The sequence below is a fragment of the Kwoniella bestiolae genome, chromosome 3, assembly GCF_000512585.2.
Source record: "Kwoniella bestiolae CBS 10118 chromosome 3, complete sequence".
In the NCBI taxonomy this organism is placed as follows: Eukaryota; Fungi; Basidiomycota; class Tremellomycetes; order Tremellales; family Cryptococcaceae; genus Kwoniella; species Kwoniella bestiolae.
In genome coordinates this window covers 2,067,824-2,313,741 of record NC_089243.1, presented here as the reverse complement: position 1 = coordinate 2,313,741, position 245,918 = coordinate 2,067,824, and the positions used below count along the sequence as shown (strand labels likewise).

The 245,918-nt window shown below is 48.0% G+C and overlaps 101 protein-coding genes across 101 annotated transcripts; 52 read left to right on the top strand and 49 right to left on the bottom strand.

Moving 5' to 3' along the window:
- Window positions 1–8,934: 8,934 nt before the first annotated feature.
- I302_105570 (uncharacterized protein) lies at window positions 8,935–9,256 on the top strand (the record flags this gene model as incomplete). The annotated part of the gene is made up of 2 exons (XM_065870111.1): window positions 8,935–8,967; window positions 9,071–9,256. The coding sequence occupies 2 exons, from the start codon at window positions 8,935–8,937 to the stop codon at window positions 9,254–9,256; spliced, it is 219 nt and encodes a 72-aa protein (XP_065726183.1).
- A 536-nt stretch (window positions 9,257–9,792) lies between these two features.
- Window positions 9,793–12,869, bottom strand: I302_105569 (uncharacterized protein; the record flags this gene model as incomplete). Its single annotated transcript, XM_065870110.1, has 11 exons — window positions 9,793–9,871; window positions 9,935–10,255; window positions 10,324–10,823; window positions 10,875–10,934; window positions 10,992–11,058; window positions 11,122–11,418; window positions 11,484–11,739; window positions 11,800–12,506; window positions 12,559–12,641; window positions 12,693–12,722; window positions 12,777–12,869. 11 exons carry the CDS (start codon window positions 12,867–12,869, stop codon window positions 9,793–9,795), a joined length of 2,493 nt encoding a protein of 830 aa, XP_065726182.1.
- A 431-nt stretch (window positions 12,870–13,300) lies between these two features.
- I302_105568 (uncharacterized protein) lies at window positions 13,301–13,740 on the bottom strand (the record flags this gene model as incomplete). The annotated part of the gene is made up of 2 exons (XM_065870109.1): window positions 13,301–13,554; window positions 13,626–13,740. 2 exons carry the CDS (start codon window positions 13,738–13,740, stop codon window positions 13,301–13,303), a joined length of 369 nt encoding a protein of 122 aa, XP_065726181.1.
- A 456-nt stretch (window positions 13,741–14,196) lies between these two features.
- I302_105567 (uncharacterized protein) lies at window positions 14,197–15,425 on the bottom strand (the record flags this gene model as incomplete). Its single annotated transcript, XM_019195426.1, has 5 exons — window positions 14,197–14,320; window positions 14,380–14,463; window positions 14,528–14,719; window positions 14,801–15,021; window positions 15,168–15,425. 5 exons carry the CDS (start codon window positions 15,423–15,425, stop codon window positions 14,197–14,199), a joined length of 879 nt encoding a protein of 292 aa, XP_019043139.1.
- A 605-nt stretch (window positions 15,426–16,030) lies between these two features.
- Window positions 16,031–16,634, top strand: I302_105566 (uncharacterized protein; the record flags this gene model as incomplete). Its single annotated transcript, XM_019195425.1, has 4 exons — window positions 16,031–16,163; window positions 16,242–16,297; window positions 16,383–16,397; window positions 16,473–16,634. The coding sequence occupies 4 exons, from the start codon at window positions 16,031–16,033 to the stop codon at window positions 16,632–16,634; spliced, it is 366 nt and encodes a 121-aa protein (XP_019043138.1).
- Window positions 16,635–16,803: 169 nt separating this feature from the next.
- On the bottom strand, window positions 16,804–19,517 carry I302_105565 (uncharacterized protein; the record flags this gene model as incomplete). Its single annotated transcript, XM_019195424.1, has 10 exons — window positions 16,804–16,858; window positions 16,925–17,466; window positions 17,537–17,829; window positions 17,921–18,177; window positions 18,256–18,277; window positions 18,334–18,725; window positions 18,790–18,934; window positions 18,993–19,326; window positions 19,403–19,436; window positions 19,492–19,517. The coding sequence occupies 10 exons, from the start codon at window positions 19,515–19,517 to the stop codon at window positions 16,804–16,806; spliced, it is 2,100 nt and encodes a 699-aa protein (XP_019043137.1).
- A 698-nt stretch (window positions 19,518–20,215) lies between these two features.
- On the top strand, window positions 20,216–21,794 carry I302_105564 (uncharacterized protein; the record flags this gene model as incomplete). Its single annotated transcript, XM_019195423.1, has 5 exons — window positions 20,216–20,651; window positions 20,702–21,197; window positions 21,257–21,515; window positions 21,582–21,600; window positions 21,673–21,794. 5 exons carry the CDS (start codon window positions 20,216–20,218, stop codon window positions 21,792–21,794), a joined length of 1,332 nt encoding a protein of 443 aa, XP_019043136.1.
- Window positions 21,795–22,603: 809 nt separating this feature from the next.
- I302_105563 (uncharacterized protein) lies at window positions 22,604–24,460 on the top strand (the record flags this gene model as incomplete). The annotated part of the gene is made up of 8 exons (XM_065870108.1): window positions 22,604–22,647; window positions 22,727–22,938; window positions 22,992–23,065; window positions 23,142–23,433; window positions 23,492–23,622; window positions 23,677–24,057; window positions 24,133–24,290; window positions 24,376–24,460. 8 exons carry the CDS (start codon window positions 22,604–22,606, stop codon window positions 24,458–24,460), a joined length of 1,377 nt encoding a protein of 458 aa, XP_065726180.1.
- Window positions 24,461–25,545: 1,085 nt separating this feature from the next.
- Window positions 25,546–27,472, top strand: I302_105562 (uncharacterized protein; the record flags this gene model as incomplete). Its single annotated transcript, XM_019195421.1, has 7 exons — window positions 25,546–25,727; window positions 25,789–25,815; window positions 25,884–25,992; window positions 26,058–26,642; window positions 26,701–26,964; window positions 27,030–27,170; window positions 27,227–27,472. 7 exons carry the CDS (start codon window positions 25,546–25,548, stop codon window positions 27,470–27,472), a joined length of 1,554 nt encoding a protein of 517 aa, XP_019043134.1.
- Window positions 27,473–27,903: 431 nt separating this feature from the next.
- On the bottom strand, window positions 27,904–28,587 carry I302_105561 (uncharacterized protein; the record flags this gene model as incomplete). Its single annotated transcript, XM_019195420.1, has 4 exons — window positions 27,904–28,213; window positions 28,278–28,334; window positions 28,391–28,465; window positions 28,529–28,587. The coding sequence occupies 4 exons, from the start codon at window positions 28,585–28,587 to the stop codon at window positions 27,904–27,906; spliced, it is 501 nt and encodes a 166-aa protein (XP_019043133.1).
- A 1,146-nt stretch (window positions 28,588–29,733) lies between these two features.
- On the top strand, window positions 29,734–31,012 carry I302_105560 (uncharacterized protein; the record flags this gene model as incomplete). Its single annotated transcript, XM_019195419.1, has 7 exons — window positions 29,734–29,853; window positions 29,917–30,010; window positions 30,082–30,243; window positions 30,308–30,373; window positions 30,481–30,576; window positions 30,641–30,720; window positions 30,788–31,012. 7 exons carry the CDS (start codon window positions 29,734–29,736, stop codon window positions 31,010–31,012), a joined length of 843 nt encoding a protein of 280 aa, XP_019043132.1.
- Window positions 31,013–31,112: 100 nt separating this feature from the next.
- I302_105559 (uncharacterized protein) lies at window positions 31,113–33,109 on the bottom strand (the record flags this gene model as incomplete). Its single annotated transcript, XM_065870107.1, has 9 exons — window positions 31,113–31,528; window positions 31,586–31,645; window positions 31,705–31,750; window positions 31,810–31,883; window positions 31,936–32,190; window positions 32,239–32,599; window positions 32,669–32,789; window positions 32,840–32,973; window positions 33,020–33,109. 9 exons carry the CDS (start codon window positions 33,107–33,109, stop codon window positions 31,113–31,115), a joined length of 1,557 nt encoding a protein of 518 aa, XP_065726179.1.
- Window positions 33,110–33,470: 361 nt separating this feature from the next.
- On the top strand, window positions 33,471–35,315 carry I302_105558 (uncharacterized protein; the record flags this gene model as incomplete). The annotated part of the gene is made up of 4 exons (XM_019195417.1): window positions 33,471–33,605; window positions 33,733–33,920; window positions 33,977–34,307; window positions 34,368–35,315. The coding sequence occupies 4 exons, from the start codon at window positions 33,471–33,473 to the stop codon at window positions 35,313–35,315; spliced, it is 1,602 nt and encodes a 533-aa protein (XP_019043130.1).
- A 499-nt stretch (window positions 35,316–35,814) lies between these two features.
- On the bottom strand, window positions 35,815–37,377 carry I302_105557 (chlorophyll synthesis pathway protein BchC; the record flags this gene model as incomplete). The annotated part of the gene is made up of 8 exons (XM_019195416.1): window positions 35,815–36,093; window positions 36,166–36,535; window positions 36,600–36,671; window positions 36,727–36,924; window positions 36,974–36,988; window positions 37,056–37,078; window positions 37,131–37,191; window positions 37,244–37,377. 8 exons carry the CDS (start codon window positions 37,375–37,377, stop codon window positions 35,815–35,817), a joined length of 1,152 nt encoding a protein of 383 aa, XP_019043129.1.
- A 588-nt stretch (window positions 37,378–37,965) lies between these two features.
- On the top strand, window positions 37,966–40,917 carry I302_105556 (uncharacterized protein; the record flags this gene model as incomplete). Its single annotated transcript, XM_065870106.1, has 9 exons — window positions 37,966–38,262; window positions 38,316–38,574; window positions 38,650–39,301; window positions 39,350–39,517; window positions 39,595–39,622; window positions 39,682–40,046; window positions 40,101–40,173; window positions 40,232–40,475; window positions 40,529–40,917. 9 exons carry the CDS (start codon window positions 37,966–37,968, stop codon window positions 40,915–40,917), a joined length of 2,475 nt encoding a protein of 824 aa, XP_065726178.1.
- Window positions 40,918–41,431: 514 nt separating this feature from the next.
- On the top strand, window positions 41,432–42,986 carry I302_105555 (uncharacterized protein; the record flags this gene model as incomplete). The annotated part of the gene is made up of 3 exons (XM_019195414.1): window positions 41,432–41,456; window positions 41,506–42,755; window positions 42,810–42,986. 3 exons carry the CDS (start codon window positions 41,432–41,434, stop codon window positions 42,984–42,986), a joined length of 1,452 nt encoding a protein of 483 aa, XP_019043127.1.
- A 213-nt stretch (window positions 42,987–43,199) lies between these two features.
- Window positions 43,200–44,556, bottom strand: I302_105554 (uncharacterized protein; the record flags this gene model as incomplete). Its single annotated transcript, XM_019195413.1, has 5 exons — window positions 43,200–43,343; window positions 43,398–43,474; window positions 43,526–43,910; window positions 43,974–44,339; window positions 44,401–44,556. 5 exons carry the CDS (start codon window positions 44,554–44,556, stop codon window positions 43,200–43,202), a joined length of 1,128 nt encoding a protein of 375 aa, XP_019043126.1.
- Window positions 44,557–45,222: 666 nt separating this feature from the next.
- I302_105553 (uncharacterized protein) lies at window positions 45,223–47,222 on the top strand (the record flags this gene model as incomplete). Its single annotated transcript, XM_019195412.1, has 8 exons — window positions 45,223–45,363; window positions 45,420–45,844; window positions 45,897–46,256; window positions 46,322–46,636; window positions 46,695–46,793; window positions 46,851–46,930; window positions 46,985–47,052; window positions 47,106–47,222. The coding sequence occupies 8 exons, from the start codon at window positions 45,223–45,225 to the stop codon at window positions 47,220–47,222; spliced, it is 1,605 nt and encodes a 534-aa protein (XP_019043125.1).
- A 170-nt stretch (window positions 47,223–47,392) lies between these two features.
- Window positions 47,393–49,513, bottom strand: I302_105552 (uncharacterized protein; the record flags this gene model as incomplete). The annotated part of the gene is made up of 4 exons (XM_065870105.1): window positions 47,393–47,950; window positions 48,009–48,516; window positions 48,569–49,009; window positions 49,065–49,513. The coding sequence occupies 4 exons, from the start codon at window positions 49,511–49,513 to the stop codon at window positions 47,393–47,395; spliced, it is 1,956 nt and encodes a 651-aa protein (XP_065726177.1).
- Window positions 49,514–50,220: 707 nt separating this feature from the next.
- Window positions 50,221–52,510, bottom strand: I302_105551 (uncharacterized protein; the record flags this gene model as incomplete). The annotated part of the gene is made up of 15 exons (XM_065870104.1): window positions 50,221–50,387; window positions 50,430–50,549; window positions 50,621–50,914; window positions 50,965–50,998; window positions 51,047–51,090; window positions 51,144–51,330; window positions 51,389–51,401; window positions 51,464–51,524; window positions 51,572–51,627; window positions 51,695–51,702; window positions 51,756–51,858; window positions 51,918–51,985; window positions 52,060–52,114; window positions 52,166–52,259; window positions 52,318–52,510. 15 exons carry the CDS (start codon window positions 52,508–52,510, stop codon window positions 50,221–50,223), a joined length of 1,497 nt encoding a protein of 498 aa, XP_065726176.1.
- Window positions 52,511–53,110: 600 nt separating this feature from the next.
- Window positions 53,111–55,029, bottom strand: I302_105550 (uncharacterized protein; the record flags this gene model as incomplete). The annotated part of the gene is made up of 7 exons (XM_019195409.2): window positions 53,111–53,177; window positions 53,240–53,582; window positions 53,634–53,778; window positions 53,830–54,078; window positions 54,133–54,287; window positions 54,340–54,676; window positions 54,739–55,029. 7 exons carry the CDS (start codon window positions 55,027–55,029, stop codon window positions 53,111–53,113), a joined length of 1,587 nt encoding a protein of 528 aa, XP_019043122.2.
- Window positions 55,030–55,747: 718 nt separating this feature from the next.
- Window positions 55,748–57,673, bottom strand: I302_105549 (uncharacterized protein; the record flags this gene model as incomplete). The annotated part of the gene is made up of 18 exons (XM_065870103.1): window positions 55,748–55,762; window positions 55,819–55,889; window positions 55,945–56,135; window positions 56,191–56,288; window positions 56,353–56,453; window positions 56,508–56,539; window positions 56,597–56,655; window positions 56,706–56,736; window positions 56,788–56,828; window positions 56,899–56,970; window positions 57,016–57,048; window positions 57,103–57,157; window positions 57,211–57,222; window positions 57,274–57,354; window positions 57,412–57,427; window positions 57,484–57,494; window positions 57,547–57,589; window positions 57,640–57,673. The coding sequence occupies 18 exons, from the start codon at window positions 57,671–57,673 to the stop codon at window positions 55,748–55,750; spliced, it is 996 nt and encodes a 331-aa protein (XP_065726175.1).
- A 530-nt stretch (window positions 57,674–58,203) lies between these two features.
- I302_105548 (uncharacterized protein) lies at window positions 58,204–59,870 on the bottom strand (the record flags this gene model as incomplete). Its single annotated transcript, XM_019195407.1, has 7 exons — window positions 58,204–58,448; window positions 58,537–58,596; window positions 58,669–58,803; window positions 58,901–59,138; window positions 59,248–59,285; window positions 59,386–59,517; window positions 59,639–59,870. The coding sequence occupies 7 exons, from the start codon at window positions 59,868–59,870 to the stop codon at window positions 58,204–58,206; spliced, it is 1,080 nt and encodes a 359-aa protein (XP_019043120.1).
- A 451-nt stretch (window positions 59,871–60,321) lies between these two features.
- I302_105547 (uncharacterized protein) lies at window positions 60,322–63,310 on the bottom strand (the record flags this gene model as incomplete). Its single annotated transcript, XM_019195406.1, has 10 exons — window positions 60,322–60,636; window positions 60,783–61,079; window positions 61,156–61,239; window positions 61,303–61,322; window positions 61,383–61,445; window positions 61,512–61,557; window positions 61,645–61,878; window positions 62,013–62,366; window positions 62,484–63,147; window positions 63,201–63,310. The coding sequence occupies 10 exons, from the start codon at window positions 63,308–63,310 to the stop codon at window positions 60,322–60,324; spliced, it is 2,187 nt and encodes a 728-aa protein (XP_019043119.1).
- Window positions 63,311–63,681: 371 nt separating this feature from the next.
- I302_105546 (protein transporter SEC61 subunit alpha) lies at window positions 63,682–65,843 on the top strand (the record flags this gene model as incomplete). Its single annotated transcript, XM_065870102.1, has 7 exons — window positions 63,682–63,688; window positions 63,770–63,837; window positions 63,914–64,193; window positions 64,475–65,097; window positions 65,240–65,630; window positions 65,706–65,765; window positions 65,836–65,843. 7 exons carry the CDS (start codon window positions 63,682–63,684, stop codon window positions 65,841–65,843), a joined length of 1,437 nt encoding a protein of 478 aa, XP_065726174.1.
- Window positions 65,844–66,764: 921 nt separating this feature from the next.
- On the top strand, window positions 66,765–68,299 carry I302_105545 (1-aminocyclopropane-1-carboxylate deaminase; the record flags this gene model as incomplete). Its single annotated transcript, XM_019195404.1, has 6 exons — window positions 66,765–66,824; window positions 66,942–67,067; window positions 67,150–67,270; window positions 67,353–67,536; window positions 67,656–68,029; window positions 68,124–68,299. The coding sequence occupies 6 exons, from the start codon at window positions 66,765–66,767 to the stop codon at window positions 68,297–68,299; spliced, it is 1,041 nt and encodes a 346-aa protein (XP_019043117.1).
- A 293-nt stretch (window positions 68,300–68,592) lies between these two features.
- I302_105544 (uncharacterized protein) lies at window positions 68,593–69,615 on the top strand (the record flags this gene model as incomplete). Its single annotated transcript, XM_065870101.1, has 4 exons — window positions 68,593–68,646; window positions 68,738–68,850; window positions 69,008–69,372; window positions 69,584–69,615. 4 exons carry the CDS (start codon window positions 68,593–68,595, stop codon window positions 69,613–69,615), a joined length of 564 nt encoding a protein of 187 aa, XP_065726173.1.
- Window positions 69,616–70,109: 494 nt separating this feature from the next.
- On the top strand, window positions 70,110–70,616 carry I302_105543 (uncharacterized protein; the record flags this gene model as incomplete). The annotated part of the gene is made up of 1 exon (XM_019195402.1): window positions 70,110–70,616. The coding sequence occupies one exon, from the start codon at window positions 70,110–70,112 to the stop codon at window positions 70,614–70,616; it is 507 nt and encodes a 168-aa protein (XP_019043115.1).
- A 966-nt stretch (window positions 70,617–71,582) lies between these two features.
- On the top strand, window positions 71,583–72,206 carry I302_105542 (uncharacterized protein; the record flags this gene model as incomplete). Its single annotated transcript, XM_019195401.1, has 2 exons — window positions 71,583–71,911; window positions 72,050–72,206. The coding sequence occupies 2 exons, from the start codon at window positions 71,583–71,585 to the stop codon at window positions 72,204–72,206; spliced, it is 486 nt and encodes a 161-aa protein (XP_019043114.1).
- A 1,138-nt stretch (window positions 72,207–73,344) lies between these two features.
- On the top strand, window positions 73,345–73,772 carry I302_105541 (uncharacterized protein; the record flags this gene model as incomplete). Its single annotated transcript, XM_019195400.1, has 2 exons — window positions 73,345–73,496; window positions 73,565–73,772. 2 exons carry the CDS (start codon window positions 73,345–73,347, stop codon window positions 73,770–73,772), a joined length of 360 nt encoding a protein of 119 aa, XP_019043113.1.
- Window positions 73,773–74,588: 816 nt separating this feature from the next.
- On the top strand, window positions 74,589–75,349 carry I302_105540 (uncharacterized protein; the record flags this gene model as incomplete). The annotated part of the gene is made up of 3 exons (XM_019195399.1): window positions 74,589–74,920; window positions 75,078–75,253; window positions 75,330–75,349. The coding sequence occupies 3 exons, from the start codon at window positions 74,589–74,591 to the stop codon at window positions 75,347–75,349; spliced, it is 528 nt and encodes a 175-aa protein (XP_019043112.1).
- Window positions 75,350–75,689: 340 nt separating this feature from the next.
- Window positions 75,690–77,053, bottom strand: I302_105539 (uncharacterized protein; the record flags this gene model as incomplete). Its single annotated transcript, XM_019195398.1, has 2 exons — window positions 75,690–76,631; window positions 76,814–77,053. The coding sequence occupies 2 exons, from the start codon at window positions 77,051–77,053 to the stop codon at window positions 75,690–75,692; spliced, it is 1,182 nt and encodes a 393-aa protein (XP_019043111.1).
- Window positions 77,054–77,493: 440 nt separating this feature from the next.
- Window positions 77,494–78,025, bottom strand: I302_105538 (uncharacterized protein; the record flags this gene model as incomplete). Its single annotated transcript, XM_019195397.2, has 2 exons — window positions 77,494–77,810; window positions 77,956–78,025. The coding sequence occupies 2 exons, from the start codon at window positions 78,023–78,025 to the stop codon at window positions 77,494–77,496; spliced, it is 387 nt and encodes a 128-aa protein (XP_019043110.2).
- A 1,181-nt stretch (window positions 78,026–79,206) lies between these two features.
- I302_105537 (uncharacterized protein) lies at window positions 79,207–81,024 on the top strand (the record flags this gene model as incomplete). The annotated part of the gene is made up of 8 exons (XM_019195396.1): window positions 79,207–79,364; window positions 79,498–79,592; window positions 79,664–79,742; window positions 79,835–79,943; window positions 80,003–80,178; window positions 80,284–80,421; window positions 80,575–80,801; window positions 80,960–81,024. 8 exons carry the CDS (start codon window positions 79,207–79,209, stop codon window positions 81,022–81,024), a joined length of 1,047 nt encoding a protein of 348 aa, XP_019043109.1.
- A 380-nt stretch (window positions 81,025–81,404) lies between these two features.
- Window positions 81,405–82,408, top strand: I302_105536 (uncharacterized protein; the record flags this gene model as incomplete). Its single annotated transcript, XM_019195395.1, has 2 exons — window positions 81,405–81,664; window positions 81,814–82,408. The coding sequence occupies 2 exons, from the start codon at window positions 81,405–81,407 to the stop codon at window positions 82,406–82,408; spliced, it is 855 nt and encodes a 284-aa protein (XP_019043108.1).
- A 239-nt stretch (window positions 82,409–82,647) lies between these two features.
- Window positions 82,648–84,374, bottom strand: I302_105535 (uncharacterized protein; the record flags this gene model as incomplete). The annotated part of the gene is made up of 10 exons (XM_019195394.1): window positions 82,648–82,719; window positions 82,799–82,908; window positions 82,988–83,048; window positions 83,115–83,192; window positions 83,249–83,358; window positions 83,465–83,480; window positions 83,547–83,765; window positions 83,843–83,926; window positions 84,021–84,154; window positions 84,224–84,374. 10 exons carry the CDS (start codon window positions 84,372–84,374, stop codon window positions 82,648–82,650), a joined length of 1,035 nt encoding a protein of 344 aa, XP_019043107.1.
- A 318-nt stretch (window positions 84,375–84,692) lies between these two features.
- On the bottom strand, window positions 84,693–85,905 carry I302_105534 (uncharacterized protein; the record flags this gene model as incomplete). Its single annotated transcript, XM_019195393.1, has 2 exons — window positions 84,693–85,391; window positions 85,546–85,905. The coding sequence occupies 2 exons, from the start codon at window positions 85,903–85,905 to the stop codon at window positions 84,693–84,695; spliced, it is 1,059 nt and encodes a 352-aa protein (XP_019043106.1).
- Window positions 85,906–86,713: 808 nt separating this feature from the next.
- Window positions 86,714–88,963, top strand: I302_105533 (uncharacterized protein; the record flags this gene model as incomplete). Its single annotated transcript, XM_019195392.1, has 5 exons — window positions 86,714–86,970; window positions 87,046–87,101; window positions 87,166–88,079; window positions 88,152–88,644; window positions 88,728–88,963. The coding sequence occupies 5 exons, from the start codon at window positions 86,714–86,716 to the stop codon at window positions 88,961–88,963; spliced, it is 1,956 nt and encodes a 651-aa protein (XP_019043105.1).
- A 383-nt stretch (window positions 88,964–89,346) lies between these two features.
- Window positions 89,347–91,006, bottom strand: I302_105532 (uncharacterized protein; the record flags this gene model as incomplete). The annotated part of the gene is made up of 8 exons (XM_019195391.1): window positions 89,347–89,555; window positions 89,671–89,773; window positions 89,868–89,946; window positions 90,058–90,118; window positions 90,177–90,278; window positions 90,383–90,567; window positions 90,719–90,873; window positions 90,944–91,006. The coding sequence occupies 8 exons, from the start codon at window positions 91,004–91,006 to the stop codon at window positions 89,347–89,349; spliced, it is 957 nt and encodes a 318-aa protein (XP_019043104.1).
- A 475-nt stretch (window positions 91,007–91,481) lies between these two features.
- Window positions 91,482–93,695, bottom strand: I302_105531 (uncharacterized protein; the record flags this gene model as incomplete). Its single annotated transcript, XM_019195390.1, has 5 exons — window positions 91,482–92,507; window positions 92,636–92,874; window positions 92,987–93,343; window positions 93,413–93,508; window positions 93,644–93,695. The coding sequence occupies 5 exons, from the start codon at window positions 93,693–93,695 to the stop codon at window positions 91,482–91,484; spliced, it is 1,770 nt and encodes a 589-aa protein (XP_019043103.1).
- A 397-nt stretch (window positions 93,696–94,092) lies between these two features.
- Window positions 94,093–95,307, top strand: I302_105530 (uncharacterized protein; the record flags this gene model as incomplete). Its single annotated transcript, XM_019195389.1, has 4 exons — window positions 94,093–94,409; window positions 94,525–94,946; window positions 95,050–95,152; window positions 95,217–95,307. The coding sequence occupies 4 exons, from the start codon at window positions 94,093–94,095 to the stop codon at window positions 95,305–95,307; spliced, it is 933 nt and encodes a 310-aa protein (XP_019043102.1).
- A 292-nt stretch (window positions 95,308–95,599) lies between these two features.
- I302_105529 (uncharacterized protein) lies at window positions 95,600–97,250 on the top strand (the record flags this gene model as incomplete). The annotated part of the gene is made up of 6 exons (XM_019195388.1): window positions 95,600–95,640; window positions 95,728–95,734; window positions 95,806–95,908; window positions 96,036–96,147; window positions 96,387–96,759; window positions 96,954–97,250. The coding sequence occupies 6 exons, from the start codon at window positions 95,600–95,602 to the stop codon at window positions 97,248–97,250; spliced, it is 933 nt and encodes a 310-aa protein (XP_019043101.1).
- A 348-nt stretch (window positions 97,251–97,598) lies between these two features.
- Window positions 97,599–99,422, bottom strand: I302_105528 (uncharacterized protein; the record flags this gene model as incomplete). Its single annotated transcript, XM_019195387.2, has 9 exons — window positions 97,599–97,628; window positions 97,698–97,781; window positions 97,859–98,158; window positions 98,233–98,352; window positions 98,475–98,872; window positions 98,956–99,014; window positions 99,112–99,174; window positions 99,259–99,274; window positions 99,386–99,422. The coding sequence occupies 9 exons, from the start codon at window positions 99,420–99,422 to the stop codon at window positions 97,599–97,601; spliced, it is 1,107 nt and encodes a 368-aa protein (XP_019043100.2).
- Window positions 99,423–100,208: 786 nt separating this feature from the next.
- On the bottom strand, window positions 100,209–100,553 carry I302_105527 (uncharacterized protein; the record flags this gene model as incomplete). The annotated part of the gene is made up of 1 exon (XM_019195386.1): window positions 100,209–100,553. One exon carries the CDS (start codon window positions 100,551–100,553, stop codon window positions 100,209–100,211), a length of 345 nt encoding a protein of 114 aa, XP_019043099.1.
- A 577-nt stretch (window positions 100,554–101,130) lies between these two features.
- On the bottom strand, window positions 101,131–101,776 carry I302_105526 (uncharacterized protein; the record flags this gene model as incomplete). The annotated part of the gene is made up of 3 exons (XM_019195385.1): window positions 101,131–101,153; window positions 101,221–101,369; window positions 101,460–101,776. 3 exons carry the CDS (start codon window positions 101,774–101,776, stop codon window positions 101,131–101,133), a joined length of 489 nt encoding a protein of 162 aa, XP_019043098.1.
- A 2,403-nt stretch (window positions 101,777–104,179) lies between these two features.
- I302_105525 (uncharacterized protein) lies at window positions 104,180–106,123 on the top strand (the record flags this gene model as incomplete). Its single annotated transcript, XM_019195383.2, has 8 exons — window positions 104,180–104,528; window positions 104,585–105,124; window positions 105,197–105,439; window positions 105,506–105,687; window positions 105,743–105,770; window positions 105,831–105,900; window positions 105,959–106,017; window positions 106,080–106,123. 8 exons carry the CDS (start codon window positions 104,180–104,182, stop codon window positions 106,121–106,123), a joined length of 1,515 nt encoding a protein of 504 aa, XP_019043096.2.
- An 819-nt stretch (window positions 106,124–106,942) lies between these two features.
- On the top strand, window positions 106,943–109,921 carry I302_105524 (uncharacterized protein; the record flags this gene model as incomplete). Its single annotated transcript, XM_019195382.1, has 3 exons — window positions 106,943–108,043; window positions 108,111–108,862; window positions 108,925–109,921. 3 exons carry the CDS (start codon window positions 106,943–106,945, stop codon window positions 109,919–109,921), a joined length of 2,850 nt encoding a protein of 949 aa, XP_019043095.1.
- A 752-nt stretch (window positions 109,922–110,673) lies between these two features.
- I302_105523 (uncharacterized protein) lies at window positions 110,674–112,655 on the top strand (the record flags this gene model as incomplete). The annotated part of the gene is made up of 8 exons (XM_065870100.1): window positions 110,674–110,814; window positions 110,858–110,943; window positions 111,011–111,047; window positions 111,105–111,277; window positions 111,327–111,849; window positions 111,916–112,246; window positions 112,302–112,538; window positions 112,603–112,655. 8 exons carry the CDS (start codon window positions 110,674–110,676, stop codon window positions 112,653–112,655), a joined length of 1,581 nt encoding a protein of 526 aa, XP_065726172.1.
- Window positions 112,656–113,184: 529 nt separating this feature from the next.
- On the bottom strand, window positions 113,185–113,936 carry I302_105522 (uncharacterized protein; the record flags this gene model as incomplete). Its single annotated transcript, XM_019195380.1, has 3 exons — window positions 113,185–113,348; window positions 113,437–113,718; window positions 113,762–113,936. The coding sequence occupies 3 exons, from the start codon at window positions 113,934–113,936 to the stop codon at window positions 113,185–113,187; spliced, it is 621 nt and encodes a 206-aa protein (XP_019043093.1).
- A 2,584-nt stretch (window positions 113,937–116,520) lies between these two features.
- On the top strand, window positions 116,521–117,800 carry I302_105521 (uncharacterized protein; the record flags this gene model as incomplete). The annotated part of the gene is made up of 3 exons (XM_019195378.1): window positions 116,521–116,892; window positions 116,949–117,396; window positions 117,454–117,800. 3 exons carry the CDS (start codon window positions 116,521–116,523, stop codon window positions 117,798–117,800), a joined length of 1,167 nt encoding a protein of 388 aa, XP_019043091.1.
- A 48-nt stretch (window positions 117,801–117,848) lies between these two features.
- Window positions 117,849–118,991, bottom strand: I302_105520 (uncharacterized protein; the record flags this gene model as incomplete). Its single annotated transcript, XM_019195377.1, has 2 exons — window positions 117,849–118,568; window positions 118,629–118,991. 2 exons carry the CDS (start codon window positions 118,989–118,991, stop codon window positions 117,849–117,851), a joined length of 1,083 nt encoding a protein of 360 aa, XP_019043090.1.
- A 710-nt stretch (window positions 118,992–119,701) lies between these two features.
- On the top strand, window positions 119,702–122,109 carry I302_105519 (uncharacterized protein; the record flags this gene model as incomplete). The annotated part of the gene is made up of 11 exons (XM_019195376.1): window positions 119,702–119,705; window positions 119,771–120,090; window positions 120,154–120,361; window positions 120,424–120,520; window positions 120,572–120,772; window positions 120,831–121,225; window positions 121,279–121,395; window positions 121,450–121,580; window positions 121,638–121,704; window positions 121,758–121,899; window positions 121,965–122,109. 11 exons carry the CDS (start codon window positions 119,702–119,704, stop codon window positions 122,107–122,109), a joined length of 1,827 nt encoding a protein of 608 aa, XP_019043089.1.
- Window positions 122,110–123,673: 1,564 nt separating this feature from the next.
- On the top strand, window positions 123,674–126,158 carry I302_105518 (uncharacterized protein; the record flags this gene model as incomplete). Its single annotated transcript, XM_019195375.1, has 8 exons — window positions 123,674–123,968; window positions 124,062–124,154; window positions 124,228–124,424; window positions 124,572–124,743; window positions 124,861–124,935; window positions 125,003–125,045; window positions 125,176–125,824; window positions 125,895–126,158. 8 exons carry the CDS (start codon window positions 123,674–123,676, stop codon window positions 126,156–126,158), a joined length of 1,788 nt encoding a protein of 595 aa, XP_019043088.1.
- A 557-nt stretch (window positions 126,159–126,715) lies between these two features.
- Window positions 126,716–128,121, bottom strand: I302_105517 (uncharacterized protein; the record flags this gene model as incomplete). Its single annotated transcript, XM_019195374.1, has 8 exons — window positions 126,716–126,992; window positions 127,097–127,351; window positions 127,409–127,464; window positions 127,526–127,600; window positions 127,663–127,709; window positions 127,763–127,849; window positions 127,907–127,963; window positions 128,022–128,121. 8 exons carry the CDS (start codon window positions 128,119–128,121, stop codon window positions 126,716–126,718), a joined length of 954 nt encoding a protein of 317 aa, XP_019043087.1.
- Window positions 128,122–128,956: 835 nt separating this feature from the next.
- I302_105516 (uncharacterized protein) lies at window positions 128,957–131,752 on the top strand (the record flags this gene model as incomplete). Its single annotated transcript, XM_019195373.1, has 14 exons — window positions 128,957–129,375; window positions 129,444–129,515; window positions 129,572–129,712; window positions 129,773–129,844; window positions 129,907–130,073; window positions 130,135–130,160; window positions 130,257–130,486; window positions 130,574–130,635; window positions 130,695–130,749; window positions 130,868–130,964; window positions 131,064–131,294; window positions 131,418–131,465; window positions 131,549–131,666; window positions 131,721–131,752. 14 exons carry the CDS (start codon window positions 128,957–128,959, stop codon window positions 131,750–131,752), a joined length of 1,770 nt encoding a protein of 589 aa, XP_019043086.1.
- A 386-nt stretch (window positions 131,753–132,138) lies between these two features.
- On the bottom strand, window positions 132,139–136,672 carry I302_105515 (uncharacterized protein; the record flags this gene model as incomplete). The annotated part of the gene is made up of 7 exons (XM_019195372.1): window positions 132,139–132,267; window positions 132,397–134,034; window positions 134,093–134,652; window positions 134,712–135,045; window positions 135,167–135,499; window positions 135,583–135,723; window positions 135,833–136,672. The coding sequence occupies 7 exons, from the start codon at window positions 136,670–136,672 to the stop codon at window positions 132,139–132,141; spliced, it is 3,975 nt and encodes a 1,324-aa protein (XP_019043085.1).
- A 578-nt stretch (window positions 136,673–137,250) lies between these two features.
- I302_105514 (uncharacterized protein) lies at window positions 137,251–138,676 on the top strand (the record flags this gene model as incomplete). Its single annotated transcript, XM_019195371.1, has 6 exons — window positions 137,251–137,301; window positions 137,362–137,448; window positions 137,547–137,825; window positions 137,893–138,315; window positions 138,383–138,571; window positions 138,632–138,676. The coding sequence occupies 6 exons, from the start codon at window positions 137,251–137,253 to the stop codon at window positions 138,674–138,676; spliced, it is 1,074 nt and encodes a 357-aa protein (XP_019043084.1).
- A 340-nt stretch (window positions 138,677–139,016) lies between these two features.
- On the top strand, window positions 139,017–139,736 carry I302_105513 (uncharacterized protein; the record flags this gene model as incomplete). Its single annotated transcript, XM_019195370.1, has 3 exons — window positions 139,017–139,290; window positions 139,350–139,573; window positions 139,653–139,736. 3 exons carry the CDS (start codon window positions 139,017–139,019, stop codon window positions 139,734–139,736), a joined length of 582 nt encoding a protein of 193 aa, XP_019043083.1.
- Window positions 139,737–140,398: 662 nt separating this feature from the next.
- On the top strand, window positions 140,399–141,576 carry I302_105512 (uncharacterized protein; the record flags this gene model as incomplete). Its single annotated transcript, XM_019195369.1, has 4 exons — window positions 140,399–140,713; window positions 140,961–141,266; window positions 141,328–141,413; window positions 141,465–141,576. 4 exons carry the CDS (start codon window positions 140,399–140,401, stop codon window positions 141,574–141,576), a joined length of 819 nt encoding a protein of 272 aa, XP_019043082.1.
- A 65-nt stretch (window positions 141,577–141,641) lies between these two features.
- I302_105511 (uncharacterized protein) lies at window positions 141,642–142,419 on the bottom strand (the record flags this gene model as incomplete). The annotated part of the gene is made up of 4 exons (XM_019195368.1): window positions 141,642–141,686; window positions 141,759–141,913; window positions 141,976–142,105; window positions 142,168–142,419. 4 exons carry the CDS (start codon window positions 142,417–142,419, stop codon window positions 141,642–141,644), a joined length of 582 nt encoding a protein of 193 aa, XP_019043081.1.
- An 898-nt stretch (window positions 142,420–143,317) lies between these two features.
- I302_105510 (uncharacterized protein) lies at window positions 143,318–144,030 on the bottom strand (the record flags this gene model as incomplete). Its single annotated transcript, XM_019195367.1, has 3 exons — window positions 143,318–143,377; window positions 143,462–143,624; window positions 143,729–144,030. The coding sequence occupies 3 exons, from the start codon at window positions 144,028–144,030 to the stop codon at window positions 143,318–143,320; spliced, it is 525 nt and encodes a 174-aa protein (XP_019043080.1).
- A 460-nt stretch (window positions 144,031–144,490) lies between these two features.
- I302_105509 (uncharacterized protein) lies at window positions 144,491–145,916 on the bottom strand (the record flags this gene model as incomplete). The annotated part of the gene is made up of 5 exons (XM_019195366.1): window positions 144,491–144,650; window positions 144,703–144,910; window positions 144,967–145,197; window positions 145,254–145,568; window positions 145,622–145,916. 5 exons carry the CDS (start codon window positions 145,914–145,916, stop codon window positions 144,491–144,493), a joined length of 1,209 nt encoding a protein of 402 aa, XP_019043079.1.
- A 590-nt stretch (window positions 145,917–146,506) lies between these two features.
- I302_105508 (uncharacterized protein) lies at window positions 146,507–147,650 on the top strand (the record flags this gene model as incomplete). Its single annotated transcript, XM_019195365.1, has 3 exons — window positions 146,507–146,867; window positions 146,929–147,157; window positions 147,266–147,650. The coding sequence occupies 3 exons, from the start codon at window positions 146,507–146,509 to the stop codon at window positions 147,648–147,650; spliced, it is 975 nt and encodes a 324-aa protein (XP_019043078.1).
- Window positions 147,651–148,260: 610 nt separating this feature from the next.
- Window positions 148,261–148,912, top strand: I302_105507 (uncharacterized protein; the record flags this gene model as incomplete). The annotated part of the gene is made up of 3 exons (XM_019195364.1): window positions 148,261–148,332; window positions 148,396–148,643; window positions 148,714–148,912. 3 exons carry the CDS (start codon window positions 148,261–148,263, stop codon window positions 148,910–148,912), a joined length of 519 nt encoding a protein of 172 aa, XP_019043077.1.
- Window positions 148,913–150,516: 1,604 nt separating this feature from the next.
- I302_105506 (uncharacterized protein) lies at window positions 150,517–152,658 on the bottom strand (the record flags this gene model as incomplete). The annotated part of the gene is made up of 10 exons (XM_065870099.1): window positions 150,517–150,814; window positions 150,867–151,026; window positions 151,170–151,272; window positions 151,325–151,529; window positions 151,583–151,713; window positions 151,768–151,804; window positions 151,869–152,047; window positions 152,119–152,199; window positions 152,255–152,277; window positions 152,478–152,658. The coding sequence occupies 10 exons, from the start codon at window positions 152,656–152,658 to the stop codon at window positions 150,517–150,519; spliced, it is 1,398 nt and encodes a 465-aa protein (XP_065726171.1).
- A 731-nt stretch (window positions 152,659–153,389) lies between these two features.
- Window positions 153,390–154,664, bottom strand: I302_105505 (uncharacterized protein; the record flags this gene model as incomplete). Its single annotated transcript, XM_019195362.1, has 6 exons — window positions 153,390–153,461; window positions 153,523–153,714; window positions 153,767–153,842; window positions 153,900–154,119; window positions 154,181–154,445; window positions 154,506–154,664. The coding sequence occupies 6 exons, from the start codon at window positions 154,662–154,664 to the stop codon at window positions 153,390–153,392; spliced, it is 984 nt and encodes a 327-aa protein (XP_019043075.1).
- A 458-nt stretch (window positions 154,665–155,122) lies between these two features.
- Window positions 155,123–156,199, top strand: I302_105504 (uncharacterized protein; the record flags this gene model as incomplete). The annotated part of the gene is made up of 2 exons (XM_019195361.1): window positions 155,123–155,287; window positions 155,351–156,199. The coding sequence occupies 2 exons, from the start codon at window positions 155,123–155,125 to the stop codon at window positions 156,197–156,199; spliced, it is 1,014 nt and encodes a 337-aa protein (XP_019043074.1).
- Window positions 156,200–156,862: 663 nt separating this feature from the next.
- Window positions 156,863–157,621, bottom strand: I302_105503 (uncharacterized protein; the record flags this gene model as incomplete). Its single annotated transcript, XM_019195360.2, has 4 exons — window positions 156,863–157,099; window positions 157,165–157,225; window positions 157,349–157,417; window positions 157,491–157,621. 4 exons carry the CDS (start codon window positions 157,619–157,621, stop codon window positions 156,863–156,865), a joined length of 498 nt encoding a protein of 165 aa, XP_019043073.2.
- A 465-nt stretch (window positions 157,622–158,086) lies between these two features.
- Window positions 158,087–159,324, bottom strand: I302_105502 (uncharacterized protein; the record flags this gene model as incomplete). The annotated part of the gene is made up of 2 exons (XM_065870098.1): window positions 158,087–158,302; window positions 158,440–159,324. The coding sequence occupies 2 exons, from the start codon at window positions 159,322–159,324 to the stop codon at window positions 158,087–158,089; spliced, it is 1,101 nt and encodes a 366-aa protein (XP_065726170.1).
- A 704-nt stretch (window positions 159,325–160,028) lies between these two features.
- Window positions 160,029–162,488, bottom strand: I302_105501 (uncharacterized protein; the record flags this gene model as incomplete). Its single annotated transcript, XM_019195359.1, has 5 exons — window positions 160,029–160,999; window positions 161,072–161,764; window positions 161,827–161,837; window positions 161,910–161,997; window positions 162,194–162,488. 5 exons carry the CDS (start codon window positions 162,486–162,488, stop codon window positions 160,029–160,031), a joined length of 2,058 nt encoding a protein of 685 aa, XP_019043072.1.
- Window positions 162,489–162,929: 441 nt separating this feature from the next.
- Window positions 162,930–163,789, top strand: I302_105500 (mitochondrial 54S ribosomal protein mL41; the record flags this gene model as incomplete). Its single annotated transcript, XM_019195358.1, has 3 exons — window positions 162,930–163,008; window positions 163,095–163,243; window positions 163,391–163,789. 3 exons carry the CDS (start codon window positions 162,930–162,932, stop codon window positions 163,787–163,789), a joined length of 627 nt encoding a protein of 208 aa, XP_019043071.1.
- A 362-nt stretch (window positions 163,790–164,151) lies between these two features.
- I302_105499 (protein transporter SEC23) lies at window positions 164,152–167,162 on the bottom strand (the record flags this gene model as incomplete). Its single annotated transcript, XM_019195357.1, has 9 exons — window positions 164,152–164,175; window positions 164,241–164,712; window positions 164,766–165,343; window positions 165,401–165,640; window positions 165,698–165,856; window positions 166,001–166,315; window positions 166,460–166,757; window positions 166,891–167,062; window positions 167,123–167,162. The coding sequence occupies 9 exons, from the start codon at window positions 167,160–167,162 to the stop codon at window positions 164,152–164,154; spliced, it is 2,298 nt and encodes a 765-aa protein (XP_019043070.1).
- Window positions 167,163–168,426: 1,264 nt separating this feature from the next.
- I302_105498 (uncharacterized protein) lies at window positions 168,427–171,595 on the top strand (the record flags this gene model as incomplete). The annotated part of the gene is made up of 10 exons (XM_065870097.1): window positions 168,427–168,532; window positions 168,598–168,673; window positions 168,776–168,976; window positions 169,107–169,356; window positions 169,450–169,665; window positions 169,725–169,844; window positions 169,911–170,114; window positions 170,958–171,203; window positions 171,261–171,424; window positions 171,502–171,595. The coding sequence occupies 10 exons, from the start codon at window positions 168,427–168,429 to the stop codon at window positions 171,593–171,595; spliced, it is 1,677 nt and encodes a 558-aa protein (XP_065726169.1).
- A 365-nt stretch (window positions 171,596–171,960) lies between these two features.
- Window positions 171,961–173,039, bottom strand: I302_105497 (uncharacterized protein; the record flags this gene model as incomplete). Its single annotated transcript, XM_019195355.2, has 6 exons — window positions 171,961–172,024; window positions 172,105–172,199; window positions 172,337–172,491; window positions 172,627–172,762; window positions 172,862–172,960; window positions 173,025–173,039. 6 exons carry the CDS (start codon window positions 173,037–173,039, stop codon window positions 171,961–171,963), a joined length of 564 nt encoding a protein of 187 aa, XP_019043068.2.
- Window positions 173,040–173,382: 343 nt separating this feature from the next.
- I302_105496 (uncharacterized protein) lies at window positions 173,383–176,542 on the top strand (the record flags this gene model as incomplete). Its single annotated transcript, XM_019195354.1, has 11 exons — window positions 173,383–173,459; window positions 173,530–173,542; window positions 173,608–173,678; window positions 173,739–173,858; window positions 173,920–174,043; window positions 174,103–174,240; window positions 174,301–174,417; window positions 174,487–174,579; window positions 174,633–174,999; window positions 175,057–176,048; window positions 176,120–176,542. The coding sequence occupies 11 exons, from the start codon at window positions 173,383–173,385 to the stop codon at window positions 176,540–176,542; spliced, it is 2,535 nt and encodes an 844-aa protein (XP_019043067.1).
- A 1,234-nt stretch (window positions 176,543–177,776) lies between these two features.
- I302_105495 (uncharacterized protein) lies at window positions 177,777–179,777 on the top strand (the record flags this gene model as incomplete). Its single annotated transcript, XM_019195353.1, has 3 exons — window positions 177,777–178,151; window positions 178,344–179,453; window positions 179,652–179,777. 3 exons carry the CDS (start codon window positions 177,777–177,779, stop codon window positions 179,775–179,777), a joined length of 1,611 nt encoding a protein of 536 aa, XP_019043066.1.
- Window positions 179,778–180,306: 529 nt separating this feature from the next.
- Window positions 180,307–182,820, bottom strand: I302_105494 (uncharacterized protein; the record flags this gene model as incomplete). Its single annotated transcript, XM_019195352.1, has 6 exons — window positions 180,307–180,468; window positions 180,586–180,784; window positions 180,911–181,428; window positions 181,555–181,873; window positions 182,068–182,507; window positions 182,581–182,820. 6 exons carry the CDS (start codon window positions 182,818–182,820, stop codon window positions 180,307–180,309), a joined length of 1,878 nt encoding a protein of 625 aa, XP_019043065.1.
- Window positions 182,821–183,208: 388 nt separating this feature from the next.
- Window positions 183,209–184,594, top strand: I302_105493 (uroporphyrinogen decarboxylase; the record flags this gene model as incomplete). Its single annotated transcript, XM_019195351.1, has 3 exons — window positions 183,209–183,386; window positions 183,469–183,974; window positions 184,115–184,594. 3 exons carry the CDS (start codon window positions 183,209–183,211, stop codon window positions 184,592–184,594), a joined length of 1,164 nt encoding a protein of 387 aa, XP_019043064.1.
- Window positions 184,595–184,851: 257 nt separating this feature from the next.
- Window positions 184,852–185,587, bottom strand: I302_105492 (uncharacterized protein; the record flags this gene model as incomplete). The annotated part of the gene is made up of 3 exons (XM_019195350.2): window positions 184,852–184,887; window positions 185,080–185,381; window positions 185,506–185,587. 3 exons carry the CDS (start codon window positions 185,585–185,587, stop codon window positions 184,852–184,854), a joined length of 420 nt encoding a protein of 139 aa, XP_019043063.2.
- Window positions 185,588–185,895: 308 nt separating this feature from the next.
- On the top strand, window positions 185,896–187,808 carry I302_105491 (serine-tRNA ligase; the record flags this gene model as incomplete). The annotated part of the gene is made up of 4 exons (XM_019195349.1): window positions 185,896–185,929; window positions 186,006–187,116; window positions 187,209–187,302; window positions 187,464–187,808. The coding sequence occupies 4 exons, from the start codon at window positions 185,896–185,898 to the stop codon at window positions 187,806–187,808; spliced, it is 1,584 nt and encodes a 527-aa protein (XP_019043062.1).
- Window positions 187,809–188,373: 565 nt separating this feature from the next.
- Window positions 188,374–190,528, bottom strand: I302_105490 (uncharacterized protein; the record flags this gene model as incomplete). Its single annotated transcript, XM_019195348.1, has 10 exons — window positions 188,374–188,477; window positions 188,540–188,615; window positions 188,679–188,824; window positions 188,893–188,979; window positions 189,053–189,610; window positions 189,680–189,767; window positions 189,842–189,935; window positions 190,007–190,071; window positions 190,146–190,215; window positions 190,281–190,528. The coding sequence occupies 10 exons, from the start codon at window positions 190,526–190,528 to the stop codon at window positions 188,374–188,376; spliced, it is 1,536 nt and encodes a 511-aa protein (XP_019043061.1).
- A 559-nt stretch (window positions 190,529–191,087) lies between these two features.
- Window positions 191,088–193,726, top strand: I302_105489 (uncharacterized protein; the record flags this gene model as incomplete). Its single annotated transcript, XM_065870096.1, has 7 exons — window positions 191,088–191,395; window positions 191,463–191,652; window positions 191,707–192,089; window positions 192,148–192,448; window positions 192,524–192,642; window positions 192,705–193,282; window positions 193,359–193,726. The coding sequence occupies 7 exons, from the start codon at window positions 191,088–191,090 to the stop codon at window positions 193,724–193,726; spliced, it is 2,247 nt and encodes a 748-aa protein (XP_065726168.1).
- A 71-nt stretch (window positions 193,727–193,797) lies between these two features.
- I302_105488 (uncharacterized protein) lies at window positions 193,798–195,260 on the bottom strand (the record flags this gene model as incomplete). Its single annotated transcript, XM_019195346.1, has 6 exons — window positions 193,798–194,055; window positions 194,121–194,301; window positions 194,380–194,772; window positions 194,837–194,982; window positions 195,044–195,122; window positions 195,187–195,260. 6 exons carry the CDS (start codon window positions 195,258–195,260, stop codon window positions 193,798–193,800), a joined length of 1,131 nt encoding a protein of 376 aa, XP_019043059.1.
- A 742-nt stretch (window positions 195,261–196,002) lies between these two features.
- On the top strand, window positions 196,003–197,881 carry I302_105487 (uncharacterized protein; the record flags this gene model as incomplete). The annotated part of the gene is made up of 8 exons (XM_019195345.1): window positions 196,003–196,137; window positions 196,208–196,269; window positions 196,352–196,590; window positions 196,671–196,850; window positions 196,928–197,095; window positions 197,152–197,420; window positions 197,487–197,663; window positions 197,738–197,881. 8 exons carry the CDS (start codon window positions 196,003–196,005, stop codon window positions 197,879–197,881), a joined length of 1,374 nt encoding a protein of 457 aa, XP_019043058.1.
- Window positions 197,882–198,301: 420 nt separating this feature from the next.
- On the top strand, window positions 198,302–199,008 carry I302_105486 (uncharacterized protein; the record flags this gene model as incomplete). Its single annotated transcript, XM_019195344.1, has 4 exons — window positions 198,302–198,362; window positions 198,466–198,563; window positions 198,665–198,745; window positions 198,835–199,008. 4 exons carry the CDS (start codon window positions 198,302–198,304, stop codon window positions 199,006–199,008), a joined length of 414 nt encoding a protein of 137 aa, XP_019043057.1.
- A 169-nt stretch (window positions 199,009–199,177) lies between these two features.
- Window positions 199,178–201,767, bottom strand: I302_105485 (uncharacterized protein; the record flags this gene model as incomplete). The annotated part of the gene is made up of 3 exons (XM_019195343.1): window positions 199,178–199,893; window positions 200,039–200,271; window positions 200,443–201,767. 3 exons carry the CDS (start codon window positions 201,765–201,767, stop codon window positions 199,178–199,180), a joined length of 2,274 nt encoding a protein of 757 aa, XP_019043056.1.
- Window positions 201,768–202,296: 529 nt separating this feature from the next.
- Window positions 202,297–202,887, bottom strand: I302_105484 (histone H3; the record flags this gene model as incomplete). The annotated part of the gene is made up of 3 exons (XM_019195342.1): window positions 202,297–202,537; window positions 202,606–202,720; window positions 202,827–202,887. 3 exons carry the CDS (start codon window positions 202,885–202,887, stop codon window positions 202,297–202,299), a joined length of 417 nt encoding a protein of 138 aa, XP_019043055.1.
- A 1,078-nt stretch (window positions 202,888–203,965) lies between these two features.
- On the bottom strand, window positions 203,966–204,754 carry I302_105483 (uncharacterized protein; the record flags this gene model as incomplete). The annotated part of the gene is made up of 5 exons (XM_065870095.1): window positions 203,966–203,970; window positions 204,043–204,261; window positions 204,355–204,417; window positions 204,496–204,576; window positions 204,685–204,754. The coding sequence occupies 5 exons, from the start codon at window positions 204,752–204,754 to the stop codon at window positions 203,966–203,968; spliced, it is 438 nt and encodes a 145-aa protein (XP_065726167.1).
- Window positions 204,755–206,397: 1,643 nt separating this feature from the next.
- Window positions 206,398–207,011, bottom strand: I302_105482 (histone H2B; the record flags this gene model as incomplete). The annotated part of the gene is made up of 3 exons (XM_019195340.1): window positions 206,398–206,611; window positions 206,733–206,854; window positions 206,928–207,011. 3 exons carry the CDS (start codon window positions 207,009–207,011, stop codon window positions 206,398–206,400), a joined length of 420 nt encoding a protein of 139 aa, XP_019043053.1.
- Window positions 207,012–207,691: 680 nt separating this feature from the next.
- Window positions 207,692–208,261, top strand: I302_105481 (histone H2A; the record flags this gene model as incomplete). The annotated part of the gene is made up of 3 exons (XM_019195339.1): window positions 207,692–207,767; window positions 207,834–207,929; window positions 208,038–208,261. The coding sequence occupies 3 exons, from the start codon at window positions 207,692–207,694 to the stop codon at window positions 208,259–208,261; spliced, it is 396 nt and encodes a 131-aa protein (XP_019043052.1).
- A 435-nt stretch (window positions 208,262–208,696) lies between these two features.
- On the bottom strand, window positions 208,697–211,201 carry I302_105480 (uncharacterized protein; the record flags this gene model as incomplete). Its single annotated transcript, XM_019195338.1, has 5 exons — window positions 208,697–208,807; window positions 209,043–210,017; window positions 210,146–210,215; window positions 210,299–210,484; window positions 210,666–211,201. The coding sequence occupies 5 exons, from the start codon at window positions 211,199–211,201 to the stop codon at window positions 208,697–208,699; spliced, it is 1,878 nt and encodes a 625-aa protein (XP_019043051.1).
- A 1,379-nt stretch (window positions 211,202–212,580) lies between these two features.
- I302_105479 (uncharacterized protein) lies at window positions 212,581–213,663 on the top strand (the record flags this gene model as incomplete). The annotated part of the gene is made up of 5 exons (XM_019195337.1): window positions 212,581–212,865; window positions 212,943–213,140; window positions 213,227–213,243; window positions 213,371–213,434; window positions 213,499–213,663. The coding sequence occupies 5 exons, from the start codon at window positions 212,581–212,583 to the stop codon at window positions 213,661–213,663; spliced, it is 729 nt and encodes a 242-aa protein (XP_019043050.1).
- A 263-nt stretch (window positions 213,664–213,926) lies between these two features.
- I302_105478 (uncharacterized protein) lies at window positions 213,927–215,079 on the bottom strand (the record flags this gene model as incomplete). Its single annotated transcript, XM_065870094.1, has 5 exons — window positions 213,927–214,273; window positions 214,371–214,443; window positions 214,509–214,557; window positions 214,624–214,733; window positions 214,891–215,079. 5 exons carry the CDS (start codon window positions 215,077–215,079, stop codon window positions 213,927–213,929), a joined length of 768 nt encoding a protein of 255 aa, XP_065726166.1.
- An 800-nt stretch (window positions 215,080–215,879) lies between these two features.
- Window positions 215,880–217,579, bottom strand: I302_105477 (uncharacterized protein; the record flags this gene model as incomplete). Its single annotated transcript, XM_019195335.1, has 6 exons — window positions 215,880–216,608; window positions 216,729–216,827; window positions 216,905–217,036; window positions 217,155–217,286; window positions 217,375–217,440; window positions 217,550–217,579. 6 exons carry the CDS (start codon window positions 217,577–217,579, stop codon window positions 215,880–215,882), a joined length of 1,188 nt encoding a protein of 395 aa, XP_019043048.1.
- A 464-nt stretch (window positions 217,580–218,043) lies between these two features.
- On the top strand, window positions 218,044–223,930 carry I302_105476 (uncharacterized protein; the record flags this gene model as incomplete). The annotated part of the gene is made up of 14 exons (XM_019195334.1): window positions 218,044–218,752; window positions 218,845–219,384; window positions 219,463–219,537; window positions 219,603–219,774; window positions 219,868–219,997; window positions 220,060–220,171; window positions 220,243–220,956; window positions 221,031–221,137; window positions 221,216–221,335; window positions 221,406–221,459; window positions 221,545–222,174; window positions 222,286–222,376; window positions 222,449–222,548; window positions 222,670–223,930. 14 exons carry the CDS (start codon window positions 218,044–218,046, stop codon window positions 223,928–223,930), a joined length of 4,815 nt encoding a protein of 1,604 aa, XP_019043047.1.
- Window positions 223,931–224,343: 413 nt separating this feature from the next.
- I302_105475 (uncharacterized protein) lies at window positions 224,344–226,212 on the top strand (the record flags this gene model as incomplete). The annotated part of the gene is made up of 9 exons (XM_065870093.1): window positions 224,344–224,373; window positions 224,480–224,505; window positions 224,911–225,130; window positions 225,229–225,366; window positions 225,455–225,554; window positions 225,619–225,691; window positions 225,775–225,920; window positions 226,009–226,082; window positions 226,156–226,212. 9 exons carry the CDS (start codon window positions 224,344–224,346, stop codon window positions 226,210–226,212), a joined length of 864 nt encoding a protein of 287 aa, XP_065726165.1.
- Window positions 226,213–227,976: 1,764 nt separating this feature from the next.
- Window positions 227,977–228,800, bottom strand: I302_105474 (uncharacterized protein; the record flags this gene model as incomplete). The annotated part of the gene is made up of 2 exons (XM_019195332.1): window positions 227,977–228,294; window positions 228,357–228,800. The coding sequence occupies 2 exons, from the start codon at window positions 228,798–228,800 to the stop codon at window positions 227,977–227,979; spliced, it is 762 nt and encodes a 253-aa protein (XP_019043045.1).
- Window positions 228,801–229,484: 684 nt separating this feature from the next.
- On the top strand, window positions 229,485–229,706 carry I302_105473 (uncharacterized protein; the record flags this gene model as incomplete). Its single annotated transcript, XM_019195331.1, has 1 exon — window positions 229,485–229,706. One exon carries the CDS (start codon window positions 229,485–229,487, stop codon window positions 229,704–229,706), a length of 222 nt encoding a protein of 73 aa, XP_019043044.1.
- A 6,722-nt stretch (window positions 229,707–236,428) lies between these two features.
- I302_105472 (uncharacterized protein) lies at window positions 236,429–240,426 on the top strand (the record flags this gene model as incomplete). The annotated part of the gene is made up of 7 exons (XM_019195330.1): window positions 236,429–237,363; window positions 237,420–237,548; window positions 237,601–237,679; window positions 237,736–238,887; window positions 238,958–239,253; window positions 239,311–239,956; window positions 240,040–240,426. The coding sequence occupies 7 exons, from the start codon at window positions 236,429–236,431 to the stop codon at window positions 240,424–240,426; spliced, it is 3,624 nt and encodes a 1,207-aa protein (XP_019043043.1).
- Window positions 240,427–241,183: 757 nt separating this feature from the next.
- On the top strand, window positions 241,184–243,463 carry I302_105471 (uncharacterized protein; the record flags this gene model as incomplete). Its single annotated transcript, XM_019195329.1, has 5 exons — window positions 241,184–241,268; window positions 241,374–241,768; window positions 241,918–242,973; window positions 243,070–243,218; window positions 243,295–243,463. 5 exons carry the CDS (start codon window positions 241,184–241,186, stop codon window positions 243,461–243,463), a joined length of 1,854 nt encoding a protein of 617 aa, XP_019043042.1.
- A 953-nt stretch (window positions 243,464–244,416) lies between these two features.
- I302_105470 (uncharacterized protein) lies at window positions 244,417–245,328 on the top strand (the record flags this gene model as incomplete). The annotated part of the gene is made up of 1 exon (XM_019195328.1): window positions 244,417–245,328. The coding sequence occupies one exon, from the start codon at window positions 244,417–244,419 to the stop codon at window positions 245,326–245,328; it is 912 nt and encodes a 303-aa protein (XP_019043041.1).
- Between the last annotated feature and the right edge of the window lie 590 nt (window positions 245,329–245,918).

The window sequence follows — 245,918 nt, the reverse complement described above, 5'->3', positions numbered from 1 at the left end:
AACCCCTAACCCTAACCCTAACCCCTAACCCCTAACCCTAACCCCTAACCCCTAACCCCCTAACCCCTAACCCCTAACCCCTAACCCCTAACCCCTAACCCCTAACCCCTAACCCCTAATCCCTAACCCCTCCTCCTCCTAACCCTAACCCTCCACCTCCTCCTAACCCTAACCCTCCACCTCCTCCTAACCCTCCCCTCCCTCTCTCTTCCCTCCTCTGATCAAATTGATGTTTAGCCAGTGATTCTTTGGATTACTTCATCAATTTCTTGGATCCTTCTGGCTGTTTGATCATTGCCAATCTCATAGACAGTCAGAGTCCTGTTAAGACTTCTTATAAGCTCCTCAAGTCTTCTAGCTTGTCTTCTCATCTCCAACATCTTAGCTCTAAGGGCTTGGTTGGTAGTGTGTGGTTGTTCAGACCTGACACAAGGCTTACCAGCTAGATGACAGGGAGCACATCTACCAGTAGGCTTAGCTACACAGAGAAGTCCATCCTTGATACACTTGGCACAGCCAATAGCTTGGACTACCCTTCCTCCAGAGTTTCATTGTGTCTTCTATGTCTGTCAATCTTGGTTTGGGACCAGGCTGGTGAAGGTTGATAGTCTGGTGGTGGTGCAGTTGAGTTGGCATCAGTGAGGTAATCTGGTGGAAGATCAGTTGATGAGGAAGACATGTTGATTGTATGGTGGTGATGTAAAAGTATAAAGTAAAAGAGATAGTTGGGGAAAAAAAAAGAAAAAAGTGGGAATAGGTGTTGTTTATATATGTTGCAAAGTGAATTTTTTTTCACTTGCTTAGTAAGCTGCAAGCCATCTTTTGCAAGCCATCTCTTTTAAGCCATCTTTTGCAAGCCACTTTTTGCAAGCCATCTTTTGCAAGCCACTTTTGCAAGCCATCTTTTGCAAGCCATCTTTTGCAAGCCACTTTTGCAAGCCATCTTTTGCAAGCCATCTTTTGAAATAATTTTCTGACCAGCCGCTTTTGAAAAACTTTTGACCAGCCGCTTTTGAAAAATTTTTGGGCCATGACCAGCTATTTTTTGATTTCATTTTTCAGGTGATTTTTTCCCCAAAATCTGAGTGTCAATCGGATGACTCACAGAGGATGCTACGCACAGTGCTGCATTTCTCTGCGCTCTCGTCAGAGTCACTCCATACAAAACTGGCTTGATTCGTATGGGGCCTTCAAGATTATTGCGCTCTTGACAGGGGGATTCATACAACTTTGCGATAGTTTGCGCCCATTATTCTCCATACAAGTTGCGACTAGTCGCGCTGTAGGGTAAGGTGTGACCAGCTTAAGGATAGGCAATGCGACAGGCTGCGATTCTCCGTCAAGTCAACATGCGATGGGTTGCGCTGGGTAGTGGTGCTGGTGCGACAGGTTGCGATTCTACGACCCATCATATGCGATGAGTTGCGCTGTACTATGGTGCGACCATCTGCGCCACAAATGAAGGTGGTGCGACAGGTTGCGATTCTCCGTGATATAATATGCGACCAGTTGCGCGCTGAGTTGAGTTGCGTTGCGATAAGTTGCGCTGGGTATGTAGACATTGCGACAGATTGCGATTCTCCGTCAAGGCAATTGCGATGGGCTGCGCTGGCTGTCCCCATGATTGGTATACGATGAGATATATCTGTTGAGGATGTGTCGCACCATGTCAGAGATATGTCGGAGTGATATGGGCCATGACCAACTTTGGATCAGGATTGGTCGTTTGGTCTTGAAATTGGATATCAAGGTGGTTGCATGCACGCAAAGTCATGGATACTCAATGTCAACTGATAGATATATATATCCCAGCTGATGCCCGTGATCGTGTCTCTGTTCTCAACTCAACAATATATTTGCTATATTCTCATCCACCATGCCGGAGCTATTCGAGATCAAAGCATTTGCCGCTCTCCTCAAGGCATCTCTCACCGATACACCTCAACACTTTACGATCGTCACCTATCCGAAGCACTGTGGTAAAGATGCGATCATCAACAAAGCCGATGCCGAAGCTGCGATGGGTACTCCGATTCAAGTGGCTCTGACCAAGTCAGACATCTCTTCCTATGGTAAAGAGCTGGTCATCCGGATCAGTCCCACCCGGGTTCTCATCTGTCACTTTGCTCTTCATGGTCATGCGGTCACCCTGTCACCACAGCAACTCAAGATGGCCGATGTCTGTCGAGAGGCAGGACTCCCACCTTTCACACCACTCATCTTCCGAGCTCTCGGTGATCACAACTCAATTGCAGTCATCGATAGGAACAAGCTGTGCCGACTGGCTTTTGTTCAACTCAAGGATGGTGAACTCTTTGAGACTTGTAGGACACAAGGTAGAGGTCCTTGTCCTGTCAAGGAGTCCGAGCCGTTTGAGCAACTGGTACGATCCATTCCCTCCCGAGGTTATATCAAACGGAACTTTTCTCCTATTGCCCATTATATCTATTCAAAGTAAGTCATCGGACTTGGGACTTGGGTCAGTATGCCAGCTGCTGACAGTGATATGTAGCCAGGATCTATTCAATGGGTTCGGTGGTTGTATGATCAACGAGCTCCTCTTCTATGCCGCCATCCATCCCCTCACACCCACCAACATAGTCTTCAATCCAGATGACACCCGCTATGTGGAACGACTGCTTGATGGTTGGACCGAACTCAAGTCAATCTTCAGCTCCACAGCTTACACCAATAATGTCATACTCACAGCGGAACGGGCAGGTAGGATGGGTAATGGGTTTCATCATCCGATGGGTCCGACACAGTACAGGAAGAAGATCACCCGAGTCTACCGCAAGACAGGACCAACTGGCAACACTTATGTCCCAATCGAACTGGCTCAAGCAATGATTGACCGAGGCCAGGTCAAACCTATTCCCATCTCCCCAACCCGGGTCAACAGACAAGCCCGAACTCCAACTCTGCGTATGTCCTCCCTCTTCACTGTGTCAGACACATCAAGGGCAAGTCCGGCAGGTACTACTACACAGTCATCGACAACTTCCCTCATCCACCTCCGGAAAAGGTCAAGTGGGAGGTCATCCCTCGGTTCTCACCTGGCTATCGGTCTCAAGAGCTATTGCTGGACAAGGCAGAGCCGTCGATAGGATGGGCCAGCTTCTTTGACACTCAGACCATGCTGAGGATTGAGAGCAGTGCACCTCTCAGGAGACATGCCGACACCTCAGCAGGACATGGTCGACCAGTCAAGACTCGGATGCTGGCTGCTCATCGAGCCAAGGTGCCAGCTGCAATGATGACACTGTTCAGCAGAGTTCCTGCCAACATGCTGGCCGACACTTTACAAGCTGGTCAAGCTGGCAAGGATCAACTACAGACTTGGTTTCTAGCATGGACTCAAGAGCATGAGATGGCCAGCCGAGAGGTTCAAGGGGTGTTGGCTGGTGATGCAGAACAGGAGGAGAGGAGCTCGAGGTGATGACCAAGTAGGATAGGTATGCATAGAGATATGGCGCAGATGATCGCAGGAATCTAGAGTGCTCACCATAGCAAGTCGCAATGGATCGCAACCCATCCATCTTCTGGCGCAACCTATCGCAAGTCCCACCAGGCTTTGTCGCAACCTGTCGCAGCTAGCATACATGCAGTCGCATCCTGTCGCAGAGGGATGGGTCGCAATCTGTCGCAGGGGAGTTGTGATGACGAGGTGAAAGATATAGGTCGGTGGAAGGGATTTGTTGGGAACCTCATCAGTGGACAGGGACATCGGAAGGGGAGGAACCAGAGGTGATGGAGGATCAGTTGTTAGCTCATATGATAGCTGGGATGAAGTATGATCCACTGGTATGCATGGGCCAAGGAGTAAAAACCAGCTGGAATTTATATAGGGCATCAGAGGTGACTGGACTATGGTGGGGAGGAGAGTCGGAAGGGATGGCTGATTGGTAGACTCACAGAGGTGACAGAGCTTCAGTTGATAGCTCATATGATAGCTGAGGTCGAGTATAAGAAGATAGTATGCATGGGCCAGGGAGTAAAAATCAATTGGTTGTACACAAGTGCAGTACATCAACGAGAGACACACAAGACATGGAAGGTGATCTTGATGCCGTCATTGAGGATGTTAAACTTTCCTGAGAGTACCTACTGAACGGTCATATCGTATTCTCATATTGTGATACCATTGCTCTTCCACCACCATGCCCAGTGAAAACCACGCCGACCGCTCAGGAAAGTGCAACCTATGTGAGAAAGACTATGCGGACTTGTTGGATCATATCAAGAAGAAGCACAAGGGTCACAAGTTCACCGCAGGTGAGATCTCCAACACTGAGGTAATCATCTGCACCTGTGGTCGAGTGGTGCTCAATCAAGCAGGACTTTGCAAGCACAAGACTCGGTTCCACTGTCCCGATTATTCACCCATCCATCGTCCCAAGCGGTCACCCAGCTCATCTCTAACACCGGCTCCCTCAATAGCATCTCTCCTCCGTCACTCATCTATCAGTTCTCCCTTGAGCTCACCTGGTCCATCCTCATCCCGTGCCAGACCACTGTCAAGTTCTCCTTGACACCTCCTCCAGCATCCTCCTCTCTTATCCGACCTTCACCATTGTACTCCCCTTGACCTCACCCCTCAGCTCTCCATTGACCACACCACCTCTTCGAACTCCTTCAACACCAGCGACTCCATCAAGAGATGCGGCTCAATCCTTATCACCCAGCAGCTTGCCCAGCAGCTTGCCCGTCACTGGGTTACAGCTCAACTCCCCTCTCCCATCCGTTCCTCCTCAAGGCTGATAGCTCCGGTGTCTTATGTCTATGAACCTTTTACAGATGATGATATGGAGGTGGATCAGCTGGAGGGGGAGGAGGAGCCGGAAGAGATAGAAATGATAGCACTATCTGACAATGGTTCTTCCTGGTCAAACAATAGATCGGACTCTGAAGATGATGAGGACGAGACGGTGGGGCCAAGAATGGTATTATCCCCTTCCTCAATGTCGTCCACCCCCCTATCATCCAGTCTCCCATTCAGTCTCCCGCACCTTTCCTTCCGTCACCACCACCACCTGCTCCTGATGGACTCCAAACCCCCTTCACTCCAGCCCTTACTCTGTCTCCCCTCGACCATCACCTCCTCCGTCCCAACCTCAGCTTTCTCCCCTCGGCAATCACCACCTCTCTCACAGTCTCCTCCCTCCGGTCCATCACTTCCGACACCGTCCCATCTGGTGGGTGGTCACCACCTCCTGCACCACCACCCGAACCACAGTTTGATATCAGAGATCTCCCGTTCATGGAAGGATTTCAGATGCTTCCCGATGTGGTGGAGGGCAGGATGGCTCAGCTGAGGAGGAAGCCTATGGATGTGGATAGATGGGAGCTGGTACTGTCACCCGAGGAGTACCTTTGCAGGTTTGAGAGTTCCCTGGCCGATGTCCAACTCATCAGCAGGGCTCCCACCAGGAAGCTCCACACCACCTACCACCGAGGTCCTGCCTTTGACCGATACCTCCTCCTGGCCGAAGCTACCCATCAGCTCTGGGTGGGAACTCAGTACAAGGATGGGTTCTTTGAAGAACTCAACAGGTATCAAGTGGCCCAGCCCGGTCGGATGGTTCACCAAGCTACCCTCGGCAATGTCCATGTCCCCACCTCCGTCTTTGTCCACTGTCTCATCTCGGCTGGTTGTGATGCCATCCGACTCAAAGCCTACGGTCAGAAGATGCCCATCCTGAATAGGTTCCTCACCACCGAGCCTGCCCAAGTGGATCACAAGTGGGCAGAGCACAACGAGTGGGACATAGGTACCAGCTTTGGGTCTGACTACATCTGGTTGTTCCACTCGGCCACCGGTGTCCACCATGGCGTCCGTCATTATCCCATGATGGTGCCAGGCTCGCTTGACTTTGGGACCGTCAACCTGCAAGCCATGGATGACAACCGTCGTCAGTTCTCTGTGAAGATCTACCCGAGGATCGTCCATGTGATCAAGTCATTCAACAGTCATCTCCAAGGGGTATCCCCAAGACACTCCGGGGCATACGGTACCAGGTCAACTCGGCTTTGAGGATGATCCACAGTCTGACAAGCAAGGATGACAAGGGATTGGGTGGGTTCAGGATAGAGGTCACCGTCAGAGCACCCAGCCTGAAGGAGGCTACAAGGATAGTGGGTGCCACCCGATTCTTTGATCCTTCCTACTGGCTGGGCCGGGGTGATGGACCCCACTTCCGTCACCCGCTGGATGCCAAGCTGGTCAGCAGGGAGGCCTTCCTGCAGAATGCCCACTGGGTGTATGATCAGGCCGAGACCAACCGGATCTTCAGCGGTCGGGATGGTGACAAGCCAAGCAAAGCTCAGATTCAAGCTCTCACCGACATCCTCAATGGTCTGGGATGGAATGCAGGCTTCCGCAAACCCAGCAAGTCTATGTCCCAAACAGCCTGGTGGACCGGAACTCCAGAGGTGGATCCTACCTGCTTCCCTGCTCTCTCAGCCAAGTATCACTCTGATCAACAGATCAGCAGGGTCTATGATCTGGCTCGGAACTCCATGGCCAATGGTATGCTTCCCTGCAAGAAGGAACCCGATGGACATCGTCACCACTACCAGCGGAACAACCCTTCACCATTCAGGATCAGGTGTGCGGCTCCTGGTTGTAACCACAGGCTGGCTCGGGAGGGGATTCTGAGGTGGATAGCAGAGCTGGTCACCGCTGGGTTGATAGACGTCCCAGATTTGGAGCTGGAAGGGGACTGAGTAAGGTGAGTGTCGCATTCTGTTGCATCCCTCTCCACCACCTGGCGCACACTGTCGCCCATCCCTCCCCCTCCAGCGCACACTGTCGCAGCTCTCACCATAGACTGTCGCATCCTGTCGCAGGTGACCTCCCAGATGTGCAAGCTCTGCGATCCCCTGCGACACTGTGTTACAGACTGTACGGTGAACGCTGACTGTGAGATGATCGGGTGCTGACCGGTACAGCCCATGCTGAAATTTGATCCCGTCACCCACCCCACCAGTGTACCGAGTGGGTGAAAATTAATTTCCATGCATACATCTCAAGTCCTACGCATGTACAAGGATTTTATGCTGACAGAGTAGCTTTCCCTCTACCAGATGATATAGGTTTGGTTGCTTGAATGCATGCGTGGAGGTCATCGGGAGGCTACTGGGTCACCACCGGCTAAGGGGTCAGGCTAAGGGGTCAGAGGTCCGAGTGAGTGAAAATAAATTCTCACTCATCACACATCACTCCCATGCATGTGAGACTATTTTATTCTGACTGACCGAGTCTCTCCCTACCAGGTAGCATACATTCTGTCCCACTCATACATACCTGGTCGACACTCTGGAGGATTTTCAGGCTGCCGGTCTAAGGGGTCAGATTTGATCCCGGGCTAAGGGGTCAGACCACCGAGTGAGTGGAAATAAATTCTCACTCATCACACATCACTCCCATGCATGGCAGACTATTTTATCCTGCCTGACCGAGTCTCTCTCTACCAGGTGATATCCATTTGGTTGCTTGAATGCGTCGATGGAGGTCAACGGGAGCAGACTTGGTCATCGACCCCTAAGGGGTCAAGTTAAGGGGTCGGACCACCGGGTGAGTGAAAATAAATTCTCACTCATCACACATCACTCCCATGCATGTGAGACTATTTTATTCTGACTGACCGAGTCTCTCCCTACCAGGTAGCATACATTCTGTCCCACTCATACATACCTGGTCGACACTCTGGAGGATTTTCAGGCTGCCGGTCTAAGGGGTCAGATTTGATCCCGGGCTAAGGGGTCAGACCACCGAGTGAGTGGAAATAAATTCTCACTCATCACACATCACTCCCATGCATGGCAGACTATTTTATCCTGCCTGACCGAGTCTCTCTCTACCAGGTGATATCCATTTGGTTGCTTGAATGCGTCGATGGAGGTCAACGGGAGCAGACTTGGTCATCGACCCCTAAGGGGTCAAGTTAAGGGTCGGACCACCGGGTGAGTGAAAATAAATTCTCACTCATCACACATCACTCCCATGCATGTGAGACTATTTTATTCTGACTGACCGAGTCTCTCCCTACCAGGTAGCATACATTCTGTCCCACTCATACATACCTGGTCGACACTCTGGAGGATTTTCAGGCTGCCGGTCTAAGGGGTCAGATTTGATCCCGGGCTAAGGGGTCAGACCACCGAGTGAGTGGAAATAAATTCTCACTCATCACACATCACTCCCATGCATGGCAGACTATTTTATCCTGGCTGACCGAGTCTCTCTCTACCAGGTGATATCCATTTGGTTGCTTGAATGCGTCGATGGAGGTCAACGGGAGCAGACTTGGTCATTGACCCTAAGGGGTCAAGTTAAGGGTCGGACCACCGGGTGAGTGAAAATAAATTCTCATTCATCACACATCACTCCCATGCATATGGAACTATTTTATCCTGGCGCTGACCGAGTCCTTCTCTACCAGATGACATAACTCCTATCACATACATGCTTGCATGGTCGGTAATCTGACGGATTTTCATCCACCCAGATTTGATCCCGGGTTAAGGGGTCCGTCCAACCGGTCAAGGTGAAAATCTTTTTTCATCCATCCCACATCCCACCCAGCTCCATTTCGACTTCAGATTCGGGATCGGCGCCCTCGGCTCTGCCAGATAGGCCTCTCAGATGCATGCATGAAAATTTCACCCCGACGGTCCCCCCCCAGGTCCGGTCCGAGGTGCCCCCCCCCCCCCCCCCCTCCCGATAACGGGCGTGTAACCCACGATGTTTTAGTCGGCCTTATAACCCCCTAACCCCCGGTCTTGCGAAGCCGTCCCACCGAATACGCCTTGATTTTATCAGCTTTGATCTACGATACCTATTTCAGCTTGGTCGATCCAGCAAAACCGATAGAACCAATCTACCAAGCGTACTGGTCATGGCAAAAAATACACCTCGCGCACGAGACCATCATGCTGGCGGTTTTCATGATGGTAGCCAGCACCGTAGCTTGTCACACAGCTAAGACCCAAAGATCTCATACTACGAATAGAGCACTGAGTATGATGCGTGCAGTGTCGGGACATAATGTGAGTTTTGCTCTCATAGACTCCGCTAAAATTTGTCAATCGTTCAGCTGCGATGCAACGGTCTTGCGAAGGTGTACTGGGAGCGGGGTTTAGAAGGAAGGCGGATGGCACTATCGTGTCTGCGAATATCGGTGATGAATGGAGACCTGGGACTACAGCGAGGGAGATGGGAGCGAGGGAGATGGGAAGTGGTGGGACAATGTGAGTGACTATCAAAATCATCCAACTCAGAGTGCAGATTGTTGATTCGTCTTTCAGTCGGAGAGCCATCAGTCCGAAAGGTCCTCCTCGCAGCTGAAGATACCCATGCCCAGATTGTCTTCATCGTTTCGGACATGGGGAGCGGTTCCATGCGGTATCTCCGTTGATCTGGAGGCTGCTTCACCGTCGATGTCGTCACGCCAAAGGCAAGACAAAAGCCGGTGGTGCGCTGATATAGGTACGGCTGGGTTTGGAAGGTCGGAGGAGACTTGTGTTGTGTACAGAGTCAGAGCGATGCGACAGAACGACAGTCACTTTGTTCAGGAGATATACATGACATGCATCAACCGACGAACTGCACGATAACCACTGGTCGGATATTGCACGGTCTCGACAAATCTTATATCACTGTATGCTATCACAAGCACGAGCTTAATACGACTTCCAGAGATTGTGCATCCGCCAAGCGAGTGCACTTTCTATGAGGTCTGCAGAGTTTGGCTCGATCCACTCCCCGGTGTATTATTCAACAACCGTCCTCTAGAATCCGTTATTACCTCCGAACGCGTTGCTCCCAGGCCAAATACTACTGAGCGTACCAAGATCGGCAAATGGCATCCTGGACGATTGATGACACATCAGCAGCATCCCTGGTTCACTTTATGGCTGGTGAATAACTTACAAATTTTGCGCCCAATCTCCTCCCGGCCCATTCATCGAGGAGAACTCAGTGCCTAATTGAGGATTACTTTGAAAGATATCGTCTAACCAATTGTTCGCTTCTGCGAATAGATCAGTGTAGAGTGGTTGATTCTGTTGAGCTACTGTAGGTTGAAGTAAATCTATGATTCGGAGACAACGTTCAGCCATCGGATCGTCTTTGAGGGAGTTCAAGATGGATCGAGCTTGCTGGATTTGTTCTTCCCATATCGGCCTTCTTGTTGAGAATCGATCCGTATGTAAAGCTATGAGGGGTATGAAAGACGCTTGAAACAAGAAATGTCTATGAGCCCGCAGACGAGCATCAGCTACATTCTCAATCCTGTGGGAGCGCGGGGTAGCCGGACTCACAAACCGTACCATTCTTCCAGTCTATTCTCCCTTCCAGATTTATTCCGGAAGAAATCATTTATCGAGGTTATGGTCTCCGCTGCATTGTCTTGACATCGCTTGCAGCACTCCATCTCTGCTTCTACCATACCTTCCATAGCTTGAGCATCATCAACCCATAAAGGCAAACCTCTCAGAGCCCTTTCGAGGAACAGTCGACGGTGCAGGATGATACGCAAATTGCAGTATCTCCAGACCATCTTATGTTGACCGAATCTCAACCAATGGGGATAGTTCGACGATAGATCTGGTCTGAGATATTCAGGTATCGATTTAGACCAGTCTTCCAGTCGCTGATCCATCTCCAAACATTCGATGGCTGTTGGCGCTGGCGCAGTGCATTGTATCTTAGCGTATATATGGTTGGTTTCGTGCTGAAACTGGGCATGCAGAATGATCCCCGAATAGATTGTTGGCCCGCTCACTTCGATTGGAGTTTCTTTGGCAGTAGGCGTGAACAACTAATATACCTCATGAGCTCTCATACCCTGGCCAGCCCGGACGTCACTCACCTTGTCATGGATATTATGCGGCATCCTGACGTCCGATTCGGCAGGGTAACAAGGTTGAAGCTGCATGAACGGCAAGACTGTCAGCTGAGAGTGGAATGAGAGGAACGTATGACTCACGATTGGTCTACCAAAAGTGATGGACGCTCCCGCATCAAAGGCGACACAAGCACACCATGTTCTACGCCTGTATCCCGGTGTAACATCAGCGGGCGAGCGCGTATCACGATCGATTGACGTTCAAACTCACCTGATCTCCCTTTCGAAAGGGGGGATATTCCAGAAAGGCAGTTCCCTATGTAGACCCAATCCTATAGCTTGACGGATAGCTATCCCCATATACACCGCATTGGAATTCGGTTTGTTCCTCTTCTCACTAAGATTACTCAACAAGCAAAATGCCTGAACTAGAGTCAAGCTTCCGCACTCGAGATGTTCGGCGGTAATTCCAGATATAGCCAGCTCGAGGAAATGGTCAACCACATACATTGGTTGATAGGAGCAAAAAGCTCCTATAGACAACACGATGTTGCACAAGAAGTCCCACCTGCATTACGCATTGAATCAGTTACAACTTCCTCTTATAGAGAGATATAGCCCTTGTAGACTCACTCCATTGGTTTGGGCTGAGGTATCAGCTCGTTCCATTGCGCTCGGAATGTCGGTTCGTGAAACACCGGATATTGAGGATGGTAAAGCTCGAAATATGCGTTCAGATAGCTGTCGATCTCTGTGATCATTGGACTCCAATCTGGTCGAGGAACCTCGACTGCAGGACCGGAAGGAGAATCTGAATCAATGTTTGTCAAAGGTATTGAGCCCGCACATATCTGCAATATCCGTAACAACGTTGAACCAGATGCAAAACCTACACACGGTCGTGATGAGCTCTATGCACTCCGTTTACATATCTCACATTCGAGCTCACCTAGGTAGCCTTGGCCATCTGGTTTGATAGACAAAGAAGCATATCCATCATTTCCTTTGCCACGAGGATGTCGCTCGTTCCACTCGTAACCCCTTGCGGTTGAGGGCTGTCTTTCCAATACTTCGCTCGTAGGTGGATGTGAACGGCTGGTTGAAGTATGCGGAGGTGGAGGAGCCAGTGTCATATGACTTCGAGTCGATGACGGGGTGTCACCATGATGCACAACAGTGCTGTTGCTTGGCACCGTACCGAGTGAAGGGCGATGGGGAGGTGATAGCCACGAAGTTGAAGTCGAGTGAAGAAGAGGCAATGATGGTGGGCGAGAAGACGACGATGAAGCGTTGGGCACCAGTGCTGTGACTGGTGCAGCAGCAGCAGTAGATGCGCTTGGGTCAAAGTGGTAATTAAAAGCCGGCGGCGGAGGTGGATTGGAGGCGGAACCGGATCCCGTAACTGATGTGACACGTAGATCGGCAGGCGATGTTGAGGTGAGGCGATTCAATTCTAGCCCATCACGAGTCCTTCCATCCGACTCGTGCACATAGGATCGACTGCTGCCGCCAGGTGAAGGTCTGCCTGTCGAGCTTGAACTTGGGCCCGCGCCGGGCATCGAACTTCGATGCATCTCGAGCTCGGGTACCCTTGATGATCTTTCGCCTGAAAGCTTTTGCAATTCATTCAATCGAGTTTCCAATTCATCGACGTACCTGTGATTGGATAAGTATACTATCAAACATGCGAAAAGGGATATGCACCTACTCTTTCGTCCGTCGTCTTCGGGCGGGCTGTGTACACTGCTTACCGAGCTTGATACATAACCCACACGGCCTCGTCCGGTCGCACTGTTTTTCGAGATAAGTGGGCCATCGAGCTTAAAGCGACGGGCGGCTTACTTTTCTCTTCAAGCGACTACATTCGGTACACTACGGTTGATAAAACTTATCAATGTCTGGGCTTGTTATAAAGATGATACGCACAGCTCTATTGGAAAGACAACGATCGTCCGCATCGTGCAAATCTTCATTTTTTGTGTCTGGTGCGGGAGTTTTGCCCGTACGTGTCGCCGGCATAGTCTACGCTGGTCTCTGAGTCTCCATAGGCTGGATGCAGTTCTCCTTTTGGAATGGCGACTGACAATACATCGCATAGAAGTAACGCTCATTGGCATTGGGGTGATGGTCGATCTGAGCGGTAAAATTTTCCCGCGAAGCTTTCTTTGCGGTCAGGTGGTATCAAAATCGCGGCGATTCACTCGGAGTTATGTTATACATGAAAAGAAGGAGACTCGTCCGATGTCCGTCAACCGACCCCTTCCTCATTGGGAGCTTTCCCGTCGCGCGGGTCCCGCTTGTGATGAATGGCGCAAGCTTTTGTGATGCCCCAAACCATCATCCCATTGCTGAATGAATTTACTGCGCCAATATTTATTATCGTGTGAACAATATGCATCTACCACTTTCAACTTGAGTATATCATACAGTCATTCACCGTACGTAGTGGACTATATCAACTTCATTGTCTCATCGGTTGAGCTTGGGGCAAGCTCATGTATCGTGGCTTTCTCCTTGTCCCATACACCTTTCAACCAGTACGGATCGGCTCGAAGCCTATCCCAAGCCTGTTCAATTGTATGATATCGATAAATCATGGTGGACCCTTTTGTACCGGGCGACAAATGGTCGTGGTCGACTGCAGTAGGAGGAGACCGGTCCTCGTGATGAGACACTGAATCATCGATGAAAACACGGCCGAATACTTTATAAGTCGTGAAGAGAACAGGCTACAGGTGAGCAACGATGCGTTTCCTCCTGAGGTGACAAACTCACCAGTCTTGCCATCTGCCCTATCTTTTTGACCCATGGCGAGATGGTCAGCTCTAGCTTCGCCCCGTTTGTCAAATGCCCCCTGCGCGTCGGGACAGAAACAGATGTATAGTGGCATGTCGTGAGTTTTGGACAGGTAGAGACAGAGGTAATGGTCTATTGTAACAACAGTGTAAAAGACTCTCTAAGGTGTTCTGCTATGAAGCTTTTTACATCGCTCCGTGGTGTATTCTATTCCCAGGGATGACACTGTTCGTCCGATTGAGGGCGGGGACTAACAATAGAAGCCTGCTCATCAAGCCGATAATGCCGCTGTGACCGCCGCATGTCACCAACCCAGTACAAATATTTTGCATTCGTTTCGGCTTCCGTTGTTTGGCAGTCCTTCTTGTTAGAAATGTATGTTGTGGTGTCTCAGTGACGGAAGTGCATAGATGCACCTTTTTCAGGTGAGGGAAATGTTATATCCGTCAGGCATGTATGCATGACGTTTCTACATATGACATGCGATCCTCACCCGCTCCCTGGTCTGGACTGATCCCCATCCGTTCTGATATACCCCTTTACTGGAGAATTACTTTTCTTCCACAATCTTGTTGATCAAAGTTCCAACTCCATGAGAGACGAATACTCGAAACTCATCACCGTCTTTCAGCGTAATTCTGGGCTTGGCTGACCACCCAACTCCAGCGGGAGTGCTGTATGGTAATTTGGTCAGCACGATCGATTCAATACGGAAAGAAGACACAACGCTCACCCAGTAATGATGATGGTCCCAGGCGGAAGTGTCGTGCCTTGGGACAAGAAAGAGATTATTTTAGGTATCGAGAATATAAGATCGCTAAAATGGACGAAACCATGGGTTTTTAGTGAGGTGACATTATACAGCAGACGGTAAAACTCACTCCAATTTACTGTCTTGGACCATTGTGCCGTTCAGCGCTCCAGAGATTCTGATGTCTTCAAGTTTGGCAAGCTGACTTTTGTGTACTATCGCTGGACCGACGGGACAAGCGCCATCGAATGACTTGGAATAGCACCATTGAGACTGGGCGAATTGCGCTTCTCTCGAGGATATATCGTTTGCAGCAGTTATACTGCAGACCATCACGAGCAAAGTGTGCAGAAGCAGTCAGCATTTCCGGTTAGGGGATTATCCAGGACTGAAGACTACTTACCCCAAGAGGTAATCGAGGGCGTTGTCCTGCGACACATTCTTGGCTTCTTTGCCAATGATGAGCGCTACTTCAGACTCAAAGTCTGCTGCATCATCCGACACGAAGGACTTGGGTATTATAGTTGGTGCAGGGTAGGGATCTGCCAATGCTGTAGACGGTTTCATGAAGAGTGTTGGTGTTTCGGGTATGGGCAGATTGACTTCCTTGGCGTGGTTGATGTACTGTCCGAGACTACATTAGCTTCGCTTATTTTTACTCCTTTCTGAGAGTGGTCATGGGGGGAAAGCGCTAGGCGGAGCGATTCTACTGCTTGCGCGTAGAGAAGACGTCTCGGGGTTGATCAATCGAGGATCCAATAGATACTCACATTCAAGCCAATACATCGGATGGTCCCAATGTCGCTAGGGCTTAATGGGCTCAACAGCTTGTCGACAATTTCTATTTGACCTGTCCTTTCGCCCGGATTCAGCACTGACTTGCCCGAATAGACATTGACCTCGATGGTGTCAGATTGATACGAAGCTATTCCTACATCTATTTCGGGATTCACCGGTTCGCCTACAAGCGGCCCAGAGTGTGACGATGATTTAGGTATGAATCGGATCAACCTGGAGAATGATGACATTGTTCTGGTCGTGTTGAAGTGAAGATTGTGAGCGTATCGAGAGAATTTTGGGCTAGCTGGGGTTCTCGATAAGAGACTTATCAACATGTCAATCGCACTGATGTGTATGATCAACCGGCCAAACGATAGTCTGCGATTTATCCTACGCTTCTCATATAAAGATCACAGTGAGCGCGGATGATGATACTCACCCGACCAGGATAAGTCGACGGATGCTACTGTGGAGATGAAAACCCCATCTTACAATGGGGAACCAAAATAGAACCCCGCTCAGAACTCTGAAAATCCCCGCAAAGGCAGTAAGACCAGAGCTGCGGTGATTTCTTTTGGTGGATTACCGGTGACCTGAAGTTACGCCTCTGTAGCCGAGAAAGAGAACAGCTGGATTGCTTGCTGAATGATACACACGATGGTTGTCTATAGATAACCACGACAATACTTATGCGTCAGATGAATACGTTCTGGAGATTGATGAGTATTATCGTTACAATCAGCCTCGTTCGATAATCGACCGCCTCTCTTCTATGCTCTCAAGGGCTTTCACACAAAGGCCGTGGAGAAACGCAAACAATCAGCAACTGATCAATTGTATAATTGGGCATACAATGACCTCTCAGTCCGTCCCAGTCAATCTGGTATCAGTCAATACTGCACCTGATAGAGCCAAAAAAGTGATCGGTGCCGTGATCGAGAATGTAAAGGATCGATATAACATTGTTCACGCTGGGAACACCACTAGTGAGTAGCATGTGTCGTCATACAACCCATCGGATCACTCAAAGGTAACTTGCGGATCCATCATCCCGTACTCTACAGCTATCGAAGGTGTCAAGCCTCTTCTGGAATCTGTCCAACCACCTCCAAATATCTTAGTGAGTGTTGCTCATTACACCTTTTTCACCATGCAGATGCGAAAACAGGGCAGCTAAATGTCTGATTGACCATTTTGCTCATCAGTTCTGCGCTTCCATGGTAAGTCTACAAGTATTCACAGCTTCCTACGCATGGACAGCCTGAGGACTGATGAAAGAGTATCCGTTCTTGTAGTGGACTCCAGAACAACAGGAAGAAATACAGAGAATCGCTAGAGAAACGATCCCCGGGATCAAAACGCACGGGATTCCCACTGGATTGCAAGTGCAAGTCGGACCCGATGGGATTGTGAAATACCTGATGGAAAGAATAGATGATATCATGGCTCAGAACTGAACGGTTCTGACTTGCATCTGACATGTATGGATTTAATGCCGACTCAAGTAACAAGTCACGCTTTCGGAATTTGTTCAAGATTGCTTTGTTCTTCTTTCCCTATTCCCCCGTTTGATACGCTGTACTTCCAATCTGAGCCCGGCCAATAAAATGAGTACACGATTCATCGCTAACCTAATGATGCAATATTATTCCCCACTTCTGTAGAAGGGAACAGATGTTTCCTACGTTTGAACGATCAGCCAATATACATGTAGGCACATCGGATGATCACTTCAAACTTCACTCACCAGAACTCGTCATCATCAGCGGGGAACAGCAATTCTAAATTGCTGGCAATTGCAGCGTCGATCTGCTGAGGTGGATGCTGATGCTGGGGTTGCTGTTGTGGTAGATGTGGTCGCTGTGATGATCGATCCAATTGAGGGTCAGATTGAGATCGGGCGTGAGAAGAAGGATCATTGCTCAAGCCGGCCATATTCGCAAGCGAATGTGAATTGTCGTACTGTTGAGTTTGGTTCCACAGACAGCCTTGGATGATCTCTTGAGTACTGGAAAGTTCCCAATTTGCTATATCTGATGTGATTGATTCAGCTGTGATGGGGACAGGCTCGGGCATCGTTCGCATTGGGGGATTTTGTGACGCGGGTTCAGTCAGAAAAGAGGCCAACTGCCATTCTGGTGAGATGCTATTCAACAGATGCTTGAGTAGTCGATGAGTATAAGCAGCCATGTCATCCGAAGATCGGGAAGCTTCCTCAGTGGAGAACTGGACCTCCGATAATGTGCGGATCACCTTGGCTCGATCTTCTTGATACATCGGCGCAATATTCTGTTGTCGGAATCCAATCAGCGTCCTTACGAGCGCTTGACCAAGGGACATGGTGGAAAATCGGACTCACTTTCACAAGCCATATTGCAGTGACGGCCATCGCGACCCAGGTTAGATAGAAACAGTGGGACAAATAACCGTATGGTGCCAAATCGTTCTGCAAAACGACAGCGACACCCAAAGCCGTCTCTATACAGTCCGAGAACGCAAACGAGAGAGCGTTGGGTTTTTGAAGGTCAATCCTATTTTTGTGATCGCCATGGCGGGCCATGAAAAGCAAGCGATATTCGGCAATGTGGAAACGGAAATATGCGTCGCAGAGACGAAAGGTGGAGATCTGCGATTGAGCAAAGTGATTTTGATCTAACGCCGAACTTCTATGAGTATCTCCTTGTAAATTGATTTATAGGCGAGAGGATCATGGGGAGGCAGATGTTCATGGATATTATCTCACTGTTGTCCTCCAGCCACCTCCCTCTCCACCTTTTCAACTCGAGTTCTAACCAATTGAGGGTCCTCATGTTGCCCGACTCCCGGTCCACAGCGCCGAGACTATCCGCATAAAGCCTGCACATCCTGCTGAAGGTCACTAGAGGCCCGAGAGATGACTCTCCCGGGGTTTGCAATTGTGCATGCTCTGCCACCCAGTCACCTGGGTCGGCCACATCTTGCGTGTGGATCATTCGGGGCAACGAATGGTGTATAGCGAGGCTGTAGAACAGTTCAGATACTTGAGCGTCAGCGATCTAAGTGGACGCTTTGGGCTCTGTTTTAGCATCAAAAGCTCACTGGTAATCGGCAATGACCAGATCTTCGCGAGCGGGTCAGCCAGCATGCTAGGCAGGGCGATGAAAAGTCGCAGCTCACTGAACCAAGCCCTTTCTCGATTCAGCGTCTCTCTCGCCTTCAGCTCTTCCTTCGCCAACGGTCGTGCCCCCCTTATGTCTAACCGTAATTCTTGAGCCATACGAATAGCATATCCGATTCTCCGCCAACTTGTGTGATCGTCTGACTTCTTCCAATGATGAAGCAAGTTCAAAGCTTGAACAACCTCTACCGAACACAGCCCAAACTCTATAGCTTGTCCGACCAGCTTATTGGCGAGCATCATACATTTGGCGTAGACTTTCGGCCGAACGACTTTAGCCGTCACGGTCAGGACGGAAGTGAAAAGCAATGCTGAATGACGAATACAGTAGGTAGGTGTGTGGAGATGAGGGTCTAGGATGGCCAGGATGACATTGAGATGATCAAAATAGCTGGAAGAACACAGTTGAACATCAGCGTTTAGGCAGTGAGGCAAACACGGACAAAAGTACTAACAAATTGAATAGCTCATAAGCATCAGCCTCACTCAATAGACCAGCTTTGACAGGATCAGGACATGTGGACTGAAGTTGCTGCAGAAGGAGTGGATTGTCACCGGGAGAGGGATCGGGATAATGTGTGGATTCGCCAGCTATAAAAGCTAAAGATGGTGGGTCAGTCTTGTCCACTTCTCAGGTGTTCGCTTCGCTTCTACACACGTGAAGAGTCCCCTTCTTTCGGAATAACGTGTGAAAAGTGTATGCTTAGCTTCTCTGCTGCTTCTGAGTCCATATCGTGATCCCTCGAAGTGACATTGTGATATGGTTCATTCATCGGATCTGCCGCGATGTACGACCTATTCAACCCGCTTCCAGAAGCTTCTGCATTACTTCTGCCTTCTTTAAGTGAGCCACGCTTCCCAGACGGATTCGCTGATCCTGTGAGAGAAGACTTCTTCCTACGACCACGTTGATGCTTCGTATATTCGCACGTTAGGTTATGACTGTTACATCGTCGGCATGGAGAATGGGTATCCGACGTGTGACATTTTCGCTAAGTGTCGTAGGCTATTCGGTCAGCCGCAGGCGAAGATATCAATGTGAGCACTCGAGTGCAGCATATCACTCACTTTGGCTGCACGACAAGCGAGACAACTTATCTTGCTAAAGAGGGATTGTCAGTCATGGCTATCAAGTAGGAAGTAAAACCGCTGCTCACGCTGATGAAGTCGACTCAGCTGTCATTGGTCTTACTGAATCCTCATGATCACTATGCGTGATGTCCATACCTACTGGCCATGTGACACGTACAATGCTATGAGGGTCGATCGAGTGGGTATTAACGACGTAGAAGAAGGCAAGATACAAGGTGAAAATGAAAAGCAATAACCCCCATGATGCATGCGATATTGACGTTGTACTCTAGCGATCGCATGGTTTGTAACCTATGCTCTTTGTGCGGACATGTCCGTTCTCCCAACTCTGTCCCTTTGAGGCGTTGAGTATACACTACTTTCCACGTTGGACCTGCTGCGTTTGCCTATATATCTTTTCTCTTTAATCAGCTGACGCGCTCCTTCCCACATAGCGTTAGGTACCGTATGCGTCAAGCACGCAGCGAGGACTCGTAATACACTGCTTGTCGAAATGTATAGCACATCTGACTGCTGGGAAAAGCCCGGCTACATACGGCTAGAGGCCCGTGGAGACCATAAAGATCTTTAGTCCCCGGTTGCGGTGTTTTCACCAGGAGCACCGCCATCCTTCCATGTTAATGGCGCCCCGCGGCCGTGACTCCATTCGTGGTTACAGCAGAATGGTTTGCTAAGAGCAAAGTCGTGATGGATCGTGCATATTTGGGCCGGGGCGTTCCCGATTGTATCGTCCTAAGATCACCTCCCTTTCTCTCGAAGCGATACATCGTTGCGTCAACTCGACACATCATGACCCACGCGCCCGTAAACTCAGGCTTCATCCTCCACGACGATCCAGCAACTCCGCGAACTGATGCGACTGTTTCATTCCGTGACATATTACCAAAACCTGATCACCCTCGTATCGCTGGAATTACATATCATACCTCTCAATCTTGGTGTGAATCTCGCCGAGAGGTGCCGGCCCCAGCATGGTTGATCAATAGATTGGATATCAGGAATATCGAAAGACCGTACAAAGGTTTCTCGTCAGACGGCAATCCAGATCCATCTATCCTTCGATACGAACGGGATGAGGGTGCTCCAGTGGAAGAGACGGTAAAGGCTGTGGAGACTCTACTGGAAGCCTTGCCGGAAGAGCTGAAATCAGATGTCATCAAAGGAGATGTCCAAAACGACGACGAATTCAGAGCCTGGTCTAATCCAGAGCTGTATGTCAATGAAGGTGAGCATCACATATACAAGGACGAGCACTCAAGATGGGTTACTTTGCAGGTGGGATTAGAATGGACGAAACGAGTCAAGAGATCCAGGACCTCGTTCACGGTGTCCTCAAGGCATCTTTGTCAGCTGATGGCTACCACAAAGCGCTTGGTTGCACTTTGACCAATCATTTTCTAGGAGAGCTGGTCAACGGACCATTGGTGTTGAACAAACATTCCTACAATTTTAGATTGTTCTTACCGGAGAACGAAAGACTCCCAAGTGTAACCAAACCATGGGGTTACTCTTTCTTTGGTCATCATCTGTGTCTAGCCGTTTGCTTCGTCGGTCCCCGAATGGTCATTGGGCCTACCTTCATGGGTGCGGAACCCGATAGAATCGATGTTGGCGAACACGCGGGATTGAGGTTGTTTAGTCAGGAAGAAGTTAGAGGTTTGAAATTGATGAGAGATCTATCTCCTGAAAATCAAAAACTAGCTCAGCTCAATGAAGGCATGGACTGTCAACATGGTCTTGCAGACGATCGTTGGAACCCTTTCGATGAGCGGTGGGTACCGTATCGCCATGGAGCAGATCATGTAGTGCTAATTTTCCGGCCGAGCACAGACATCTAGGCGGAGCACACCAAGACAATCGCGTCGTACCATTTGAAGGATGCCCTATCTCCCGATTCACTCCGGACCAAAAAGAAGAGATATATGCTATCATTCGAGCGTTCAACACTTACTTGCCCGAAATACCGCTCAAGTACAAAATGGAACGCGTACGGAGTTTTGAAGATCAGACCTATTTTGCTTGGATTGGAAAGTTTGGCCTGGGTGATCCTTACTACTTCCGTATTCACTCACCAGTCACGTTCTGCGAGGTGAGTAGCTAGTTCCCGTTATCTCTCAGACGGTTTCCACTAGAGCTGACCGTAGTGCCTGGATAGTTTGACTTTCATTGTGGGAGTAAGTGCTTCGATTGCATGATATTACCAGAAGCTGTGTCGGTCTACAACTGATCGCCTACTTCGCCCGTAGTTTTCCTCACAAACACAACCCCTGCCAAATGTCACATTCATACAGTCAATCGTTTACCCAATTGTGAGGATTACGGTAAAGCGTTGATAGAACAATGGAATTTAGAGCAAAACAAAAAGTAAGCTATTAAGCTGGTGATACCCTGTTATATATTGTGATCAGGCTTCTTGCTTGACTATGCATTGGATGGGTGGCCAACACCCCCGACATCGTACACGTCAGGTCACAATGAGCTGTCCATGTCAAAGGATCTGCCGGGTACGATATGCGGAAACTTGTGGCCTTTGATTGAGGGAGGGAAACCTTGGTCCTGGCAACTTCGTGATGACTTTCGACTTGAAGTCGGGATTTTTGGTCTACCGTTCAGCTTTCTTTGGACTACAGAGTCACGTATCTGCGTATAGATGGAAAGCTGTACGGCCGACGTAGGCCGTTTGCGGTCATACTGGACCTCCTGCTGTGAAGGCGCTTCTCACCGAACCGCTGGACCGCGGATTCGTTATTTGCCAGCGGGGATCTGTTGGAATGATATCTCTGTCTTGCGTGAATTCGTTGGCCGGTACATTTAGATTCCACAGGTGATGATAGCCTTTGCATCTTACCCCAAGTATAGTCTCACATCAGGTGACTTCCGCCCGCAACGTTGTTCTTGTGATTGCCGTCTAGTCGTCAATACCCCGCAATAGACGCTCGAGATGCCGCTCAGGAACACATGGGGCGCCCGATGCGGCGATCTTATGCTTTGGTCCGAATGGCATCCATACATCTAATCGTTTACCATTGAATCTGGAGAATGTATTCCTAAATCAGCAAGATAGATCTATCTTAGCAAGAAGCTGAATGTTTGAAAGACGAACGTCGTTTTTCAGCATCGTTGCTATAAGTCCAAACTCAAGTTGAGCAGAAGTAGATTGTCGTAACATTTACCAACATGTCGCTGAACCCAGATCTAAAGAACGAATTGCGCATCCATATGTGAGTGAGGTGGTCCTAGAGATGGGCAGAATGAGACTGTCAATACGACTGCTGCAAGAACTAATTGACATATGCACAGTGTCGGAGCGGGCATGGGTGGCATGGGCTGCGCATTGGCGCTCGCTAAGCAAGGATTCACAAACCTCCACGTGTGGGAATCTGCTAGGGAGATCGGAGAAGTAGGAGCTGGTATCAATATCACTCCTAATCTCTCAAGGATCCTCGATCGGTGGGGAGTACTCGACATAGCAAGATCAGAAGCAGTCGCACTTGATGGTGCGAGTGTACTGAGCAAGTGTCTTTTTTTTGGCAGCTTGTTGATCAAAGCTGATTTTCAGCCCCAGATTGTGCGCGGGATGAAGTGTTGACTAGTGTAAACTTCGAGTATATCGAGAAAGAATTCGGGTATCCGTTCTACGTAAGTATGAATGTTCAACACTCCCGGAGGCTTTGCACGACCGTAGATTGATCTGCTGAATTGATCTCTTTTACAGGTAGTGCACAGGTCAGCATTGCAAAAGAGCCTGGTCACCGGCGCAACAAACTCTGGCGTTGTGGAGCTTCACCTGGGTCAACAAGTCACGGATTGGGATTTTGAAAATAGCAAATTTAGGGTAAAAGGGAGAGCTTCCGGGCGACCTACAGAGGGGGTGGAAAGTCAAGCCAATGGCGATACGACAGAGTCGGAAGGACATTGGGTGGAAGCCGATCTGATCTTGGCAGCAGACGGGGTCAAGAGTAAGGCCAGAACAGCCATGCTGGCGAGAAAAGGAGAGGCTGATCACGGTGAGCTTGACCAGTACAATTACTAGGGTTTCTGTCTGACCTTTTAGGCGGGTTGTAGTCGAAGACACTGGTCAAGCTGCCTATCGAATTATAGTCAAACGGTCCATGATCAATGAAGATCCAGAATTGTTGCCCTTCTTCACCGGATCGCACTCTTACCGATGGATCGGCGAGAGACGACATATCATCGTAAGTCTGGATATCGATGACAGAAAATTAAAATCACAACTAATACTTCCTCAGGCTTATCCGATTGCCTCCCACGATCTATTTAACATGTCATCAGCTCACCCTGACCGACGTTTTGTTGAAGCCGACACGTGGACAGCTTCGGGATCGAAACAAGAAATGTTAGATATGTTTTCAGATTTCTGCCCTCGTGTTCAAAAGCTGTTGAAGCTTGTACCGGAAGGTGATGTTCTAGAGTGGAAATTAAGAGTACATGCTCCACTTTCGCATTGGGTAGACGGAAATACTGCTCTGGTTGGTGATGCCTGTCATCCAACCTTACCCCATCTAGCCCAAGGTGCCGCCCAAGCCGTCGAAGATGCTGCAGTACTAGGGGTAGTTCTCGGGAAGATCAGGTCTAAGGACGACATCCACAGGGCCTTGCTTGTGTATCAGGTGAATGTGATGTGCTTTTCCCTCACACCCGGTCATTTCCTCCGAATGTTGAGATTGACCAATCAAGTCTGACAGGCTCTTCGAAAACCTCGAGCAGATTGGGCTGTTCTCACCGCTGCCAATAATGGTAAAGGCCTTCATTTGAGCAGTGGTGCAGCACAAGAAGCACGAGATTCAGCATTCAGAACTGCCGAGAGGGAAGGAGGTGAAAACCCAGATAAGGCGATCGATCAGTGGGTTTTTGAGAGATTGGAGATGGTACTCGTATGACTATGATCGCATCCTGAACAGTACGCTAATAAGGTTTTTGCCCATCAGGACGACCCAGAGGATCTTGTATGCTCACGATTGCGCTAAGGAGGCAGATGAAAAATTCGACGAATTACTTAAGACAGCATTGTGATAGCATTGTGATTGTACGGTCTCATCGATGTGTATATGTATTGTTCACCAGAATGTTTCCCTTTCGATTGCTGGAATGTTCGCTGGATGTGAATCACCCCTGCACTGTCTGGCACCTAGCAAGCAAATCCTTTGTGCGGTGGCTGCGATAAGCATCTGCTTGTTGTAAATTGCAATAGCGCAGTACCTGCCACCTTTGGAACTCCACCTCTACAATCCCCTGTGGGCTAAGTTCCTTCAAAGAAAGCCTCTGCGGTATACAGTGGATCGTGAGAGGGAGATCAATAGAGCAGGTTGACGCCAATCGCCATCAAAACCATGTGTACCCTTTAACGCATAGGAGTAAAGCCAAACATTGCCCGGTCATCGTCTCACGAACGCCGGACTGTGTCCTATTTGCCCGTACAGGTTGATTGATGAGCGAGCTTCGCTGTACCATCGCTCTCATAGGGGACATGCCCCCCTTGTGAGTTTTTCGAAGACAGCCGTTCACCTTATCTCACGTCACCTAGCTATTAATCGCACTGTGCCTCGCAAATCGCGCGGCGAAAAAGTTCCCGGTCACTGAGCCTTCGACAACGGCCATTGACCTATGATCACCAATACACGACAACCTCCTATTAGATCGTAATAATCCACTCCACACCTGATGCACCGGCAGAATATCCCTTGTAGCCTTCTTAACACTGTATAAGTCACATGATTGAATGAACCCGAGATACTGTAACGCCGCAGTGATGGATTGCGGGGAATGGCGGTGATTTCTTACCAACTGCATGCGTTGCTTCCGGAGTCCCATATTCGAACGTAACTCATTGCGGGGAATGCCAAACGTGTGATCGGCGTCGCATGACCTTTGAAGGACTAGGTGCACTTCGTCTTCGCAGTCAGCTGGCTGCGATTGGCCTGTAGCGGGAAAATCAGTAATTGGCTCAGCAGACACCTTGAGAAGACCGCATAGGTCACCTAAACGCAATACTGCTTTGTATCTCTGACCTGACCTCCAATAACCCACATAAAGAGCTCCCGGTCCCAAAGAGACTTACTAACAGAATCACTGGAACGATTCAGCCAGCCTGTAACACAATGACTAATCAAATTGAAGCTGGTCTCGAAAATGGAATACAAGAGGGTCAGTTGGCGTCTTACATACGAGATGGGAAAGATCCCAGTCTTCCAGACAATCACCCCATCAATGCACTCGGTAGATGGAGAAAATTCTTCATTCTCTTGACCCTCAGCTACAGTGGTTTCCTTGCGAATTTCAGGTAGGTCGTGACATCAACGAGCGAAAACGCAAACGACACTGACTCATGTGGGCATCCATAGCGTTGCGATCATACAAGTGGCATTCCCGTGAGCATCCCTCGTCTCCCTTCTCTTTTGATCTGTAGCCTAGTCTTACTTATAAGATCATCTCACAGAACTTTAGGCAAAGCCTTTGGCGTATCTCCTGGGAAAATCCCTAACACCATCGGCTATAACCTTCTGGGTGTGGCTGTAGGGCCTTTATTCTGGAATCCACTCTCAAAGGTAAGCTACTCATGTTTGCTTATGGCTGGTAGAAGGGGTGCTGATCCCTAAGTCAAATGATGCAGACAATGGGCAGAAGACCAGTGTACCTGCTCGGGTCTTTGTTCTTCATACCATGTGTCATCTGGATGGCGCTCTCAAACACATATATCGTCTTTGCCATCGCTAGGGTCTTCGCTGGTATCACCTCGTCATTCTCTCAAACGGTGCCTCCTGCTACAGTCGGGGATATTTTCGTCAAAGAGGTTCGAGGTTCCAAGATGTCTATGTTCGCTGTGGCTGTGGTAATCGCTCCGGCTATTGGACCGATCTTCTGTGGACTCATTGTTGAGAATACAACTTGGAGAGTCCTTTTCTGGCTTATCTTGGGTCTCGCTGTCGTGCAGCTTGCAGCCTTCTTTTTTATCGTTCCTGAAACGCTTTGGATCGAAACGGAAGAAACACCTATGGGAGTGGCTCTCACCAACACCGGCTCAGAGCTTCAACAAGTCTCTTCAGACGGGAAGGACTATGATAGCAAGGCTATCACTGAACATGTTGAAGAGACCCATCACAGCTTTACTACACGAAACGGGCACGTAGGCGCTGCTTGGATGCCCTGGAAAAGACCGAAAGAATACCTGGCAATATCCCTTTCACCTATTCTGATGGTAAGTGAGATAATCTGCCGTCACTGGAGAATACAATCGCTGACAGTTCTACGGAAAGGCTCGGTACTTGACCATTGTCATCCCATCCATCTACTATGGATCAATTTTTGCTTGGTCCGTTGGAATAACCATTGTCATGCCTCAAAAGTTCGAAAAGCCCCCTTACAATTTCGAGCTCAACCCTTTGGGAGCTGCGTTTTTAGCTTTTGGTTTTGGAGGTGTTCTAGGTAAATGGTCGGGAGGTATCGTGGGAGACAAGGTCGTATCATATATGGAGAAGAAAAAGGGTCACCGAGAGCCCGAACACCGTTTATGGGCACTTGTGGGTATCTACGATTGTCTGAGATGTCAAGTTCAGGAATCAGGCTGATATCTCTCATCCTTCAGCTTCCGATCCTCCCGTTCATGTTTGTTGGGTGCCTCATTGTGGGCCTAGTGGTCAAACTGCAACTCCACTGGATTGCCTACCTCTTTGGGGGTGGTCTGTTCTTCTTCTGTCTTTCCGCTGCTACAGGATTGTTGCAAACCGTGAGTGACATGCCACATCTGTCTAAAGTATGACTGACTCTTTAGGATCTCAACAGTACGTTCTGGAGGGCTACCTCTCCCGATCAATGGACACACAGGCTGTGTTTGTTTTCTTCAAGTCGATGTGGGGTTTCGCAATTGCTTTCTTTGTGTATGACTGGGGCGAGGAACATGACTTCTTGTCTGAGTACATCATCCAGGGGGCCCTTGCTGCTGGAATCGGTGCAATAATTTGTGGGCTTTTTATCATGAAAGGCAGATCGATCCGTAGGTGGCAAGGAATGCCAATGTCTACCAAATAGGCGTGAAAGAACTTGAAGTTTGACCTGAGTATCTTGTGGAGATCAACTATGAATTGCAGACCGAAGAATCACGTTCTTCGACGTTTGATGAGGAATTGTACTCAATGAATTGAACCATGTATTGGATTTTGGATGCTGTCTACCTGCGATCTTCGCATTCCTCCGATGCAGCGCCCCGAAGTCTCAATCAGATGGCAGTTGGACCGACTGATCGGAAAGATAGGAGGCGATTCCGCTTGAGTGGAAGTGCGGTCTTCGGGTAACAATCTTTTTTGGCTGTAGAACTAGATGCATAAACGTTATCTCAGAGAAGACTCAAATTGTCGATCCTCCATGTCTTCGTCATAATCAAAGATCCCATATTCTCGAACATCACCAGAATAGTCAGAGAAGCCTATCTCGGATAAATCATAACCCGCTAGTTCATCTAATTAGAGAAGTGCGATACTGCCTACAACTGCACCGGCAATGGTCAATGCAGCGGTCCCCATGACACCGTATTGTTCGAAGGCTCCACTTGTACTTCCAGATGAAGAGGCAGCAGCAGAGGCGACAGCAGAGGTAGCAGCGGATGAAGCAGCTTTTGCCGAGGAACCTGGAGCGGTTGAGCTGGCGCCGGCAGACTCAGAATAGGTGTAGTTTGATGAGTGTGTAGAAGTATAGTTGGCGTCTTGGCCAGATGATTCACAAGCCGCAGTGGCAAGATCGAACCAAGTGGCTACGTCGGAAGAGCATGAGCCTCTATTAGGACCAAATTAGCATATGTGCACCAGAGGTGTAATGAGCTTGCTGTAGAGACACCCACTGATACAAACAGATCTTAACGTTCTGAACGAAAATGTTGTCACAAGCGCAGGCGGTGCTGATGCTTTCTATCAGCCTAGTAGGCAATTTCGGCTAACGATCCCTGAGACTCACAATGAAGATCCGCAAGTACTGTTAGAGGCCAATGTGGAATCCGCACACGATTGCTGGCATGTAGACAGGGTAGAGCTGGATTCGCAATCAAAATTAGACAACTGATGCTGTGGGCCCAGACACCATGACCGGACTTACTTTTGAGCCAGAGCGACCGTCATACCGAAAACGACGGAAAGCGCGAGTGCGAACTTCATTTTGGTTATTTGTATCTGCAGAGAGCCGGTGTAGATTGAAGAAGGGGGCTTGGAGATGAGACACCTGAGGTCAGTTGTCATCGACTTTCATATGGTCTTTTATATGTTTTTTGGGGGTCTGCAACTTTGAAGCAGATCAACGCTGACTGGATGGGGGGTTACCACATCGGCCGAGGAACATCGCTTGACGTCTCGTCTGTTCATGCAAGGTGATGTAGGGGTGTCGGTTGTTTCCCACAAGGTCATCGGAGCGCATTCATACAATCAAGCTACATTTCAACTCTGAAGTCGGCCGGCAGAAGGCTAAAAGTAGTCCATCCGCCGGCTTGGCTTTCTACTGAGGCTCTACAGACATACATATGAGCCGCTGCGAGAGCCTCCGATCTGTGATGAAGCGAATATCCGATCAATCGTCTTTTCTGTAGAAGAAAGTCAGGGTCTTCGAGTGGCTATCAGATAATAGCAGATACTCTATGGCTGCCAAATTTTCTTGAAAGCTCAGAGACATGGCCTCACGAGGCATAACTAATCCGTGAAAGGCCGCCGGGAATTTTGATTTCGACCTAAAAACGAGGAAGGGTATGGGCGAAAGTCGCCGCTCATCAAGTCGCCGCACCTCGAATTGTCGTCGAAGAATTCTGCGCCTTGGAATTAGAAGGTTTATCGCTTCCATGCAGACCAGGTGGGGTGTTTACGCTTGCGGCTTTTATTTCATACAATGGAGTCACAATCTGCAATTCAGACCACTCAAAGGTGCCATGCACTCGGAATGTGGTTGTGCCTTGCCCTTGCTGCGCATGTTGAGCCGCCCAATCCGTAAGACGATCCCATGCCTTATCAGATAACGTCGGCCGATCGACTAGATGCGAATATGCCTCGCTTCGCGAAGTACGAGACATGAATGGATGAATCTTCGAAATTAGAGGACGTAGGTTTCGGGAACGAGAGACTTCCTGGACGCAGGTGTATACGGTTGCTGTATACAGCACACCAAGACAAAGTCCTTGTCATAGATTCAGCTCGTCTAGAGCCGCGCAATTTCTTCCTTATATGTGTAAAGCGGTAGGTTAGCAGATTTTCCAAGAGTTGGACTTCTGCGAAAGTGAAAAAACACGAAACAAAAAGGTTGCGGCTCGTCAAAAGATCATGTCCAACAGTAATTCGCCCGGCCTGACTGCTTTGACAGCCGTCCTGTCCTCCTCAAACGCTGCGGCACATGTGATTCGAAGAGACACATATGCGTCCCCAGGTGCCTTGGGCTTCATTGTGAGTGTTGTGATTCCCTTGAAGACCACTTTTATCGTCTCGGAAACTGATCAACTTTCGCAGTTTCCTGCTCCGAGATCCTACAACGCTACTTCATCGGGTACCCGACCCTGTGGAGTCGCCGAAGTCAGTGCGACTAGGGATTACATCCCTCTAAGTGAGTAGCCTGGGCGGAGGCGGTGAAGGCGATGCGTTGGTGCTCAAGCTGAAGCAAGTGACATCGCTTAGATGGCGGGAATCTTTATCTTCTTTCGCAAACTAAAGTGGAAAATATTCAAGTAAACTTCGCTAACTCAAAGGATCCAAAGGATCAGTCAGACTTTGAGAATCTGGGAATGGCAATGACAGGTCTTACCGCTGGTGACACCTGCTTCCCATTACCTGATTTCAGTAAGTGAACATCGCAAGATGACACTTTTCGCTCGAGCGCTTAAATGACCGTTACCGTTTGTAGCGGATCATGGCCTGACACTTGGAGATAAAATTACTCTGCAAATCGCATATGCCACTGAGGACAATTGTGAGCTCGATATTTTTGCTGCACTATGAAGTTAGCCGGGTTTCTTCTCAAAGACTTGGCAAACCATAGTGGTTAGCGAATGTAACTGATTTGGATGTTTTTGACAGCGGGCTCCAAGCTGTACCAATGTGCGGACATCGAGCTGATATCAGCGCATGATTACGAAGCTCCGGCCTATACCTGCACGAATACCAGTACCATATGTAAGTGGCAGCATTCCGTTCCGAGCAACGCTGCCGAAGGGAGGCTTATCATCATTGCGTGTAGGGAGTGATTCAGATGCTTCCCCCACGAGCAGTGTTGTAACGACAGTGACAGTCGCTGCTTCATCTGGCAAAGTCGGTCCTGTGAGTTGCACTTATGAGTGATCCTATGATGTCTTCAACGTTGACTGAACTTCTATCTGCCATTCAGCTTGCTGCGGGCTGGATTGGAGCTGTGGTGGCTCTCGCGGTGGCTGCCTTAGCCTTGGGCTTAGCGTATTATTGGGGATTATTGATGTTCAAAAGTCGAAGAAGCGGAAAATTGCGGTACAGCGGCGGCCCTGACCCGCTACAGCTTCACTCACAACCCAATCTGTCAGCAGATGACATCTCTCTGCATCGACGAACTACTGTGGATCACAAAGGGCCATTGTGAAGATAAGCTTGATGCGTTGACGTAGAGCATGAAATGAATCGTCAAATCTCCTTTGCCACGATGGGTTCTCGTACATGCATTGTGTATAGTTAAACAATCTCTATACGGCTGCCACATAGTACACCCAGTCGTGATCATCCTTACCACTAGACGGGGGACGAGCCACGACTCGCCCGCTCTCAACGCTACCAGCGGATATCTCTTTGTCACTTCTCGGATCGTACCACACCGCACTCAGCGTGTCACCGTTCAAGCTCGAAGTATCCACTTTAAACTCATGTCCCACCGGCGTATATACTGCTAGCCATTTCCCGTTACTATCTCTAGTAGCTGATATCAACTTCGCATCTTTTCCGTCGTAATCGTCATCGGGTACAGGTCGGTCGAACGTGTCAGAAATAAGGATGGATTGGTCGGGGATCCTGCTGAAGTAGGATGGTCGGGACAAGAACCATCTGGTGATGTTTCCAACGTAGGTAGCACCGGGAAGGTCGAGTTCGTCGTACCAGTTGGCGGCTGCAGAGCTCGTGAGTCAGCTTTTACGGGTTTCATACATTGGCGTTGTCGACTCACCTGATACTGTGTGATGTGGGATAGGTGGGTGGGATTTGGAGTTGAGGTTGTTCATTTGCCCTTCGAATGAACAGGTAAGCATCATATCCACCAGCGTGAGAGGACGTTGAACCACTCACAGACCGAGTTGACACCATATGTCACACCCGCAGCCCCCGCGAACATCTGTTCCCAATCCATGAGCACTCTCACTTCTCTCGTCTTCGTCATACGCCCTCACTCACCGCCTGCCACGCTCCTTGGCGGATGTTGCTAGCTTTCCACTGGTCCCTCTCCGGTTTGAAGTCGTAATGTGTACCTAATTCAGCACGTTAGAAGACAGTCACCGTCCGCAAAGAGCACACACCCACTCTCATAATGCCCCTCTAGATCAATGACCGGTCGCAAGGTTCCATCCCGAGTGGATGTCGCGTACATCTCCCTCACGTGATCAACGCTGTTTTGGGCGAGGAAGAAATGGAGAGTGCCGATACTTGGATCAGTCAGGGGAGGATATTTGAGAGCGCAACTATGCCCGGATTGGATGGCGTCTATGGTGAGCCATTTGGAATGGGGGAACAGATGGGAAGCATAGGGTTCAGGTGTATCCGGTAGCCAACTGGCAGCTGAAGGGGAAGTTAGCGAGTCCTTGTTTCTCATTTACCCTCACTCACTTGGGTGGAAAGTGATGAACGGCTGAGACCCATCCGTTCTATGTGAAGATTCTCCAGCGACGATACCATCTGCGAATGCTTCGAAGACCGGTCCGTAGTCGATGATCTTGACATGAGGTGCTCGTGTTGGTTTGCCCGCTCTTGCATTAAAAACGGCATCGTCGAACCAGTATCGTTGAGTATCCCCACCGTTCAAGTAAGGGAGGAATGGGTACCTCTGTCCACAGTATTTGCCAAAAGCCAAAGCCGCATCAACGTTGTCGAAGTAGTGTTCTATCCTGTGATAGATGCCGGCTACGTAGTTGCCCCATACTGGCTGGATAGCGACTCGGATGCCGACACTAGCGGCGTAGTTGATGACCTATCGAGGAGGTACAGATTTCAGTCATCGGCACGTTGATTGAGCGCCGGGACATAGAGTATGACTCACAAAGTCCACAAACTCAAAGTACTTCTCGTTGGGTCTGAACACATCTGGATAGTATTCCTTGGCGTCTGGATCTTTGGGATGAAATGGCCACTCTCCTTGCCGATTGGGCAATGTCGATCCACTAATGATATAACATCAGGTGCTTCCTGCGAACCCCCGCAATGCACTCACCCATGCTCGGCGAACAAAACCCCAAAGATAACGTTGAACCCTTGCTTTGCTCTCTTGTTCAGATACAGCTTGACCTCATCTTCGTCCAGTCTGTGGAAGATCTCCCATGCAGTGTCTGCTTGCCAGAAGAACGGCTCATTCTACTCTGATCAGCGCTGTCATCGTGATACTAAGGCTCACCTTCCCGCCCGAAACCAAGTATCTTCCGTCAGGATGCACCCGTATCTCCAGAGCTTTGGACCTTGCGATATGTTCAGCGGATCGTACCATCTTGCGTGGATTTTGTCCAGTCTCTCGTGAAGTTCGGTAACTTTGCTGATCCTTGTGCTTAGACTTATGTATTATTGATGCATAGGAAAGTGTGACAAGGCCATCAGCCTGCTTCGGACCTTCCAGGTCCGGTCGTTCCGATCATGCTTGGCGCTTGAAAGCAACTGCCGCAATAGCCTACCGGAAATCAGTAACTTCCGGGACAGCCACGGACATGGGTTTACCCGAACATGAAATCCGATCTCTGGCATGATAACACTTTCCTCCAAGCACTTTACGCTCGATATATATATATCGTCGGGTCTCCACAGGGCCTCCTTGAACCCCATCCTTCTCCAAATCATCAACCGTCTTGCGCACCATGGGTTTCAAACGAACAGCTCTGTATCAGGACATGACTCCGGTGCTCCTTTTCGCATCGGTGTTCTCGTCTATGGGAGCATTCACCTTTGGATACGATAATAACTGGTGGGGAGGGGTAATGGGATCGAGACATGTGAGAGCTTTCTATGATCTCTGTGATCTCCGAGAGAAAGAAAAAAAATAAATAAAAAAAAAAAAAAAAAAATATCGGTGATCGCTCGAGGCAATGTTTAAACTGACAACCAAATTTATTTATATAGTTCAACTTGACCTTCGGAAGTGGTACCAAACTCGAAAACGGCGTCCGAATCAAGTGGATGAATGCGAATGATCAAAGTGCAGGTACCGCTCTTGGAACTGCGGGTATCATGATCGGTTGTATGATTGCACCATTCATCAACGAACGATACGGGCGAAAAGCATCGTTCATGTCCCTTGCTGTCATTGCGTGAGTACGAGGTCCCAGTGGAATCGACTGTAAACCATGCTCATGAGCCAGTCTAGCATCGTCGGATCCGTTATCATGGCTTGTTCGACGATCAAATCCAGCTTTTGGATGCTGGTTGCTGGTAAAATCATTGTCAATTCGTCGGTCGGCATCGCTTCGGCGGTCACCGGTGTGTACCAATCCGAATGCGCTCCTCACCGAATCAGAGGTGCTTTGACAAACGCCTATACGGTCTTCAACAATACTGGTACTCTCTTGGCCAACATTGTCATGTTTGGCGTACATGCCAAGATGAACTCTTCCGTGTGGCTGGTCCCCATCGGCCTTCAGTTCCTTTTCCCTATCATTATTCTCATCGTGACACCATTCTTGCCTGAATCACCTCGGGTAAGTGGTTTGGACTGCTCCCATACTGAAAGCTCGCTTACAACGAGTCTTCATATACAGTGGCTTGTAGGTAAAGGCCGAATCGAAGACGCTTTCTTCCAGCTTCGACGTCTTCGAGGGAGGAAGCCCACCGATGACGAGCTGCACGATCAGCTTCAAGAAGTCAAGGACTCTCTCGAGCATGAGCGTGCGAACCAATCCAGGCTTGGATGGCTTCAATTGTTCCGAGGACAAGATCTGCGACGTACCTTGGTTGCCTGTGGTATGCTCTGTCTTCAACAAGGTCAAGGTATCTCCTTCACCAACAACTATCTGAACATCACCATGCTCAACTTGGGATTCACCAATACCTATGAGCTTCTCGTTGCCCTGTACACTGGTAAATTGGTCATCACATTCCTCGGTTTCTATCTTCCTGACAGAGTTGGTCGACGACCTATGGCTCTCGTCGGTGCTTGCTTCATGGGATCCTGCATGTTCATCATGGCGGCTGTCGCTACCGCTACCAACAATAAGCCAACTGGCTCTCTGGGAAGTCTTACCCTTGCCGCCATCTTCATCTGGGTATTGACCTACTCTCCTACTTGGGGTGCTCTTCCTTGGACCATCGCGGCCGAGATCAGTAGTCAACAGCTGCGTGCCAAGACTCTTGCAGTCGCTGCCTGGTCCGGATACGCGGTCGGCTTGATCAACAATCTCGTTGTTCCATACATTCAGGGAGCTCAATACGGTAACCTTCAAGGTCAAATCACTTACATCTTCGGTGGTTTCTCCGTAGCCGCTATCATCTTCGCTTACTTCTTCATTCCAGAGCTCAAAGGAAGAACTCTCGAAGAGCTCGATATGCTTTACGAAGCGAATGTTTCTGCTCGTAAATTCGCTTCGTACGATCTCACTGCCCTCAAGGCTGAACGTGCTGCTCAGAACCCGCACGGTCATGAGGAGAAGGAAGGAAGCGTCTATCACGAAGAGGTGGGAAACCGAAGACACGAAGCTTCTTTGGGTTAACTTGACTCCGTTAATCCACATGAGGGGTCGATGGGACGAGAGGTCAGGGTGTGGGTAGGAGTAAGAGGTGGTCGATGTCAATTCAAGGTCTCTTTGGATGGTGCGAAATGTAGTCCGGAAAATTTTTATGTAGTGGACTGAAAATTCATGTTTGATAAGAACCCCATGTATCTGTCGCCCTTTCCAATAATGGCGTAACAAATCAACGGTGAATGTTGGTGCCGATTATACATGGTAGCAGCGGTGAAGTACAAGGCAATCGTCTCACCATGTAATATATCTCTGCAAATGGTCAGATCTTTTGCCTTCTATCGCCCGATGCATGTAGACATTTATGGTCAACTGCGAGCTTGAAATGCACGCAAGCGAGACCTGTACCCAACTTTGGGAATACAATACAACGATGTTTTCTGGCAGAGAAGCACAAAATGCATGGCAGCAACCCCAAGAAGAGAGATTAACAGAACACTACAATCCAGCTCATCCACAAAACAAAGCACTACTCATCAACGATCTGAACCTTGATTGCCAATTTTGACCTATCAGCGCAAGTCTCAAACGCGTCGATCGTCTGCTCAACAGGGAAAGTATGTGTAATGAGTCCATCGACATCACCAAGGACACCTTCCGCTACGAGACGAATGACGACAGGCCACGACTGCTGGTATCGGAACGATGTAATGATGTTGACCTCCCTGAAACCCATTGACATGAGAGGGATCTCGATTTCAGGTTTACCACAGCCAATCTGCAGCAAGGTACCACCGTCTTCGAGGGCCTGCGTCATAGATAAATCACAATCAGTAAAGGCATAAGTGGGAATGCAACTCAGGTCGAGGGGATGACTCACGTAGCAGGCCGAATTGATACTCGACGCAGCTCCTGTGGCCTCGAAAGCGATCTGTGGAAGGCAGTCCGTCCCCATGACCTCACGAATTTTTGCGGCTGTCGTCAATCTATCCCAGCTGAGGTCAATCTTTAAGGTTCGATTGAACCCCATAGCTTCAACTTGATCCAATCTGTTTTGCTCCAAGTCGGTAATGACAATGGGTGAAGCACCCGCAGCCCTAGCACAGAGAGCGGTAGCAAGACCGATCGGACCTGCTCCGCAGATGACAACAGGCTGACCAAGGTATGGCGAGGCTCGTCGAACAGCGTTGTAAGCTACGGATAATGGCTCAATCAACGCAGCAGTGGCAAATGACATCGTATCGGGGATCCTGATCAATGTGTCAGCAGGATGAATGAGCGTGAGCTGTTCGTAGAGAGTACTAGAAGGCTTACTTATGAAGGAACCTCGCAGGATGCGCAACAAAGCGTCGCATCGTACCATCAGATGGTGGTGTGCCGGAGAATCTAGATTAATACTTGTCAGTGTCACATAAGTACCAAGAAGAGTTGATTCACTTACTTGACTTTAGGACACAGGTTGTACCTTCCCCGTATACACATGTCACACTCCCAACACGATACCCCAGGTTCTATGGATACTCGATCCCCCACCTGCAACTCTTTGACGTTTGCTCCAATCTCTAAAATCTGACCACTAGATTCATGTCCGAGGATGATATCGTGAGTGACACAGCAATCGCCGATTCTACCACTCTTCCTATACCGCAAAGTCAGCCTAAAATATTACTGTAGAAGACTGGACTCACCAGAAATGGATCTCCCTACGATACACACCAGCCCTCCATAGTGAGCCTACGATTATCAATGTTGAGATGACAGTAAACTCACGATCCGCAGATACCTGTTGCTTTCTAAGAGTACTCAATTAGCGTGTGTCGACTCAAAATCTCAATCTGCACTCACGACGTGTACAACACACTCATCCGGCCCGCATGATGGATAAGGTTCCTCCTTCTGATATATCCTGATCACAGCACAAGTCAGAGGTTTCCAGCAGTGCTCACAACTACACCCACTTGTGATCCCTCGTCACCCATAGAGCTAGATTTGGCTTTGTGATGACGTCTCGCGAGAATGTCGGCAAGACCTTGACGAGAGCAGGATCAGATTCGACAGTCGTGGGAGCTTGGGCGAGTGCAACGGGGGACATGATGTTGGATATGCTGGATTACGTTGGTTCAGACACCTTGGGGGTGGGCTCCCGAGTCTTGAGTGCATTATCCTTATAGCAAATCGGTGACTGATCTTATCAGGTAGTGCTGGCAATGAGTGGGTCTCCAATAATTGGATTGTAGATCCGGGGAAAGAGACAGAGCCAAGAAGGGAGATGATCAACTAACTTCCAGTGACAACTCCGCCGGCTGATTGAGTGATTTCCGAGAATGAATTCATTAGCCGATGTTAGGGCGGGTGACCTACACAGAACCAAGTTTGTTTAGGGCGGGAGCACAAGTGAAGAGCTATCCATGTACAGGTATGGCTAGTTTGGCTGGATGCATGCATGCTGGTAAAGTAGTCCATGATGTCGCGAAGTGGGAGTCTGGACTGAATGACACGTGTCTCTGTAGCATCCATCTGATGATGAGTAGCAGTATCTTAGAAGTGGAGATGTTTGGTTGAAAAAAGATGGGAGATGCGATGCGAAAATGAATTGAATTGTTCGTTTAATTGAATCATCATATGATATGATATTCCAGCTCGCAACACAGTCTATCAATCGATTCTCCATCCCCTCACAATGATATCGCACGGCGTGGGCGACAAAGCGGAATCATCCTTAGGCGCTCAGCTACGGCAGGCAGGCTCGGGCGAGATGCAGTACAATCCGCATGACAAGCACCCCTTCTCACCTGTGGGTATAGATGAGATACTATTTGGCAATCTGGGCTCTATACAGCCTCTATCTACCGCAGACTTGATCACTCAAGAGACACCGCAACTACCTGGCAGCTCGCATAGTACGGATGAGGGAACAGAGCATGAGTCGAATAGGAAGAAAAGGAAAATCACCAGAGCGAGAAACGCCTGTCTTCCCGTGAGTTCGCAGGACCTCACTACCCATACTGCGTGCTGAGACCGGGTTCACAGTGTCGTGCAAGGAAATGCCGCTGTGGGGGTCGCCCACCTGATGCGTGTGGAAGCTGTCTGAAGGATGAGCTGCAGTGTGAATGGCCCACTGCAGATGGACGGTCTGCCGAAGCAAGGAGGATTAGATCGCACGGTAAGAGGAAAGAGATCAAGGAGAACTCTATGGAGGGTACTGGAGTAGCAATGTCAGATCATGATATTTGGTCAGGACTGTTTGGACATGACTGGTTATCGGATATAGGGAACACAACCCAAGCTGGTATGTTCTTGCTTTCTCGACATCTGACGTAGATCACTTGGCTTTAGCCTAGCCAGATCTGACCTACTAGAACAGGCCAACCGTTCGATTTCAGCCTAGGGTCAATCTCAGTACCCGACCATGCATCCCTTGACCCCTCACAACATCCTCCTGACTTGACGGGCATCTTACATGAACCTTCCTCGACGATACGCGATCTTACCATTCCCACCCAATCTCCCGACTGGCTGGCTGGTTTCGATCCAGCTGAAGTCGTCATGGCACTAAGCGGACAACTCCCAGTCGTGGAGGATGGCAGTATACAGGGTGATAGACTAGGACCCTCAGATACGACTTCCCCAGCGGTGCGGTTTGGAGATATACCAAGGGCTTTCCACTCGTCGGGCTCACGAGAAGACAAGGTGGTGAAAGTATCATGGTGGAGACCACACGGACAGACAGCCATCGTACCAGGACTTCAGAGGATAGTATTGAAGGTACAAGTGCAAGCACCCGGTAACGCAAGTCAAGTGTCGACACCAGTCTCCCCAAGTGCAGGCTTTCAAGATACTCTGCTTGGCCCAGACCGGATACCAGTACCCAGTGTGATGAAACATCTGCTTAATGTCTTCTTCGAGTACTTCGGCTGTCAATTCCCGTATCTTGACAAATTCTCGCTTGAAGCTTCGCTGGAAGAGGGGACAGGATCGTCGTTTCTATTCCTATGCATCGCGGCAATCTCTGCAAGGTGAGTTAAATCTACTTTCCACTTGGCACCACTGACCAACGTTCGTAGATTCTCCAATCATCCTTCCATTGCATCGAAACACCTCAAACCCTTCGAGTTTGGGAACGAGTTTTATAAAGCCGCAAAGGAGCTGCTGGGCTCGATGCTCACCGTACCATCGAGGGAGACTGTGGTCGGATTGGTCTTATTAGCTCATGTTGGATTGGGTGCTGGTGAGTGATTCATAACGAGAAACTGAGCTAATGGTCAGACTCTGAGTCCGAGGAATGGATGTTCACGGGTATGGCCGTCAGAATGTCGATTGATCTGGGATTGCAGCTGGTACGTGAGGCCCTGCGTCTTCTCGCACATAGCACTGACCACCACCTTCTTTGCTATAGAATCCCCCAGAAGATGCCCAGATCTCCCTCGAGGACAGACGGCTGAACCGGCTGCTCTTCTGGTCGGTACTCCTGTTAGACTTTGCTCTAGCGTTTGGTACTGGCCGTCAACCTACTTTGAGAGTGGAGGAGATCACGCAAATGTTGCCAAACCTTGACGACGTCTCGCCCACATCCGCTTCCGAAGTGCCCAATCCTTTCCCTTATGCGGCCAGACAGATGCTGGCATACGGTCAACTCATCACAGTTCTCAACAGTGGTAGACAGAAGCAGGATCAGATAGACAAAGCTGTGATCGTGGCTAGATCGAGAGCGATACAGGTGTACAACACTTTGCCAGAGGATTTGCACTGGAATGTAACAAAGTGAGTAGATCTTCACCTTCCAAAGGTTCTGTAGTCTGATCGTCTGCTTTCTAGCCTTCAACGTCACACAAATGCTGGATACGCCACCATGTTCTTGCATCTACATCTCTGGATGCACACGATCATTGTATGTCTCTACGGTGACGCGTGTGACACAGGTGGTGTGCTGACCATTTTTCAAACAGGCGTCAGGTTATCTCACCAATACCGACTATATGCGAAGGGGAGCTTCACGACACGCTGCTCTCTCTGGTGTCATCAGTGGGCATGTCACGCCCAACGCTGTTGCGGCGTCTAACCTGTGGAAGAACTCAGCTAGGACGATAGGGGATGTGCTAGTGCTTAGTGATATTATAAATCCAAACGCGTATCTCTCGCTTCCATTCTGCAACCAAGCCTTCTTCGTAACCGGGTGTTGCTATGTCAAAGGTAAGCATACCCACCGTCAGGTAATATTGTGTTGCTGAATATGGCCATTCCAGAAATCGAAACAGAACATTGGAGTCTTGATAACGTCGCGGACGAGCAATCACGTCCAACGAGCAGTGAAGGCGATACTATCCCGCTGTCTCCAAAGAAGGACAAACAGGTCAAGAAGCCTTCCGAACTTTTCCGGTCACTCCTTACGTCTGTAGCTGCCAACAACATTTCGACTGTCCAGCAAGGGCTCGCTAAGCAGAGGAATTTTTGGGGAGGTATCGCGTGGGTCGCTGAGGCGTTGTCTCAAAGAGTCGCCGGGATTGGAGCGAGCGAAATCGATCTGGCTTCTATCACTGAGAAACTCAGCGCCTCCATATACGTTGCAGATGCTGGAGTCCTCAAGGGTTCAAATGATGTCCAACAGGGTCTACACAACGGACAGGGGATTTAGTCTGGGATATAACTTCAAGTACGGCTGGAACGGCGCTTTCAAGTTCGAAAGTTCTATTTAAGCTAGGTAAGCCCGTTTAGCGTAATATCAATGGCCGCTTGACTGATTTAACCCCTCAACAGTATCCTAATTTGAGACACTGGGAGCATAACGATCTATGACGGGTAGGTCTGCCGATCCGAATCTGTCTGTTGTATCTGTTGTATCTGTTGTATCTGCCGTCTGTTGCCACTAAAAGCCGAAGCATCTCATGCCCATTTCCGTGCACAAAGGCCAAAGTTCTCCGTGCGAGCTGCTCTCTTCTATGGGCAGGCCTGCTGTTCATCAGCGTTCCAGCCTTCTTTTGCCGGGTATCATGAGGTCGAGTCACACTTCGCGACGGCCAAGGCCGAAGCTATCAGATGTAAACAAATATTTGTGACATTGCCGAGTCGATCTGCATCGCGTCATTCCCCTTGGGCATTTCTCATTCAGCATTGCATGTACATCTCATCTTTCTTATACGTTGAGCAATATGGTGCGAGAGACACCGGTTCTAGGTGAGTATGCCCAACCCTTCTCAGTCATTCGCTAATGCTTCTACATAAGGCCTTTCCGAGAGGTGGTCACTCTCTCGCAACAACGTGGGATCCCCCATAACAGTCGTCTATCACGCTTCACTCCCGGCCGGTCTTGTATCTAAACATGACCTTGAAACAGCAGTAACGGAATTATGCAACGCATACCCAATCTTAGTATGCGGTGTAGAGAAGAAGGATAGCAAACATCCCAAATATGCATTTAGAAAGGACATCAATCCTCAGGACGTAGTAAAGGTTATTGACCTGGTCAGCGAGGACAGTTTATCGGACATGGTGGATAAAGCAGTTGTAAGAGGCAAATCCTTCGACGTGTCTTGTGGCCCCTTGTGGGAGCTCCAGCTTCATCGGTACAGCTCATCCGCGAAACAGCCATCAAGAGACAGGATCGTGCTTCTCATAGACCATGTCTTATGTGACGGCTTGGGTGCTAGAAATCTATTCACCAATCTGCTGGATATCTTGTCGGGAACGTCAGTACCCAAACAGCCTGAAGACCTCCCCTCTCGAATGGATGATACCGTGGATCTGCGCCCGAGCAGTGGAATGAATGTCCCTTCCATCCCTTCTACCGTAGCGACGCAATTAAACGCTATCACGAAATCATTCACCTCATCCTCATCACCCCAGCAATACGACAAATTCCCTCCAAAACCGTCTCCCGAGTATAACTCTATCACCGCACCACAGCAGTTCAGCGAACTCGAATTACTACACTCAGAATTAGCAGGACTGCTCTCAGAAGGCAAGAAGCACGGCATTCCCACCATCCACCCCGTCATACATATCGCTTGTTTGGTAGCGTTGTATCGCGCGATTAGACCGCTGGCCGCCTGGAGTTTCTACACTAGCATACCAATCTCTGAAAGAAGGGAAGATCTGGGTCATCCTCACGCCACGGGCAATTATGTCACATTCCACTTCTCCACAGACCAGATCTCCACGTCAACTCCATTCTGGGAGCATGTGCGCGGTTTCTCATCCACCCTGCGTCAACCCGAAACAAAGATCCTCGCGAGAAAGGCTATGGGGAAACTGGCTTCCATCGATAAGGATCAATCGGAGGGCAGTGCTGAGTCTCTCTGGGCAGACTACCTCATGAGGATGGTCAACGATCCCAGCGGACCGCACAAACTGTCTCTAGCTGTATCAAACGTTGGAATCATGGATATACCTACATCTGGAAAGCTGTCAGGAATGGTAAAAGATGTTTACTTCACCCAAGGGGCGTCAGCGATGGGAGGGTGTGCAGTGATTAGTGTAAGTTCTATCTGGATTTTTACATCTAAAGGCTCACAACTTACATTCCTGTAGATTGTGAGCACTCGGGGTGGGTCCATGACCGTCTCTTTAAGCTCAAAAATCGGTTCACTCCCTCCCGGTGTCTTCGAATCTTTCTCTCAGCAGTTAAAACCCATGCTTCAAGCTGTTGCGCGAGGGGACATAGGTGAGGAGACAGTAGCTGGAGATTCTATTCCGGGGTTGGAGTAAACTGAAAAGCGCAACGCACGCTGTGATCGTGCTCCAGCGCAACACCTCGTTAGACTTATAGAACGGTAGAATATGAATGTAGGAGTTTGGTGACGTGATATGTGAGCAAGCTGGTTTCTGTCCTGTTCCTGTGTGTCATGTTTAGGGACTGCTTAACGGATGTCAAAGCAATCATGCATATCATACAACTATTGGAAGATCCTCCCTACCTGTCTACCACTTCAATCCTTCTGCTCGCAGTGCTTCACTCTTCAGGACCCCGTCCCGGCTCAGATATGGCAACTCTCCTATTGACGAGGCGCGATCTCCACTGCGCTCCTCGGTGTAATCGAACGTGGCCGAATGAAGAGTTGATCGCTACAGGATGTTGGTCGATACTCAGGACACAAATCACTGATATCAGAGACTCACGTTATCCCAGATAGCTACGGACCCAGCTTCCCATCTGAATCGCACTGAACAGTCAAAGTTGTTCATACACAGTTGAGCTATGTTCCGTCAGCCAAAGAACCAATACGCTGAATCAGAAGACGACTCACTGAGATATTCCCTCAGCATGACATGTTCGTCATACGTCACACCTTGTATACGTCCTCCAAAGCCATAGGAGTAGTACAGCGCGTTCCAACCTGTCACAGGGTTTGTTCGAATGAGTGGATGTCGGGCGGATAAGTCGTCACCGACATTCAAAGGGTTACCTCTGATCATCGTCTTGGATATACTCCTTCCATGATTTGCCGCTTCTTGGTGGAAGAAATTGGCGTTGTGTTCCGCTTTGAGACCTTTGAAATATTCCAGCATCGACGGAGATATCTTGTCCAGGATATCATAACAGTTAACCCACTGGGTATCACCGCCAGACTCCGGAAGGACATTGACTTTGAGCATGGAGTAATCGGAGGGGACTTTCTCAAACGAGACGTCCTGTATCGATTATCAGCTGGGCCCATCTACTTCCCCTCGGCATCAATGGATTGAGGCACCCACCGAATGATACGCTCTTGTTGCCCATCGAGAGACATCATCATGCAATCTCATGATACCCCCGCCTTTTCTTTGCATCTCGGCCGAAATGAGCTGTGTTTTTGCGCCCATCTCGCCCACGTTCTCCGATACTGGATGTATGCACATGTTCGATTGTTTCGGTTGTCCAGCCAGAACACTTATCTTCTTCTGCAGCTGCATCATCTCCTCCTGGTTCACATCCTGAGCTCGGAAGAAGCACACCCCTCGTCTGGATATAAGCACAGCGAGATCTCGTATAAGATCGTCCGAATTGGGTGCTTTCAGCAGCTGTGAAAGCTGCAGATCCCGCCCAAACTCCCGGCCTATTGAAGGTGTCACTTCGAAATGCTAGTGGGATAGAAGTCAGCTTTGTGGCCGGTGCAACTGGAGAGCCGTAATTCTAGCTTACCGAGTATGACTCTAGACTACCCTTGTATTCCAGCGGTGCGGGAAGAGTGTTACGAGCGACGTCTGCCGGATTTCTAGGCCCATCACCTTTCAGTTTGATGGGCTGTACTGTGGGTGCAGCGATGCTCTCCGTCTGAGTAACTGCGATGGGAGTCATGATACGTATCGTTCAGAGGCAGTGGGGATAAGTGGGATAGACCGAGTATGCTTTTTTTGCATTGATGAGTGAGGACTCAGAGGATGTCAGAATCTGTGTCTTGAAGTGAAGTCTGATGGTATTTCTCTCTCTTCGTTTCCTCTGCGAGCAGGTGATTCCCGGTCCGGGTGAGTCTGAAAGACCACTTGCATCATGTGATTATGGTAGGTGATTCGCACTGAAGATGGTTAGATGTGTAATTGTGAGTTCAGTGAGATGACGCTGAAGTGGAAGATGTCTTGATAGTCGCCGACTAAGAATCGGTCAAGTATGTCCCGAGCCAATGGCGTGATCGAAAGACGCAATCGATTTTTTCAATCTTGAAAGGATTTTGCATCTTACCGTAACAAAAGAACTGCCGAGATTTGATTGTACTTGAATTGATCGCTCATGATCTCATTTAATCGGCGACTACGATTAGATCCCTAACCTGGTACGGTATGGAAGACATGAGTCTCATGTGATCACACCATCCTCTCCAAGCACACCATTCGTGCCTTGACGCAATGAAATAACCTATGACACACTCGAGATATCACAGGCGTCGCTGTTGATTATTTAAAGAAGTCGTTCATGGGGGTCTACTTTCGACTTTCGACCCCCAACCCACCAACAGACCCTTTGCAAATGTCTGAGAAAGTCGATCTATCATCCGACCTTGAACGCGATGAGGCGGTCTCGTGGAGCCAGATTCGAGTCGAAGCCAACCGAGAAGAAGATTGGCAACATAGTCTTACCGTCTGGCAGAGTTTGAAGATTTACAAAACAGTGAGTTGTGGGCGTTACCGGAAGTACGACCCTTCAAGCTGAACGTGTCTGGGTAGGCCGTCTTCTGGTCAGTCGTCGCATCTTTTTGCATCGTGCAAGAGGCATATGACACGCTATTACTGGGCTCGCTCTTCGCTCTTCCCGCCTTCAAGGAGCACTTCGGATACAATGCAGGAGGGAAAGCTGGTTATCAGATCTCGGCACCATGGCAAGCTGGTCTGCAGCAAGGTGCAAATATGGGAAGTTTGATGGGTGTGTTTCTAGGTGCTTTCCTAGTGGACCGTTTCGGTTACAAATATTCCATCATCGGGAATCTCGTCTTGCTGGCTCCCATCATCGCTCTTGTCACTTTTGCGCCCAATCTTGGAGCTCTTCTGGCCGGCGAGATCCTGTGTGGTATTCCATGGGGTGTCTTCAGTACTCTTGCAGAAGCGTATGCCTCCGAGATCTGCCCTCAGAGCCTTAGAGGCTACTTGACAACGTAAGCGCAGCTTTGTTATTCACGCGACCAATGGCTGATACACGTTCCTTAGCTTTGTCAACTTGTGCTGGGTACTTGGTCACTTCATTGGAGCAGGAGTTCTTCGAGCTGCCAACGATATCACTGGGAAATGGTCATATCGAATGCCCTTCGCCGTTCAATGGGTCTGGATCCCAATCTTACTTCCCCTGCTCATCTTTTCCCCAGAATCACCTTATTGGTTTGTGAGAAAAGGTAAACTGCCTCAAGCCGAGAAGACAGTCCGTCGAATAGCTCCGGCTGCCGATCAGGATAAAGTGCAAGAGATAGTCAGTTCTATGGTGCGCACCAACCAGTTCGAGAAGGAAGTGACTACGGGAACCAGCTTTGCAGATTGCTTCAAAGGTCCTAACAGGCGTCGTACCGAAATCAGGTAAGTGGGCGATGCAAAGGTACAATATAGATCAACAAGTACATTCTGCTAACTGTAAACCGCAGTTGCGTCGTCTGGACCACCCAGATCTTGTGTGGATTGCAATTCGCCAATTACTCCACATATTTCTTCCAGCAGGCCGGCCTGGCTACAGTCTACTCCTTCGATATGACCATTGGTCTCTACGGCGCAGCCTTCATCGGAACTTGTCTTTCATGGGTGCTACTGAACTACTTCGGTCGACGACGGATCTGGCTCACTGGTCTTTCTGCCCTCGTGATTGGCCAAATTCTCATCGGAGTTTTGTCTGTTGTCGCAGATAAAGGTCATACTGGCGCTAGATGGGCACAAGCTGGTCTTATGATCGGCTGGTTGTTTACGTGCGTGTCAAATAATATCATATATGCATAGTAGAACATGGCTCATCTTGTTTCTCAGCTACGACATGACTGTAGGCCCGTTAGCATATGCTATCGTAGGGGAAACCTCGTCAACACGACTCCGTAATAAGACCGTCGGTCTAGCACGAGCATCTTAGTGAGTCAGAAGCTCAGTCAATCGATGATCGTGCATGTGCTAATGCTGTGATGATAGCAACGTATTCAGCATTTGCTTTGGTGTTCTCATGCCTTATATGCTCAATCCGACCAAGTGGAACTGGGCTGGAAAAACTGGTGAGGCATTGTCTAGGATCGGTGCCCAGTAGGATTCTGCTGACCTCTATGTAGGCTTTTTCTGGGCGGGCATCGGTTTTATCTGCCTCGTCTGGGCCTATTTCCGTCTTCCTGAGCTGAAAGTGAGCAAGATCTCTTCGAACTCGATCGATTCTGCGCTGACTCCTCTCTGCAGGACCGAAGCTTCCTTGAGGCGGATATCATGTTTACACGCGGTGTCCCTGCCAGGAAATTCAAAACATACGTGATTGAAGCGAATGCGGATGAGCATGTGCGAGACGGGTTGTTGTAGAAACCTTCGCATCTCAAAGGGTTAGGGGTTTCTTGTCATTCTTTGTGTCGCAATTCAGGGGATATGCATACAATATTACAGGTATTCGCAAGGGTGTATGATCACTGCAGGTCTCGAAAAGATTACAAATTGATACATATGTTGACCTGTTGACGGCAAGACATATATGACTACAGGTCTAGGTGTTGTCCCGATCCATACGAAGGGAATAACAAATTGACATAAGAATCCAATGATTCCAGCGATGTATCGGGCACGGGTGGCCAGATCGATTGCCCTTGATCTCGATCCAGTATACTACCAAACATCTCAAAGCTGAGCGTGGCTGCGATGTCAGACACATCTTGGGTTTGATCATGGACCCCTCTTCCCTCATCCGATGTCCGGCTGCCGTGACCATTCGAAACTTTGGACACTCTCAAGGCATCTATCTGTGTTTTTTTGGCCCGTATTAGATTCTTCAAAAATGGACCATGCCCTCCGAATGACGACTGGGTGCGATCTGGTGACGCTCGGTCAAGCATGTCAGCTGCGAGCTGGGCGATTTCCATATTGTCGTCCGGATGAGAGCTGTATCGACTAAAAAGCGGCTGGATAAGCCGCAGTATGGAGACGGCAGCGTATGTGACAAAAGTGTGTATCATGTCAGGACAGCCCAGTCTTGTCTGATCGACAGCGTCGAAAGATGACTGATATGTGTGTATAAGTCGAGCCGCAGCGGATTGTATCTATTTAAGGCTAGACATAAGCATTTTACTTGGTATCGTTGCGCCAAAGCGTACACACCTCGATCACCGTTACCGGAAGATCTCCCTTTGATGACCCGGATACTCTGTCCAGAGACAAGGAGTGCACGACTAGTTCTGCGTATTGCTGATAGAGCCGAATGTTTGCCATAGTAAATGGGAGGGATAACGAGCTGAGTTTGTGGTGGCCAACTGAAGGATCCGAGGGGCTGCTGTTATAGCAGTCTCGAACCGACTCTTCCGTCCGTTTACGCCAATCGCGGAGCTGTAATATGACTGCCTGATCCAGTGCCACTGAGACCGTCTCCACGTTCGTTTTTGACACACCCTCTTGACTCTCACCAACTTGCAGAGTCGATGATCGTTGTCGGTGAATTGAGCTGGACAGCATCTGAGTCCATTCGGCCAAGGCAGCTATCCACAAGTCGTCTAAACAAGGGGACGTCGACGAATGCTCTGTATCCGCTTTACGCAAAAGATCGATGTATGTCGAGATTGACGACTCTTCCCCCGTGATCCCTTGCTTTCCCAACTGTGCAGACATCGTCCTATAACATGGTGATGTCAGCGAGGGCGGTATGACTCCAATACTTGACTCACTGGTCGGAAATGTATACCACTAGCCAGGTACGTAAAATCGCTCGCATGACCCACCAAGGAAGACCAGCTCGTGCTTGAGACGACATGGCTATGCGATGCAGGTTGATGTCGATGGCCGTTCTTACGGCTAGACCTATCCGTAACCATGTCATGTCGAGCTCAAAATGCTTTGGTCGGTGTAAGTTCCATGTGACATAGATCATATGACCTTGTATTACATCGATGTTCTTTTCTTTTGGCAGTCGTTCCATTTCGAACCGAGCGAATTCAGCTAGGCGAGACCACAGCTTCCGATCTCTGGCCTTTGCGCTGGCGCAACATATAGCATTGAACAGAAAGTTATTACGACGTGCAACTGCCGAGGGGGATGAATGAGCCGGATCGAGAACAGGTAGATGAGGGTGAAGATAGGTGAAGTACAGGGAAAACAGTCTCTCGGCTCTGCATTTTTATCATTCAGTGAGACAGTTTCAAACCGGAATCTGGAGGAACTCACTCGTCCACATTGATGAGTGTCATTATGTGCGGTGCTTCATCCTTGAGCGTCCTGTCGAGTCGTGCATAGTAGTCTTCTGCATCCTCTCTAAATAATTGCCGATCGGAGTCTACAGGCGACACCGCTGGATTGCCATCTTGCGCCGCCACCGTTGCACTAGCTTCTGCCAGGACTGCCAGTGGGTTTTTATCTCCAGGCAGAGGCAGTGAAGTCAGCTTGTCAGCGATATCGGCTTGAATTGGTGGGTCTTGAAGGGAATCGGGATTCCTCCTGGACGATGCTGATTGCCAATTGGCGGCTCTGCTTCCTTGTAGCTCCGATCGTCGTCTTTTCCCTTTAGCCTGAACCGAGTTAGCCAAGATATCTGACTCCAAGCTATTCCATATTGACGAATTCCGAGGTGCTGTGACCGACAAAGTATTGCTTCGTTTCCATCTAACGTAGTCCATGCTTGGTCTCTCCGGTGGTAACATGCCATAAGCATCTCCGTGGCTTGATGGTGCGGTTCCATCATCGACCGAGTGAGACGAATCCGGAACCCTTCTTTTTCCTCTCATTTTCCCACGAAGACTAGGTAGATAGATGCAGGTATCGGGACAGCCAAGACCGATACATCGAAAGCAAGGCTTAATGCCGTTACATTTCAATTTCTGTTGACTGCATGACGAACAAGCTCGAAGGGTTCGAGGCGTCGCAGATGGACCCGCTTCGGTGACCTGCTTCGTCACAGTGTTCTTACGCTTCGCTTGAAGGATTGGTGGGTCTCCCATGGCGCAATGATGGTATCGTTGAGCAGCAGTAATGTGATGACATGCAACTCGATCATATCCTTAGACTTGTCAAGTTTCAATGTTACTCCCCGGCTACTACTCGGTGTTGTCCGAGCGAAAAGCAATCACGTCATACGATGGCATATGCAAATAGATATGTATGGCGTCTTCAATTAAGATCTGCAATCTCCCCTCACACGGCATCTAGGCACGTTGCGCACAAGGGCATAGTCTATTTTAGGGCGTCAACTCCACAAACTGCATGCTCGCTCTTCAAGACCAATTACGGGTCTTTCGACATCACTCCCTTGTTCTCATTTTCGCCGCGTCCGAAACCGACCATGTTTCAAGGAGGGTTTCTGGGACCCTCCAACCAGTATATGTCATTACCTCAGATTACCCACGTGACTGTCATCTATAGCTTTCTTGTCGACAATTTCCGATCCCATCTCTGGCGATTCCAAATACTCTTCGTCCAGGGGGACTTTATGTCTCAGCTCCCTTTCGTGTAAGATCTTTACGATAACAAGGAGAACCAGAGTGATCAGGACGACTACCCACATATGTCAGCTTGCTCCTATGTTGTGGTACTCACAAGCAAAATTTGTAGGGAAGCCTCTTCTAAAGGTAGGTGCATCCGTTTGCTTGAAGATTAACAACGGGATCCAAGCGCTCATGACGTATTGCAGACCGTTACTCATACCGATGACCAAGGCTGATAGACCTACATCAGCAATCCTGTCTAAATGAAGTGTCTAACCCTCAGAGAAGAACCTCTGAGCTCACCCCTTTCAAGCGGATCGGCCGAGCAGATCTCAGACCACCAGGAGTAAATTACGGCTGTCATGAGCTGTACACCAAGGGTCATGAAAGCGAACTGCTTCAGCTTGTAATTATCTGGCCATATGGCCAAGATACCACATGGGATCGCTCCGTAAACCATGGGACCGAATGTGAACCAGAAGCGGCTACCAGTGTAGTCGCTCAGGAATCCATAGAGGAGAGTGGTCACAGCCTGGATTACCGAAATGAATGTTGGCAGAATATTGATAAGTTCGACGGAGTACTTCTTGGTGGACTCTTTGAGGGAATCAGCGAAAATCTTAGACTCGGATTGTGGGTCTGCTCACTCAAGTAGATCCCGAAGTAGCTGGAACCCGCGCACTGCGTGGAGGTCAGCCTCTATTCATAAGGGGAGAATCGTGCACTCACACTTAGACCGTAAAAGATATAGGTCAAGGGTAGAAGGTAGACATCTAAACCGAACATCAGCCCCAAAGCCAGCATGTGAGTATCAATCTAAACACACGCCAATGAGAAAAGATCTTCCTCAACACCGATTTGCTGAACAAGCCATTCGACTGCACTCTTTTAACCTTTCTCATTCGTTCTTGGGCCAGCTCAAACTCCTCGTCTGTGAGATACCATCGTTTCCCGGTAGATGGATAGTCTGGTAGAACGAAGAAGACAAGCAATCCACAAGGAAGTGTTATGATCTGTGCGTATAGAACTAAGTATAAGTTCCATTGCTTGCTGCAGGGGATCTTAACGTACTCCGCAAATAATACTGAGTGAGGATCTTGTGTAAGCTTCCCTGAAGATGTTCACGCAACGGAAGGAGTCGCTCACTACAACCATCGCCATCCTTCCATCCCCCCATGACCATTGAGTGTCTTGTAAACGGCAGCCTCTGTTCGGGTTCAGTATAATCCTCAGCATTCACAGAGACAAACTCACGCATGTAACCGGCAAAAGCCACACCTGCTGGAGCCGTGAAATGGAAGATCGCGGTCCTACAATCATTCAGTATTTGTCGTATCGAAGATCGCTCACCTTTTGGCTAATTCAGTAGGTGTATACCATGATCCCTGTGTTCGAGTCAGCTTTGCCGTATCGCGAACAACCCCCCGAAAGCACTCACCAGAAGATAAAGTCCGACCGGGAAGAATGCGCTTTCGAAGATCCCGACGAAGAAACGGAGTGCGTACATTGTGCTTGTGTTCTGAGCTCCAGCTTGAGCGAAGCTGATCATTTCAAACAGTCAGAATTGCCCGCGAGGTCATAAGCACGTGCAACGGCTCACGTGAAAGCTGCCCATGCGACTTCGCATCCTCCTAGCCATAGTGAGGGTCGTACTTTCTGCACAATCAGCTGAAACGTTCGCATAGTCAGTGTTGCCGTTGTTTTCATAAATCTATAGGCTCAAGACCCAATGGTAAGCTTACGGTTGAGGGGATTTGCATGATGGCGTAAGCGGCAGTATACAACGAAGTCGCGTAGCTGAACAAAGTGTAAGCAGCGGCCTCGTGAATGTATCATATGGTCACTCACGTAAGTTGGTTGCCGTTCCATCCCAATTCCTCTTTTAGCCCACTGACATACGCATTGTTCAAATTGTTTTGATCTAGGTATTTGCAGAAGAACCCTATTTATATACATAATTGATCAGCCTCGATCCACTTCGCGAAGGGGTGCTTGCTTACCCAGACATAAGCAGGTGAGCATCGCGGTGTCCAATTTCCATAACAGCCTTCGTTCGGCTGCTGACTTCAAGTGAGTGTCACTGTCCCATATGAAACTTCTGAACCTGAGCCAGGGCGATTGTCTTGACTCTTTGTGTGTTGTGACTTCTGTATTGTTCGGAGCGACGTTATCAACGTCAAGAGCGGCCGACATGGTTGATGGCGCTGATGGATACTGTAGTCTGCTTCTCGAGACTGAGGGCTTTCCCTCCTTTCATTTCCGCCATGGCTCTCTATATATATTCTTTAATATGCTGTTTGGCACATTGTGAGTAATGAGGTGCTCTCGCATCTTCAACCGGTCTTAACCACGGCAATCCTGGTTTCTTTTGATGACGAGCAATTTCGTGATAGGAAAAAAGCGGAATTGTCCGTGATCTTATCTTGGTCGGACCTGACACACCGCAGCGTGACAGACATGTCTGAATTCAAGAGCCCCTATTGGACTGTACAGGAGAGCTCCGAGAACGTCGCTCATCTAAACGTGATATAATTCGTGGTATCGCAGAAATTGTGATTCGCCGGGAAGAACCGCCATTTGCGTGGTCGGCACGGATTGACCAGGTCAACGATGTGAGCTACTTGAGATTGATCTGCATCCTAATACAAATGTCACTCTGCTGCCAAAAGGAACATATGAATTAACAGCCGGGGCACTACAAAGCATGGGACGATCAGGTCGCGAAAAATATCACACTGTGTCCGCGCAAGAGGTGTGTATGGGAAAGTATATCATCGCCTGACATGCAGTCTCTCATCGTCGGAAGACGCGGTACTCCAAATAACGTAGAGGGGGGAATACAATGGCAGTAACGATTGCGCTGTCATTGCTGGTGTCAGCGCTGAGCAGCTATTCTTAGGAACTTCGAATGTTTCAGCTCACCTCATCTCGAAACCCAAATCCCCGCCATACTCCCCAAATAACTTGCCTACAGGCCCAATGTACCAGACTTGAGCCATACCCACGATAGCGGCACCCGCCCCACAACAGCAAGCGAATATTCCTGCAGCACCGATGGGCAATTGCCTTGGCTTATCGTATACAGCAAGATCGTACCCTCGAGCCGGACCAGACGAGTTATGACCATTACGATGGAACCAATACCGGAAGATGTAGTGTTCCTCAAGCACGACGATGACGAAGAAAGCGACCCAGTAGCCTAGAATGGCCAAGAAGTTGGATAGAATCTCCGAGAAGTGTTCTCGACCAGCGACGGCCGCGACGGCTTTGGGGAATGGGTCAATACAGCGCCATGTACCTCATATGCAAGACTCACTGTATATCACGAAGACGAGCACCGTCCACAGTGCCCGGGGTATCTTCTGAAACACCGGGAGAAGTGTCTGGAAGGAAAGAGCAGCGGAGTATGTGTTGGGGATACAATTGGAGATGATGCTGAACGCGAAAATGACGAGAATGAACTGAGTGAAGAATGAGCGCCAATCAATTTAAAAGACAACCTGATGACCTACCTTTCCTCCCCCTTTCCACGGCTCGAAGACTTCGCTCAACACGCCTCCAGCACTGCCCTCCTCAAAGGCCGCAGCATAGTCGGGGACCGTCATCAGAGCTGCACTCAAGATCTCGACGAATAAGAGTGGGACCATGAGGCCGAACCAAGTGAGTATGAACACTTTCCAAGGTTTGATGGTAGATGGGAGTCGACAATTGAAGTCGGCAGCCACTGGCGCCCAGCCCGAAGCAGACGAGAAGACGATGCCCTAGCAGTATAGGTTAGCGAGACCCAAGCCATCATATGGTGGAGATGCACTCACGCCGAAGCTCAGAAAGTCCCCAGCATATTCTTTCCCCGTCGCTTGCGATGCTTGCTGTAAATCCATCTGAAAGCCCCTCTTGCTTGCCAGACCCCACATGCAGCAATAAAAGACGAAGAGCAGAATCCATGCGTACCGCTCCCAGTAGTGCATGGCTACGAGGGGGGAATCAGCATATGTGATCATTCGGATCATCACTCTACTCACCATTGTACCCAACAAAACACAGGACCAAAGCCAAAACCCCGACAAGTACGATTGACGCTTCCAGAGGTAATTTCCCGTCCGAGACGTTGGTCAAAGTTTGACCGCCTAGGATCACAGCAGTAACGCTGAAGCCGAGTTGCGTAAGAATATTGAGGAAAGAGAAGATTGTCGCCCCAACGAAACCCATGGTGTATCGTGTGATGACCATCGTCCGAAGACCAGTTTTGGGACCGAGTGTCGCGATGAAAGCTGTACATGCCGCCCCCAAAGCGGTAAAGGAGACAATGGCGGCGACAGCAGAACGGAACGTGAGGGTGTAATAGGCTTGAGCCAGTAGCTGGCAGCAAAGCATCAATATATCAGCGACGGCACAGCCAATGCGAGACAGCATTCACTCACTCCGATAGGCACAGTCGATACCACCATATTGACACTCCACCAGAACAATAACAAGCCTATGGTATGTTGACCGTTTCTCTCATCCTCTGGGACCCGCTCAATACCCCTTGCTTCCACCCCCATGTCGAAGATTTTGCGCAGCCTACGGAAGATTGGATTTCGACCGGCGACATCGTCTTCTCTAATGACCTCTTCCGGGGACGCATATGCCGAGGATACGGGATCGACGTTGCCTTCCAGGTCATTTGGGTAGGCTTTACCATCCCAATCTTGTTCAGTATAAGTTGCCATGGTGAGCGTGCATGTTGTATATGCTCCATGAACATACTTCAGTGCTGACCCATATAAAGTCTCGTACACGCTACGCTGCATGCAAGAAGACCGACAACATAAAATTCAATGTGAGCATGTGGGCGATTAAGGAGCTCGCTGCCGTGATAAGGGCAATATTGCACCATGGTAAACGAGACGTGCTAAAAATAGTCTCCGTTAGTTTCGGTTAGCTTTTTCTCGATACGAGTTTCACGGGATTTGGAAAATGGTGTCGCGCGGTGCAGCCATGTATCACGAGTGACAGGATGGAGCAGAAGTGTATCTTACCGGAGGAGCAGATTTGGAAATATTGGCTCCAAGATAAGTGTCTTATCAGCGGCGATCGCTACGTGCCGGGGATGACGCTGACGCAAATCAGAACGATTAGACTTTCCCCATATGGGTCCGCTAGTGCTCTCCGTGCTTTTGCTCTGGTAGTTGAGCCTTTCAGACGCAGATGCTCTGCGTATGTTGAGCTTTATTCTTCACGATGTGGGATCCTCTCACATACAGCTGCATCTTGATCACTTGCGCTTAAAACGCCGACATATACCTCAAACGTCTTCTGCATCAATGGTTCGAGTCACTTGGTGCATGATCTGGAATAAGTGGGTGTATGGCCATTGGTTATGCTTGGCATATAGCATCATCAACCCCTCCTGACTTCCACTTTCACGTGGGATATGAAGACGATCATCTACACATGTCCGGACTGAACAAGGACGTCAGCTTGCGCTGAATATCAACCCGAAAATCGAATGGACTCACGATTGACCTCGGAGCATATGGCTCATCGATATAGGCCTTCTCTTCAGGGGTGAGCTTGACGTCAAGGGCACCTGTAATGTACTTTAGCACGCACTCATAGTCGTTTGAAATGACGGTATTGCTCACCTATCAGCTCCTTCAAGTTATCAAGACTTGTCGATCCAACAATGGGAGCGGTAATGAAGTCATTGCTCAGTGACCATGCTAGTGCAACTTGGGCCATACTGATGCCTTTCTTTTTGGCTATCTCTTCTACACGCTCGTTGATCGCTTTTCGAGAGTCGTCAGGCTTATCGTGTCCTCTTCCCTTGTAGTTACTAGAGTTCTCCACATGAGCATCGCATGAATGGACTTCCCAAAAGGACGACTCACGCGTCCGTCTTCACTCGAACAGTCTCTTCTGCATTCCATGGTCTGGACAAGAAACCACGACATAGTGGTGACCAAGGAATACATCCTACATTGAGAAGCTGTAACGATGGAGTCAGTTCGAGAGTACGCCAAAAGTCAAGGGATATAGTACTTGATACTCACCTTGAGGGTCGGCATCATTTCCCTTTCTTCCTCTCTGTACGCAGCGTTGTGGAAGTTCTGCATGCTGATGAAGGGAGTCAACTTGTTATTGATGGCGTAGTCTGTGATACCGTATGTCAGCAACCTGAGTTGCAGAGGTTCTTCAATGGACTCACTTTGCATCGCTTGGAATTGGTAGGCCCAACAACTGAAAATGACAATTACTTAGCTGCCTGCCAACCATTCAAGAAATTGACATTCTCACCTGGACATTCCGATATATCTGACCCATCCTTTCTGTACCACATCGTGTAAGGCTTGCATCTAGGCTGTAAATCAGTTTACGTTTTGCCCCTGCAAAGGGGATAGCTTACAGTTTCGGCGATGGGAGTGTCATAGTCGAAACTATTGGGACGATGTTAGCTGGCACATAACCCTGACAAGCATTGTACTTACCGATGACACTGCAAGACATCGATGTAGTCCAGTTGTAACCTCTGCAGAGAAGCTTGAACAGCTTCGAAGATGTGCTATACTGTCAGCGATGTAAGAGGTAGCCCTACATACCTTTCGACTCAGACCTCTTCCATTGGGATCGACCTTCGCTCCGGATCCAGGTCGGATGACCGGGTTGAAGAGCTACTCGTGAGTCAGTGAAGATCGAGCGTGCAACCTGATGCATACCTTGGTGAGGATTACCAGACTTTCTCTCGGGGCCTATACATTATAACAGTAAGCTTGTATCGGTGAATGCTGATTACATGGACTCACGTTAATCTCCTTGATGGCTTTCCCAAGTACCTCTTCGGACACTCCTCCAGAATAGCTATATCACCCTTTCAGATCAGGTACTCCTCCTATGGCAGATACATCACTCACACGTCGGCAGTACTGAACGAATCGTTAGCGATAACGCATGGAAGACTACGGGTTCGAACTTACTCAAACGTGTTGATACCAGCTTCATAAGCGAACTTGATATGCTCGATACTAGTCTTTTCGTCAAGCACCCATCCTTGCCATCTGCATCAGACGCTATCAGCTGTTGTCATGACTGGCGGTGATCTACCAGAAACTCACTCCGGTGTACCGTATGCTACATCCTCCTGTCTTTCAGCGTAGTTGAGATACAGACATGCCATTCAGACTTACACATGCATCCCCTACATGTTTTGTGTCAGCTACGCTCTCAATTCGAGGTCCAGGTGAACTCACAAGATTAGTCGAGACACTTTGAGACCAGATGATCCAAGACGGACTGTACAACTGTCAACAAGAGATTCGTCCTGCGAAGGAGTTACAGCTCACCATATGGGATCTGCGTTTTGTTTTCAGTCGACATCGCACAGAAACTGTCTGCTGTGTTAGCGATTCCTTTTTTTTGGCAGTGCACAAAGAAGAAGAAGGAAGTCACAAATCTCGATTGTCCCATCTGTCTCAACCTTACCAGTACACCTCCACCTACCACTACACCTTCTCGGTCATATGCGGGCCGGAAGATAACGTCGTAGCACGTAATGATCAAAACAACGGTGACTACCGACTACCATTGAACAGGCAGAAAGATGTTCATAGATGGGGAGGGTATGGAAGACACGGGATCTCAGACACCAACCTCGAATCGAACGAAGTGCGATGCATCGGCACACGCTGAATTTATTGTTGGGCACATACATGTAGGAAAGAGACGCGCATGAGAGATACCGTGGAACAAGTCGCTGCTGAAACGTATATCACGCGTTGCAGTGACTATCACACTGGTATGAAACTGGTGTTAGCGAAAACCCAAAACAATGCATCCAATTCTAGTTTCTTCTAGCCATTCTATAAATCGATGTAGATACATATTTCTCATCGCACAAGCCTAGTATCCTAGTATCCCTTCTCAGGATCGACCTTGTTGATAGGTTTACCTCCCTCTCGAACCCTTTTAACGTTCTCCAACAACAGATCCGCCCCTACTTCGAAGTATCCCTTGACATTCGACGAGGTGTGAGGAGTGATGATGACTAGAGGATGGGTGTAGAGCGGATGATTGTCTGGCAATGGTTCCGGATCGGTCACGTCGAGGGCTGCTCCGGAGAGATGACCTTGATCGAGCGCTTTGATGAGTGTTTCTGCGGAAGCGGTCAGCGTGGTCATAGATACGAAACGGCATTTGTCATGCGAGAGAAGTGATGCATAGGTCATGCCTACGGTACTCACCAGACTTGAACAGATCACCTCTTCCTACATTAATCAAGATAGCATCCTTGGGTAAGGCCTCTGCACAATCAGCAGGTAAATTAGCACAGCTCATGTGTATCCGATGTTCGTGGTACCGTGAAAAGTGCTTACCGAAATGTTCGTCCTTCAACAAGTTCTGAGTCTGAGGAGTAGATGGTAAACTTGCGATCAAGATGTCCGACTTGCTCAAGAAGGTCTTGAATGATTCGGGATCATTGGTAGAGTAGTAAGCGGATGGGATGATGCCTAGAATCATATAATGGATCAGCGTCATATTCCTAAGGCCAGGGGACCCCCTCGCGGAGAACACCTAGGTGGTGTGTTGTATCAGATTATCACTCACCCTCCTCATCTCCTGTTCCAGGAATGATAAATCCCTCATCTTTCCTCTTTTCCCCGGTGGAGTTCGCAGCAATCACATTAACATTGAAAGCCTTCAACAGCCTAGCGGTCTCCCTCGCGATATGTCCGTAGCCCAGTAATCCTGCGGTCTTGCCATATAAAGTTCTTCCCGAGTTGCCAAAGTCTCCTGGAGGGGGTGGTGGGAGTTGAGGGATCTCTCGGGTCCATTTTTGCGTGTGCTAGATGTGGAATTCGGGAGGTGAGCTGCTGTCAATGGGAAAGACCGTTCAATGGCCAAACAAGCCATCCTCTGCCATCTTTTGGGGAGAGCGTGAAATATTTACATACTCTTAGGTTATAAGTCTGCAAGTAAAGGTGCATGTACACTGTGGGAAAAATCAATGAACAGAGTCAGCGAGTTGAATTGTCCCCTGATGATTGCCATCTTTGACCGAAGGTGGGTGACGGACGACGGCTAATACTTACAGCTGATACTTTGTGACAAGATCCACTGAGGTATACTCAAAGAATGGATACCTGAAGCGGACGAGATGGTAATTTGTTTTCTCGCTTGTTCGCTGCTCAGAGCTGGTGAGTTGAGGGCGGTATTCGCACCGGCTGGATAACACGGAGAAGCAAGTGTCAGTCGCGGACAGTCCCAGCATGGAGATCTGGAGTCAAGGCCCAGAGAACCGGCATGACAACGGATAGATGCAAGGGGATGGGCGAAGTTACTCACCACTAGTCAATTGAACCAATTTCACGTTCGGTATATCCTCAAATTTCAGATAATCAGGTATACCCGTATAATTGCTATACCATACATCTGCTTTGGACGATAACTCCTTTGGTACCTTGTCTTTACCACCTGGAGGGTAATGATGCACCGACTTGAAGTGAGTCTTGACCTCTGCTAGCTTTCCGGGAGAGAGGGGGCAGGTGATGATCAGGTTGGAAAGGGAGGGAGCCATCATGATTGGAGTGGTGTGTTTTGGAACTCAGCGATGGAGGGAACGATGTGAAGTAATGAGATTGATTGTTATAGCCTGAGTCCGTTAAGGATGTACAGGTTTATACAAAATGTACGTGAATGATGCGATAAGATGTCAACATCGAAGACGAAAAAGTGAGATCCGAATGGTGTTCGGTGTTGTTTGATACAATATTCGGGTTTGACCGATGGTGAGATGATGGGAATGGAGTGATAAGTCATCATCGTACAAATAGGATCACGCCATGCATCTGCCAGAATCATGGTACTGGCACATTCCAGATGGTCACTTGAGTAGTCACCATGCGAAGTGATAGAGGTTTATTCAAGTGTAAAGCACAGATCTGCATGCAAGGAAGATGGAAAGTCATGAATAATACAGTATGTGAACGGACGTGAGAGATATATAACATAAACCTGGATCTTTGTATTTACCCCTGAGCCTCCTCATTCCCATAAGCGTTCGACTTGTGTTTCGGCACAAAGTTAAACCCATCATCCACTTTACCCAAGAACATCTCCGAAATCTTGACCCAATCGTTTGAGAAAGGTGAACTCAAAAGCGTCTCCAGCTCGTTCCTTCCTCTGTATGCTGGTGGTCGTTCGTTCAACTTGGCAGGTATTCTCTCTAAAATACCTATGGGGACATATCGACATTGGAAGGATAGTGCTTCGCATAGGAATCGACGGGTGGTGTTGATTCCTTGGGTGTCGGAACCCCAGTGAGAGAGACCGAATTCGGCGTACTAGGCAGACAATACGTTGTCAGCGAGAAGGGATCGTATGACTAGAATAGATGTGAATGATGCCGAGTGGATAAGGGAAAGTTACAACGACCATTCCAGGATACTTTGTAATCGACTTTTGATCAACAAGGTCAAATCCCACTCACCTTCCTGATCCCCTCCAACCTTTCAGTCGCCGATATATCCCATTCCCTCCTCTCCTTGATCTCGGTGAATATCCAAGGCTTGATCAAAGCACCCCTAGCGACCATCACACCATCCACACCAGACTTCTCCATCTCCTCATAATACCCCTGAGCAGAGAAACAATCACCATTTCCGAATATAGGTACCGGTGCCAGATTGGCATCTTTAAGTGATTCTCTCAATGTCTCGGCGCAGGTCTTGATGTAATCCCAATCTGCGAGTTTGGAATATCGTTGTTGACGGGATCGTCCATGGAGCTGATGGCGGGTATAATTAGTACAGTCAGTCATGTATTCTGCGTCAACGGCTGCGATATATGCTGAAGAAACTCACAGTAAGAGCACCTGCTCCCCATTGAGTCGCAAATCTCGGTATCAGCTTGTGTGCGTTGGGTTTACCATTTGCAACACCGGTTCGCTGAGATTTTTCAATGTCAGCCACTCCATATCGTATTCCAACGGTGATCTCGATAGGACTCACGAATTTGACGGTCAGAGGTACTGCGAGAATTGGCGGATTAGTCAGTCAAATGCGAAGAGCTGTTGTACTGGGTCACTCACTATCTCCTAGCGCTCGATTCATACCCACCATCATCTTAGCCAATCGACCAGGTGCGTCCATCACTACGATCACATCCAGACTTGTCAGATGGAACTCCTAGTACGACCGAGAAACCAGCCATTACTTACATGCACTTCCAGCACCTTGATTGAACACGAGATCGATGGGGCAGCCCTATTCGTCATTTGCACAGTCAGCATTTAGATGGTAGTCAGCCAAGCAGAAGCGATCCTCCAAAGGACAGCGAATGGCTGTACTTACCATATTGATGTCCACAAAGTCTACGCCTCCATGCAGCGTATTCTTAATCAACTCAGCAGCAGGTACCATCCTATTCGCGAAACCGCCTGCTAGCTGTACACCGAACATTTTCTCACTTTCATGCCTTCTGCACAACGCCCATTCGTCATTGTGACCTGACACCAGCGGCTGTGCCAATGCCATTTCAGAGATGGTGATGGTTGCGCCGTAACCTACACATAGCCGACGGAAGGGCTGTGGACGTGAGAAGGAAGATCAGTATGGGCCCATTCACACGGTGTGAGAAGACATGTGAGGTGTCACGATATATATGTAGGCAACACGAATATTCGAGAGTTTATGATTGGAGTAGGATCGATCATACTCACCAAATTACCAACGGTGGTCAGTGGGGCAAGATACCTCCCACCCTCCCAGTTCAGCCTCTTCTTCTCCTCCGGTCTAAGCGGTACATCCATAACCTCGCTCTCACCAACCACATAACCTTTTTCTTCCTCTTTTTCCGCGTTTCCATCATTTCCATTCTCATTTAAAACATCCTCTGCATTGTGCATGGCTGATTCCTCTGATACGTTCATAGCTGATTCTTCATCCATCTCTGATGCGACTTTACGCTTGTTTTTAGGTGGCTTGGAGTTGTATTTGGGTTTGGAATTGGATAAGGTGAATGGTTTTTCGGGTTCGACTACTGATAGGTAGGCTTTGGAAAATGGGAAGTCGTACTATGATTGATGGTAAATCGTTCAGCAAGAGTCTCGTTATAGTGATATGGCGAGATCAATTGACAGGATGGGCAAATTATCGCAGAGTAAGATTTACCGAAACAGGGAGATACCCACCTGATTCCTCTTCAAGCTATTTATGACATCCCAATCTGCCCAGTTCGTTTCCTTATGCTTCCATTTACTGCCCTCTTTCTCCCCTGTCGAAAAATTCAACAACTCCCATTCACCTAATCGTGTTATTGGTCCAGAAGTGGATGCACCTTCATGAATTGGATCTTCCTGTGACTTTCTAACGTGACCACCTAAAAATCTACATCGCCAACCGTAGGGACAGTACCCAAGATCTTTAAGTACCGGACAGGTGGTCGACAAGTTGATTCTACTTCCTATCACATCTCCACCACCTCTATCCTCCTTGTCTTCCACATATGGGGATACATCTTTGGTTGTATCGTCGAAATTCAGATAAACGTCTTTAGGTTTAATCTCAAAGTACCCATCCCAGCTATGCGCGAATTTGCATGAATCTCCTCTCTCGCATGATCCAGTGGTTTCCCATGCTTTACATAGCTTTACGTTTGTCTCTCTTATCACGGGGAAATGCCTGGCTTTGTTCTGTCCTTTACGTTCTTTCTTGTTATGGTTGGGCTTTCGCCGTTTGCTATCTCTTGAATCGCCGGGAGTGGAGGTGGCTCCTTCGGCTAGATCATCTTGATCGAGGTTGTTGAGTGCTGAGGTTGATGATGAGTCGACGGTGGGTGTTTGGTGGATGAGGTATCTATCGACGCAGGCGATCAGTTGTGGTAAAGCGAGTAGGAGGAGATCACTCACTCTGGTTTGATGGGTGCTGTTCCTGCTGGGAGTGGTCTTGCAGAGAGAGAGGTCTCTGGTCTTGCGGTCGCTGTTGAGTCTGTAGATGGTTGTTCTGCTATGGTTGACATTGTGATTGTATATGATGATGATGATGTTGAATTATACAGAGATAGATCGATAAGATACTCTCAGTCTCTTTTTCAAAATTCTCATGTTCTTCGTATGAGATGGGTGGTAACCATGTGGGGCTCCAAAAGACGTGTCATTACGTAATTCTAATACACTCTACCAACCAAATGCGGCCATTCTTTATGATTGGTTATGTTACTTCCACGTATATACACCACTACTACAAAACAATCCATATCCTTCTATTCTATCCTCTATCTCTCTTCTCTCCATCTCATACCTCATTCATCCATATCACTACACCCCCCTAACCCCACTCCCGTCTGTCCTTTCGGCTTGGCTCCCCTCCTCACAAGGCATTTCGGTCAAAATGGGTTGTAAGTTGAAATTCACCTGAAGCGTAGTTGAGCGACACGTCAGACACATTCGGTGGAGCTAATTCATCTTATTCTACATAGTCCGTTTCCTCGAGCTCGTCCGACCTTTCATGAGCATCCTCCCAGAGGTGACTGCTCCTGAGAAGAAGGTGTGTCTATACGAATCATCGTATATAATGGCTGCCTGTGTAGTGTACTGAGCTGAAATTCTTCATTCGCTTATAGGTCGTGTTCAACCATAAAGTGTTATGGACAGCTACCACCCTACTCATCTTCCTCGTCTGCTCTCAAGTACCATTGTACGGTATCATGTCTTCAGACAGCTCAGATCCATTGTACTGGCTCAGAGCCATATTGGCATCCAACAGAGGTACCCTCATGGAACTGGGTATTACCCCGATCGTCACTTCCGGTATGATCATGCAATTGCTCGCTGGAGCTCAGTTGATCGACGTCGATTTCAGCTTGAAAGATGATAGAGCGTTGTTTGGGGCTGCTCAAAAGTGTGAGTGTATAGTTGATTTCGAGTGGATGTGATTTGAACATACTCTCGATTGCCTTACAAGTGGAGAGTGTTCTGCTGTTTTCCATCCTTCTATCACTTTTCTCATTCCCTCCCTTTGACACTTATCTCGTGTCTGATATCCATATGTCTACTTTATGTCATTCTTTTCCTTGTGGTATATGCGTTCCCAGCACGCCACGATACCACCTTTATCTACCAAACATAACCAACACCACTTGCATCTCCCATCAAACCGATGCTAACTCCCTGGTCTCACACAGTATTCGCCATGATCATCTCCCTCGGTCAAGCGACCGTCTACGTCCTCACCGGTCTGTACGGTTCGCCCTCCTCCCTCGGCCCAGGTGTCTGTCTCCTCTTGATCCTCCAACTCGTCTCCGCCTCGCTCATCGTCATTCTCCTCGACGAACTCCTCACCAAAGGATACGGTCTCGGTTCCGGTATCTCCCTGTTCATCGCTACCAACATCTGTGAATCCATCATCTGGAAGGCGTTCTCCCCCAACACCGTCAACACGGGTAGAGGACCCGAATTTGAAGGTGCCATCATCGCATTGTTCCACCTTCTCTTCACCTGGAACGACAAGACCCGAGCGTTGAAGGAAGCCTTCTACAGAGAGAGATTACCCAACGTCATGAACCTCTTGGCTACTGTGGTAGTCTTCGCTTTGGTCATCTACCTCCAAGGATTCAGAATTGAGATCCCCATCAAATCTTCCAAAATGAGAGGTCAAAGAGGTTCATACCCCGTCAAACTCTTTTACACCTCGAACATGCCTATCATGTTGGAATCTGCTTTGACTTCAAACGTCTTCTTGATCAGTCAGATGCTTTCGTCGAGATTCCCTAACAACTTTTTGGTTAGACTGTTGGGTGTATGGGAGGTGAGTGATTGAGCTATTTCCTCAAACTCATGCTACGTGTCATACATATCCACACATGTGTGACTTTACCTCACAATATCATATATCACCCGAATAATATCCGTCGAGTGACAATAATGCTAACCTGTCCCCTCCCCCACAGCCAATGGAAGAAGTACCCTCTCAACTCTCCGCCGTATCCGGTATCGCCTACTACATGTCCGCCCCTCACTCCCTGACCAAAGCCATCCAAGACCCCTTCCACACCGTCGTCTACATCGCTTTCATTGTCACCGCCTGTGCCATCTTCTCCAAGACCTGGATCGAAGTATCAGGCTCCGGTCCAAGGGACGTTGCCAAACAACTCAAGGATCAAAATATGACTCTTGCAGGACACCGAGAAGCTTCGATCTACAAGGAACTCAAACGTGTCATCCCTACTGCTGCTGCGTTTGGTGGAGCCACCCTCGGTTTGTTATCTGTCTTGGCTGATATGATGGGTGCGCTTGGAAGTGGTACCGGTATTCTGATGGCTACTACCATCATCTACGGATGTGAGTGGTTTTGTTTGATTTCCCTTTTGGTAGTCTGCGGATGAACGTGGACTGATGTTTTGTATTTTCGCGCAGACTTCGAATTAGGCGTTAAAGAGAACTCTGGTCTAGACGCCGCCGGTTTGGGTGATTTGCGTGAGTACTACTCGGCTGAATCAAAATTTAGCGAGCGATATGCTGACTTGGCATTTCTCGCTTGGTGTAGTCTTCTAAGAACAATAGACCGATAAATCAACTATTCAATCTTTTGTCTGGTGCGTTAACGCCAGTATGAGGATTGTGTAGAATCAACCCCATAAAACGAGTGGTATTGAGGATGTTGAGAAGGAGCGGTAGTGTGATTTTAAGGAAAAGAAGTACACGTCAAGTGGGACCATGGAATGTGTGTTAGAAGACGAGGGTGGATTGCGTGTTGACTTGAGGACAAAGGGTGGAGCAGGTTTCGTGGGATGTATAGGGGAGGAGGAGATAAAAGGAAAAATTACGGATTGATCATAAAATGCATTTATTCTATACCTTTGAGATGCCAATGTTCACTTGAAACCGACTGAATATGGTTGAGTTATAACATATCGTCCTGAAGGATAATATCCACAACCTCCAACCAGACTGAACTGTAAGCATCCTGGGTATATCCTTGAACCGTCTCTTCTGGACTATCATTATCGGAATCGTTGTTCATCACGACAACCCTATCTGCTCTCGCTCTTCTATCTGTATACGTTTGTCTTCATTTGCACTATGTATCCGAATACCTTGGTATATCTCTTACGTGCTCGTGGGTGCTAACCATGAATTCGGAATACTATTCGAGTAGTAGTACTCTGACTGTCCATGTTATCACACTGCTGTTGTCAATTCTACTCGGCTAAAAGTGCTCCTCATATATAAGATACCGATTCCCTCCTCATTGAACCGGTCAATTCCTGTTTCCTGCAATGGTCATCTTTGATTCGCCCGTCACTATCACAAGAGTATATATACTTGCATCGAACAGATAAGGGGAGGGTCAAGATGCATGTCAACATAGCGTATCTCTTCATATCTACTTGACTTTGAAGGATTATAACTGAAAGGGTTCATCTTATTGCAACCTGCTTGGATTGTGAAAGAGCTACTACGAGTACTTGAACAATGTCCGAACAACCCAAATACATCGAGAAACTACGATCCATCCCTAAAGAGAACTTCCTCGTGAGTGTTGTCTCACGCAATCCCTATCCCCGTGCTAGCTGGAAAGGTGGATGCCTCGTTCAGCCTGGATAAATCATGCCTGCCTGACTAACGGTCTGTATGTCCACAACTGTTCAGTTCGGACCGTCGCCCATCTCGCATTTACCAGGTCTGACCAAACACCTCGGTGGGAAAGTCAACATCTACGCAAAGAGGGAGGACTGTAATTCCGGATTGGCATATGGTGGGAACAAGGTCAGGAAGGTGAGTTGATCTGATTATAATCGAAAAAGCAGTCTAGTGTACTCTATAGAGCTGAACGCTAAGCTAATCCTTGATATTCCAGCTTGAATACCTCGTAGCGGATGCCAAGTCCAAGGGATGTGATACTCTAGTATCTGTGGGAGGGGTCCAGTCCAACCATACTAGAGCTGTCACGGCTACAGCTGTTGCATCGGGCTTGAAGGGTGAGTGGAGCTCATCATCACCTTTGTGAGATTTCTGTATGCAAAGTATTATCGCTGAATCGTTACAATCCCCCCTACACAGCCGTCACCGTCCAAGAGAAATGGGTACCCATCGATCCACCCCTCTACTCTGAGACTGGGAACATCCTCTTATCGAGGTTGATGGGTGGGGATGTCAGGTTAAATCAGGAGACTTTTGATATTGGTCATAAAGCTGCGACGGAGGCTGCTTTCAAGGATGTGCAAGATAAGGGTGGGAAGCCATAGTGAGTGAAGCGCTTGAGCCTGATTCTTTCGTTTCGTCTGTGGTATCATCCATCTCAGTTCATAAGCTAGACCTAGTGAGTGACCCATGCTGATTGTATTGTGCACTTTCACATCAAAGCTACATCCCAGCTGGTGCTTCGGACCATCCCCTCGGTGGACTAGGATTCGTCAACATGATAGTCGAAGTTGCCGAACAGGAGAAAGCCTTGGGGATCTTCTTCGACACCGTCGTAGTCTGCAGTGTCACCGGATCATCCCATGCTGGAACCATCGTAGGAGCAGTCGCTGAAGGTAGAAAGAGAAAGGTCATCGGTATAGACGCTTCTGGTAAACCCGCTCAAACCAAGGCTCAGGTCCACAGGATCGCCAGTAATACTGCTAAGCTTTTGGATGAAGACTTGGAGATCAAAGAGGAAGATGTGATTCTTGATGAGAGGTTCCATGCGGGTATTTATGGGATACCTGATGATGAGACTATCAAAGCTATGAGGCGTGAGTGACCGTCTTCCCCTCTAGTCAAGGACTGTTCTCTGCATATTCGCATGGTGGAGTAGTATGAGCTGATACACTGTTTTCGTATACCTAGTCGGAGCCAACACAGATGCATTCATCACTGATCCAGTGTACGAAGGGAAATCCCTCGCGGGGATGATCAAGTTGATAGAAGAGGGAAGTATCAAGGAAGGGTCCAACGTCTTGTATATCCATTTGGGTGGCCAACCTGCTTTGAACGCTTATTCTTCGTATTTCCCCCATGACTAGGTGTGAAGCAGAGTAGGATGCGTAAATGGTTGTTATAGTATACATATATGATAAGATGAATGCATAGAAAGAAGTGAATATGAACAGGGTAGTTAGATGAATGCACGATGAATATGAATTCAATGTCGGGTGGAGGTGGACCATAAACCAAACTCATCAACATCAACTCGATATCGTCTTCATCCATCTACTCACCATCTCGCATCTGAACCACAACTACTGTACACTCTCAAGCTGAACACACAAATTCCTTCTTCCCATTGCTACCCCATTCCAATAGCGAAGAAATCACAATGGCATCTGCAGCTGCGAGCTCAAGTAACCTCCAGAATATCTACTACGAGAGGGTCAGTCAACGGTTCATCTCTCCAACAGTGTCATATCACGATATCATAATTATACGTAGCTGATCTTGGTATGTGTCATATGTGTCAATAGAAAACAGGTACTGCTCGACCATGCTACATATGTAATAGACCTACTACGACTGTCCTGGCTACTATCAAGACGGAGGATTACCTGTATACATGTGAGGGGCATCTAACGGATAGGTGAGTGTTCTGTCTCTTCTTCCCAGCTACTACATCCATAACTCTCTTACAGCGAGCTGACCAAGACCGAATCTGTGTGCGTGCAGCGGGTTGTGAGTAATCACCATCGGAATGACATCCTCAGGATGTGACATGTACTTATCTCATCATCACTCAGCGCATCCCCCATTCCTACCCCAGCATCTACATCAGGCCCATCAGCGGACGATATCAAAAAGGTGATAGCGGATTATCATCAGCGCGAAGCTCGTAAAAATACCAAGGACGATAAGGATAAGGATAAGGATAAGGATAAGAAAGACGATAAGGACAAGGACAAGGACAAGGATGAACAGGAAAAGGAGGAAAAGAAAGAAAAACCTTCATCTGGCCCTTCACCTTCGACACCCTCTATACCTACTTCTTCTACACCCCAACCGCCCACTCACAGGAAGTTTCAGCTGCATAGACATATATTCGAGATGAGGAAGAACGAACTGAGGAGGAAAGAACAGGGGAATAAAGCCAAGGAGGTGTCGAGAGGTGAGTAAATAAGATACGACAAGCAAACTATCCATCAATCCTTTCCCTGCTGCTCTGCGGCCTTGGTGCTCTCTCAGCTCCCCTGTTGTTACGCTTTCTCTCCTGATCATTTGCGACTGCATGATTGCATCGCCTCGTCTTGCCTGGGCTACCCTAAATCCCCATGACCTTCAACTGTTTGCGACAGCTGATGTACTCTGCCGTACTTCAGGTCTACCTCAAGTCCCTCGCACGGCTTTTTAGATTCAACGCTTGGACCATGCCATCGCTTGTAACGCCGTTTGCCAGGCTCGAACGCTAATTCGAGGCGCCCGTCTCAGAACGTCGGCGCAATTATGTTGTATGTACGAATTATTCCAGGGAGTACACCCTCCACTGTGATTCAGTATCGCATGGTTGAAGGCATCTTGTCTGAAGTGAGAGCCTCAATGATATCGCTTGACGCATCGGATCCCTCGGAGCTCTTTTCATTGATCTACTCAAGGGTGGAAATGAAGTGAAATGTCGAAGAGAACGGAACTCGTCAAGGAGGTCTAGTAGATAATTGCACGGCTGATCCTTTGTTCTTTTTGATTGATTGAGATCTAATGATCGCTAACCCGTTCACGTTTGCAACTGCTTCAATTATGTACCTCACTCTGAATTTTTTTGGTTCAGCATTGAAATTATATCAAGAAATGTACTAAAGCATAACTCAAGACACTCATACGAACACCCCGCACCACACCCAATCAAACATGTTGTTCTCACTATCTCTCCTACCATTACTATCCCTCTGTTCAGCCCATCAAACGGCCAAATTACGACTAAGCGGTACGACCCCCGAGCAATGCCTCTCGCAAGTCATGACCAACGCTGGTAAATCGCCTACCGTCATGGTCCATCTGGCTTCATGCCACGAAGCGAGGGCTTGGTCCTTCTTCGATGGAGAGGAATTGCCGGGGAAGATGGAGTATCAGAGTGGTGCTGGGCTGGTATTGGTTGCTGGAGAGGGCGATAAAGAGGGGACGGTGGTAGAGCTGCAGCTTGGCTACGATGGTTTCGCCGGACAAAGGTGTGATGAATCATCATTTGCATTATTGCCAGCGATGAGAAACCACACCTTCCTTTCGATATTCTTCCTTTCGTCCTTCGTTATTCAGATGTATGAGCATCAGATTGACGTGTTGAGCCTTTCTTGCTTAGGTGGTACCGCTCCGACGACGGTCGGATCTCTATCATGGCAGAGAACCAACTCTGCCTGAGCTGGACTGATGGTGAAGGAGATAAGTTAAAGATCAAAGAGTGTGGTACTGGACCTGATTCCCCTGAATCAAGTATCAAACAAGGTATGTACAGTGTTCAACGTCGCTGGGTTTGGTATGGTCGACATACGAGCTGACATTGGGCTTTTTTGACGTAGTTTGGGACCTTGTTTGATCACGCATATACTACGGTGTTGTGCTCGTGCTCAGATCTCCGGGCGGACTGGGATCAGCAGGACGTCAAGAATCACCAGGATTATTTCTTTTTATATTATATCATGTCTGAGACGATGCACGGTATAGACGCAGTCTGATCGTATGGTGTATCGAGGTTATTCAGTCATGGTATACTAATCGATGACCTTCACCGTTCATCAAAGCCCCATCCTACTGTACGCAGCATCTTACAGTCCTCTACCTCTCGCAAAACAGACTGGGGTAGGCTGTATGAGGCACACCCTTGCTCTAAGGTAGAAATTCGGATGACGGTCATTCCGGGTGATCGTCGCTCAAGCAGGGTTGGTTTTCCATTATTCGGTGTACGTCTTGAACCATTGTAAGCAATGAAAGGAGGTTGATTGATCTCGGTGACATGGTCCCGGCTGATAATACTTTTATGCCTCCTTTCATCCAGGGGTAAATGAAAGTGAGACCAAGGGGCAACGCCCGATCATGAGCTACAGCATGAGGTCATCCGAGGAGATGATCAGGCTATTGGGATTATTAAACGTGCAGTACTAACCGAACGCTCCTCTCCAATTCTCCAATTATAACCCTCATTTTTTGCTCCGTTTTGATCAACGATATGAAGTAAGTAAGGGCATACGATACCTGCACATCCAGTACGATGGAAGACATATAAGTACTAACATATTCTGCAACCATCTCGCCAATCTTGTCTTTGGTCTATCCTCTTCCAGAACTTATTGATTAGCTCACAGACCAACAAGAGATCTTATATACAGCATGTTATTCATCGCCTCACTTCTCCCTCTCCTAGCTCTCACCACAGCTACAGCCATCCCCACCAGACGAGATGGTCCGACCAAGCTCCGCCTGAAAGGTACGGATCAATGCCTGGGTAAGCTGAAGGAGAACGGCGGTTCAACAGCTTCAAACGGGGTGTGGACTGAACCCTGTGGTACAGCCATTGAATGGGTGGTTCCTCCTGTTGGTCAAGCTGGTAAGATCGAGCAACAAGATTACGAGTTGTCCGCTCTCACCGCTGGCAATGGGGTGGAGGTTGATACTCCGCTTACTACTGGGGGGTATGATCCTGCTAAGCCTGGTCAACAGTGAGCTGGGTTGTTCGGTGGACTGCTCCCATTTTCAGCCCTCTCGATGTATCCCCAGAGGTATCTTAGCACCTACATCTACTGGGATCACTGTGACGTGCATGACAAAGCTGACACTTGTGTATCGTATCCTCATAGATGGGCTATCAATGCCGACGGTAGGATCTCCATTGGCGGTGCCAATGTGGTCTGCGTAAGTTGGTTGGACGGTAATGCTGTTCAAGCGAAATCCTGCGGGACAGGTCCTGATGCTCCTGATGGGAAAGTCAAACAAGGTATCTCGATACACTCTTGAGAAATTGTTAGCGCAGAACCGCGAGACCGATTATTGCTGACCACATATCGCATTGCGTTCAGTCTGGGAACTGGCCTAGTTGGATTATCCGAGGTCACTCTGAGAGATCTGAGCAGGATATAAATAGTACGGTACCATCGTATCTGTTTTGGCAGCCTGGTTAAAGTGATTCTTTTTGTTTTCTTGTCCAGTCCTTCCCGCGCAGCCTCGTTTGCATCACTGTCATGTGGCTGTATCATACAGTACTTGAACATGCCACTTGAAATTGCAATCAATCTAAGCCCACTCCGTTTGCCTCTGATTCACTCATTTCATGATGGAAGGACTCGCACAGTGCATGGCGTACTCTGGAAATTGAGGGGCACGAGAGCCACACAAATTGCTCTTACCATCAACTCTGAGCTGTGCACCTTCCCCTTGTTGAAGTGATGTTCGAAAGACCCCTTGAATGCTATGTTATTGTGTGAGGTGAAGGTGGGCCGTCAATGTTAGAGAGGCGCACTCTTTCAAAGGAAAAGAACGAGAGCCCTGGATGTTCAGACCGGTGACTTGCGGTGAGTACTTGAGGTGAATCAAAGGAGATCAGTGACTCAGGCAAATCAATCATCCTCCTCTTTGTACAATAATAATTACATCGTCTGGTGATCTGCACGAGCCCTGCTTTGTTGTGAGGTGTGAGATCTTCAAACAAATTGATACTTACCTTTCTACTTCTAGACGGGGGTCAAACGATCCGAACTCATCATGGTACAAACGACATCGAGGTCAAGGTATATCATATGCTCGGACTCGTACGGCGATGAGAACTCCTGCTTACAGTCTTATCACACATATTGTGACAAATATACTAAACTGCCCGCGAAAATACATCAATCGTTAACCCTATAATCCCGCAGTATGCTCGCCTTCTTGCAGCTTTTACCTTTGTTGGCTCTGGCATCAGCCTCAGCATTAAAAATCAGAGACAGTAAATCCGACCGAATGGCCAAAATCAGATTATCAGGAACGAATGAGTCTTGCACCTTTGGAGGAAGAGCATACAGTTGTTGATCCTTTGGAGATTTCGGACGATGGTGAAACTCTGTCTCGACCATCATTTATAGTCGACTTGACCTTCCGCGTGAATACTAAACCTTGCATGGAGTCCTCTTTTTGGTCATTCTACTCCAGTGCAGCTGTTCAGATCGCCCTTGACGGATCTGATGAGAATGTTCTCGATGCGCTTGACGCCGACCACGCCGGCATTATCGTTACGATGGAGCCACATAATGACAGTTTACCTGGGCAGAAGTGAGTCGATCTTTTGAAGTATGATGGTACAATTCATTTGAGTGTTTTGACGAATTGATTTGATGCAGGTGGTATGTCAATGACGATGGGAGAATCTCAGTAATCAACAAGGACGATACAAAGTTCTGTTTGAGCAAGATCGACAAGTCATCCGATCCTATCGTGATTAAGGATTGTGGGACTGGACCCGACTCATCTGAAAGTGTCAGACAAGGTGAGTCACACGGCGGCACGGTCCCCTGTGCAGATCCAAATGGCCATGGGGTTGTTCACTGACGATCAGATACTGTGTCTTGATTGACAAGTTGGGAATTCGTCGAATCGGAACAGTCAAGATGAGAGGGTGTAGCGTCATGACAAGCTTGATAATGCGTTTGGATTAGCTATGAGTAGGGATGCATGTATACTGGAGAAGGCACATTGTCCTCTTTGGCACTGTAGGGTGACGAGCAAGGATGTTGTAGACGAACATGTGCGATGTTATGTCCAGTGATGAACGTTAGGTACTGCTGTGCAGTTGTTCAGAGTTGTGGCGTACCCTGCGCAGGTGAAGTGCATCTGAGAGACATCTCTCAAACCATGGGTGACACTATCCGGCAGATCATGGGTAGTTTCGTTCAAGTTGAGGTTACCAATCAACTTGAACTGCAGTAACCAGCTCAAGTGATCTGACCGGACGATCGAGCTGCCACAAGGCCTGCCGAGCGGATGACTTATGTTGAAAATCAGACGACCCTTCAACAGGATCATACCTGATACAGCAGTCAATCAAGACGGAACATAAAGGAAGACTTCCCAATTCCAGATATTGGACCGTTTCGGATTAAAGTGAAACTGATAGTGAAATCTGTGAGACACCTAAAAGCTTACTCTTTTGATTGACGTCCTTTGGCGCATCCTCCTGACATCACATATCTGGGGAGATGAGTCAGAGTGACTGACGTTATATAATAGCTCTCCTGGCACCTACATTGGATTCCTTGAGATACTCATACCTTGTACAATAACATTGCGAGATTTGTAATTAGCTATACATACGCAAACGACCCACTATTTAAATCAATTACTAGACTTATTGTAACACACCGCGAAATGTTCATCTCAACCTCCATTCTTCCCCTCTTAGCTCTGACCATGGCGACAGGATCTCCTCTCACTCCTCGACTAGCCGAGAAAGACGTCAAAATCCGACTAAAAGGTACCGACGACTGTCTAAGTCATAGGGCGGTGTTGGGTAGGTCAGACGTGATTCAAGCTTCTACCGAGACGTGCTCCGATGCGCCCAAGTGGACGATCAACGGAGACGGAGTCGGTCAATCTGGTAAGATCGCATTGGCCGAGGATCACGGTAAAGTATTGGAAAGTTCTGAAGGTGGTATTGCTGTGACTCTGCAATCACCCAGGGAGAGTAGCCAAGAACAACAGTAAGTCACGAGAATATGACTTAGTATCGCTGCCTTGCTGGTTGTGGTGTTTCTTTTGATTTGCACGCCACACTCAATGGATGAACCTTTGTCTTCTCGATACGTGCTATGCTCTTTCGATTGGGGGGTTAGACTACTGACGAGATTGCTTACATAGGTGGACATTTCTCGAAGACGGTGGTATTCAGACCACTTTGGATTTCGTGGTTAATCCCAATGAGAAGATCCCCGAAGAGTACTGCCTGACCAAGACAACGGACCCTCTGTTCATCATGAGGATTGACGCTTGTCCAGGCTCGTCGAAACCTCTGGCAATCGAAGGCGGTCAACGAAGTATGTGGTTTCGTTTAGGATCATGTGGATGCTCGGTGTATTGGCTGATCCTTGAGGTGCCTTGGTGCATATGCAGTCTGGGAGGTTGTAGAGTAAAGACTCAGGCGATGATCGATTGATCACACTTCGAGCTCAACCTGCCTGAAGGCCTCCATCAGGTTAGACGAGAGTCACCATTTGGAGTCCTTGTATACTGAGAGTAATGATATGCATCTGGAGTTACGCTGTGTTCCAGTCGTTGATTTCGATCACAATTGATTCAATCTCGATAATGATACTGGTCAGCTACACGGCTACGAACCATGATATACATTTCTCCTGTCCTTCTTTTATTTTCAGCTTGCCCCTAGCCAAGAGTTCACACCGGATGTGTGCAGAGTTAATGTATTGCGTCGTCCATCTGGACCGTGGACTAAGCGGACGATCAACTTGAGGATCATTCTCCTTGATCCCCTTGTTCCTCATCTACCATCTCCCTTGCCAACCTAGCCTCCTCCCAAAATCCTTTCATCTCCTCATCATCCCATCCCCCTTCCACCTCCTGATCCCAATCACTCGCCTCGCTCTCTTCTTCAGCGTCGCTATCCCCCTGTGCTATACCTATTGGACCAAGTGATTTCGAGGCATTGACGAAAGTGTTGGACAACTGTTTAGATGATGAGCCGATCAAAGCTGATTGAGCACGACGGGATTCTCTTGGTGAATCGACGGGCGCGGTGGTATTCTTGGATGGGCTAGATTGAGGATGTACTTGTCGATGTGGTTGGACGGAATTAGGAGGAGGGGAGGAGTATGATGGTGTAGGTTGAGAGAGCGATGGGGCGATTGGAGGTGTTGAGGGTGTGGGTCGTTCGTGGATTGTCAGCCTGGCTATGAGGGCTGATACTGGATTTTCAGGCTTAGATAGTGTAGGAGGGGTTTGAGGTATAGGTGGTTGTGATGTTGAGGGTGTCTTCATGGTCGTCACGACTTTCGTTACATCAGAAGATGGGTTTCGTGACTTGACTCCATTGCTTGATATCTGACTTGTCCCACTCTTCTTTGCGTTCTTGCTATCTTCTGGCCATGTAAACAGCCCCCTCTCTTCCAGCTCTTCAAGCAACTCCACCTCCCTAATCTCCGTTCTCAACCATACAGCCTCTTCGCTCAGATTGCTCTCAACCCACTCCGACTTCTTTGTACATTTCGGACTACAGAATCCATCTTCCGGATTACCCTGCTTCTCCTTGATTGTCCTGTTTTTTGTTGATATAGATAAACGCTTCTTGTCTGAGTATTCCCTTTTGGGTTTGTTCGCACATAAGGGGTAGGAACATAGGAAGTTGAGGTGTCGTTCGTGGGTTAGTTCTTGGTATTGAGATGGGGTTAGGTGGGAGGTCTGGATGTGGGAGGTGAGTTAGCTGGATTTCGTATCAGTAACTATGATACAGGATGATATCCTTGTATATGCTTATCAGATACTGGGTGATGAGGCACTCTAGAGCCTTCGATTGGTGCTTGTTTTACTGCCGGATGGTATGAGGGATAGGACTCGGAGGGATATCTTTAAAGCCCACTCACGATCTTCTTGAACGGCGCTCTATCCACCGTCTCCTCCATCAACTTGTCCATCCATCTATCGACTCTACGTTGTAATTGAGCTTTCCTGACCGCTGCTTTGACTAGGATATCATGTTCACCTTTCTCGTCATCGCCTTGAGTGCTGACTTCCTGATGGTGGGAAGATCGTTGAGCTACTGATAATTTGACGGGGTTGCGAGATGTGTTGGATGGACCCGCTGCGTTGGGTTGAGAAGACATCGTTGGGTGTGCGACGAGAGAGAGCAGATTTCAGCAGTGAGCAATGTTGAGTTCACTGTTGGCTTGCGTGTTGATGATACCAGGATAGAATCAGGATGAAAGATGTGATTGACGGCGAAGAGGATGAAGGTGAACATGTCGAGTGGAGGTGGAAAAAAGCGAAGCAAAATCATGATCTTTGGCTTGTATTCCTTCTAGTTCTGCTCATTCGACCTCCACATAATCAGCTTTATGGGACTAAGCATGCGATGGCAGAAGCAGCAGCAGCAGCAGCAGCAGCAGCAGCAGCAGCTAGAGCCCTTTTATACAATGCGATGAGATTTTGCATCATCTGATCATGCGGATTGGTATATAATGTAACATGTATAGAAACGGAATTTCATATATCCTTCTTCCCTCGCTTCTGACTACCCATTTGTCTTCCCTTGTCACAGAGCCCCCTAGAAACCTCGACCTCGACCCCTAGGCCCACCCCGTCCTCCACCACCTCGTCCACCAGGCCCGCCTCTCATCGGACCACCTCTCGCACCCCTAGCACCTCTCGCAGCGCCTCCGGCACCTTCCTTCCTTCTCTTCGCCTTTGGCATATCATCCACCAACAACGTATCTAATGGCAGGGAATCCGGTAAGATGTAATATCGGACATTGTTCCCTCGGATCGCTATTGAGTCTAACGATATTGGCGGTTGGTTGGAGGCTTGGGATCGTAAGGTTAATTTGACGGATTTGAGATGGGTGTTCATTTGTGGGTCGACGGCTGGTTGATGTAATCGAGAATATAAATAATACCGAGTTGAGTGTGGGTGATAGCGAATATCAGGCAGAGATGGCAGAAGGAATAACAAAACTAAGGTTAGCTCAGCCATTCTTGTGTTGCAAGTCGGACAAAAGTCAAAACCCACCAGTGATCGTACCATGCACTACACTACCATTCTTGAGCTCGATCGTGACCGTCTCGTTGTTGAGCTTCATCAAGAATCTGCAGGAGGTGAAGATATTATAGGTCAGCACGTGAAGTCTCAGTTCGTTTGAAAGTCGACATTTCTCCTCTGTTCCAGCTGTTCCTGTTATTTGACATGATCTGACCGCATTCTGCCCATCTCAACCCCTCTAATGATTCCGTTCTGTCCCAATCTCGCTTCCAGGGAGTTGGTTCTCCTTGTTCTACGCTTGACATCCAAAGACACGAGACCGGCATCTTCCTTCCTTTCCCTTCAACCTTGCTTCCTATCTCCTTTCCCTCTAATCGCATATCCATTGAAAAACACCCACCTGACGAGCTTCATTGTGAAAGACGGAGTCGGATTGAGCTGATTTGATGTAGGATGCCTGTGGTAGGCTTTTTTGGTGGTTATGATAATGAAGGTGGAGTATATATGTATAAGATGAAGAACATCGAACATAGAATGGATTGTTATCATCAACGTCTTAAAGGGCAACGTGAAGGTGAAGTAGGCGGCGTTATTCGGCGATATCTCCACATACAACTGAATGTGGCATTTCTGCTCAACTACGCGTCTATCACATTGATTCATCATCATTCATCTCAACATCTCATCATTCATCTCTCATTTCCCATTTCTCGTTTCTTACTTCTTACTTTATCGTCCTCATCGCATCCCCCTCTTCTCTCCTTTCTCTCGCATATCAGTCTCACCCTCTCGTCCGAATCTACGACAAATATACCCAGTATCACTACCATATCATCAACCGACTTTCACCAAGAAAGATCGCGTCAAACTCAAGTCCCCTTCTACGTGTCCACCTGTGTCATCTCCCTAGAATACATACAACACTATACAACTGTGCAACCTTTCCAACTTATAGATCTCCCATAGCATCAACATACTACGACTCACCTGTTTCCATCCCTCAAGCATTCGATCTCATTCCCAACCTCCAGCATTTCTGAACCAGCCTAGACGGCATTCTTCCCATTCGAACCAAATAATCTGTCTAACATTGTCTTTCTGCTCAAACCTCCACCCCCCCATCAACAAGCTTTCTCAACTTATATACTTTGAACAACTTTGAACGACCTATCTCGAACTCTGTTCCAACACCGGATTAATCCAATCAGTAGACCTCCTTCAACCTTTCAACCCCTTTCTCTTCGCAGCAAATCAGATCTAGAACCGGTTCGGCTTAATACCATGTCATACACCAACGGATACAACTCTAACCCTCACTCTCACTCCAACACACCTGCACCTCAAGATCAAAATGCGAATGGAAATGCAGCTGTAAAAGTTCAACCGTTATTATGTTCGGGTCATACTCGACCTGTCACCCATCTATCATTCTCAAACCTGTAAGTAATCATTATTCCTGAAAGAATCACGATAACGAGAACCACTTGGGTTATTGGTCTCTTCGTATCTCTTTACCATCATTCTCACCTTTGTCAAGAGGTACAACGCTGATATTTGGATTCCCACTTCTAGACTCGACGACGGAACCTACCTCTTGATATCAGCTTGTAAAGATGGAAACCCAATGTTACGAAGCTGGCTAGGTGATTGGATAGGTACTTTCTTAGGTGAGCTGCTCTCATTGTTCTTGATGTTTCCCTAGTCAAACATCAACTAAGATATGCGGATGTTTTCGTAGGTCACAAAGGAGCCGTATGGTCCTCCAAAATATCACTGGACACTTCCAAAGCAGTAACGGGAAGTGCGGATTTTACAGCGTGAGTGGGCTATTACCACCATTTCTAGCTCAGTCTCTCCCATGAGTCTCATGGAAGTGTTCTGACGCGATTTTATCTATTTGGTGTCATAGCAAAATATGGGATTGTAACTCCGGAGAAGCCCTCCATACATTCTCGCACAATCACATTGTCCGTTCGGTAGCCTTGAACCCATCACAGACACCTCAGTATCTCTTGACAGTAAGTCGCATTCACCTTGAGATGCATTCACGGGACTGATCACATACATAATCGCTCAGGGTGGTCATGAAAAGAAAATCCGATTGTTCGACTTGGGTCGACCAGAGGCTGAACCTCTGATACTTGGTAGTAGACCTGATGGACTATCTACTGATGGAATTGTGAGGAGTCTGGTCTGGGATGAAGGTTCGGGCGGGACTATGGGAGTCAGTGCGTCGGAGGATGGGTTGGTCAGGTGAGTTATTGCTTACTTTTGCCTTCCAACATTCACCCAAATTACTTGACAGTCTATTCTTCTTTTGTGAGTAACGAGCTGACCTTGATATCTATCATTTTGTAGATGGTGGGATCTCCGAACTTTGAGTCAGACCGGTTCATTGGACCTTGGTGAATCCATCACATCGATGGAATTGGCCCATGGAGGTGGGACGTTGAGTGTCACCGCTGGGAAGAAAGTTCATTTCTTGGATATTTTAAGGTGAGTGAGACTGTCTCATGGTTCTCTGTCCTCTAGACGGATCAGCTGCTCAAGTGAGCGGGAAGGAAGGCAAAACAAATATCTCTGAGGAAGAATACGGAATAGGATGTGAAGGGAGTATCAAAGCTGATAGTTTCATATCTCCAAACTCAGACAACACCCACCAGTCACCGTCGAATTACCCCACCCACCCACTTCCGCCTCGCTTCACCCATTCGCAAGAGATAGATTCGTAGTTGGATCGACGAATGATCCGTGGGTCAGAGTGTATGACCTGGATTCTGGAAAGGAGAAGGAAGTGTACAAGGGACATCATGGGCCTGTACTTTGCGCGAGCTACAGTCCGGATGGAGAGGTTTATGCGAGTGGAAGTGAGGATGGTGAGTGTGGTGTGGGATCTTTGCACCTGTTCAGGCAGAATGTACCCTGTGAAATCTAGATGCGACGCAAGAGGGCAGATGGCGGGATTTACCAACATCCAAGGCGTGGACGATGTCTCGTGGTTATGACTAGATGCTGATATCATGTTTTATCATAGGTACGATCCGTCTCTGGCAGACCAACCCAGGAAAATCATATGGATTATGGCAGACTCAGGATTAAAGGTAGTCTCGAATGGTTATCGTCATTTATCCTCTTCCACCTTCGCTTGTCACACCACCACTCTTCCATTCGACAGTGGCTTGTCGATTGGAGAAGGAACAGTAGTGATTATCTGCTCACCAATGGGAAGATGTTTTGTGCATAGTATATAATTTATATCGATACATGCTATTCATGTTCTTCACACTGTCATTGTCATTGTTCATGCATGAGTTGTGGATGATAGGAGGTGGTGACGTCATAATCACCAAAATGAGATATAAAGATATCAGATATCAGATAAACCGCTGCTAATTCTGCATCCACTCTCAATTATCCTTCTTCTACTTGATCTCACCTCCAATTCATCTACAATCTAATTGTACACTCCCCTCTCCACAATGCCCCTCCTCTCCTCACGCGCACGACACATCCTCCAACCTCTTAAACCGCTCACCCTCTCCGTAGGATTCAGCTTCATCGTCCCACTGAGATTCTTCGGTACTACTTCCACAGCGGCCAAGGGGGATTCCATACAATGTACGAGGCGGTTGGTTAGGCAACCTTCTCCTGCGGCTAGTAGGGAGAGCCCTTATCCTGTTGTGTTTCTCAGAATGAGGGGCGTCGGACTGCAGGGTAAGGAGGAGGATGGGGATGGGGAGTGAGTGTGATTCTTGAATTATCTCTCTTACCTGCAACCCCTCGCAGATATAATCAATTCGATACCTCTTCGCATGATGTAGAAAACATGTTTCTCTTCGACTTATGCGGCTTCTAATACTGGTGCTGACTGATTAATCTCACGTTCAGATGGGTCGAGTGGTCCTCCATGTTCTCCGAAAAGGGCTACACATCAGTCGAAATAGACATCACCATTCCTTCTACCCCTTCCTCCGCGTCTTCCTCCACTGCCGATCCATCATTCGACCCCGAAGAGCTGTCCATCTCCCCACTAGTCACCCAACTATCCACCGAGATCCGCCTACTCGCCATACCCTTCCCTCCCATTCTCATTGCTCGGGGCATCTCAACCCTCCTAGCCCAAGCGTACATCGAAGACCATCCCTCCTCTGGACTCGTCTTGCTAGATCCCATGCCAGACCAAGACCCTCGTTCAGATCAACATGGTAAAGAAGAGAAGGGAGGGAAGAGGTTAACATGGCCCACATTCACATTCGAACCTCATTTCCCCATATTAGTCATGTCCGACCAAGCTTCTCTAAGGGAATTGAGCGTGTCGAATAGACTTGTGAGGGAACATGGGATCCTACCTAAGGATGGGAAAGAGAAGAAGGGATGGTTCGGTGGGAGGAGTGGGAAGGGGGTTGAGATTGAGGTTATGGAGAGGGTTGATGAGGGGAGTAGGATACAGGTTGAGAGATGGATGGATAGGCAGGGGTATTGATTTGGTAGGTGGGAGACTGGTCATGGGTGATGCTTTAGTCTTGGGCCATGCATTATTAATCGTACAGTGAAACATTTTAGCTTCATACGGCTCATACAGGTTCAATGATACTGTCTAGTATATCCTTCCCTGTGAATTCGTTATCATTCCCGATTCTAGTGTTATGACAGGACCTCCCGAAGTAACTGCAGAGTATTATATCATGTTATTGTCTGCATCTTGTCTAGCCCCGTAGAATACTATATATCCTTCAGCCGGACGTCCGGGATGTTCAACCCAGCAGCATAAGCCTTGGCCAGCACTTTGATAGCCTAACGCCCCAGGATGTAAGTGAATCAGCATCTGAATTGCGTGATGCAGGATACTTATCACCAAGGACCACTCGCTCACCTGCTTATACACCGGCGCATCTATCATCTGCCCATCCAACGTATACGCCCCTTTACCTAGTTTATCGTGGTGCTCGAACGAAAACTTGATACGAGCGGCTTTGCGAATAGCTATGTCGCCAAATGATGCAGAGATAGGTGGGTGTCCGTCAGTCATACGCAATGAGACTGTGGAGATGACCTGACCCACCTTGTTCGCTTGGAGAGAAGGATTGGTGAATCGTTTCTATCTGATTGGGATGGATTGCTTGCTATATGACGAAGTAGTATATCAACATCACACGATGAAAGTGAAGAGAAGGAATGTTCATGCTCACTTTGCCATCGAATCCTAGTCTCTTGCCTTCCTCCGACTCTTCTCCAAGGACATCATGGTCCTTGTAATTCACACAGACCTGTACGAGTTGTCAGATCAGTGGCCTGTGTTAGCGACACAGATGATTAGACTCACCAGATCTATAGCTTGTAGACCGAATGCTTTAGCTGTAGTAACCAATTTCGACCTGGGGTACAAGAGCTCTTCTCTCGTGGGCGTACGTGTCAGACCGACATCTGCGCAGTCTATATTCCTTAGCACGTCAGCGATTCGTCTCCTCGTAGGATCTAAGCACCCATGTCGATGTGCATATGTGTGAAGACGTTCAGAAAAGACAGATAAGTAACGTACAATCCTCAGCTGCGAACTATTCGAGTATACAGACGATTCAGTGTTTGCGACATGTCCAACGATAAGAGGGTGGATGACTCACCAAAAAAGCATCCAAATGACCTTCCCCACTACTCGCTATCCGTTCTATATCCACCAAAGCCCTCGCACTCTCTATCATAGCTATGATCTTGATAGGGCTGCTCCCGCCCGTGCGCTTATGTGTCGGCGCGAGCTGGTTGATACGTGAGATCAGGTAGGTGATGTGGTCGGGCGAGTTGGTCTTGGGTAGAGCGATGGTTTGGAGGTGTTTGGTAGGGAGCTGGTGGAAGGATCGCTCAGGCTATGCATCTCGTAACGAGGGAAAGTTGTAGAAAGGTTTTCCTGCGTAAGACTCACCACAGCATTCAAATCATCCTCCTCATACCCCGTTCCAATAGCATTGATCCTAGCTACAATTTCGCTCTTTGGCTTTCTGTCTCCCTGTACGTCGAGTCATCCAGTCAACTACAATAGAGAGCCCTTTGGTAACCCGTCTGGAAGATACACTGCTAATCGAGAAAGTAGTTGGACTCACATTCAACACCTCCACTATCAACCTCCTAGCCTCATCCTTCTTGCCTGGAGCAACGCTATCCTCCAGATCATACGCTATGGAATCGGCTGGACTGGTGTACGATTTCTCGATCATACGTGGATTCGAGCATGGTACTGTACATTCACATGGTACATTTAGCATTAGAGATTGAAGAGTCCAGGTAAGAGAACAGCAATGCGTACCATATAACATTGCTCTTCTAGACACCGGGGGCTTGAGATCCGACGCTGCTGCCGAGCTCAGACATCGATATCGATGATGAATGCATGTTGGGCTGAGATGTCTTTGGGTTGTTCTGCTGATGATTGAGGATATGAATAACACTCTTGACATGGTGATGAAGTTGGAGACGATATGATCAAAGACGAACAAGTACATATATTTGTATGTAAATGCAAACGATGAATGTTCGGAACGCCAAGACATCCTCTCATCATCAACCATCACCTTCCCTGAGTGAACAATAAGAAAACATATCCTCCTTCTGCTCATTGCTCCCCTATCTAGACGCCGACAGCGCATCTCACTGTATGCATCAGAACAGCGACGATCAGTGTGTGAGGCTGAGACACGCATGTGATCAATGATCTGCAGATAGGGCAAAGGGCGCTTGCGCCCTACCTTATATCTTATCTAATCTCCCGTCGTCCTTTAATGGTAGTGAGCTGAAGCCTTCATCCCCACTTTCCCACTCTGTACAGCCCATAGGTCTACTCCCTGTTGATCTTTCGTATACCTACCAACCAGCTGAATGGGATCATCAATCACCATTGGACTTGTAGCTCTATACCTAAACTCCCTTAATTTCTTCCCAGGTGAAGGTCTGTTCAGATTGGCCAATTCAATCAGCAACGTAGCTGTCAATGGACCGTGAACGAGCGGTCTTGGATGTCCTTCCTTCGTAGTTGTCCAGGGATGGTCGTAATGCACTTTATGCGGGTTATGCGTGAGAGCAGAGTACAGGAAGAGGAGTGGTGAGGTCGGAGTGTAGGTGAATGAGATATCTGGATTGTCCAATTCTGATAGCGTCTCCCCAAGAGCCTTCTCAGGTCCAATGTCGTTAGGCTTGAGTGGGGTGGTTGACATCGGAGACTCCTTCCTAAATACATGTGTACGTATCTCCCTTATCGACCAGCTATCCCCCTGGTTCTGGCAGTCTTGACTAACGGTCCCAGGATATATCCGCAACTGCTGGTTCACAAATATCATATCCTTCTTGTACTCCACCTTTGGTACATTGACAATCTGCGTGACTCTCTCGCCTACCCTCAGCGGACAATTCGAAGCAGACCATTCGATTGATCCTCCTGCCCACATTCTTCGGGTGTAGGGGGACGGTGCGTTGTATTCCTATGTATTAATCACGTCATTTTTGGCAACAGTGCATTTGGATGTTCGACCGAATGGAAAGAAATGTGCACATAATCAGATCATACCATATCCGATAAGGTGCAGTGGGAAATAATGATGAATGCTCAACTGCGATATCATGAATCATACTAACCGTACTGGTCCCATCTAGCCCCAAATCCCTCAACATCGGTTTAGGTCTGAACAGCACCCAATGAGATGCTGGGTCCACCTCCGTACCTTCACGTAAATCTTCGAGGTACTCTCCTGATTGACGAGTCGGTAAAACCCTCCTTAATTGAGATAGGCGCTCCGGGTCGAGGGTGTCGTAATCATATTTCGGGGGAAGGTTAGTCAAAGCGCCTATCCAGTCCTGAATCGAAGGCGATCGGGGGGAAGAAGACGAGTATGCCCTAGAGGTAGCGACACGGTTCGCCCGAGATGTGGTCAGGACATTGCTGCGGGGGCGAGTGATCGGATGTGCATGGATTGAGCGGATATACCGGAACTTCATGTTTGTTCGAATGATAGCAGGTCTGGATCTGCAGTCCTGTACTGTAACAAAGGCGGAAGCGAAGCGATTGAGACTGAGCTGCGGTGGTCAAGGTGAAGACGAAAAGGGAAATATGAGTAGAGGATAAACGAAAATACATCTCGCCAAGACTCTCAACTCTCAGGGGTGAAAAAGTCGGTTTTAGTTTTGTACTCAACCGAAAACACCCGATGGGATGGGATGGCATAATCTCATTCAGGGATTGACTTTTATCAGATACGATGTACTGAGTAAACATCACCACAAGGCGAGTATAGTTATCTGATATCGGCCGAACGCAGGATAAAAAAATTTCCGTTTTCCAAAAAGAAGCGCTAGGTTAGAGGTAGGTAGATCTACATGTGAGTTAACTGTTCTTATGCTCCACAGGTTCGTATCAGGTACGGCCACGATATGGTGGTCGGGTCGAGGATTAGGGAGGAAGGCTCTTTCCCTCAGGCAGACACAGAGACACCTGTATCTCCGGAATCTGATCACAATCTTCATGTCGTCGGATGAACAAGTCGTTGAGTTTAAGGGATCCATACCGATCATCTCTCCTTCTGTGGTTTCTGATCTCCCTCTCCCTTAATCCAAAGCCACAATTTACCGAGAAGACACGCTCCACAGTTTTTCAATTTATTTTTGTGTATTTTTTTCCGTGATCTAGTTAGCTATATAAAGCAGGACGTATCTTGGTTTTTATCTGCAATCCTTCTCTCTTCTCACCCCATCACCAATTCCATTCTTCAAGACATCTTGGGTTAGACCCATCAATACAGCCCTCACCATGACCTCAAGACTCTCCGCCGAGGTGCCCACCCTCGACTCTCGACCGGGATTCTCCCGAGCCGACACCGATCTCCCAACTACCAAGGACGCTAAGACCGCGTTGCCAGATAGCGAGAACCACCCGTCCGGGTCTGAGCAGGACGATCACTCTGAGAAACAGAGCATCAACTCGATCGAAAAATACCCTGGTGTAGCTAAGATCGAGGCGCTTTATATGGTCTTTGGCAAGGGTGCGAAACTCTGGGTTTTATGGGTGTAAGTTTGGGCGCTCATCGTACATACCATGGTGGACTGGATGAGCTGATGAGTTGGTGTGTCATCTTCAAACAGCTCGATTGGTCTTCTCGCTTGTGCTTATGCTTTGAGCTCTAACACCACCTATCTCTGTGAGTGGCTGCGCATCAAGTGCAACGTATGATCCAAGCTGATATCCCCCGCTCAATTCCATAGACACCCCCTTCGCTACCTCTGCGTACGGCGAACACACCGTCCTCGGTACGATCAGCGTCATCACCGCCATCATGTCGGGTGTGGCCAAACCTTTCATCGCTAAGCTTGCCGATCTGTGGTCCCGTCCCGTCGCCATCGCCTTTGGTGTCATCTTCTACACCATCGGATACATCGTCATTGCATCGTCCAAATCCGTAGGCGACGTCGCGGGTGGACAAGTCATCTCCACTCTCGGTGATACCGCTTTATCTTTCACCCAAACCATCTTACTTGGTGATATCACCTCGTTACAATACCGAGGATTGGTCAATGCCCTTGTGTCCGTCCCCTACATCCCATTCGCGTTCGTTGCGGGAGATATCGCTGCAGGCATTGGAGCCTATACGACCGTCAATGGCTGGAGATGGGGATACGGAATGTTCTGCATCATCATTCCTGCGGTGGTCACTCCCTCCGTCTTGATTCTCTTGTGGGCAGATAGACGAGCCAAGAAACTTGGCGCCCTCTCTCTCGCCTCCTCCACCTACGCCAGAGAACGAGTCTTGTCCCAGGTCCAAACCCCCAGACGATCCATCAGCGCCATCCTCATCGATTACGCCCGAAAGATCGACGCCGTCGGTTTGTTGTTGCTCGGTTTCGCATTCGGTTGTATCCTCACTCCCTTCACCCTGTCCACCACCGCCATCGGGGGATACAAGAACCCTTCACTGATCGCTCTGCTCGTCGTTGGAGGGATCTTGTTCATCGCTACGGTCGTTTGGGAATGGAAATTCGCTTCTCACCCTATCATGCCTTTGCGAATCTTCAACAGGACCTTCATCTGCGCTGTCGGTATCGATTTCATGTATTACTTCTCTGGGTACCTCTCTGATGCCTATTGGTCTTCTTGGCTGTGGGTTGCCAGGGATTACGACGTAGGTTATCTCCCGTCTTTTATCGTTTCCCTGATGGTGGTTCCTTGACTGATGTCTATCCCCTAACCACAGTCCAAAGATTACACCTACATCCTCAACATCCTCACAGTTGGCCTGTGTGGTCTGGCCGTCCCTGCGGGCTTGATCCAACGATACACCCATCGATTCAAATACCTCCAAATCTCCGGTCTATGCTTCCGAATCATCGGTATGGGGTTGAACTACCTCTCAGTAGCTGGCAACGGATCCAACGCCGTCATCGTCTCTTCCAGAGTAATGATTTCCCTCGGAGGGGCTATTTCCGTCATCTCCTCTCAGGTCGCTTCGCAGGCTTCCGTCCCGCACAACGATATGGCCCTCGCCGCTTCCATCTTGGCTTTGTGGACCTCTATTGGTGGAGCCATCGGATCGGCGATCGCTGCTTCTGTGTGGAATCGACGGGTCCCCCAATTGCTCGAACAGTACGTCGGGGAGTATTATAATCACAATGCTACGGCCCTCGCCGAGATCTTCGGGTCTATCTATGTGGCCAGAGCTGCTGAGCCTAGAGCATTGATCGTGAAAGGTGAGTCAAACAACTCAAGATAATATCTCCATCAGATGTCTGTTCACAAAAAGCACCACGCTGATATCCTGCGACTATCACAGCCTACGACGAAGCCGTCAAGCCCCTCTACCTCGCCGCCCTCCTCACTTCCTTCATTTCGTTGATCTTCGGTATCTTCACCAAGAACTACGTCTTGGATGAGCGACACAACGCCATCGAAGATACCATCATCAGCATGAAGTCGGAAGATGAGACTGCTCCAGAGGTGGTCGCTGCTAAAGCTAGAGAGGCCGAGGCCAAGGCTGCGGAGAGGTTGCAAGTTGAGGGTAGACTATGAGTATAGCGTACAATACGATATGCTCGTATAACACGGTGTGTTGTTCCTGTAGATATGGGGGGGTTGATGGAGTGATGCACGTTCATAGAGGAGATCGTTTTATGATGAGGAGAGAGACATTTGATGCTGTTTTTTCAGGTTTGGGAATAGACATTTATAATTTGATGCTCCTTCAAGGATAGACATTGGCAATGCATTGGTATGATTATGATATTGGATGATTATGGTCTTGATTCTGGTTGAGTCGGCCAAGCAAAAGATCTTCAATAAAATAGTACAGTCCTCCAATACGATATACACATATAAACATACAACATGACATTTCGTCGCGAACATCTCATCCGAAACACTACCAAACCATATACGTTGCTCCCTCATTCGCCTCAAGTCTGACTGTCTTCGCCCAAAGCCAAAGACTTGATGGCCATTTCCAGATACCTGTTCCCGCCTAAGTCTCTGATCTCCTCCTCGATCTGATTCTGCAGACTTATAATTATCTTCTTGGTATATTCGAAGGATTTCGTTTCGTCCCGTAGGTAGTCTACCACGTGCTTCTTCAACGAGACCGAGGTGGTCTTCTTCTGCAGGACGTCTAAGGAAGAGTAGATCAAAATCAGCGCTGTTTCGGGGGCACATTGACAGATTGAAATGGGGTTTAGATGCCTGGTGACGACTTGGGAAAGAGGAATCTAATCTTTCCTACTCACTTAGGATTTGCCTATTCGAATCATCCGCTCTGACTCCATGAACCACGGGGAAACTGAATTTGCCTTCTGTCAGATCTTCGCAATACCCTTTGTTCGCTTCGTACTATACACATGGAAAACATATCGTAGTGAGCTTGATCCTCGGTGACGATGAAAGGACTCGCAAGCTACGGCTAGCACAAGAGCAAATCGCTCACCTCGGTCGACTGCAGATTCATGTAATCGTCTCTGATCTGGAACCAAACAGATATGAGATTGACCAGCGGCACGTAGTCGCTACGATATGGAGACAAAGGAAATGAATCAGCACATTTGGATTTACGTGGTGTTCTCTTGTCGATCAGGATTATGGGAGATGTCAAGTGATATTTTGAATTTTTTGCTCACACATTAGACCCCGATTTGGCCATCATCAACTTCACTGCTAGTCTGAGTAAACCTCCTGCCTCTGAATTTGACGACAAGTTAGTCAGTTTCTTTGATGAACAGGATGCGGGTCGACTCACTGCCTAATACCATATCTACATATTCCTTCTCCGTCGGACAGGTCAATGTATCCCGCCAGAACAGATCCAGGCCCTGTCCTCTATGCAGGTGGAGCAGCTCGTCTACGACAACTCAAGAGCCGTCAATAGTGCGAAAAATCTCTGGTAGATGTGAGGTGGTCCTTGGGGAGAGATGAGATAATGTTTGAGTGACATTGTGGACCTACCAGTCACCAATCCCACTACGTCTACATCCTTCCCTTCTTTATCTTTACTCCTCAGGGATAACAGTTCCTGCATAGCTAAGAAATAGACGTAGTTCGCCGTATTGATCGTCTGCGGTATACCATAGATGGTGTGCGCTACTGGTAATCCACGACGAAGTTCGGAATTGTCCTCCACGTCGTCCATCCTAGGTTCACATTGTGATATCAGCTGAATTGTCATAGTACACATATGTATGGCAGCGGGTATCAAAAGCAGACGAGCTGGGATGTCTGTATGTCTGTCCTGCTACTATTTCTTATACAGGGTTGAACATTATGTCCAAAGATCCCACTCACAGCAAACTGGCATTATGCAGCATCCTCACAATCCTCGTAACCACCTTCAAATCCTCTTCGGGCACTTTCAACCAAACGTTGAAAGCATCTATCAATTTCCCTCTGAACTCTTTACCTGGGTTGGCGGATATGTAAGTGTACGGTTCGAGCAGGGTCTGAGGGTATGCGGTATATCAGCTCGTCTCGTTCTACTGCCATTGGCGTTGTTGAGATGTGCTCACTCACCCGCTCTTGCGAATCTGTCCATCCTGGGGTGTGGAGTGTTTTCCTCAGGTTGGAGTAGTCCATTGTTCGTGGCTGAGGGGGGGGGAGGAAGGTGTGGTCGGGATCAAGAGGGTAAAGCGAGTTGAATAGGTTCTTGGCTCAGCTATCTGTCGAATCAGGTTCAATCAAGCACAAGGATTATGTATTGGTGGATACCTCTGTCCCTTTGTTGATCATGCGCTCTGAATTGGGAAGAAAGAATATAGATGTCGAGGTGTTGAAAGGAAGTACAAAGGAGAGATGGATGATATCAATTGAATTGGATTGAATAGTGTTGCGTTGTGGGTGGAGGTCAATTGAGACATGACATGTGATGGGATCAAGGGCAATGACGACGATGACGGCAACGGCAACGATGACGATGAAAGCAATACATGAACAGCAAAGTGTGCGAGACATGCATACTAGTATAACACAGTAGATACAACATGGCAATCATGACAAGATACAACACAACACTACACAATTCGTATGCAAACAAGGTGATTTATTCAGTCTTTCATCCCTCATACCCATCCACCACCCAATACCCAACCCCTTCCTTCCTCAACAACCCCCTCCCATACCCATACTCCAGCGCATCCTCAATATTCCAATCGCCCACTCTCTCCCATCTGCCCTCCAATCCCCATTGTCTCATCACGCATGTCACCTCGTCCACCGTCATCCCATTTAGGGACTTGAAATCGTTCTTCCGTCTTATCGAGTTCTTCCGGAACTCCCTCTCAGCGAGTAGGTGGGGGATGAGAAGTGGTAACAACATCTGGGAGGGGAGGGGAAGGTACCCATATATATCTTGATTCTCTCGTTTAGTGTACCGCTGCGAGGATGAGGTGGGGGTGGATGGTAGAGTGACTTGAACCAGATTGCCTTCCTCTGATACATTCCTTATTGCCCATCCTACCAGCCTCTCAACCTTCTTGGTCCTCTCCTTCTCATCTATTGTACATCCAATACTGTCCTTTCCATTTGTCGATCCTGCTTTACATTTCCTGTCCGCCTCGACCGACAGATCCTTCTTCGTAGCCGTACCATCCCTTATCCTCCTTCGTCGCCTTCGTTCCTCTTTCCGTACCTCACTATCCACCACCAATCTAGCCAAGGTATACAGTCGTTCGTTGGACAATATAGAAGAAGGCGTGAATGGTTTAAGTAAACCAAGAGCGGAAGAAGCGTAATTTGTTTTGTTCGGTCTCCTCCTGGATATATACGTCTTCTGTGTTGGTGTAGAGTGATCCACTGACATCGAAGTCGGGGGAGTATTCATCTTCGTACTATCCGTAAACACACCTGAGCCGGTATTATTCTTTGCCAAGTATCTCTGGTGACCATTTTGAGATGTGGAGGAACGGATATCTCTATATTCCGGGAAATAACATTCCAGCTCTCTGTGCAATACCTCTTGACCCAATTCGGACGCTTGATATATCGCCTTGATGGTTTCTTGGCTCATGTGGTCCAACATGTATTGACGGAATGTACGGTCTGTCAATTGGGACGAGCGGAGTTTGGTTGGGTCGCGGAGCTACAAGATCAACTACAATCAGCACGCTGTCACATCGTAATCACCCACAAGTATTGAATGTATGAGCACACGAGCATCCGCAACCTCAAGGCGGAGGGTACATGCGGTAGAGAAGAGCGTCGACTTACCTCTGGCTCAGCGTCGATCACACTCAGTTCACTAGGTGCTTCACTTGTCAACGTCATCCCTAAGCTATCAGACATGTTTGGATCGTGATGCGAAACGGATGTATTTCTCCTGGGCGATATCGGAGGGCTTTTGTTCGGTATTGACAGGTCGGGCAGGACGAATGGACGAGAGTATAGTGTCTGATGAAGGTGGATGACTTGGAATGTATGAGTGTATTGAGCGTCAGGATCGACAATGGCTGTCAGGAGAGATAAATATACATCAGCCTCACTCCGAGATGAACAATGATACAGGAAGTGGATAGTAGAAGGATCGGATGATATGCAATTCAGATGAAGTAATATACCCACCTATACATCCCCCAGCATTCTCATCAACCACGACCTGTCTAACCCACTCGCTACTTCCATCAGACTTCTTCCTCATCCACTCGTCCACTTTGCCTATGATCCTGACAGTATCGCCTACTCGTATGTCTCTACGTTGGAATGCCCTAGGATATCCGTTGAAGTTGGACCGATTGGATCGTGAGGCCTCTTCAGCTTCCTCGATGGCTTTGCGTTTGGCCAGCCTACGCTCAGACGCTGTAGCGAATGACGTTGAGGGGGGTTTACTTGACTTGGAGGTAAAGGTTGATGTAGATGAGGTGTTGATGGGTGATAGTCGTATGAGAGAGGGTAGTATATGTTGACCGTCTCCGTCGTCGACTGATATATCCGTGGGATCAGTATAGTATATACACCTTGGCAGGATGAGAAGGGGTGGTCCGAACTCACGAGTAACAGTCATGGTCGTCTCTTTATGATCTACCCCTGCTACCCACGCTACTATGTCTACCATCCTACATGGGAATCGATCTAGGAGGAAGATATCTAAGGGGGTGTGTATCAGTGACATGCCGTACATTCATGTTCAACCAGATAATACGGTGCTACCCCGCTCTTGAGCTTAGAGTCACGCTGAACACGATCAGACGAATCATGTATCTTCTATTGAACCCCACTCACCCCTCGAAGCATATATCATCCCCTCCATCCCCCTCTGCACCACCGCCTGCATCTTGTATACATCACTGATAAAGCACTTGGCGACAGCCTGAGGACGGTGTGACCAGCTAATCAACGTGGGGAGTGGAGGGAGGTTGAGGTGGTCCACATCTGTCCTAGTGTTTGAGCTCGATGCATGGTTGATGTCCGTGTTGGTGTTCCCATCGTTGCGATGGGGAGTGAATGGGAGGTCCATGGATGCTATATTGACATTGTTATTGATTGTTCGAATGAGAAGAGAGAGAGAAGAGAGAAGAGAGGATGATGAATGATTGATTTGTTTACATGGATTGACTGGACCGTCATTTCGACTTTTTCCAACTTTTACTTCACACTCCACCCTATCTATATAAACCATTCTCATATCTTCATTCATCTTCTTCTCTTAATGTCATAAGCATCGCCTCACCATGTCTAGACCCACCCTCTCCTTCCTATCCCCCCTGCGACGGACAGCTCTATGCACTGCCAAACCCATCTTACCCCGTCGTAATCCCATCCGATCCAACACTACTGCCTCCGCCAACGCTCCCAAATACACCACCAAATCCAATAACATCCGATCTCAGCTTCTTCGACCTACTACCCTCGTATTGATATGTGTTCCGATCTTGACTGGATTTTTGGGGGTATGGCAGTTGCAGAGATTACAATGGAAGTTGAATCTTATAGATGAGGTTGATAGGAATTTGCAGAAGGATCCGATGTTGTTGCCTGATAATATCAAGTGGGTATAACTTTCCCAATAGTGATTTGTCGTATACACACAATACCCCACACAGAAAACATATAAACAGTATACTTATAACAGAGGCTGATCTATCTCAATCCGTGTCATGTAGCCTCTCCGCCCTCCCCGAGTTCTCATTCCGCCGAGTGATCATCCGAGGTCAATTCATCGGACCACCGATCCTCCAAGGTCCCCAGACCAAAGATGGTTTCCCAGGGTATCACCTCATCCTCCCCTTCCAGCGTGAGAGCGGGTCCATCATCCTCGTCAACAGAGGGTTCATCACCACCACCAGAGCGACAGCTATCAGGGAGGGACGACAGCCTGCTCCCGGGTTGAGCGTTAATGGAGGAAGCGACGGTGTGACGTACGAGATTGAGGGGATGTTGACGAAAGCTGGGGAACAGAATGTGTGGACACCACCTAATAATGTGAGGACGAATGAGTGGTTCTGGAAGGATATCGACGGTATGGCGGAGTATGCTGGTGGGGTGGGGAGAGGGGTGCAACCTGTTTTGGTGGATGCTTTTGAAGGTGGGTGGGGTCTTCTCTTTTCTCCTAGTATTGGACATGGTATGAGGATATAAGAGTGGAGAGGGGAATACATGAGCTGATATCTTCTTTCTCGATGTGATAGACCCAGATGCTGCTCCGACATTACTCATGAACCAGGGTATACCAGTTGGAAGAACCCCTCATGTGGAATTGAGGAACCAACATGCTCAGTACGCTGCGATATGGTATGTCCCATCTCTTCTTTATACTTCTCATTCTCAAGCTGACCAACATGATATTCTTCTCTAGGCTGTCATTATCAGCATCTACGACGGTGATGTTGGCATACGTCTTGACAAAGGGTAAAGGTGCACCCAAGAACAGGAGACCTAGGTTATAATTTCATAGTCAATCCACATAGCATATGCATACATCACTCATTGGGCTATTCCTCTTGCCTGATCTGCTCTCTGCGTTCACCTTCTGCTTGTCATCTGCATGCAATAAGTTTGTGATGATATCTTGGTAGTTTATACACTGTGATGTGTGAGCCAATATGAACTCCACTTTGATCTCCCCGTCTCCTCCAACGCGACAACTCATTTCCATCAATTCCTTTCTTCTCTCTTCTCTTCGTCTCTTCTTTCTTTCTCCACATCACATATAATACATCTCATCGAATACTCACCAAAATGGCAGGCCCAGCAGACGCTACGCCAGTGGTAGAAGCACAGTGAGTGGGCGTCTTTCTCTGCACAATGAGTGAAAGCAGTGAGCGGGATAACTGAGCTCAAGCTAATGTTGAATGATTCATTTGTAGGAAACGAGTTAGTCTCCTTTCCCTCTAACTTTTCCTCCCTACTATCGGGAGCTGACGAGTGTGTTTGATGGTATATAGGCAGATCCAGAGCTGAAGAATGTAGTCGAATTCCTAAGAGGGAAGAATGGACCCAAAGTGCGAAGGGGGATATTGAATGGCAAGAGGGTGGATTACTTTAAAGGTGAGTGGATGTGCTCTCTGTCAATCTCGATTGGCTGTCCCGTACATACTATCCTCTCTTTGATGCTGAGACTGACTAATGACGATGGTGATCTCACTGACTCATATGCTCCTCTCCAACTTCACAGGCAAAACCGCCGTTCGAACGTTGCTCTCACCGCAATATCAGAAATTGAAGAAGGTACCTGTACTCAAGGATGAAGATGAAGCGAAAGCATTGATGGTCAGGCTGTTGCCTCAGTGAGTACTTTCTAAGTGGTATGGTTGGCTTGGATGGTGGATCCAGACCAACGAGTATCGGAGACGGGATATTAATCTATCTCATCTATACTCCTTCCAAATCTCATGAAAGTATCGCATGCGAGACTCTTCTTCCATATCTTCTCCACCAACCTTGTCTCTACCATTGCAGTTTTTGTACAGCCTAAATCGTATCCTTATAATACACAACATCCCGCTAACTCGTCTCCACGTCGCAGCGCATTCTTCCTCCGCACCGACCGACCCCCCGTCCCCGTCCCCCCACCCGCCGGCACCCCAAAAACCCTCCACCTCGCCCCTCAACAATCCTTCGACGAGACCTCATACTACACATGGTTCTACGACGGCTCCCCGCTCTACACCATCCTCGGCGGAGCAGCGATGGTAGTCATCATGCTTGCCGGGGTCATGTTCCCCCTCTGGCCCATCAAATTGCGTATCGGCGTTTGGTACCTCTCCATCGGGGTATTAATCTTGGTGGGGCTATTCATCGTGCTGGCTATTGTTAGGTTGATCTTTTGGTGTATCACTGTCGTTAGTATGAAGAGGGCTATTTGGATTTATCCGAATTTGTTTGAGGATGTCGGGTTTGTGAGTGTGGTTCTGGGTTACTTTCTATCTACCCTTGCGACTAGCTATTCTTCCCGTCTGGCCTTCTCTCTCTGTTGTCATTCCTTTTTCTCTTCCCTTGCTCCACGTTACCATCCAATCTGCATCTCACGTCTCCACCTAAGAGATGAACATGTTCATGATTTGACTCAAAGCTGACACCATCACCATCCCAGTTCGACTCCTTCCGCCCCGGATGGGCATACGACGAGCCCAAGAAAAAGTCCTCCAAGAAGAAGAAGCTCGCTGGTGCCACCTCATCCAGAAAATCGAAAGCTTCTCCTTCCACAGGAGAGCCCATCGATCAACTGGCCCAAGCTGCTGGAGCAGGCGAACCACCCGCTGGATCGCCCGGATCACCCACCGAAGCTAGTGCGACGGGTGTTCAGGTCAATCCTCCGCCCGTAGCTGGTGGAGAGCTGAGGAGTAGACAGGCTGCTAGTATCGAGGAGATTGACGATGATGAGTCTTAGGTTGGGTTGGTGCGTGCTACGATCTGGAAGAGCGAGAGAGGAGAAAGGAGGGAGGGTACATTGGGATGGAAAGAATCATGATTATATGGACGTCGAGTACTTATGTTCAAGATGAGAGGTAAAGTATCTGATGATATATAATTCATGCATGTGATGTGACCTGATGTGACTATCGATCAAATATATATGTAAAAGTCTTATCTTCTTTCGCTTCTGAATCTCAACCGAACTCTTCTGATTCTGTTTCTGTTTCTGTGATCTGATCTTTCCTCTCCTCGTCCATGACCCACATTCTACCTTGTCCGCCTGGACCGTCTCCCCTTGTGACCGGCGACCTTGCCATTCCACCTAAGCTGCTGTTCCGAGGAATTGTTGTCTCTGCGAATATGACATCGATATGAGCCACCGTTCCCCAGACCATGCTTGTGCAAAAAGTGGTCCACTCACCAACTGCATTATCGATGCTTTCTGCGTGGCGTCCAAAGCGTTGATCTGGTCAGGTGTGAGCTGCAACACTTGAAGAAGCATTTGCTATTCCCCGACGTAATACAAATGTCAGCTTGAGTATTTCATTACAGCGCCAGCTGAAGACCGTGAAGCACACCCACCTGCTGATCCTCCGGTAACGTAGCCAAAGCCTGTTGAGCACTGGGAGGTAACGCCGCCATACCGCTCACGGGAGGTTGAGGAGGTGCGGGCGTGGCTGCGCCGTACGATGTTGTACCGTATCCTGCTGGAGGGGGAGGGGCATTATACCCTCCTTGCTGAGGTGGTGCTCCGTATCCTGCTCCACCGGGTGGGGGGTACGACGGTGCCGACGATGCGGGTGGATAGGAGGGATAGGCGTTCTGAGCGGGGGGTGGATAGTTGGAAGGTGGAGGGGCAGTAGCGGGGAGAGGTTGGATTCGCTATTCAGTTGAAAGTATGTGTAAGCAGGTCGAGCATAGTGCAACAGATTGGAAAAGGAAGGAGCTTAACTGACCTGAAGTACAGATGGATCTACTATATTCATCAATAGCATCGCTTGGAACAAGGCATATGCGAGTTGAGGTTTTGACGTGAGGAGCTGTCTCGCTTGTTCTGGGTTTGTTGTTATGAGGGACTGTTCATAGGTGATGGGTTTGAGTCAGCTTGATGATCCACTTCAGACTAGTAACCGAACATATACTCGGTATCATCTGAATCAAATCAATGACAAGTCTGATAGAAAAGACTAAAACCCACCTTCATACTAGCCATAACATCCTGCATCTGCCCCGGCGTAACAGTCGCCAACGTCTTACTGATACTATCCGTCGCATTCGCACCGTGAGGTAACGGCGCACCATCAGGCAAGGCCGATAGGTCCACCCTATTCACCTGAGGTGGTGCATCATACCCTCTTGGCGGTGTATCCTCCGCTGGTCTACCATACCCGCCTTGTGGTCCACCTCCCCCACCCCCTCCTCCACCCGAAGGAGCATTACCAACAGGTCCACCTGGATGACCGGGTATACCTCCTCGACTTCCTCTTCCACCCCTTCTTGGTCCTGGCTCGTCTGTCGATAGTTCAACTCTGAGATTACGACCGTTTACGGGTACTTCCTGGAGGTTTCGCACGGCTGAGAGGGCGGTGGCCTCGTCTGTGAAGTACAGTAGCATGAGCCTCGGTACAAGCTGGGAAGCAGAAGAGGGGAACTGTAAAAGGGTTGGATGGGTTACTCACCATAGAATTGTACGAAGGCGTATCCTTTTGAACGACCAGTTTGAGGATCGAATTTGATCCTGCAGCATAGGATACCATATCAGCTTCTGATAGAGCCTCGGTTCAGGCGAAGATGACTATTATGTGAGCGGGTAATAGGGAAGGCATTGAACTCACTCTACGTTATTCACTGGACCAGCTTCTGAAAAAGTATTCGCCAGCTGTTCTTCTGATACGTCGCTATGAGATCCATGTCCATAAGCGTCAGTAGCAGCTCCTCAGACATTCAGTTGATGAGGCGCAATAAAGAAGCGATTAACATACTATGGGATATTGGCAACTAAATACGAAGGGACAGTCAGCTTCATGGCATTTTCTACGATCTCCGAATGACTGGATGGCAGATTGACAGGAGGCAGTATGTAAATACTGCAAGACAGAGTATACTCACCGAATATCGTCTTGCTCGCTGAAGTTGGAGGGGGCATCGTCTATCTTTTGTATGATCACGAGAGAAGAAAGGAAGAAGGCGGGTTCAGCGTCTGTGGGTGGAGGGCAAGAATGAGTGATATCTGACAGTGATTCTGATTCGGCTTGCTTTGCTGTGCTCTGATCTGTGACTTGAGGATATGACGATGATATAGAGTTGATGAAGAGTAATGAATAATGAGGAATGAAGAAAGAGGAATGAATAATAGATGAAAGATGGACGAGGATGATGGTGGATGGGAAAACAGTGATGTATACAATCATTACGTAATCATATCATGGTGGCACTTCTCTTGGTTATACCTCTGATCGGGTTTGCACCAAGTGCAGTTCATGTCTGTACAATTGTTTCCATGCATATCTGTCTGCAATATCACAGTCCATCTTTCATCCCCGAGGTCCGCTGCATTCTCAGGGTGTAGTGTCGCATATGTTCAATGATCCATCCTCACCCTTTGGCTCTATCCCGCAGAACGACCAGTCTATATTTCATCAATTGTCCAAACTGTATCACGAATCAGCTTCCACTCTTACCTTTGACAGACCTCATTGTACACTGTCGGACTCACTTTGTGATGAGACCGCTTCGTTGGTCGGCTCAAGACACCTGCTTAAAACCACTGCGCCGTTGGTCTGAGTCAAACAATATTGGCCCTTTTCCGGGTTGGTGTGATCTGAATAGAAGATCGTTCCATTGTCCATGACTGTCCATCTGGATCATATCACAGATATATATTCTCGGATCAGCTCATGACTGTGATGGTATTTAGCAGTCCAATCACAACCTACTGTTGTAGTCCCGACCCCGCTCTGGGGGATTGAGCAGTAACCATATTGTACCCGTCAAAAGGGCTCGAAGGATCCGCATAGATCACTTGCGCGAAGGAGGAAGATTTGATCTTCCCGGATACGCCCGTGTTTACGTCCCATAAACCCGAGGGATTGCCATAACTGGTGCACTCCCGGGTGTCAGCTGGTGTGTTTGGGAGGGGATCGGTGCCCTCCAATCTCAGCGCCTGGGCGTACAGGCATTGATCGTTATCCTTGTTTCGAAGTTGTACTCTGCGATAGCCCTTCGCCGAAGCTGAGGACGCCGCTAAGAGGGAGAGCAGTAAGGCGATGAGACGCATGTTTAGAGTAGGTTGGTTCGATATGGTCGGTATAATAGTCCAAATGTGGCGAGGCAAATTTATCGACACAAAGTGAGTCTTGTGTCAATATCGAGTCTGCAATCGTTACTATGCCTTATAAATGATCGTAAATAAAGCTTGGTAAAGAGAGGTGCTCTACTCGCATGATGTGTCCTGGTAATTTGCGATAGGCTAACATACTCTATCTCAATATGAAAAGGACCGAGACGATCGGCAATTTGGGGGACAATCACCCCCTTTAAGTGACTTTCTGCGAAACACACGGAGAATGGATGAAGGGAGCAGCCTGGTATCTGGCTCCTGTCGCTCCGAGGGCGACTGTGTGCTCAAAAGGTGCACTGAAATGAATGAGATACTCTCCTTTCATATGTCCAGACACGGACTGCATCATGTAAGCCGTTCGATTTACCCGCCCTTTGCTAGTCGGGCTCAGCACGCCTTGTGTAATGAACTTGTACGTTCTGACAAAATGGTCCAGAATACGATACTATGTATGCGTTTTGTATCACAGTCCATGTGCCAAGGCATAAAGTAATGCGAAACGGACTGAGTTCCGTCATTCAGAGATGATCTCGAATTCTGAGGGGATATTGCGTTAGTCATGGGTCGCACTACTCGATGTGCATGTCTGACACTTGTAACTCACGTTGAGCACCCTTACCGGAGCACTTGTAGCGCCTGATATAACCTTGGTCTTGCCCCAATTGTTGATCAAAATACTCTGCACACACCTTTATCTCTTCTCCGTTGGAATCGGTGGCATAGAAAATCTCCCCATTCTCACTGACAGTCCATCTACAACATTCAATGACACGAGAAATTAGCTCCCCAATCAGTCGCATCGCCTCACAAATCTTCATGATCAAGGAACGGAACTCAACTCACCGTTGCCCTTGGCGATCACTGTCAAGCCCTTCGACATTCACATATGCGTCGGGTGTACTCGCACCATCCCAGGCCACTTGGTCTCCTGAAGCAGAAAGAACGATGGGTCCAGCTCCATTTGGATTATCATTGATATCCCATCGGTCGGCACCATCACAAGCAGCTAACATCAGGGCTTGACTGCCCTCAGCGAGTCGAGATACACATTGTTGCGAGGATTTCAGTCGAATCTGGGCACCTTGCTCAACCTCTCGTTTGTCAAGTGATATCGCAGAGATAGTCGCGAGTAGAGGAAGGAAGGCTGCTGTGAGTAACATTCTGAGTTGTCTTAGTAAACAAGTCATATAACTGTCTTTCTCGTGTGAGAAGAGATATATGTCTACAATGGAACGGGAAGAACAAGAGAACATATCTGAAGCGACAACTTGTAACCGATCATCATCCTTGGCACGTTTGTTCTTGTTGAAGGCATATTACATTATCTAATCGCTCGGAAGGTCTTCCCCTGCCGATCGTGAACAAAGCGAGTTAGGAGGCATCAATCACTTGTTATATCAACCAAAGGACACTTCGACTTCTGATTGGGCAATTTAGATGTAGGAGTGCTGGATAATGGAACGAAGAACAAAGCAAGGTGGCTGGCTTTGCTGGTGAAAACGTTCGGAATGTGTGACACAAAAGGAAAACAAGGGCGATTCATACCGGGAAGAGTGATAACGAGACCGATCGCTCCTGGGTTGTAGACCTATATTGCCTTTTCTAAACATTGTAGGATACTACATAAATTGGAAAGATGGCTGCTCGTGTGATGAATGATAGATACGAAAGCATAAAATTCCTTCCGGGTTTAGAGAATAGTATGACGAGAGATCTGGTCTAACAAAGGGCTCACGTAACTGTTTAAAGTGTTTCCCAGACTAGCTCCCAAAAGAGTATCAGCTATCCATGACACTAGTCACTTGGACTCAGGATCAACCACTTACCTTGTATGACACTATCCGTGAGTAAAGGTCCGATAACATCACGTGGTGCGGACTCCAGGACGCCTTGATCTGTTTTTCCCAGCACTCCAGTCAAGCAAGATCCTTCCGAGTTACAAATGCTCCCATCTTCGCCGTGGGTCCACCTAAGAGGGGACGTCAGCCAAAGAGTAAATATTAGCTTTGCATACGCCACATAACACCGAAAGATGTTAGCAGATGTACTGAGACGTACTTTTGGGACTCCCGGTTCTCCACAGGATCCGTTAAGAAAAAGTTACTGCCAAAGTCCGAATAGTAGAGGATTTTTCCAGGTAGGTTGGTATCGACAAGTTCGATATTTCCCGGGACGTGGTCGTGATTGAATTGCCAATGAGAAGCTCCTTGACATTCTGTGATCAAGGCTTGAAGGGTTTCCGGACGGGCCTCATTCAACGGCTGAGCCGTCAAACACCTGTCCACACCTTTCAACTTGAGCTGGACGCCCGTCTTTGACGTTCGAGGATCGATGATGGACACTGAAGCGGCTGGGAGAGCCAGCAAAGGGAATATAGCTATTGTCAACAAACATGTTGGATGGTTCAAATGTGATGGTGATTTCTGTCTTTGACAATTGATTATGGCTGGTTCAATCGGGTTACAGTATATGCCTGTGTGCTGGACTTCAGGTGAATGGCAAGTAGGTTTGGTGTCTATATGTGCCGGAACAAGCTATGTAGGGGTGTTGAAGCAGGACAAGAAAGCAAAAAGGAAGGCTCACTGAAAGAGTCGTTTCGAACCCCTTTGCACGAGATCCTCGGTCCTGCCTTTGTCCTTCCATCAAATGTACGTGCCCTCCTTGTGTCAATTCGATTGCATTAGGTCTTTCCTTTAAAGTTGGCGATCGTGATCATCCCCTGTCTTGCATGCTACACATTGACCCCTTGTTGCAAGTCTAGCCTGAGACACAAGTGTTGCAAGATCATCTACAATGCAAGCAGAAGCTGTCGGTCACGAGGCATGATAAATTCGACAGGTCGTCGGTGGCGGAAAGTTGATCGTGAAATCTGATCCTACATGCTAGAGCCTGAACCCAAAGTGAGTTCTGGGCGTCGCTCTACTTGTGTCGAGAGGGCTTCCCTACATATGCATCGATATGATCTTCACATAGCTGAGCCTGACATCCATACACCTCACGATGTCTCATCATTCATGGACAGTCTGAAATTTTGTGATATACGGCGTTACTCCATGTCGTCTTACCGAGTACTGCGTGAGAGATCAATGGTGCTCAAAGCAATTCTCGAGGTCACACTCTCACGGACAATCACATTCCTTATGCGAGAAGAGAGGAGAGGACATGTTCTTTCATCTACGATGGGCCATTAATGGACCGCATGTCAAAGATGCTGGCCATCTTCGAAAACGTAAGGTAATCTCTCCACCATACGGCCAAACAACCCCCGGTCATGTTCAGGGTGCATTTTGGCTTACGGCCGCGCTTCCGATTTGCTATTATTAGTAAACAATCCATGAAAAGTTGGGCTTCATCGACTCGACGGCAGATATGTATATCAATCAAAGATAGGATCATATATCATGATGCTATTCGAGATCTCAGCACATTGATCAATCCGTTGTGTTTCTCCTTCTACACCTCGCATCCTCATATCCCATATAAAGGAAGAGACTGAGCTCAAAAGAAGGAAAGGACTGGTCGATCGGTCATCTCCGTTGGATTTTAGATCTCACTTTCGAACGATGGAAGCCTACCTCCAATATAAATCATTCACACCATCCAAGAAACCAACTCATCAGCCCATACATGAGAAGGACCTAGAGAACCCGCATCATCTACAGATATATCTAGACTTCGACGAAAATGATCAGAGGAATCCTAAGAATTGGTCGGTATGGTACAAAACCTTTGTCATCGGGCAATTGTCTTTCATGACTTTATCTTTGACCTTCGCAAGTTCGGTATCATCAGCTGCTGAGGAAGGGATGATGCAGGAGTTGGGATGTGGGACAATAGCGGCTACTGCTAGTACTGGACTTTTTCTTGTGGGGATGGGTTTAGGTGCAATGCCCATGGCTCCATTATCAGAATGTGAGTGGTTTGAGATCTCGTTCACCTGAGGGAAAATGGCTAAAATCGCATCTCAGTGTACGGGAGACTACCCATATACCTGATCTCCATACTCCTTGCGACCTTGTTTGAGATTGCCTCAGCCCTAGCCCCCAACGTACCTGGATTGTTGATACTTAGATTGATAGCTGGATTCTGGTCTTCAGCGCCCCTATCAAATTCCGGAGGAACCCTCAACGACATCGGAGATCCAGTATTGAGGACAATAGCCTTACCGCTGTTCACTACAGCTGGGTTTGCCGGACCCACTCTCGGTCCCATAATAGGTGGATTTGTCTCACAGGCTCCCGGGTATGGATGGAGATGGTGCTACTGGGTGTGTGCGATATGGAACGGCCTCGCATTCCTGATGGCATTCTTCTTTATGCCTGAGACTCTCGCCCCTGCTTTGATCAAATACAAGGCCGTGCAGTATAGGATGACCACGGGCGAAGATGTCTGGAGGGCACCAATAGAGGATCAGGATATACACAAGTTGACGGTCAAATACCTCCAGAGACCTTTTGTTTTACTGGGTAAAGAACCGATCATACAGCTGTTTGTGATGTATCTGACCAGTGAGTGAATTGGTTCTCCTTACAGTGAATACCTCACACCTTTTCCAAAGCTGACGCTTATTGTCCCCGTAGTTGTCTACATCGTCTTATACGGGTTCTTCACGGCGTACCCCATCATCTTTCTAAAACATGGCTTTACCTCTCGTAATGTCGGTCTGGCATTTATACCAGTCACGGTTGGCTTCTTCATCTTAATGGGGTTCAACATCCTGCATTACATTCGATATAGGAGATTAGCCTTAGATGCAAAGGCAGGAATCGAGAGGAGGGGGATCCACGAGGGAAAGGTCGAACCTGAAGAGAGACTCGTTCCTCGTAAGTGAATGATCACGTTGTCTACTCCTCTTCATTCGTTTTTTCCTCGCTCACTCCACCTCATAGTCATGGCATGTGGGATCTTCTTCCCCGCTGGGATGTTCTGGCTCGCTTGGACTTCCGGACCACAATTCAACGTTTGGGTCCCCTTGATTTCGGGTGTGGTTTTCGGTATTGGGTTACTAGCAATCTTTCAAGGATCCACTCAATATCTCATAGATGCTTATGGACCTTATGCGGCTTCAGCGGTGAGCTTGGCGTTGGCTTCATGTATTTGAACCCAGCTAATGTATCTACCATCAGCTTGCCGGATCTACCTTGATACGTTATGGTACGTTTTGCAATTTTTTCTCTCCGCTGTGTCTCATAGGCTGATAACGAACATTCGTAGCTGTTGCTGGTCTGGTCGCATTGGCATTCCCCAAAGCATATGAAACATTAGGAGATCAATGGGCCACGTCGTGAGTGAATGCGTTTCTCAGTGCAAAGACAGTCATCGACTTACCTGGATCAACGTAGATTGTTCGCGTTCATGGGTTTAGCCTTAACGCCAGTCCCATTCATCTTCTATATCTGTGGTGAGTAATCCCGGCAACAGTCACCAAGTATTCAGTGAATAACCAGATCTGTTGATCGACAGGCCGCCACGTAAGAGCTAAATGTACATACACTGTCAGGGATTAGCTGTTTGATGTTCTTTTGCAGCGTACCTGCGGGTGCAATTCTTGTAATATACAAAGTAGTATGCATTATGGGCTGGGGGGACTTGCAACCGAAAGATAAAACCCTGCAACCGGAGACCCGACTTCGGACATGTACTGTATTTTTAGTGCTCCCTCTCGGATAGCCATCCTTTCACCCTTTGCAGGTCAATTATCTTGTAATCTTTCTGATCTGAGCGTAGGTAGCAGCTCTCAGGTTGGCTGTTGAGTTTAGCCCCCTAACGCCTCAGGGGTCTCGTTCTTCAGAGGATAACTTTGCTCAACGACGCGTTGGATTACGTGTTGCTCTAGTAAGTTAAGTCCTGCAGCTCATACAAGTAGTACCCACTTGAGTGGGGGATGTTTTGGAATCTGCCAAATGGGTCAATTGGAGAGGGCACTTACGTGAGTTCTCTAAACCTGACTATGAGGCCAGGATAGGGGGATTAGCCAAGGACACCACAAGCTGTTCTCCAATTCCCTCTCGCGCAGGCACCGACGATCCCAAATTCTCCTGAATCTCTCAAAATGGGTTGGGTCTCGGCTGCCCTTCGGCAAGGTCGCGGATTTCGATTTACAGTAATTTTCTTTTTTGTCCCTCTTGCTAGCTCAACAATCTTATCAGGTTTTGCATATCTCCATCCATTCGGCAGACTCATACGATTGCTATCATCCTCAACTCGGCTGCTCTGAGACCATCACTACGTTTCCTGCACATGGAAACTCGCCAATTCAACTAGTCGTGCCTACCAAGCAAAACCAACCTTCTGCCCCTCGAATTTCCCCTCTTCGCAGCCGCGGGATGACCTCTTCGCTTGTCAGGAAGGACCTGCAGGAGTTCGAATCGGAGCCATCTCTTCGTGTTCAAAACTGGGCCGCCTTTTTAACTTCGTACGCTGAAGGTGACTGGCAGCCGGATTCAACCCCTGCTAAACCGACTAATGACAGCCGGGAAACAACACATCGTCCTTCCGTTGATGGGCGTCAAGATGCAGAGGACCTTAGCGCGGAACCCGACCTTTATACTTCCCCTATCATCGACAGAAACATCGCCAACAAAGTCCGTCAGTATTGCACTGTAAGGGATTTCCTCCCCCCACCTAGATCACCTGACGAAGCACTCAGAGAGGAGATCATCCTGGAATATGACCTACTCTCACCCGTCCAGTCAGGCAACATCCAGTCCGCTATCGACATCATATCAGCTTTCTTCCCCGGTACGGTCGTCACGTTCACTCTATTCAGGAACGCCATCCAGACCTTCGTCGCCGTGGCAGGACCGGACGACCTCTTGAAGACTTTTGGCTTAGTGAATGGGATGTATGTTGAGCCCAATACCGGTCTGTGTGGTCATAGCATCCTGTTGGACAACGAGATCATGTTCGTGCCGAGCTTGTCGGACGATTGGAGATTCCGTTCCAACCCTTACGTCATGGCCGGTCTCAAAAGTTACATCGGGAGCGCGGTGTCTCTTGAATTGGATCCCCTCAATGTAAATCCGCATCGTAAAGGCAGACCCGAGAGAGTGGGAATAGGAGCGTTGAACGTGCTTTTCATGTATACTCCGCTGATCGATCTGACGCCGCAACAGTCTATGGTTGTACGGAATATCACGAAGATGCTGGAATCACAATTACGCGCTACATGGGAAGGTCACATTAGAACCAGGGAAGCAAAAGTACGTCGGGCAATCACCGATCTCATAGAGGAAGGCTTTGTCGGGAATCAATATGAGACTGTGCAGCCGTCTGCAGAACTGGGAGGACCTCATGGGGTCATATCGGGAGGAGGTGCTTTGACGATGTTCGAGGATTTGGCTCATTCGGCTTTGAGTAAGCTCCTTACTCTGAACTCGGAGATGGAGGCCATGTGTATGATAGATGTACGGAGCCTTCGAATCCAGGTCAGTCCTATCGTGTGATTTTACTCTCTCCACACAGGGTCATCACTGACCCGCAATGATCTCACAGTCCAAACCAAATGCTAAAGTTCAATATCATGTCGATCCCTCTTCGCCTCATCCTATATCTGCCATCGCAGTTGCGCACAAAGATGGAATGGTCTGGGACCTTCCCCCTAAATCTTCAGCGCTGCTGTCGTATCTCAACCAATCTCACTCACTCTTCACATTCACACAAACCTCACTATCAGGATTAGAATCCGAGCTACCATCTTCAACTCGATCCCACCTTGTCATGCCCTTCTTCACGCTTGACCAGCCATCCTTCATAATCCTAGCGGCCTCCAGAGCCGAGACCGTCCAACAAGCCAGTGTGAATATCACTCGAAGTGTGGGTTCAGTGCTGCTCGCAAAGGCAATTCAAGCTCGGGTGATGGAAGCAGATAGTGGGAAAGCGACCTTTTTATCCTCGATCTCCCACGAACTCAGGACGCCTATGCACAGCATAATGTCAGGCCTTCATTTAGCTCAATCGTCACTTCAGGCCGAGGACTGGGCTAGTATCCCCTCGCTTCTGAATGTCGTCGAAACAAGCGGACACGCCTTACACAGGATTCTGGACGATGTCCTCGATTTTGATCCTGCCTACAACGGGAAGAGCAAAGTATCTCGCATTGTCACAGTCGATCTGCTCAGATTGGCCCAAGACGCAATACAGATATGCATGGCCAGATCGGACGACCTGGAATCGTCCTCCACGGTACACCTTGAACATCAGGAAAGAAATTGGATAGCCAAGGTCGATGAGGCAAGGTATCATCGGTAAGTTCGGGACGCCTTTCAGATATCTCAGTTTCCCACATGCTGATATGGCACTTCGCCAGGGTCATTATCAATGGTCTCACAAACGCCATGAAGTTCTGTAAAGACGGATCGATATCTGTCTCGCTTTCCACCATCGAGAATTCCACCAAGCTGGTCACGAGAATCACCGACACCGGGATCGGTATCGACGACAAGGTCCTGCCACGATTGTTAGAACCATTCACGAAGCAAGATCTCCACAGTCCAGGGACTGGTCTCGGCTTGTACATCACTAAGAACCTAATCAATAGCATGGGAGGTACATTCGCTATCCGTTCATCCCTTGGCAAGGGAACCGTCTTTGAGGCGATACTGCCAATACAGCTTGAGAGTCCTCGGGATCTCAGCGACGCTACCGCCTCGTACAAGCGGATCTTGCAATATAAAGGGGATCCGCTAGATGCCCAACCATTTGTTCTTCCACCAGCACCAGCATCTACTCCTTCTACTCCTCTCATTCAATCACCTCGGAAACCAACCGGCACCGTTAAAGCCAAACAGACCGATCCAAACGCGTTGAAGGTTATGGTAGTAGATGATAATCGGATATGTCGATTGCTCCTTCTCAGATCGTTGCAAACAGGTCCCACGGCAGTGCAATGTCAACAGGCGGCAGACGGGAATCAAGCAGTCGAAACTTTCAAGACGTTTCAACCTGATCTGGTGATAACGGATATTTCTATGCCCGGGATGGACGGTATCACTGCGTCTCAGAAGATGAGGACTATAAGTGAAGAAATGAAACTCCCACCTTGTAAGATCTACGCTTTGACCGGATTGGGCTCTTCGGATCCGAGGCTCAAATCGATAGGTATGGGAGGAAGCGCAGCATTGGATGGGTGGTTGGTAAAGGGACAGGACGACTTGAAGGAGATCCACACGATTGTTGCGACTGTTTATCAGGAGATCAAGCAGCGGAAGGAGAGCGGACCAGTGGAAATGTTCGAGAAGATCAACATAGCGGAGAATGAGAAAGACATTCTGGTAAATCGGACGGACCTGGAGTTGCAGGTATAAGACTCTTCAGCCGACATTGTGCTGTATTGACACCCTAGCAGCGCTCCTAGAATTTGACACATAAATTATATAAATCAAGAAGAACGTTGTAACACGTAATAATAGGCTGTATGTTGTATCATGTACAGGATAGTTATGTTATAATGCCACGATTCAGCGAAGGCAGGTCGCGCTGAATGGAGTTTGATTTCCCACTTTGTCCTGGTCAAGACCTCCTCGGCAGGATCCATCCAATCAGCTCATCGCATTCGGCAATGAGTGCACTGAGCCTCCCGACTCGTTGTTAAAGTTTCGGTCTAAGACGTAGGTCATATGACGAATTAAATCCCCTATCCACCTTGATACATACTGCCATTTCGCCGCATCCCGCATATTCTCCAGGGCCTCGCGTCAGTCGACATCCACCTCGGCAACTTTGTATTTTGTGATACGCTTATTTCCATTTCTTTCTTTCCCACATAATCCTGCATTTGACGGGTGATCTCCCTTGCTCCCATACTTCGATGAGTCGACCATGATGGCCGATCAGAAGCAGACTAATGCCCCGGACCGAGATGGAGATGCCTCAGGTCATGTGGGACTCCACCTCCCTTCCCCCAGCGGGCCGGTCGATCTTATCGCCCATGAGTACTAGCCATATAGTACAATCCAAGTGGATCTCTTGTCCAGTAGAAGCTATAAAGTGAGGCTCGCGCGATTGCCCCTTGAAGGATGTCATCCATAGCATACCATACTACGGGCCAAGCGAGATCATGACAAGCCAAACCGATACCAAACAAGGAACGCTCGACCTCGAGCGCAAGCCTTCTATCGAGATGATAGAGGATGCGGAGGATCTCAGGAAACCTATTGACGCCGTAGCCACCGAGGTCATCGAGGTCACTGAGGAAGATGTAAGTGGCCTAGGTAGTGAAATCGGCTAACCATGGCACAAAGAACGCTCGTCTACGAAGGATGATCGACAAGAGGGTGCTGCCGGTCTTGACTTGGTGTTATCTATTGCAAATCCTGGACAAGTTTGTGTGAGCTGGTTGATGGCTTCGTACACTTTCGACAGCAGCGGTGCGTGGCTGACCGTTTGGACCGTAGCTTCGGTTATGGCAATGTATATGGGATGAGCGCATCAGTCAGTAACATGTCTCTCCACCATGTTCAATAACGTATTGACTTGACCCGGTCACAGCTCGGCCTCCAAGGAACGGACTATTCATTGGCATCAACCATGAACAATGTGGCTCAAGCAGCATGGATGCCATTCAGCACCTATCTAATCGTGAAAGTCCCAGCCAAGATACTCATGCCGGCATTGATCGTCGGATGGGGTACCGCTCAAGCATGCATGGCTGCGTCGCACAAGCAAGTCTGCTTATTCCAGAGCTAAGATAAGTGCTGATACACGCCTCAGTCTTGGTGGTTTAGCGGCAGCTCGATTTTTCCTGGGTTTATTCGAGGCGGGATGTCTGCCTCTGTTCTCAGTCATCACAGCACATTGGTACAGACGTTCTGAACAGCCTATTCGGGTCGCCGCATGGTACAGTACAGTCGGTTTGGGGCAGATAATCGCAGCTGTCATCTCCTTTGGTTTCGGTAAAATCCATTCAGAAAAGCTCGAGTCATGGAGAATCATCTTCATCGTCGTTGGGGCAATCACAGTGCTTTCAGCGCCTGTGGTGTGGTACTTCCTCGAAGCGGACATTCAACAAGCCAAGTTCCTAAACTCCCATGAGAAGGCCATGGCCATCGAACGAGTCCGTGCGAACCAGACTGGAACGGGTACGAGGGAGTTCAAATGGGCTCATATTTGGGAAGTCTTGTATGATCCCAAAACGTACCTCTTTGGTGGATTATCACTTTGTGTCAACTTCGGAGCAACCGTCGCTACTGCCTTCGGCCCTACCTTACTGAAAGATATGGGCTTTACCAAGGAGGTGAGTTCACGCTCTCTTCATTTCGCCAATTGAAGGGAGTTTATGCTGATTCACAGGATGTCTCAGACCGCATCTCTGCTTAACGCTCCCTTCGGAGCATTGCAATTTCTTACCATCTGGCTTGGATCGTACTTGACCCAACGATTCAAGCAGAAAGGTATCATCCTAGCAGCGATGATGACCCCCGTGTTACTAGGTGTGGCATTGCTCTATCAAGCCAATATCGGTCAGGAGCGTCAATTGCACATGGCACTCGGCGCGTACTACTGCCTATCTTTCATCTGGAGTGGTAATCCCATCATCGTCAGTTGGATGGTGGCCAACACAGCAGGGCAAACCAAGAAGAGTGCTATCCTATCGGTGTACAACGGCTTCAATGCCATTGGAAGTATTGCAGGTGAGTGGCTCCTGTTGTTGAAAGGATCTGCGATGGCTGAATTTGTTTGTGCCAGGACCGCTATTGTTCAACTCCCGAGATTCACCTCGATACCTTCCTGGTCTACGAGCTACACTGGGTGTCTTCTCAGCTATGATGGGTTGTAATGCCTTGTGCTTCGTCGCGCTCTACCTCCTCAACAAACAGCGAGAGAGGCAACGTGTGGCTGTTGGTAAGCCCGCAAAGATTCGGGATACTTCGATGTTGAACAAATACGAGACTTATGGTCAAGGCGAGGGGCTTGGGGAGAATGGTGAGGAATCTCACGATCAGTACTGCGACAGAGGATCTATCGCTGATTGGAACGTCTTTGATAGCTCTCAAAGATCTGACTGATTTCAAGAATAACGAGTTTACTTATGTCTATTAGTTGAGGGTCAGGTGATACTCCACCTAACTCACAGAACCGGGAAGGAATAGGGTGCGAACTATGAAGGGAGATCTACTGTATATCGAAGCGAACTGTCATAGGCGTATGTATATGTATTGTAGGAGGGAAGGAGGGAAGGAGGGGTCCTCTGACTTTGATCGACCAAATCAATCAATCAAACAACCATGTACTACTGATCATTCAATGATTGTGTACATATTACTCGACCAATCCTCATCTACTATTCACAGTATCTCCTATTGTACTTCTCCTTGTCACTTTTTATCTTTCCTCGCTTCCTAGCCGAGACCATCACTCACGCCCTTCCAATCATCTAGAGACGTACAGTACCCATGATACTCTACGAGCTTTTCATCGTCACAAATCCATCTTCGATGTCCATCATCCCCTTGTCGCCCCTACTCCATCGACTGAACTCTCCTTCTGAGTATCCTGAGTCACAATAAGGAATATCAGCTTTGCAATCTGAATGACATGAAAAACCGATAGTGTAGAGTGTCTCACCTCATCACCAGCTTTGCCTTCTTCCAAGTTTAATGGGAAGCATGTCCAATGATCCAGGAACGAGAGAAGGTCTGTGATTGGGGTTGGGCGGTACCCAAGGATGGAAGGTTGGTCTGGTTATGGGATACGAAGGGAATTGACGAGGTTGGGAAGGGGCAGGAGGTTGAGCTGCAAGGTTATAAAAATTTGATCACGTCAGCTCAGATGTGCGATATTCGAGTGGCGTGGGTATCTATTAGGTTTTGAGATCACTCACTGGAGACTGAAGGGGATGTATCCTGAATGGCGGTAGCCGTGGCGGGAGTAGGTTGACCAGGGATAGATGAACCAGCAGCAGCAGCGGCAGCAGCAGCCTGACGCTTTGCCTCTCTCTTTCCGAATTGCCTCTTGTTCTTCCTGCGGGTTCTGGAGTTAGCGGTAGTAGTGGTCAGATTGGATTGAATAGGGACCGAAGGACCAGCAGCAGGAAGTGTAGCTGCGAATCCGCCTGGAGGAGAAGCAGTTGCAACCCTGGACGGACCAGCGCCGGTACTTGCAGCTGGTATATCGGTCGCCATTTGAGTCGTAGTCGCCGTTGCCACAGATTGATTTGGGGGGTCCAGCAGCGGAAGAGTGACTCGGAAGTTGATGAGTAGCTTGAGCGGCAGCCTCAGCAGCGGCCTGACGTTTCGCCTCTCTCTTTTTGAATTTTTTGGCATTCGCCTTGATGGTCTTGGGTTTGGCGGTAGTAGGTGGATTAGGGGGTGGTGGATTCATGCTGTGTGGATGTGGGTTGTCGAATGAAAACGAATGATATGCGATAGTATGACTACGTTGAAGGTAGAGTCGAGATATGAGATACAGATGAATGGGGTGTAGTTGATGGTGGTGAAGTGAACGAGTCAGCGTTAATATATTACATATACATGTACGTTGTATATATAGTAGTAGTAGTTTAGCTGATATTCTGTTTCGTTTAGTGTGTTTGGTTGCGGTTGATGCCAAGAGATGACTCATCCTAACATGTATATATATATATATGTATATATATATATATATATTCTGATCCTTTGCTTCCACGGTGGTTTGAGAGAGAGTGAGACACAGCCATCAGCATCAGCATCAGTATTAGAATGATTAGTCATTCCATCCATCCAATGCGCACTGACCTTTGATTCTTTTGTATGTGATCAATATGTGGTACTGTATAATATCAAACGTGGGCTTGTGCGCATAACACCACTCTAAAGGGAGTTCCTTTGACTTTGCAATTAATCAAATAAATCAAGTTTACTTTTCATTTACTGTGCATTATATATGTATATATATATATATATATATGTATACTCGACCATGCTCGAATCGTTTTCTCACTTGCTACCTCTCTCATTCACTATCCAAATTTACATCGACACCCACATCTCCTAACATATCTGATAACCTTCTGGCTATCACCGATCCATCTTCCTAAGTGTTTGACACCAGCAGCACCGAAATCGATCACCCACCTCACCTCACATCAGCTCACTTTTCTCAACTGATCTTTTCAACAGATAATTATGACCCCTTCTTCCCCTGCCAATCATGGAGATATGTACAGTATCAAGCACATCAAAGAAGGAGTATACATTTTAGCTGCGGCGCCAAGGTGAGTGACTACCTATGAATTGTCAGCGTATCATATTTACTCTTTCCGCGGTTGCAAACGATATTATAACTTACCTCAAGACCTCGACACAGACCAAGGCTATGATGTAGGGCAATTCAATTTTCCCGATATTAGCCTTAAGCAGATGAATAAATACGTACAGTAAGTTTACGCCTGCGTCAACGTCTCTCAAGTCACCCTGCACTGACAGCACCAGTACGTCTCAAATATCTCAATCGACGATACGACAGGACCAAGGATGCTTATGGATCTTTTGTGGATTTTTGTCTCCACATTGACAATACCCGAGGCCAAGTCGAGGTGTTGGTCGACCTTTCGGGATGCTTCCATGACCGATTAGGTGAGCTTGCCATGTATCATCCTTCCGAACTTGAGCTTATATCTTCGGATCTAGACCAGCTCCATGAGTGTGTAGACTGCGAGAAAGAGAATGTGAGGTGCTCCGAGATGAGAAACGGCAGAGGTCCGTTGTGTGGGGAATGTAGGGATAAACGATTGATCAATGGAAATGTGAGTCGTGTTCTCTCTTTCTGACTCTACCGATCCTGCGTGCGGTAGCTGAGAAAAGCCCTGATAGATGCCCGAGGAGCTTCTCCACGAATTGATGGCTGCCGGTGTCCTGCCTCCAGCCCGAAACCCAGCACAAGATGTTCAGCAAAGACAGTTAATCGTCAAAATTCCGTTCTTCACCTGGACTGTCACATACTAGGGAATTTCGATATAGACTTCTTTCGATACTTCGATGCGACTTGAATCATATGTTCATGACCGCTTTCTCCATATATCTCGTGCATACAAGAACAGTTGGTTGCTCTTTTGGCGGTAAACCTTTTCTATATGCAATCACTCAGGTCCTAAATCTTCGATTATATAATTGCCACTCAAACAAGTCAAATCCATTCCTATCGAATTTTCGGAAAATTATTGATCCTGTATATTTACCTATCGGTCTGGAATAAACGTCTACGATATGCCATCACCACACATGCAAATCATGTTCATTAGTGCTGACATCTGCATTGGCATATTGACACTCTAGGGGGCTAGCGGCAATCCGTTTCGTCGCTTGCGGAGCAATCACATTCCGTTCCTCCGGAGTAGCTACGCGAGTACTGATTGACAGGCTAGGCTATAAACGGTCTCGAAAGCTCTGTCTGATTGTTTGATAACGCTGTCGGCGGTAAGAGACGTCTTCTAAAGTTGATCAATTGCCGGTGTTACGTGAAGCCGTGAAAAGCTCAAAGCCATCTAGCCATCGGTGCTACTGTACCACCATGACCTTTCAGTACATCGGTTTTGCTTTTGGCAAAATCGATCATCACTTGAGACATATTAACATGTGCGCCTGAGATCACGTAAATTCCGCTGGCGTCTTCATAGCGAAATAACCATATTCGGAGAATATCCGTGCGCTTCACCCGGTCCGTGATCGCCATCCCGAAAAAGGTACAGAACATGGCGTTGATGAATTGAGCGTTGATGATCGAGAAAGGTATGCACATGCATCAGAAATTTGAAAATAGATGCATATATAAAGGTGAACATTGCCAGACATTTTCGTGCTCTTTTCCCCACCTCACTTCATCCCGAATACCTGCTATCCCCATCTCCCATTCATACCTTCGCGTCCTCATCGACCAATCCTCCTTCCCGACCTCCTGTCATCATCTCTTCTTTTCGACAATCCTCAAAATGCTTTCTATCTATTCCCTTACCCCCATCCTCGCTGCTTTGGCATGCATTAGATCAGTAGCAGCCGCTCCTGTGGTTTCTGCCTCTACCTCTGCCTCTGCCTCTGCCGCCTCTGCCTCTGCTTCTGCCTCCGCCTCCGCCTCTGCCTCTTCCTCCGTGGTTGCTAGCTCCACCGTCTCATCGGCCTCCTCAGCTCCATCTCCCTCAGTCTCTGCCTGGGTTATTCCTTCCGGATGGTCTGCTTCCTCCTGTGTCGCTGAAGGTACCTCCGGCCGAGCTCTCACCTGGACCAGTTTCTCATCCTCTTCAATGACGGTTGAGAAGTGTCTAGCTTATTGTGACAACTACAACATGCCTCTTGCTGGCTTGGAGGTGAGTCTCGCCTCATACGTCTATCGAGGAGGAACGTTACTGATGATCCGTTTTAGTACTCCGGTGAATGTTACTGCGGTAATGTTCTTGGAAATGGCGCATCTCTCTCCTCCAAGAGTACCTGCAACATGCCCTGTAATGGTGATTCAGGCAGAACCTGCGGTGGTTCAGGTGCACTCTCCCTCTACGTATCCACCAAGTCCAACGCTGCCAGCTTGTCGGCCGACTACACCTCCACCAGTGTTACTCTCCCCACTGGATGGAGCTCCACCGGATGTTTCAAAGAGGGCAAAACCGGTAGAGCTCTCGACGGATGGTCATACTCCACTCCTGCTCTCAACACTGCCACTTGCATCAACTACTGTAAGAACAAGGGTTACTCGATGGCCGGTCTCGAATACGGAGGAGAATGTTACTGTGATAACGCCTTCAGAAACGGGGCTGGAGAAACTGCTACGACTTGTAACATGCCTTGCTCTGGTGGTCCAGGCGAGAACTGCGGTGGTGAGTGATTGCGCATCTTCTCCTCAGACTCAAGGCTCACCTTGACATGCAACCCAGGTGCCAACGTCCTTCAAGTCTACACCAACCCATCTCTCGCCCCCTCCGCTAGCTCCTCGAACGGGTACACCAAACAAGCTTGTATCCAAGAGGTCTCCGGTCGAGCCTTGACCGGAGCCTCTACTACCTCGGACAGCATGACCGTCGATACCTGTACCGCTTTCTGCAAAACCTCTGGGTTCACCTACGCAGCTGTCGAGTACGGACGAGAATGTTACTGTGGTAACTCGTTCTCCAACGGAGCTAGCTTGAGCAAATACAGTACTCAATGTTCCATGACCTGCCCTGGAAACAAGAAACAGAACTGTGGTGGACCTAATGCCTTGTCTGTATATGCTAGTGCTTAGTAGATACAATCTATGCATGGAGATAGTGGAGGTATATACAATTAACAATTACGCTGGGATACTAACTGCCACAGGAGGGGCTTGAGCCACAGGATTGCGAGCCTTCCCCTCAAATCCCTTTGAAGTGAACACCCCTGGTAGCCTTCCAGTCCCCTTGAGTATGATCCACTCGTGACTTGTCATTTCAGGTTCAGGTTGGTTCGATTGAGGTTGAGCATCGATGATTCCCCCCTTCAACCTTTTGAGAATCACCTTGTCCTCCGGTCTCGTAAAGAAGACCAGACTATTCCTCATGAGGTGAGCCTGCGTACTGGGCGCAGGCACCACTCTATGGATATTCGATCGAAGTATCCCAGCAGTGAACTTGACCATCGCATCTCCCAGATTGACAATACATGATCCCGGAACAGGATTGACGTAAACCCACTCGTCGTTCTCTGGTAGACGGACTTGTAAGCCCCCGAGCCAGTTGAACAAAATGGTGAGGGATCCGAAATCGGTGTGCTCGGCCATACGGGCGCGTTCCTCGTTAAAAGCCCCAGGATGGTTCTGGGTGAATCGGACGTGATCGCCTGATCGTTCGTGGATTCTGTGCAGGTTGGCGAGAGTGCCTGGAGGGAGTTGTAAATGCTTGTTGAGGTGTTCCAGAAGTACGTCCACGGCTGCTCGGCAGTGTCGAACATATCGCTCGAAGAGGTCTTGGTATTGGAAAATCAAGGGGTGACATGCTAGACGCTCGCATTGGCCCAGTATATCGTCTTTCCGAAGCTGCAACACATGGTCAGTTTTGGTGGATATAAGGGTTTATGTTGGATTGACCACACTCACATTGTAATTTGCGTTTCGTAGCGGCGCACCATTTTCATCTTCACCCTCAGTCTCGGTATACCGATATGCATAGAAGGGATGAAGGTGGGGTCGACCATAAACATCCTTGACCTCATTAGGTAAAGCGAAGAATTCCTTTTGGACCTTGTTCAACTCCTCAGCCTCCGATATGATCGTCTCGCCGAGTTGTGATCCCACAAAGTCGAGGTAGAAGAAACCCAGCTCCTTGCATGCTTGGAAGAAGTCTGCCGAGGATCCCTCATCGTTGTTTTGTAATTTTGCGAAGGAGACTGATACGAGGGGAGCAGTCTTCAGCCCTTCCGGAAAGGCGGGCAGAGTGTGATGCGAGGTCAAGTGAGCCATTGCGGGTAGATGAGGAAAACAGAGATTGAACCTCGAGGTTCTTCAGAGATAAGCGACTTTATATTCGATGTCGAGAGGTCGCTAAGCATTGCATGCATTTACCGCCTCGGCCTGTGCAATGCCGAGCGTACGATTTGGTCTAATCATACATATGGATGAAGATGGAATGAGCACCCATCGCGCAACTCCGTTCGGCCAGATCCGATGGACTAAACTTTATCATCGTTCAACCTGATCTAAAGGTGGACTTTTGACCGACAATCACAGTCTTAAGGCTATTTTTGGCGACTCTGCAATCTAAACATTCATGGGAATCTATCCGGGAAGATAGATCCTGCGGCTAGTAGCCGCCATGAGACGGACAGAATCCCGAGCAGCCAATGAACAACGAAATGTTGGCTCGTTCTCACCGGTCCGTTGAGGCCTGCCTCCACCTAGAATCACGGATTCGAGGACCGAGATTCTGAAGCGACGGGTGATCCTTCATTATATGCTGCTGATAAGACATGTATTGTTCACAGGACATGTGTGTCATGATAGCAGAAGTGGAGGAAGACGATAAGCAGGAGATAGAGGGTCGCCCGAGCTACAGCGGGCAGAGCTGTCCCCCTCGTCCGCTTGACTTATATACACCTTTCTCCCCCCTCGCCTGGCGCATCCGCTTTTCATCGTCTCTTTCCTCTCAACCAATAATATACAATTGATTCCTCATGGGTAAGTGTTGCTGAGCGTTCATCTATATCTCGAGACTTAATTGACTGAGTGGCCTGCCTTTGCAGCTGCCAACGACTCCCAGCTCGTTCGAGACTTCGCTCTCACAGGTGAAGATGCCAATCACGTCCTCACGGATCAGCCAGACAAAGCTGTTGACACCAAAGATACCAGTCATGATGTCCTGGTCGGTACCAACGAAGTGGCAGAGGATGATGCGCCAACAGAAGAAGAGAAGGCCACCCTCCGTAAAGTCCCTGGGAAGGTGAATGCCGCGGGGTACGCCTTGTGCTTTGTCGAGGCTGCAAACTACGCTTCGTATTACGGTGTGACAGGTGTATTTCAGAATTTCATCCAGAGACCATTGCCTGAAGGTGGGAATGGAGCGGTGAGTGAGAAATGGACATTTTATCGCCTGATCGTGTAGCTGAGTGGTGATTCTCGGTTTCAGGGTGCTCCCCCATCAGGAACTCAACAATCTGCGGGTGCACTGGGAATGGGACTTCAGACCGCTACTGCACTCACTGTCATGTTCCAGTTCTTGGTTTTCTGTACCCCACTTTTAGGTGGATATCTTGCGGATGTCAAATTAGGAAGATATCGCGGTCTCTGGGTAGGAATCATTGTTGGTTTTGCATCTCACATGTTATTGGTTATTGGTGAGTCTGAGTTCTCTCTCAGCATTGAAGGAGTAGTTGGCCACGCTGACGACTCTTCTCAGCTTCAATCCCAAGTGTTATCACTGGGGGTCACGCCATCGTACCGTTCATCATCGGTGTGATTGGTCTAGCAATCGGTTCTGGCTTCATCAAACCTAGGTGAGTTTCCTCGATCACGAGAACATCAAGCTGATATCAGGAACTCTCTAGTGTGGCTCCGCTCATCGCGGATCAATCGACAGTCAAGCGACAGACCGTCAAATTGTTAGCTTCAGGGGAAAGAGTCATCGAAGATCCTGGTGTCACTGTCGAACGAATGCTCCTGCTTTACTACCTATTTGGAAATGCCGGTGCCTTCTTCTCCATTGCAACGTCGTACACAGAAAAGAGGATCGGTTTCTGGCTTTCATTGTAGGTTTGACCATATCCTACAATCTCGCACGTCAACATCAATTGACTTTGGCTGTAGCATGTTACCCGGTATCTGTTTCATACTCCAACCGATATCCTTGCTTTGGGTCCGATCTCGAATTACACAATATCCACCATCCGGCTCGTCCGTCGGGGACGCTTTCAAGGTCATTGGCCAGGTCCTCAAGCGCAGTAAAGGTTTCAAGGGCACTGATGAAGCTTGGGAGAGCGTGAAGCCAAGCAACCTTCGAGCGAACGGAGAGTATGAAGATCTTGCCGCCAAACATAAGCCGGGCTATTTCAGCTGGGATGATCAGTTTGTAGATGAGGTCAAAGCTACTCTCAAGGCATTACGGGTCTTCGTTTTCCTTCCTGCATGGTACCTTGCGGACGGCGGAACTAACACAATCCTGACGAATATGGCTGGGTCGATGACTACAAATGGACTACCAAGTGAGCCTAGTCCAAAAGATTGCGAAAGGTTGATGCTGACCATGATGTTTTAGATGATTTGCTCAACAACTTCAACCCTATTACCACCGTGTGTGCCATTCCAGTGTACAACTATGTCCTTTATCCGATGTTGCGAAGGATGGGTATCAACTATGGTTATATCAGAAGAAGTAAGTACTCTTACAACGGATAGAGACTTAAGCTGATCATCGGGGTGAAATCAGTCTCGGTTGGATTCTTGATCGGTGCAATCTTGAATGCTGTCGCAGCAATCCTGCAATGGCAGGTTTACGAGACTAGTCCTTGTGGTTATCAAGCTACGGAATGTGACGTTGGGACGGGAGTGTCACCTTTAGTAAGTCCGCCTTCGATCTTTTGCTCTGCATGATTATGACTGACCTTCGCCACACAGTCCGCTTGGCTCGTGGCTATCCCATTCATCCTTCAGCCCTTGGGAGGTATATTCATCAGTGTCTCTTGTGAGTACATCCATCTTATTCTAGGCCGAGTTCTCACTGATAAGTTTGAGTAGGTTACGAAATGGCCTACACGATGACTCCACCACGAATGAAAGGTACTATCATCGCCTGCGTCTTCTTCACCAGCGCCATCTCCAAGGCCATCGTCCTGGGTTGTACTCCAGCATTCAAGGACCCGAACCTGACCTGGGTATTGTGAGTAACACCTCATCTATCGTATTGTACCTCGGGGGTCATATACTGATAAATCTCGGTCACAGCGTCGGCGTGGGTGTTGCGAATTTGGCTGCATCTGCATTGAACTTTGTGTTCTTCAGGGATCTCGATAATGCTGCGAAGGAGACTAATTTGCATAGGATGGATATGACTGCGGAGGAGATTGAGAGGACTAAAGGGAAGGTGTAGAATGTTGCTTTGGGCTGTCTCATGAACGTTGTGTTTTGAAGGTCAGATGGTGGTTCGAGTGGTTGTAGATATATGGAAGGGCATCAGAGTGAGAAGATTTGAACATCGATTAGTATTGATTGGAATGATTCGAGTACTGTTTGTTCTGCTGTATCTTGGTCTGTAGTTTTAGTGTTTTCGGTTTGCATTTAACCTATCGTCTTGCGGTTGTAGATGATAACCTTGGGTATATCCAAAACGACGTGTCATAAATCGGATTATACATTTGGTCGACCATTATCACTCGCCACGTGGAAGCCATGTCATCTGGTCAAAAAGAGGTCCGAGCGGGACCAAGTACAGTCTCTCGGACACGGCGTTACTCAATAACCGAGCAGAGGGGATGGAGCATGTCGTAGGTGAATTCATCGCCGTTGATATGCTTGGCAGATCTAAAAAGATCGTGTGGTGCATTATCTTGGCGCTTACTCCGATCAAGTGATGTTTGTGTTCTGGTTGGATCGTGATCCGTATATTCCGGAGTTTGCCTAATCACCTCCTTGCTTGGAATAACGAGATGGTTTTGCATAAGATTGCTTGGGTTTGTCTTGGTCTCCTACTTTCTTGGTGAGTTCCATATGCACTGGGTGTTATAAACATTCGTACGCACCACGATCTCACATTCACGTTCACATTCAGACCTACTTTCTGTGAGGGGTGTCCAAGTCACCTCACCTCGGTTGCTTATCTTTCGCCCTCTTATCTCTAGCCGGTCTGTGGTGGCGTAATATCAAACTTGGTTTAAGCGTAAATTGGTGATCCATGTGTGATGTCATTTTCCCATTACATTGCCGCTGGAGAAACACCTTATCTTGTTAGTAACCCTGTTTTTGTTCTCGTTTCGTTCTCCGTTTTTTTTTTATGTTTGTGCCAAGCACACGGCTCCACATGGTGTCATGGTTTGATTGAGCGATTCGTTCACGGTACTGTACCGCAGTAGTGATAAGCTTGACCTCTGAATATCTCAATTGGTGATCCCGCCGCAGGCGTGGGACGTTCTCTTGTGGGTTGGTGAAGGAGAACCCCATGGAACTGCCCTTTCCTCATTACCCCTTCTGGCGAACTAGCTCATGGTTTTAGACTAGTCTTTCGAGGGAAAAACGTCTGTGACGGGACCGGTAGTAGAGAAGAGATAACGAAGTCAATGTTTTACTTTTCGTTTATCCCCCTCTTGCGGACTGCCGACTCCGCTTGTGGTAACGTAACCTATGCTTTCTTGGCGATCACCTCTGCCGACCAATGAGAATCAGAGAAGATAACACCTGTTGGAGAAGATGGCTTTGGAACTGAAAGTCTCTGACGATTTCATCCGATGTCATACACAGACGATCCGCCTATTCACAGTGAGGTCACTCTAGATCACACGACGATCCACTTTACCCATGATAAGGGATAACCAGTAGACATATAAACAGGGGGCATTTCTTCACACTGCCCCACTTTTTTTTCTTCCTATTTCTCCAAGACATTGATCTGTGCATCGTAACGTATCGATCAAATCGGAGTACATCGCCAACACCACAAGATGGCACAAGAAGGCATGAGTGCTCATAACCACTACAACGACGTAGAGAAGAAGGTCGGAGATGGTACTCCTCACCCAACTGTATACGTCGATCCCGCCCAGGATGTCTATTATGATCCAAGCAAGGAGAAGTTCCTGACCAGATTGGGATTCAACTTCGAATCGTTCAAGAGAGCTCCGGGAACAACTAGGGGCTTGGTCTCTCATGGTGATATCCCGCCTGAATACTTGCAACATGATAATCCGTTACTTCAACAAAAGATGAAGCCTAGGCATTTGCAGATGATTGCTGTTGGTGAGTTACAGTGGAGATTTCTAGCGAAAACAGGAAGAATTTCAGAAAGAGGCATCATCGAAGAAAGCTAATTTGAATTTTCTCCTTCTTTAGGCGGTTCAATCGGTACTGGTCTTTTCGTCGGTTCAGGTAGTGCTTTAGGCAATGGTGGACCGGCAGGAATCTTGCTAGCCTGGATCATAATGGGTAAGTTCAGAACGTGTGAGATCAATCCTTCGGAAGAAGCCTAAAAGATGACGTTATTGTTTTTACCTCCTAGGTGTCATGCTCATCAACGTCACCCAGGCTCTCGGTGAAATGGCAATTATCTATCCCGTCTCCGGTGGTTTCTATACTCTCGCTTCTCGAATGCTCGACCCTGCCTTTGCGTTCGCGATGGGTTGGAATTACGTCTTGCAATGGGCTGTTGTGTTACCGCTGGAAATCACTGTCGCTGGTTCTACCGTGCAATATTGGGTGAGCTCAAGAGATTTCAGTGACTACAAGGGCAAACGAACAACAGGCTTACCAAACTTCTCCCTTCAATGAATTAGACCGACAAGGTATCTTGCCTTTCTTCTCTAACTCCCATCTCATCGCATCACTGATGTTCGATTGATATAGGTTCCCCTAGCTGCGTGGATAACCATATTTATGATTGTCATCCTGATCGCCTCCGCTTTTGGTACTTTGGGATACGCTGAAGAAGAATTCTGGTCATCTTGCTTGAAATTGCTTGTGGTAATCCTGTACATCATCATCGGTATAGTCTGTATCTGTGGTGGTGGTCCTGCCGGTGAGTGATCACTTCTGGGGGAACGTAAAACCGGAGAAAACAAAAAAAAAAAAAAAAAAAAAAAAAAAAGTTCTCGAATTCTTTTTCTTTCGCTGACGATCTTCTCTCAAACTCAAGGCGGGGACTTCGACACTTACCAAGGTGCAAGATTATGGCATGAAGCTCCGGGCGCATTTCCCAATGGGTTCAAAGGTTGGTCTTCTTCTCATTGGCGTCAGAGATGAAGGTCGAAGTTTTAGGCTAACCCCGACCATTTTAGGTGTCTGCGCGGTATTTGTCACTGCTGCGTTCTCTTTCGCTGGGTGAGTGGTATATTCTCAATTCTCAGTACTACATCACTCTCCCCAGCATCTGAAGAGTCTTCACCATGAAAGATTGCTGGGAGCGAAAGGAGAGGGTTGACGATTGACTTTGGTTGTTGATTCGCCACAGTACCGAGCTTGTCGGTCTAGCCGCCACTGAAACCCCCAACCCTCGGAAAACCATGCCATCGGCCGTCAAGAACACCTTCTGGCGAATCACCCTCATCTATATCACCTCTCTCACGATCGTGGGTCTTACCATCCGATCGGACGATCCAGACCTGTACAACGGTAGTGGTTCCGACATTTCCCCATTCGTTATCTTGATGGACCGGGCCCGAATCAGGGGTCTCAACCACCTCATCAACCTTACCATTTGCATTTCCGTCCTATCCATCGGTCTCTCCTGCGTCTACGCCGGATCTCGAACTCTCACTGCCCTCGCTGAGACAGGCTATGCGCCCAAGATATTCACCTACGTCGATAAATCCGGTAGACCCCTCTGGTCACTTGTTGCTATCCTTGTGTTCGCCCCTATAGCTTATATCAATTGTGCCGACGTTGGCGGAGAGGTCTTCGACTGGCTTGTCGCATTAAGTGGATTATCGACATTGATTACTTGGTTGTCTATCTGTGTTACCCACATTCGATTTAGGAAGGCATGGAAAGTGCAGGGTCACTCGGTCGAGGAATTGCCTTTCAAAGCTATCGGGGGTGCCTACGGATCATGGCTCGGAGCAGCGTTGATCGTCATCATTCTCATTGCTCAGTTCTACATCGTGAGTCCATCCTCTAGCTTCTTGAAATGCTGCCCTGTGCATTGGTGACTGATCGACTGGGACAAATTAGGGTCTCTTCCCAATTGGAGGTGTCGAGTCAGCAGGCGAAAGGGCTGAATCTTTCTTCCTCTCATACTTGGCCGCACCCATCATGATTGGTTTCTACGTGATTGGGTACCTATGGAAACGAACTTTACCCAGAAAAGCACATGAGATCGATCTGGATACCGGTAGGAAGTCGTGGTTGACCGTAGAGGACATGCGGGCGTACAGAGCTGAGAGAGCTGCTGCTCCGCTTTACATCAGGATTTACAGGATGTTGTTCTCTAATTAACCGAAGTTTCGAGCTGAGCACACAGAGAGAGAGGGAGGGAGGCGGGCGGGCGGGCGGGGTTCGGCGGAAGATGGGCAAGGAGGAGGATGGGCTGGAAGGGGCAATATATGAGAATGACGCGAATTGTACGGTTGATTTTGATATAGTGAAGTGTCATGAAAATAGTCAGCGAAGCATCTTCAGTTTGCAAACTGTGAGGAAATGCTTAGTTAGTCAGGATGCCACCCGTCTCAAGCAGACATCGTGTGTACTGTACAAAGAGCATGATAGAATATCAACCAACCATTCATATACACCTAACGTCATTCACCCCCTTGTGTACAGTGACCATACGGTGGGAAATCGTACTTTGATCTTATCAGAGCTTGACGGGCTTACAACAATGTTCGTCTAACCTCTTCGGCACTTTGGGCATGATCTTGGTAGACTAGGTCATTCTCAATCTCGTCCATGTCTAGCGAGGCGTTCACATTAGCAGTCATAGCCCGACCAGTACCAAGCATACATCGTGTATTGTAGAAACATTTCAGAGTACTTATCCACCAACCACGTGACACCTACTCTCCCCTTATTCTAGCTTCCCTATCAGCCTCCCTCTCAATCTCCTCGGCCCGCTCCACCTCCTCTTCCAACCTGATCCTGCCTTCTCTTTCTCTAGTTCTTTGCCAGGCTACTCCCGCGACCAAAGCGATAGGGTGGAGCACTAGGCAGATGATAAGTGTGACGAGTAGAGGAGTGGGTTTGGGCAGAGCAGTAGTAGGTAGAGTAGGATTGGATCGGGGTGAGGAGAATAGTAAGGTGAACAGGAGGTAGACGCTTGCAGTGGTGAGGAGGCTATATCATTGAAGGCACTCGTCAGCAAAATGGCCAGATTGGAAATCACGAGGGACAGTCAATGCAGCCTTGCAGCAACTGTCTCAAGTGGAAATGTAACTCACTATAACCTCTTCACACCCGCCCAGATCGCCGCAATGACGTTGACTGCAGCAACAGCGCCGACAGCTTGCCAAGTGTACTTCTCCCTCGCAGTTTCCTCCTTGATGAACCATCCCAAAGCTACGAATCCGTTATGCATCCAATCTAGCTCGAAGAGGATGGCGAGGAACATTGTCATGGGTGCGTGGATGAAGATCGCGTCGATGGGTCTTTTCAGGGTTACGGGGTAGTAAAGCAGGGTCAGGTGGATGGAGAGGCTGCGAGGGAGGACGTCAGTACAGCACATTCACAATTGAAACGAGACAAACACGCACAGCAAGATCACGTTGATGATGAGCACTACCTCTGCTCCCCAGAAGAATTGAAGGGTCTACATGAGAAATAAGTGTTAGTATCGGACAACACCTGAAATTGTGCAGTGAGTAACGTACGAAGAATACCGCCCAGGTAGCTTGCAGCCAGTTTGAGATTGCGAATCGAAGTCCGACACCGTGGATGAGAGTTTCCTGATTATTCACGGAGCTTAATCAGCATGATCGCGGTCCAATTAGGAAAAGCGTCCACTAACCTTGGTGACATCCTTTCTCACCAACAAGAGGACCAAGCAGAATCCGACTGTAGATAATCAGGTCAAGGTCGCCAACGTCCGGTCAACTTTCTCAACTTACCTTGTAGAAGATACAACAAGGCCCAGTAGATCCCCACCATAGTTGCATTTGGCGATAAAAGAGTAGGGAACAAGGCGTTGATACCGGCTGATCAGGCGAGATTGTCAGGACGCGCACCTCTCGTTCGTCAATTGATGAACTCACACAATCCAGGTTTGATGGCTAGAGCACAAACGATATTCGCTCCCATCGCCACGAGGACTTAACACATCATACATTGTAAGCTGGGGTACCCATCAGACGATGTGGTATGACTCACCCGATATGGGAATAGCGATCTGAAGCCTGACCAACTTCATCGACTCCCTGAATTGAGAAGGGGTAATGATTTCGTCGGGAGCTGCATCGTAGCTTGACATGATGACTACTGTGTTGTGAGAGGGACAGTGGGATGTAGTAGGATAGCTATTCTCGATAACGCTTTCAAGATATTGTGGTCGATAATAGTGATAGCAAGATGAGAAGATGAGATGGGGGTTGTCACTGTTGATAAGTACGACCAAGACGGTATCGCTCATACTCCACACATGACCCGGATGACGTAATGCCCTCTACCTGCTATGTCGATCAATTCAAATTCAGGGCGAAATCGTAATCAACTTGTGATGAAAGCTGACCATAATTTGATTTCGCTAATCAAGCCGATTCTGAATTCTAATTAAAATCACTAATCGCAACACACACGGACAAACGACCATCAGCATCACACTGTTCACTCTACCCTTTGACTCCCTCGTCTCATCTAGCATCTTCATCTTTGAGCAGGTCTGATCCGACCGCTCAAGAGCTCTTATTACCGAGATTGCCGTTACTGCCTAGCCACCATTAGCCATGCCGCTGTTCCCCTTCGCTTGACGATGAGTTGAATCCAAGATGAGTCTGGACGGTGTCTACGACTTGCTGGCATGTCGTTGACTACATAGTGTGTGTGTGTGTTGCCCAAAGGATGATTGACTGTGTTTGACTGTGTATACTGTAATGACCGCACTGACCGTGTGTGAACCTGCACGGACCATGCATGACATGAGACTGACATCACCACCGTAGGGGATACGTGTAACTTGTTGTATATAAACCACTACTGTAATCATCATCATTCCATTCTTCATCTCTCTTCATCCCATCAGACTCATTCTCATACTCATATACTCATACCTCTCATCAATACCTAGTCAATCACATTCTCACTACACCATGTCATCAGACGAATACGAAGAATCATACGAAGAGTCATACGAGGAACAACAATCAGAAGAGGAGGACCATCAAAGTGAAAGTGAGAGTGAGCCATCATCCTCATCAAGCGCAAGCTCGGAGTCAGATATAGGATCTGACGATAATCAAGGCCATCATTCATCCGACTTGGGATCCCATCATTCTGGCTCTGGCTCAGAGGAATACAGAGAGGCGTCGGAAGGGGATGGTGGGGGTGTAGCGGGTGGTTATGGACATGGTGGTAGTCATGGACACGGATCTCATTCTGATTCTCATGATAAAGAGAAAAATAAGAAGATCAAAGATGGAGTGACGTCCATATTCAAGAAGATCAAGGAGCACAGGGAGAAGAAAAAGAACAAGGAGGAAGGTGACGATGAGAGATCTGCTGGCTATGCGTGGGTACCTATTCGATCTTGAACAATGGCAACGTTTCAGTGTGAGCTGACGTGGATGTATAATGTAGTCATGGGTCAGGTGGCGAGTATCAACAAGGTTATCACCAATCATCTGGCATGGAGGGCTCTTTTGGTGCTATGTGAGTATGGTCGTTCTTGAACAAGTGACATCTTTGACTCACAGTGACATTGGTAGGAACCTCGGTGGTCAAGACTCGGGCCAATACCAGCCTGCTCAACAGTACAGCGGGTATTGTCAACAACCCCAAAAACACGGTGCTTACGGTGCTCCCCAGCAATATGGCGGATATGACCAGACCTACAATCAGGGTGGCGGGTGAGTACATCCATATCGCGGATCGTATTTGATCTCGCGCTGATTGTATGCATGATATAGATATCGTCAAGGTGGCGATCAATTCAACTATGTCCCTCCCCCTGGTCCACCTCCTCAAGACTACTACCCCACGTGAGTTGCTCTCTCCCTCGATCAATTACCAAGTATTGACTGCAGTCCCACCATCAATGCAGCGGAGCAGGGTATATACCTCAACAACAATACCAAGGCCCTCAACCACCTTACGGTAACCAGTACCGAGGTGGAGACGATGGTCAACCTCATCAACAACATTACGGTCCTACTTTCACCGACCCGCAGACTGGAGAGGTCGCCCAAGCCTTCTTCGAATACTCGAGATGTAAGTAAGACCACTGCACGAGATAGCAATGCACTCGCTCATGATTGAACTTGATATACAGGTAGCGGTACCAGAAAAGCGTTGCTCGTGAGTCTTTCTGATGCGACATCTACCCTTGTCAAAAATGTCGACCACGACAACATATCCTGCTTTACTTCATACTGACACTGTTGTGTCGCTCAGATCGGCATCAACTACTTCGGCACCTCTGGCGAACTAGCAGGCTGCATCAACGACGCTCACAACGTACAAAAATTCATCTGCGAGAGGTTTGGCTACAGACCAGCTGATATCGTCATGCTCACTGATGATACCAATGACCCGAGAACTTTACCTACCAGAGAGAACATCCTCAAGGGGATGAGGTGGCTGGTTGAAGGTGCCCAGAGGGACGATGCGTTGTTCTTGCATTAGTAAGTGTAGCATCATACGGAGAGACCCGTGTTCGGAGCTCTTAATCCCTTGTAATCTTGCTGACGATGTATGATGGTTGGACACAGCTCCGGACATGGTACCCAAGCTGAAGATCTCGATGGGGATGAAGGCGATGACGATGATGAGGGTGAGTCTTTACTCTGCTGTACTGACAAGTCTTCACTACTAATTCATCCGTTACATTAGCTATCTGTCCACTCGATCACGAGACTGCCGGATTGATCATTGACGATGATAGTGAGTTATGTTAAGGGTTCCGATCGAATGAAACATTAACTAACCTTTACTTTATTGTGACAGTGTAAGCTTGTCTATCCCTGTTCGCCAATTTTGATGTGGTATCTTACAAATCATATCAGCCACGAGATCGTCGTCAAGCCTCTTCCTGCGGGATGTAGACTCACTGCGATCTTCGATTCCTGCCATTCCGGTACGGTCATGGATCTGCCCTATGTGGTATGTTGATATCAGCGGAAAACCGTTAAAGCACTGTCCTTCGCATGTGGCAGTCGTCCGCGATTCCGAGCTCATTGTCTTGGCGCTTGTATCTCGCAGTACTCCACCGAAGGCACTATCAAAGAGCCCGACCTCCTATCCGAAGCTAAAGAGGGATTACTCGGTGCGGGAATGGACGTGCTAAGAGGTGATACGGGAGGTATCATGGCGAACCTCTTTGGCGCTGCCAAGGACGTGTTCGATGCTAAGAAGTCGCACGAGAAGACTAAGAAGACTAAGACTAGTCCGGCGGATGTGATTCAATGGGCGGGATGTAAGGATGATCAGACTGTGAGTGGTTCAGCTTCTTGCTACCTGTACAATATCAGATCTTACTACGTCTCTTCGAGCCATGGAAGGGGAGGCGCAAAATGAGAACAGCAGAGTAGACCGCTGACTTTTGGGCGGAGACAGAGCGCAGATACTCAAGAGGAAGGTAAAGCCACAGGAGCGATGTCCTATGTGAGTGGTACTCTTCTCTCACATAAGAACAAGTAGAAAGATATGATGTTTGTCATCTCTGCTTATGCCCCTCTGTGCTATAGGCCTTCATCGCCGCCTTGACCAAATACCCGAACCAAAGCTATCAGCAACTCTTGACTAGTATCAGGGAAGAAATGAAGGGGAGGTATACTCAGAAACCCCAACTCTCAGCTTGTCATCGTGAGTTACCTGCGGGTCTTAAGTGGTTCTGGCTGATTTGTGATTCACTCGTAGCGATCGATACGGAACTTCACTTTGTCGCGTGATCGGGAATCTCGTGTTATCGATGATCCTTGCATGTGCTCGGGAGAGGAGTTGTGGGAGAATGGCGAGAATTGTACAGTTCAATCAAGGAAAGGAAAGGAAAGGAAAGGTTGATATGCTGAATGTGTATTTTGCTTCTGCTCGCTTGTCATATGCCTTTAGCTGATCAGAATGAAACAAAATGAAATGGAATGAATCGAATGAATATGAATGTTTGATTCTTGTTTGGCGCTTGTGGTTCAAGATGCATGCATGCAATTTCAGATGATACTGAGACTACCCAATAATTCGTCAAGTTCGTTAAGCAAAGCAAGAAGAATGACTCCAAGAATTCAAGGTGAATACCCGGAGAAAGGAAGAGAGAGTCCATTATTTACAACTATATATTTCAATTCACTTCTTTCCTTTCTTCCCCTTCCCCTTCTCCTTCATCAAGCTCGCCTACACCCTCGCCATCACCTTCTTCTACAGGGATGACCCTCCGAGCTGCATTTCGGGCCACGGGGGTTTCGAGTATCTATACGGGAAACAGATGAGTTAGCTCTTTGGGTCTAGCAGATTTATGATAGCTAAGATTCAGGCTGATCGCTATCAAGGTCGTGGAGGTACGCGAAACGGGCGGTAGATGAAGAGTTACTCTACTCACCTCCTTCCTAAGTTCCTCCCCACTCACACCCTCCATCTCCTCCCCCAATCCCATCCCTCCTGTCCTACCCTCATCCTCCTCATCATCCACATCTACACCAACTCCCAATTGATGTCCTTTTCTGAAAATCTCACCTTCCTCCTCCACCCACGCTCTACTAGCTTTCTCCGTGGGTGACGTCAGATCATTCAGGAAGTCTTCTGCATCTCCTTCGCCCTGCTGATTGACAGGTAAGAGTCCGGTAGAAGGGGAGGCTTCGTTCTCCTGTTTCTCCAATAACCCTTCTTCTACCTCATCTGGCTTGGTAGAAGGAACAGTATGATCTACCGAACCGAATCCCAATCCCGAATTATTATTCAGCCTGTTCGGCGTGAGATTCCTATTTGACGATGACGTGGTGGACTTGGTCGGAGTAGCGTTATTCGACGTAAATGACTTCTCATCAATCTCCTCAGGATCAGAATCATTATCCGAATCGCCAATCGAAAAATTCGGACTGGATATCTCCGTGGAACTTATTCTCATATGTCGTCTTGGGTGTTGATGATTAGGGTACAGCCTGTTCGCCGGCGAACTGGTCGAATTGGATCGTTGGGGTAAGGAGGAAGGGGACTGTTCATAAGTCGGTATGATCTGAGAAGGTAGTAATAACCTTGGAGGCGGGTTGAAGTTTCTCCCATCCCTCACGATCGTTTCTAGTTCATCGTTGAGCGCTAAGAGTCTCTCTAGGTCTACTCCCTCAGGATTGATAGATGGCTCTTGGATCTGTTCGATCACCCTCTCCTTGAGGGCTTTGGCACGTTCGTACAGTACCGCGTATTCCTCCCCAGGCAACTGATCAGGTTCCCAGGCCCAGCCGTTCCGATTCCTAGCGGAGTTGTACACCTGCGCAGCACTAAACCATTTATATAAATCTCTCACGACCTCCTCGGTTATACCCAAGATCCGCTGTGGTTTGAGGGTATAGACGTACTCCCTAGCTTGTCCCTGAGGCGATTGCATGATTTCCAATCTCTTTCTTTCTTTCTCCAACTCATCTAGCTCTTTGATCTGTTTCACCAGGGTGGATTTCTTGATGGGTTCCCATATCACTCCTTGTTTATGTTTCTGCCCTTTCGCTTTAGCTGAAGTATCGATCGACTCAGCAGCAATCTCGGTATTGCGTATACAGAGCTGTAAGATGTTTTGACTGAGTTCGGCCAAGTCGTTGTTATTCGATTTCACACTGAGATCTAGGCATCTGATCAATTTGTTGGATTTTAGACCGACCGAGATCGCCAGTATACCGGCGGTTTCGATGAGCGGGTTTTCGGTGAGGTCGAGATGTAAGAGTGATTTGGATTCGGGTAGGAATTCAGCTAGAGATATTGCCCCCTCGGTAGTGAGTCCCGTGTCTGACAGGAACAACCGCTTGAGGGAGGTGTTGACTGTGAATGTGGTTCTGAGCGATGCGATCCCCTCAAGAGTTGGTCCACAACATGGGTTCGAACTGAGGTCTAGCGTTTCGAGCGTCGAGTTATACTTCAGTGCTTCTGCCAATGCGACTAATCCGGAGGGTTCTATTCGATTATCGCTTAGGTTGAGCACTTTGAGCGTACGATTTCGTTTGAGTACTTGTGCGATGTAGGTGACACCGTTCTATAAGTAAAATCATTTTTAGTCTAACGCCAAAGTCAAGATAAACTCCCCAACTCACCTTGATCTCGTTCGACTTGAGATCCAGCGTCAACAGCCTTCCGATCCTCTCCACCCCGTCCAACGCCCTCACACTCCGCTGCAAAGCCATACTTGCTCCTCCGAGTTCGGCACTTGAAGTCTTACCGTCGGGACCAGTGAAGTTACCAGCATCCTGCATAACCGAGTTTCCCCCAGATGGCATGACCAGCGGATTTTTAGGTGGTGGAGGCGGTTTGTATCCTTCCGGTACCGTGCGAGAGGTGATACCTCCCGTAGCAGACGATACTACTAAAGGTATGGGAGGTAGGTCCCTCTCGTCATCCGGTAAAGCAGGTTGCGGTTTCCGTATCCTAGCGGAATAAGGTAATGGAGTTGGCGTAGAGGGTGTGGCGTCGGCAGGGAGGAGTAAAGGAGATTGAGTAGCAGAAGATGAGGACAGGCCAGGTGATAACGATGACATGGTGAGAGCTGAGTCTGGGTAATCTCGGATCATCAGTGCGAGAGCGACTGCACCGAGAGGTCCTATCCTGTTTCGGCGGAGAGATATGTTCTTGAGATCTGAGTTTCGAACTCCTTGGGCTATAACACGGAAATCATCAGTTACTGATTTACCGGACAAGTGACATTGCGTTACTCACCCAACGTCTCCATGACATTCGCTCTCAGACCACATCCATCTAAACGCAACGTCTGCACCGCGGCTGGCGTACTACTCTGATCATTCTCCTTCAACAGCGGAGCAGGCGGTATAAAACTGCCGTAGGCGTCGATTAAAACATTCTGGATATCGTTTGGTTGGTCTGTGTCACTATGACTTAATTGCTGTGGCTCATGTTGACTTGATGGATCCGGCGATACACCTGGATCTGGCGCTGCTTTAATCTGTGTGGGAGTCAGGGCTTGTACTAGGTACTCTATACCTTTCTTGTCCCATGTCGTGTCTGATAAGTCGATATAGCGAAGTGAGCGGGCCTAGGTGAGTCGCTTCGTCAATCAGCCTCGTCCCGTTGTACAATCAATGTTGATGGTGAACGGCAAAGGAGAGACCGGATCGCCAAACGAGCGAATGATCACGCAAATCAGAGAGACTCACCCTCTTCAAAAAGACAGCCAACAACCTCCAACCCCCGACTTTGATCTTCTTATTCCCTGCCAAACTGAGATTCGGTAACGTCCCCGAGATCAAAAGCGCATGCAGAATAGGTTTCAAGCTATCCTCAGTCTCTATCAGACCACTTTCTAACTTCAGTTCCATCAAACCCCATTCTGCTGATAGCACGTCGGCGAAAGATTCAGCTGAGTATCGCGTGAAAGGTGTGTCTAGGGTGTTCGGGCTGCCCGGTGGGAGGGTATTGCCGATGGTGGTGTGGTCTATTGGGCGGAGAGTTAGGTGGATATGTCGGATCTTGGGTGGTGGTGGGATCGTCTGTAGAGTCGTCGAAATTACACATTAGTCATTCATGTCTGATTTGAATACGGGCAGTCTTTGAGGATAAGTGGATTACCCACCTCCAACGCTCTTACGATCCCCACCCTTGGCCTCTCTTCCCTCCCTCTACATGCACTTTCATATAGCGTCACCAGCCGCTGCGAGGTCCAGTACTGCGGACCGCAGCTTGATGAGAGTAATGATCTATGATTTGATTCGATCTGACCAAATGGATATATCAGCTCTGGTCGTGTTGGTTAATGAACAGTGAGCTGAAAAGACAGTGACAAATGCCTCCATTCACAAATGTGAAGTATGGATAGCACTCACCCTCTTCCTATCCTCTATGACCTTTGCGGACCACGGTTCTCCCTGTGAGCTGATAGGGTACGTTATACTCAGACTTGGCAGTACAAACGTAGCTCTCTTCAGAGGTTGTTTCTGTCTGCTCTTCTCCGATAACATCACGTTACCTCCCTGACCATGAATCATCATTGGAGATCCAGTCTCGGGTAATGATATACTCCTCGAAGGGATAGGCGAACCTTCTCTACCCTGTAACGCCGTGGGGGAAGGGACGAATCTACTAAGTCCCAGTCCAGCTAATCGTCCAGATATCGATGCCAGTGTCCCGCCAGGAGCAGAAGAGGTAGTCTGGAGATTCGCCGAGCTTGGTCCCTTGTCGCTCCCTGAGCTTGAGCTCGTGCTTGGACCTGCTGACGTCCCATTGGGTATCTCTTCATTAGCATCGAATAACCTCGAAGTGGTCCCTACAGCCGTATTGACTGCTCCCCCCACTATGTCTCTGAGCCTGTTGCCTAATGTGGGTTTGGCAGGTGGGGGAGGTGGTTTGAGGATTCCTTTGGTGGGTGGTTTGGGACGTCGTTTGGCTGGTGATGGTGAAGGTTGGCTTAAAGGTGTGGGAGCTGCTAGCGTTGATGACGAGGCTATTGGAGGGGCTGATGCAGGGGTTGTGGGTGTTATAGGCGGGGGTGAGGTGACTATTTCTGATTGAGTTACTGGTTGGTCAGGCTGAGAGGGAGAGGGGGTTGCCTCGGGTAGTTGATCAGTCTTGGAACCGGGTTCATCAGGTATTTCTTGTTTTTTGTTCTCGTCTGTTGTGGGTATGGTAGAAGGCTTCTCGTTCCCTGTCGGGGTTTGATCCGACATTGTGTATGGTGGAGTATGCTTGGTCAACAAGGGTTACTGCCTCGGGATGAGTGATGATGAACGTGAACAATTACTGGTACAACTGTGAACAAGCTACAAGCTACGCATGGTGACGACAAGATATCAGCCATTGACGCGGAGGGCGTGGTGGTGCGCCTAACGTGGGCGGATGAGGCCGACAGACGGCTGCCGATCTCGAGATCTTGGACATCAACGGTAGGCGCGTCGCTGGCCGTTTTCGCATGCCTATGATTGTTTTTGGTGTGACTTCTCCTATGTAGATGGTAGCCGACGCGGGCATTGACCTGGGAAGGAGCGCTCGCCGACGGTCTGATTGCTAATTAGTGTGTATTTGAATAGATCTCCCTCCACCTGAGTATGTAAGATGATTGCGTGTTTGATAAGCATATGCATAAGTCATTTACTATCGTACTGTACTGTGTGTGACTGATGTGTGTAACTGTGATATAAAAGGAGCGCTCCCATGTTGATGCATCCACCTCTTTCTTCTTTCAGCCCACTCAAAACGACGATAGACTCTTTTCCCCAATTAGTACTCACAGAACCAGATATCCAACATGACCAGCACAATCCCTCAAACTATGAAAGCTATAGTCGAGGACCAACAAGTGAGTCGTACCTTTCATGACTCAATCCGCTCATCACTAGCTAACAACGCCTTGCAATAGGCCAATTGGGTGACTCTCAAAAACGATATCCCCGTCCCCAGCCCAGGCGATAACGAGGTCCTGATCAAGGTGGAATATGCTGCTCAGGTATGTCTTTGTCGCCTTTGCACAGCAATGACAGGCGTATACTTGTAACGTAATCTCACACGACTCACCCTAGCTAACTTGTTGAAACTTCACCGTAGAATCCAGGTGACTGGAAACTCGCTGCATGGATCTCGTTGGACGGAGCACTCCACGGATGCGACTTCGTAGGAACCGTCGTCAAGCTCGGTAGCAACCTCAGAACCAGCCTCGAGCTCGAAGACAGAATTGCAGGAATGATCTTAGGGGGCGCGAGGAAAGATAGAGGAGCTTTCGCAGAGTATTTGGTCATCGAGAGTGATCTGGCATTCAAGGTGCCCAAGGAGTTGAGGTTAGAGGAAGCGCCTACGTTCGGTGCGGCATGGTTGACTGCTGCTCAGGTGAGTGGTCTACCCAATAGGGAAATGGCATGATACTACAGCCAGTGCTGATGATGATCTATGATAGGTTATCATCCACAATCAAGATCACTCCTTGTCCAGCCCCGTCGATAGATCAAAATGGTACATCGTCTATGGCGGTTCCTCTTCCGTGGGACTATTCGCACTCCAAATTGCAAAAGCCCTCGGATACAAGGTCCTCACCTTCGCTTCCCCTCACTCTTTCGACCTGGTCAGATCGTACGGCGCAGACCAAGTCATCAACTATCGAGATGCCAACGCCATCGATCAAGCTCTGGAAATCACCAGCGGAGGAGCCGAGTATGCCTTCGACACTATCTCAGAGGGAGGTAGCTTCAACATAGCACTGAAGTCATTAGGCTTGAAAGGGAAACAGTTGAACGTTCTCAATCCCCTGCCAGAGGGATTTGCAGAGACCAAAGGGAGTGCGGAAGTGCAAAATACCGTTGTCTATACTCTTCTAGGTAAAGTGAGTGGTCATCAAAAATGAAGTGTAGAGATAAGATGCTGATACTGCATCCCTTCTTGTGACATAGGAGCTCAACCTCGCATTGAGAACACCAGAAACACCCAGTATCATTCCATTCATCCAGGGAGAGTATGATTTCGGTACAGAGCTGTACAAGAAGACACCCGAGTGGATCGTGAGATATGGGTTCAAAGCCAATCCGATCGATGTGAGAGATGGGTTAGAGCTTGTCTCGCAGGGACTCAAGGAGCAGATGGTGAGTTTGTTGTGTTCACTGTTTTATTAGGGTGGGGCCGAGCTGACGTTGGTTGCGTAGGAGGGAAAGGTCTCGGGGAAGAAGCTGGTATACAAGATCGCGTAGTCGGATCCTTTCTCCCAGTCAAAGGCTCATGTCTGTTTGTAAATATGTACCCAAATTCGATCGCCCATGTATGTGCATGACATATGTCACAAAATGCGAGAAACGCATAAGGATGTGACGTCTGTGTGACATCTCGTGTACTATGGTGTTCTCTCAGGTACGAGATGAGTTATCGGATATATCCGGCAGAACCACGAGGTAGAGTAGCATCTATCTCGACTCATTCACGTCGATCGAATACCATAATACCTTCGAATGATGATATTATTCAGCAATTACAGCAGTGTATTTCTACTCTTCCCGAGGGACAAAGCCCGTTGATGACCACATTCGCATCATCATGACCGTGACGGTAAACCTTTCCACCAAGAGCACTTTATCCTTTCGAATTGCCCAGGAAGAGGATCGACAATTGCTCCTGGATCTCAGAAGGGAGTGCGGCTGGGGAGCTCCCAAGATCCAGCAATTCCTAGGATATCCGGATAGACCATTCTGCATATTCTTATTGGAGCGAGAGAGCGGGGAGGTTGAGGAGGTGGGGATGGGAGGCTGGTGTCTAGATATGGATGATGATCAGGAGACGGCGAGTAGGCAGAGGGGGATAGTGTATATATGTAAGTGGTCTTTACAATAAATCAATCGAGGAGATGTTGAGAGCAAGGGTGATGTACAGCATCACTGTTCATTCGAAAGGCCTATCAGGCAGGTGGACTGGGTACGAAAGCAATAGATCTCCTAGAAAAAGCAGCTGTAGAGGTGTACGGCGCAAAAGTCATAACGCTAGATACGACTGCGTACTTTACATATGTCGATGAAGAGGGCTGGCTGGTAGAGGATTTTAATAGGAGAGGAAGGGCTGTAGCATGGTATGAGAAGAGGGGGTATAGAGAATACAGGGTGAGTTGATTGTCATATGATAATACCTGAACCCAATAGAGGTAGTTCTGATTTGATCTTCATTTACTCTATACGACAGGATCCTGAACCGACGTTTCCCCATGCATCTAGGACAGATCCAGATAGGAAGCTGCAAGCTGTATTTATGCGGAAATCGGTATGAACGTTTAGAATACAGACAAGTCTGATCGTGCACTGAGATCAAATACGGATATAGACTAACTTGGATGATTCCTCGGGGTGGGCCATCGGATAGAGTATAAAATCGTGTAACACATGGACTTACACCTTGATAGGCCGCACAACCGTCATTTCGATTCGTCTGACACGATCTCACGCGTTATGTCAAAGAATCATCCTCGACCCAGAGAGCTTGGCCCACCAACTGCATTTTATCACTCCCCTGTGTGACTTCAGAGTAAGTATGCATATAGGTCGAGGAGTCAGTCAAACGCGTTATCTCTGCTCGTGAACCTTTGAAACCTCTTTCTGAACCGTACCATTACCGAATCACCCGACCATTCCGCTGAACAGCCCGGATTGGTATATCGACTGGCTACCTATCTGCCAGCTCACTCAGGAAAGCTTATCGAAGATAAGGAGCTTGTCTCGATATCTGAAACATAGCACCGACCTTATCGAAGGCGGCAAGGTAAGAATTCTATCTGTTTTCGTTGAGTCCAGTTGATTGCCTCACCTGAAACTTACATCATCCCTGCTGGTATATATAAAGAACACAAGGATATATCACTTACCCTTCTTTCAGAAAGCTTCCTGACAAGTATACAGTCAACACAACCATAAACCACTACCTCCCACTCAAAGATGCCTCGAAATCTCTCCCTCCTCTCCCTCATACTCCTGATCAAAGCGGGAACGGTCCTCGCAGCTCACGGACCCGGGTTCATCGGATGTCTCCAGCAATCGGCATATACACCAATAGCCAACGGAGCGGTTATCAACGTAGCTGATTCAGCGGCATGCGCTACCTCATGTCTGAATCGACCCTCGCCTCCACCGCTGTATTCCTACTTCAACATCGATAGTGGCCGATGCACATGTTCCGATTCACAGGAGACACTTCCATCAACCGGTACAGCCGCTGATACGGCGGGAACTTGTTCTGCAGGCCAGTATAGCGTGAGTCTTCTTCTTCCCGTCGTCAGGACAGCACTGATACCCTCCCGTGACAGGTGGAAATCACCAGTACGAGCTACACGTTCCTCGAGTGCAGGCCAAATGGCAAAGTCAACAGCCCCCTCGTACTCTCTACCCAAAACACGTTTGAGCTCTGCTTCGCAGAGAGTGATGCCTATCCCACACCGTAGTATAAGTAGCTCATCATGCTGAGAATCTGAATTGATCTCATTGATACGTGTGGAAATAGAATTGTCAGAGTTACGGCGAGCTGCTATACCGCGCCTCAAGTCGCCAGTGCTTCTGTTTTAACGCCGGGGGTATCACGTTCGAGAACAACCCACCTGTCGCTTGTGGTTTGAACACCGTCTCGTTCTTCCATTATTCCCACCCGGCAGGGTCCAGGGCGTCCTACGGTGCTCGACGACGGGCCGATATGAACCGGCTGGGAGAGACGTGGGTCCCTTTGGAAGGCGCTCCAGAGGTGCCGGATACTGCTTATTGCCCTAGGGGAATGAGACCATGCATGACGGAACTGACCTCACAGTCGTACGAGGTGAGTTGTCGACAGCGGAGACATGGGCTCCTTCGGTTGACATGTCTGAATGACTTCATAGTGCATTGACACAGACTGGGAACTTGAGAGCTGCGGAGGATGTATCAATGGTGCCATGAACGATGTGAACCGGACGTCCGGAATGGAGTGAGTCCCCTTGATCGTTGATTTGAGTGAAACTTATGAGCTGTATGTCAGTTGCACGACCATGCCTGGAGTCAGTGTGGGCGGAAGTACCTGCAGTAACGGCGTGTGCAAGGCATATCGATGTAACGAAGGATGGCGATTGAAGAACGGTAAATGTGTCTGACCTTCGCCTCTATACACAGTACTTCCCTTATTCGTATATCAAAATTCAAAATGCATGATAGATCCTCACGACGCCGTTTCCGAAGCGAGTCTCAGACAAGCCTGCACTTGCTATATTCATAATCAAACACCATCAATCAGCTCAGCCTCATCAGATGCCTGTGGATGTGATCCGACACTCACCTGCCCCTCGCAAGCTGAGACCGTCATATCTCCTTTATTTCCACCCTGGTTCGCCGCCAGCTGACAAGCTTGCATCTGCGCATAACAACTCGCATCGAGTGCTTCTATCTCGAAATTGTATCGTTGACCGTTGGTCATCCATGAGCCGCTGCAGCCTATACACGTTGAGTCATCAGCCGAGGGTCGAGTGACGCTGAGAGATGGTCGATCGACCCACCATACACCGGAGGAGCGGCGATACCTCCCAATGCATCAGTGAACCGCTGAAGGTTCTCCGAGGCACCGCACGAAGGTGCAGCTTGTCGTTTAGCCGTTCTTGTTGCTTTTCTTTTTGCTCGCTCGACGAGCTAGGGGAGGACTCTCGTCAGTCAGTGTCACTCTGCAACTCCAGCGAATGTGTGTGGCTGACCTTGCTACGGGTCACCTGCTTCAGCTGGACCGAAGTGGGGGGAAGGGTATTGCTCGCGGTACGGCGTCGGAGTAGGCCTGTTGGCTGAGCATTGACAGGTGAGAGGGAAATGATGAATATCAAAGTCAATATGACGAGCAGTAAGAACAGGCTTTGGCTGCGAGAGATCATGATGAGGAAGTGAGATGTTGAGGTGGAGTGGGTGATTGATTTTCTGTTGAAGTCAAAATTGTCTTCCTCCTCATCTGTCATTGTAAGCTTTATATATTCACACAGAAGCCAGGATAATCGTTCGTCTGATATTCCCAGAAAGCTGTACCACCCTAAAAATCAACTTCGCAGGATACAGTCAGGCATACCACCCACTTCACATGAAGGGAGTACAAGAGCATCGCCGGCCAAAACGTCTCAGTGGGATCACCGAGACTGCACATCCAGCCTACATCATCCACCTCTTGCTCCCATGTTTGTTTTCTCAGATGGATCTGACCTCTCGGACGAATGTCTCTTGAGCTGGGAGTCTTGTCGAAGCAAAGGAGAATCGTTAAAAGATGGGGTGGTCGTGCAGTACTTAAAAGGCTCGTATAACACAGTGTGAGAAAGAAACAAGTGACATGAGAATGTGGTATAGGGTGTTGAGTGTCCCGTACCCTATTGAGAGCAAGATGACCAGGTATATGTAGAAAGATAAAGTAGGTCGTTGAAAAAGCTGATCTTCATCTTCACCTCGGATTCTTTTCTGGAGGCAGGGTGCAGGATACCACGTGTCAGGCACGGGACATCATCTCATTATCCGAGACATTCAGTTGATCCCGTAATATCCGTCCCTGAAAACGTCATCTCGGCAAAAGGCAATGGCAAGGCAGCACCTTCAAAATTTCGGATTTCAGTTTCACGGATGGAGGGATGGGTAGATAGCTAAGAGTGTTGCATTGAAGCATGATCTGCGTAGGCTATGCATCTTGCGTTGCTAGTTCTCCCGATGGCAATTAACACAAGAGGATGTAGGCCGCAAATCCCGGAACTGACGATAGTGTTCTGCCGACCAGAGTAGTCCGGGGGCAGCTTCCGATGGACAGTACTGTACAAGAGCTTAGGATGCATAAGAAAGGATCCTCGGGATACCTCAACACCAACCTGAACAGGAATCCTACACTTGAGTATAAAAAGACCTATCTGATTGAAGTGATTCGTCAAACGATGTTCCAAACTAAGGTTCGAAGTTTCGTCGAAGCCGATGTCAGTTGTTCCCCCGTCATGCAGTGAAGGAAGTCCACCCACTTTTTTTACCCACTGCCTCATCGTCGATTGGTCCAGAAGTGCAATTTACCAGACCCACATTCAGAGTCGATCCGCTTCTCAAGGCTGGACGTTGACCAAGACATTGCTTGACACCATTCCATGGAGCCAAATCATCAGTGATGTATCGAATTCTTCCATCTGAGGTCATATTCCATCTGTCAGACAATGCCAAAGGATCGTGAGCTCCTGGTGCCGTGTGAGGGGAATCTCAATACGATCGCCGAATGCTCGACACAGTCCAATCTTCCGTGTGACTCACGTCTCATCGGTAGCTTCATCCACTACGACCTTGACATATATCCCATCCTGAATAACAGGCTTGATAGCTAAAGAAGTCTCGGATAAAGTGATTTGGCCGTCGTCGCCAGCGTTCACATCCCATTTGGATCCAACTTCGCATGGGAAGACACCTAATGACTCTCCTTTTTCGCCTTCAATATTGTCTTGAACGGTCAGGCAGTCAGATGTACTGTCGAGCTGCAGCTTGATGTTCTTTCTAGGGGTTGCGGCGGCGAGAAGAACATTGAGAGCTAGGAAAGAAAGACTAGGCATGACAAACATGATGTTATGCTACTGCGTTACGAAAGTATCGTTTGTGCTCAGTGTACTTCAGTAACAAAGATTGCATACTTCAGTAAACGGAGATAAGAGGTGCAGTCAGAAATGGGCTTTCAGAGTCATCCATCCCATTTCCAAACAGGATTTATACCGCCTACTCCGTTAATCATGACATCAAATATGAAGTACCCCTTGAAGGGATTGAGTCGATAATTCATCATAGCCCCAGTTCGTTCAACGGATTATCGACCCAGTCCCTAATGAAAGGGAGGCACTCACCAGGATTGGCATCAATGCCTGGACAAAGGAGGCTCATAGAAAAGATCCGGGACTGTAAGTCTGCTGCTCCATAATTTACAGTATTCCATCGCGTTCATTTCTGGAGGAGTTTTAGATTCCACAGGGAAACAGCTGAGCTGTCGATACATACAATCATTTCTCACCTAAAGCTGGGATATTTACATTATTGACCTTCCAATTCTCCTGTGACGGGCCTCACACCTAGACCGTTCTTCATATAGATAGCATCGATACTTTCCATCTGCGCAATACTATCCTCCGGTGTGATCCAGTGTTTGGGCTCACGGCCTCTTACTTTGTCAACGAAAGCTTCCAGTTGGTACCTGACCTTGGAGATCAGCTGAATACAACGTCTTGGGGGACTGTCTGACATACCTATAAGTCGACCAGTGAGGGTCTCCTACATCTTTCCACTTTGGTCCATAATTATAGTGTTTTTGATAGGTCGTATGCTTCGTGACCTTGTCATAGATTGAGATGTAATGATAGACATGAGCCATCATAAAGCCAAAATAGTATATCGTAGCTTTCTCGCATTCTATCTCAATCGAAGGTAATTCCCATGCTCGGGGGATCACCAAGGCTGAATGGTGTGTATCAGCAGTCAGAAACCTCTTTAGATAAGGGCGAACTCCTTACCCAAGTTGGGTTGGTCCATATCAACGTATATCTTCGATTCAACTGTCTTCCCTCCTTCCAAATCAAACCTTAGATCTGCCCATGAGGCTGAATCGACTCTCTGATCTTTGCTCCAGGGCTTAGAGATCGCACTAAGTACGGTAGGCTTGATGCCAGTCGGAAGCAGCGTCTCGTTGTCCGCGCCCACGAAATATCGAGTAGCATGAAGTGCATATGTTTCATCCATTAGGGCTATATGGTATATTAGTCAGTATCCAGTTTGTTCGAGTGTCAGTCTTATTGCTCACCTCCACCTGCCAGATCCCACTTCCAACGAATATCGTTTCCCGGAATCGTACCTTTTGGAGTCACCATTCTCGCAAAGGTCCTCTTAATATCACCGAATTTCCCACTTGCGATCAAGCTCTTGACCACATGTGCGGCAGGATGGAATTGCCAGTGGAAGGCTTCGACACAAATCTTACCCGCTCTGTCGGCTTCGTCAAAGACTCTTCTAGCTTCCAAGCCATTCGAGGTGAACGGCTTCTCAAGTAAGACGTGCTTCCCAGCTTGAAGTGATTTTATAGCCCACTCTCCGTGTAGTCCGTTTGGTACGGAGATATCTAAATGCTCATGAGCTGATCATGTAATGCATCTCCAAAAGAGGATGACTCACAAACAGCCTCTATCTCCGGATCGGCCAGTAACTCCTCATAGCTCCCATATGCTTTTGGGATGTTAAATTGCTTAGCCGCCTTTTGGGCATCTTTGATATCTCTCGAAGCGACAGCGACTATCCTAGCTCCAGGGTGCGTCTCGGCCGGATGGATGATAGATGCCGCGTTGATCATTGCTGACCCACCGATGATACCTAGTCTGACTGCATCACTCTCTTTCCCGAGAGCCTTGACGTCGGGGCGACTATACAACCATTGTTGAAGGAACGTTGTTAGTTGAAGTACCATAGCCATATTGGGCAGTTTTCTACTCTGTCTTCATGTTCCAGTAGTAGTAAAAGAGGAGCGCATGATATAGCTCAACTTGATTCCTTTTCATGCGAAGAAACAAGATACAGGATTCATGCCCGCGTCTGTTTTGACGTCAGTAAATTAACGTGCTGCAAGTATGACGTAGAAGACCGATACCAGACTCAATGGTCCAACCCGCCAGACGTCGTACCCATTTACATTCCAACGTCTATGCCTTTGAAGTGATCTGAGAATTGAACTAGCAGGTAGGTAACTGCATAGCTGGATCGTACACGTACCAGCAGCAGGATGACCCTCGCATTACACCTTCCTACATGACATCCATTCTATGAGCTAATGCAAGATACTGGTAGTACTGTATCACCCGGTAGTGAGCTCAGGCACAATTTACCATTTCCAATCATTTTGTATCTAATCGGCGACTACATGTATCCGCGAGCTTTATCCATTGCGTGATTGAATTCTTTCTTCAATCTCGAGTAGGAAGCATTTCCACAAGCACTTTTCAGAATTTCACTATATATCCAGCATGTTAGATTATCGATACCACCCACGAAGTCACATACCCCATCATGCCTGCACAGCAAACCGTCAAACTTCCATCTGGTGATGAGTACCCACTCACTGGCTTAGGATTATGGAAAGTACCGAAAGATTCTTGCGCAGAGCTCGTCTACACTTCGTTAAAATTGGGTTATAGACTTCTGGACGGTGCGGCAGATTATGGGAACGAAGAGGAGTCTGGTCAAGGGCTTAGTAGAGCAATTCAGGAAGGAGTGGTCGAAAGGAAGGATGTCACGGTAGTCAGCAAGCTGTGGAACACTGATCACACGTCTGAACACGTCGAAGACGCTTGTAGACGGAGTTTGCAGGATTGGGGAGTGGATTACTTTGATGTGTACTATATCCATATGCCGATCTCGTTGAAGTATGGTGAGTACACTGATCCAATTTGTCCCAAAAATATCGCTATGTGCTGACAGATCGCTCGCAGTCGATCCCAAAGTACGATACCCTCCCGGATGGAGCTATGATGGTACACCCAACGGACAACTGATTCTAGAGGATTCACCATATCACAAAACCTGGGAAGCAATGGAACAATTAGTTGATCTGGGCTTAGTACGGAACATCGCTATTAGTAACATGCCAGGTGGGATGATCATGGATCTCATGAGATATGCGAGGATCAAACCTGCGGTGTTGCAGGTGGAATTACACCCGTAAGTGCTTCATTCAAATCTGATACTCATGGACCCATATCTAACCCGAGAGGAGGAAGAAGCAACAAGAGCGGAAAGAGAGGTCTAGCTTATATCTTTATGAATTAGATATCACTCTCAGAACAACCTCGTCAACCTCGCTAGAGCATTCGATATCCACGTCACAGCCTATTCATCTTTCGGACCGACTTCATGGATCGGCATCTCCGACAAAGTAGTTGCGAAGTGTGAATCGCTCTTCACACACAAAACAATATCCAATATCGCGAAAACCCATAACGTCACATCAGCTCAAGTGACACTCAGATGGGCGACCCAGAGGGGTATCAGTGTTATACCTAAAAGTTCAAGTGAGAAGCGTTTGAAGGAGAATCTAGATAATGAATCCTTCGATCTCACCCATGAAGAGATAGCGGAGATTGATGAGCTGGACAGAGGACTTAGATTCGCTGATCCTGCAGCTGCGGATCCTAGATTGGCTGTCTACGCTTAGGAATTGGTCATGCATCCTCGTACACCTCCGATCATTTGACTTGGCCTGGAAAGAAGAAGTGCATAGAGGCGGATCCATCCACTGGGTATCAATAACAGGGTCCAAGCGCTATGGACTCTTTTACTGATTATGACAAGATTGATATGAAAATAGAGGTCTGTGCGGTCCGTCACCCTGGGCCAAGCTATGGAGGTAGCTGGCTTTCAACTGATTCAGGAAGAGTACAAATACCCGTCACCTGTTCATCCATCCTTTCTTTTTCTCTTTCCTTCTTTCTTTTTCTTTATCTCTTTCCTTTCTCCCTATCATCCTGAATAACTAAATTCTCTGACTACAACAACCTACCAACTCACGAGTATAGACCCTTTACGGTTGAGTCCAGGTATGTTCCCACTCTTTGTTCTTACTCCGGCCTTGTCTCCTCGCCTTCCCCTCCCACTCCCTCCTCCCTTCCTCCTCCCTTCCTCCTCCCTTCCTCCTCCCTTCCTCCCCCCTTCCTCCTCCCTACCTCCCCCCTTCCTTCCTACCCCTCTTTCCTGTCGATTCCTTCACCTTGAGTCTCGTCCCTGTGGGCAGATCACTTTTCCTCGGGACTGAAAGGATGCTTATAATGTTGAAGTTCTCTCGCGCGATCATGCCGTTCTGTACGATGGACAGGAGTGGTTTCAATATTCCTTACTCCGTGAGTGCGCTCACGATATGTCCACACATTTTCCGAAAGTAGCTGATGGGATCGATGTATTAGAGCGGCTCCCCTCGTACGATCATCCAAGAGTTCAGATCCAGATACAGACCTCGTGAACAGTTCGACGAGAGGCATGAATGGTGGATCCAACAATACATCGATACGGATGGAAAGCTCCTCAAGAAAGGTCTTACCTTTCCTTATTCCGCAACCGACTTATTGGCGATATTCCATGCTCTCGCCGATGGTCATAAGATCAAGGAAGATATGAAGAATCATTTCCTTACTGTTGTGAAAACTGTCGATCGGTGAGTGTACTGTCCTCCTCCTACCACGATAGAAAGAGATCGTTGAGCTGATCCCATATGCTCATCATAGATATACAACTGTTATCGTCCCATTGACGGAACAAGAGAAGCTCCAAGTCCCACGAGGTCTTTTGGGTCCGGAAATTAACTTCAAATGGGACCCTACCAAAGTCTTTCCAGACGTCATCACTGATCTTGGGTTACCATTCGTCGCTATCCGACACCTGAACCCCAACGATCAAGTGATAGTCTGTCAAAGAAACGTTTAAATGATTTAAATGTTTATCAAGTCAACATCGATGCCGATCCAGAGGAATTGCGATTCGCCTTCTTAGCAACTAGAAAGGTTCGTAGGCTGACTTTTCGGTATACTCATTTCTCCTCGTGTTGATGTGATGCGTTTGTCTCATAGCTTCTTGCCTACGAGATTTACCACAGGAACTACAAGGGATCAAGGAAGATCAACGACAATCACATACCCGCTCTCCCAGGAATAACCCACTAGTCGGAACAAACTTTATTTGGGACCTTACTCCCTCATCCCGTAGGCAAGAAATCCTTCGCCTGTTGCCACGGCCTATGCGATATATACTCCGCTTGTATGCTGGTCGATGCGCTTGCTGGTCAAAACCGAGATAATTGTGGCAAAGACAGTATTTCTCCTACTCGGGCCTTCAATGGCTCTGCCCTGAAACCATACGCTAGAAGGGATAGTAGTTTGAATTTCAACCAATATCACGCAACCCTAGCTAAGGTTGGAATGGCCGACCACCCACAAAGAATTGACCTTATCCTCTACGAACATCTTTTGCTCATGATCAGAGAGCAAAGAGAACGTTATATCTATTGGAATTATCCCAGAAGAGAAGCACCTGAATTCACGGACCTGTACAATCCCGCAGTCGAAGTGGAAGTGGAACATGAATAAGGTGAGTGGCTGGCAAGTACTTTCCATATCGTGTGGCTGATCTGAATCTTGACTGGGTAACTCTCTTTTCCGAAGCACAGACATCAATCAAAGCTGATAAAAACATCAGTTACCTTAATTGTGCATAATGGGGGGTAAGTCTATTTCTCTTGGTTCACCTGATAGGCCTGTTATTGATAGTCTAACAGAATGTAAAAGTGGGAGGTATGGAGAAAGACCTGTCACTCTCGTTTATGGGTTTCTGCTTTCGTCGTCTTCCAATCATATAATTATCGTGTAGTCGTCATTAGAATTTTAATCCTTATCGAACGAGAACGTACATACCCATATAAATATTGATTGTGCGTGTTGACGAGTATATCTCATGTTTATAAGTACTGTACAGTAGATCGTTATCTTATCTATCATTATATCGTGACTTCATCGACATCCATATTATACTATCGTCCATGCATTGTTCATACACCTATCGAACCTAAATACACCTGCAAACTGCGTTGTAAACATCGGAAGGGCTTAAGAGGAAAACCGCGCTCACGACTGTAATTGACATAGTAGGACTAATGGATGTGAGATGTTCTCATGAGAGGTGAGATAGGCAGGTCTACCGTGCACATCTCCCTCCACTCCGTTTACACCCGCATAGGGCATGAGTGTCCTCCAAGCTTTTGTAGTAATGGGAAGCTCTTTCGCTTGCTCACACATTGACGATTGGGCGAGATAACGACGAAGCTAGCTAGGGGGTCGTTCGCTGCCTCACAGTATAACCGTTGACCAACACCAAATCCATCACATCTTACAAATTCATAAATTCACAGTACACCATTTATTATCAACCTAAAATTACCCGTATACATTCCATTAACTTTCTTTTTTCAAAGCAGACCCCTTGTCATCTTCTTCCAGAAGCTTTAACACTCCACTCCACCGACTGATTTTGCCCAATTATCGCCTAGGAATACCTGCGAATCCTTTGTCTTGATATTTCCACTTAGTCAACGCGACCAAAACTGCAGCGAGCCCAATCAGAGAAGTAGTGATACTGAAACCCTTGACGTATCGAGGAGCGTCCTTGGCAGGCCAGAAGAAAGAACCGTAGACCGAAGCGAGGTTACCGAACCCATTGATAATGGCAATCGAGATAGCTCGAGACTCTCGCCCTTGGAACATCGTAACCATCCAACTGAGGAAGATCGGAACACTCGTCCAGATAGCTGCACCTCCGAAGCAGATGAATGTGTACCTGTTTAAAGCATCAGCGACCGCCAGAGATCGCATCGAATTGTTGAACTCACCTGACAGCGTTGTTGTGGACTGTGGCACAGATGATGAAGCTAATCACTCCGCAGCAGCAAGCACCTAGGACCGTGTATGCCTTTTGACCTGTCCTGTCCGCATTCCAGCCATTCGCGACGGAAATGACAAGCGCAACGACGTAAATAGGCACGGTCATGACTGCGTCCAACGTTTCCAAAAGAAAGGGGAGGAAGAAAAAGAAGACAAAGAGAGGGGAAAAAAGAAAAAAAGAAAAAAAAGAAAAAAAAAAAAAACGAAAAATTAGCATTCGTCCTTTCCGCAACTTCATATTATCAACTCACATTGTGCTGTTCGTCCTTTATAGCCGAGGCCGGACATCAGTGTTGGGAAGAAGTAGGAAATCGTGCCGACAGAGTTGAGGACGTTGTAGATTAACATGAAAACCTATTTTCAAATTTTCAGTCACCGCCACTTTCGTCGATTTTTCTTGACTTACCCATGTCTTTGGATCCTTCAAAGCAGCCATGAAAGCTTCCCCGTGAGTCATATCTGACCCTTCTTCATGTCCAACAGCCAACCTAGCTACTGCCAACTCCTTCTCGGCCTCGGATAACCATTTAGTGGTGGTCGGGTAGTTTGGTAGGACGAAATAAGCCGCGATGGCAATGACGACTGTCAAGCTTCCTTCGATGATGAACAACCTGAACCTGGAGTTAGTGATGTATCGTACAGAGCTCTTGTTGCGATTACATACCATTTCCACCCTCTGGTGTTGCCTAATCCCTCCATCCCTTGGATGATACCACCCGCCAAAAGACCTCCGAAAGCTCCAGAGACCAACGAGGCGGTATAAAACAGGGCAATTCGTTTGGACAATTCCGCGGGCTGATCCTTTGTCAGTATACGATATATCCACTCGAGAGCAGGGTGGAAACTCACCTTGTACCAACATGAAAGCAATAACATGACACCGGGGCTGAACAAGTAAGAAAAGATGAGTGGCACTTTCGAGAAAAAATGGTTTTTAAGCTTCGACCCACAAGAAGCCCGCCTCGACTAAGCCAAGGACCATCCGGAAAGCCACCATGCCTCCCAAAGAGTTGATTCCCTTCGCTCCGACACTCATACCTCCCCAAAGGACCATGACGGTGGGCAAGAAGATACTGGGTTTCGATCGGGACAGGATCATATTGCACGGGACTTCATTGAGAAGATATCCCTAAGTTACGAATGTTGTTAATTACCGTTGAATGCTACGTCAGACCATGTACTAAGTTTCGCTACACTCACGACAAAGAAGATAGATAGAACCAAAGAGTATTGGGACGAAGTGAGGTGCAGGTCTTTCTCCATGCCTCCTACTTTTGCATTCTGTTGGGGGATCATCAGCAATGGTCTATTGAACGAAAGAAAGACTGCTATTCACCCCGATGTTCGTTCTGTCTAAATCTTTGGGTCATGAAACTGATGTCAGGGCCTGTTCTGATAGCTTGAAAGAGAGAAGAGACCCGTTCGAAAATGCGACGCAAAGAAAAGCAGGTCAAAGGACCCTTCGAACGGGAAAAGTCATTCCGCCACAATCGCGCACGCAGTATGAACTAGGTAGGGTTCTTGTGGTGACATTTTAGCACGGAGTAGTATAGACTTACAGTTGAAGACATACATCAACCACAACATCGGCAAGAGATGTCTATCGATCTTCCTGACCAAACGCTTCTCATCGTCACTACCGGGCACATAGTTGTATCCGCCACTTTCAAGCTTGGTCGATCCATTCTCCAACTCGACATGTTGGATATCGTGCTTCTCGTCAATATCTACGTTGTTCATTGTGTCTATCAAACGTAGGGTATGTGAAATGTAAGTCCAAGCACAAAAATGGGGGAGGGGGAAGAAACGATCTGCCAAGAACTGGGTGCTTTATGTATTCATCTACCGGAGGACCATTGTTCCGACGTGATACTAAGGTTCAGACATTGCGCTATTCTTTCACACCCATACTGCCATTCAAAAACCGTCGGTAGCCTCTTGGAGAACCGTGGGGATCCTCTAGCGGGGTATCATCAGCTGACACACAATTGAATCTAACCAGGTGGGGTAGTAGATCACTCTCGGCATATGTTATACCGTAAAAATAGGTCCCTGGTCGAAAAAAGGGTAAATATTCTGGCGTATGTAAATCCTTTTACCGGCATCTCGCCTGAAAGTGTTACTTTCTCATCTCGAGTATCTGTGCCCTTTCGTGTGATTCCCAGCGGGAGCGAAGATCTGACGATCACTTCCACCGGCTTCCGATTGACCGGATTACAGCACGATCTCACCGGGCCAGAGTTTGATCCGGAGTTCTCGCTTGGCTTATCTGTCGCCGCAAGTGCAGTACGACGCTTCACCAAATGTACTGTAAAACATCATGTCCGTAATGTGCAAGGACCAAGTGCATTATGTACTGCACTCAGATCATCCCAGACCCTTTCTTGGCATTACAAAGGTACCGAAATACCTATGCGGGAGGTGACCGTAACGCATACATAGACATGTCAGATGACTTTCAAAATACTGTATTACGATTCTTCACCGGCTAATAACCGCTCTATTTCGCCTTGATCCCCCATTTCCAACTTCTCAGTACCGTACTGCTTCCGATCCTACCAATCAGCGTCCGTATCATTATTTTCTCGTGGACATGGGACTTACGGCAGACCAGATTCCAGCAAGGACAATGACACCCATCCCCAGCCCAGCCAGCCAATTAGGCATCTCCCTAACGAACAGCCATTGGATGATCATCGCGAAGACTACTTGGAGGTATCCTAGTATCGCTATGCTACCTCCCGACGCGCGTTGGAGAGACAGGACGATAGCGACTTGGGCTAGGAAGCCGCATACCTGTGGAGGTATTTAGACGTAATCATCAGTGTGAAGGAGAAGGGAGGCTTACGGCCACGGTAGTCAGTAAACCCCATACTTTCGCTGTGAGGTCCAACACCGGTGAGATGTGGAATACCACCATTTGTCTGTAGTGTTCGCCCGAATTAGAATACGGATGTGATCATGAAGTGAAGGGAACTTACAATGGTCCGAGAAGTAGTGCGGTACATGCGAATACACCCAGTATCAAGATTGGATCTACTTTGCCTATCTTTCTTAAGAGGAGGAAATCGACCGAGCTGGTCAGAGTGCTAAGTATAGCCAGGGTGAAACCCAGAGCTCGGTTATGGCTGGGAGAAGGGTCGTGAGGATGGAACAAGGAAGAAGGTTGGATAACAAGGATGACGGCGTGGAACGAGATGACTGGAAGAGACAATGAATCAGCAAAAACGACAAACCGGATCGTCTGGAGACAACCACTTACTACTGGCCACCAGCTGAACTATCGAGAACCTCTCTCTCAGGATCAGGAAACACAACAGTCCCACGGGGAAGGGACGCAGGTGAAGGATGACGGTGCATTCCGATAAGGTGATGTAGAGGAGCGAAGCGTACATCAAGATAATCACTAGGGAGTTGTTGACACCCCGCACCCAGATCAACGGGGCTTTAGGCGATTTAGTCGATTCCTTGAGGAAAGACGGGTGGGTGTATGATAGGTAGACGAAGCAGAATATGAGGGTCGATACCTATCATAGAGCTGAGCGGAGAATATTACAGATCTGTGTGGATATTGGGGTCAGACCCACCATTCGTATGAATACGATTTGACCTGTTGGTATACCATGCTCTTCCTCTAGGACTTGCACGACACCGTCTATCAGGACGAACATCAGGTCGGAGAATAGGGCTAAGGCCGTGGGCGCGAAGGTGCTATCTAGTATCTTGGCTATGATATTGCGAGTCATGGTTGTTAGAGGGTCAATCATGGTGGCAAGTCCGAATAGGTCAGTCAAGGTCAAGACAGTGCAAACGACAGAATATGGTGCTCTGGATGGAGCAAAGCGAGTGTAATGGCATTCGGCTGTTTATTTTTTGTATGTATATTATCCCTGTACTTGTGTATTCTCTTTGTATAAAGGATCCAAGAAGATACCCTCCCCCTACCCCCTTTTATGCATCTTGACGCCGGAGCGAGAGGAAGTTTAGTCACGTGATTATGATATCATCACCTCCATAAAAGAAATCACTATCTCGAGTATCTCTAATACGCGTCGTACTTTTAAATAGTCTATGAGATGAGAGAGGAATGTTCCCACACCCAAAACCACCATATACATCCCTCTCGCTGTCATCATCATTGTCATATTATCTGACGCCTATCTCTCTTCCCAAGTCAGACTGGACCAGCGACACATAACCCAGCATGCCACCTCGTAAAGCCAAAGCGCAACCACCCGCTCGACCACCCGCTCGACCACCTCTGACCGAGCAACCCCCAGCCGACACCAACGTCCCTGCTCCTTCGTCCAAACCCACAGCGACCAAGGGCAAAGGCAAGAAACGAGATATCGACTCCCTCGTCGAAGCCGTACAATAAGAGACGGAAACCCCCAATCCTCAACCCCTGATCAATGACCTCATCCAATCAAAGATCGATGACCTAGTCTCAGAATCTGATGACGAAGACGATCCATCATTGGACATTATCAAGTACTCCCCCGCGCAGATCCGTAACAAGATCCGATCGTTCATCAACTCGGGAGAAATGAAGGTATATGAATTCTGCGATGCGATAGGAGTGAGCAATAATGCGTATCAGCGCTTTATGAAGGAGAGCGGTCAGAAGGGTCAATGGAGCGATACATATCCTGGGGCACATCGGTTCTTCGTCAAGCGCGAACGCAAGGGGATCAAGATCAGTAGGAAACAGCCTCCAACTAAGAAGGCTAAGACCGGCGATTCAGCCTCAGGGGATAAGGAGAAGAGCAAGACCAAGACGAAGAAGGAGTTGGAAGAGGAATATGACGTGTCGTCCGTTACTCTGGAGGGGGAAGATCATCCAGGTGGAATAGTGATATTCGATACGTGCGATGATGTGCGGACCAAGCTTGATGCGCATCTTAGGAGACCGGGAGTAACAATGGCAGGGTTTGGGAGGGAAATAGCCAAGACTTTCTCCAAGCAGACCCCTTCGCAGGATGTGACTATCCAACATAAACAGATTAAGGATTTTCTGGAGAAACATGGTGCCAGGTCGGGCTGCACGTCCAAGGTATTTTATGGTGCCTACGTGTTTTTCGAGAAATTACGTATAAAACAGAATAAACCGAAATCGAAGAAGCGAGAGGAGATGGAGAAAATTCACGGGAAGAAGGGAATGGACATCAAGACGGATCAGAATCATATGCATTTTTGGGCAATGGCGGGGGAGGTCATTTATGAGGATAGTTATGGGTGCTCGAATATTATGAGGGGGGGTAAAGCGAGTAGGATGAGGTGAAGTGATTACGATTAAGCGAGGTTTGAAGGTCGGGATGAGTAGTCACGTTGAGTTCGGTGAGTGGAGATACCCTACTATGACTTGTCTGCGGGAACACTTTGCAGTGGGATGGCGAAGGTACGTCGGACGTCGGACTAACATTGCTCCTGCAGATACCGACGTCTCACGTTTGGTCCCCGACATCAATACCAAAATACCAGATTCCGAAAGTTTTGATGCGAGATCTGAAACGCTGGACGAGGACTATTGAAGGCAGAGCAGGAGACACCTCATCAGGTATGGGGTGTCATGATCAGATCAGCTTTATGGATATTGCAGAAGAAGTCTAACAATTCCGTTCAACTTGTATGTCGTTGGTAGAATGGTGGAGAATGAAGCAAAGTTATTCGAAACCAGTGGTCTGCAATTCTTCAGTACGACGATTGCACCACTATGATACATACATTACATCGCATCTATATATCTATGGTTCGTGTCTTCTGCTCAGCAGAAATGAGTTATTTCGTGTGTCGGAAATATCGAGTATGACTATGTTATGTTATGCCTGATTCGCCTCCGTGTGTATGCTACAATCTTACCGTGCATGTACTCAAGAGTATCCCCTTCCAGTCCAATGACCGTGTCCAAGCGTGTATACCAATAAACCCAAAATTCACAACTTCCCTACCACCCTCCAATTCTCCCACCTTCCTCGAACCACCCTTCCTCAAAACCCTCAAACACCCCTCCCTCCTCCTCGTCCACACTGATCGTCTCTGGCCATTCCACATCCCTTAACTCCTGCGGGGTATGGTCGTGCCAATCTAAATCTAGACACATACCCCGTGCTTCGCCCATGTATACCCATGAATGGGCGTAGTTCAGTGATGGGTTGGCGGAGTAGTCGTTTGACATTCGGCGCTGGGTTGGAGGTATTAGCGAGGTAGATGGGATGGAAAGGTAGAGAGAAGGGAGGAGGGACTCACAATGTGTGTGAATAGGTTGCCTTTGCCTAATCCACTTGAGCCGAGATGTTTGAGCAGGTTTCTAGGGCAGACAGAAGTCAGTATTTGCAGTATACATTATGAGCAATAGCATGACGGGAGTTCCGTATATGAAACGTGATTTGGGGGGATGATGAAACAGTTTAACGGAGGTAACCACACTCACGAGTGCACGAACAACGGAGGCGGTCTCGTAAACCCCTCGGGCGTATCCAAATCATATTGCAGGACGGAGCTAACCAAGTTCATATATATCAATATCATACATCGGCGAACCAGAAAGAGAATCGAAACAAACTCCAACTCACTGTCCACAAAACCTCCCACCCTCATAATCGTTCCTAACACCCAACGCAGACATCCACCTGGGCGAGACCCCAAAATCAATCCCAAGAATCCTAAAAGCCCATCTGAACGTATCTTTATCCCCTCCGCACATCTTGAACCAAAATTCACGTTCGTGCATCATCTCGCTCGCTATGACCAGCGCAACGAGGTTCAACCCGTCATTACCTGCCTTATCAATTACGATCTGACCGCTCTCAAACGTCCATAAATTCAATGAACAGGTATCTCCAATCAGACGCCAGATAGCATTGTCGGGATGGTCCTTTGAGAGGTCCGGCCAGAATACTGCGCGGCCGTTGGAGGTGTAGATGTCGGAGTCGAATAGGTGGACAGGGGATCGCAGGGGCACGTTGTCGGAGTCGAGGTATAGGATTTCGCGGAAGGATGATTGGACAAGGGCAAGGCCTTTGATCTGGGGAGGGGGTTAGCTAAGTTCGGGACGAGACAGAGGGAGCACGAGCACGGCGTGTAGATTAGGTTATATGATGCTCGATGATGAAATACTCACCTGCCAGTTCTACTCGCACAAATCACCAACCCCAAACATTAGCACTTTTCACTTTTGCATGTGAGGGTGTATATCACCCACCTTCCATACCCCCGAGACCTTCTCCAGGCCCTTCGCTTCCCTCAACGTAGCACCCAGCGCTTCAATCTCATCCCTCTGACCTCTATCATGTAGCTCATCGGAATAATGGAATACCTCGATAGGAAGGTCGACGCCGAGTCGTCGTAGGTGTTTGATAGCTGTTATAGTCCGGAGTGTTGTGTCCTGGAGAGACAGTCAGAGTCAGGTGGCTGGACGAATCATCAATACGAGAGATGAGACAGAGGCGAAAAGACCAAAAAAGTGGTACAAAACGAATTCCCTCTTATACATCTCATACCAGCGAAACCATCCCGACTCACCTGATTCCCACCCGTCAAAACGATCCCCCTCCCCCTCCCCTCACCCTTGTTTCCCAGTATCTCATCTCCCTTGTTATTCCTATCCTCCAACCACCTAATCACACCAGCCCTTCTAGAAGCTATCTCCTGCGCAGTCACATCCTCAATCCAGAACTGCGCATCTCCATTATATTGATCTGGATTCACTAATTTATCGCTCAACTCTCTTGGACACCCCTCGTAGTTTTGCGATTTCGCATCGTCATGTGAGAGTATTGGACGGATTAGAAAGTCGTTGAGCTTTCGAGAGAGGAGGTAAAATTTTGGATTATCCGTAAAGGTCGATGGAAGGGACAAGGTGGGGAAATATTCAGAGTATATCGATGGTAGTTCTTGTAAGATTGGTTTGGTCTGTATTACTTCCTTATCCTCGTTCTCCACTATATCTATATACCCTTGTTCTTCTTCCTGCAGGGACGTTGTTATCCTATATCCTGCTGGATGATTATTGCTAAACGTATATAAAAGCGTTAAGAGCAATCCGAGCAATACCGCATATCCTAATGGTGTAGGATGGAAATTCCGCTTGATCATCCTCCTAATCCACCTCTTCCTGCTACTCCCGCTTGGTGAGGTAGGCGAAGGTAAGAACTCGTGTTGAAATGGATTACTAGGCGAGGGGAGTGCGAAACTGCCGCTATCTGGTGTGGGCAGTAGTTCTGATTGTGCGTGTGGGTGTGAGATCTTGGATGTTGAGGGGGACCGAGAGCGGAACGTGTTGGTGGGTGAGGTCACTGCCAGGGCGTTGCTGTGTGTATGTTGGAATGAGGGAGAGGTGGATGGAGAGGATAGGTCGATATGCAGGTTGAGGTTGTTTCTCTTATTCACATTGCTTGAGGATGCCATCTTGGCTGGTAGGGTATTTATAGCTTGTTGATATGGTGAGACATGTCAGGTCCGAGCTAGTACTGTACCAACTTACTGCGGAGTCATATACTACGGAGAAGCTACAGCTATTCTCATAGATTGTTATATATATCAATGATAGTGAGAGTGTATGTACAATGGTTCAACTGGACTGTGCTAACTGCGGCACTCTCTTCGACATTCATGCTCACTCTCGCTGGAATAGGATTGCATAATAACACAACATAACAGATTGACGATAGAAGAAGGAAGGGCAAAGGGGTACTCGTATGACGCCTCGCTGCGAATATTTTTCAAATTTGGTACAGTACACGTTTTCAGGGGGGAGGATCAACGTAATACCTTCTAGAACTCGCAATTCTGCGCAGGTAAGGTGCAAAAGGTGATGGGTGGAATGAAATAGGGTGAAATCCAGAGACATGGTGACATACATGTACAGGGAAAGGGGAAGGGAAATCTCACATCCTCTACATAGATCATTCATGCACTGCGCTCTTACTCTGCTCTTCACGACCGATTAGCACATACAGCACATGAACTTGCATGTCATCTATCTATTATACTATACACAAGTCACGATCCCATCTAGTATCTGACATCCAAATTTGATCAATTGAATGAACCGTACCATTTATCTATCCGAACGTAAAAATACAACTACAACCTAAGATACCAATATCATCCTAAAACCCACCATTCCCTTGTGCCCCCACGTTCATCCCCGACTCGTCATTGTTATCCCCTTTCGCGAGATGTTCCAGAAACTCATCCACGTTGAAATCGGGATCTATGAGCTGTTCTCCTGTGCCTGTGCCCATCTGTCCTCCTAGACCTGTACCATCCCCACCATTGACATTACCATTGGGCAAACCACCATTCACTCCGCCTAAATCCAAATCCCCATTCAGGTTATTCTGCCCATTGGGCAAGTCCAACCCCATCGACCTAACCAACGAATCTATACTCTCCTGTAATTGGTCCACACCGCCGTTGACCCCAACAGCATCCTGATAGGACTTCATCAGATCGTTGGTACTTTGCATCAGACTGTCCTGATTCGGTAGGGGCGAGAACAAAGCCAAGGTAGGATCTAACGAGGTTGAATCGCCTAGTCCGTTTATGGGATTCTGGTAATTCTGATTCTGAGTTTGGTTTTGGTTCTGTTGAGGTGTAGGTTGCGGAGTAGGTTTGGTAGATTGTAATGCCTGTCCTTGTACGCTATTGTTCAGCGAATTCAGGAACATCTGAGCGGCCGCTGGAGATTGGATGAGAGATCCGATGGTAGTTTGCAATAACGATGGGTCGAGATTATACGCCGACGCTGCTGCTTCTGCTGAAGTCGGACTGAGCAGAGGTTGGGACGATTGAGGGTTGAGGTTGAGTTGCTGGTTGAATTGAGGATTTGGTGCATTGTATCGAGCGAGGGCGTTATTGTCGGATGGTAGGAGATGATCAGTATCGGACAAGGGCGAGAGATGGTTTGTACCGAGTGTTTGCTCCCCAGCGCCCGGGGTTAGACCTTTCGAAGCTGCTCGGGAAGTGCCGGTGGGCGTGGACGAGTCATCTTCCGTAGGGAGGGTGGTGAATCTCTGAGCGGAGGATGACCACGATTCGGGGGTGGTAGCTGATCGTTTGAGGGTTGGCATGGAATAGGCTAAGCGACTCACTTCAGTCAGTATACTATACGCAAGAGATCTGGTGAAAGCTAGATAAAACGTTTACTCACTCGACCCAATCTCAACCAACCTATCATCATCGTCCTCGTCATCGACACTCGGACCATTCTGAATCATCCTATCTATACCCATCCTCTTCCTCTTCTTGGCACTTCCTCCTACATTCTCTTCCGACCCGCTATCCTCCCTCGGTCGTCCAAGACCACCCCGCTTCATAGCTTCTTTCAACCCCTTCAACCCTTCACCCTGAGTTCCAAACAGCTGTTCAAGGAACGAAACGATCAAATCAATCGTTTCACCATGCTTCCGTTGTTTCTCCTGCGTCTCATACGCCTGTCTCCATAACGCTTCGTTCGATGCTTGGAGTTTTCGCAGGTCCGCTCCGATGGTAGCTTGAGTTTGTCTTATCGCGGCAATACCAGAATGTATAGCATTTATATCCAACACCTGGCCTGGTGGGCCGACCAGCTGATTCGCCTCTCCCTCGACGGACCCATCCGTGATGAGGTATTTCCCTGGTGGGGCGGTTGTAGCTGCTGCTGCCTGGGTGGCCGAACGGGTGTTCAGTGACCCCGAGCCGGTGGAGGGTGCGGGCGGTTTTTCTGTACCTGGTCGATTGTTCTTACGGGTCACCTTGACGAGGAGGTCGGGCTGACCTCGTTTGAAGAAGGGGTTGGCAAATTCCCAGAGCTCGACGGGGGTTTCGTTCTTCAATGCGCCGGATTGGAGGTGGGGTACTTTGTCTGCGAAAGATAAGATGGGGATTAGTTCGTGGAAGCATTATGTAGTTGCAGCATCAACTTACGGAAACCGTACCTATATCAAGACGAAAATATCAGCATATATCTCATATCACAAAACCTGAGATTCACGATAGAATCCACTCACATGTTCAGCTGTCTCACAAAACTCGAAAAGTTGGAATGCTTGAACCACCTCGGTAACAGCTCTCTCCCAAACTGCTCAGCATTCGGTACTAAGGTAGTATAAAGGTCAGTACTGACCACCTTGGATATTACGCTGATGTACGATAGGACGGCAGCATTTAGTCGAGATTTAAACGGAAGATGTTCTCCATCTTCCCCCCTTCCATATGCACATATCATCCCAATCTTCCTCCTCCTATCCCCACCTAACGACACACAACCACACTCTAGTACAAATAAACTCACCAAAGAAGCTATCCCCATTATCCGCCCAATAGATCAACTCATTAACACTCTCATCACTGACCATCGTATAAAGCTTGTTCAGAAACGCCGGAACCTTTAACACTTCTCCATTTTCGTCGAGGCTCATACCCGGTTTCGATACCCCCGAAGAGGTCGTGGTTGATATGGTCGGAAGAGGGTTATTGAGCGATTTGAGAGGAGAGGGAGGTTCAGATTTGGGTGAGGTGGATGATACCGTCGATACTATTGAGGATGGTTTGGAGGGTCCTGCTACGGCGTAGAGGTTTGTCGTCATCCTGCGAGGTTGAGGGTTTGAAAGGAAGACAAGGGTCGAGTCGAGGAAAGTCAGATCAGGAGAAAGCTTGCGTGTATGTTTCTTTTTCTTTTTCTTTTTCTTCTGTTGACTGCTGCGTTTCTCCCTCTTGCGCCGGGATGTGTAGTTGTATTTAGATGCTGCTGATACTATATATAATGATACTTGATGATATCTGATGATATAACGCTGTGTCGTTGATGAAATGTTGAAATGTTGAATCTTCACAGACGACGTAATTTTTGAAAACAAATACAACACAGTGCGCGTGCCTAATTCCTGCTAAGCAGGAGTGAAGGTCTGTGCGCCTAAATTCAAATCCAAGATTTCGAGATTTCCGAAAAGCCAGAATCTCGGGTTCCATATCGAAATGCTATTCATACATATCATCTCCTACTTTACCATATAATCCAGCCAAGCAATATGAGGCCTACATCAGTCATAGCAGGAGCATCCCGTCTCCCTCTGACACCGAAAAGAGGTAACAAGGATTTCTACAAGGGTGAGTTTGGGACTTTGTTTCGAACGGAATGTCAGATTTTTGTCCAAGAGAAGCAGAACTGACGGTTGTATCTATTGCTCATATAGGCACCGGTCAGTCGAGAGTCCCAGGCGGAGGACATCGTACGGGACCACCTGGTGTGCACGTCGTAAAGGGAAAGGCAAAGTATAGGGTGTTAGATGAGAAGGTCAGGATATTCGTTGGACCAGGTGCGAAGGTGCTAGAGGAGACCGAGGTGGGTTGAGATCACATCTTAAAATTCAGTGTGGTGTGATGTGACGATCACATTTTGATCAGAGACGATGAGAGATTGATCGTTGTATACGGTTCAGAAGGTTGAAAGAGTAGTACCACATGACATATGCTAATACCTCCTCGCCAGCTCCGACCATACGTCGCAACCCAACAGATCCTCGACACCTCCAAAGGCCTCACCAAATTCTTCAACCCCTACTCGAAATCATCATCCAACCGCCCCAAATTCCCTTCCTTCTCCCCCATGCCCTCCCCACCTCAGGTCCCCTCAGCAACATTAGAGGGCGAGATGGAGCTCGGCAAATTGGGTAGAAAGGACTTTACACAGTTTTCGAAGCGGTATCAGAATCTGACGGGGGAGGAGAAACAGGCGTTGATCATGGATTTCAGGAGGAACTGGTTCAATGAGATGTCTGCGAGGTACGGTGGTGCAGGGAAGTCGAACGAGCAGGTGCAGGCGGAGGAGAGGGAGACGAAAGAGTTGGAGGCGAGGTCGGAGGGTGAAACGCAGCAGACGACCGCTTGAGGGATAAGTGGGTTTGTACGATAGTTTGTGCTTGATGCATCTTTCATGGTAGAACGAGCCCAGACTGACATGATAGAACGGGAGGAATGTGCATTGACGACGACCAAGTCTCCAGACGCGGAAAACCTCGATCATTTGGGTGACAGGCCATGTTAGCACGAAATTGCAAGGTCTTCAGTATGGTTGTATATGCCTTCTTAACAGTGCTTGGTCTTAGACCCAAGAGGTTTCATGCATCCACAGTGGATGCTCAATAGTCCCATTATCACCGCTGAACGCAATTTTTGGCCGCAAGTGCTACCTACTCCAGACATACACCAACATGCATCATTATTTGAAATATCTGTATATACACCCCACCTCTAGCTTGTAGAAGCACCGACAGCCTAAAGAACAACCAAAACCATCAGCTTTCGTCCTTGTAACTCTCAAAGATTTGAATACAACTTACCAATCTCTTCAAATGCTCCATGAAGACTTGCAAGCTCACATCATCCGTGAAGATTGCCTGTCCACCAGCAGGTCCAGAACCATACACGCTACCCGATTGATGCGTAGTCGAGGGGTTCAACTTGGAAAGCAAGAACCTAGCCTGCGAACCACCCTGATCACAGACGACATATCGCGGGATAGGTAATCGATCTTCCAGCAATTCCTGAGCATCGGCCACGGGAGCTTCGAGGAGTTCTTTGAAATTCGCATAATCCTCTTGTTCTTGGTAATTCGCCTTACGCCACTGCGCGACGGTCTCTCCGTGGAATATCAGGATGTGGAAGAATGTATCTAACAGCAGAATTACGTCGGGTCGGATAGAAACCGAATCGAGGAGTACGGGATGAGGTTCGGTGTCGAAGCCGTAGGACATTAGGGTGGGTTGGATCATGATTAATGAGTTGTTCACGTCGGCGTCGTTCAGTACGTGTCTAAGTGAAAGTCGTCAGCTATATCCTTGTTCGGGGTATAAAAGCGGACTCACCTATAGAAAGCAGTCTCGTCTGGAGAATTGTTGAACACCTGCAAGAACTGAGATCGTCTAAGATGGAACATGAATTGAGGGTAGATACTGAAGTTCGGACTAAGTTGGAACGACGTCGGATCTTCTTTCCTGTAATCCGCGAATTTCTGACAAAGTCTAATGAGCATTCGGTCCAACCATCTAAGGACGTCTGGCGAATCGTCAATCTCCGCTTTGAACACTGCTATTCTAGCCATCAACACTGCTGCCGCTTCTTGGTCGAACGAAGCGGCGATGGATGGATGTCCGCCTTCTTGGAATGTTCGGGAGATGGTCGTCACTCGTAATCTGTACTGACCTGATGAGTGTTGATAGTGTGTGACGAATTGGATCAGACCCGATTGATTAGGTGATAAGGCTTGTCCTGCAGGAGTGACGACCTCGAAGTATACCGCTAAAGAAGTCTTGGGCGTGAGGGAGCAGACTTTCCAGGCGGACGTTTGACCGATACCAATTTCGGTCTCGCCGACACATTGCGATTTCTTGTTGGCTGAGATGACGTGGCCGATCACTCCGGAGATCTTGAGTTCTTTGGTGGTCTATCGAATGAGGTACGTTAGCAGATACACGTCGTATATGAGAGGGTCCGTACCCACCAGAACATCGAAAGTACCGTTGAAGCCCATCTTGAGGTAACCTTGCTCATCCTTACCCAGAGTTCTCAAGAAACTCTGCTTGAAGATAGCGGTCATGAATGAATCGGAGATGATCATGAAACCGTTGGTGGCGTTGGTAAGAGATTTCATCTCCAACAGACCGACCTGATCAAGACATCCAGCGTAGATATCGATGGCGTGACCATTGGCGGAGGCACGTTTGGAAAGGCCTTCGTAATACTGAGGGGATGTCAGCAAAAGATAGTATATATGAGTGAAGTGCAAGTCCCGACTCACCTTGGTAGCTCGCTTGAAGTGCTTGACGCTATCTCGGTCAATGTCGTGGTGCGATCGGATGGGTTCTCTGAGCTCAGGACCGACTACCATACCGGGACCGTCGGTAGGTGGACCACCTGAGAAGAGCATGATTCGAGCACCGGTGTTGGGGAAGGCGGACTGTGGGGGACATACCATTAGCACAAGTTCACATCAGGTCACGGATTGGTATCGTGTGCACGAGTCAAATATTCTCCCTCATACAGGATACAGGAAATGTTGTATTCGGTTCCTTCACACCAATCTTCAACACTCATTACTCACCTCGAGCAAAGCAGTAGCAACACCCAAAGCAACACCAGTACATCTAAGTGGTCTCTTATCTTGGTCCACAGGCCAAGGATCTCGCTGAAGATTCTCCAAGATGTTGGTCAACTGGAATTCGCAGCTCTCGACCGATTGGAGGAACTTGTACGCAGCTGGAGCAGGGACGGGTTGACCGGGTCTCATAGCTTGGATAGGTCTGTTGGAAGGGTTCAGTCCTAGCATATCGGCGATTTGTTTGGGTTGGTAGTCTTTTGATCCTCTGAAGACGTAGGCTTTGGGGCAGTCTGCGTAGGCTAGCTCGTGGACCATCGCCTGTGGTATTGAACATCAGCAAATTGATGTTCATGAGAGGGAAGCAGTTATAAGGTGTCGGAAGCGGGGACAAGAGGGGACGCAGGGACAAAGATTCAGGAGAGGATATGTGAACCAAGACAAGAGGAGGAACAGAGCACGCACCATAGTACCAAAAGTGATCAACCCAACCAACGCGTTGGGAGGCAAAAGACTCAAGCTAACTACCAAAGTCTCCCTCAAAGCCTTCAACTCATCTTCGTCTACGCATGTGTCGACCACGTACAAGAAGATAGGTGGGATCTGAGCGGGTCGAGATAAGGTGTATTCGATGGTGGTGAATTTGGGTAACAACTCAGGAGGTAAGTTGTTGGGCGAGAGATCTTGGTGATAATGTTGTGGGAAAGGGTTTCGTTGGAGACAGAAGGGACAGATCCACATTTTACCTCTCACGTCGACTTGGCTGAGGGGGTGACGAGAGAATCAGCATTTTCTATCCTATTCATGTCTGCCTTAAGCAGATTGTGACCCTTGAAGATGGTTGATATGGTTTCACGATAGATTATTGATAGCACGATGACACGTCAACAACTCACCAATAAGGGTTCAATATAGCCTTGCAAGAACCTTTACAGGTGACTGGCTCGTACATCACCGGAGGAAGATCTTCTCTCTCCTTCAATGGGGTGTACAACGCCGAGATGGGGACGACAGTTCGTGTAGCCTCGATCCGACTGGATGGCCAGACGTTCCATGAGAGTCTGACACCTGTTGAAGAGTGTTAGCTCTGTATCTCTGAGAGATAGCTTTGCGTAAGAAGAGACTAACCATCTTTGTCTTCTACATCCTCGAATCCTGGTCCGTTCATCTTGCTTTTGCTATTGTTCTATAAGTATGACTGGTGGAGATGGGAGATGGGTATATGCTAGAGGTGATAAGCCAGGTTGTTGAATTGGAGTGAAGGTGTCATTCACAGTCAAGTAGGTTCCACGCCGCGTCTGTCAAACATCACATGTGGCACTTTACAGCCTTATTTTGAATACCACATATATATTTTCACATTCGGTCCCAACACCAATCTCTGTTCGTATAACGGCTAGTATGGCCGCTTGTCACTACTCCCTGTTCGAGCATTCAACAGGGATCTTAGGCCGCGGCAGATCAGAGTTCGATTCTCTGACAGAGAGTAATCTTTTTGTTTTCCTTCTGTCCTCCTCATTGATCTTCGGAAGCTCAATCCATTTTCATGCTTCAGAATACCAGAAGATTGCGAGGAACACCCGTAGCTTGTCACAGAAAGCTATTGACAAGCAGGTGTGCGCAGAGAGGAATCACGACGTGTTGTCTTGTACCGACTTTCAGTGATGATCTATGCCACATTCCACTCGGCATTCGAAATCAAAACCTCGCGTCGATCAGCATTCTTGGTTTGTTAGTTGAATCTGACAGCTTGTTAAGTCGTTACTTTCTGAATGAACACATTCATTCCTCGCAAGGTTCCACGACATATTGAAGCTCACCCAATATAGCTACGGTGGCTGACCTGGTTGATTAGCTACTGACATCTAGTAACGAACGTACAGCACCCGTCGTCAGGATACTATCCTCCATTTAGCTCAATTTGACAACCATGATGAGCCGCACTTCTCTATCGCGACAACGGTAGTCACGATTCCGCGTAATAATACGGCTCGTATGTCCAGTCGCTATACTGACCTCATCAACGGTACACCGTACGATACGACGGAAGGAACGATATCCCTCTATACCGTCTCTTCTGACATTCAAACTATACGACAGAGAAACATCATGTCCAATCTCCCCTAACTCACCAAACGCTATGACCTACAGACTATCGTGAACCGTATAATATATCCATCGACTCAAGATGGGCTGTCCACGGTATATATACAGCTCCTCGCATCTCAAATATTGAGATTCTTCTCCTTAGCCTTCTTTACGCTCACTCTTTCACTTCTAACTAGCCCTGGTTGCTTCTTTGATTTCACTTCGCTCGGTCTACTTATACTTGTTTATTCTATTCTATATAAACTGATTTTCTGTGAAAATCCTTTCGTACCTTCTTTGAGTTTAACTACCTTTTGATTCTAATCAATCCACAATCCGCAACGATGCAAATACAATCTTTATACGCTCTTCTTCCTCTTTTAGTTGGCTTGATGGGTCAGACCGGCGCTGTACCTATTTATACGTTGATCAAGAGGGAGGTTCCGCAAGGTATGTCAACAATCTCTATAATTCGGTATGAGGGGTCGGTTCGCTGATCACGATCGTGTGAATAGAGAAATCCCATGCGAGTGTGTTGACGGCCGTTCAAACGGTTTTGCAACAAGATAACCCGTTGGGTATTGTCGATCCGTAAGTTGAGCTCCTCACTCTCACTATTGCTTTGGGTCTCCCCTGCTTGCATGATTTTTTCATATGCATTTCTGGAAGAGCTGGCTGATGCTCGATATACAGCGTATTCGGTCTCCTCGGTAATGCAGCTGCAGCAGCCGGAGCAGGCCAAGTTATCAATACCGATTGTTTACAACAAGCCACGGCCGATCAGGCATTCACCAATGCCAAAGCTGCCAATGACGTGGCGGGTATGACTGCTGCGTTGACTTATCGTGCGTTGGAGAGAAATACTGGTCAGGTCGGATTGGCAAGTGTTTTGTGGTGAGCAGATTTCCGATTGCTTCCCTTGTGCTTCCCTTATGCTATCGTTGTGGATATCAAACGATTAAGTGACAACGCTGCGTGGTGAGAGTGGTGAGGCCTTAAGCTGATTAACAAATTGAAAATTCAGCACCGAGACCCCCGTCAATCCCGAGATAGCAGCGATCACCCAACATCAAGATCCCGCTTCGGCCGACGCAGCAGCCACTAACAAAGCCATCACTCTCGCGTTGGCGCAGCAGATCGCTGCTGTGGGTGGTGATCCCATGGATGCGCTCAAGAGTGGGACCTTCGCACCGGGAGATGTAAATGATCCGACTGGGAAAGGGAATAGTTGTGATGAGGATGATTGTATCTTTACGCAAAATTTGCTTGTTGAAGTGAGTGCGATCATACGTTCATACGGCGTATCATCTTTCGTAACGCACAATGTATCGTGTATGCTGACTGAAATGCCCGCCCTGACGATTTAGGACGCCACCGAAGAAGAAATCAACGCTGCTGTTGCTGGTATTGCTTCTACCGGTGCCGGTGCTTCCACCGACACTGCCGCTGGAGCAGACACCACCGACAGCGGAGCGACATCAGCCGGATGTCCAGCTGTGGTCGACGATTCGACTTCTGGTAACTCTACTTCTACCGATACAGCTACAGGTGACGGCACTGCAGCCGATACAAGTGATTCAACCGTGAGTGGCCTTAGTATGCAAAAATAGAGAGGACTGAGCTGATGTATGAATATACGCAGGGAGCTTCTACCAACACCAATCCAGCAGCTGGTATAGATGTCGGACAATGTACAGATTTCTCCATAACATTTGCAGGAGGGTTAGATAATAGAGCAGTCGATGAATTCACTTTCCAGCCTGTAAGTCGATAAATAGTGAACAGTAAAACCCATACAGGACGATGAGGTTGATTGGCGAATACACAGACCGATTTGACCAATTTCAACCACGGATCAGCCCTCAATCCCAGCATTATAACCCAATTCATGTGCGACACCTTCGTCAACGCCTGTGCCAACTCCGCTACCACCCGAGACGTCTGTAAGACCGTTGCCGCAGACTTGGATGCGCAGTTGGCGAGTGGTGCGTTGCAGAGGGATCAGGGATTCGCGGATGCGTGGTTGGATGGTGTGAGTGAATTTTTCAGCTCTTCTTCGCAGGTCAGTTGACGGATGGTTGGGTAGCTCGAATCTGCCTTTGGAATTAGTTCGACCGGTACGGGATCTGCGGGGGGCGCTACTGGTGGTACTGGTGCGGTCGACACAGCTACAGACGATACCGCCACCGATACCGATGACTCTACCTCGACCGGTGGGGCTGATTCTGCCAATGCCGCTGCCGGCACAGACGCTACAGGTGCCACAGGTGTAAGTGTAGTAGTGCATATAGTGTACAACATTGCTTGTGCAAAGGTAGAGAACTAATAAACGTGACTTCTTAGACTGGTAATAACGCCGCTGCGACCGGCGTCGACGTTGGACAATGTACGGACTTCTCCCTGACTTTTGCGGGAGGGCTGGATAATCGAGCGGCAGATGAATTCACTTTCCAACCTGTAAGTCTCCGATCCATTGCTTTGGTCAAGTTCGTACCTGAGCAGTCAAACTCATTCGGATGCATTGTCTGGCAGACCGACTTGACAAACTTCAATCACGGTTCCGCCCTCAACCCCTCAATCATCACTCAATTCATGTGTGATACGTTCGTTAACGCATGTGCCAACTCTGCTACCACAAGGGACGTTGTGCGTGTTTCTTTTTCTTTTCCTTTTGTCTGGCCCCGATCAGATAGGGTGGCTAATGCCATATTGGATAGTGTAAGACCGTGGCTGCCGATTTGGATGCTCAACTTGCTTCGGGTGCTTTGGCGAGAGATCAGGGGTTCGCTGATGCGTGGTTGACTGGGGTGGGTTTACCTCCCGATTCGAGTCGTCCTACATACCCCTGGCTAATCATCGTTCCTTGTGATGGTAGCTCGAAGCTGCTTTTGGTATACAATCGACCGGTACCGGTACGGGTAATGGTGCTGCTGCGGCTGCTACTGGTGCGGCCGACGATACAACCGACGATACAACCGACGATGCTGAAGACGGTACTGGTGCTACCGCCAATACCGCAACTGCGACTGCTTCTGCCGACACTGGAGCCGAGACCGCTGCTGCTGCTGGCGATGCGGCCAGTGCTGCTACCGCTACGAGTGTCGCTGACGATACCACTGCCGTAAGTACTTTGTGATCAATGGATATCCCATCTGTTGAATGCTAATCCCAACCTCAGGCATCGGGCGACAATCTCCAAACCTTCTCCGAAGCTTTGAACGGCGTGGCCGCTACTCCCGTGATCAATATTGGAGATGATCGTCCATTCCAAGTCAAAACCGACACGTTTGTCAATTCAGGTGCGGCGTTCCAGAGGAGCTGCGATCAGCAATTCAATGGATGGTGAGTCGTATACCTCAACCTCCTGTGGCGGGGATACAGCTGACGTCTTGTTTTTATGGTCATCCTGATACTTACAGTGCCAATGCCGCTAATTCCGGATCGGGCGATGCGTCAGTAGCTGAATGTTCGGCTCAGAAGGAAAGATGTAGCGCTGCTATCCCCCAGGCTTAGTTGTATTGTACACTCTCACACGCCGAAGTAAGAATGAAGTATGTTCGACGTTGCGGGTGAATCGTTCGGGTAGTTGATTGAGCGTAAAGATGCAGATGGCTCATTTTGATTGATGTGAAGCTATCCACCAAAGTACGGGATATGAGGTATGAGCGACAGTCGTCACTTGCTCAAGGAGTATTAGGTATCTATCTGAATACATATTGCTAGGGTATCGTACTGTACTAGTATGGACTCATCATTGTTGGATCTCAGCTTTGAAAGAACTTCCACTTTTCGCTGCGTCCCATTTCCATCCCTCTTCTCGAGCGATTACAACTCTCTTGCTCCTCTTCGACCTCATGGTCCATCGCGATAAGGACAGGTTATACGGTAAGCTGATACTCGTACTCGTCACTACCGCTCTGTGAGATCCATAAGATTATAGCGCTGTTTCATTTCATTTCGTCGTCCATCAGCTCACACCGCCTTTTCAGTATTTGGTTGGGAAGAAGAAAAGAAAAACTCACGATAGCATTATACCACCGTTCATAGCTACATTCATGATCCCGTAGTAGACGTAATCTGTATATTCGGTGATTATGTATTTGAGGATAAGGACGGTCTGTGGGGATATAACGTCAACATCATTTTCATGTATTTGTGGTGTTAGTAGGTCGTGGAATGAATGCATGAATTGAGATCACCACCAGAGGAGTTCATCTTGGTTTTGATTGTTGGATCGTAGGCCAAGCAACTCACCAAACTTCCAGCCAGACCACCAGCCATGAGCGCTACGCCAATGAACAAGACCACCCTTGCTCGTACTGCGGCTGGTCCATCTCCTCCCCAGCTGTCCCCTGAGAGAGCGGCGTTGAGGTGCGATTTGTCGAGGAGGGAGGTGATGAGGAAGCCGACTGTGTGTCGAAGCAGAAGGTAAGTCAGTAAGATGGTAAAAGACAAAGGATGGGACAAGTGATGTAATTGGAGGTATTAAATGGATTAGTGGTGAATACACTATCAGAGAAAGAGAAGTGTATGCCGAGACTCACGAGTCGAACAGATAGCAGGTATCCAATCTACAAAGCTCATATGTACAGGCACGACATCGTATGGCGCATCAGGAGGTGGTTTCGCATGGGACGATATCGTTGCTGCGTCGAAGAGGAAGAAGTATGAGAGGGCGAACTGATAGTGTCATGGTAGATCAGCATTGTCCATTTCTTCTCCTTGCGCCTAGTCCAGGGTATGAGGTATATCATGAGATGGTTGAAGCTATGTACTCACCAATCCACCAGATAGGTAGGTACCTATCGATCTCACTTTGGGTCCTACTTCGAATCGGGGGAGTGAGAATCGGAAGACCCTCCTTGGGTCGTATGAGGCCTGAGCAGAGGGAAGGAAGTGTTAGCTTATAGCTCGAGCACTGGAAAGGAGATCGCAAGCTCACATGTGGGATTGACATGGCTACGTCTCTTGATAGAAGAATTAAGCGAATGATCAGATGGTGAGGTGTGTATAAGCATAAGCACGAATCGATAATAAGAGAGAGAGAAGAGGGAGTGACAAGAGGACGTCGACGTTGGCTCATGTCAGCTCAAAGTGCATTACGTAATTCTGTGTCCGTATTCGTCATGTTGAGGGTCTGTGCGCGTGACATCCCACAAAAAGAGAGGATTAAAAAGGTAGACGCGACTGCTGTTGGAAACATTACTCGAGTACTAGTTGTCTTTCTCTTCTTTCTCATCTTCCTTCTTCTTCTCACTGCTATATGTTTACTTTCATATAGCAAGGCAAGAAGAGCCACCATGGGTATATCTGGTCTACTCCCCCTGCTCAAGGAGATACAGGTCACAGGTCATGTATCAGAGTTCAAGGGTAAGAGGTGGGTCAATCCCCTTTCACGCGTTGGATGGTGTATCTGAGCTGACGAGATACTACTCCTCTGCGCTTAGGCTGGCGGTAGATGTGAGTATGATCAGCTATTCATCATGTTAGAACGATCGCCGAAGCTGACACGTTGAGCTTACTAGGCATACGTATGGCTCCATAAGGGTGCATTTGGTTGTGCAGAGGATATAGTAAAAGGGAAGAAGACGACAAAGTGAGGTGCCCGAGTTCCCTTCCGGTTTAATTGGAAGACATAGTAGCTGACACGACTTAGATTCGTGGACTATGCGATGCATAGAGTACGGATGCTCAGGTATCACGGTATAACCCCTTTTATCGTATTTGATGGCGGTCCCTTACCTGCTAAGAAGGGTACAGAGGTATCGAGAGCAAAGTGAGTTAACTTTCCAGCACTGAGGTATCTCTCATCGCCTCATGTTGAACCTTTATGGCAGATCCCGAGCAGAGAATCTCGATAGAGCACGATCGATGGAATCTCAAGGGAGATGGAAGGAAGCTAGAGACTTCTATACGAGGTGTTTGGATATCACCCCCGAAATGGCTTATCAACTTATCAAGGTGAGCTCAAGATCGACTGTCCACGGTACAGGGCTGACATGACTATGGCATGTTCGCAGGCACTGAAAGCCGAGAACGTAGATTATGTGGTAGCTCCATACGAAGCTGATGCTCAACTGTGTTATCTGGAAAGAGAAGGTTTCGTCGATGGGATCATAACGGAAGATTCGGATTTACTGGTGTTTGGCTGTCGTCAGGTGAGTTCATTTACCACTCACAGAGGAATCTGTGTAACTCATATGTCAATTTGCTATTAGGTGATATTCAAACTCGATGGGAATGGGCAGTGTGTTTGGATACACCGTAATAACCTGGCTACGATACGTGATTTCCCCATGCACGGGTGGTCGGATGTTCAGTTTAGGAGGATGGCAGTGCGTGGCTTTCTTACTATCTTCCTCTCTTTGAGTGATGAACTTTTGCTGACTATACGTGCACTGTAGATGCTCTCAGGATGTGATTATCTGGATTCGATAGTGGGCATTGGGCTTAAGAAAGCTCACGCGTTGATGAGGAGGTTCAAAACGGTAGAGAAGGTGAGCTGAGATCTGAAATCTGGTAGAACCATAGCTCATTCTGATTATAATAGCTACTTCAACACGTGCGACTAGAAGGCTCAATGACAATCCCACCAGATTATCTCGCCTCCTTTGCTCAAGCGGAACTCGCTTTCGTACATCAGCGAGTTTATTGTCCACAGCAGTGCCGACTGGTACCGCTCAATGATTTCCCTCAGGGTGGTTTAGGTGAGAATGACGAACGATGGATCGGGCTGGATGTAAACGAGGAAATCGCAAGAGGAATGGCCAAGGGTGATCTGCATCCTGAAACGAGATTACCTATAGTAGACGAATGGCCAGATTTTCAACCAACCCCGCGGACGAAGCCTCTCGCAGAGAACTTATCCAAAGTCAATGTCCCTGTATCCGCTGGTCCCATGGACGCGTTCATCACTAGTAAGTTAGCTTCTCCTATCACGTCAGAGGACGATCGCAAGCTGATGAAATTTACAGGGATGAAGAAGACCAAACCACTTCCAAAACCCGTCGGCACCCTCGCTTCAGGTCCATCTCGTCTTTCCGACCAATACCCCGAACGTATCTCCGCACCAGCTGTTCTGTCGCGAGAACAACCCATCCAAGGTAATAAGAAGAGCAAATTCTTCTCCAAACCTTCCAAGCGCGAAAACACACCTGAGTTAGAAGAATCACTGCACTGGGAAGAAGATGAAGGAAGTGATGAGATTGAGAGTCAACCTATCGCTGGCCCATCCAGACTTCCCGCTTCTTCGCCCGATCGATCTCCCAGTCCAGCAATCTCATCGATCCGAGGGGAAGACTCACCTGTAAAATCGGTCATTTCTGGGCATATTCTCACCTCTCCCGGATGTATACTCTCCAGTCCACCTGATTCACCTGCACAAAGTATCCTTTTCTCAACGCCTAGAAGGGATAACAAGGGCATAAGAGACAGTACTCCACCATCACCTACTGGCGCTACCATCGGCGAGAACGTACTTATTGCTGCGTCCTCGCAAGTTCTGGAAACGGATTACGAATGCGAGCCAGAGTACGATTACGATAATGAGGAATTCATAGAGGAAACGCAGGTCGATATCCCCACTCCGACACAGACACAGGCACAGACACCTGCAAAGAAAGAAAGGAAATCGTTATCTCGATTATCGACTATCGTCATACCCAATTCATCATCACCTATCACATCTACCACCACATCTTTGATTCCTGAAACTCATTCTTGGCCTAATGCCAGGAAATTGAAACCCTTCAATTCTACTTCGACTTCGAGCGATACGATCTCAGAGGAAGATCATCTGATCACTCCCTCGCTCGATCAGATAAACCAGAAGAAGAGGAAAAGGTCTATCAAGCAGGAGGTGGTAAAAATTGAGGATGAGGAGGTGGATGAAGGTGAGAGGAAGAGAGTAGAACGAGCAAAGATCGTTGCGGCCGGGTGGAAAGCCAAATATGCTTTCGGGCAGAATGTGAGCTATTTTATCACCAAAGTGAGCATAGTTGAGATAAAGCTAATATGGTGCGGTGTGGTGTCGTACAGTCCTCGTCTCCTATTCCTACTTCCTCTTCAGACGATACGCCCAACCAACCCATCAAACGGACCAAATCCGATCCCACTCGCCTCCGGTCTCAGCCTCAGCCTAAGGTTGCTAAACGAGCGGCATTACCTATCACTTCTCAAGCTTCGCGTATTCTGCTTTCGAGAGATACCAATGTCCCTCTGGCTGAGAAGAGACCTATGGTAAGTAGGAAACCGTCGACGGAGGATGCGCCTGTGAGCTCGAGGAAGAACAGTGTTGTTCTGACTAGTAAAGTCAGGAATGGAAATGATGGTTTAAAGAGGTATGGTTCATCGCCTATTTCGATTTCGGGGGATGACGAGTTGGTATTTGAAAGTACTCAAGTTGGGGGGCAGACTTATAACAAGTTGCAGAAATATAAGTTTGGTGGGAAGGTGGTGTGATGTAATTTCAGTTTGAATGATTGTATATGTTGGTATAGTATAGGTTTAGCCATATCATTCCGTCCTACGTCGTGGTCGTATAAGTAGTATTGTATATATCATGAAATAACGTGTTTATGTTTTATCGTATGCATATGTCATATTTGTGATTGTGGGTATGGTAGTGATGAGTTACAAATATACCTCTGAGCATCTTATGCCATGTATCGAATGTTATTCTCTTCGTTCATGTCCATTAGTATCATTCTATCGGCTGGTCTAGATCTTAGATCTTGGTTCTTAGCCTCGCTTCGACTGGACATGTATCATGCATATATGCATATATCAAAGCTATAGCCATAGCCATACCCCACTGATCGTCAGCCGCAGAATTGGAATTGATCCGATCTGATCTGTTTATGTTTTTATGGCAATTCCGAGTAGCAAGTAAGTTTGCTATGCCGCATTACGCCCGCAGAGGGGAGGGGAGGGGTGTGTAACTGAGATCAGATCTGTTTTTTGGGGGGTCATGTAAAACACCCGTTAGCATGAATCACTTTGCATGATCGACCGAGGGTTGGTACTGTACTGTATAGCATTGCATTGCATTATTTTGCATAGGTATATCCTCGTCGGCTTTCATCCAAAGTACTCGTAGAGGTACAAATTTCCTCGAGGATTGACCTACTTGACGGCCAAAGCAAAGCAGAGCAGAGCGGCAATTAAGGGAATATCCGACACTGCAGGATACGACAATTGACGAAAACAGAAGATCTACATTACATCCCTTCTCATTGTTTTTACGGCACTTTTTCTACTTTTCACTACAAGTACTTGTCTTGAAGTACGAGACAAGCATAATCAATAATCACGAGATAGAATAAAGACTACGAATAGTCTAGTAAACATCAACATCACCATCAACATCTTCATTATCATTATCATCTGATTAGTCATATCATTATAAGCTATTTTGTATACGTATCCTCATACCATCATCCTTTGGATCTCAATCTGACATTTACCCTGTAACCCGTTCACCGAGCAACAAGGAGAGAAAAGGTCCGAGCGACCGAAGGTCATAGCGTATGGAGTAATCGAGTATCAGATCTCATACTATACTATCATACTATCATACACAATGTGGTCACAGTCACAATCACAATCACAATCATATCCTACGAGTACTACAACATATCAGCAACATTCACAACCACAACCCCAACAACCAATGGCATACAACCACCAACTCACAATGTGGTCATCAGCTTATGACCCTACTACATCGAGCAATAACAAACCACTAAGTGACCCACCATGGCAAAACCCCTCCTCCTCCTCCTCCTCCTCCTATCCTTGGCTGAACGTATTCGAACCGCCTCCTCCGGCCGATCCGACCACTCACAAGGTACCCTCAACCTCGACATCAACATCCACTATGATGGGTATGAGTGGTAATGATAAGGGAAAGGCTAAGCAAGAAGAAGGAGAGGAAGAAGAGAACGATTGGAAATCTGAGGAATTGGAACGAGAGGTCATGAGGAGGTTGTGGTTGGGTCTTGGGGCTGGGTTGAATGGGAATGGGCAGGGCGGGGTGAGGGAGATGGATGTGGAGAAGGAGAAGGAGGCGGTGAGTTGTCATATTGGACTTGAATTGTTGTGTTTCATTGGGTATAGTGTAATCGAGAGGAGGAGATGGATTCGAGTATTAGGTGGCAAGCATCACAGAGTGTACTCTGTTGACACGGGTCATCTGGAGAGCGAGATATAATCACAACCCCTCGTGCAAAACACAATACTAACCCTGGATACTATAATCCAGCTCAAAGCATACCTCACCGAAATCATCTCCCTCCTCCAACCCTTCATCCCCTCCCCCACCCGATCTATCCCCTCCCCACCGCCGCCTTACCTCCTTACGCGCTTCGCCAGGCTCTCATCCCTAATCCAAACTATCATTTCCTCCCTTACGCCCTTTGTCCATGGCAAACTCCCACCAGAATTTGACAGGCCGTTCGTGCCCTCCCGTGCGATTCGGAGGAAGCGGCTGGAGGATATGACACCCGCAGAGAAGGAGATGGAGATTATTAGGAAACGGAGGGACGCGTTGATTGCTAAAGCCCAAGCCCAGGCCCAGGCTCAGGCGCAGGCGCAGAATAAGGTTGGAGGGGAGGGTGATAAGGAGAAGCAGATAGAAAAAGATGGAGGGAGGGAGAGTGGGAAGGAGAGATTGAAGTTGAAGAGTAAAAAGAATTTACCGTCGTCTGGGAATCATGTTCACGAGCCTTCTCCATCACTCTCACATTCCCAAGCTCAGTCCGAGTCTCCTTTCCAACATCATTTATCACTTCCTCTTCCTCATCTTCAACAACATACACTGTATGAACACCACAATCACAATCATCATACCCACCATCATCACAATCATAATCATGATCACAATCATCATCATAATCATAATCCTCATCAGCAGGTATACGATAATCGATCAGGTAACGAATACGAGTACGAATACCCCCAGCACCATCAGGATTATTCGCCGTATCATCAACTGCCCAACCCCATGGACTCGTTGGGCATGTTAACCGAGGTATCTACGTTGGTATCGAACAACAACCATAACCATAATCAGAATCTTAATGATGGTCCTTTCCAATCACATTTCTCAAATGATCAATCCCAGTCCCAGTCCCAGTCGCCGTATCAACATCACCCCCAGTCCCAGTACTCGACGGACAATGGGAATGGGAATGGCAATACCACGTACACTTCGATGGACATGTTCAATAACACCCCCCACACCAATACCAACTCAGCTACCGCTTCGGCAAGCGTGGTGATTATTCGATGTCATGGTTGTGGGTGCAACGTAACTGCCAACGAGTGGATGAGGGGTCCTGATGGGCCGAATAGCCTGTGTGATCTTTGTGGGGTGAGTGGGAGTGACCCTTTCTTTCTTTCTTTCTTTCTTTCTTTCTTTCTTTCTTTCTTTCTTTCTTTCTTTCGTTCTAGGTCTTATAATCCAGGACTCAGGGTAATGTCGAGATATCACTTGTACCGTTCCCGTGGCGTTGGTTATGTCTTCCATACTATACGAATCACAGGCTGATGTATTTTCCTTGCGGTATAGCAACACTATGCCAAATTACTGGCCAAGAAGGATATCAATATTGACCTTTCCCTCAATCCTAATCCTAATCCTAACCCGCCGATATCCATGGCAGATACGACAATCGAAGCTTGGAACGCTACGTGATATGATGGAATGGAAGGACCTTTGATGTTCAGAGAGAAGGAGATAGCACGTTGAAGTAATGATGGAGTTGATATCCCCATCTCTGGAGCGGAGACTGAGGGATGACGAGGACGTTTCAACGAGTGTTTGATATTCAACTTGTCATACTTGGATCTGGATCGAGACTATCCTATCTTTCCATGTGTGTGTACGATGGAAGAGAGCGTGGATTGTGGATTGTGGACTGTAATTGTAATTGTAATTATATTTGTATTTGTAATATACGGTACTCACTATCCAAACAAACATCAATACATGAGTGCCGGACATATTGTTAGACACCATCATCACCCTCATGCATATATACATATATCATCCATACTAAGAGTTATAGCAAAAATGAAACCATAAGATAATTCATGCAGTAGAAGGCACAAACGAACGGTCTCAAAGGTTGTCGACCGGATCAACCCAGTGGTAGAAGCAGTACATGTACACCTGCTTGGTGCCGGGAACTCTATATATATATATGGGTATAGGTATACCGAACCTACAAAGCGTAATGCCTCAAAGACCATAATAACACCGTACCTCTCTGATTACCCACACTTAAATACTCACCAGAGGGTGAGAACCCAGTGGATGTAATTCGACCGAGAGGGGTGGCGGGTGTGGGCCAGTTGGAGAATGCTGTTCCTGATGGGAGGTGGTACTATATATTCAAAGAGGGGTTAGTAAGTGATTCTTGGCTTGTTCGTATCAAGCGATCGATGGGTCTATGAACCATTCATAAGAGAATGGATAAGAATGGATAAGAACGGATACTCACCATCTTCAAGAGATCTTTCCTTCCTTCACTGGCAGTTACCAAGACCTCGTTGGAAGGGTGGAAGGACATGCTCGTTATTGACATGGTGAGTTGTTCGAGCGATTTGTATGGTTCTGGCGAGAGTTCCGTAAATTTACTGGAGGAGGAAGAGGGGTGGAGGGAAGAGGAGGAGTAGATGTTTACTATACCTGTTGTTGAGCTGTATAGTCGTACATATCAGTCGTCTGATGCAACGATACAAGGTCGATGAAAAAAGAAAACAAAGCCCATGAAAGATCCTCCCAATTCCCTTGCCACCCTCAGAAACATGCGAAACACGACTCACCCAACAGCAGTATAGCTCCCATCCCTACTACATCGCATAATCGTCCCACCCAACGCTCTATCATCCCTCCGACGCCTGACCACCCTCCTTTCAGCCAGATCCCAAACTTCCACTTCCGCCCCATCCCTACCTCCCAGAACACTCAACTCCTTCCCATCAGTGCTCCACGTAAGATCCGCAATGGAACCTCCCCTACCCGATCTCAGCTCAGCGACGATCCCCCCAGATGGCCAATCATGTATCGATACCAATCCTCTCCTCCCTGCTACTGCTAGGAGACTCCCATCGGGTGAGAAGGCATGACGATGTAGTGAGTTGGGGGAGGAGGGGGTATCCATGGATCCGAATAGGTTTTTGGGGGAGCGGAGGCATCGCTGAGAGGCTAGGTCGTAGGTGTAGTAGTATGGTCTGTTACCTACTAAGAGGAGGGACGAACCGGAGGGGTGGAAGGTCGATCGGGAGAGGGGGAGCGAGGGGATGTGTAGTGTCATTAGACTGGGGTTTGTGTGCCCGTCGATCTGTATTGTGTGAGATAGGAGTATTTTATCAGTGAAAGGTCCTCTGTGGTATCTGCCTTGAGACGTGTACTCTTTATGATGCCCCCGTCATAGATGGCACTCCTTTGTAGAGAACGGTACACTCACATTGAAAAACCTAACCCGCCTATCACCCCCAGCAACCGCCATAACACCCACCCTCTCACTAGGATGCCAAGCAAAATCCACAATCCCCCCATGGGCATTTGCCGCCTCCCTCTTCCCCGTCGTGGGATTCTGCTGGTTGGCATTTCGCATTCTCTGTAGATCTATGTGACCCTGGGGTAAGGGTGGTCGTCTCTTGCCGTCAATAGCTATAGAGGGGGCTATGAATGATTTGGTGGATGTTAGGAGGGAGGATAGGGAGGGGGTACCGATGATGGTTCGTTGTTTTGCCCATTGGGGTGGGGGGTGGAGGCGCTCAAATCTGGCGAAGAGATGCATCATCAGTAATCGATGGATCGTGATATAGGAGGGTTAATCAAATTTTGGGAGATATTGTAGAAGGAATTGGAAGGAGATAAAAGTAAAGAAAGGGATAAGGAGAATATTTGTTCTTGATATCACAGCATATAATTTCGATAGATTGGAATAATCGATGTTCAAACGACGTCCACTCACTGCTCCCTCAACCTCTCCTGCAATTCCCTCCCATCCACCTGCTCACCTTCAATCTTCCTCTTCTTGCCTCTATCCAACTTCCTCAATCTCCTATTCTCACTCAAGTCTACACTGATCAAATCATCCGATGGGTCGTTCCATAATGCCTGCTTCTTCTGCTTCGCCTTGGCCTCTTCCAGCTGAATATCATATACATCGTCGGGAAGGGATATCGTAGGTCCGTTTTTCTCTTTTTGCTGTACCTCGGGTGAAGAGGATCTGGAGGATGAGGGAGAGGCAGCGCGGAACTCGTTCTCCCCTTCTCTTTCACTTTCACTCTCACTTCCTGAAGATGAACCTTCAGATTCCAATTGATCATCATCGTCCTCAGAGGAAGGTTGGTCGTCTGGTAGTTCGTCGATCTGGAAGTTGGAAGCTACAGGAGCGTCGATAGTGAAAAGCTAATCAGACCATATTGACTAATCAGCAATTCTTCTGTCCAGTCAGGAAGGGGCAGGGGAGGGGTTATCTCACATCATTATTATCCAAATCACTCAACCCTCCCTCCTCCTCATCAGCACCAGTCGTATCTACCTGGAACGGTACACCTTTCGATTTAGATTTCTTCGATTTCTTCTTGCTTGCTCCGAAGAGCTCTGCTTCAAGTTCCAACTCTTCGTCTGATTTTTCCCAGTCGTGCGTTGGTTCGGTTGTTCGTGGGGTCGGCTCAACGAGGTCTGAGGGACGGGAACGACGTTTGTGCTTTTGTGCCATTGTGTGGGTATGTTGGGATATATGTAGTTAAGAGTAAGTTATGGTATGTAGACGTATTTATAGACGTACAGTGTCATGGTTGTCGATATATCTAACCTGATGGACTGTCACAAAAAGTTGAACGAGCACTCTGTTGAAATTCAAATATGGTCACGGACTCGAGTTTGATCTCCGTTACCTATGATAGATGAACGGGATCAAATCATGTCCCTTATGAGCTCGGACCATCACTCGCAGATCAAGATCGTATATAAGCACTGTTCCGAAAAAAGTTGGATGCATACCTCTCCACCTCTTCTCTCCATCTCACATCTATCGTATGTCATTATCATACATAACAACCCACCTACTCCCACTGATCCCACCATACGATATTTTACCTACCATCATGTCGTCATCCTCTTCAGAATACGCCATACCCAACTTGAAAAACATCGACAAATGGAGGGAGATCGAGCAATCCTTCCCGCCATTGAAGAACGATCTGTTGCTTCGTGCTGCCAGGGGTGAGGAGACTGAGAGGGCTCCTGTTTGGGTGATGAGGCAGGCTGGGAGGTATTTGCCTGGTGAGTCACTCTCTCTTATACATTTGATCGTGTCACGTACTTGATCTCACCATTTGCTAATATTAACTCGTATCCAACCTAGAATTCCTCGAAGTACGCAAATCCCACTCATTCTTCGAATGCTGCCAAACCCCCTCACTCGCCTCCAAACTCACCCTCCAACCTATCGACCGATACCCCCGCCTAGACGCATCCATCATATTCTGCGATATCCTCGTCGTCCCCCAAGCACTAGGCATGGAAGTCCTAATGGAACCTTCCAAAGGTCCCGTCCTTCCTGCCCCATTACGTTCTCCCTCGGACCTCGAGCGATTAAACAAGGATGTAGATGTGGAGAAAGAGTTGGGGTACCTGTTCGAAGCTATCACACTTACTAGGAAGGGATTGGCAGGGAGAGTACCGCTGATAGGGTTTTGTGGTGCTCCGTGGACTTTGATGGCGTATATGTGTGAGGGTGGGGGGTCAAAGACTTTTGAGAATTCCAAGTCGTGGTTGTACAAGTATCCTAAAGAGTCGAAGGAGCTTCTAAGGAAGGTAGCGGACGTTTGTGCGGATTTGTTAGTTGGGCAGGTACTGGCTGGAGCGCAGGTGGGTTTAGTCTCAGCTTCGAGTTCAACAATGTAGTACTTTCATCCGATGACAAGTGCACCGTCACTTCTCTTTGATTATCATTTTAATCTCGTGGATTTACGATGGGACATCGCTAATTCTCCTTTCGTACCACGCAGATGCTCCAAGTATTCGATTCCTGGGCAGGCGAACTAACACCCCACCAATACGCCGAATTCGCCCTCCCTCCCTGCATATACATCTCCCACAAGGTCAAATCCATTCTCAAACAACTAGGTCACCCGGGAGTAGCCATAACCCTCTTCGCAAAAGGTGCCAACGCCCCCTCGACATTTAGACTTCTCTCCAACCCCGAGACGACGGGGTACGATACCCTCGGATTGGACTGGACTGTCGACCCCCTCGAGGTGAGGGAGTGGGTCGGACCCAAGGTGAACTTGCAAGGGAATTTTGATCCGACGGTCCTGTATGGTGGGAAAGAGGGGATAGAGAGGGAGGTGGAGAGGTTGAGTGAGAGGTGGAAGAAGGCTGGTGGAGGGTGGATCGCTAATTTGGGGCATGGGATTACACCGAATGTCAAGCCTGAGGATATGGGGTGGTTCTTGGAGTGCGTGCATAAGTATTCCAAGAGGGATTAGGGCGGTTGCTTCGGGCTGCTCTCGTCCACTTGCCGATGAAATGAGAAGTAGATTGGGGATTTAGATATGGTAGAATAGTATAGCATTGGTAGATGCGTGTTTGCACTTCTCATGAGCACAGCAGAACAAACCAGCATAAATACAAAATACCGCATTATGCATGTGTGTAAACGGTCGAACATGACTCGTTGATAAAGATATCGATCAGGTAGATATGGATTAAAGGCAAAAACGATGATCTCGATATGAGTTTTGATCTATGGACCACTCCTGATATCTGTCGCACCACCGCTCTGTTGTTTGATATGATCGTTTGGTCAGCTCATATGTGACATTCAGTTCCGATATCGCTCTCCCATCTCACAAAGTACTCCAAGTAAAATCCAAGGACGCAACACGCGGCCATCATGTGAGAGGCTCCGACAGATCAGATCTTCTCTCGATCGCATCGCGGTTTTCTACAGTGGATAAATCGCACAACTCACCATAACAGACTCCATCTCCGCCTCGCTAACCTCCCTAGGCGTCCAGAGATAACTAGGTGCCTCCCAGAAATTCTCGAAATCCACGGGCTTGCTCGACTTCCCCCCCTGCGCTTGAGTCTGGGTGTTCTTGGATTCTTCACCTTTTACTATACCCTTTGAAGAGTCCGATGGACTCTGGGCCTTGGGATTCGACGAGGGGTTTTCGGGGCCGTCGGAGGATGATTGGAGTTTGGCGAGGAATGATTGGAAGGAGTCGACTATTTCTTTGGGGGCCATTGGGTGGGCTGCGGGAGCGTGCGGGGCTGGTTGAGGTGAGAGTATTAGCAAAGGTCTGATATGCAGGTGTAAGGTGCGTGTACACTTGGAAGAGGGTGAGGTGAGAAGAGGTGGAGAGAGGAAGGAGTACAGGGGATACTTCTCACTCACCATGCTTGATGTTTTTCCGGGAACCTACAAAATGGATCATTGGTTTGTAGTGGGTTGCTCTGAGTAGCTGGGTGGGTCTCATCTTGCTAGAGTCTCTTTCTGTCGTCTGCAGCTGAGTATAGGTATTATACGATGATTATGAGTGAGATTCACAAGATGAAAATACGTCGTTTAGTAAGATGGGATTACCGCAATAGCACCTATTGTCGGATCGATCACGGAGATAGTCGGGAATGTCCGAAATCATACCTCACCTGCTTCGAGAAAGTCAATGGTCATCTTGACAGACATGCATTTGATAATATCCCTCAGTGTCAGAGTATCTGTGATGAAGAGCAAACACATCCGTGAGAGGCCGACATAGGAATCAATCAGAAAAGCACAATCACGATGCGATCACCCAGCGTACGCAGGATATTGAACAGTAAGGCTCAGGCTCCCTCATATTTGTCTCGCAACTCCGAGCTCAAATTGACCATACATCTGATCTGATCTGACAGTCCGACGATATGCCACCCAATCATCCCTTAAAGGTCCTCTAATAGGAGTCAAGCCCTCATCCCCTTCTGCACCTCCCACCCCTACTTCCTCCCCTTCCTCTCCATCACTGAACACATCGTCCCTACCAAAACCTCGAATAGACTATCATGCCCTCCTATCCGATCCACAACATACCACGCGCAACGCCCTCCTCCGTAAATCACCTATCCAACCTGATCATCTCGCTCACTCACAGCGTCTACGTTCCACCCAACTACTCCTACTTCAGAAACTATCAACTATCAAATCGAAGCAGAAGGAGATAGGTAGTCTCATTAAAATCGGGCTGGGCGATACCACCGAACTGAAGGAACAAGCTAAGAAGATCAAAAGTAAGATCAAGCAGTACGAAACCAATCTCCAGGAAACAGAGAACGAGTTATTAGATCTATCACTAGTATTACCCAACTTCTCTCATCCCGATTCTCCTATCGGTTCTGAGGAGAATGCAAAGATACTAGAAACCTTTGGTCCTACCGCATTATTAGAGAAAGTAGACCCTAGAAGAGATCATGTAGATTTCTGCCATCACTTCAGCCTACTAGATACCGAAGCTTCTTCCAACTCTACTGGATCTTCCTGGCCATACCTCAAAGGAATCCTCGCACTACTCGAACAATCCCTCATACAGTATTCGTTGAGTGTAGCGATCAAACATGGTTTCACCCCCGTAATACCCCCAGACGTGATAAAAGAGGACCTAGCGTGGAGATGCGGTTTTCAACCTCGTGATTCCCTCTCCAACCCCTCCACTCAGACATATCATCTCGCTCAACCCGACAACGGACAGAGACTATGTCTCGCCGGGACGAGTGAAATTCCCTTGGCGGGGCTGTTCGCTAATAGGCTGTGCAATGAGGAGGACCTGCCGAAGAGGGTCGTAGGTGTTGGGAAAGCGTTTAGAGCTGAGGCTGGAGCACGAGGAGCAGATACGAGGGGATTGTATAGGGTGCATCAGTTTACTAAGGTCGAACTGTTCGCTGTCACTAGTGAAGGGCAGAGCGAGGGGATGATGGAGAGTATTAGGGGGGTGCAGAGGGAGATTGCCCAGGGTCTGGGGCTGAGTGTCAGGTGAGTGTATTTTCCGGATGCATGTATGACTATGTATCTTCAGAGTGAAACTGGGGACATTGATTCATCTCGTTTACTCGTTTACTTTGCAGAGTCCTGGATATGCCTACCGAGGAGCTTGGTGCCTCCGCACATAGGAAATACGATATGGAAGCTTGGATGCCCGGACGAGGCAAATGGGGAGAGGTGAGTTGTTTCAGTATTCCAACTTACATTTCAAGAAAACGTCCCCATGTAATAGTCTGAATACTTCTACATCCTCTCTCATCGAGATACTCCCGGTAACCCGCTATATTGAACATTCGCCAGTCTGCGAACTGATCAAAGCTGATATCTACTTTCGATAGATCACATCAACATCAAATTGCACATCCTATCAATCACGTCGTCTATCCATAACCTACCGACCATCCCCCTCTTCCTCTTCCTCCTCTGCCTCGAACGAAGGGGATCTGCCAACCCCACCATCGGAATCACATCATACCGGACCATTACCGTTCGCTCATACGCTCAATGGAACAGCAGCGGCTATACCGCGATTGATAGTGGCCCTTATAGAGAATGGAATAAGGTTCAGGGAGGGTAGTGAGGAGTATGAGGGAGTAGATTTGCCAAAAGTCCTGGAGAGATTTTGGGTGGGTGGGAATGAGTTTGGGGAGGGGAAGAGGAGGGGGGTGATAAGATGGGTATGACGAAAGGCCAAATTGTGAAGATTGTATGGTACCGACTCATGCTCACTATGAATGTCCGGTCTTCTCCTCTCTGTCCAATCGAGGGCCTGTTCCTGACGTTATCACTTACGAGACAAATGTGCATCGTCCCCCTGAAAACATAATTCTAATTCTGCCTTGACACCCCTTGTGATTGTGACTTACGGGCTTGTTCCCTGCTCTTTTGCAGTATGAACACGAGCGGGATCGTCATGGCATTTGTACCCTGTACTGCGAGGGGAGGCTCGGCTTACGGATTGAGCAATGCAAGGAAATTGCTCCGACAAAAGCAATACTGTGCATCTCATTTCTAATATACTGTACAGTTCTTCGCTTCAAGGATCGTACAGCACCAAATTGACACTGTCAAAAACAAAAGCACACTTCTGGATCCAGATCGCCCGCCCATGGCCATGGCCTAATATGGGTAAACGAAAGACGGAATCTCCTTATCGGTTCGACTGGTCATCTCAACCCATCAGCCCTTGCTCAATACTTTCTTCTCACTTCGAGCAAGCACATTAAAGGGAAAGGAGGATGGTGCGACTCACTCTTTGAATTCGATATTCTCCTCTTCGATGACGTGTTCGACCCTCTTGGCATTCTGGGCATTCCAATACCTGTGAAGGAGAGCGATAGCACCCAACGTAGCTGTGGAAGTGTGAATGGCAGATTGTCAGTTGTGTACGTATGGCGCATCCGAACCAACTCACCGGCGTGTAAGGCGATAGTGACCAATATCGTAATTTTAGCGGGGATGTATCCTGGTGCATCTTTCGCCCTGTATATCTGTAATGGTAGTCTGAAATTAACCGCCATTCTCTATCCCAGGTCATCGGTTTCGCAACTTACTTGAGCACCAACAACATTCCCAGCGGAATAACCGATCTGATACAATGCATAGAACATCGATCGCTTGGTGTGTCCAGCGACCATACTTTGCATTAGAGGGATGAACAGCATCTGACCTGTTGCCCACCAGAACACCAAGCAGTAGCCTATATCAAGTGTTTGGATCAGCACTAGAACTCTACACATCACGCGTGATTGACTCATTCAAACTCACCTCCGAGCTGAGCATTCCTGTTGTGACTTCCTACCATCATAGCTGCTCCCACGATGGCAACGCCGATACAGATTATGGCGGGTAGGACTATGACCCCACGCCAGCGACGAATAGGATCAGCAGCATCTCTGCCGGTTTGATTGGGTTTTCATGGACCTACCTCTCATCTTCATCTTTCTCGAGAGGATGACAGCCACAGCCATCGCGACAGTCTCACTAGCCCCCGTCGACATGCCCACAAGGGTAGTCTCCTTGGTATCGAACCCGAACCCAGCAATGATCGTCGCTCCAAAACTTGAGATCCCTCCATTGGGTATACTGGCGCACAGCACAGACAAAGCGGCAAGGTATATCCTCGGGTCCCTGAACGCTTGGATCACCTGACCCTTCTTGAAATGGGTCGTGGCGGTACCAGTCTTGTTACTTCTGATTCTCTCCAGTGCTATCAACCGTTCTTGGGGGGATAGGAACCATGCTGTAGCGGGTGATGTGGGAATAACTATGGCGATGTACACACCGAAGGCGAATGTTACTGGACCTAGGAGGACGAAGATGAATTGCCATTGTTGGATGACGCTTGATTTTAGGGAGTACATCCCGTACGCTATCAGTCCACCAAAGATCTGGGAGGGGCCGACGGAACCGAACCATATCCCCACTCTTGTAGCTTGTTCTTCTCTTGTGTAGAACATACCGGTGATCGTACCCAGAATTGGGACTACAAGATCATCATTGAATTAGTCTCGTCACAAATTACTCGACTGAGAATGTATGACATGACACTTACTCATAGCTGATTCGGCCATACCAAGGAGGAATCGAAGAGCAGCCAAAGAGGCAAAATTCTTACTTGCGGCCATACATCCAAGGATGACCTATGGTTGGCAGATGTACAGTATATCAATACCAGGCGGCTCTTGATGCATGCCATTTTTGGCTTTCAACTCACCCCCCAAAGACAGACTATAATGGTAAGATGCATTCTCACGGGGATTCTGACCAACAGAAACGCGGCGAAAGGTTGCCAAAAAAGATACCCGATGCTATTTGACGCAATGATCTTTCAACTTTCAGAACATTGAACCATTCGTCCTAGAGGATCCAGAGCACTCACTAGAAGATTGAACCCAACCAGGCGAATTGTTGCCCGTGCATACCTGTCGCTTTCTCGATATCGAACTGACCGTTGCGTTCGAAATCAGCACTGTCTTTGAAACTGGGTCACAAAGCTTTGTGCTGTATGATCGACCTACAAGCTTTGCATAAGAAATACTGGATTTATCGAGGAATTGGAAGAATTCACAAAGCATCATCACGGGCATACTTTAGTGAAAGAGAAGGTCAATCAGCCTACAATTCCAATCGGCTGGTTACTACATGCTACTTACAGCACGAGGTCGATCTTCCGTAGTACCCTCTTCAACACAGCCGGGTCCACTTGACTAAGATCGATCTTCTCGGAATGTTCGAGTAGATCAAGATCTTTGTCCATTGGGGATCCGTTTGATCCACTTCCACCAGCATGGACGTTCTTCTCGTTATCAGCATCGAACACCGCCACTTCGTGAGGAGCAAGGTTCTTCTCCTTGCTATCCATGTGGGAAGGTTTGATACCTTCTGATATCGGTTGACTCATAGTGAGAGCCTCGAACTTCTTGTGTTTTCGATTCAGGTGAGCTTGCTAAGCAGTCAGTAAACCGGTTGACGTTCAGAATTTGAGCTGTGGGTCAATCTCATTCGGGGATCTTGTGCGTATATAAGGTTGATCTTATGCAATCTGCGAGGCTCGAAATCTTCCTCCAGCCAGTTATCTGCCGAGCTGCAGATGTTAGGCGAGTCAAGAAAAACCTTGCCCGACGACAATCATGGCTTCTTCTCCTAGCTTGGAATCTCCCGAAGGGGAAAAGATAAGCAATCACCTCTGCGTTTTTACGTGAACTTCCTAGATCGAGTGCTCCACGTGCGACTCTGTCAGTACAGACATTAGCAGATAAGAGAACGTCTTTTAGTCCAATGAGAGAAAGACTCGGTATCGGGTTTGCAGTCTCCTGTGCCTGAACCAAACCCCAAGCGCTACGTCGGGCAAGTTCCCTTTCCCTGCGCTTCTCCTTCTTCATCCTCTCTCAATCTTATACCAATATCGACACAAATCAACTAGCATGTGCTTATCCCTGCGCGTCCCAAGCATTACCATCATGCCTCCACAATCGGCCAGCAATTTTTCACCAAATTCAGCGACTTCTTCCGGTAGAAAAGATAAAGCAAGAGACAACATAAACAATCTTCGTCCCGTCAGATCGCGCAAGGATCGGCCATGCGATTATTGTCGGCGGCTCAAGCATACTTGTCGGATATTGGTCAGAGGTCAAGCATGCACGAATTGCGCGAGGACCAAAAGAGCATGTACGTTCGACGAGCCTCCTAGAAATCGTCATGATTCGAAGGCGAGTAAAGCTCGACGACTGGAAGTGGTGCAATCCGAATTACCTGATGTCCATTACGGGTGAGTAGTCCGCTTTACCTGCGGAATCAGGATAAAAGTAATGATGCATCTCAAGTCATGATGTTAGCACTACCATCGCGGATGCGGCGATGCCAATGGAATCCCCTGGTGATGATGCGTTCATACCGATTTTCTCGCAGGCAGCGCTCGAGCAGCAGACATCGGCAGCTGTGTACGCTGACTTCGAGTCAGAGTCATCTCAACAGCCCTTGCACTCCTCTCTGGCTGCTATATTCGATGTAGAAGAGATCACCTCGGTGAGTACGATCTTGACCTACAATTCGCTTGATCATGCGCTGACGTAGCCAAAGGACGATAACTCATACTATACTTCGCTCGATCTGGAAAACAACGGCAGCGAAGAACACCATTACCTCGGACCTGGGGCTCTGATGCATCTTACGCTGAACACCGACCAGGACGAGCTAACAAACACGACTTGGTCCAATCTCCTCAATCCTCAACCTCAAAATGCAGCTACAACCAGCACGACCCCGCACGATCTCAACAAGCTATCCTACCGGCAGGTCGCCGATCCTAAGAAGCCTGTCTTCTTCCTACGTGAACCGTCGAGGGTGTACGGTCTTTCGAACGCCTCATACGAAGCCGAGAGAGCGTGGAAAACCGCTTGTGAGGTATTGATGCATAATCAAGATGGGCAAGCCCAGCTTACAAGTCACCAGCTTATACACATGTGGGTGGCGTGATGTATGAACCATACGTCGGTGACTGATCTCAGACATGGGAGGTAGTTTCCTGGATTCAACATTATCGGCTCTACCATTGATCAATAAGATCCGCCTTCAAGCTTCCATGTACAAATGGCATGGCGCTCATCCTTTTCCCCATGCACTATTAGTGGGAATACTGGCTCATTCGGCAGTATCGATCCCTGCTCTTCGTAATATTTGGAAAGACCTCTGGGCGATTGTGCTCAATCTATTGGATAATGAATACCGTCAACCGAGATTACAGACCCTCCAGCTGGCTATTATGGATATTTGGGGCAGGCCTAACCAGAATCCCGGTGGTAATCATACAGCGATATGTCGAGTGAGTGAACTAATTCCGAGATATGGTAAAATCCTCTTGGAATCACACTGAGGCTTTGACTTGATAATCTTGCAGGCGATCGGAGCAGCCCAGGTGCTAGGCCTTCATAAAGATAGTTCTCAATGGCGATTACCAAGATGGGAGAGATCAACTCGAAAGAGGATATGGTGGTTAATATATGTCGCTGATAAATGGTGAGATGGATGATCTCGGTCTAGAAATCAATGTGCGGCATGGTCTGACAGGCTCAATCTAGGAACTCGCTGACCTATGGTCGCCCGTCAAACATACCCACCGAAACTACCGTCCCACTTCCCTCCGCATTGGATAATGATGTTGGAGGGCAATCGTCTACTTCCTCTTCAAGCTCCATCATCAGTTTTATCCTGATGTGTCGATTGACCGTGATCTTGAATAGCTTGTTGCCCATTTTAAGCGACACAAGCGGAGAGAGCGACAAGTTTATCACTCATCGACAAGCAATCATGAGTGCTGCGGTAGAGCTGGACGAGCTTGAACGGGCGCATCTGGCGGAGGGAGATCTGGGATATCCTGGAATGGGTAAGTCTTGGTGCATCTCACGATCCAGATTCAGAGGGATAGCCGACGAAGATCCCTTAACAGCATCATACCGATTATGTCATCTTTGCCTTTCCGTCCGACTGGCCAGTTTGTCTCTGGATGAAGTCCTATCGGGTTTAATATTCACAATGCCATTCAACTCGCACCCTCGCGCTAGTCCGGTATCACGCCATGCCGTCGCGGTCATAACGAAAGTTGTACTCTTCCTGGAAAGTTTAGATGAAAAGGAATGTCAAGGGGTTTGGACACCTTGTATGTTACGTACCTCCCTATCCTCTTCCCTCTTTGTGCTTTTCTTTACTGACGGAATGAGAACGACGGATCGCAGGGTCATCTTCCCAGCTCACCCATGCCATGTCACTCGCCTTGCGTCTCTTTGTTCGTCTCTCATCGCTTGAGCCAGATACACCCCGATTCCCTGCATGTTCGGAATTGTATAATCTGATTGACCGTTTCCTTACTGTGCTGGTCACTACCGAGCCCACGTGGGAAGTCGCGAGTGACGCTCTGGGTAAAGTCAGGATACTGATGGCTTCTATGCCTGATTTGAACGGATTATCAGAGCTGAAAGTCAAAGTGGGTCTTGGTCGCTATCCTATCCCAAGTCAGGACGACACGACATGGTCGGATTGGCTAAGCCTGTTAGGTATGGAATGGCTAAATAATGATGGTCTTAACACCACTCTCGCGGTATAGCTACCTTGTATTCATGTATGTAATGCATATATATTGTTGTATGGGCAGTGTAATAATTCGAAGGAAAGACATCAAAGCTCGTCTGTAAGCCTGGCAGCTCTTTTGTCTACTATCGCTTTGACGTCCATAGGCAGATAGGCCCCATGAGGTCCACCCCAGTTGGTACCTGGTAGATCCGTTCGTTTGTCGTATATGGCGGGACTGGGTTTTCTTTGTGATCTCAATTTCTTTCCTACTTCCTCTACGTCCTCCATCACACGCAACAGATTTCTTCCTGTGAGATCCAAGATCTCGTCGTCGGTCCATCCTCTACGAATGAACTCGGCCACCTGTTGTAGATGACGATGATCAGCTGACGGGCCTCGAGCTACTTGCATTGGTGGGTCTGACTTACAAGATACGGCCACTTGGAGGTGTCCTCCATCCCCTCTACTACCTCTGACATACCGTCGAAATCTGATGAAAGCCCTACATGCTTCTTGGAAGTGCGTTGAGCGATGTATTCCACATGATCGACCACTCGAGGGATAGTAGCGTTGTTAGGATCGATAAAATGTTTGTATAACACACTCAAGCTGGTCCCATCGCAATCATGTGTATCAGCCAGATAATCGATTTTGACGGAAACACTACGGAGAACAAGCCCCACTCACATGATACCCTCGTTCTTGCCTGGACCCATTCTATCTAATATATGATCCGGCACGTTCCTCGGATGATGATGGACGGCTCTAGCACCGGAATGCGAGAAAATCACAGGTGCCTCACTGACGTCCAGAGCTTCTGACATGGTCCCATCTGATGTATGACTTAGATCAACCATCACGCCTAGTCTGTTGAGCTCCCTGACCAGCTCTACACCTATGGGTGTGAGTCCGTTGGTTGGTGAGAGCGATGAGGGGGAAATGAACGATCCATCTGTGCCTGCTCCTCCCCCCGCGGAAGATGCGAACGGACTGTGACATACGTGAGTCAATGTGAGGTATCGTACGCCCAATGCTGCTAGGGTCCGGATGGTCGAGAGTGATCCGCCAAGCATATGAGATCTGGTGATACAATTTTGTATCAATATCTGTCGATATAAGCGGGGAAACGAGAGGTGAGACGTACCCCTCCATACCCAACAATGCAGCTATCTTCTTCTCCCTGAACGCGTCTCTGATCCCCTGCGCGTTGGTCGCGACTTTCAAGGTATCATCGTGAGCGTCGATCATCGTTCGGATCAAGTCGATGGACTCGTATGTATCTCTGACGGTCTTACTCTCATCATTAGCTGATTTCTCATGTGCTTCATAATTGTGAGATGCGGACACTCACATTATCCGGTTTCAGATAATCTGGACCCACATCCACTCCTAACTGATCCTGACATGGTGTCCAGACCGTGAAGAATACTCTACAACATACACCGTCAGATATCATTGTTGCCTCGAGATATGGAAGGAGAAGGGATGACTCACCCGCCTACTCCTCCTTGCTTCGCTCGAGGGATATCAAAGTGACCCGCTAGGCCCGTACCCAGTTGAGGTATCATGTCCATCGGTCGGTCCGACAGGACCCGCATCACCTGTGGGGTATCTACATGAGTGTCGAGTAGCGGTGATCTGTGTGATGGATGACATGCTCTTGGATCAGTATTCAAGTACCAAGATAGATATAGACTGAAATGGTTTAGTGATCTTGACGTACAGTGATAAAAGGTATCTCGCGTGTTCCAACCGCTTGTCATCGCTCACTGATTTCCAACTCTGCTGTTGAGCCTGTACGTAACAGCTTTGAGCCAGCAATATCGTATAAAAAGTTGCTGTGAGTCTCATCGTTGCTCAACTATAGCTACGATACCTGTCAATCGACAGTAGTTTTCTGATGAGATGCTCACACGAACAAATTTAGATCACCTATACATCTAGTCGAATGACTTTCCGATTCTTCCAGTCAAACCCGATTGTCGGTTCTTATCGTCGCCGAGCGTTGAGCTCGCCAAACCTTAAATCTAGCTTGCGCGAGCGGTCAACTGTCGGGCAACGGTATGGCTCACCATACAAGCATTCGCATCCATCGGTCAACTCCTGGTGCTACTCTAACACAATGGCTTTGGCGATAAGGAACACCACTCACAGGCTGCCTTGGCAGCTTGTTGGGCTGTAGGAAGAGAGTCTTATAAAGTGAATCATCTAGTGTTCGAATTGACAAGTACCTTCTGTATCTTCATTCACTCTTTGATTCGAACCAGCGCTTTGTATTAATCCATTGATCGATACTCGAACTTCGCCAAGATGCCTACTGCCGTTCAACAGCCCATCACTCAAGAGGAAACTCAAGCTTTCTGGAAATCGTCCCAGAAATTGATCCGATACGGTGGAAGTTGGAGTAATGTCATTGTCACCAAAGCCAAAGGTACTGTCATGTGGGTGAGTACGGTGAAGCGCTGGTTATCTCGAAAGACGGATGATCGACTGATGTCCGATATGTCTACATTAGGATGCTAGTGGAAGGAGGATTCTGGACTTCACTTCTGGACAGATGAGCTCCCTCCTCGGCCAGTACGTCGCTCTTTCTTTCCATCTTTCGCTGTCTCTTTCGCAATAATGTGATTTGCCTAGGGCTGACTTAATGGTATAACAGCGGTCATCCCGAAATCTGCGAGGTGGTGGACGACGGCATGCAGAACCTCGATCATATCTTCTCAGCGATGATCACCAAGCCCGTCGTGGAGCTCGCAGAGAGATTAACGGATATGCTCCCCCCTCAACTTAATCGATGCATGTTCCTGTCAACTGGATCGGAAACCAACGAATGCGCTTTGAAGATGGCCAAGATGTATACTGGGGGATACGAAGTGGTGTCGTTATCTGCTTCTTATCGTGAGTGAGCCATATTCAAATCATCCTCACTTATAGAGATTGAGCTGGACCGATGCTGATGTATGTATCTGCGACGATAGACGGTATGACCCACGGTTCGGGAGCTGCTACCTTCTCAGTAGGCCGAAAGGGCTATGGACCTCAGCTTCCAGGTAATTTCACGTTGCCCGTTCCTTACGCGTACAGATCAAGGTTCAGACACCCTGATGGATCATACGATTGGAAATCCGAATTGGATTATGGATGGTCATTGATCGATTGTACGTCCATCTGCCCGCTCTTCATTCCTTCTGACGGGAAAACATAGCTGATTGGATTGTATGTTGGTTGAATATAGGTCAAAGTACTGGAGCACTCGCATGTGTGATTATCGAACCTATCGTCTCTACCGGAGGTATCATCACTCTTCCCGAGGGATACTTGAAAGAGATGAAGAAGCACTGTGAGAAACGAGGTATGCTGTTGATCGTAGACGAGGCTCAGACAGGTATGGGCAGAACAGGAGGTAAGTGATTACTGCTCCGAGAGATGGTGATGCTGATGGATTTGATGCGTGATCAGACATGTTCGCCTTCAAACACGAAGGAGTCATCCCTGATATCCTTACCCTCTCCAAGACACTGGGAGCAGGTCTTCCACTGGGAGCTACGATCTGTTCCGAAGAGATTGAGCGAGTCTGCAATGAACGGGGTTTCTTCTACTATACCACCCATCTTAACGATCCCCTAGTCTGTGCGGTGGGAGCGAAGGTCTGCGAGATTGTTGAGAGGGACGATTTCCCCGCTCAAGCCAGGAGGAAGGGTGAGGTACTCAAGGAGGGTTTGTTGAACGTGAGTATACCGTCTCACGTGGGCACCACAGAATGGCCTTGGACTGATAGTTGGGGTGATGTATAGTTGCAAGAGAAATACCCATGCATAGGGGACGTAAGAGGCCGAGGTCTAATGATGGGTATCGAGATCGTCCTTGATCCAGAGACCAAAGAACCTGCCGACTCGTTGGGAACAGCCATATCAGCTAGAGCTATGGAAACTGGTTTGAGCTGTAACGTAGTCCAACTGAAGGGTATGGGGGTGAGTGAATTATCCGAAGCATAGTGAAGTGACGAAAGGGAGAAGTGTGCTAATTGAGATGATCGCGTTCATAGGGAACGTTCCGAATCGCTCCTCCTTTGACTATATCCGAGGATGAGATTCGTGAAGGAGTGGACATCTTGGATAAGGCCTTTGCCTATGTACTTGAGCAAGAGGCTTTTAGAAACGTCGCTCATGGTCAGAAGAGTGCTCCTTAGATGATTCGCTTCTTTCGGTAAACAAGTTTTCTTAGTGCTTGTTATTTTCTGTAGGAATATATCATATGCATTTCAGTGACCATACATACATCTTCGCTGTATTATCCTATGCACCAGATCCAGATCCATGGACATATTCATTACAAGGAGAGCAGAGAATACCTCATCTCAACCCCCGCCAGTCGGCTATTTTGTCGGACAAGTGCGAACAGGTAGTTACCGATCAACTCATCTCAAGCAACTCTGCTTATCTCTCAAATCATACTCATTTTCATATTGCAGTTTATTCTACTCAGCAAGCAAGAGATACACTAGTACCCCCGCTGATATATTGGCAAGCATCTACTCGAATCCTGTAGACCCACTTCGCAGCTCCTCCTTCTGACGCTGACGGTCAATTCCACCCAAGACGAGAACAAGATGTCATCCGAGAGAATCGCAAATAAGGTAGAGGGGATCGCTCCGCCTTTACCAGTATTCTGTGAGTATCCTCATTCATTCATGTGGTACAGGCTCGCGTGATACCGACTATCGATCCATCGAGGCTCAAGCAGTTTGTGGTAGTGATGCTGATCTAATAATAGCCTCGGCGATATTATCCAACGGATTCGTATATTGTTCAGGTCAAATCGGAGCTACACCCGATGGGAAGTTGGTGGAAGGTCCAATAAGTGGGAGAGTGGTGAGTTGATTCAAGCCTCTATGTAGTCTTGTACTAGGGATATCTATTCATGGCAGCGGTAATAGCTAACACACGAGATCTGGATATACGGTGTGATGCAGAATCAAATAATGGATAATCTCGATAAAGTGCTCAAAGCCCATGGAAGTTCGTTAGAGCATACAGTGAAATTCAACATCTTTGTGAGTCTTGCTTCTCATCCTCATCATCATCTTTTTATACACATGCCATGCTGAATCTGTAGTGTTTACTGATGCCGTTAACTCCCCAGATAACATCCTACGACACCTTCTCAGAGCTCAACGAGACCTACGCCAAGCGCATACCCTCGCCTGCACCCGCGCGATCATGTATCGGCGTGGCATCTCTACCATTCGGTACGGACGTGGAGATCGAGTGTGTAGGTGTGGTACCAGGTTCGAGTTCGGGCAAGGCGAAATTATGATGGAAGTGGGGAAAGAAAGGTCTATCGACTGATTTGAGTCGTTTTGAGAATGAATCCATAAGTAAGATAGAGTGTACATGTGAGCGCTATTGTATGCATCTTATAGATATCTCTCACAGCCATAAACCCACAACGTATGGCATAAAGATATACTCCACCATTCGACTCATCAATACCATCCCAGCGAATCACCCAGATAACCACCCAGCCCACTAATATTACACTCCACAACACTCTGCAACGTCTCCTGCACACTTATAAACCCATTCCTCGCCTTCTCCAACCTCTCCCTCGTATACTCGTCATCTTCCTCAATATCCTGCTGAGTATTTCTGAGATTCTCCTGCTCTTCAGCTTCTTCCTCCCTCAATACATTCTCAGGTATCGGCAATCCAAACCGTTCTTCCAATAGATGTTTCTTCTTCTCCTCTCGCTTCTCTTTCAGCAGATCCCCATCTATAAGGCTCAATTCGCTCCTCAGTGATTTCGATAGGTTACGTATGATGAGTGAAGTGAGGAAAGCCGTTCCTACCGGGTGGCGTTTCTGAGAATCTATGGGGGTGGTCTGACCTAGGAAATGTAATTTGAATGGTTTAGCTAATGGTGGGATGGCTCGATCGGTGATGATTGATTGGGAGAGGGATTGTTCAGGTGTGGACGCGTGGGAGGTGATCACCTCTGGTACCTGGATGGGATGGAGGTTTGGTAGATGGGTGAGGAGGTGGGAGGTGGTGAATGGACTGTGGGTGCAGGTAGCCCATTGACATGTTATCTGCGGGGTGGATAGGTGGGTAGCTTGGATATGTGAGAATAAGGAGGCGGGGTCGGTGGGCGTGTGAGGGGAGGGACAGTTCTGCCATAGACAGGTGAATCGTTCTTGGTCGTCTAGAGAATAAGCAAGATAGTCAGTATGTTTGCAATTCGAATATTGAGCAGCTCCCTAAAGCGAAGCCAGCTATACTTTGTGATGAGGATGGCTTCCCGAGCTTGCCCCCTCTTACGCCCAAAATAACCATCGCAAAAAACTCACCATTCCCCCTCCTGAATCCCATCCCAGCAATAACAAATTTCTGTCCGCCCAACTCGTCCGTCCAGACTTTCGCCATCGCCCCAGGGAACGCCACCGTGACATTCTTGATCACCTCCGACGCGCTCAGGAGCGGATCGACCGTCGAGGGGTTCTGGAAGAAGTCCCTGTATGCGTGCCAGAAGGTTACTTGCAGTAATTGGGAGGTTGAGGAGTAGACGAATGTCTCGTGCATCCTGCGGGGTAGTATTAGCTTGTGGCTAATTTTATTCTCAGTGGGAGTGGATGAGATGGAGAGTGGGGATGTGAGGATGCCATCACATCTTATCCTGAATCCAAAATGTCCGAAGATGGCGTCCCGTAATATTATTGGGTACTTTAGAGAAATAGGAGAGACCCAAACTCACCACGCGATACTCCTATTAGGTTCCCTCATAGCAAACAACCTCTCCCTCGTACCCTTATTCAGCACCGGGGGTTTATCGCCCACATTCACACCTCTCACTCCTGGCCCACCAAAGATCTCCATCATCTTCTGACTCTGATCTCTCTCCATCCTCCGTCTTTTCGAGGCATTCTCAATCCTTACATAGTCCGACGCGGGGTTTCGGATCACCTTGCCTGTGAGACTATGGGCATTATCCCACGTAGCTTGGGTCTGCCTGCTCCCGTATTCCAGCAATAATACCAGGTTCTTCAAGTGGGCAGAAAAATTGGGGTGGGAGAGGATGGATTTGGAGTACTGTGTGTTTTGCGTCAAAGATATCAAGAGATCTAGGGCGAGATCCAGGAGGATTGGCGGGGTTGATGAGGAGGATGTAGGGGTGGGACGAAGGATAATGAGGTTGAGTAAGTGATCTATCAGGTCAGATAGGGTGGGATGGTCAAATTGGATTATCTGCGGATTGGTCAATCCCTGTATCAAGAGGGGTAAGATATTTTGAATGATCGCTTGATCCCCTGTCCCCACCAGTAAACGCGGTAAGACCGTACTGAAGATTCTCCTGCTTTCACCCTGCTGTTCTGCGTTGTCGTGGAACTGCTGAGGCAAGTAGGGGAAGATCGACTGGAGGATGTTGAGTATGTGATGTATGGGTTCGGGCGTCCTCAAGCTCAATTCCAGCAAAAAGTCGATAGGTAGGCTGAAGAAGCGATTCAGGAATGAGAGGAAGCTCGTACGGCAGATGATCTTGGCGTTGGAATGTGTGAAGGATGCGTTTCGTAGTACCAATAACGAGTTTGTCGCTCTATCGATGGTGGTTTGAGGGAGAGTCCAGGAAGGTATCACGCTTAATGCCAATTCCACCTTTGCCTTTAAGTCTAGATCTATCACCTCCTCCCCTTCTTCTCTACCCCCACTAGTTGGGGAAGAGAAGTGTTTGCTACGCTGTTGTCTCTGCAGCTCGGTATGGGCCACTTCCAATTCCAATCCCTCCAACCACCTCTCAGGCCACTCCTTCAATGCACTAACGCTATCCACCCAAGTCTCCAACTTGAACTTGTCTATCTCGTCGAAACTCGCTACCACCAATTTCGGGAGGGCATAGTCCACTTCTTCATCTAATCCTGATCTTAGAGATAGGAAGAGACGGTTCTTGGGTCCAGGGTAGAGCTCGATGGGAGTGGGGGAGTAGGGTGTCCAGCGTTGTTGGTTGTGCTGGTGGGGGAGAGGAGCTATTTGGCGAGAGGTGGTGGTGAGGAGGGATGATTGGGGAGGGAGGGTACGTGACATCGCGGAGTCGGTGTCACTGTATGTTAGTGATTAGATGTTAGGTATGAAAGATGAATGGGGAGGGTGGATGCAGACGCGAAGTAGAAAGAAAGACAAGAAACGCAAGACTGATTTACACGAGTAATGTTTAATGTTTTGTTCAATGCGATTGCGGGACCAAATTCACCAAATGAACGCCAAGCACAATTCCTAATGCGATTACAACAACGCGTTCAATCTGTTGTAATAAAGATTACAAATTTACCAGATTAAAAGCTCGCCATCACTTCTCCTCTCGTCACCACTCTCGCCTTTGGAACAAGTCACAGCGCACACTTGCGATGCTCTGAATGCCTGAGATGCTATTGTGCCAACCGTGCAGCAATTAACGAATAAGAATCAAGGCCAGGCTGCATCCCACATCATACTACAAGTTATAACAACTTCCTAGCAACCAACTACAAAAACCATGCGCCGGCAATAAAAAGAGAGTTAAGCAAATCGAAGGTATATAAAAAGACGTATCAAGCTATCCTAGAAGTGGAGAAGCTTATGATCGTTCACCTCGGAGTCTTCGGGCGAGTTGGAGATCCTTGGGTTGGATGGTGACTCGCTTGGCGTGGATGGCAGCCAAGTTGGTGTCCTCGAACAAGGAGACGAGGTAGGCCTCGGAAGCTTCTTGGAGAGCGAGGACAGCAGAAGATTGGAATCGGAGGTCGGTCTTGAAGTCTTGGGCGATTTCTCTGACTAATCTTTGGAAGGGGAGTTTTCGGATGAGGAGTTCAGTGGATCTGGAGGGAAGGAGAGAATATCAGCATGATGGCCTCGAAAGTGGATGGAGATGAAGAACCAGACTCACTTTTGGTATCTTCTGATTTCTCTCAAAGCGACGGTACCAGGCCTGTATCTGTGGGGCTTCTTGACACCACCGGCGGCAGAGGTGGTGGTTTGCTTTCGGGCAGCCTTGGTAGCGACTAGGTTGAAGAATACTATCAGCTCATGTCCTCGTCGAAGGTGGATGGGTGAGACAGGTGAGGAAAGGATGTGGTAGTGAGTAGTGATGGTGAAGAGATAACTCACGTTGCTTTCTGGGGGCTTTACCACCGGTGGACTTTCTAGCGGTTTGCTTGGTTCGGGCCATTGTGAATGATTGGTTGTTGGCTGGGTTACTTTGAAAAGTAGGTAAGTGAAAGAGTTGTAATAGTTAATTGATGGATGAGAAGAAGAGGAGGAGGGAAAGAAGAGAAGGATGTGAGTATTTAAGTATTACATTTCATTACTCCCTTGTTTCCTTGCGATACCCTATGACGAACGTATGCACAAACAACATTCCAATATCTCAATTGTTTATCAGAGAGATGAACCCGAATCACTGGATGGTTGATACGGAGATTAGTATATCACGTGATTTGACTGATTAAAATCAAAACGCGTCTCTACGGTGAAAATCTTTATCAAACAGATCAAATTATCACCGCGGCGTTTTACAGACCCCTGATTCCTGATTCTGTGTTGATTTCATGCATCCTCTCGATGTAACTTGTTCACCTTGTTTGGTGACGATGGCACATCCACTGTAACAGGGATTACGCGGGACTATGAGATCAGCATATGAGATGCATACATGAAGGCAGGAGTTTCAGAGAGAGATGCATGAGTCTCACGTGGAACAAAAATACTACACCGCTCACTCGCCTACCACTGTGGCTAGTCTACTTCAGTAGTCCGCATGCCTACCCCTCACATCCCTTCGATAACCTTGTATCTGGAAAGGCTCTGGCTTGTTCAAGTGGCAGCTGCTTTATTTGAAAACGTATGATTTATGTACATAATGCATGGTGATTCTCAGTTATTCCTATGAGATATCTACAGTAACATAGTGTGAGAATCGAGACATGAATGATATCGTGAGCTTTACGGTTTTATGGTCGACTGTAGGAAAGAATGAAGAAAGTAGTGATCATGTTGACCGGAATGAAGAGGTGAGGGTGGATATATGTTCATTATGTGATCGTGTCGATATCGAAAGGAAGAAACGAACGGAATAGAGAGATCTTGTGGATGTGTGAGGGGGATTGAAATGTAAAATGAAAAGAAAGTGGATTTCGTACGATCGGTCGAGCTTCTTGATATGATTGGGGGTACTGTCGTTGTGATCGTATAGTCGTTGCCTTCGTAGCTCGTAAGATTCGTCATGTCCTTACAGAGCGGCTGTCGAATTAAGCTAAGAACGATGTTCATAATACGATCTCACGTCAGCTCACAATCGCCCGAAAGTGAATGACGGTAAGCTCACCCGGACCACTCTCCTCCATCCCATTACCGGTGGAAGTCGTACCAGTAGATTGAGAGTTCCTCTTCTTGCCTTTTCGCGGTTTGACAACAGTGAGCACCTTCTCGATATGGGGGAGCACGCCACCCTGGGAGATAGTGACGCTTTGGCAAATCTTTTCGAGTTCATGATCGTTTCTGATGGCAAGTTGAAGATGTCTAGGAGTGATTCGTGCCTTCTTATCTGCAATTCAAATCAGATTGTCAATGATGCATACTTGTTCCTCGTTTCCCCAATCAGAGTCAGAGGGGAAGAGTAGACCTAATCGTCACTTACTATCACGAGCTGCGTGCCCTGCTAATTCGACAACTTCAGCTACGAGGTATTCAAGAACGGCGGCTGAAGTGTATGGGAGATATGCGGATAAGTCAACAACGTAAAGCTACTTGAATTATAGATGGAGGGGTGATCACTCACCCATGTGGATCGCAGCACCTCCGCCAATGTGTTTGGCATATCTGCCTTGCTTGAGGTATCGATGGACACGGGCAACGGGGACTGCAGTATATAGATATGGTCAGTATCAGTCACTGGGCTGTTAGGTTATGACGAGGTGCAATAGATTGATCTGATTGGTTGGAATATAAGTAAGATCATCAAACTCACATTGAAGACCCGCTTTGACAGATCTACTACGACCAGTCCCAGCGGGGGTATCAAAGCTTTTACCTCCCATTTCTTTCAAGGTATAATCGCGTGAAATAGTGAGAGTAGTGAGAAAAGGAGAAGATGAGGTGAGAGCCAAGTTGGAACGAACGAAGAACGAAGATAAAGTGAACCAAAAGATTGTAGAGACTATAACTATCAATATATAGCTTGAAGAGAGTGATATGAATCTGTGAGATATCCGAGGTGGATGAGAAGAAAGATAAAGAGAGACATGGAGAGAAGAAAGAAGTTAGAGAAGGGGGTTTATATACACATGAACTTGAGGGATAGTCCAGTCAACTCAACGTCAAGTACACTCATGCTCTTGTTCTCATACTGCGCACGGACTTTTACCATCGTTCAGAAGTAGAAACAGCAAGTGCTGTACTGATGGTGTTGATCGGCTATACCCAAAGGATGGTATGACGTCGTTCTGATACTATCTCTTCTCTACTTAAGAGAATCGATGATCACACTATAATAGATTATACTTGTCCACATATCATATCATATCCACTGCTCGAGCTAATCTCACGTCAGTATATTCTATCTTGATTCTCCTAATGTCAGACAGCAGAGCAAGTCCGACGATGTCTGACTCAGGGAGGCAGATGGAAAGAAGATTGATAATTGCGACTACTCGGCTTCACTTACAGTACGAACTCTTAACGGCTGGGAAGGATAACCCAATAAGTTGCGAGTCATTCAGAATACCAGGCGAGATCCCATCTTGAGACTAGCTCAGCACGAAGGGTCGCAGATCATCCATCCATCTCGATCTTACTTACGCTCCTCTACGAGCAGACTGTACACGATACCCTACCATCTCATTAGTATACTTTCACTAGAAACAAAGAACCACTTTCGATCTGTCAACGTAGCTAAACTAACGTGAGAATGTGTCATTAACCACTCTTATCAAGTGTTTTGGTCTTGAACATGCTATGTCTTCTACTATAGCTCTATCGTGTTATCTTGCTTGACATACCCGTTATGATCTCTCCCTCGTTTACTCGAATAGGAAAGAAAGAGAGAGTGCCAACTTCGAGTGAATATTATACGACAGATCATCGAAGGAGGAGCAGCACTACTCGCCTTTGAGGTTGCATGGGAAGAAGGAGAAGAGTGTCGGAACGATGATACATAAGATTAAGATTAAGATTGGTTGCCACTTCGATTTCGGCATCTCTTCATTTCCTTCAACTATTACTGCTCATTGTAGATTCATACACAACACCATACCATACTACACACGAGTGCTTATTATACCTTCAAGGAATGCATATCATGCATTGAGCGAATCCACACGAGGAACGATACGAGTTGAGGGGAGGGACGGAGGAGAATGGGAGACGAGTCGCGTAATGTATTTTGCACACGCGTGAGGTCTGAGCGGTGTACTGTTCAAGTCATTGCGGAGAGTGCTGTACTCAACGAATGAAGAGGAAGAAGGTTGGTGGTTGTGTTAACATATTAATGCCAGCGATGCTATCAATGCGAACGATGTACAGTGCAACCAGGAAGTATCGTGAACAGGACAATTCATGTCAAGTGAACTAGCGAAGACGAAGTATAAAAGGGTGATTTACTAATACCACCTAAGTTAAGTAATAGTTACACGATACGAAAATCAGACTCAGAACCTATAAACTACTATGGAGAGAAAGAAGTTTATTTGGAAGAAGAGTACTTGGTGACGGCCTTGGTACCTTCAGAGATGGCGTGCTTGGAAAGTTCACCGGGGAGGATGAGTCGGACGGCAGTTTGGATTTCTCGGGAAGAGATAGTTGATCGGTGGTTGTATGAGGCGAGCTTGGAGGCTTCGGAGGCGATTCGCTCGAAGATATCGGAGACGAAGGAGTTCAAGATAGCCATGGCTTTGTTTCTGCGGAATAAAGTATATCAGTATATGATCATCGAAGACGAAGGCGAGGTGGAGTAGGGGGAGAGAAGGGATGTGTAGGGGAAGGAACAAGGGAGAGAAGGAGGAAGAAGAGAACACTCACGAGATACCAGTGTCGGGGTGAACTTGCTTAAGAACCTTGTAGATGTAAGAAGAGTAAGACTCGACCCTCTTCTTGGATCTCTTCTTACCACCTTCCTTGGCGGGAGCGGAGGTCTTAGCGGCCTACGTAGGAGTAAAGGTATATCAGTTGGATGTTCCGTGATGAGGAAGAGAAGGAGGGAGAAGGAAGACTCACCTTGGCGGGAGCCTTGGAGGCAGCAGCGGGAGCTTTGGAAGCTTGAGAAGCGGGGGCTTTGGAAGCGACGGATTTAGGAGCCATTGTGATTGATTGTTTGGTTTGGGTTTGGTGGGGTTGAAGAGTTTAGATAGAATGTGTTGGTTGGTTGAAGTCGTTGATTGAGTTGATGAGAGAAGGGAAAAGTTGAAAGAAGAAGAAAGTCGAGTCTTTATAAATGTATCAGAGAGAGTAGTGAGAGTAATGTGTAATGGTACGTGTGATGGTTCATGTCAGGGTATGTTGTTACAGTGTGTTATGGTGATGTGCTATGCAGGGTGTAATCAAACAAGGTGGCGTGGTCATTTAAAAGAGACGCGTAACGATTTCACCTCGTGACATCATGACTTTCGGCAAAATTGGCAATATCTCATTATAAAATAACGCCGAATCACAGACGTCACGATTTAAATGTCGATGTCATCGTTTTATGTGTGATATGTGATGACACGTCTGATAAGTGAATGGCGTGTTGATATTTTGTAAAGGTGAATCAGGGTAAAACCATTACATCCTAACCTATTACCTATCCAGCGTACCACAAACTCACTGTAGTGAGGAATCAGAGATACACCCTCGTACCCGCATCGATACCATTTAAATACCACATTATCTTCTCGTCTTTCAACTTCTTCCCTCCTCATCAAACACATCAATAACAAGTCAACAAACCACTCCCAACTCTTAACCCAAACCCAAACCCAACCCAAACAAACTTATCAACAATGTCTTCCGGTGGTAAAGGAAAGTCCTCTTCCGAGACCAAGTCTTCTTCCCGATCTTCCAAGGCCGGTCTTCAATGTGAGTTGTATCTGCTCCCCCTTTCTTCCCTTTGCTCAATCGCTGATCTCCTGTGCTTCACTACAGTCCCTGTCGGTCGTATCCACAGACTCTTGAAGAGAGGTAACTACGCCCAACGAGTCGGATCCGGTGCTCCCGTCTACCTCGCTGCCGTCCTCGAATGTGAGTTTGGCTTCTCTCTCTGCTTCCTTCTCGCCATTCCTCTCCTTCACTGTCTCTATTCCTACCCACCAAGGAAGAACACATTACTGATATATCATCCATCTACAGATCTCGCTGCTGAAATCCTCGAATTGGCCGGTAACGCCGCCCGAGACAACAAGAAGTCCCGTATCGTACCCAGACACTTGCAACTCGCCGTCCGAAACGATGAAGAGTTGAACAAGCTGCTCGGTTCCGTCGTCATCTCCCAAGGTGGTGTCCTCCCTCACATCATGGCCGAACTCCTCCCAGCCAAGACCAAGGGAAAGGCCAAGGCTTCTCAAGAAGTATAAACGGTTATATACCATCCATAGCTTCGAGTTTCGTACTATTATATACTACTTTTATATCTTCGTTTTCGCTAGTTCTTATTTGATGTCTGCGAGATGCAGTTCACTGTCACATTATATGTTCATTGGTTGCACGGAAGCAAGTTAACTGACTGGCTCCATGTCCATCTCCATCGCATCATAATGTCCTTGCTGCAATAGAAACGTTGCAACCTCTCCTTTACTCAGCATTCACCGACGAATGTGAGTACTACGCTGGTTCGTTCTTGCAGACACAATCACTCATCTTTGTCTCCACTCATCACCGCAGGTGGACAGATCTGCAGACTACCTATATTACTTCTCTTCTTTTGTACCACCTCCGTACACTTGGGTGTATATATTCGTAAATGCATACAAGTATCCTACCAACAAAACAAATCCAACCCATTCGCTACTCTACCCAAACCTAGCCAAAGCACCAGTCTCCCTGACGATCTCCCCACTAGCGATCTTCCGTCTTGTATCCTCGGCTTTCTTCTGAGCAGCGACTTTGGCTTTCATTGCGAGCTGAACGGAGAAGGTAAATTGGTTAGCTAAGATCTTGCTTGACATATAGCCGAGAGCTTGAGTCCTAGTCCTCCTGCCCTATCGAATGAGACGAACAGAAGAAGAGAAGAAGAGAAACGGAGCGAGATGGAGACAAAATAAGACGAGACGAGGAAGGGAGGGGGACACGTGTAAATTGCTGGTCCGAGCACAGACGAGAGGTCGCAAGTTGAAATATAAGATCAAACCAACTCACCAAGCTATTATCCACAATATTCTTCTTCTGCTTCTTCCTCAAATACCTACTCGTACTACCTCCCTTACCCTTCATCTTCCTCTTAACCTTCTCCGTCGTCTCACCGCCCTTCTCTCCCTGTCCCTCTCCATCCTCATCCTCTTCTTCCTCTTCTAAAGCCTGAGGTTCATCGGCCTTCCCATCCATCCTGAGTCTCTCCAACCTCCCAAGTTGCCTATAACTCCTCGAATTCCGCTCTTCGAACGTCTCACCACCTCTCGATTCATTGATATGTCCTAGGAAATCCGTATCCAGCGTGATAAGTTCAGGTTTGATCTTCTCCAATAATCCTCTGACATCCCTCTCTCGTCTTCTCGAATAGGTCTCGTAGATGTCTGCCTCGCCTGAATCAAAGTTGGGTTCACCCGATCCAGGGACAAGTAACGATGAGATCCCTTTCTCGTGTCCTACGCATAGGAGATCATCGAATGGACAGAATTTCACTGAAGAGGCTGTGAGTGATGGAAGTGGGAGAGTAAGGTAGGGTGTAGGTGTATGTTGGGTATTTCCTTCGTGTAAATTTCGATAGACCGTTACTCCCGATTTACCACCAACAGATAACATCCCCATTCCGCTATATCCCAGGTTGGTTACTTGATTTCGGACATGCCACGATCTCACTTCCTTACCCCACATTCTCCCATCCCATAGCTTGACTACCCCGTCCATCCCGCTCGTAGCTACATATCGACCTGCACTGCTCTCGCTTGGATCTACGGCGATCCCATTCACTGGACCTCTGTGAGCGAGGAGCTTGACGTGCGGAGTGGTCATGTTGGGTGACCAGAGGGTCATGGTGCCGTTGGCATGGCCGAGATGTATGATCGCCGAATGGGGGTTTTGGGCCATGGAATGGGGTGAACCGAGATGAGAGGGGATTTGGGTGAGCATCACTCCCGTTGAGGTGTCGTGGTACTTCAGGTATCCTGCGTGACCCTGCGGTATAGTGTAAATCAGCATTGTCTACTTGAATCTCGCTGTATGTATCCAGCCCTTATGTCCATTTTCAATGTGTCTCATTGGGAAAGGACAATTTGTACTCAAAGACCAGACCAATTACTCACTACAGTAGCCAGGAGGTAATGGTAAGGTAAAAACTCCATATGCGTAGGATCGATATGCTGCTTCAGCTTACTACCAACCAGAACAACAGCTTGTCATTTAGCTACATCGCTCTCGATAGTATAGCATGATGCCATAGGTGAAATGCCACTCACTGCAACTCCACACCATTCTGATCATATATAAACACATATTTTTTCTGAGCTACAGCGTAGAAGTCTTCTGAATGTAGAAATTTGATATCTCTTATCGACTCCTTCAGCTGGATCTCCGAATGGAGTTTACCAGCTTGCCAATCGAAGGTCGCTATGTGACCTTTCGATGAGGCTATTGCTAGGTGTCTAAGTAGAGTATAGTATCTCAGCTCACCACTTAATCGGATTATCAAGAGATTGTCCGCGTTTTAGCAATAAATCTCAGAAGCTCCTTCACCAACAAGGCTTAGACTGAGCCACCGAGACACAGCGACAGGGAAGTCCGAGGTTTCTTCGATCAACCCAACAAAGAGAGAATATCACCCACCTCCCATTCCTCGTATAATCAACCTTATAACTCCCCATCCCCTCAAACTTCAAATCAAATTTCTTCCCCCTACTACTCATCCCAACCGAATCACTTATCTCCTTCTGCTTCACTCTCCAAGTCCGTTCACCAAGCTCCTCATCAACTTCGATCCCACCCTTATCTCCCGAGATAGCCTTATTCAACCACTCATTCACATCATGCCTATCTATCTTATTTTGCTTCTGCACTATATCCTGTCTTGTCAATTTCGATTTCAACTTCTTATCTTGTATCCTGTTTAGCGAGGCATCAGGTTTAATGGGGGTAGAACCAGATCCGCTGGCAAGGTTGGATTGATGGAATGATGTTGGGACTCTGGTGGACGAAAGGATGGAGTGTAGAGAGGGATCTATGGAGGTCCCATCTGCTCGGGGGATGGTTTGGTGCGATGTCGGTTGGGATTTTTTGACGTAGTTGGAAGAGGGTTTGCCTTTTTGGTGGTGGTGGTGTTTCTTGGGAGGTAAAGGACCTGCTGAAGCGAGGAGGGCGTCCATCTTGGATAGTCTATGACTTTCTTGGGCTGCGATTCAGTATGTCCTCGTCTGTGACTTATGAGCAGATAGAGGATTGATGAGGATGTTTGGTGTTGTGTCTGATCTGTCCTGTCCAACTTTTTTCAAAATCGTCAATCGTCAAAACAGGTTCAGCGGATATCACCGCCATTCGCGCGATTTCACTGTATGAGATGGGTGGCAAATTGGTGTTTATGGATGGTTGGACTTGTTATTGTGTCAAAGAAAAAAAGCTGAATCTATGCGATGCAATGCATTTGTATGTATGATGCATGTGTGGGTTGAGCTGAGAAGCGGCTTTGACACGTCTTTCGTACATCTCCCGATAGTGTTTCGCCCTCTTCGCTCCACCCCCTTCTCCCCTTGTACCTCTTCTCTCCCCTCTTCCTCGTGGCTCGTCCCACCATGCCTTCGTCCTATCATCTGAGTCTGTACCTCCCACCTATCCATCCTCGCCCTTTCTCATATGTCGCCTCCTGCCCCTTACCTCTTAACCCCGCCATCGTCTCGTCTATCGTCTCTCTCATGTCCTCTCCTCTCGTCTCGTCCGACTACTGCTCTCCTTCTCTCCTTCTCTCCTTCTCTCCTTCTCTCCTTCTCTCCCTCGCTCCTCCCCTCTTCCTCCCTTTCTCGCCTCTCGTCCTATCTCCATAAGCCCCGTATGAAGGTTCGCTCTCCGCATCTTATCCATATGCAGCGATCCACTCTGTCTTGCCCATGGCATCAGCTCTGTTCATCTCGCTCAGCGATTGAAGCTGTGTCGACCAAATTACTTGCGGCACAACCACATCTAGTGGATGAGGATTGTTGCGTTAGATGGAATCCCGGTGATAGACCCGTGTTCCAATGCGAAGGATGTGAGACTTGAGGAGTAAGAAGTTATGCATCACGGCTCGAAGACAGTGCTGCATTCCTGCAGAATCGCAATGGACGACATGACGTTGCGATATACAGTTACCCCATTCTCATCTAAGATAAACCGACAATATCGTTCAGTGTGGGCAATTCTCCTCCGACGTGAGACGGAGGAGACAGCCGGTCTGACATTCTTGACAATGAGAATACATTCATAATCATACGGAGACTATATGATTGTGTGGCTCCTTCTCCCAAACAGAAAGTCTGTTGTCTCAGCAGACCAGGGAGGAAGCGTGCAACCCTCATAATTATCTGATATTTCATCTTCATTCCCTAATAATCCAGAACTGGTCTCAATTGGATTGGATCGACGAAATCTAACTTCAATGCTGTACATAAATCTACAGAGTATGCAAGTCTCTTTCTCTCCAGACTACGTGTCCCGCCGAATGACGAACCTTGATTATCTGCATATTCAAGCCTTAATTTTCGCGCTCTGCAAAATGCCTCACAATGAATCATCAGCGACACCGAAGCAGAAGCAAAAGGAGATACATCGAAACCTCCCCACCCAAGCCCAAGTCCGAGGAATCCCCTTCATCCTCTCCACCGCTTCGCCACCACCTCTCTCCGATCAAGTAGTGCACCACTCACTCATTGCATATCGTACAGTCTCATCGAAGCAGCCCTGGCCATTCACATACATCGTAGATTACTTTAGACCGTCCTCTTACTACTTTATTGGCTTCAAAGACGAATTCGAAGACGAGGAAGGGAGACTGGCAAAGGTAAGTTTTCGTTTCGTTTCGTTTCGTGAAGGAAAGGGAAACGATAGGCTTATATCGACCGGATCCGTGTGACTTAGGCGGGAATATCACGAGAACTGCTTCCTATCGCCTGGGTAGATGGATATAATGGGATGAGATACCATCAGGGTTTATTGGATCATCTTACTTTGCTTGGACAGTCCAATCGTACTCATGCTCAAGATGAATTGTTATCGAGCACCACCCAAGGAGAGTTTCAGATCGCCGTTAATCGACTCCGAGATGTCTGTCGTAATGTAAGTTGATCTTGATCATTCCACTCCAGCTTTCAAGATTACAATGACGCGTCATTTGCTGATGATTATGATCTGTTTGATCTCAGTGGTCAATGTGTTTTCCGTAAGTTTTCATCAACAGCATCATCCCAGACACCATCCATACACGTGAAAAAACTTCATTGACGAGACAACCATGCAAACAGGGGAAGTAGAAATCGCGATGGCCTTACTAAATGAATACGAACAAGCACGAGAAATACCCCAAGAATGGATATAGCCCGGAATAGTATACATGCCGAGATTAGACGAATCGTTGGTCTTGCAACAAGCTTCAACAAAGGATCAGCTCACGCCATTATTCATCCATGCCGCCTAGCGTATCATCGATCTTCAACAGGCTGGGTATCTTGAGGAATTCACGAGTTTAGCTAGAGCCAGCGGGTATATAGCCCCACCTAAATGTCAGATACTTGGTCTTTCGAACTTCGACGAAGTCGCTCATGAGGACAATCAATACGATAAGGAGAGGAGGGAAAGTTAGACATCAATGAGAGCACGAGACTGTGCCTCCATTATGGAGGCAAGGGGGAAGGAAAAAGAGGTTGTATAATACATTTTGACGTAGAATCATGATGGATATATGTAATGTAACAATATGTGAAATAATCGAACACGATTATATCCGTTATTTAATCCTAAATGTATGTATGTATGTACGTGCGTCACATCATGATTCGTAGTATAGACTGAAAAGTAATTGTCCATCATCCTCTATATCCCAGGATACTCGATCACCGTATCCCCTTATAAGACGGCCAGGCCAACCAAACCAGCAAGCAGCATCATCCCCAGGCCGACCTCCTTCTTGCCAGCACCGCTGCTGGATCCAGAGGCGGAAGCGGAAGCTGAGGTAGCGGCGGCAGCAGCTACGGTCTTGGATCCCGAACCGGAGGCAGTGCCAGAGGTGAAAGTTGAGGTGTTCTCAGAGGCGGAGGCGGAGGTGCTAGATGAGGTATCAGACACGGAAACGGTCGTCACGCTTGATCCGGCACCTGTACCGGAGGTAGAGTTGGAAGAGGTGGTACCGGTTGAGGTGGAGTTGGAGGAGGATGATCCGTCGGTGGATACTGAGGAGAGGAGGGTTCCGGTACCTGTGATACGGGTCGGGGAATTAGCCCATGTTTTCGAGTATATACGCGAAGTTTAATGATGAAGGGCGGACTTCGATGAATGAGAAAGACAACTTACCCCACTCTACAGTAGTACCTGAGTAGACGGTACTTTGCTCAGGTGCGGTGGCGGATCCATCGGCACCGGCGATCTGTGCGTATCAAAGGGATCAGCCAAGTATTCATACAATCACAGGGGAGCAGGGCTGTAGCTCACGGTGAATCGGGTGGTCCAAGTAGCGTTGGTAGCTATACCGCCGTTCGTGCTGAATGAGACAGTATCAGGTCAGCCTGGTCCATTCAGCCATGGAGAATGAGGAAATTACACTCGCAATTGCAAGAAATAGATCTTGGAGTAAGGCGAAACATCAGGAGCGTCGAAAGAGTAGGACGATACTTTGGTGCCGTCGATACCCTCAGCAACGGTTGCGAGGGGGACCATCTGTTGTGATGGAAGCGAATTTCAGCAATGTGGTCATTTTCGTTTCGGTGAACTTTCTTATACACGATGAGAGGCTGTATAGCTTGTATAGGTTGAATATCATGTCTGCAAGCAGAAGGCACATATCACCTCATCAGAATAGGAAATCAAAGCTCACCTGCAAGTTATCACCGGTCATCAACTGGATAGACACATCATTCCAATTATCAACGCTATCGACCGTCCAGAGGGCATTGATCTTCTCTCCAACTTTGACAACGGTGTTGCTATCTGGTGAGGTTGGAGTGACGATAGCCTGAGCAGAGAGGGCGGCGAGGGCGAGGAGGGAGATGGTTTGGGTGAACATTGTGGATGAGAGATGTATATTCAGGGTTTTGGGTAGTATTGGTTGATTGTCGTGTTGAAAGTGTAGTAATGAGTGACTAGAGTTAGCTATGAAGCAACTGTAAGAGCAAATTGGGTCGACTGTGAGATGAGAGATGTGAGATGTAAGAATAGAAACGAGATCAGATGAAATTAATGCTATGTAAGAGATGTAAGAGGAATAGGAAATGAGCATGGACCGCTTTCAAGCCAGCCCTGTATGAAAAAGTAAAAAGTAAAAAACATCAAACATCAAAGTGTAAGCCCCTGAATCCCAGTACTCTCAGAAAACAATACTTTAGCAGTGCGTAATCATAATTATAATCCTCACAGCATCACTCGACTTTGTCCTCTTGCAGGGCCATTCCGATGCATATGTACCACACTGCATGCTGTACGTACATCACACGCATGCGCATATACTACGCGTACAAGCTCAGTTGTACGAGAGTGCGAAGGATAGCAGTAAGCAGAAAAAGTGTAAAAGTGACAAGAAATCAAACGCGCAGAGAAGAGCCGGACTCGTGAACCGTACGTAAGGGACATGCACTGTCAGGCACAGGAGAATGAAACAACGCGTAGCAGGTTCGTATTGCTCATTACAGATATTTTGTAGTCAGCTGTTTACAGTACTGCTAATCACTCATTTACATGGAAGCCTCGAATTAATTGGTGTCAATACACCGGCGTAGTATTATACGATTGTACCATTCCAATCTTCATACACCCTTCGTCATGATGAAACCTAGCCTACAGAATATGATGATGTATCGCTCAATACCCTCAATCCCACCTGCTGTTCCCCTTCTTCGCCTCTTTCTCCGCCTTCTCATCCTCCACCGTAAACCTCCCTCTCCCCTTCTTATGCACCTCCTCATCACGCGCATCCGGACTCCTACTCCTACTATCACTAGGTGATCTCCGTCTTTTCGGAGGAGGAGGCGACGAATCTCTATCTTTATTCCTCCTTCGAGGCGGAGTGACGGTAGGTGATCTGGATCTAGACCTGGACCTAGAACCTGGATCGGACGGTGTAGGTGTCCTGGATCTTGGTCTGCCCCTCTCTCTTGAAGGAGTATCATCGTTCCTCTTCCTAAGTGGGGGTGTTATGCTTCTTTCTCGTCTTCGAGGTGGAGAAGGTGATCGTCGTCTAGTAGATGGTGAGGGGGATCTACGCCTAGTAGCGGGAGAAGGTGATCTACGTCTTCTCGGAGGCGGTGAATCCCTTCGTCTAGGCGAGGGTGATCGTCTTCGTGTGGATGGGGAAGGCGATCTCCTCCTGTATCCTCCACCTCTTGCTGGACTCCTATCTCTATCCCTTCGTTGGCCATACCCATTATCCCTTTCTCTCTCTCTGTCGAAATCCCTTCGAGGTGGTCTGGGTCGGTATTCGTCTCTTCCATCCCTATCTCTGGGTCTGTATATATCCCCTCGATCGCCTCGAGCAGGCGGTGGGGATCGAGAGCGTCGTGCTGGGGGTGGGCCTGGACGTGATGGGAGGGAGTTGTCGCCCTATGCGATTGAGGTGGATTAGTATATGGTCAGTTCCGAATATGGCACTATATTACGATAAATGGGGAGAACAGGGTATGAACGATGGATGCCATGATTTTGATGAATGGTAAGACTCACCCTCCGTCGATCAAACGAGTCCTCAGCAGTCGATCTACCAGCAGCGACCCTCTCCATATTCTGCTTGGCTTGTAATTCCTTTTTCTTCGCTTCGATGAACTGTATGACAGAGTGTATGGTCAGCTGTCTTACACCAAAGAGTGCTAATGACAGCTAATATTATTGCATGGACATACCTCGGCAGGTACACCCCCGATAGTATTTTGAGCAGATAACAGTAGACTCCACAAGGCATCCATGAATGCTGCAGCACCATGTTTGTCCATAAAGCCTACTAGGGAGATTTGCATTTTCTTGGGGTCCGGTATCTACGATGCAGACAGGATCATTAGCTGAGAATCTTGTTGTACGGATTCTGATAGAAGTAGATTATTCTTTTGACGATCGAAGGATCCATAAATGTCATCTGCAGTAAATTCAACTCACAGGCTTATCCTTATCTTCCAGCATCCCAAATACATACTCCACCACCACATCATCTTCGATCTTGATCAATTCGGTCACTTTCGTAGCTATCCATGGCTTGATCACTGCCAAATTGACCTTTCGCAAGTCAACCTAAACATCACGAACCAGAGAGGTGAGCGTAAAGCTTGCATCTTCCGCTTCAAAGGTTCACAGAGAAGAAGGGAGATTCGTGGCTGACCTTTTCAGAGAAATGTTTTGGGAATTTGGTAGATTTGATCGAAGCTGCTTCTTTGTCTTTGAATCGCTAATTCACGATTCACGTTCATATCAGTTGAGTCGATCTTCTGAAACACCCCCATGGAACCCCATGGAACAGGCAGCTGTCATGAACTGATAACGAGATGTAAACCCACAGAATCCTGAGCAGCGTTCGTCCCTCTCATACCTGTCAATTATCATTCATTTGTCAGCTGATCGCCCTTAAAAGAAGAGGGGGAGGAGAAGCTGACATACCAGCATCCATCTTGAAATGACTTGCTTGCTGTGTAGACGCCGAGCGGGTTAAGGATGTTGACGAGGGGTAAAGTATAGTATGCTAAATCGTAAAGATGGAAAGAGAGTTGAGCTTAGGAGTCGAGAGCTCAGCATTGACATTAGACATGGATCGCGATAAAAGGTGGAGGAAGGGACAGGAGAATATCAGGCTCACCCCGGTCTGCCATAATCTGGCTGCCACACTGATGGTATCAGGCTGACTTTCTCACGATTTATCACTTTGACCATGTCCACTCTTGAAAACATGAATAACATTACTTTCCATCTCACTACAAGCATACATTAGCACTCATCTTGATATCGAGCAACATCACTCCATGTATCACTAGCATCACGTAGCACTACGACCATTATGGCCGACGCCGAAGAAACGACAGTCCCAGCTCAAGCTACAGCTACAGCTGTTGAGGCAGCATCGACTGGAGACTCCCATACATCCCTTGCAGCAGAGCAGGACAAAGCATCCTCGTCTAAATCACCTCCGGAGATCCAGGATGACTCAGAAACATCCAAGGATACGTCTCAAGATGTAGACATCAACGACAAGATGCCACCTCCAGATCCTCCTGCTACACTCCAATCAAACATATCCACGTCCGCTACCCCTAACCCTACCAAGGAAGTAGAAGCAGATATGGACCTCGCCCCTCTCCCAACCGAATTCGATCCCAACGCACCACCCCCTCTACCCCAACCTACCTCAGAAGATCAAAGCACCTCGAACCCATTCGGCGTAAGGGAAGAGGAGGACGATCTGAATTCTGTCTCTGAACATGGACAGGATATTCCGGAAGAAGAGGATGAAGGGAAGATGATGGAGTATATTACTTCTTTGCAGCATTTCGGGGCACCTGAAGAAGAGGAGGAAGAGGAGGTGGAGCAGATAGAAGGGAGGGAACCTAATTATGTGGGTGTGAAGGAGGTCGTGATGGAAGATGGAGAGGGAGAAGGAGAGGGGGAGAAAGACCAGCCAAAGGATGGAGAGGAAGTGCAAAAAGAGGTTGACGAGGACACACAGCAGAAGGAGAAGACAAAGGAAGTCGAAGCTGAGATGCCTTCTGGTGGGTTTTGTTTTGCGGTCTTGCTTCATCTTCTCAGCATTCTTCTGTCCTTACTTACCAACTCAAATGCATATCCTTGATTTGCATTGCAGGACGCTCAACACCCCTCACACCCGTATCTGATATCCCAGACCTCCCGGCCGACCTCAACCTATCCCCTATAGCTCATACTGCCCCTTCATTATCTGAGGCTACCACTTCCTCAAGACCTAAACCAAAAGAGACCAGCCCCACAAATTTATTAGAGGTTGAGAATAACACTATACCTCACGCCGAGTCATCTTCATCAGCTAGAAAACGAGCTTCTCCCTCTACGACACCTGTACCTACCCGACTTCCTATCACACCTAAGATGCCCTTGAAAGCTGGAACAAAGCGGAAACTATCGGACAAACCTCGAGGTAGAGCTGATAGTAAGGGGAAGGGTAAAGAGAGGGAAGATGTGATTGTGATTGATGATAATGAGGTGGACGAGTTGAATAGTATCGAAGATGAAGATGAGCTGAACGAAGTGGTTCTGGTGGACCGGGAAAACCATAAAGAGGATGGGAGTGACTTGAATACCGAAGACGAGGTGGATGGCGGGAAGAGACAAAATAAAAGGCCAAAGAGTAATGGAAGATTGATCAAAGGTGAGCTGGTTATCCAACTTCGTTACCCTAAATCCAAGCTGAACAAGACATTGTAAATGGGTATAACTTCCAAACCAGCATCGGGGAAGAAGAAGCATCTGGACCCTCCAGGTTTAAAGCCGTCGGATAAACCACCTGAAAAAGTCACTCCTCGTCAGTGTCTAACCTCGATTCTCCCATGTCAAGGTGTGCTTCTGCTAATTGTGCTGGTCATATAGGTGGGAAAGCATTTTCAGATGCGATGATTAAGAAACTCCTCAAAGGCAAGACGAAGGAAGTCCAATTAGCGGCATGTCAAAGACCGAGATACGGCAAATGGGGTAAATGTACCCAGTGTATTGCGAAATTGGGGGGAGATAGTTGTAGATTCAGAGATTTCAGGACATTCCCGTGAGTGTTACCATTACATCTATGAGATCGGCTAATCAACCATCATCAATCATAAGAATGAAGCTGATATATTCCGAAATGATATGGTGGTAGAATCGACCCCGAGACCTCTGATATTACCGGTCCAGGATATTTCGAGTCGACAGAATGGAAAGAGGATGTCACGCCTTTACCTACCGAATTCAATATTGAGTTTGAAGAGGGACATATCGTCAAGACTGAGGTGAGCTACTTTGTCCTTGATTAGGTAGGCAATAAACAGCTGATGTGTTGTTCTTCTCCAAGAAAACTGTCGCTCCGATGTTGTTGCCCCTTATAACGGCTGAAGCAAGGCACGTCTTCGGTCAGAAAGCTATAAAGCGGGGTATGGACGCTGCTATACATCGGTCTGTTTGCGGTAAGTCCACTTACTATCCCACTACCAATATGAATATTTAGCTCATAAAATGTCAACAACATTTTATGCAGACTTCTGCTCATCAACGATATTCGGTGGTTGGTTCGTCTGCAAAACCTGCGGACGAGACTATTGTCTCCAATGCGAACGGTATTTCCCCGACTCCCTCGAAACTATGATGATCAGTCCCTGGCCTTTGCCTGACGCTGCCCGACCTAGATTATTGAAATGCCAGCATGTCGGAGCTGAAAAACAATCCAGGACACCTGCGTTTCATTACCGCGAAAGATTACAGCCTGTATCGAGGTTCGATGGGGCAGAACTGAAAGATCATTGGATGAGGTTGAGCGGGTTCGTGCTCGAAGACGGGAAGGAGACGATGGATGGGAAATTGGGGTTGATGGGTTTGAAGAAGGATGATGAGGGGGTGAAGAACATTCTCAGTGCACGGAATGCAGATGGGAGAGAAGAGGGATCATCAGATGAGCCGCTGCCTCTGCCCAATGATGAGATTGGTGTTAATGCGGATGGGTTGGGAGAGATCCAAGATAAATTCAGATATACCAAATCGACCCATCCTTCTGCGGAACCCATCCCTGATCCTGCGGAGTTAGAAGCGCATTCGAGAGAATTCATATTTCTGAAGGATGAAGATATGACGAATGATATTTTCGATAAAGTCTGGTCGAAGGGTGAACCGATCGTTGTGGATGGTGTGGATAGGAAGTTGAACTTAGGTTGGGGACCTGATGATTTCATTGAGAGGTTTGGTGCGGAGCAGTGCTGTGAGTTTACCTTACCATTCCTTCGGCTGGTCATAAGGCTGATGAAATGTCGATGGGGGATGGGAATGGTTTAGACGTGGTGAATTGTCAGACGAACGTACCGAAACTCACCACTGTCGGGAAATTCTTCGAAAAATTCAAGAATGCCGAGGGTCGGACTAAGGACATCCTTAAGCTCAAGGTAGGTTTGGATTTGGTGCTACCCCAACCTCACTCGTCACACTGGGGCAGTATATTGATATCTGCATACACTCTCCAGGACTGGCCAGCTACAGACGATTTCAAAAATACCCATCCTGATTTATACCACGATTTCTGCGATGCCCTACCTGTTCCGGACTATACGAGACGAGAGGGAGTGATGAATCTGTATTCTCATGTGAGCATCGTCTCCTCTCTCCTACACGAGTATTAGTCGGTACTGATTTGTGTTGTGTTGGAACGAGTAGTTCCCCCCTGGACCGACTAGACCTGATATTGGTCCTAAGATGTATAATGCTTTTGTGAGTGATTTCTGACTTCTTGTGATGTAGTCAGTGTGTCAGTGATGTTGAGTTGATGTATTTGGATCCTATGATGGGGTTGTAGGAAGCAAGAGAAACGAAGGGTGGATTTGGATCTACGAGATTACACATGGACGTGGCGGACGCTGTGAATTTGTTGCTGTATGCTAGTCCGCGGTCGAAACAGGGACATGGTACAACGTCAAGTTCTTCAGATCAAGTGAAAGACAAAGAGCAAGGGAAAGACGAAGAGGAAGGGAAAGAGCAAGATCAAGGGAAAGAGCAAGATCAAGGGAAAAGCCAAGATCAAGTTCAAGCTGGGACCGAGATTCAAGACCAAGCCCAAGATAAAGAAACAGAAAAGGAGAAGACGTCTCCGGATGAATCTCGGGTAGAGAATGGGGAAGGGAATAAGGATAACACAACCGATAATCCTCCACCGCCTACCTCCATCCAAGATGAGAATCAAGACGCGAATATGGGACCAATAGCAGAACCCGAGGCGGAATCAGACCCACAGCCTGGCTGCGCAGTATGGGATCTTTTCCGAGCCGAGGATGCAGGTCTGATCAGGGATTTCCTGACTGAGAAATTCAGGAATACGCACAGTTTCACGGATCCCATTCACTCGCAGTTGTTTTATCTTGATTCGGCTTTGAGGAGGGAGTTGTTCGAGAGTAAAGGTGTGAGGGGTTGGAGGGTTTACCAGTACCCTGTGAGTGGGCGCGTGGCTTGCCTTCCCACTTATCCAAGAATCGAGGTGGTCCTTCATCGTCTGATTCGCCTCGGTTGGGACATGCTCATCTGATTTGTCTTGTCAAAATAGGGCCAGGCGGTATTCATACCTGCTGGATGCGCTCATCAAGTCTGTAATCTCGCTGATTGTATTAAGATTGCTTTGGATTTCGTTAGTCCTCGTGAGTGATCTCGCTTCGGTCTCTGTCAATCACTCGATCCAAATTGCTCACACTTGGGTTTTTGTACGACAGATAATGTTAAAAGATGTCAGCAGCTCACTCAGGACTTCCGGAAAGAGAATTTCGCGAAGGCTTGGAAAGAGGATGTTTTGCAGTTGTACAACGTCTTGTGGTGAGTGCTGCCTTTTACCAGATACCCATTCATGTCGTAGTGGGGCTATTTCGAACCTTACACGGTGCTAGATATTGGAGAGGGAGAGGGTGTGTATGCTAATTCCGTTCACTTCACGCAGGTACGCCTGGTTATCATGTATAGAAACCCGTAAACGACGTCAACGGGAATCCGATGAAGCTGCCGTAGCTCAGAAAGCAAGAGAAGCGCACTTGGCCTCGCTCAGAAAAGGTCAACATGAATCATGGGATGGTGGACATCATCACTCCATGAGGATCGGTAGTCCCCTCTCTTCTGCTAGTAATCAAGGTTGGGGTGGTGGATGGAACGTCTCCAGTGTACGGGACGAACCTCAGCTGGATAGTCGATCGCCTAGTTTATCGAGGGGCGGGTCGCCTACTATTGCTAGGATCATGAGTGAGGACGTTAATGGGGCAAAAGACGGTAATGAGAAGGAGAAGGAAGGTGCTGCCAACAACGAGAAGGGAGGCGGAGAAGAAGAAGAGGATGCCATTGTTCAGAAGAGTAAAGCCCAAGAGAAGCTGGCCGAACATCTATTCCAATTAACTATCAAGAAAGAACCACCCTCATCCTCCGAGACATTCCTGGGTTCCAATAACCTATGGTCAGGGAAGAAAGGTCTGATGACTACCCGACCACCTCCAAATTCCACTATCAACAACGAGAACTTCAAACCTTCACCCTCTCGTGACACCAACGATGTCGATGTCAAACCCCTCTCGGCGAGACAACAAGCCATGTTGGAGAAGCAGAAAGAACAGGAGAAAGCGAAATTGGAAAGAAAGATGAAGAACCCTCCTAGGGAGCTACGCACTTCCACATTGATTAAATTGGGGGCGAAGAAATTGGAGGATGTGCTGGCTGAGGCTCAGGGGGAGATGCTTGGTGAGTTGGAGGGTGGGTTGATGGGCATGGGTGGGGAGGAGGTTTGGCCGAATCCGAATCCACAACCGAATCCGAGTACTGCGCCTGTCATCGATTCTCACCCTGGCCCAGCTATCGATGAGATGGAGATATCTCAGAATGAGAGTCATGGTGATGTGCTAGATGGGCAATCGACGAATATTTACGATCAGACAACACTAGATGGGAGTCATGAGATGGAAGTGGACGCTGATATCCGAGATTCCCTTCGGACGCTGCATGATGCATGGAGGGATCAGGAGGAGCGAAATGCAGAGGGAGAAGAACGATTAGAAGGCTTTGAGAGTTTTGTGAATCACGAGGAGGAGGAAGAACAGATACAGAATAATGATGCGAGGATGGATATTGATGCCGACGAGGGGGACGATGAGGAACGAGAAGAGTTGGCTGCGAATTTGAGGTTGGTAGGTGAGATTGAGATGGATGATGAGGTGTGAGTGGAGGTGTCAAAGCGGTTTATGTACGTCTTGGGAATGGAGATTGTCGGTCTTGGATGGTTGTATTGTATAGAGTTGTCTTGTAGGAAGAGGGAACTATCATAGTCGTATTCATCATGGCATGTATAGGCTCATAGTGGAAGATAAGAGGGTGAGGCTGATAACCAACAATGAAAGAGATAAGGGTGTATGGTCAAGGTTGTCGCTTAAATATAACCGAGCTAATCCATGACTATTACATACACATCATACACGAACATTCCACTCGGATCCATCAATCAATTATCAACACAACTCGATTCAACACTTATCTTCACTTGCATCTACATAAATAGTATATCATCGCATGAACCCACTTACAGCTACACAGCTACAGATACAAGACAAGACAGAACCACAGACACAGAGTGACAATGGCAGCTAGACTCAGACTCGAAAACAAGGTGAGTGATCATCATATCATGGGGGAAGATAAGGATGGGACGTACACGTTAGAACATTGGATGATGTATCATAGTGGATGCTGATACTACGATGTGGCATGGATAGGTTTGTATAATCACTGGTGCTGGATCGTGAGTACTGTTTCTGATCTGTTCTCGACCTGATCTGCCTCCTCCTTCGTCTCATCCCTGTCCCATTACCCTCCGCTCGTCCCCATTCGCCTATACTTCCTCCCTGTCTCGTGTCGTTGTTGTACCCTTCCCGCTCTAGATTCGTCTCGCTTTCTCCTTTACACTCATTGTATCACCCTCGCCTCCTTCGTCATTCCGTCTCAGTCTTGTCTTGTCTTCTTCTCGTATCTCGCCTTGTACCGCCCCTTCTCGTCAACCTTTTGCTCTCCCTCTTCCCTCCCCCCTTCTCACCCGTCTCTCGCGTTGCGCCCTCCCGCCCCCTTCACTTGTCATCTCATCTCCCCCGCCCCGCCCCGCCCTCGACCCCTCCACTCCTCCACACCTCCGAGCTAACACCCCCAATAGCGGTATAGGATTCGAGAGCGCTGCTCAATTCGCCTCCGAGGGTGCTAGACTGGTAATCTCAGATATCAACCTCCAAGCTGTTCAGGCCGTCGCGGACAAGATCAATAACAAATTCCCAGGGGCAAAGGCCGTAGCTGTTAAATGTGATGTTAGTAAGGAGGAGGATGTGAAAGCTATGGTGGATAAGGCTGTGGAGGTGTTTGGGAGATTGGATGTTATCGTGAGTCTTACATTTACTGCTTTTCTTCCCATAGAACAGGGATAAATACGAGACATACTATATCGCAACTCCCTGCTGACTTGTTATTTGAATTGCAGTTCAACAACGCAGGTATCATGCACCCCCAGGACGATAATGCGCTCAACACCGAGGAGAAGATTTGGGATCTTACGCATAATATCAACGTGAAGGGTGTTTGGTATGGGTGTAAATATGCTATTACAGCTATGAGAAACGTGAGTGACGTGTAGTAACCCCATCATGAATCTTCTTCTTGTACCGCAAGACAATAACGGATAGCTGATGCCAATTTTTTTGTCGCAGAACAAAGCTGAGCCTGAGAAGGGACTTGGTGTGGGAGGATCAATCATCAACGTAGCTTCTTTCGTAGCTAAATTGGGCGCGGCTACACCCCAAATTGCTTGTGAGTGGTAGTAGTCGGTCCTGTCTGATATAACAAGCTGATACTTGGAATCTCTTCGATCTAGATACTGCATCGAAAGGAGCCGTCCTCGCCATGACCCGTGAACTTGCCATGGTGCACGCTCGAGAAGGTATCCGGTGAGTATACTGAATTTCTTCTCCAAGCTCATAGCGAAAACGAAAAGCAAATGAGCTGACACAAGTCGGTATGGAATATCCAGAATCAACTCCCTCTGTCCTGGTCCCATCCGAACTCCCCTGCTCATGGACTTCCTCAACACGCCTGAGAAGCTGAATCGACGAATGATCCATAACCCCATGGGTAGATTTGGTGAAGCCGTGGAACAAGCCAAGGCTGTTGTATTCTGTGAGTGATTGCTCATGCATTCATGTGTCGACGCTTTCTGTCGACTCTTCGGTTCAGCAGTAGTTCTAATGGAATGAGTGATCCGCAGTGGCTTCCGATGACTCATCTTACATCAACGGTACCGACTTCTTGGTTGATGGCGGTCTTCACGCATGTTACGTTGTAAGTCTATCGTTTTCGATAGAACGGACACCCATGGTCGCGTTGACGATGAGCTGACGTCTATCCTGCTCAGACTCCCGAAGGTGAACAACAAGCCCCAGCACCAGCTGGACTTGCGTCCACCCTCTAAGATCCAGACTCGATACCCATTGTCATCGAGTCAACACTGCAAAATGCATCAGGGCCAAACAAGATCGACACACAGTACTGTATATAGAAGTATACGTACACAGATATGAAACGAATGTAATGGGCCTCATCCGACTTGCGCAATCAAAGAACACCAATAGGCTGATTGTCATCTGACTAATGAAGATGAGGATGACAATTCAGAATCGGGAATACAATTGGATGATCACGGGTCAAACATCGCTTCTACAGCTTCCCGATGCCACACTCGAGATCCTGGTCCAGAAGTTACGCAGTCTGGCAAGCTTTGGCTCTGGATCTGCAGTGTTGAGAGATATTTAGCCACCGACCAGAACTCGGCGGAGGGGATGATTTCTTTCTCGACGAACCACACTGGCTCGTAGCGCTCTTCACCCTCGGCGACATACCATCTCTTTTCATGGAATCGCTGGTTAAATGGTCTGACAACATGAATTGCAGAACTGATCTTGGTATCTTCGTATGGGGATGCCTGCAATCTCAACACAATATCTTTCCAGATACAGTGATGGTCGTTCTTGAGTTGATCATAGTTAATTTGTTGATCTGAGGCGGACAATTCTTTGTTGCACGTTCACGGAGGGTTCGGACCAATACATCCGCCGAGAATTGCACCATCTGCCTTTTTTATCTGGGTGGCATGTGTCAAGTCTTTCCATCCTCCACACGCAGGATCATCGCATCTCCCGCTGTGTGCAGTTGTCACATTGTCCCATATGTAATATTCAGAATGGTCATACTTTTCTTCCTGGTGGTGTTTGCTCGAAACTTGGATCTCATTGATTGCCCATGCCGTTTCCCCTATGGGTCGTCTCGAAAATGGGGATTCTGTCTTTGGAACTCTGAGCTCCATGAGAGCTTGATGTATGGTCGTGTCGTCTGTTGGGTAACTTGTAGGTGAATCCGTTGAATGATAAGAGCAGTATGTATATTTTGGGGTGTCATCACGTATCGGATTCGAAGCTGAGGCGACCGACTCGCAGCTACTTGTCGGTGAGGGAGGTTTCTTGGTATCAGGCATGATGACTTTGACTAAGACAATCGAAGTCGATTGACGATGTGATGATAGGATTGAGATAATTCTCTAGTTGCTCGATCGCAGCTTTATGTAGGAGACTAGAGTCTACAGCAATCCGATGGCGAGACGAACATCAGGAGCTCTGATGAAAGGATCCCATCTTCTGCCTGTCAGGGCCTGTCTTCCGAGAGACAGAAGAAAACACAAGCACCGCGTCATACATTCTAATCCCTGTGATGTAGCTCAATCCTTGTTCTAGATCACATATGTTTCGTGAGCTCGTATCGACCTGTCTTCGTCATAAAGGAGGGAGATCCGTTCTTTTCTTGGCTTTATGGAATCCCATGACGTGTACCGAAGGCGATGCCCTGCTGTGCCAATGATACTCGTGGCGATCTCCCTTCCAGTTGGCATTTCAGAAAGAGCATAATATCCACTTCGCTTCGAGGTCACAAGGGATCTAAATCCAACAGTGCTTTCGATTCGTGGAGCTCATTGGGAAGAGACGAGAGACGGACATGTAAATTGACGGAGGTATGAAAGACCGATGAGCAAGATCCCAATGAGCAGATGCATGTGCCCAAAATCTACCGACTTTTTTCACTCCCTACAAGAAGCCAATACCCGCTTGCTGAAGAGACGATACTGATGATGCTATGACTTTGCCAGATTGGACTCGTCATACGGTTGAGCTGGTACTCGAAAGGCTCAAGGCTTCACTTTCTGCCAAAGCCTCCTCCACGATAACCCCAAGCCCCTACGATCGTCCTCTGCGTTGAAGCTATCCCCTGCATTGCCAAGCCATTGAGCGGTAGCAACATACCCGGGGGGTATTTCTAGATCTTCTTCGCCACCCCACACCGTTTGATAACGGTCGTAATGCAAGGGCTCTCCCCAAAGGTAGACAGTGTGAAGCGTCCGATTGGAAGGCCTCAAGACGTGGACCCAAGACTTGACTTGGGTATACTGACTGTTCTCCTGTGTTGAGATCACCTCTGAGAAGATCTGAGGATGTTCCTGAGCCAACTGCGCAAACTTGATGCTCGTACTTAATGGATTACCATCTTTGTTGCAGACCCTCTGCTCACCTCCATTGGGGTACCTCCCTGTGTCTCTCTTGGTACCTTCTTTTTGAACAACTTGTCTTTGGCCTCAGTACCTTTGTACCCTCTGCACTCTGGCGATGTACACTCATGGGTATGTAGAGTACCAATTTTGTCCCACACAAAATTCCTGGATACGTTGTATAGAGGAGTTTGTGACGGATTGTCAGAGGTGGAAGGATGTTTCGTGATGATGGCAATCTCGTGGAAGACCATGGCTACTTCTGCCGAGCGCTGATCGGATTTTGTGGGTATTTCTGCAGGTATTTTCAATCCGATCCTCGCCCTCTCGAGAAGCTGCCCACATACGGATTCTGGCGGATGTCCTTCTGTTGAATGCTCAGTATAATAATTATAATTGTCTGTTGAAAATTCGGATCTTTGGACTTCAGACTCTACTTGCGTGGTAGGGCGAGTGGTTTCAGGCATGATGAGAGAGGTTCCTAGAGCAGAAGTGTTAACCTCCAAGACAAGGCCAATGAGCTGATTGATTACTTGTGCAGAGCTATTTTCTTGCTCTCATTCGGATATCTGTGTATATATAGTCGCAATCGCGACGCAACCTTGGAAGACATACCCTCTTCCTGCTCAAAGGACTGAAAGTGGTGCATCAGCTTATGACGTACTGTAACTTCCTTCGAACGGTCAAGCGATGACGTTACAAATTTAGACGGTGCTTTGTCTTGCATCGTAGGTGCTTCTCCTTGCATCGTAGAAGAAAGTCATTTGGCTTTTGTAGCCCTTCCCTTTGTCCACTTGCAGTCTTGACACGATCGTCATGCAACCGTACCCGTGATTCGTTCAGCTCGTCCGCCTCGCATCGAGCCACGCGTTTCAGATGTTCCGCTGTGTGGCGTACATAGCTCTAGACCAGGTTTTCCAGGCCATTTATGCCTTCGTTCAAGTTCTCGACTTCGAACAAGGGAGGCTCCCAATGGGTCGCTCCAGACCGCGCCATATCTGCGAATGAGCTGTTTCAGCAGCGCGACATGAAGTATAAATACAGGCAAATGACAGTGATGGATATTCGCATTGGCCACTCCTCACATCCATCCCTACAAGTCAAGCACATCGATCGATACCGAACAGACGCTGGAACAGCACCGCCGCACAATGGCATCGCAAGTCTTCGATACTGAAGATTCTCGAAGTTGGGGTTGGTCTGATCCCCGTTTCATGGCCGATAAGCAAAGTCTCTACATCACGAACATCTCCGAAAATCCCGAATGGATGCCAGGGGAATTGCGTTCCGGTGCTGAACTTTTGAGGGGATCGAAGAGATCTCTCAATGCGGAAATTTCAGAGGGTAATCGAAGTCTGGTCTTCAAGGTATGACCATCCCTTACCAGACGCAAGGTCGAACTCCTGATGTCGATACTACAAAATATAAGAAGCTTATGACTCTTCACGTGTATGACGGAATAAGAGATCACGGTTGGGTCGGCCCAGAAGTTCGTTGTGAGAACACCTCTTGTCCTGAGCATTCCGCAGGCATGGCCGAAGTCTTCTGAGGCGTTCCCAACTCCAGAGCCGGGATCTCCAAGATGCACTTGGACGTCTTGCTGGGACGAGATTGACGCGTACGCTAAAGAGCGAGATCTCATGGATACATTGATGAAATTAGGGTCGCCGAGACTTGAAAGAGTGCCGAAAGATAAGGCTGATGTCGGCACGATCAAACCTAGTCTTCATATACTCATGATTAGACCTCCATCTACAAGATACAGCCATTTGTACAAGGACCTGTCTTTGGATTATACCTTTCACGAAAGAAAGCAGACAGGTATCATTTCAACTCTGAAGCATTGCTTCGAGGGATAATCAAGGTCAATCTGGATGTTCTTTGTCCGCAAAGACCCGTTTCAGTCGGGGTGGGTCTTCGCGTGACTACATGATGGTTAAAAAAGTTGCTCGGAAAGGGGAAGTAACCAATGAGCATGTACACGGTGTATTGTATGAGGCAACACAGCCACACGGTGTTCCGTGGAAAAGTGCTAGCAAGTGGCTAGTGAGTGGTACGTTCTACCGCATTTCGACGGCTGAGGTGATGATGCTCCAATACACCGTTTCGCGCTTTCTCTCGATGTGCATTGAGGACATCGTGGTTCCGTTTATATCAGTCACTTGTGAGTCGAGGGCCTGTCCGTCACGCGCTTAGTTGCGATCACACAGGAACCTCAGGAAACGACGAGAGCCTTACCTCACCGTCAAAAGAGGGTTTCCTGACGTGATCGTCCTTTATGAAATTCTGCCTGACTGCGCAAAGGACTTAAATCTGAGACGAGGTGTCTTCGCACAGCACAGTGGCTCCGACCACGGATCTTATGGCTCTTTACACAGGGTTAAAATCCCCAATGTCGCCCTGTCATCGTTTCTTGTCTTCTTCATTTCTTGAAATACGAATAACTTCCCTCAAGCGTCAAGCAAATAAAACCTGTTCAGAAGAATATTGTGCGTCAGAATTAATACAAGCCCATATCAGTCATCGGTGCACACAGTCGTAGTACCAGAAATAAACTCGATCATGCCTGGCCCTGTTCACCTCATGCGGCCTCGGTTCGTCAGTCCCGGTAGCTATGATCCTTCAAAAGACCCGCTCTCGGAGCATGGCTTTGGGGACATGCTCACAGAGCTTTGCCTGACTCGGTCTAAAAGGTGGACCAAGGTCAACTCGGATGGAAGGAACTAAGACAGCTCGTACCTCATTCGGGAGACGCGGATTGTTTATGGACCAGGGAAATACGGCATGAACTGGGTGGACGCCAAGGGTGAAAGGGGAAATAGAACATACTTCCATCATGTCCATTGTCGACATATGACTTGTCCTGGGTGGGACAGAGATGAAATCAAGCTAAAGGAGAACAAGGGGTTGAAGTCCGCTTCCGACTGGGAACTGGAATTGACCAATCGTACAGATGAACAAGGCACAACAAGTCAGACTTGCAATCCCTCCGGGATCCGCTTAAGGCAAGTCGGTCATCGAGATCCAGATTTGGAAGGTTGGGTAAGAGACCGGATCACCCGAACGGCGGAGAGCGCAGGGGATGAATCCGTCAGACAATCGGTGTTAGAAGGTAGACAGCCAATATCGAAAGCTTTTGTAGGCTATCATATCGTCAGGCCTCGGTGTAGTATGACTCGGCCTGTGTAACCTAGCTGGGAAGAGTTTATGCTTCCTGAGAAAGACGACAAGCTGACCGATGAAGGTATCCAAGACGTGCTGGACTCAAACTCCGCCAGAGGGACTGGCGCAACGTCAAGTTCAGGTGATTGCGATCCTCACGGTCAGTTCGTTGTATCTCATGACAATGCTGTTAAGATTCCGATGAGCAAAGATTAAACGTTGTACATTTTGTGGAGGCTATGGGATACCAAGGAGATTCTTTTTCATGATAATGTCAAACAAGCTTGTTATGTGATCAGGTTTCCGTAGGAGTACCGTACTGAGTTACGTGCATGGTATGCAGGTCGGGTCGAAGGGGTACACAAGTACGACGGAGGCATGTTCTAAACAGACCAAACCCTGTTTCCTGGTCAACTAGGCACAATTGCCACTTGATCAGCCTAGACGACGATGCCATCACCAATCTGATCGGGGTCGAAAGCGACGGATGAAAGAGATTGGCCACTGGCTCGACCGCATTGTTGATAGGCCAGATAGAAGCACTTGTACGAGATGCTGAACGTATACAATGGCTCAGCCAGACGAAAACGCACAGCAAAGGAGATAACATGAAAGGTTTCTTCTGGAGCAGCCACCGCTTTACGACACACGAAAGGAAAGCCAGTGCCTTCGGCGTATGTAAATCCGTTATCAAAGATATCTGTCTTTGAAATGGCACGAATTTGATATCGCTCGCCTTCTAGTGAGAAGACCATTCTGGTATTTGATGGGCCCAATCTTTGCTATAAAAGGGGTTCAAGATGGTCGTTCTTTCGATATTTCCTATTGTCTCCACAACAACTCGACCCTGCCCTATTCTACTCAAGGCGTCTCAAGTATCAAAAATTCATTTTGCACCCCTAACCCATCCTACAGACGAAGTCATGAATGAAAAATTTACCTTTAAAATCCCAACACGAGGCGTCTCAGCCGATACATACGATCCCTCCCAAGACCCTCTCACAGATTGTGGATTCACCTTTGGAAAGATGGTGACCGAATTGGATATATCGGGCAACAAATTTCCACTCAAATCGAAGAAGGAAAAAACATATGAAAGAGGCTTTCTCATTCGCGAGCGCCGACACGTCTACCCGCTAGGAGGGAGCCCCTTTCACTGGGTGGAGTCTCAAGGGGACCGAAAGGATATCACCTACCTGCACGCCAAGGAATGTGAAAGCGAGGAATGCGTCGGATACACGCGGGAAGCTCTCAAAAAGCTGGAAATCGAGAAGATAGGTGCCGATCCCGAATGGTACCTGGGAAGTGAATGTAAGAGAGACGACGAAGGTAAATTGACGTGCGAGCACTCAGGACGCTCGTTAAGCGAGAGGGCCGAGGCCGAGGCCAAGACGACCAGCCTGTATGATTGAGTCAAAAAGCAAAGGTCCAAATTAGAGTCGGAATATGCAGGGGACAACCGAGTGGAAAGCTCACGAGCTTTTGTCCTTCTACACATCGTGAGACCTGGTCACACGAGTACAGAACCTTTTTCGACTCGTTGGAGTGAATGCGACTTGAGCAAAGGCGGGCTTTCTGAAGCGCAAGGAGCTCACACTGGCACCGAAGATGGTTGTAAATCTACCGACGTCGCAGCGGGCACTGATGTGATCAGCTCCTCTCCGACCCAGCAGGATGAGAGGCACGGTCTATCAGAGGTAATGGATACGGCTGGTCCATCTCAGGTCAGCCAAACTCGGGGTGTAGCTAGGGCGGATACTTCCGCAAATCTTGGCAAGCGGTCATAGCCAAAGAAGGAAGCAACACATCGTGATGGGGTTTGTAGATAACACTCATACCCCACTCTCCACCCATTCTTCCGTGAGAATAGATGTATATGACTCGCGATCGGATGCGAAAGTGTGTCGGATCTGATGCAGCATGAGTCTATACTCTCTTTCTCTTGCCACAGTCAGGCCAGGTACTAGCTTTTCTATTTGCACAATGATCGTCACTTTGGGGCCGGGTCAGCTGATTGATATAAGGACAACAGGGCGGCGATGAACGAAAAGTGAGTTGACATCAGCGGCGTTCCTCTTTCCCAACAAAATAAACCGCCACGAAAGCATGACGAATGGGAAACCACGATTACTCTACCTTCCGCATTTGGTAATTGTGGTGGGTGATCCGATTACTGCACTTTTTGTAAACAATTATCCGGAAGTAAAGGCAAAAGGAGAGCAAAATACTAAGTAGTATTAAGCATGAGGAGGGGTGACAAAGAGGGCGATCACCTGTCTCGTCTAGGAAAAACACCGATATCGGATGCTTGACGGTGGTGGAGAAGTAGTTCGTGATAGAGCTCCACAATATGTGTCGGTTACTACTCGTATACATACAACAACAAGCTATTGCTATTCCCCAATGCAGGGGTGGATCGTGTGGAGTACAGCTCGGAGTATCGATATGCAGGCAGCTGTCTTGTACTCAGATAGGCTATCTTGCTCAGCCAAGGATGAAGATTGAAGTTGCCGCATGCTAGGTACGATCTTACGGATTGATTCCCCTTCTTTCTCGTTTATATTCACATTAGTTTGTTCTGTGGGATTTCGTAATGACCCATTAGAAGAATCGTATCACAACCTCTACAACCTCCGATAAATTCCTAATCATCTCTCTTTCCTACTATACTACTTTTGTACCTTCGTTTCAGAAAATGTAGAAAGGGCACTGAACGATCCAGACCCTGAAGTCTGATTGAACCTTGTATTCCAGCTCATCTTCAGTGTCCATTTGCTCCGCGACATGACATGCATGAGCGATCCTTCTGCTGCTATTAGACAGATGGAGTGGAAGAGGAGATGCATGCATGAGGTATACCCATGAGGAGCTGTATACATAGAGAAAGCATGATGTTACAACTATAACTGATGGCTTTGGGGGTTGAGTTGTTCTCCTATCGGTATCAGTTTAGAGTGTTTTCCCTTAAAAATGACTGACTGACCCTTTGGTCAAATCCATTACTAGTATAGCATCCGTACTAGCTCTAGTTGTACTGTATATCCGCATTCTCACTATTATCCTTCCTATCGTTGACGAGGAGCTAGCTCGCGGTATCATCCATCCATCCATCTGATCGTTGTCATCTATACGTTGCATATCGACCATTGCTCAAGATCAGCATTCAACCATACAGCTCTGGAGAAGAAAGAGGAGCCTGGGAAAAAACGAGAAAAGAAATCCAAAACTCCCCGAATAAGCTTCATTCTGCAAGCTCTTGTCTGGAACGTCACCTAAAACACATATCAGCATATCATTTCCACACTGTTATCATCCATCGCATAACATAGCAGCGCGTCATCCATCTTTACCATTATCACCGTTCTCAAGGTTGACGACAGTAAATCACTCCGCTATAGTGTATATCGGCCGGAGGATTTGGAGCTCGACCTTTGGCAGTCCCTATTGCGACATAACATCACCTCGAGGGACTACTTCAGGTCGTCGATACAACGTTGGGCGTCATTAGAAGAGATCGTTTAGAAGATTGCTATAGATATATGCTGGAAGTTCGATAGTGGAGTAGATCAGTCCAATTGTCGGGCGGCAGAGCGGATCACTATCATCATTACCCTATTACCTCTGTGGTCAGTGGTGTGTGCGGACCAGTATCATTACACCCATCAACAGTGATCTCGTACCTCATCATACAACCATACAACCATACCGTCTCATACCCCCGGACGACTGAGTTGGAAAACAAGAGCATCATCATCATCATCATCATACAACACCCCTTGAACTCCTACCGCCCTTCCTTTGAAATTACACCATAGCATCATCCGTGCTTCAGGTTGTCAATCTCAGCCATATATCACATCACATCATACGCACCTATTGGGCCAAATCTCGCGTTGTGGTGTGTGTGTATGTCGTTGTACACACGAAGAACACACACACGGACACAGACAATCAAGTCATCCTGAACCTGAACCTGAACGATTAGATCAGTTCATCCCCTCAAGTGATCCGGATTCGCCAGTCTATAGAGTCGGTGCGGTACTTGGGGTGTGTGCACAAAGACCTCTGTGCCAAAAAGCAAAACATCTATAGACTGTAGTAGTCAGTCTCTTAGCCTGGTCAAGGTGGTGGTGGATATCTCTTAGACTGTAACTTACTGGAGGATTGGAGCGGAAAGAAGAGATTACCCATACTGTCAAGACTCTTTCTCAGTGGTATTACGCACAGTCACGGTCATATATATCCTTCATCTCACCTCACCGCATAGACCCCTCCCATCTACCACATCTCATCATCAATATCAATATCAACAAACACCACACCACTGATACTGGTCAAACTGAAAAACACACTGCATCTTCAACGTTGTGTTCATCCACATACAGAGATCAGCGTGTCTCCCCATCGTCCATCTCCTTCTCTTCCCGAAAAGAAACGCCCTCGTTTCTCGACAACGAAAAGTACCACACAGTACCATTCTAGACCGATAGCAAGATTATTCAAGAACGCACCTTAACGCGCCTTTGGAAGACCATCAATCTACTCAAAAGGATACGTCTTTCACATTCAATCATAATTAATATCACCCTCCCATCATCCTATTCCAAGTCGAGAAGATTAACAGGCTATCGTCGAGGAGGTAGGGCTTAGCAGAGCACTGGTGTAGAGTCATAGATAAGAAAAGTGAATGGGAATAGTCTGTATACGTGAGTATCCCTTATCTAAATGTCATTCACGTGTCTGCATGATAAAACACTTCCACTCTCACTCTCTCACTGTCTCATTTTTCACTACTGCGCCCAAACTCAACCATCAAATCCTCTTTCTCTCCTCCCATACCTTCCACTCTGATTGATCATCCCCTCTCACATCACTCACGATCACCAGCTGACACCCCATGGAATAGATCGACTATCCCATCACTACCATCATCATGGCTTTACCTCATCCCCCTCCTCCCAATCTTCATCCTGGACAAAACCCCCAGCAAATCCCTTTCGGTCATATGCAAGGTGGACAAGGTGGGCAACCTATCCCAGGTCAGCCCATGCACGCTCAGCAGATGCAGATGCAGATGGCAGCTGCAGCTGCGGGTCAACAACCTACAGGTCAACCTATCCCTAATCAACCCAATCCTCACCAATATACCGTCAGACCAATGCCTCCAAACCACATGAATCAATCGGCGATGTCATCACAGCAAGCTGCTCAGTTGCAACAACAGCAGCTGCAACAGGCAGCTCAACAACAGCAGCAAATGCAACAACAACGACAGCAACAGATCTCTCAACAACAGCAGCAGATGGCTCAACAAGCTGCAGCTGTGCAGGCTCAACAACAACAACAGCAACAGCAGCAGCAGCCTAGAGCTGTCGTCCCACCTTCCCCTCATCATCCCTCGCCTTCGCCTCATCTCGCGCATCAGGGATTCCCCGGTGTACATCCCCAACACTATCCGCATCCCCAACCTCAACCGCCGGGTGGTCAACCTGGACCTGGACCAGGACAATCACCAGGTCCAAATCAGATGAGACAGCCGCCTCCTCATCCTCAGGCCGTACGTCCCCCTCCACAGCAGCAACAACCTGGGGTGGCCCCTCAGCATCAACATCCGGGGTATCAACAACACCCAGGAATGCCAGGCCCATCTCCCCAACAGCCCGGTCATCCACAACAACCACCACAGCATTTGGCCCATCCTCAGCCCCAACAGGCTAATGCCCAGCCGGGTCTGAACGGGATGGCGGGAGGACAACATATGCAACCGCCTCAACAGGGGATGGAACATCAGGATGCGTACGCCATGTCCAGAGCGGGGAGTTCAGTTCAGAGTCAGATGAGTCAGAGATCATGGGATAGTGAGAGCATGTGAGTGAAGACTATCCCACTCCGACGTTGCCAGATAGCTGACACGTTTCTGTCAGGCTTAAATTGTATATCCACGATTATCTGGTGAAACACAATTTCCCAGCTGCTGCTGCTCAGTTCAATGCGGAAGCAGGATTAACAGAGCAAGGTGTGCCGATCAATGTCAGGGAAGGTGTATTGCATGAGTGAGTGTCATTACAGTCGATGATGGGATGAAGCTGATCTCGCTCTCGATAGATGGTGGTGCGTGTTTTGGGATGTGTTTAGTGGAGGAAAAGGTGCACAGGGGGCTATGAATCCAGCGATATATAACGAGGTGAGTTGAAATACTTTGAACACTGCTTCGCTGTATTTTGACTGATATCATGGCAGTCAATGACTCGACTACGGAATATACGCAATCAACAGCTCGGTATAGGACCTAGTGGTTACATGCAGCACCAGCAACAGCAACCTCAACAGGCTCAGCCAGGTGGTCCCGCTCCTTACCCCGGTGGTCCCCAACAGGGTCAACCGATATCCTCACAGCAAATCATCAATATGAGACAACAGGCTCAGGCGGCTGCGCAAGCCAACGGTATGAACCAACAACAAGCAGCGCAGATGGTTCAGCAGCAAATACAACAGCAACAGCAGCAAGCCCAACAGCAACAGCAAGCTCAACATGCCATGATGCAACAACAAGCTGCCCAGAGATTCGCTCAACCTGGACCATCTGCCGCTTCACCCGCGCAGCGACCACCTCAGGCTGGTCATCCTATGTATCAAGGTCAACAACCTCAGCCTCAGTCACAAGCGCAACAGCCTCAGCCGGGTCAGCCGCACCATATGGGAGGATTACAGCCTCCTAATGCACCTCCCGGACCCTCACATTCCCCTGTCGCTCCTTCTCCTCATATGATGCAACAACCCCATCCCGGTGTTATGCCTTCACCGCATCAGAAGAATATGAGACCTCCGCCACCCGGTATCAATGGTCAACAACCCAATCCAATGATGCGAGCTCTTACCCCGCAACAACAGCATGCTATGGCTCAAGCCCAACAGGGCCAAGCTCAAGGTCAAATGCAACTTGCTCCAGGTGGACAACCTCAGCAAGGTTTCGCACACCCTCAGAACGGTGCTAGTCCTGTGAATGGTGCACAACCACCACCTCACGGAGGACAACCTCAGCATATGACGGCTGCCCAACAGCAGCAGATGCTACAGACTCAAGCTCACGTTCAAGCCGCTCAACAGAGGGCACAACATAGTCTAGCTGAAGTTCAAGCGATGCAAGCTCAACAGCAACAACACCACCAACAACATCAACAGCAGATCCTGGCTCAACAGCAAGCCCAGCGCGAACAACAGGCTCAAAGAGATCAGGTCTTCTTCAATCAACAGCAGCAGATCCAAGCGACCGCTGCTCAGATGTGGGGTCATCTGGGTATAGGACCAATCAATACTCAGATTATGAGTCAGAGCGCTCATCAAGTGGGTTTGGGAGGTAAAAATCCTCAGGAAATGGATGAAGGTGAAAAGGTTAGTTCACAATCGTCTTACCGGTAATGGGAGTATGCTGATCTGAACTGGTATGTGTTACCACCTGCAGCAACGACTGATCGCTCGATATCGAACGACTCTGAATGAGAATCAACGTAGAGCGATGATGGGATTGAATGGCCAGACGGTTCAACCTGGACAAATGGGTCAACAGGGACAACCCGCTCAGCCGGTACAACCTCAAAGCCCTCAACAGCAGCAACAGCAACAACAGTATCTCGCTCAACAGCAGATGATGCAAGCTCAAGCTCAGGCGCAGGCGCAGGCTCAAGCGCAGGGTCAACCTCAGCAGCAGATACAAGGTCAAGGACCTCACGCGAGAGTAGCGAGTGGTGCGATACAACGGTGAGTTCTTATCGAGCCGAAATGTATAAGAGGAAAAGCTGATGTGGACATTGCCAGACCTAATGGCATGCCTCAAGGATTTGATGGAGTTGCGATGCAGGAAAGCGATTCTAGCGCTTCCAACTCTGGACCTCGAGGCGCATCACCACCTGATCGAAAGCGGATGAGAAGGAATTCTGGATCCGCCGCACCTAGTCCCTTCCCCGGTAGTCAGAGCGCCCAGACCCCCGTTAACTATAATACCGGTATGACTCCTCAGACCTCCGCCAGTACGCCTCAGCAACAGGGCTTTGGCGGTATGCTCTCAGGGAACGAAGCTCAACTACAGGCTATGAGACAACAGCAGCAGGAAGCCAAGATGGCGTATGAGAAAAAGATGCACCAGGATCAAGCGCAGGCTATGCGTCAACTGAATGGATTCCAACCTCATACACCTATCATGTCTGGAACTTCGATCGATGCGCCATCACCTGCTCAACCGATCGGTAATGCTCAACAAGTCCAGGCTTCGCCTAGAAATCCTCCGCAGAATCAACAGATGAGCAGAGATAGGAATCAAAGTAAGGGTGTGAGCGTTGCTGGGACGATGTTGCCGCCTCAGAGTCCTGCGATGTCCACTCAGAGGACTACTACGCCTAAACCTGGTGCGACTGGACAAGGGAAGACTGCTCAGACGCCTAAATCAGGGAAGGAGGAGCTGCTGGTGAGTGTCTCACATTTTCAAACTGCTCCATATTAGAAGTCTCGCTGAGGAGGAGTACTAATATTGTGATGGTGGAATCTTAGCGAGATGCAGCTGCCACACCGAAATCTCAATCGCTCAACCCGTCGCCCAATAACGCAATCATAAACGTAACAGATACGAACGTTCCAACAGGCTCAACGCACGGTCTGACCCCCTCACCACCATCCGCATCGACCACCACACCAGCTACCACCGTGAATGGATCGATCAGTTTCGGTAATTCCAATAATGGTAACAGCAGCATGACTGGCGGTGATCTGACCATGGGTATGGGTATGGATTTCGGATTGCTCGGTTCAGCAACCAACGGTGGATTGGAAGGAGGGGATTTCGACGCGCTCACGGCGTTTGGAGAGAATTTCGACTTTGGGATGTATTTGGCTGGATTGGAGGAAGATGGGGAAGGTGGTGAGGCTGGGTTGGTATGACCCCGCTCGCACATTGTATGTGTATGTGATTAGATGTTGTTTCTTTTTCTCTTTTGTGTGTGTTGGATTTCTCCTTTTTGGGATTGGTTTGGATTGGATTGAGGATTTGTTTGTCTTTTTGTCTTGTTTTTGGATACCTCTTGCGATTGGGTCGATATCTCATGTGTTTATACATTATACAATATACAATATATATCATCAATCATCTACATCTAATCGATTTCATATTTCATACTTATTTATATATGTTTATTCAACTTGTTTTGAGTAGTGTGGTTGTGGTTGGGTGTGAAGAGTGAAAGAGAGAAGTAGAATATGTTATTTTATCAAGAGATGATGAATGATCTATGAATCTACAATCTACAATTTACAATCTGCTCATACTCGTAGTCAGGTAAGTTACATGCACAAGCTTACTCTATGGTGTGTGTGGTGACAGTGATCTTATGAGCAGTGGTGCCCCACTTTTGTTGTAATCCGGTGTCTGTTCGAGTGAGTGCCTGTGGATGCACGTGCGTGATGACAATGAGATAACATGTAAAAGGATTTCAAAAAATGCTTCTTTTTTCTTTCTCTCCCTTGTCATCATCTTTCTGCTTGGTTCGATAGCATGCAAGTATTTGATCCTATCAACGACTCAATGACCTGACTATACGACATCCTCCTCTTTGATTTCCCACCATCATGATCATCTAATTACCCTCTTCCTACTCGAATCCGCTTATCAACATAGATATCAGCTTCTGACCCACCAACTATGCCTGTTCAACCGCTTGAAGATGGATCGGATCGATCCATAGATGCTAGGTCGATCGTTTCGCTCATTGTGTTTTTCATCTGCAGTGAGTACATCTCCCTTTTCTCTGACTATCCCTGCACCTTTCACCACACGAAGGATGGTAATAATGATACTCGATACTGATTATTTGGTTGTACGTCTATCTCAGATGCCCTGGTGATTTATCCTATTCGAATACCATTCCCCCTCTTCATATCCAGGGGATGCGACACCTTGCAAAAGAACATATCATTCGAAATCCCCTGCGAAAGAGAACCCCGCCGTTCATCATCCTCCGCTTCCTCGACCATACGATCCACCGAAGCGACCCAAGATCCAACCAACGATGTAAACATTGCGACGCAAAAACCAACACCCGTCCCATGTGCGAGGCGATGTCAATGCAAAAGATTCTATTTCCCCTTGGACCTGCGTACCGTCCCCGTCATCGGAGTGTTACTTTTACTGGCGTCGACTTGTATACCACCCGAAGTGGTTAGGAGAGGGATAGTGGGAAGTGGAGGGGTGAGACCTTATGATATAATGACGCTTTTTACTTGTTTTGTGAGTTGAGTTTAGAACATTTCCTGACTGCCTCTTTCCTTACTTTTCGTCTCGAATTCGTTCACTTCGTTTCCCACCCTTTACAACAGTGTCATACTCCTTATCACGGTCACGTTGTACGATGCTAATACAGCGGACCTCTACCCCAGGCATACATATCGATCTCTCTGGACTGCACAGGTCTCTTCCGCTATCTCGCTTTCCTCATCGCATCCAAATCCACATCTCACGGTGGCGGCCGAACACTGTACAACTCCTTCTACCTATTCTTCAGCATCATCGGGCTATTCTTCGGTAACGATCCCCTAATTCTTAGTGGTACACCTTTCTTGGCATATTTCACCCAACATTCATCGATCGATCCGCCCACTTCATTCTTATTCACCCATTTCCAAGTATCCAATCTGGTCTCCGCCTTTCTGGTCTCGTCCAACCTTACAAACCTGGTGCTCACTTCACCATTTGGGATTTCGTTCTTGTCTTATTCCGCTTGGATGGCGCTTCCCACTGTGGCATCCGTGGTAATCTTGTACCCCTTATTGAGATGGTCAATCTTCAAGAAGAAAGGTTTGATCCCCGCTACGATCTATCCTCCAGAGATCAACCCCAGATCAGCTCTCATCGACCCGTTCGGAGCGATATTCAGTTCCACAATTTTCATCACCACGGTCGTGGTTCTAATAGGACTCAGTGCGGGACACCTGTTGGAAGGGGGGACAGAGGGAGTTTGGACCGTGACCGTGCCTGCTGCTGGGCTAGTTCTGATCAGAGATCTGATCAAGGATGGGATGAATGCGAAGGAGCTGAAAAAATCCAAAGCTCTGTTGGAGAGCAACGATGCACAGGCTACAACGCAGGACGAGAAGACTGCCAATTCTTCTGACCATCATGTCAGCGACCCTCAAGGTACCAGCAATGGCATTGGTGGTCCTCAAGGCGAAAAGGTCAAAAGTAAACACACGAAACTCATACCTTTTAGACCATTATCGCCATTCACCGATAATTTCCCTAATACCTCTCTTGTCATCTCGAGATTACCTCTCGCCCTCTTACCATTCGCATTTTCATTCTTCATCTTGGTAGAAGGATTACAGCATACCGGCTGGATCAGGGTCTTCGGGAATTGGTGGGGCGCATGGGAAGAAGTCGGTGGTATTGCAGGAAGCGTGTGGTTGATGGGTGTTTTGAGTGTTATTGGATGTAACGTGAGTAATCTCTCCCCTCTCTGTCAGGGAGTTCTCGTACCTATGCTATTCACTGAGGTCGAAGTTGGAGCTGATATATGAGATTCGGGTTTGCAGATCTTCGGTACGAATATCGGAGCGACCATCTTGTTGGCTCGTGTGCTACAACATTGGAGTACGACCCATCAGGAGGTATCGAATCGGTCATTGTACGGGGCAATATTCGCTTTGGCCGTGGGAAGTAATTTTGGGGCGTATTCTTTCGTGTGAGTGAATGTCTCGACTGTAACACAGATCACAGATCACACATAGCTAATTGTAATTTTTAATTTCATCTGACAGCTTTTCGGCATCCCTAGCAGGACTACTGTGGCGCTCCATTCTCGCTCAGAAAGGTATACCCGTTTCGTATAGAGAATTTGTCAGGTGGAATACCATACCTGTGGTGGTCACCATGATCGTTGGTTGTCTGGTCGTGGCTGGAGAGGTCTGTGTGATGTATAAAACTTAGATGCGTCGTTGACGTTGTACGTTATATTCTCTTGTCTATCTCGTAGGGATATTCAGCATGCACTGTATATAATCTTAGAATATTGTAGTGTTATATTGCTAGAAGGATGATATGAGCGGATATGATATCATTGACAGCCTCTGTGGCGGCTTTGGAACGATCTTCCTGCAAAAATTTCGGGCGTACAACATAGAATGTGAAGAAGTACACGCTCAGTATTCCACCTTTCATGGTGGATGATGACTTACTCCTTTTTCGGTGGCGATAGCAAATTCAAGCGACTTTTGTTTGACGAACGCAGGTTCCACGGACTAGAAGCTAGGATCGCAAGCGTGATATTGCAGATAAAGGATAATCACCGGCTCGGCCAGGACTTGGGTGAGGATGCATAGCCAGAGCTTGTATTAGTACCACACGATTGACCTGACTTGAACGCAAGTCAAGCACAACACTGCTCAGCTCAGGGTGACTGGTACTTCATCTGATCTCAAGTCAAATCTCTCAGCCTTTGATCGAACGGAATGCACACGTCACCGCTGCATCACCATAGACACCCTAGCTGAAAGGGTTGCTCCTAGAAAGGTCGTCTATGACGTCCGCTCCAAGTAGGTCCGAGGCTCTCGCTTACACTGCTTTCTCGTACGATTCGGGGAGTGTCCTGGGGAGTCTCAGACTTCTCGGTTGTTTGCTGTACATGTTTCACGTCTCAACGACCTTTCATCAAGGCTTGACGAGCTCATTAGACAACCTTCTGTAGAAGGCACAATGATGTGGGGTAGCATAATCGATGTGATACATGCATATGATATATATGCAAGAGGGCATCACTCACTGGCAAACTTTGGCTTTGGCTTTTTGGCTTTATCACACATACAATTCAACTTCTGCTTTTGCCATCCCATCACTGGGCGATCTGCTTCTCTGCTTCTGCTACATCGCTCATTCAATTCAGTATGGTCGAACCAGCCACATCCATTCCAAGCAGCGCAGGGTGGTCCAAACCTAAAGTATACTCTGATTCTTGTCCGAGCTTGAAGTACATCCTGAGGACCTCCTCTACCGACAAAATATCAGCAGATCATTTAGCTGATGGGATCCGCCAATTTCCAGAGATCAGATCTTATTCGTACACCGACGGACCTGGGGGCATCACTCGTGCTCATCCGGCGACGGAAGACCGGACGGAACAAACTTCCGAAGATCATCAAACTGGGTTCATCGTCTCTGGATTTAGCGTTCCCATCTATACGACTGCTCCAGACCTCGAAGCACGGGAATCAGCCCACGATAGATATATGAGAGGGTACGTGGTGCCTCAAGCCCTGAACTACGTTAGAGAATATTCCGGTAACAAGGTAAGCAAAGAAGATATCTTGAGTTTAGTGTCATCCGATCAAAACAAGGAGAATGGTCACAACGCATACCCCGATCCTGCTTTTGCGCAATTTTTGATTTTTTCCCCTAAGACCTCCGAGCGGAAACATGTGTCCGGATGTAGTCAGCCGAATTGTCGAGGTGTCTTATGTCTCAACGACCTTCGGGACAGATACAATGATTCCGAAGATGAGATGTCAGTCGATGGAGAAGTGGACGATGATGATACCGAATATGCCGGGGATCCCCACCTCTGGATGGATATTGCTGTGCTCAGTAGGGAGATTGAGGGGATCATCAAAGAAGTGCCGGGATTGGAGGAACGTGTAGTCAGGAGACCAGCCGTGCTCCCCATGTCCGGTAAATCAGAGATGAGATTGACCGTTCATTCCTACAGACCTGATTTGAAGCTGTCAGGTGGGGAACTGTATACGGAAAGTAAGATTAGCTTTCATCCTTTCGACGATTGTTGGTCTTCTTTGTCACGGTGATCAGAGAGAGAGCGTAAGAAATGAAGGACGGATGAACATTCAAACTAGCAGATTCGAAATAAACTAGCGTGTTAATTTCGGTATACATATGTATATGCATGATGAGTGTCAGTGCTACACCGACTTAGAATATGAAACCCTACTACGGTATCCATGCAAGTGGTGCAATAAGCTCTACGGAACAAGAGTGGCGGAAACCGACTGAGCAAGACTAAACTAAGATCGACGGGGAAAGCTACAGTGTTCTGTGTGTGAAGTCCAAACTCTTATACATTCTTCGAGCGAACTCGAGCCTTGGCGAGACTCAGATTCCTTCTTCAAGCAAGCTTTGAATATTTTGTTATGCAGCCATTTTCGATTCTTACTGAATGTGCGAGTACGCCTTCCTGCCTCATCCGTTCATTTGTGTCTTCTTATCTCGCTTCGTTGAGGATTGGTTCGTACGATATCAAATCACGGCCGGGACACATATCCATCAAGGAATGTAAGCCCGGCATATCCTTCCCTGGGTTTACCATCCCCATCTATACCAATACCAAACCTGGCGTGTCGGATGTGGAGAGGTATCTGAGAGGTACAGCGGACAACAA